The sequence below is a fragment of the Chrysoperla carnea genome, chromosome 1 (genome assembly GCF_905475395.1).
Source record: "Chrysoperla carnea chromosome 1, inChrCarn1.1, whole genome shotgun sequence".
Classification (NCBI taxonomy): domain Eukaryota; kingdom Metazoa; phylum Arthropoda; class Insecta; order Neuroptera; family Chrysopidae; genus Chrysoperla; species Chrysoperla carnea.
In genome coordinates, this window is record NC_058337.1 from 122080425 (window position 1) to 122353545 (window position 273121).

The window sequence follows — 273121 nt, forward strand, 5'->3', positions numbered from 1 at the left end:
ACAGGTTTTTAATAAGAATCCATTATTAATATAAAATTAAGCCCCCTAAGGAATAATCTGACGTTTAAAAATAATATGTAATAAATATTATATGATGCTTAAAACATATTGTAACAATCTATACATAGAATAATATACTTGATGTATGTATGTATATGTAATATTCAATATATTTTCTGGTTTGCACCCCCTTTTAATCAAAGCCCCCGTGTATATTCTATAGATTTATAAAATCGGAAGGAATCTGTTGTACCTTGGATCAATGGTATTTTTAAAAAAAATATGACAATATTGTCATTGCATTATCATTCCTACATATTGCCAATTTTTTTGCAGAATAAGGTAGTACTTGCTCCAAGGCAAGTTCAAACTTGTGGTTGAAATTATTTGTGCCTTATTTTCAGCCTTGAGGATGAATTTTGTTATAAATTCATTAATGTAGACGAAAAATAAGAAAACAATTTTTCGATATCTGCCTAAATTTCGAAATATCGAAAGCTAAATAACAAATCAAAATTTTCAATTTTCGTAATTTTGAAAATTACACCAGATATCGAAAAATTTCGTCTTATATTGTCAAGTTATAACAAAATGCTCTATCACATCCAAATTTTATAGAATTTGGATAAAATAAGTATATAATCCTACTAAATTTGGGTCATAATTTTAAAATTTGTAAAATTAACCTAGCTCTGACAGGTTTTCAGAATGTGAAATCTTTGTCCCGAAATTATGCTCATAAGTGATAGCTAGTGAAAAACTGGCATCATAGCTGAACAGAATAACCAAAAATTAGTGTGTTTCAAAAAAAAATTCCAATCAGATCGGATCAAATTTGCATGTGTTATCAAAAAAACGAATTTTTTAACTTTATGACTTCAAGTAAATTAATGAGCGCCTTTGACATGATTCTTTAGTAACCTTTTGTTTTAAGTATAAAACATACGTTTAGTTTTGCGCCCGCGGCGGGTTCCTCCATTGCCACGCCATAGTTACAAGCCTGACCATTATAACGCTAAAATTTTAATTATAAAATAAAAAACGGGCTGTATTAAAAATGGCAATATCTTCCAAGAAACGAAAGGATGATTGAAGTTTAGTAGTTTCAAGGTTCAACACTCTACCCTATTAAAGATAGTATATAGTGTAGGATATCGATACCGATATATGAATGTTATAACTCTATATCTACACAATAAATAATCTTCCGATCACCGATTAGATTTATATAAAATATGTTGCTATAAGGTAGATGATATATTTTTATATTATGCATAGAGTTGAATTTAAATTTTTACCTTTTAGCCAAGAAAATGACGGAAACCAAAACAGTGCACGTAGCGTAGAAGACGCTGGCTATATTGATATAGATTTATTAGATTAAAAAAACGTACTCTTTGCTATTAATGTGAAATATCATTCCGGCATAAGGTGTTATATTTTTTGTGTGGTATGAATTTAAAAAATCCACATCGCCCTGGGGATTTTTATTGTTAGCTTATTGGCAAACTTTCTAACATTCTTGAAATATTAATGGGCCAATAGATGTTCACTCCATTTTTTCCGATGCTTCAACTCTTTGAAGATGTATTTGTAACTCTATATATTATTCTACGCACTCGAAGTCTATCTTATCCATTGGTATCTGAATAACAAGAAAATTAAATAGCCAAATTGTTTTTGTTTGAAAGGTAATTGAATCGAGAGTGTTCTTAAACATAGCTAAAAAAGTGAAATTTACAAAATTTAAAAAACCCCCGACAAGTTTTTCGGGTACGGAATCCAAAAAATGATTAATGTCGGGGTTTAAAAATGATAGAAATAAGAAAAATGTAAAATGACAAACTTTTAATAAACTATTTATCACATATATTGTGAAATTTGTTGACCAGGCCATTCTAGATTAGGTAAATAGAAAGAAAATGATTATGTAGGCCATTAAATATGAAATTATTAAAAACCTTTCCGCATTATTCTATATTCACTGAAATAAAATTTATTATATGGTCTACGAGGTATAGATATATAATATACCAATAAACTTGAATGATATTGTCTTTGACACTTCCGGTTGAAAAGTTTCTACTATTGAATCAACAGTGGATATTGAGTAGAATCACATTCTGATTTGATGGATTTCATGAATTGATAGCCAAAGCTATCACATACAGACCACAAATCATGTTCATTTGTATATATTTTGTATTTATATCGTTTATGCAGTACTGCATTTACTCTTTATACAGTATAGGTGATCACCCAGGGTTTTTCAATAAAAAAAGGCTACGCCAATCAATATTACTAAAATATTATAAACGACGATTTTGAAGAGGACTTGAACTGGTTCATCGTGAACGGGTAGAACAATTTCGCTAATTCAATATTAAATATAATAAATGGTGGAAACGCATATAAATGACGCATTACATTAGATCTTACTATGTAATATGTGTTTATTTGCGCTTCCACCATATTTATCAAAAATTGTGAATAGGTATTTGAATACTATTAATGTATTAATTATTATTATTCAAGTATTATGAATAGGTATTTATCAAAGCTATATGCAAGAGTAGTGATCTTGACTACCGAAGGCCGAAGGGGTGTCTAAGAGATAGTAGTATTTGTGTTTAGCGGGCTGGCTAAGTATAGTATAGCTATTAATGAATTGTAGCTGCAGGTTAATCGTTGATGAATAGTTACAATTAAGGTAGTACCAGCATGAAATCACTTTTCGACAGATTTGGCCGAATTTTTTTTCTCGGGTTTATAATAGCTTTATTTATGAATTCGTAAAATTTCATAATTTTTGACCGTTTAGATCGCGAGATATTTAAAGACAAAGTTCGCGATTTTGAGGGTCATGTCCCATTTAAAGCATGTAAAATGTCCGGTCTCTCCAACTATTTTTTATGATATTATTATATATTGAAGAAAAAGTAGAAAAAAATGTTTATACAATAAAATTCTAAAAAAAAAATTTAGAAATTAATTTTCACTTTCGAGATATTAATTTTGACGTAAATTGATCGAAATTGGGACGTTGGCATAATTATTTCCCATTTTAAACGGTCAAAATTTCTGAAACTTTGGGAATTAATAGTAAGCATTATTAAATTCTTAAATTTAATTTTTCGTTAAATTCTGTCGAAAAAAAAATTGTACCATTGCTTTAACATAGAAACTGCAAATACCATGCTGGAAATACCTTAAATAAATTGTATGTGAAATGAAGTTCAACGGGTTATCTAGTAACTAATAAAAAGTGAATGAAGTATCAAAGTTGTTAAAAATTTAGAAATTTAGAAATTCCACTGGTTATGACCAAATTTACACAATTAGCCAAATTGTCATAGCTTCAAACTCCTTAACCAAATAAAATTTAAAAAAAAGAATTTTTCCCTACAAGTGATTGCTACAAAAATCAGCAATTCATGAGGCTTTGAGCTTTATTCTATATTAATACCTTATTAAATTTTAAGTTTAAGTTTCTTCAAGTACAGCGAACAATAATTCATTCATTTTTTTTAATAACACAAGAATATTTTTCGGTTATAGATTTTAATCCGTGATTTGATCTTTAAAAAAAATCAACATGTTTTTTTCATGAACATTAGAATATGACATTGAATGAGTTTAATAATTAAATACAAATACTTCTCAATTTAAAATGAACATGACTCTTCCTATATCGAAAGGTCAATCTTGAAATTCTTTTTGCTACAAAATAAAGTCTTAAATCGTAAGAATTTTAAATAATTTTTCATTTTGTGAATATTTTACAAACATTTTTCAAGATCAATGCATTTTTTTCACTATATATTTTCATGGTGTCGAAAATACTTACTTTAAACAAGTGAAAACAAACAATTGACTGAGTTAATTGTTGAAATACCATGTATAGTCAGTGTTGATTTCTTTATCACATTACACATACAAACATGTGACACATACATAACTAATAATCAAGTATAGTATATATTATAAAATTTCCGCCTAATTGGCGCCCTCACGGGTAAACAGTGATGTTTACGAAAAAATGTTTCAAACAAAAGTTGTTTAACTTTTGATAAGGAACATTTTTTTACATTTAAACTTTTGTTCTATCTCTAACGGTTTACAAAATGGGTCCTACGGACCCAAGACCCAATTGACCTATGATGCTCATTTACGAACTTGACCTCACTTTTTACGTCCTGAGTACGCTGTAAAAATTTCAGATCGATATATTTTTTCGTTTTTGAGTTATCGTGTCCACAGACGGACGGACGGACAACCGGAATTGGACTAATTAGGTGATTTTATGAACACCTATGACAAAATTTTTTTCCTAGCATCATTATTTTTAACCGTTACAAACTTTGGACTAAACTTAATATACTATGTATATTTCATATATACATGGTATAAAAATTTAAAGCAATTTGAACTGTAATTTAATTTTCCCACTTAGTCGAACGACCAAATGTAAACAAAATACTTATTCAATGTCATATGAATAGTCGTAATTTAATGCATAAATTTGCAACCATAAACGATACGGTATTCTCATAAAATACAATAATTTCACAAGAAGTGCTCCAGATATTATTAAAATGAAAGCTGAGTCTGAATAGGATAGTATATAGATATATAAAGTATATAGTATTTTAAGAAATTAATTTGAAACCTATTTTATATACTATCCAATACCCAGACTAGTATGTAGTACTCTACTCCATTATAAATAAATGATCCTTAAGGATTATGTCCTTATAAATATAAAGATATATCTATGTTCACATATATAAAATGATTGTATGGAATCAATGTTTTATTGTGTGGTTTCTGAAGAAGGCATATAATACTATTTTACAAATAACAATACAGACCTTATATTTAAGTACTCTACGAAAAAGAAAATTCGAAAATGTATTAGATGAGATTTAGTGTATTTGAATGTTAAAATTTAAAAAAAAATTTGGTCGAAACAACGAGTGCCGGTACAAAAAGATTAAAGTAAATTTTCGTTAGTAATTTGTTTTTTATTACCATGAAATCAATTGAAGTAGTATCCATAAAAAACAATAATATAATTGTAAAATAACTTAAATCTTATAAAAAAACAACTTAAATGGTAAAACTGCTTTATTGGTATGTTGTTGCAAGCAAAAAAAGTTGTGCTACCTGCGTAATCCGTGAGAAACTGCAAAATTTTCGGATTTTTTCAGTTTTTACAGTTCAATTAAAAAACTATTAGCTTTTGACAATAGTTGCTACTCAATCATTTTGAATTCATAATAAATTTGAAACAATTAAAGCGAACTAATAATCCTGTATAACTAATAGTTTTTGAGATATGATGCTTAAAAAATCTACATGGTTTTCAGAAATGTTAAAATTTTGAGTTTTGTTTATGTTAAACCGTTAGAGATCAAACAAAAGTTTTAATGTAAAAAAAGTTCTTTATAAAAAAAAAAACTTTTGTTTGAAACAATTTTCGTAAACATCATTGTTTTCTCGTGAGGGAGGGGTAAATTAGGGCAAAACTTTGGTGTCCATTTTGTCCAAAAAGATAGAGAGAAATCGAAAAATGGTTTTCTAGAAAATACTTTTTAAAATTTTCATACAAATAGTGGCTGGAAGGTAATGTAATGGCTGATTTGGTATGTTATATGGTCTCTTCGTGGAGTGTGCTACTACAGTTTGCAAACAAAATTGTGCTACCTGCGTAATAGGTTAAAACTTCAAAAAAGTCATAAATTTGAAGCATAAATGTTTTTTGCTTGCAAAACGTAGTTTCATACACCCCTAAGGGGTCGAAATAATAAATCAAAAAACAAGCTACCTTTTAAAAAGCGTATATCAACTGTATTGAAGCAAATGAATACAATTTTATATTAAAAATTCAAACAATTATTTAATAAATTTTCTAAAACATGATAATCAACGACCTCTTTATAAACTTAACTTAACAGCTTTGTAAAAGAATATAATATTTATCTTTAATTCTTCGAATTCCATCATGATTTCAATTAAATAAGAAAAATATTTTCTAAAACATGATATTAAGATTATATTCTATATCCATTCTTATGGATTATATTTTTATGAAATCGTAATAACTATAGTTTTTTCCTTGTTTTATAATATTTTCTCATATAAAATTGAAAAAAAAAAGTGTATGAAACATTCATTCACTGTACATGGAGAGGAGAATGCATATAAACTTGCAATTTATTTTTTATACGCATAAGAGTGCATGCCAGTAGAAATCAAGAAGCCATGCCAGTAGAAAATCGTTGTTAAAGCAACAAGAAGGATTTTTACGATCACCAAAACAATACTCTATTCTTTTTTTGTTCTATAATAAGACTTATCTCTTTCAAAGCACAGGTTTCATCACTTTCTTACGTCTATGATGACTAAAAAAAGGTGGAATTTGACTCTAGAACTGTATTCTTGCAATACTAAACTATTTAAGGAACTTCGAAATATATTAAGATTAAGTTTCAATAAAATATATATCTATTCAACTGAAAAGTCAAATATAATTTTATAAAAATTACCTTAAGGTCCGGGAGATGCACAGGAAAAACCCGTGCGAGATGGCTACTTCAAGATAATAATACCAAGATATCGATCTCGTCATCAGAAGAGAGATATATTTCCCTTAAATCAATTCTGTGGAGGCATTTTAGACCACACGCTATTTAAGTTTGGACCAAATTTCATGCCCATTTTGATACTCGTTTACATCAAAGTATAACGTTTTGAATTTTCTATTCCTTCAATTACGTTGCTTATGTTAAAAACGCTGCTGAAAAAAAAGGATATTTTTTGAGGGAACAAACGTTTTCCAAGGACAAACTACACTTAAAATTTCTTATAATTTAAGACTTTCTCGGTTTTCAGACCAAAGTACGGTAACCACTACTCTCCTTTATTGTTCTGAAGTTTGTGCAATTCGATATCTCGACCAAATAGAAAGATTTCAATGTCAATTTCTAAAAAATCTATACTGGCTTCCAAAAAACACGCCTGCCTGTGTAGTTAGATATGAAACTCAACACATACACCTATCTTGGTATGTATTTAGAAGCACAGTTCGTTGGTGGAATAAGCTTTTGATGATGTCCGAAGACAGATATGCGGAAATTATTTTTCGACGGCAACTCGAACTAGATAAACTACCAGACAACATCGTAAAATACAACTGGGCATCTCAGTTACGAATTATGATGGAGGACTGTGATTTAAGTGATATTTGGAATACCCAAGAACAAAACAATCTGCGAAATACTATGCCTCAGCTATTAGAAGATTACAGCCAAGCATTGATACAACGGGATTTACACAAAATATATAATGTCCACAGTTGTCCCCTATACAAGCTAATAATTGCAGACAACATATCTGAAGTAATATTCAATAGCAACACGGCCATTGACAGACAAAGGGTAATATTCCAATTAAGGGTAGCATCTGTAACCAAATCGACCATTTATAGCAACAAATTAAAAATAACTTTAAATCCAGCCAGCGTCTGTCCAATCTGTAACACTGGTAGACCAGGCGATTTATTCCACACGTTTTTTGAATGTCCGCTATATACGGGAATACGAAACCGCTTCATTACTAATTATATTAAGGGACTGAATCACACTGATTTCTTCTTACTTTTCATTATCAATAGTAAAGATCAACTGAATAATATATACTTCTTTCTTCGAGAAGCATCAAAAATTAAAAATTTTATACTTAACAATTAAAACGAATATTTATGTGAAACTTTTATATTTATGTACATGAACCTTTGTAAAATTCTTTGAATTGAAACAAATAAAAAAAATTATTATTATTAAGACTTTCTCGACTTATTTTTGATTTCAAAATAATTATATTCAATTTCCTAAGATTTAAAATTTCCAACATTTCCAATGCTGTTTATACGCCTTTCTTCCAGAATTATTGTCACTGCTAGACAATAAAATCGCGATTAATTTTTGTATGTAGAGCCTTCAATTTTAATCGTATGGTAGTGTTTATATGGCTGGTAAATCATGCTACTAGAATAAAAGCAGTTAACCTTTTTAAGTCACTGAGTTTCTCAATCAATTTTTGAAATAATATTTCAGAAGCAGGACTAGAAAAATGGCATGGAATAATACAAATATGAAAAACAGACGACAATATAAATTTAAAATTTTATATATCATATATTATATTACACTATAATAAAAGAAACGAATATAGAATTGAAAATTGCAAAAAAATCACACTTTTAAAAGCTTTCATGTCACGTTTTATTTAGAAAGAAAAATTGTTGAACAATTATTATTATATTTCCTAGTAGAAAAAAAAAGTTTTAATGGAATAGAATGTTATCCTTATTTTATTAATTGTTTGTGTTGTTGTTATAGTTTAGTTATATCGGTTACATGTATTGATCACTTGTCAGAATATCCATCTGTCAAATCATTTGAAATAGAGTGTAAGTCAAAATATCCTTATATATTATACATGTGAAAGTAAGGATGTATATTTGTTTTTTGTTTGTGTGTTTGTTACGCTTTCACGCAAAAAGTTGATAATAGAATTGAATGAAACTGTACAATAATATAGCTCATACATCAGACTAATACATCAGCTATAATATATATATTTTCTTTATGCCCTGGCGAACAATACCTCACATATAAATTTTTCGAAAGCGCAGTGATCTTTTTCTCAAGACTCAAAGTTTTGCACATTTAAAGGAAGATATCTGTTGTTTTATTAATCTAATTATAATCGAAAAACAAATTAAAAATTTATTTTGCCAGATCTCCAATAAAATGGAGAGTCTGTTGACCAACGCCTCAAAAATCGCAAGTTTCTGTGTGTCGGTTAAAGAATCTCTGTTATAATGAGAGTCGAGCAAAATGCATATTTATTTATTATTCGATTTTCTTCCTGTTAAGACAACAAAAACTGATATTTTTCAATTACAAATGAAATTATGAATCATAATTCAGTACTAATTGCAAATGGCTATACTGTTCAAAGTTTTCCATTCTCAAGTAAATTTAATTTTATTATGAAATGATGTCCATCGTATCGAGTCAAAATTTACATAAACTCATTCAGTGAAAACAAACGACCACTATCTATAATTTAAATAAGTAATAATTTCCCGTCCAGTTAAAATTTACATTATTGTGGAAATATTAAGTATAGGGTCACAGTATTATAGTGATATAATATAATATACATCTATTGAATGTTCCAAGATTCGATGGCTAGATCATATTTCAGACTCTATTCTTACTATCTATATGAAATTGAATATAGCCAAGTCCTAAATGATACTTACCTTACAGAAGACTGAAGCAAATAAAGAGTGATCCAAATTGAGTGTCCTAACTATAATTTAAAAAAAAAAACGTCTAATTAACCCAACGATTAGATCCGCAATCGCCTTTAAGGATGTTTGATTTAAAGGCTCAAAATTTGTTTGTAGGTAGTCTTTTACTCAAAGAATATGTGGTTAAAATTTCAGTTTAGGTAACCGTGCAAATTTTTAAGAAAAAAGTCATTAAAAATCGATATAAAATACATTGGCTCTTATGGAGGAATCTCAAAAAAAGACATATTTTGGAAGTTTTTGATAATTTTCATTTGGAATGAATGAAAAAAAATTAAAAAAAAACTTTTTAATAGAAAGTAAACATATAAGCAATGAATTAGAAAAGAAAAAAACTAAGTGTCGCCGTCCATATAAGGGATGTAAGAGCAGGGTAGATTAAGGGTTGAAATTATTTTTATCTTATTTTCAACTTTGATGATGAATTTTGTTATAACTTCATGAATGTAGACGAAAAATAAGAATAAAATTTTTCGATATGTGTCTTGGTTTTCGAAATATCGAAAGCTAAATAATTAAACAAAATTTTCAATTTTCGATATTTTGAAAATTAAGCCAGATATCGAAAAATTTTATTCTTACTTTTCGTCTTATATCGTCAAGTAATAATATAAATTTATCATCAAAATTGAAAATATCTATTTTTAAATTTGTGCCCCCACTACCATGCTCATACATCCTTAACCGTTTCACTACTTAGATGGGACGTTGTAGGTTCGACTCCAGGCAGCGGCAGTCTGATCCGTTATAATTATTCGGGGCAGTATATTGATCACACTGTCGTCGCTTGGATAAGAACGAAGTAATCGACTCTACCCACATAATAAAAATTTAATTGTATGTATTCAGATGAAGTTGAAATGAATATAGATTAAAAATAATGATGTGAGTGGTCTCTGTTAGAGACGCTTATGTTATGATGGTACACACGCCTTACCCTATGCCAATGCTGCAAAAGTTTATACATAGTTCTTCCAGAATTGTTATTTCTGCAGAACAAACGAACTGTTTTACCGTTGAGCGCCAGTTTAACGATTCATATCGTAAATTAAATGTTTGAAACTGACATTTGATATTTGAAACAGTCGAAAGTATTCACAGCATTATAATTTACATATTTGCAAAGATAGGAAATTATTAAACTCCCAATGGTTGCTGCAGAAGATGTAAGCAACCCCATTTCTCGTTCTATGAGACATAACTTGAAATGCGTTCTATGAGACATGGCTTGCCACGATAAGACAATAAAACCATGGTAAAAAAATAAAAGCATTTGATTATTAACATTTTTGACACCAAATCTATTGAGACACACAATAGTATGACCTTTTGAAATGAAATTAATTACTGTGACATGAAAGTTAGTTAGATAAAGTGTATCCTACTGTCATCGAAACCACATTACTTACTCTCGAGAATTAATTTACGAGAGTAACCATAAACTATAATTACGGTTTAAAGTATCCTATCTATTTTAGTCCAATATAAATGCGTATAAGTTAAAAAATTAGGAAAACATATCTGTTTTTTTTCTGGTTGTGTAAATATTTTATGTAATAAGCCTAAAGCCGGGTGTAGAATTTGACAGTTATTTCAAAACAGTGACAACTATTAGTTTATTACTCCCATGTACATGAAGCAACTCATCATCTACATCTAAAGTTAAATAAATGTAAATCATCCATATTATCTTCTTTGAATACATTGGTCAAGAAATATTAATCAATTTTAGGTTTGTCAAGCTATGACAATATTTTCAGGCCCCGAAACAGATCGTAATAACAGCCTCTCAAAGTTCCACTCATTTAGAAATGACAATCAAATATCACACCAGGCTCTAGAGCTATAAAAGGTTTTAAAATTGTTTTAATATGAATAATTAATTATTATTATTAATATTATGTATAACACACGAAATTCAGTCAAATGGAAAATTAATTGTAATTATTAAATTATCCTTTTTCATGCTTAAATATTAAGAATGTAGTATTTATGGTCCCAAATGATAATTTTCCACTTCAATATTTTTGTGACAATATTTTCGAACATTAAAGTAAATAGACAAAACCTCTTTTAAATTATTTTCGGATATAATTTTTGTCACGATTCATGTGAGATAAGTATTTTCTTTGTGCATCTAATTCTGTTCGCTGTGTACTATCAAAATTCAAAAATTTATTTCAGTGTTTTCAGAATATTTTCACCATATTATAAAGACAGGTTGGAGCTATAATAATTTGCATAAAGTGTCAACCTTTGTTCAACTACTTTATTGCACTTCCGATCAATATCTAAAGTTTTATTTTTGTTAAAAAGTGGAATTTTTAAGTATTTCTATTGAAAAATAGTATATGAAGCATGCGGTCACTTTGAAAGGGAACATTTGTACATACCGAGATGTATAGAGCGGTTAATTTTAAAAAGATGGAACACAGAAGGGCTACTACCATAGATGATAAGATTAGATTAGAGTGGCTGTCCTGGGGTGAGTCACGCTTTGGCCATAGGATCAGTTGTGATACCTAAAAAGGGTTGCCCATCCCCGGCCGTTGCTCCATGAACCATTTAGAGCTGCTTAAGAACAGCAAGAGTGCTTTGACGTCAAAGGACTTCAGGCCGGGGAGATCGTCAAAGAAACGCTGGCTCAAGTGAGTCCACTTCCTCGTAGCAAGAGCTGGACAGTAACAGAAACCCGAGGTGATCTGTAGTTGCAGCAAGAACTTTGCTAATAGAGGTCCTTGGAAGTGGTATAAGATATATAGAACTGCTGTCATGGTTAAAACAACGTGAGTTACAACAAATTGAATGTTGCCAACGTTAGTATTATAATATGGTATTATCAGAACATCGGAATCACGATTTTGCAGGTAACACTAAGTGTTTGAATAAGAGCTTTTTTCAATGCATTAGGTACATATCTCGACAACCAAGTGCAAGAAAATTTTTTGTTTGTTTATTTTTTGAATGCATTATAGTTCGTTTTTTTGTAACACACTTTTGTGATACAATGTCCCACCACGCTTACTTTTTTACCTGACAGATTTACAATAAAAAAACAGGTTGTGGATGATATGTGTCAGACGCAAGATTTGTTAACTGAAAAAAAACATGGTAATATCATGTTGACATTAAATCTGTGGTGCTATCATATACATCAAATGACGTTTTAGATCGTTTGACTTTTTTTTCGAAAATTTTATTGTAAAACACAATAGTTTTATAGTTAACCATTGATTTGAATTGTCTGTTTAAGAAGAGAGATTCTTTAATAGATAAGTAACAGAAAAAATTTATAGATAACTCGATATAAAATGGCCTTTTTGAAAACAGGGCATGCAGTTGAAAGTTTTTATTTATATAAAGAGTTATTCAATACAAATATTTTTCTTTAATATATGAGTTGGAATTAAAAAAAAAAAGGAATGAGAATTTCCGAAGAGATTAGGATGATCTACTATACCATAGGCAGATTTACATTAAGATCATGGATCTTCAGATCCCTTTCTAGCATGAAGCTAATTGATATGATAAATCTCTTAGAATAAAAATTCTCTTATAGAATCCTCTGAATTCAAAATTTCAATTCATACCTCCAAAACTAACAACGAGGAAAGCCTATTACAACACAACTTAAATAGATTTTTTTAAGGTATTTCTAACGATATGCGACATCTAAAAAAGAGAAAACTTATTATTCTCTTAACAGTAGTTGTATTAGCGGAGTAAATCTGTTAAAGCTACAGCGAATACTCTCGTATATTGCTCGCCTGTGTACATAGTATATACCATGGTCACAAAATGCAGGTAAATTGAACAATTCCGGTTTTACGGTTTAATATCACGTTCCGGTTTAGTATCACGTTTTGTGGTTAACCAATAAAACATGATATTAGCTATAAACATTTTAAATTAGACAGTTGAAACATTTTTTTCGAAAATCTTGAGCGTTCGAAAGGACTACATCTTTAGGATTTTTCGTGCTAGACTACTTTTAATCGTTAGAAATACGTTACGAGTTTTAGATTGAATTTTTATCATTATTTATTTCTTCAGATTTTTTTGCATTTAGATTTTCACCCATCCTTTCTACCCACTCAATTTCTGATTCATTGTTGCTTATCTAATTTTGTACGATTTCATTAATACATAACCAACTAATTAACAGACATTATATTATTAATTAACACGCAACCTACATTAAATAGAATACATAGCTGTGAGTCAAACTCGCTTATCGATGGTTCCATAGAATATTTATTTTTCTAGCAGTAATATGTATGTGGGTTCTCAATAAAAATGCTAGATAAAGTATCTCTTAGATAGAAAATCCAACACTGGTTTCATATTCTTGTTCAATAAAGTGAGTACTAAAATATACACAGCTATACCGGTATTCTGTAATTAGTTTGCGATGGCTTTCCCTAACGTTATCGACGGAAGCTTGGTTTAAGCGGTGTTCGTTGTTGACAATGTTGTTGCCATGACACCAATTATCACAACAAACCTTACCAACTAATATCTGTTTCAGTAATTATGGACCATCAGCCCACAATGTGTCAAACTTTTTATAATGCTTCTTGTTTGTACAAAAGGGGATTCATAAAGATAAGTTTTGTAATATAGCAAAACGATGATTTAACTGTGGTTCTGGAGTTTTTCGATTTTCATGTTTAATTTATCGTGTTTCGAAAATTTTTGTATGCATGGCGTTTATATTATATTGCAATTATTGAATGAGTTAAAAAATGGAGTGAAATTTTGCAATTTTTCTACCCTTTTGACATTTAATAACGTGCTGCCATTTCTACAGCAGACAAAAAATGACCATTAAAACACAAAAAGTGTAAATTTTGTTTTTTATGAACTCGAGACTCGACTCTTCTCAAATCTTCAAACGGCAGGTAAAAATAATCACAAAAATTACGCTTCCCTATGAGTTTACGGACTATTACAGAATTGTTATGATGTTTCTACACATATAAGCAGATTGGCATTATTCCAAAGCCTCCTCAGAAGGTGTTCTTTACCGTTTTTAATACAGTACCCTTAAAATTTAATATGAAAACTTTGAAAAACAAAGTTTTATAATAAATATAAATAAATTTTTATATAAAATTCTAAAATAATAATAAAATATTTATTATAATAATATGATTTTCACCATAGGTAGGTAAGTAGAAGAATGTTCATGTATACGGGAAGTTGTAGTACCTTGAATCAAAAATGAAATTTCGCCATGCATTAAAATGGAAATTATTGCCATTATATTCATCAACACCGTATACACTTTTTTAGAATTTAAATAGTATTCAACTGTGGATAAATATTTGTGAACCATGGTACATGAAGTGTTGTGATCTATAGTACAATATCATAGTGTATCATGAAACACATTCGAATGTACCTAGAATCACCACACCATCATATATTTATGTGATTTCAATCTTAAAATCCCTCTGAAAAACCCATGTGTCTCCTAAATTCATCCACTAATATGACCTTCCAAAAGATTTAACAATAATTTTAAGTAACTTGAGGTGAATGGGGCTCGCTATTTGATATATTATGCTGTTTGCTTGTTCATACGTGTTCCCATGTATCATTGCAAGATTATGCGGTTAGATTCAAAGTACATCACTTGGCGTAACTGAAACTGTGACTCCTTAACTATACGATTAAATCAGGAATATGGATGGTATAGCAACTTGCCCTAAAGTAATCAATGATTTACATTGAATATGGTTAAAAAGAACAGCTATATGTAATATCTTGAAAAGAGACGTTAATAAATGAAATTATTTTTTAAATTTCCATTTAAAATTTAATTTTCCTTTATTTAAAAAAGCCACATTGACGCTCAGTCTTTAGCCTACCTGCATTCTGATAAAATACCCTCATTTCAAAAAAATTCTGTGCCTAGTAACAATTTTCTTGGTTATACATCTAACCTTATTTCATGAGAATATAATGATCATAATATCATCGTTCATTTGATAATATTGTTGATAAAGTTTATGTTGTAATATTTCCCGTAACAGCTATAATAATAATAACAACGTATATCATATACTGTAGTGTGTGGTACCCCTTTTGTCCCATTATTATTATTATAAATTTTATCCATTTTGTAACCCACAATAAAGAATAACAAGATTTCAGTGACGTAAGGTATAGTTTAAGAAAGCGGGGATAGATATCCTAGCTTAAGAAATTATGATGAAAACTAGGCTAGCCAGCATTTATTTGCCAACCCCTGCCCAAATCAGGTTATTCAACCAATGTGAGGCTTTGACCAGAGATAATTAATCAAGACTTGGATCGGTACTTGTCCAAGCCACCAAGGCTTCAAGGCTTATGCACCGAGTTTATTGTTAATTCGTACTAATTCAAGTGGCAAGTTTGTTTATTTAAAAATACTACCTAATATGTAGATTTAAAAATTAGTTAGAACACATGATCGTAAGACATTAAGTACATCCCACCACACATAACAAATATTAGATTATCACAACTTTCGGTCCAGGTTTAATGACTGGATTTAATCTTGCTTCCGCGGGCACTGTTTCTTTGATATTTGGGCCCCATTTTTATCAAAATGTAATGTTCAAATTGTAATCAAAATACGTTTCATTGAAGGTTGATGCTTTTTACAGCCCTCATTCATATGTATGTCCCAAGACTTTTTGAAAAAACTATTATTGTAGGCCACAATGAGCATTACAAATTTTCGATCCTTTTTTCAGTTTTCAGAGGTTGATACGCGACTGAAATGAGTGGGTAATATAATGTTATTGGAACGAATGTACTGTACATGTTTATATGTTGGTATAGAGAAGAAGATATGAGTTGTGATGAAATGATGAACTTTAATAAAATAGCTGGAAACAAAAGAAAACATATATTTTGTAATTATTTATCTTACTAGATATGTTATTTGTAATAAATATCATAATATTAATACCTTTATACAGCGTGAGGCATATTTTCGTCCCTCTTATGTAAACTGCACACTAGCAAAGTAGCACAGAGTTGAACGAGGAACGAAAATGTGGAGGTGACACTTGCCGTGTCTGACCTGCCCTCGACTCTCCTCGTCCGACTTTACAGAAGTATTTAAGATATATGATTTTATTAATTTATATAATTAAGCACTCAGTACTGTCAAACTGCATTAAATAAGCTGGGGAAACAAATGAATGTAAACTTGGTATGAGTACCGGGACATAGAGCATTCCAGGAAATTGTGGTCGGGAACTGTAAGTTGCCACTAAATGAAAGTATCTTAAGAAAGGCCAATCTTAAATGGGGAGACGAGCTTAATTGTGGTACTACAAGACAGATATGTGCAATCGTAGGCGTTCCGCAAATCTTATACCACTTCCAAGGGCTCTATTAGCAAAATTATCGCGGCTATTACATAATACTGGCAGGACGGAAGGCAAGCTGAACTACTGAGACTATCAGTGCATGACGATTATTGAAGGAGCTATCATAGTGGCCATAGGGGGAAACATGATGCCTTATCTTCTCTGTCACTGTCCAGCTCTTGGCATGAGGAGATGGACCCCTCCGAGCTGAAGCCCGTAATGTCAACGCACTCTTTCTGCTCTTAAACAGCTCCAAATAGTTCATGGATAAGTGGTCGGGATGTGCAAACCATTTTCAGTATCAAATCAGATCCTGAGTTCAATGTGTGTCGTACCACAGGACAGCCACTCTAATCTAGACATATATAACATTTATATAATATATAACATTTAAACAAAAGAGCCGGGTTATTGTTGTCAGTATTGCTAGCATAGAAAGCAAATTATTAACATCTAAGGTATTTATTTGTGTTTGAAATAAAAAAATTAAGTATTAAAGATAGTTTTAGAAAGGTTTTCTTCATCTGGAAAGTTGAATGTAGGGTCCATAAGAGCCGCAATCACATGAATTGATTTGTTCAATTTTTATTTAATATATATTTTAAAAACGGAGTAAAAGATGTCTCACCCTATAAATAAAGTTAGAGTTATAAAATACCGCAGGTTAATATTTTAACAACATTGTCTATTACAAAAGTACAAACACAAAATTTATTTTATTTAACTTACCGTAATTGTAAAGATATATAATAATGGTAACTGGTATATGTACACAGTATTATAATGATTACAGTTGTATTATATATCAGTATTCCACTACGATGGAGAAGCAAGCTTTGCATTGAAATTAAATCAGTACACTTTGTTTGTATTAAAGAAAATACAATTAGCACAAACAATACTCAATTCTTTTAAAATTAGCTTTTTGTTCTTTTTGTGCTTTGATAGACTTTTGGTCCGGAATATTAAAGACTAATTTTCTGCAGATTTCTGTTTAACTCTGAATGGTTTGATATTGTAACTACGTTTTTTATCGCAAGTTATGGTTCTGATTTGTTTGCGAGTTGGGAGGCAAAACAAAAAAAATTGTAACAAAAAAACGACGCTAAAACTGACCATTTTCACGTGGGTAACCAAGGAAATTAAAACTTTTTCAATTGATTCAACTTGTCAAAAATTTTGAGAACATTTTTTTATAATTTTTCAAAAAATGAGTTGTGAAAGTGAGTAATCAGAAGTTAAAGATATTAGAGACATGACGTAAAAAAAACAAACTGTTGATTGCGTAAACAGTGTTGATTGAGTAATCAACACTGTCTGTACATAGTTTTTCAACCAATTGGTCAATTGTTTATTTTCACTTGTTTAAACTAATATTACAATTAATTCATACAATAAAAAGAAACAATAGCTATAAAATACAATTATTTCAAGAATAAAACAAGTATTTGGCTTCCAAAACTAATACCTTAAATTACCAACCCTTGCTGAGGGGTTTTCTGGCATTTTCTGGTTAAAATAATACATGGTTAAAATAATAACTACATATTTGTATCATTTTCTTTTCATAATTTCATTTTTGTATTTGTAAGTTTAGATATAAACATTAAAATCCTAATAAGCCCGCGAAAAATTTTGTAATAATTTATGAATTTATAAACACAGTTCAAATTCTTTAACACTTTATGCATTCCCTTTATATATATATATATATATATATATATATATATACTGGGTGTTCCAGACCACCCGTCCAGGCTGATTATTTTTGAAAGTTTCAAAAAAAAATGAAAACGAAAAAACACGTATCCAATATTTTTTGAAACTATCACACCCTACTAAATACACCTCTTACCTTCAACCCCTTGTTAGGGGTAGGGGGTGCAACTTAAAAAAGTCAAATGGAAAAATTATTTCATTCAGATTTGAAAAATTTTCGAACAAAATGTTTCTATTTTTTTTTGACAAATCTGAATCTGCAAAAAAAATTGGGGGTTTCCATTTGACTTTTTTAAGTTGCACCCCCTACCCCTAACAAGGGGTTGAAGGTAAGAGGTGTATGTAGTAGGGTGTGATAGAGTTTCAAAAAATATTTGATACGTGTTTTTTCGTTTTCATTTTTTTTTGAAACTTTCAAAAATAATCAGCCTGGACGGGTGGTCTGGAACACCCTGTATATATATAAATCTTTTAATAATTTTTTCATGAGTGGCTTTTCATTTCTTTTTATATACGAAATTCTACAATATTTTTTTTTTTAAATAATAAAGGCATCAAATAAAAATTATTTATTTTCTCTTAAAACGATATAAAAATTTAATGAACTGGTTATAAATGGCAAAAGTAAATACACACTCACTGTGTAATAAAGTAGCTAATTTTTTTATTCATTTTACTACATCGAAAACAAGTACAGACATATAGGCTAAGAGCCAGGAATGGTGAAAGACAACCATTTAGGAACGGCTGAAAATTTGAGACGCTATTGTCAAGGTCGTGTTAATCAAGGGGGTCTCTTTTGGGGGTCGGAAAACTTACAACTGATAAATATTGATTTACAGCGATATATAATATTCAAAAGAAAGTATCTTGTAAAATCACAGATGTATTGCAGAGTTTGCAGGAGAATTATTGTAAAAAGATTGCATTAACGCTTGCACCCTTTTGTACGTTATTTTGAAAGTTTACTTTTGAAGAAAATCATCATACGATCACAACATGTGAAAATGTGTCATAAAGAAGTATATTTCGCTTGTACAAATCTAATAATAATTCAACCCCCAATGTTTATCTATTCTTTCGAAGAAACTTTGTAAGCCTTGTTTTAAGTTAAATTTTATAAAAAATTATTTTACGTCCAAATCTCTTGAAAATTGCAATATTCAAGGATTCGATTAATGGCCTTTCTGTAATTTTGGTATTGCATCTTTATATTTTAATTTAATCATCAAGAAACATTCAATTATTATAATCATAGTCACCGTATTAGCTCTGTTGGTTAAGGCGTAACCAATTCCGTCCGCGGTATGCTTAGAGTAGCGGGTTCGATTTCCGCCGTCGCAACAAAATTAATTGAATTAATAGTTGTGATGGGCTGGTGTAGTGCATGGTATATGTATGAAGGAAGTGCACTCATCCTCTGAAATTGAGAAGCTGATAAATGAAATTATCAGCGGAAAGGTGGTAAAACACATATTTGGTATCACAATGGGCTCTATAGCCCAAGTGTGTCCTTCGTGGACAGCTAATATAACCTAAGCTATAGTCATGATACGAAATACAAATGTTTTCAGACATACTGATAGAGAATTCCTTGGTCAATTTATAAGGCACGACCTTGTAAACAAGCTGTTAAATTTTTAGCAATTATGAAATGATTGTCAAATATAATGCCTGGCTCTAGAGCTACCATAACGTTTTTAAGTAACGTAAGATAGAAGATACTAAATAAATTACCCTTATAATCGGTATATAATCCTTTGATTACACAAAGACAGTAACTCTGAAAATATTGTAATGAAAAATCTTCTTTATCAAATAAAAAAGCTATCTGTTTTTTTGAATTCTTTGTTTGTTATTAAATAATATAAAAGTTAACTTTTTTTTGTGTAATTAAATTTTTCTTCTTTAGATGCTAAAGAAAAAGTTATTAAATTATTTTATTTAAAAAAAGAAAGTTTTATTTTGGAAAAAAGTATAAGTATATGGTGTTGCGAAGCAAATTTTTAAAAATACAACGAAACGAAATGACAAGCTGCAATTTGAGATGGAGTGTTTTGAGGAATTTCTAATGACATGAGACCAAGAATTAGTTTTGTACGAAATACTGCAAAGAGGTAGTGTTCAACTGCATAAAATTGTTTAAAAAATCAACGGCATATAATTGTCAATAATATTGATTTCTGTAGGGTTGTTCATTAAGATCTCTCAATTAAATTATATAAAAACTCCTTTTTTATATCATGTATAAAACTTTGCTATAGGTGTTCATAAAATCACTTAATTAGTCCATTTCCAGGTGTCTGTCTGTCTGTAAACACGATCAAACAAAAACGAAGAGATATCAGGTTGTCATTTTTATAGCATGCAAGGACGTAAGAAGTGAGGTTGAGCTCGTAAATGAGCCACGTAAATGGGGTCAATGTGGTTTTGGGTCTGTAGGACACATCTCGTAAACCGTTAGGGATATAACAAAAGTATAAATATAAAAAATGTTCAAGTTTATACTTTTCGTAATCAACACTATCTGGTATTTCACCAATTAACTCAGTTAATTGTTTGTTTCCAATTGTTTTATACTAAAGACGTAAATACATTTTTAGTTCAATTTCAAATAGCCATTCTTTCAAAGATTCATTTATTACTTCAATACATTAGTTGCCTGATGTCAAATTTGCCATATTACGCATAAAAAAGTAAAACTAGACTTGATTCCATGACAAAATTTGAAAGTGTAATTAAAAAAGGATTAAAAAACGAAAAAGTTATAAGCATTCAAAGATTGCTACCCATCTCATTTTAGCAAAACAAACTTATGTATTTTATATATATCTTTATGTTGATATCCGACAATGACGCCACTAACGTATATCGCCCTCTTTGATTAGTTAGGAATTTTAAACGTTCATATTTAACGTACTTCTAAAGATTTACAAAAACCATCTTTACTTTTCTGCAGTGAGAATTCTTCACCTAAATTGATAAAAAGTGATTTACATTTGATTAACATTTAGCCAACAAGCATATTATTAAGGGTTATCGGCGTGGACTATATCTATGACGTTATTACAAACTTTACAAATCGTCTTTGAAAATTTTCATTATATCTGTGTCACGGATAGTTTTTATTTTACAAATGTCAAATTTGACAGTATGGAAAAAGGTGAGAACTTTAACATTCTATCTCTTAATGTAAAATTCTATACAAACAATAAAAATATAATACATAATAATACTTTTTAGCTTACATAATCTATTAAATAGCAAATTTATTTCAAATATTGAATGGAAAATGGAAATAAAATAAAAATATATTACAAGGATCAACAACACAAAATATAATAATCATAATAATATTTTTAAATTAAAAGAAATTGGTATAAAACAAAAAAAAAATAAATTTATTGTTTTGGAATGATTGAGAGAGATTCAACATCGTAAAAAACAATGATATAATATAAATAAAAAAATAATAACGATATAAAAACAAAACAAAACAAAAAACTAGCACAAGAAATATAACATAAATTCAGATTAAAAAAAAAACCATAAAAAACAAAAAAATATTCGTGACACCTATCTATAATATGCAGTATCGATGAAGTATATCACATTGTCAATTCAATTTTTATGTTAAATTGTGTATGAGGTTTATAATAAACTGGTATTTAGCCCGAAAAATAGATCTGGGCAACCCTAGGTCTGAATTCGTATTCATTCGCGTCAATTGTTCGATTTATTTACTTATTTATTTACTCGAAATACAATGAATTCAGTGAATTCACTTAGATAGGTTTCTTGTGACACCGTTAAGATGGTTAGCCCATCCCTGGCCACTATCGCATGATTCATTTGGAGCTAATTAGTAACAGCAGGATTACTTTGACGTCAACGGATTTCAGGTCGGAGAGATCCTCAAGATAACTGATTTATTTGAGCTCACCTCCTCCTGTCAAGGGCTGGGCAGTGACAGAGAAGATGAGTCATAATTTCTTGCTCCTCTCTTCTGCAACAGCTCCTCCAATAATCGTGATGCACTGTTGTGTCCAGTCGATCAGCATCATTTTTTTTATACAGACCTTTTGGATCGATATAAGATCTTCGAAACGCCTTCAGTTGTACTCAGACCATATCTTCCTTATAGTACCACAAGCACGTTCTTTCCTTCATCTAAGTGAAGCCTGTCTTAAGACATCCGCATTGAAGCTTGCAGTTAGCAAACGGAACTCCCGGAACCCTATTGGTGCTTGAGCCAAAAAATCTTATACCATTTCTAGCAAGACCGCCCGCTTCACAATTCCCTGGAAAATCCCTCGGTACCCATATAAGGTTTTACATTCATTTATTTCGCCAGCTCAATTAAGGATCTGGGACAAAAGGACATTGAAGTTTTGGGACAAAAGGACAGTGACCTCAATTACTGAGCAAAACGATATTTATTTGATTATATTTGTATACGGTCAGAAATTTTTTATGGATACCACTATTTCAGTATCGATGTCCAAGCCATCCTGTATTGGTTTGAACGCCAAACTGTTTACTCTATGCAGGTAATAGTAACATTGGCATAAATAGACGATGCTAACAATACTTCTGGTGGATAGCACTATTCAATACTGTCATATTACTTATGCTAGCATACTATAGTATATTCCCTATATCATACCAGCATTCTGTACCATACCAGCTTCTCTGTACCATACTAGCCATGCATTTCTGATCGTAATAGTTTGCGGGGGTTCTTGAACAAATGGATTGTTTTAATTTAAAATAAGCTCCACATTATTAAAAAAGCCAGAAGAGTACATTTTTGTAGGTGATTTGTTCTTTCGGTCTCTCTCTTTCTCTCCTTCTCTCTATCTTTCTAGCTTTCATTTTACTTCCATTACTTACTCGATATTTGAGGCTAGGTTTATACGATTAACGCTAATATGGTAAATCTTTCTACACACCCTGTGTTTCTAACATTAAAACCATATCATACATATACATATATAATATTAAAGTGTTATATCATCATATACCTACGATCATGATAATATCTCTCGTTTCATTACAAAACAATAACGGCTACATGGAAAATTAAATGAAGCATATCAAACACAAACACATTTTCCAATTGAGTAAACTAAATATTATTGGAAGTTTTCCTCTTATATATATTTTACATTTTTTCCCCATTTTTTCCCTTTTATTATTACATTTAACAACAAATAATACAATAGAAGAACCAACTCTACTCTTACTTATATACACGATGTTTTAGATTTACACGGCACTATTTTAAGTACTTGTTCTCTGCACAAAAAAGTACTAGTTGCAAAATATGTACTTAACATTACAGCAAGTAAATATTTTTTTGATACAAGAAATAGCTATACTTTTACTTAAGTAATTAAATACTTAGTTTCTTGAAAAAGATTTGAGATCGTTTTAATCCAGTTATTTTTATACTGTGTAGCAGAAAACAAATAGAAACTTACCCTGTATAGACAGCATGGCCAATATTCAGGCCAATTCCAGCTGAAAGTCCTAAATTTCGATTTTTTTTATTCAATAAAATGGAAACTGAAGTTGTGTCCTCACTTAAGCCTCAGGGTAAAAACTATCATGTTTACGAAAAAATGTTTCAAACAAAATTTGTTTTTGTAAGATACATTTTTTGTATTATAAAATTTCTTCTGTCTTTTACGGTTTAAAAGATGGGTCCTGCAGAATACACTATATGAGGTTCAGTTCGATATTCTTCATTTTTGAGTTGTGATGAGTACTACTTTCGTAATTTTAAGATCACCTATAACATAATTTTCTTTTTAGCATGATTATGTCTCAACTTTCCAAAGTTGGGACTGAATTAAATGTACCTTAATATATACAAATAGGCCGCAATGAATTTATTTCCGAGATAGCGAGCCTAAAAGATACATTCAAATTAATTGCTGCTGGTCAATAGACATAGCATAAGCATATTTAGCATATTTCATTCAAACTCACACAAAATAATCTAAAGGCGATAAATCTTGGCGATGGCCATGTTGACCATTAAACGGCTGTCCTAAAACATAATTTTTGTATGAATATTTGTTTATATTGTTGTATAGAACACAAACTTAGAATAGTGCCATACAAATCTGGAATATCCTGTATAAAGCACATATGTAGCAGGTAGAGTAGAACGTAATGAAAATAATATCCTACAAATCTACTTTTCAGTTTCTGGTTTCGAAATACAATACCATTATAGCTGTCGATTGTAACTGTTCAGAAAAATATTATTAATTTATTTATCCTGCATTGTGTCGTGCTTAAAGTTTACAGTCGTTAAACTGACATGCTTAAGGCGTAGGTCGGAGAAAACGGCTCATTAAATCTGTAGGCCTGTATGAGCATTAAATTTTACTAACATTTCTGCAAAAATTAGCCAGCTGTTGATAAATTTTCATACCCTCATTTTTTCGAAATTTTGGAAGTACAGGTCACGCCAGACGACCCAATATTTTTGGAGACCATTGTTATTCTCACTTAATATATTCATTTATCTTCAATTCAAGAAAAAAGCAAATGGTTGTTCATATTTTTTCAATGGGTCGTTTAATTGACATGTTTCCAGTCTTCCTCGTTGAAAACGCTCCAATTTCAAAGTTATTCTAAATGTAAACGTTGTAGGTTACACCTAAAATGAAGCCACTCACGAAGTTTTGTAAGAGTGTTAATCACAAAACTATACCCCCTCTCTGTAATACAAACCCTACTGCAAAAAAATTCACTAAAAAATAAAAAAATATATAGAAAATTGATTCTTTGGTGTCGACTTGAAAGCGTAATTACTCCCAAGGAAATTAAAGTGGGTAAATAAAAATAACTTTTTGAACTTTCACAAGCATGAAGTTAACAAAAGGCTCTCGTTGACATAACAAGCGTTTAAACATAATTTGTTCCCTTGATATCACATTGTATATGTAATAACTGCCTGACCAATTGTTTTTTTTTTCTCCAATCATGCATAAATAATATATAAAAACAATTGAATTAATATGAAATAAAAGATAAAAAGTTGAAAAATAAAACAAAAACAAAAGCTACATTTGTATGTATTGGTTATACGTATTTGTGTATGTATGTTTACGCAACTTCAAAAACCAATTCCCAAAAGAACACAATAAAAATATTTACTACTCAACATGCCAGTTTATATAAACTCCCTGGAAAATACACACAAGCATTGTGGAAATATTTTAGAATGTAGGTGGGTATGAGAAAGTGTTGTGTCTCGAAACGCAATGAACACTTATGTATATTGTTTAAAGCCATTTTTGTGAAAACAATTATCTGAGTTAATTTTTGAAATACCAAGCTAAGGCCGTTTTGATTACACAAACGCTTGTTTTTTTTTTTTTTTTTTTTTTTTTTTTTTACGTCATGTAAGTACAGAAAGATAGTCACACTTACACACAAAGAAATAAGAGTATCTTTCTTCTCACTTCCTCGATGGATATTCGCTCTGTGCGTGAGTTTCGTTTCCATGGTAACGATACACTACTTTAATTATAGAATTGTATGGATGCATATATAATTGTATGGATTGCATTTAAGACTTACATTTAAAATTTAATATTCTTGTCTCACAAATTTAAATAAATAATTATGATAATTTACATTTGAAAAATAATATTTGTTCAATTTGATTTCTTATTTTCACAATTTTTAATGCATTAAGTTTAATTAATTCGTGTTTTTCAATAATTTTAATTTGACATTTCTATTACATTAACATGTAAAGAATTGCAAATTAGTCATAACAGCCCCCTTTAACTCCAAAATTTTTCACTTAAAGCGCTGGCATCGATTTTATTGTCCCTACCATGACTACGCACACAACGAATAGTATATACATATATGTTATTACAAACAAACAAATACATAGTATATGTAACGTAATAATTTGACATATTTAATTTGCGCTCTCACGGGTAAACAACGTTTACGAAAAAAAATTTCAAACAAAAGTTGTTGATTTTTTATAATGAAATTTTTTTCATTTAACTTTTGTTCCTTCTCTAACGGTTTAAAAGACGGGTCCTACGGACCTTTAATATCTCTTTTTGTTTTTGAGTTATTGTGATCACAGACGAACAACCAGAAATGTACAACACCTATATCAAAAGTTTGTTCGTAGCATCAATATTGTTAAGCGTAACAAACTTTGGACAAAACTTGGAATAACTTGATATATATCATATATACAAAGAATGGAAATAATTTCTGTATATTGCCCAAACAGAGATGCTAAGCAAATTCTGATTGATAAAGACTTTATTTATATTTTTTTAATATTGTGGTCAATAGTACAATACCATGGTGTACTTTGAATTATGACACCCGATTGTACCTTAGGGTGTTTCTTTTCTTCTTTTTAACATGTAGTCTTTAGTTCACGCTAGGAAAGCCCTACAAATTTCTGTTAGAGCCTAGGTCATGTCTGAACGTCTTGTAATAGCTCCCATTGGTTTTTCAAACGGGCGGAGGGGGGTCGTGTTCTTGTAAGACTTGCAAGAAATTTTACAATGCCCACTTTTTCTAAATAAAAGTTAATATTGCAAATAATCTTTGTCATAGGTAGCAATGTGTTTCAAGAAACTGATGAGTAATTTAAGGTACATGTTTCCAAGGTACAATACTCTACCTTATACAGGAAAAAATGTAATACGGGTGCGAGTTGATCAACCACACCATAAACACAATATGCGTCATTCTAATGTGTTTTTTTGTCAGAACTGGATTAAATTAATTGTCTGAAAATAATGTGAAAATAATTGCTTTAATAATATATTTTCATTTAAATATTATTAATATAGTTTTATATATATATATTATACAGAAATTATATAATAATATTCATGCCATAGATTTTATAAGCGATAATAATTTATTATATTACTAATAATGTCCGAAATTCAGAAAGTTATGACTCCACAGTTTATTCGTTCGAAATAATTTTCTATGACTTTCAGAACATTTTGGGGGGGTTATTTTGACTATAACTTGATGGAGTTTATCTTTTAGAGGCTTTAACGTTGCAGGTTTGTTGACATAGATACGACTTCTATACGAACACTTGACAAAAAAAATCCAATGGCGTATTCTTGGAGGAACGCACACTACGATGATACGTATGCCTTATCTCCAATTCTCACAGTTTCGTTCACTCTATGATTAAATAGGGGATAATTCTGATATCGAATTGGCCATATTACTCATAAGAATGTAAAACTAGACTTGATATCATGATCGAATTTGAAAGTGAAATTAAAATTGTTTAAAAAACGAAGAAGTTATAGGCAATCAAAGATTGCATTCAAAGCTAGCCCATCTCTTTTTAGCAAAACAAAGTTTTATATGTAATTCCTATGGCGATATCCACGTATGTCGTCGCTAGTGGGTATCTTCCTCTTTGTTTAATTGGGAATTTGAAACTTCATTTCTTGCATACTAGTGAAAGTGAGAATTTGTCATCTGAAGTGATACAAAAAATTTATTCGGATCCCCTATTGGGTAATCTTCTCGTAAAAGACTTTACACTTCTACCAGAACTGTTATTTCTGTAGAACAAGTGGAAATTTGAGCCGTGAGAGTTAGCTAAACGATTCAAGTCGTAAATGGAACTTTTCAAACTTACTTTTGACGTTTGAAACGAACGAAAGTATTCACAGCATTCTTCAGTTCCAAACATGGCAAAACCGAAATTGGATCATCCGTTATTATGTAAATCTAAATGAGTCCATTTCAAAAACTAAACTTGTGAGATTGTGATATGTATAACTTGAAATATTTAGATAAAATATACTAAATTAATAAATTTTTTTTTCTTTTTTCAGTTAATGTAATTTCCGCAACTAAAAAACATTGGTTAACAAAAAAAAATAGTGACTAAAAAAACTGTAAATATGGAAAATTTGTATACAACACGTATACATGGTTTTTTAACAATGAACACAAATAATAACAGTGGTGGTGTTAGTGGATTTGTTAATGGTGGTGGTGGTTTTATGGGTGGTGGGAATGGTGCTGCACAACCATTAACTGAAGAATCAGTGTTATCATTATTGATTGTATTGGGCAGTAGTATATCATTGGTTGGATTAGTATTTGCATTCATTACATATAGGTAAGTGATTATAAAAAAAAATTAAACAATAAATTACAAGTTGTAGGTAATTTTTCATTAACAGGATGTCCCAGGAATTACAAGCACAAATTTTAAAAGCGTATAATTGAGAGTTTGGTAATCGAAAACATATAATGCACTCTTGTTCAAATTGCTTTATTTCTACTACTTCATTGCTAAAAATCTTGAGTATTTTAACTGTATTTGACATTAATCAAAATTAAAATTTATAAAATTTAAAATACATTATTAACCTAGGAAAATAAAGGTTTTTCTGCTTAAAAAATCCAAGTGAAATCTCTTCATCAGATTCATCTTTTTATGAATGCAAGAAGTGACCAATGAAAAGTCCATTGGTTAGGCTGAGGCTTATCGGGTAACAAATCGTCCACAATTGTGAACTGTACTTAAAATAAAGTGATGTACCTATACTCGTCGTCACAATATTTTTAACAGCAGGTACATTTTTAGTGAAGGTACTAAAGAAATTTTCGATTAAGCTGTGTACAAGGTAGTACAAAAGTGCTGTTGCAAAAATAGATGATTTAGTTTTTCAGATGTTCAGTTTACAGTTCTTTATCAAAATTTGCAATATTCGATGGCTAACATTTAGTTCTGAACTATGAAAAATATCGAAAATTTTTGATTTCATCCAGCGACCATATGTTATAAATTTTAACAGGTACTTATATAATATCTAGCTCATTCTTTAAGAACACGCCCTTGGTTACGTGCCTAATTTGAATTACCGATAATCCACCTCTGGTTACAAGGAAGTCCCAAAACGGCTGGTGTACAGTTATTTAACCCAATTGTAAGACCAAAACTTTAAATATTTACGGGCAATGTTAATGCGAGATGCGAATGTACATCAAGCTAAAACGAGTCGATATGGATTTGGGAATGCTCAGGACAAATGTCAATTGCAAACTCTACACCGAATTTTTCAATATAACAATACTTCCCTTTCTTTGTGCAAGGAAATAAAAATACAGCAGCGAAAAAAGCACTGTACCTTTTTGATCACGTGAAAACAATTTGCATCACATTCCACATTGTATTTGAGCTTACTGTAGCGACAAATATCTTCATACATACCGGCTGCTCAAAACTTTTAAGACCTTCTTGAATTTTACGACACAATGTCTGAAAAAAGAATGGCCAAGACAAAAGTTGTAGGATTTCGCTCGTACACTCTAATGGCCGCATTAGACTCTTCAAGGTCAACTAGACCAATTGAAATGACCTTCCTAGTCAAGGTTAGGGTCTAATCCAAAGCCACCATTGATTGTATGAACGAAATCCTACTACTTTTGTCTTGGTTATTTTATTTCAATCATTGTTTTCTAAAATTCAAGAATGTTTTCGTACTTTTTGAACATCTTGTATAATGTATTAATACAGGTATCTAAATATACCTGGCACCATCCACACTACGTTTTTCCTATGAATTCGATTATGAAATAACAAGTAAACCGGATGTGATGTTAAAATTTCGTGACCGGGCTTAATTTAGTCTTTTTCAAAGGTCATTCGTTTTCTTACGTCGGTGTAAATGTTCACTAACAAAAATGATTTATGACTTCAATTCATTACATTTAACTAGAAAATGGTTGTCTCTTGAGCTAATTAATTATGAATAAAAATACGATATACGTCTTTATATACATCATTAATGCAGCTATTACATCGTTTTACCATTATCATGGCACGGAAGTACCTACGTCCGGACATTGACATTTTAGCGATAAGAAAATTCGATTTAGTGTACAGACTATTCATCAAATTAAAGAATATAGCCTTAAATAATAACTAGCCGTCGTGAATATGGCCTCTTTCTGAATAAATAAATAATTTTATATTGCAAATATAAGAGTGTAAAGATTCAAGTAATTTTAACAGACAGCCCACATTTTTTTTAAAATAAGTGAAAATAAAAAAATTGACATTTTCAACACTTTATATACAGGATATTTCAACAATTAATACACTCAATTGTTTGTTTTCACTTGTTTTTTAACTTCCCGCTAAGAAAATCGAGTTTTCATCAGATCTCGACGTTTTAAGGTGTCAGGAAGCTTCCCTGACTACTTCCGCGAGGGTGTCTGTATGGCTGTATGTATGTATGAGTGTGTGTGTGTGTGTGTGTGTGTGTATGGATGTATGTAAACCTCTCATAACTTTTGAACGGCTTGTCCGATTTGATCGCGGTTGGTGGCCGAACCGATAGATTTCGAGAAATCTCAAAAAAACTGCGAAAATAAATTTTTTTTAAGTGGTTTTTTTTGAATAAATTTTAAACGGCTGTATCGATCAATTCCAAAAATCAGCTCTCAACCTCGAAAAACCACGTCGATCACCAACAGTCCGGTCAAAATCGGTTGATTCGTTCGTGAGTTATCCTTGACGAAAGAAAACCCCAAAAAAGCGTTTTTTTGGAATAACCTCAAAATTTTTTGTTCTATCAATTGAAACTTAAAGATTCTTCATGAACTTGCGTCGAATGTCACCAACCGCGTGAAAATCGGTTTATTCATTCTAAAGTTATCGCGAATTGAAAATTTAAAAAATTTGGAAAACGGTTGATTTTAGTCTAAGATCACATCTAATTACAATAAAATGCGAGTGGATATAACATCATAATAGATAAAATTTTTTACACGTTATGAGTCAATACTTAGCGGGAAGTTACAGGGATGACCTGCAGGGTCAACCGTTTTCCAAATTTTTTTATTATTTTTTAGTTTTGAAAAAAGTACCTCCAAATGAAACACCCATTTTTTAACCCCCGAACTAAAAAAAGGGGTGTTTGACCGCTATGTGCATGTGTTTGTGGCATCGTACCGCCTAAACGGATAAACTGATTTTGATTTTTTTGGTTTTATTTGAAAGGTAATTTAATGGAGAGTGTTCTTAGTGGGAATTCCGCACCCGATAAAACTAAAAATTGGCGATGATCTTAAAAATCGGTTCAGTTTGGGAAAGGCTTTCAGGAAAAAGGCAATTATATGGAGAGTTAAATCTTTCCTTTGCTATTTTTCGATTTAACTGCAAATCTGTTGAAATAAATTCCTCATAAATTAACAACGTGGAATGAAATTTAGAATAAAATGGATAGTTTAGACAGGCAGGAAGACATATTAAATACTCCTACATAAAAATGATTTTATTAGGCTTCAAAACGTAGAGACATGAAACAATTTTGATTTCGTTTTTCGAGGAAAAACAATTGATTTATATTCAGAACTTAAAGAATAACAAAACATGTATCATTGTAAATGAATAAATGCGTGTTTAAGGAATATTTGTCAAACCTGTCTTGTCAATTCAGATAATGTACAAAAAAAAAACAGAAAAGGTTTGAACAAAAAAATATTTATAAATGATATGAATTCTGATTTCACGTTCTATTTTCACAATCATTATAAATAAATGATTGTCATTATCATTTGATAACGATATAAAAAAAAACAAGGTGTTTGCTTTTGTGTGGGTTGAAAATTGGGCACTAAAATACCTAAATTTATATTTGCGTTGCCGTAATTTTAAATTCTAATTTTCAAATAATTATTTTATTTTTATCATATTAGATGTGAATGTAATAGATTACGTGCTCTCACGAAACGTTCAAAATGAATTTTCCAGCATGTGTTGTTATTCGTAGCAGCACCTGAGAAATATCTTGTCTGCATATCCATTGCAGCTAGTATAGGCAACTGTTGTCCCAGTATCAGGCTCAATAAATGAGGATCACAATCGGCAACTACAGGGGAATGATGAAGAAGAAGCTTTCTGAAATGTGGAGGGGGGGGGAGATTTTCCACATTGGTTGAATTTTCTAAATAGATATCGAGAAAATATGAAGCTGAAGTTGGCCTGAACTCCCAGTATCATTAAGCTACCCATAAAGTTTTTTTTGTATTTAATTAACTGATCTTCAATTTTTGTCTGAAATAATTTTATGATAAAACTTACCGTTTTGCTGAAAATCACGCAAAATCCCTTTTTTTCCTTTGTCCCCGAGTAAATTTTTTTCCAGGTATCGAATCGATGAGGATTTTTTAGATTTCATTTATGATATAGTTTTGAACAACCCTACCCATTTTGAGCTGGGTGCGAATGTTTTTACGTTGACTTCTATTTTTTTTGTTTAATTTGACCGGATAAAATGCACGTATTTTGAGACAAAGGATAATAAGAGATCAAATGCATTGTGAATTTTATTTCTGGTCAAATAAAATTATAAACGAAACCAAAATTAAATAATTAAAAATTTATTAAATAATTTTATATATTATATAAACAAATATAATAAAATAAAAAATTATTATATAATATAATCACAAAAATTCTTTATATTATACAAAAAATAAAAATTTAATATTTCAATAAATAATATAAATAAAAAAATATTACAGATATTAAAAAAATATGGTTTTATTTATTATAAATAATTAGATTAATTTAACCTAAAAATTATGTATATTTATTTTTGTAAGTGGTATTTTTATTATTTAATTCTTATGTTTTTATAATAATATATATATATATATATATATATATATATATATATATATATATATATGTATAATATATATTCGATGGATATACTTGAAATTTTGGCAGATCGTTGACTTTTAGATCAAGAGTGTCATTTGTATCCCAAAATTCCCACTGTAAAAAAGAATCATAAAATAATAATTTTGTATCCGTTTCCACACTACCATTGAGGTAGGATACATCAGCGCGTTTTTTTTACGTGGTATCCCCTATAGGCCTAATCCACGATCTTTTTCTTCTGTTTAAGTGCATCCGGTTACATTTAAATAGAAGATAAAGATAGATAATTATCCAATTTGTCATGACCGGAACATGACAAATTGGATAACATTCTCGCATTTCCTAATAAAAAAAAATCACAATCCCTAAAAAGTATCAGCCTTAATTCGGCATCACTTAATATAATTACAGGACAGGTATTCCTAAAATGTCAGAAAGAGATAAAAAAAAACATAAATATCTCTGGAAAAAAATTCAATTATTTTAAAAAGAAAAGGAATAAATAAAAATTGCTTAATTTACAATAACCTTTATGCATAAATATTTCTGAAGGTCCATTTGAATTAACCATATCAACCTAGTTATAAGTAGACTTACCCCAGAATGAAACCAATCCAAAATATTACAGGCTATAACACAGGCGAAAAATCCATGTAATCAAGATCATTTTTTCCGTACATTATCTGTCTAGATATACCTAACTCACTTTAAGTGATGACTGCGCTTTTTGCAAGTCCCGTCTCACCGTCATCATGAGTTGATACAATCCCCTATCGAGGCGCTTCGCTTGAAGACAGACATAACGAGAAAAAATTGATTTTTGACTACACAATTTGTCATAGTGTTATAACACATGCAACAAATCGAACGAGTTTTTCCTGAGAAACATCATACTAACCTTAGTTAGTCAACGTCGCTTCTCAGGATATAGGGCAGACCGATTTTACAAATTTAAATTAATGAACTGATATTTAGAGTAAAATAAATTGAAAAAAACCAAAAATATCTCTGGGCAAAAAAAGTAAAAATTGCTTAATTTTCAATAATATTTATGCATAAACAATTAAAGAAAGTTCTAGGATAGGATATGAATTTTATAAAACACAAACACAGAATTATCCGAATGACAATGTCGGAGATGAAAAAGCATAAATATCTCTGGAAAAAAATTCAATTATTTTAAAAAGAAAAGGAATAAATAAAAATTGCTTAATTTACAATAACCTTTATGCATAAATATTTCTGAAGGTCCATTTGAATTAACCATATCAACCTAGTTATAAGTAGACTTACCCCAGAATGGAACCAATCCAATATATCACAGGCTATAACACAGGCGAAAAATCCATGTAATCAAGATCATTTTTTCCGTACATTATCTGTCTAGATATACCTAACTCACTTTAAGTGATGACTGCGCTTTTTGCAAGTCCCGTCTCACCGTCATCATGAGTTGATACAATCCCCTATCGAGGCGCTTAGCTTGAAGACAGACATAACGAGAAAAAATTGATTTTTGACTACACAATTTGTCATAGTGTTATAACACATGCAACAAATCGAACGAGTTTTTCCTGAGAAACATCATACTAACCTTAGTTAGTCAACGTCGCTTCTCAGGATATAGGGCAGACCGATTTTACAAATTTAAATTAATGAACTGATATTTAGAGTAAAATAAATTGAAAAAAAACCAAAAATATCTCTGGGCATAAAAGTTAAAAATTGCTTAATTTGCAATAATATTTATGCATAAACAATTAAAGATGGCTCATTTAATCTTAATTTACCTTTATTAACATAAACTTACTTAGAAACAAACCCGAAAATGAAATTTAAGATTTGGAATTCAAATGAAGGGAATATATAAATGTCAAATAAATAAGCTATTCATAGTGAATAGTAAAACACACACTCAAATTAATTATATTACTAAGAATAAATTATCACATGAGATTTAGAAAATAAAAATAAAAATTTTACTTACCTGGATTTTGAACTCCATACCTGTGTAAGAGGAGTAGGACTCGCTATACTCTCTGCCACACGACTTGATGCTTGTTACAATTTAAACGGCCATAATCGGTGGTAAAACTGGACCAACCTAATGAATAAATATATTTTAGTGATAAATAATTAAAATAATTAAAAATAATTTTATTATGTATAAATATAAGCCAATTGATTCTCTGTAGGTATATGTTCAATTTTTAAATTATCATTTTTTAATTCTGATCGAATGAAATGGTATTTAATGTCAATATGTTTACTTCTTTTACTTTCTCAATTCTTAACTTTTGAATCAATTGAATACTTGATTGATTATCCTCAAAAATTACTGGTTTAACGATAATATTAAAACATTCATTTCACAAACCGCAGCTAGCTAATGCAACAATATTCTGTTTTTTAGATTTTCAAAATATATTATTTCCAAATACTTGAAGGGTGTACATGTGTCAACGATAATAGTAGAGAAATAAAAAACAATATGGTAATGCGGTAGTTTAAATGATTTTCTATGATTTAAGACAAGAAAAATAACCTGTTATCGAATTATTTTTATTGAATTTTGAGTTTAAAAAATTGAATAAAAGTAAGATTTAACATGGGACTAAATGGAAAATATAAATATGATATTTTTCAAAAATTATATCGATACCAATACTTTTTTTTACAAGATTTTACCAGGTAATAATTATTTAAACTTTTAATCGAATTTCAAAAAAATTTCTATTAATTTAAAATTCTTTAAAATTTACATACTGCTTCCTTATGAACGCACATAGCAAAACAGGTTCACGCATGTACGTGAACAATACCATTTCATTCGATCAGAATTTAAAAAAAATTGATTATATACCCACAAAAAATCAACTAGCTGATATTTGTACCAAAGGTTTATCAAATCAAAAATTTCACAAATTTGCTATTAAGTCAATAGATTTATCTGTTTTGTTTGAATTGAGGCGGAGTGTTGAAATCAATTGAATACAAATTTAGTTTTATTTATTATTTTGATAGAATGTTTTCGATATTTAGTAACGGAGTTGTTGATTAAAACATTTCATTAATATTATGAATGTTCAAGTGATTGTAGAGTTATTTTGTTATTCATTTAAGGACGTACATTCATGAGACTTGTAAAGTAGACAAATAAAAATAATTATGATAATAAAAAAGTTTAAATGATTTTGAATGATTTAAGAAAGAAAAAATATACAATTATATAAATTAATCGAAACGTAATTAATGTTAAATTTTAAATTCAAAAAGTGACAAAAATTAATCTTTAACATAGGTTTTAATGGAAAATATAAATCGATATTACTCAAAAATTATATCGATAACTATACTTGAAACTTTTATCAGTTAGTAATTATTAAAAATTTTAATAGAAGTTCAATACAAATTTCAAAATTCTTTTAATTTAAAATTATTTAAAATTTAAATGCTGTTTCCATATAAACGCACATAGCAAAACAGGTTGATGAATGAACGTCCTTAAATAAAAATTATAATTATTAATATTAAAACTGTACTTCTTGGGAATAAACGCAGGTTCGAAAAATTTTGAAATCAAATAAAAGAAAAACTTGTAGTCATACACTAATTATAAAATAAATAATTCTAGAATATATTTCAATTGGAAAAAAATTAACAAGTGATTCAAACATAATTTTTTTAATTAATATTAAAAAAAAGCTTTGTGAAAAAAATATTTGGACAAAATATAAAACAAATTATTTATAATATAGAATTTTACAAAATACAAAAGAAGAATTAGAAAAATTACAAAACAAATGTAAATTAAAACAAAAACTTACTCAGAAACAAATTCGAAAGTGAAATTTGACATTTGGAAGTAAAATGAAGGTGAAACACAAATGTAACCAACTGTCCACTATGAACGATGAAACACTACTGACCTAATGAATAAGTTTGATTGACCACACATGTGGAAAAGCGCGGAAATTCAAATTAATGAAATTAATTTGAATAAATCATAACATGAAGTGCAGAGAAAAAATTAAAAATTTTTACTAGTCCGAGCCTCGAACCATAGACCTTCTACTTCGCAGATTCTAGTCGCAGTCGCTTAACACCGAGCCATAACACATCTTATATGAAAATACAATATCAACATACATTATCGGTGATAAACTGTACAAACCCAATGAAAAACTTTGAGTGACTTACACCCGTAGGATTGTATCACAAAGTCAAAGTACGTAGGAAAAAAAATTTTTTACTTGAGCCGGTTTCGAACCCACGACCTTTGTATTACAAGCCGTACTCGCTAGACACTTTGCCACATGGACTGATATATATCCATACAATTTAAACAGACATTATCGGTGGTAAAATTAGATTAACATAATGAATAAATAAATATAAGTTATTTCAATAATAAATTCGTATTAATTAATTTAATTGATTTGCATAAATGATATTACTAAATTCATAGAAAAAAATTAAATTTTATACTTAACCGGGATTTGAGTGAGATTCCTTCCAAACCGATACACACTAAGTCATTCGGATACAGTGTAGTATTTACTATTCGTAGACCCTATTTATTATGATTTTTTGGCTTCTCTTATAAAATGTTCTGTTACAAATATCAGGTTTTTCCTAGGTTTTACTACATTCATGTTGTAGTTAATTTCTTATATGAAAAGTTTTCTTACAAATTTCACATGATTAATTTTTTTTTTCCAACGTAAATGATTAATAAAATTATCATAACATGTGATGAGTGATTATGTGACTTTGAATGTGTTAATTATTGCGATTTTAACGAAATCGAGTATATATTAATAATATACACACATAAAAACTTTTAAACCTTTTCTTTGAAATGTGGTTTTGCTGAACAGTTCCTACGATTCTAAAAAAAACCATTTTTATTCAGTTGTTTTTGAAATTATAAATAGAAAAAGTTTATAAGTACAAACAATTTTTGCGTGTTATTTAACGCGTGTAATAACAATAACTTCTAAAATAACAGTTTTGCTTCAAAGTAATGTTTAAGAGAGAACATTGATGACCTAACCTTATCTAGTCCTTAACCTTGTCTAGAAAAGTGCCCTTGATTGCTAATCCATTCAATTCATGTCTGCTAACTGTAGTTGAAATAAAAAAAAGAAAACTACCAAGGTGATTCTCCTTGAAGTGAACTAGTTTCGTAAGGTAAATAGCTGTTTAATCCTCTAAAAGCTCCTAAAATTAGTGATGAGCTCACTCAGGGTTGAACTTTTCTCCGCGTCTTACACATCGGTCGGACGCTTTTATAATTAACTGCTTCTGTCTGGCATACTTCTGTCTAGCATAGTTGTACTTTCTCTTGCTCTAACACATATGCAAGACCAAATAAGATTTGCAACAACAATTAGTAAGACGAAGATGCTAGATCCATTTTACTAAATTCGTTAAACGAAAATAGCCAAATACAGTCTTGGTTTTGCTTTTAGGCCTTGTCTCGCTCACCACTACCTGAAATACTTGAAATTACTGAATATTTTTGTTCATTCCATAAATTTCATGAGTCGATTCAGGTAATGCATTATTGCCCAGTTTATTTACCCCCATGAAAGTGTGATAATAATGTTTTTTTTTTTTATCGTATTGACCTCGGCCACTTATTGCTTTCTTTTGTTTTATTTGTGAGAAACAGTATACAGATGAAATAAATAAAAAGGTGAAAATCGAAGATAAGAGGCGGAGATTGATGATAATAAATTTTCTAACATGACGTTGATAAAATAAGAGCAAAAGAAAGATATTCGATAAAAGAAAACAAAAATAAATTTCAAATTAAATCTGTTTTCTGAGAATTTTTATATATATATAATGTAGGTAGAAATCAATCGGCTTAAATATTTATAGTTTGAGCTAAAAGATGTACTACTACATTTGTTTCAGAATCTCAATTGCTACAATATTATATTAGTTCGATGAAATAGTTTTTTATTATAAGATTTACTCTGACGATAGTTCCACAATTCACGGTCAACAATCTGGTTAGCTGACCATTTTATTTATGGTTAATATACAATTAACCAATCTCTAAAAAAATTTGCAAGTTTAAAACTTAATTAAATGTTATTTATTTATTGTACACACCCATTAGGGGTGACTGACCAGCTCTTTTCTCACATTTAACTGACTGTTATAGCTGTTATTTATATGCAATATACAATTTGTATAAGAATTTTCAGCTTTAGTAAATTCATTTAATACCACGGCACTGATAACCGTTTTGACTCCTGTTCTACCGTTCGCTTGACTGATCGCAGTATGTGTGGGTACATAACTACTATTGCCATTCATCAACTGGTCAGCTTTAGTAAATTCAGAGATTTTTTTTACCTGTTTTTCCCATTATTTGAATTATATTCATTAATCGAGTTATATGATACTAATATTTTAAACTTCTTATTAAAATTTATGATCTTTGTTCGTTCATATTAATTTTGTAGCGTATTTTTTCCTAAACGGTTCATTTTTAGACCGTGAGTATATTTTTCTTCAAACCTAAACATAATAAACTTGAAAATGAGGGCTGAATCATGGAATTTGATAAAGAAATAACAAAGATAACAGTAGGACAAAAAAAAAACTTTTTAGAGTAATAATCTCTATATATTATAAATGCGAAAGTAAGCATGTTTGTTTGTTTGTTTGGCTTTCACGCTAAAACTAGCGAATGGTTTTTAATGAAACTGTACAGCACTATAGCTCATACTTCAGAATAACACATGAGATATAATTTATAAAGATATATTAATAAAAAAATTAAAAATTAATTTAATTTGACATTACCATAAATTACAGATTTTTGTAAAAATAGTCAATATAACTATTTCACGACCATCTTTTCTGATATATTATATATCTAAAAAAATAGAAAACCATAAATATATTTTACCTGTGTAAAACAATCCTTACCATTGTTTCGAGTGTTATAGAAAGGGGATAAGCGAGAGCAATCTTTATCAATCTCCACTTTTAAACCCAGCGAAGCCGGTGGGTATCATTCTAGTAATATATAAAATTATTACACTGGATATGTTGTTTAGAATATACTAGAAAAGTAAACTTAACTTTATAATTTGTATAACCAAAAATATGGTTACATTAAATAAAAGCTTATAGAAACATCTGGTACCTACGTTTTGCATTTAAAATCTTATCTATTCACATCTATATATACAGTAAATTTACATGAAAATACTTTACCCATTTTATTTCTATATAATAGAATTTTCATAGAAAAGAAAGTTTTACGTATGAGATATATATTTTCTAACTCTATATTTTATGTCAAATTAGAAATAACAAATTTATTTAACCAAAATAAGGTTTAAAAAGGAGTTGGAACATGCAGCTTTTGTTTACATAGAAAACAATTTGTTTTAAATGTCACACAATATTGTAATACTCTCCTCTCCGTGTGTGGCATAATCTTTTGCTTTTGTATGTTTGTTTGTTTGTATGTTTGATTGTCGTGTTATAAGGATTTGTCTTTATTTATACGTTTATCCAAAAATATAGAGTTGTACTATATCCTAATGATGTCCAGTGTATTATGTTACTTTACCGAAAAGATAACAAACAGAATAATCTAAAAATGTTCTTGCATCAAATACTTCATTTTACATTCATACATGTACACTTTTTAGCACAGATCGGACTTGTAGAGATGTTACCAGAAAAACTATGTACTTTATTTTTTTTTAAATGAGCTTGTGTAAAAACACCTGTTAGCACCCGCCCGCTTTGCTGGGCAATTTCTCCTTTAAAAAAAGACTATCACGTTATAGCCTCACTTATCCTATTCATTTTGTTCACAATTTTATGTATTTTGAAAATGAAGTTTTGCCCATGATACTCGCTGACAATTTAACTTTCTATAGATCTAATCATTAAATTAACCTGATTTTTATACGTTTTGGATCCAAATTCCAAAACAAATTTTTTTTTTGCGTTTTTCTCGATTTTTTCAATGGAGTACGTACCCCTTAAAAAAATTTCAAAGAATCGATAAGTTTGTTTATCTCTAATTTCGATAAAACTCAGTATATTAGGTTATTTTGACCCAAAAAGTACAAAAATTGGTTGCATTTGATGATTGGTCGAATAGATTTTGAAATACGGACTAAAATCGATCCAAATATTGCGATATATCAGAAACTCTGCATCCAATCATTAAATTAACCTGATTTTTATATGTTTTGGATCAAAATTTTCCCATCCATTAAGTTTCATCAAATTCCAAAACAAAATTTTTTTTCCAATTTTCTAAATTTTTTCAAAGGAGTCCCTTAAAAAAATTGCAAAAAATCGAGAAATTTTTTTAATCTCCAATTTCGATAAAACTCAATATATAAGATAATTTTGACCCAACACATATGACCCAGTAGGTTAAGGCGCTCGGCATGAATCCAAGAGATCTAGGCTTCACTCTCGGGTGCACTATAAGACAACACAAGATATTTGGTCGTCGAAAGCTCATTTCTATTTACATCATATGAATGTTAAAACGTATGAACTTCATACGTGTATGCATCGACGTAATCTATATTTGTTTAGGTACAAGGTGTTACTACGCCGGTTGATATTATTCTGGCAAATATTTATGTTTTATTTGACGCCTACTTCTGTTGACAAAACTGTGTACAAACGTCATACAATCTTTATATAGAATGGTGTATAAAAATCAAATGTACAAGCAAATCTTCGGCATTATTTTCCAGTGTCGCATTTACCATTTGGGCAACCTAGACAGCCTTGGAGCTCGACCAAAAAAAAAAAGTTAAACTGTTTTCATTTTGACCAAAAATAATTTTTTTTTCGACAAAAGTCTCTCGTGCATTGCCTAGGTTGGTTTAGGATGACTAATAAAAAAGAAAAAGTGGGAAAATAGAAGGAAAATGGAACGAAGTAAATAAATTTTTGTCCAAAAAGACGACAATTTCAAGCGTGGTGTAGGAACAGAAAAATGCTAAGACCGCTTCAACAAAACCACCCACTTGCGGGTCACAAAAGTTTACATCACTGTTTTTTTCTGACCAGTGCTTGGTGTTGCGTGAAACAGCGAAATTTAATCAATTTCAAGATATTCAGTTTTCCGAGATATTCCAAAATACCGAAAGTTTCATTTTAGATTGAACAATTTAAGCTTTTATCTTTGAGCATACATACCAATAGCTAAAAATTAAAAAAAACACATATCTTTCGAGTTTCGCATTGTTCAGGGTGGTGGTCGATCTTACAGATGAATGAAGGTCGACTTAAATTTGTTTCTTAAACTAAGTGAAAGCAAATTTATTTTGCGATATCATTCTCTATGTCTACTTTAAAGAAACCTTCATAGAAAATATTCATCACTTGCCATGTTTTATTTTCAATGCCATCATCAAATGAAGTAATCAAACAAGGGAGTCATTAAATTAATTCTAAAATAAAAGTTTTAAAACGTTTCGTTCGTCTTTATTCAATTCACTTTCTGAATAAAAAAAAACCATATAAGAAAAACAGTAAATATGCAAATATACTATTATTTTATTTACTTCTTGTCGTGTAAAAACAGTTAATTATTCTTTATTTAATTAATTACTTACAATTAGTTGTTTTTTTAATACAAAAAAAACGAGTTATTTTTAAATAATTTTAAATTTAATGAAAAACATTTTATTTTCATGAAAAAGATAAGACATTCCGTATCAAAGATGCAAAGTTCTAGTATTGTCTAATAGATAGTACATCAAAAAATATGGATTTAAAAAAAAATCATTTTTCAACAATTCAATCATTTTAGAAATTATGTTCCTTATCGCACGTTATCGTTCTGTTTTGTTAGCTGGTTGGGAGCTAAAGCCAAAAAAAAGTCTAACAAAAAAACACTAACTCAAAAACCGACCATTTTCACTTGGCTAACCTAGGAAACTAGAACTATTTCAAGCGATTCAGTTTGCCATGAATTTGGAAAATGTAAAAATATACATACTGTGTTGACTACTAAATCAGAAGTATGCCTGTTTTAAACTAATATTACAATTAATTAATACAGTATAAAGTAAAAGTAGCTATAAAATTAAATTCCCTAAAAAATAAACAAGTATTTGACTTCTAAAATTAATACTTCAAATTTTCAGAAAAATATTTTGTAAATGAAAAAGTAAGCGCTATATTTATTAGGTACAAAGGTACGAAAGGAACATACTTCCCACCGGTTGTCCCCAAAACATCCCGTACTTTTTTAACAATATAAATTATAATTGCCAGGCAGATTTTCCATTTTGAATAGCGCATCAAAAATTATTATAATAATTCAGAAAGAAAATGTTTTTAAATCTTTTAAGTGCGGCTGGAAATTCCGTTGCTTACATCCTGCGTAACCGTTTTCAAATGAAAAGCATACTTTACACCTACCTAAGTTCAATTAGAAAAAGAAATATTCGAAATTCATCCGTCTTAAAATAAAAATACCAATATATTTCGTATCATTTAAGAATTTTATTTTCAATTTTTGCTTCGTAGTGGTAAAATATGGTGTCGGAAAAAGTAATTTGTCAATTCTATAAGAATAAACTATAATAAGTAATAAATATTATAGATAATAATTTCAATAAAAAGACAGCTACTCATGCAGACGAAATTTTATTCTAAAATAAAGATGATTTATAAGTTTTTTTTTCCGAGATTGTAATAAATCTTCATCGTATCTCCTATTTGTGCAAAAAATTATTATATTTTTAGAATGAAAGGTCAACGAAGTAAAAACCATCAAAATTATGTTTATAGATCTGAAGCTTCAAATCAAAAATTTCACGGCTGATCAGATTTTTATGAACCATCTCGATAAAATAAGATACAAAAAGCCAAAGTTTTTTTGAGAGCAAATAATATAGGTGATAACAGAAGTCGCGCAAAATTTACAACTCCACATGGCTTAAGAGGTATGTAAAAGTTATGTATATTAGACTTTTTTGACCTGAGACATCATTGCTGTTTAACGTCTGTTAGTTTTTTTTAAAATTATTATCCGTTTTTATTATCTACTTCTAAAGTAATTTGGAATGAGAAAAGAATTCCGATGACTAGTAACACCATTCAATTAGCTATATAATTTGCCATCTTTTATATAAATATATCTACTTACTCATCGATTTTCTTACTTGCCTGTCGCTATCTATTAATTTTTTTTCTTTTTTTGTACATTTTTGTCATACAAGGTAAAACACTTACAATGTTGTGTGGGTAGGAAAATGAATGCAGAAAATGAGCAATATAATTTATAAACAAGAAGTAAAGTTGGTTTGAGACAGTCATAGAATGCTTGCATAAAGAAATAAAATGAAAAACGTTATTTCGCTATACATTTTTTTGTTATTAGACCATTAAGTATCTAATCCGAAAAGTTAGTATCCCAAACTGGTCAACATTCTAATCTTAGTCTAAGACAAGGTATAAGATATATATATTCTTATCTGTTTAAGATGAAAAAGATTATGTTAGATATACTGTTAAATAATATCAAGTTTAATTCGGATTTTTTGATCAACTTACCGGATTTGGTATTGATGAAAATCGAACATTAGTAGAAAGAAAATTACCCGGACAGTTGGAAAATAATAAATTGCCCACTTTCGCGTATCACTACCATAAAGTTGCCAGGTACCACCAATTAAAAAGGCGTTATTATTATACCCTCAAAAGTTATTTAATTGAACTTTTTATGTAATCGAAGGTTATTTTAATCCCTATTCAACACCATTAGGTTGCCTTGTCAAAAGTGTGTTACATTTATGGTTGCCTAAGCTTTAAATGTTAAGTTTTAAGCATGAGCACGCGCCTCTCCATTCCACATTACTATCAATTATTAGGACTCAAACACAAATTCTGCTTACTCCAGTAGGTAATTTATATTAAAGTTTACTTCGTGAAATAGCGATTTAAAGAAGATATTTTTAAGAAGCTAAGGAAAATTACTTATTTTTCTCGTGAACTTTTAATTTGCGTGATTTTTATTTAAGCGGGCTTTATTTCGTTGGGTTCAACTTGGTCTAATACAAATTTTTGTCAATATTGAAGACAAAAATTGTTTACCGAAATATTACCATTTTCTTTGAAAATTCCTTAAAAAAATTTTGAATAAATTAAAACGTACTATAAACGTTCATTTGACCGTACTATACCTCTGTCAATACATTCTCATACTAAATTTATTAGATGGGATACAAATCGACTATAAAAATTTAAGAAATAATCCATTAATGTAAAATCATAATCATATCATAATAAAAACTCGTCTCTAAAAAAATATATATAAAAAAAATGTCTTAAAGAAAAATTCTATTGTACAATATTTTTATTAAATTGATTTTATTTTTTTCTTTGAGTTGCTTTGATTTATTTAATTAAAAAGGTTCAATTTTGTGTAATAATATTAATGAAATTTTTCATTACGATCTTCATAAAATTATATGAGTATATTATTCTCATTTTGTAATATATAAATTTTAAAACGTGTGTTTGTGCATGTCCAAATGATTTAATTGATTATTTTATTTCAGATTTTTTAAAGGAAAATTTAAAAAAGTTACTTTTTTCCATTAATTTAGACATGTCTCACATAATAACTGAACCGCAACCATAGCTGCTTTATGTCAATATCATTTTCTGAACAAGTATCATACAAGTTTACATTTACACTGATTTATTAAATTTATACTAAACCACTTTAATTTACCGCACGTTTGATTAAAATTAAATGTGTATTTTATAATAATTTATTCACCCCCCCTGTCAATTTGATTGATTAACCAATATGTTTGATGTATGTAAGAAAATATTAAATATTCTTTTTAACAAAATTAATATTAGCACTTTGATTTCCTTGCAAAGCGGGGGCGTTATTTAGCGACCGTAATATAACAATGACTCATTGAATTAAGATGCTAACAGAATTAAACTTCGATTTTTTTTTAATTTCCTAGATAAATTTTTACATTATAATAGTAATAATAATAAATAATATAATCTGATATAATTAAACGAGCAATTATTGTATATGTCAACAATCTCGGAAATGGCCCCAAACAATTTTCATAAAATTTATTATACATTGGATTTCGGGAGCGAAAAATCGATTTAGCTAGGTTTTATTTTTTAGAGATAAAACCCAGAGCACGCTTTAAAAATTTTACCCTCATATCTCTTTTTATTTTTGAGTTATCTTGTCCACAGACAGATAGACCAAAATTTTGTTTGTAGCATCAATATTTATAAGCGTTACTTGGAACTGAACTTATTATGCCTTGATATATATTTCATACATACAGGATATAAGAATCTTTGAAGCGGGTTGTATGTTGTGTTAAAATTTGAGCTCAATGGATGCAGAACTTTTTGAAGCATACACAAAGCAACTTAACATTTTCTTATATAAAGATTTTCAACTGGTTTGTATTCTTAATCCCAACCGTGTGGGCTGAACCCAAGGACAAAATAATGTAATTGGTTTTCCATATGACATTTGAAAACCACATGTCTAGAGATATAGAATTTGTGTTTCTATTTAATTATAGGTATCTTCAAACTTTCATATTATATAAGTGTATAATGTCTAGACGAAGATTTCTAAAAGATTTATATTTCATGATAAAAAGATTGCGTGCAATGGAAAAAACTTGTACCAAAAAAACATAAAGGATTCAAAAATTAGAAAGAAATAACAAAGTAAAATCTTTGGAAAGTTTTTCATTTCTTGTTACGAAAATGTTATTCTTGGTGATATAAATTGTGCCCTGTGGCCCTATGATGTCTTGATAATAACTTGCTGTTTTTATTCAATCATATATTCGTAAGGTGTGGAACAGAGCTGCTGCCTTAAAAATCATATTTATCAAGTTCGTTAGTATTATACGGTTTTTTTTTAAATGTTTAAATGGTACAACACCATATTAGATTAGTGATATAGCTTTGGTTTGTTTTTCTAGGGGTGGGGAGGCGATATAATAATGAAAATTCCTTGTGAAACTAGCACGTAACGGCTTGTTCATTAATAAAACTATAAAGCTCTTAATAGAAAAAATAACAAATTAAGAAACCGATTGCAAAAACAGTGAACTGAAAAAAGTCAATTCTTAAATCAATATATATAAGAATGGAAGCTGACGGGTCGATCAATGTACAACTGAAACCGCTGGGCCTAGAAGTCTGAAATTTTGTGCATTGCAAATACACCCGATTTTTGTACTTTTTGGGTCAAAATTACCTTATATACTGAGTTTTATCGAAATTAGAGACTCAAAAAATTTTTCCGATTTTTTGCAATTTTTTTAAGGGGTACCCCTTTGAAAAAATCGAGAAAACGGAAAAAAAATTTGTTTTGGAATTTGATGAAACTCGGTGGATGGGAAAATTTTGATTCAAAAAGTATAAACATTGGGTTAATTTAATGATTGGATGCAGAGTTTCTAAGAAATCAAAATATTTGGATGGATTTTAGTCCGTATCTCAAAAACTATTCGACCAATCAACAAATGCATCCGATTTTTGTACTTTTTGGGTCAAAATTACCTTATATACTGAGTTTTATTGAAATTAGAGATAAAAGAAAATATTCGATTTTTTGCAATTTTCTTAAAGAGTTTTTTTTAATGTCTTCATATATGGTTTAAAAAGAAATACAGAAGGAATTTTTAGCATCGTTATTTTCGTCGTGTTTAAAACGTTTCTGCGTTGGTGTTCAAAGAGAATAAAATAGTTAAAAGATACAATTAAAAAAAGGCATTCGTTTTATTACCAGTAAAGCATTTCTTTTGTGAAGTCGAATGCTTTAAAACCGTTCTTTATCATTTAAACACGTTCGGTTTGATCCTAGTTATACGATAAATATTGAATGCTACTAATTAAAAGCTTAATCTTGTATAGAAAATAAAATAACAGGAATTTTCACCATCGAAAAGGTCTAACATGATTCTTTCTAATTACTGTAAACTGTATTTAGCTAAACCACATCTTAAATAGAAAAACCATTCATTGTTTTGTTATATAATTAGGCCAAGCTTTCTTCACAGTAAAATTTACGTCATAAAAAAATTATAAATGTAAAATATAAACAATAGGTACTTGTATATGCATACTATATAATGTTTCTAATCTAATTGGCGCCCTCACGGATAAACAGTGATGTTTACGAAAAACTGTTTCAAACAAAAGTTGTTTATTTTTTGATAAGGAACATTTTTTACTTTGTTAAGAAACATTTTTTAATATTTAAATTTTCCTATGGACCCAAGACCCTGACCAATGTTGCTCATTAACGAAATTAGCCACTTTTGACGTCCTCAGCACGCTATAAAAATTTCAGCTTGATATCTCTTTTCGTTTTTGAGTTATCTTGTTCATAGACAGACGGACAGACGAAAGGAAAACCGGGAATGGATTTTATGAACACCTATACCGAAATTTTGTGCGTAGCATCAAAATTTTTAATCGTTACAAACTTGGGAGTAAACTTAGTATACTATGTTGGGGTCGCCTAGTAAGAAAAAAAGTGTCTTCTTTTCTATTAAACTGGTCTACCTCACGGGAAACAAATACCTGGGACATTAATTGTTCTTGAATATTTTAAGTTTGAAAGGAATGGATTAACGTAATTATTCCTGCTCTGAGATCATGGTCTAAAGTGATTATACGAAATAGACGGATAAAAGAGAATTGTAAAACTTGTTTGTGAAATTACACAACATTTTAGACGAATACTTTATTAATTGATTGATTGATTAAATTTGATTAACAGTTTTTCCATGAAAATACTTATCGTAGGTGTCGATGTTAAAAACAGATATCTTTTTCAAAATTTAATTTTTTATTAATTCCGTTCGAAACATTTTATGATCTTTTTTTATTGAATTATGCTTTCTAACATCTGTGATGTTCGTCAACCTACACTTTTTAAAATAAGAGGATTTTAAATGGCGGAGTATGTAAAACTTTATACTTTTATGCGAGACAAAAAAGGTTTTTATTTGTCAAAAAAAAAAATGAACAAAAACATAACACCCTTAGATTTCATCCAACTAAAGAATTCGTTACTTACTCTCACTGATGAGTGATCTTTCTCAACATGATACACTTTGCTACGGTGGAAGGATACACACAGGCGTGGATCCAGGATTTCATGAGGAATGGAATATTTTGTCATCTTCTTATTTTTAAGATATTTGAAATTTTGAACCATTTATTTGGAAGTTAAATTGCATAAAATGACATATTTATGGTACCCCACCCCTTCCTTAAATTCGGCACCGGGTACACACAATACAATTTTCACACTCTTGAGAAATGAAGATGAAGCTCGCCCTCACTCGTATGGGTGTTTCGCGTTGCCATTGACTTCAGTAAACAAAATCGCACCTTTTTAGTGAAGTCGGGTAAGGCGAGATCAGGGCTGGCAAGTATTACCTCACCTTTCTGGATTCTCGTCTGACTTTTTGCTTCTTCGCGAGAGATACAGGGTGCTTAATGTCCATTCCTAGGTATAAAGATGTTAAAATTCAAAACTTTTGACAAAAAAAAATTGACTTCAAAAAAAAAAAAAAAAAAACTATTCCAAAACAAATTCATATGCACTAAAAACAAAAAAGATAACGAACGTGAATCTGAAGTACACTTACTAATTTGTCACAAAAAAAAGAATAATCAAAATCGGTTCACACAGTCGAAAGTTCTAAAGTTCTAAGTCGGTTAAAAATAACATCGTACACAACCAGGGAAAATTATTTAGCTAGAATTTATAATATCAGCTAGGATTTCGATAATTTACATTTATTTTAGCTATGAAAGAATAACTGATCCATACGATGAAGTAGCTTTCTTCCAAGTGAGATTCAATACACTTAATTTATATAAGAAAGTAATTTTCTAATATTTGTCTTCTGTCCATCGATCACATTGACATTTCTTCTTTACTGATAGATAAGCTAAGTAAATGACATAAATTTTCCCAACAATCATTATATACCACCTTACTAAACAACTATCAAAATCAAGGTTTGATGACAGAGAATATATAAGAACGATTTTCTAGTATAAAACTGTAAGTTAACATAATAACGATGCGATAGTCACATACTTATTCGAGTTGTGTTTCAAATATACCACCTTCAAACACATTCTAGTTATGTATAAAACATAAAAGCATTTCACAACGAAAGCATTTCATTCACGAGTCATTACACGATTTGATCAATTTAATTTATACAAAGTGGTATAGAAGATGGACTTAAACTAGATAAGTAGTTTGAAGAAAAATCTACCAGTAGGGGAAATGATCTCTCGTTGGCTTCCACATGATCAAATTAATCATTGGGCAAAGACTTATGGTGATGTATAAGCTATTTTGTGTTTCGTAGCAAAACTATTAATTTTACTGCTTATGATCTATGGTCACACAAATTTCAACGTAAAATTTCTTTTTTTGTGTTAGTTTTCGCCGGCTGATTGTTTTACTTTTGGCTTCTGTTGACTTTGAATAGTATTACAACACTTTTGCTAAGCGTATAATTTTAGTGTCAGTTTTTATGACGATATTCAAACATATCGTTACGGGTAAAATGATCACATTTATGTTAAAATGATCCCTATTTTGTGTGTAAAATTATAATATGTAAAATGATTCTCCATCATGTGGCGAGTCTTCATTACCTCACAAAATTAGTAATTCCACTAGGACTGCCAATTTTGTTTATGTAAGTTTCAAACATTATAACATGTTATTGCAAAAGTTATCTTGCTAAAATGCATATTGTACACCCGTCATATAAACATAGTTTAAGAGGGAACTTTTTTAGTAGCAACTCGTGTACAAATATACTTGTACAGTCAATTTGATAGAAAATTGTGCCACCTTGTGTAAATATATAAACGATATATAATATATAATATGGTACGTGTTTTATTTTTTCATTAGATTTTGGAGTGTACTTCAGCTTCTTATTTTTTTTTCCTTACGAAAGCTTTTTGTTGTTATTTTTAAGGTCAATATTATGGTCTTTATAAATAACGTAATAAGTTGAACGCATTAGTAAATATTGTTTTGGGCATAGATTGTGTATTACGAATTGAAATAAAAATTGTTTTGTCGTACCAATGTCGGTATTATATTCGGAAAATCATTAATAAAATTAAATAGCCAATATGGCAGTCATAAGCAGGTTTTAACCTTAAGAAAACAGTAGTGGTCTATGGAAAGATTAGACCATTAAAATGGAATGTGTTATTTTTTTATTAGATGGTTCGTTCATACATTTTAACAGTATTGGTGTAAATTACTATGGTTTGTTAATATCTATATATTTATTTCTATTTAAAGCCATCAATTTTCCCATAGCAACTTAATGTTTCCAATAGTTGAACTAGGTACTTGATTAAATATTTGGTATAAACATGATTTTACGAAATTTTCTTTTTACCAGTTTAATTTCTTATAACTCGTCGATGTACGATGGGCCAACAAAACGCAATTTATGTAAACGAAATATCCAAGCTGTTGATGTTAAAAAAACCAGTAGATTTGTGTACACTTAAAGATACAGAGAAACTGGAAAAAATATTCAAGGTTGGGGATTTTTTTATTACTTGGCCCTTTCGAAGTCGAAACTAGATAGTCTTGTGGTTTAGCCAAATGTCTCATTTATGCAATTCTATATCTCATTTATCAGACATCAAAGTACAAGGAAGAACTCAAGAAATTACGAGTGTTACAGAGACGCACAGCATACAGCAAACTAATCTCATATTCATTAATATGGTGATTAAGGCTACAGAATTGTAGTTCGAGGTCTAATACAAATGAAAGGAGCATACAAAATACAAGTCAACCATGCGAACGTCTCTATCTTCCACATGTAGAGGTTTTTTATGGATAAAATGATTGTTCGATTCTCGGTTTGTGTGTAGTTTTCTCAAAATTAATTAGCTTTGTATAGTTTAAGCCATTGTATCATAAAAAAACATCAATAATAAACAAAAAACTTTTACGTTTAAATTTGTACACAAAATTTAGTAATTATTGACTGAATTATGTCCTTTGAATGCTACTAATAGTTTGATCAAATGCAAAAAGTCTTAGTCGAAAATTTATTTCCTTATAACAATGAAATACAACTTCATTAGAATCTATTATGGCGGAAAATACTTTTTTCATTCTTTTTCCGTTGTTGTGGTCATTTCGTCAAGAAAATCAGACGAAGAGAATATATGGTACGAAAGCGATGCACAAGAATTAATGTAGTAAAATAGCATATAAAAACAGTTGCAGAAAAAAATGAATGAAAGCCATCAAGTGTAACAAATTTTTCCCAAGAAAATTCAAAATGTTAAAAGAGGATTATATGATTAAAAAAACTTTATATCTATATCTATCTATCCAAACATTTAGTCGTATTGTCTATGGATATTGAAACATTAAAGTATTATATCTTCTGTATATTATAGCTTGGTTGTTCAAGCATTAAAAAAATATTGTCCTGTTTAGAATCTAGAAAAAAATGACGCATTTTTAACAGGCAAAAAATTGTTCTTTATATTATAGGCACATATTTTTATTATATAGTTAAATATATCTTCGATTCGGCGGTGTCTACAACATTTTTCGTCATTTGTTATAGCTATTTCGTACGTCATAACAGTTAAAATCTTCTTTTTTCAATCTATAATTTTACCGCCATTAAAAAGCATAGGACATTATAATTTCTGAAAAATTTCTCTGGTTATTCAATTTCGATTTTTGCCCCATTTTGCTAGTTATTATTTATTTATAGAATAAAATCAGTTATCTTGGTAAATTTACTTTTCTAAGAATATTGGATTACAATTTATTCTTTAATTTTACATTTTTCCGTCTCACATTCGACTGACGATTTCTTCATAAAACCAAATGCTTTTTCTTATTTTAAGCAGTCATTTTAAAGGTTGTTTCTATGGAAAACTACTTCATGCTACATGTGTTGATGTCACGTGCGTTTGTATTTATTTGGTCAACTTGTAAAGGAGCTATTATACCATGTATATGAAATATACCAAGGTATACTAAGTTTAGTCCCAAGTTTGTAACAAAATTTTGGAATAGCTGTTCATAAAATCACCTAATTAGACCATTTCCGGCTGTCTGTCTGTCTGTCGTCTGTTGTCTGTCCGTCTATCATCACGATTACTCAAATACGAAAAGAGATATCAGTCTGATTTTCATAGAGTGCTGAGGACGTAAAAAGTGAGGTCAAGTTCGTAAATGAGCAACATAGGTCAATTGGATCTTGTAAACCGTTAGAGATAGAATAATAGTATATATAATGTAAAAATGTTCCTTATAAAAAAATAAACAACTTTTGTTTGAAACATTTTTTCGTAAACATCAATGTTTACCCGTGAGAGCGCAAATAGTAGTATTATATGGGTATATCAGTTATATATGTGTGACATGTGTGTATATGTAATGTGACAGAGTAATCAACACTGTCTATACATGGTATTTCAACAATTAACTCAGTCAATTGTCTGTTTCACTTGTTAATATCTATTTTGGACTTTGCTGACGCTGTAGTTGAAAATTATCTCTATATCTAACTAATATATTCTTTATCCTTCGAATATAAATGATAAATCTGTAACATGAAAAATATATTTGAAAGCTTCTAGTCAGTAAAAGACATAAAAATTTGATAACTTATATAGTCAGTAGAATATAATAATCAAAAAATGACTGTGCTCTTAGAAAATCCGTTGACAACGCACTCTATCATACACAAACATAAATACATAATACGTCATCATAAAACTATATTATACAACGCGAATACAAATGAATTTTTCTTTTTTTTTATTTGTTGTCCTGATTTTCAAGAGAAAATTTTTCTTTTATTACATGAACAATACATTTTTTCTTGCATCACTTTTTTTTTGTTTCTCAGTGATGATGTTGATGATAATCCTTTGTATTTTTCATATTTATATATGAAGTGTCCTAGAAATGTCATTAGAAACTTTTTATCTTCACATTAATAGAAAAGTTGCATTAATCGTATTTGCCACAAATTCATATATAAATGAAAGGATAATTTATTATTAAATAAATATTATTAAATTAAGAAAAAAAGCAACTTGAGATTTTTTGTGACGTCTTGATATTCGTTGAGGCTGGGAGCTAAATTCACAATTTGCGGCTTGTTTCCATGTAAATTAATGTTCTAATATATTGAAAAGTTGAGACACAAACCATTTATCATCTTGCATGTTATTTTATCATTTTCCTTGTGGTGGTGTTACTAAAGCGATATATTGACGTCACTGGCGCTTGAATTTACAGTTTAGAAAAACTATTTTCAATTGTAAAATGACATAAAAATGTTTTATTTCTTAGTAATTTTTAGTAGGTTTAGGCCTTAGTGCCCATTTATTTTTTTAGTATCTTTCGAAAAAAAAGTAAAATTAAAAATTCCCTAACAAAATTTGTTCCACAGATTCCAGTCACTTTGTTACAATTTTGACAGCGCATTATCTTTTTTTTATTTATCATATAAACATGATAAATTATTACACGGAACGAAAATTTAATACAAAAAAATTTTTTTCAGGAAGTCTAGGTATTATGTGGGAAAGCTAAGAAGAATTTTCGAGCAGTCTGTATATAAATGTGTCATCATCAAGGCTTATAACATATTTCATCTAGACAAAAAATATAAAATCGGTAAAGGTTAATGGTATCTCAATACATTAGGTGTTTCGTTTTCGAATTTTTCTTTAAGAAAGCGGATGCCGTTTTTGTTTACCGATATTTCTTTTTTCAGTCTATTCTTAATTATAAACTACTATTTGAAGTTTTCATAAAAATATTTCGTTTTGAAAATTTTTCAAGAGTAAATTCTGTCATATTGCGGTCGCATTGATTATGTATTTATTTAAGTGTCCATTGTCATATATTAATTGTGATCAAATTTTTCTACAAACCTCGGGCATGGGTTTCTTTCAATCGATAGAACAATAAAAGTCAATGTTATTATGGAACTAAAATATTTTTATTATCCTTTCTAATTTGATGTTCCTTACACAAGAAGAAGAAAATTTAGATAAGCTATTTTCGAGATAGCTTTAACATTTTTTGTTCCAAAACTAATGACAAAATATCTCGAAAATGAAAAGTCTGGCAACATACGCTTATATGATTTTCTTCCGATTAATTATTTTTTGGAGGAAATCTAAAATTATTTACTTCTAATTTTCATTTTTTCATTTCCAAATTTTATCATATAAGCTATGTTTCGAAAAAGGAAAGTCTTTGGCCATAGTATTTTCGTCTCAATAATTTTTTTTTCTGTTAGTATAGGTACACAAATATTGAGCATTAATCAATTTTTACAAAAAAATGTAGCGCAACCTTAATATTTGGTACGGTATACTTGTGGCAAAGTTCTTTGTAATCTGTGACATTTCAATTGCTCAAATAGACAGTAGTATGATATCATCCTTAATAATATAATATAATGAATATTGATGACAATTCAATACTTTGTGTCTATTCGTTTGATATCGATATTTATCACGTACTTTTAACAATTCTTTAAACAATATGAAACTTGATATATTGCTAGATTTTATAGGGATCCGTTGCTCATTTAGTACATGAAGTATGTTACATTTCACACTTCCCTTACATATCTAAAGTTTAATTTCTTGTTTAAAAGTTAAAGAAAGAACATTTTTCTATTATAAAATAAAATGTCCCCTGACATTTGCAAAATAGGCAGGAAATATTTCTAAGCGTTAAAAATTTGCGAGTAAATTTAATATACTTTGATTTATTTCATATACCTTCATTTATTTCATATACTCGTTTTTTTAAATAACAAAAGTTGCAGAATTTGATGGAGGACATTATATTCTGACGTGAAATTGTACCTTCTCTGGGCCGCTTTAGTTCTCAATTTACATCCTAAAAGGTAGGAGATAGAATAAAACTTTAAATTAGTAAGTTGATCATCATAAAAAAAAAGCATTGAAATTAGTAAGTTGATCATCATAAAAAAAGCGCTAGCTATAGAAAAATGCTTAAACCAAAAGCTCTCAAGGGCAATAAAGGGCATTCGCCTGTAACCATGACTTTGGCCTGAAATTGTAGTTTCAAGGTCAATTGACATTGATCTTTAAATGATTTTGAAAATTAATTGGGCTTAAAAGGAATTAACACAGACAAATTACCTTTATTGTCGTCCATGATAACTTTTGTGTTTAAAATTTTTGTTGTAAAGCTAGCGTATTTTACTTCGATTAAATGCAATAACAATATATTTTTAAGTCTCATTTCTTCCGAAAGCGAACGATTTTTCAAAAAATGTTTTTAACTTATAGGGTGTACAAAAATGTTCGTCGATCGTAGTTAACCGTGACTGCATCCGTTTTCGTGTCTAATTAACAATTTAAATACTAGTTGCACAATATACTCTATCCGAAATGTACTATTTGAGTTCAAAATACAAAAAACACTTCAACAAATACGCTTCAATTAGCCAGTATTTTATAAAACAACAAAGGGATGTATTTAATTCATTAAAAAAATTCTTTGTATGAAAATTTTTTTTTCTATAAAATTACATTATGGAAATGACAAATGTAGTAAAAAAAATTATTTTTTTGGTATTTTTGTTTGTTTTTTTTTTAAACCATTCCCTTGCAAATTATATAATAATCTCCTTTCTCTGTATATTTTTTAATTAAGTTAAATTAGTATACGGTTCAACAAAAAAAGGAAAGAAATCACAGTTTTTATATAATTCTACAAAGAGAAAATGTAGAATTTTTCAACACAAATTTTTGTTATCAAACAACACATAAAAAAAAAAATGAGGAATATTTTTTAAGCTTAAAAGTTTTTTTCGTGCTCGAACAACCAAAAGTTCGAGATAAACAAATTTTTATTTTAAAAATAAAAATATTTAATTATCATAAAATTTAAAATGTCTTTGATATTTTCTGAATTTAGACGCATGACAGTTCTTCACTCAGTTTGTGTGTAAACTACAAATATTAAATCGGACATTATATCCGATCAAAAGTAAAAAAGTATTTCCGTTACTTTACCAAGAAATGTCACTATTTTGAATATTTGAAAAATCAGGACCACTTGTAAGGATACACCGTAGCTTATCAATCAATATATAGTGTAAAACAAAGTCCCTTTTGTCTATCTGTCCCTAATCCTTATGTATGCTTAGATCTTTAAAACTACGCAACGGATTTTGATGCGGTTTTTCTAATAGAAAGAATGATTCAAGCGGAAGATTTTTATGTATAATACATGCATAATAGTGTAGAGGTTAAACTAAATTGTGAACTAAATTAGGGTAAGTGACAGCATCTGAAGTGAAGGTTATAACCCAATAATCTTTGTATTTAAAATTGAAGTTTGCCAGCGAAGCGGGTAACTCACAGCTAGTTTGATATTGTAACTGTGAAAGTGATTTTGGTTGTTTGTTTGTAACGCCTTTGCGTAAAAAACTACTGAACGGATTTCAATGAAACTTTACAATAATATAACTCATTCATCAGCATAACACAAGCTTGGGAATATCATGGTAGTACAGTAATAAAATTAAAACGCTCAAACAAATTTGCAACAAATATTCGTCATTCTGTTCGATAAAAATTGATTTCGGAGAACTTAAATATGATATAATTTGATTTAATTTAGCAAATGCTTATATAAAGGTTAAACAATTTTTAAACAAGCATACAACAAACATATTGCCATGCTGGCTTGCTACGTTAGCTTCTTAAAAACAATAGTAGAAGTCGGGCCATTTGCCTTGAACAAAATGCAAATACATACGCGGACTAGGATTTTAGACATAATATTACTCACTTTACAGGAATTATAAAAGTGCTGAAAAGTATACTGGTTTTGCCACTAAAGGAATACTTCGAAAAACATTATAGTTGAAATTGAATAATGTGTATTATTAAGGAAAATGTTTTGTAGGTATTAGATTTCTGACAACACAAGGTGAAATAAAGAAAACAAAAATATTTGGGAAAGTATTAGGGTTAATGTGTTATCCATTACGGGAGAACATTATTGTATATTATTCATGTATGAAGATCATATACATTAAATAATAATATTGAATTTTACCGGTTGTGTTTTTAAATATTGGACACAAAACTATACAATACCTACTCCAGTAACCGTATATCTCTAAATTCTTTCCCATAGCTCCGATTGGCCTGGAAATTTGGGATTAAGCTTTGTTCACCCTCTAGATCAAAAGTTATGTGGTGCCCAGTGGTGCTTTTCTCCAGGGGTTGGTAACCACTCTTTCTAGGAGTTAAAAAATATGTTGAAAATGGCAACGGAAATCAATAGAGCGATGAAATTAAACAAAATGTGTCATTATTATTTCGAAAAGTCAATAGGTTTCGAATTATTGGCAATTGAAATTCGAAGCATTTAAGGAGGATCCCTCAACAGTAATAGAAAAAAATAAATTAGTAGAAAATGATCCAATTTTTTAGTATGTTGTAGTTAACGATACATATTATTAAATTAAAAAAAATTTGGGTATCTTATCGATCAATTAAGAGAGTAATTAATTAATTGATCGATAAGATACCTAAATTTTTTTTTGATTTAATAATATGTATCGTTAACTACAACATACTAAAAATTTGGATCATTTTCTACTAATTTATTTTTTTCTATTACTGGTGAGGGATCCTCCTTAAAAAAAAGTATATCATACACTTTTTAAAGTACTATAAAAAACCTTGAAAATGACAAATGTGTACCTTATTGGGAACTGACATGGAGGCGTGGCTTAAAAAACATGTCGGAAAATAACTTACACTTTTAAATGTTTAACCCATTTGATAGTTAAAACAACGTTATAAAAATTTTTCGTTTTCTATTCGTCTTTTGTTGATGAAAATTTATTTATAATTAATGTGGACTTTAATGAAAATTACGTAAAAATAATGCTCAAAGCTTTAAAGTTGGCGTTTTTTTAACGATTATTACATGAGGCGTGTTTACTCAAAAACAAAGATCAATCAACTTCAGAATAATTATGATAACCAGATAACCTGGCAGTCACATTGAATGTCATGGAAGCGGCAGACAGAATTTCTTGCGAAATAAAATATAATTTTTATGATCTTAACTAGAGTGTTTGAAGTCTGGAAACTGGAAAAACAAAGATTTTTATAAATCTTTCTAATGGATATATAAAATATATTTTAATTAAAAATTATCATTATTTAAAGAATGCCCAAAGTATTACACTGTTGATAAAATATTTTAATAATTTATTATTATTATTACTATACAAATTTAACTTCAAAATAATTATTATGATATTTGTAGTAACAAAAAATTGTTATTAAAAAAATTTTCTAATAACACTGTACGACCGCTTGATTTTGGAAATTTATGGAAAATACGTTTAAATTTTTATTGGCTTTACTCTTACAATCTCTAACTGCACAAGTTACTCTATTTTTTTTTTTTGAACACGTTCTGTAAATTTCCAACTTCCATTTTTTATTTTATTTATCGATAATTTATTATAAACAATTTATTGCTAATATAAACAGTATGTATTTACTCGATAGTTGTAACTCATTAATAGTTGTTTTTTCTACCACTAGACTGCGTGCCTCGATTTGTCAGTTCCTAATAAATAGATACAAATACCGTAGACACAAGTTAAAAATGAAGATAGGAAAAACTGTATTTTAAATTTAAATGTAACGATATATTTTTACTGTTGTAGATATCATTCATTTTTTGACAGTTTCCGAGACCTACATACATACATAATATATTGTGTGCTTTCTACATATAACAAATAATAATTGATTAAATGTACATGTTTGAAATTTAATAATTTGATGTCAGTTATATTCATATCACTTTCATATCATATATGACAAGTGTTTTTTTCTTTTTCTTTTTTTTTTGTAAGTAATATCATTTTCGACTTTTTCGAGTTTGTATATTCGCTTATTATTACTATTTACCTCCATGCAAAGACAATAATCTATATGTGTTCGATATCGAAAATTCGAAAAAAACTTCTAATACAATTTTTGTCTGATTTGAATACAAGCCAGAATATTCAAAAATCCTATCAAAGTTTTACTAATGACGATTTCGTTACTGAGTTCTCCATTTGAATTATCCGCATTCAAAGTGTAGCCAAAACTTTGCCAAGAACACACTCTTGAACTTCTCAAAATCCCCTAAGAAATTCCGATTGGAAAGAAAATTTATAGAAATCTCTTGTGAAAAAAAAAAACGTAGAAATCCGAAAAGAATCTTGGCTACAAAACTAAATAAGTGTATTTTTTGTGATCTGAGCAAAACATTTCAGATATTTTATCGATTTCTTATGCAAGAATTGTTGTTTTTTAAGAAATTTCGTAAAATATGAAGAAGTGTTTCTTTCTTATTTAAATTATTGATAATTTTTCAAATTTCTTTCATACATTTGCAAATATCAAGTATAAAAAATCATCCTGTATATTTCTCAAAAAAACAGACAAAAAAAATGTGAAAGTGCCATCGAAATCTCATTACCTGTTTCTCAGATTAATTCAAAGCAATTTAAATTTTCGTCATTTTATATATAAGCGAATTCACTGACTGACTGACTGACACATCACGGGATTTCTAAAATTGTATAACCGATTGTCTTGAAATTTAGAAATTACTCATGTTGCTCTCTAAGAACGATTTTTTTGGGAATTAACTCCTGTAAGTGAAAATGGGATGAAAGTATGTGCGAAAATCTGTTATTTTTTAATCCCCTTCTTAGATATTTAGAGATATTTTTTATTAAAAAAGTGTCAAAGATTAAAAAAAGAAAATTTCGCGTATATTCTTTATATGGGCAGACGATAGCAAATGTTGGCTCAGACGGACAAATAGAGTGGTTCGACCGAAGCATTCATATATTATATTTTGGTTCAGCTGCTTACAAAAAAATTTCGGTGATTAATCATAGTCTAAAAAATTATTGGAAAATCAATATAACAAAACATTTTTGATTCGATGGAGCAAGCGAATGAATGCAAAGAAATCGCAAGCTTTCTTTATATTCGTAAACTTCGACAAACTTCAAACTATTTCTATGATAATATGGAGGAGATTTTATAGAAACATAAAAAATTACTTATTTTCGAACCATTTTGATTATAAACAAAAGTTTGTATGTATAAACAGTAGGAAGCCGTTTTTGAGTATAAATTGTTTTTAGCAAGTTTTTCGATATTCACAAGTAGACTGTAGTACAAACCATTTAGGTACAAACGAAAACTATATATAGTACAATATACACATAGAAGTTTTTAGAAAACAACATTAAATATTCTATGATTTAATAACTAATAACCTACTTTATTGTTTTACATATATAAGCTTTTTGGATTTATTATTATATTATAATTTTATAATAATAAACCTTTATAATCAAATCAGAAAGGAAACTTAAAAATAATAATTGGATACGGTCATCAAGCTTTCGTAGTTGAAACAAACTAATACCAAATTTGCCACAGTGGACATAAGCTTGTATAACTAGAGTTAATATCAGTACAAAACCTAAAAATTAAATTAAAAATTGATTAAACAAACGCCAGTAGATATAAATTTAAAAAAAAAGTTGTCCGTTCCTTTCTTGTAAATCGGAGTTATATATACCAACATAACTTCTAAGCCATTATGTATCCTTGTGTTTTGGTCAGTTTCCTTTTTTCACAAATTATTGCCATATAGGCCATTATATTTGAGTAATAAGGTGTAATATCAATAATTCAATAATATTAAAACCAGGAGAATGACCAAAATATAAGAACGTGCGTATTTGATGTCGTAGAAACTATTTTGATATATATTCTATGGTGATATCACTCCTTTTTGCGTAATTCTAAAAACACTTTCGATAACCATCCTCGCTTTCCTGTACAAAGTAGTAAAAATTGTTTATCTGAAGTGATTAAAAAATTTAATCATCATCGGTGTTCCGTTATACTTTTCACGGTCACTTCTTTTATCTCTTCTAACTTCTTTTTGTTGTTCGCTTCTAGCAGGAAATTAACTCTTTTCATACTCTCCACACCTGTAAAGAACGGAGTCATCGGTATGAGTATACAACGCAAGAAAAGATCTTTGTAAAATGAAAGCAATATTTTTGCAAAAAAGCATTGTACTTGGAGACGTTCTCTTTAAGAGTGAAACAACTTTTGTTTGAAACATTTAATATCTAACTTTATATAGAATAGACTTTTCATTAAATTGTAAATGCGTTCTGTAATATATTGCCTGTGTACATTATAAAATTTTACAAAGCATTATATGGTTTCATAACAACAATTTTTTTCGTTCGGGTTATCTTTCCGTTCTTTCTATTCGGGCTGCGATACTTACAAAAGAATGAACAAGCCCATGAGACTTGGATCCATAAGATCAAATTCCGGTTATGCAATCCCGAAAGATAGTTTAAACAGAGTTAATAGCGTTTTGTTTTTTTTTTTGTTTTTTTTGTTTTTTTTTTTTTAAATTCTAAGACTAAAATGAAAAACTTATAGCTAGAAAAATATGAACAGATGTATTTATTTTTCAATATATATTAAAAAAACAAAAAGAGTAAAATTATTTAATGTATGAGGTAGATTATTGAAAAAAATTTAATTGATTTATTATGTATAAATAAATATTACTTCTTGTATCGAACAAGAAGTAATATTGATTTTCCTTTGATGTTTTTATAACATTAACCTGCTATTAATAGCAAAAAGAATTTCTATGTAGGGTGTTTTAGAAACAAAAATAATACCACTATATTTATAAATAGACGGAGCAGAGTGGCTCTTCAATGTCTTTTCAACAATGATTCGATTTTTATTTTGGGAAATTTATATGAGAGAGCTGTTGACAAAAAAATTAAAAACGTCAAACTTGAGACACGTTTAAAGCCTCAATTTGGGGAGCCCTCAATTTTCCCTATGAACTTACTTAGCTTTTTCAATCACCCAAAAGCCAAGTTCACCTTTTAAGCGAATTCAAGCGAAATCATCTATACATTCTCGTTTTTTGTCCGAATTTGTGCAACTTTTCGAGAGTGTAGAGACGACTTGAGAATCTCTGTTTTTTAAAATCTTTCGACAGACAAATCTGGGTAACAGTACGTAGGTTAAATAAAGTACATGTACATAGTTAAATGTTTGCTTGGAGCTTAAATAAAGTCGTAACATTTTCCTTTTATTCGCTGTAAATAATTAATATATTTCTCATGTTTAAAAGTCACGTTTTTGACAAATATAAATTTACTATATTTTTTGACATTTTGTTTATAAAATAAATGATAAAACGAAAAATCACATATATTTTTCACTTCTAACATCAAAAATTGAAACGTGCTCTTCGATTGAAGACAAATTGTTTGTCGAATAATGCAGAAGGTACATACACAGCTCACGAAAAAAACGCAAAACATATATAAAAAATGATTTAAACGATCATATATGTAAATGAAATGGTGGTGTATTTGTATTAAAAACAGTCTTTTGTCAATACATGAAAGATTTATATACACACGTGATTCGAATAATTTATTGCTTGTATCCGAAAGGTGAAAAATGAAAAAAATTGAGTATGCGAAGAAAAATGATATCGTCTATAATACTGTCTAGATTTTTCCGAGAATTTTTTACTGTCGTATGTAATATTATGCAGTAAAGATGCTTTAAAACGTATTTCTTTTAGTAGTAGGAGAAAATAAAATTAAGGAAAATTGTATACGTAGAGAAGATATTGAAGTGAAGTCAAACATACTCAAGAGTTCAATTTTATTTTAGAGAAAAAACTAATTATGTTCATCACAGATCAAATACAAGCCGTTTGAGGTATGAGTCGCCCTATAAGCTCAGTTGGTCGCCATATTAGCTCAGGCGTAACCAATTTCGTCCGCGGATGCTTAGAATAGCGGGTTCGATTCCCGCCATCGCAATAAAATTAATTTAAATAATAGTTGTGATGGGCTGGTGTAGTGCATGGTATATGCACTACACCAGGGCTCTACAGCCTAAGTGTGTCCGTCGTGGACAGTCTACATAAACTAACCTAACCTTAGGTATGAGTAAGTAAATTATTGCTTTCACTACGAAACGTTTGTACTTTGACAACGATTCTTCAAAATGGATCCAGTACAATTTCGTAATGATAAAAGATGATAATATTTTAAGCTATCATTTTTTTGGCCCCTACTTTGCAAAGGGCTTAGAGAAAATATATGTATTTGTTGACAAAGAAGGAAAATTTCCAAGGTTAGACCGGGGTTATCTTATTGAATAGTTGGTTTTATGATAAAATCTGGTACGGGTAAACCATGGGCATAGAGAATGCAAGTGGTAGAGGGAACTTAACTACGAGATGAAATTTTGATAGAATCATCGTTACTATGAAGATAATGACAGGAAAGGCCCTTGTGTGGCCGGAAAACTATAATAAAAAAAGGAAATTTGACCTGTATGTTTTTTTGTATTTTAAATTTTACCCTGGTCCTTTAATCCTTTAATAATCAAGTCCATTTTTTCAAATTTGTTTCCACTTCTAAGCTTTGGTCAAAGATAAGAAATAATTTTTCGAACATACAGTTACAATGCTTCTAAAATATGGTATTTAGTTAAAATTATTACTAGTCAGAACTTTATTCCATGATTTAAGAGTTCAATTTTGAGAACTATAAAAAATATCTTTCTGCCTGATAGAAATGCAACTTTGTATCATTTATCAAAGATGAAAGTTGTATGAGTCAATGTACTAAGAATGAGATCAAATTTTTATTTAAAGAATTTTTTTATATGTTTGATACGATGAATGTTCGACATAATAAATCACTGCAAAGAATTTTCACCAACATTTTCTTAACAGTTGATTACATCAAAAATTTATCAAATAATCTTCACGAACTACAAAATTATACACAGCAATGCTTTTATCTGCGTGTATCGTTGGTGGGATTATCAATATTTGATCATAAATAACATTTTGGGTATAGTTAAGAGTTACTTTTATTTTATGATGTGTGAGCAAAAAACATCTAGATACCTTAATACCATTTTCGTGGAACAAACTTTTTGCTTTCCTCATTCCAATTAAGGGCGAGATATAAAGTAAGAAATTTTCAATATTCCCCTAAAGAAGTAAGTAGGTCGGTAACTACGAAGATGATCGATTATGACGTATATACTGTTAAAATTGACGACTGTCAGTAATGTTCCACTCTCTATACCTTTTAGGGACGGGGGTGAGGTGAGAAGGAATTGCAAAAAATATTTTTTTGGTGAAAGATATTCACAACAATTACTTCTTTATCCCTTTCTTAGCTGACGGAACTCTTTAGTAGCGCTTGGTTGAGGAACAAATATTTCGTCTCCAGGAGCTAATTAAATGTGTTTGGAACATACACATACATATTACTATTATATGTAATTTTTTGACAGTAATCTTTTTCTTGTGGTTATCCCGTCAGCACTCGCGTTATGAGCATTTTGCTCATGCTCGATTTAAAACATAAATAATTTTTATTTTTCAAATAGTATATGAGGTTGAAACTTTTTCTATCTTTATATAGTTTTTACTATTTTCGACTTATGGATTTTTCAAACCATATACAGTTTTTAAAATAGTATATTACACATCTAGGGAGCAAAGGTAGAGAATGTCTCAGATCCTATGTTCATTGTCACCAGAGACGAAACTGAGGGTAACAAACATGAGATCTGAGACATTCTTTACTTTTCCCACGGTGTATCTACTATTTTTCTCTCCAACGAAGTCTGAAGGCGGCAACTCGTTTTGCACAGCGTCACGAAAGTTGACACTTTCTACATGAAGGTAAAAAGATATACTTTTTTAAAGTCCTTCAAAAATTGTAGGCATTTCTCTCATCACGGGAGTAAAAATGTTAGCAAAAAAAAATATATATTAAACTTTTCACTCTCAAACATCATTCAATAATCATGTAATCAAAATATTTTTAATTAGCTAGTGCATTAAAAAATAAATTAATATAAAAATACGTAGATGTTATGATTTACAAAGTTAAAGAATATATGACGCATATACAGAATGCGTGCGAAAATCTCTCATCACGCTAAAAAATTTTACCGAATGGTTGACGCGAGTGCTGATGGATTAAATACAATTTGCAACATATAAATTCACATTCGAATACTAAACTACACAGAACAATTATGTCATAATAAACGAATTCAACTGTACTATAGTTATATGGTATATGGTAACTATCTTTATTATCTGAATATATTTTCCAAGTAAAATGGTTTCACTCACGTTTCACTATAGGTACTGCTGATATAGTGAACCGGAATTTGAAACTTGATACGATTGTAGAATCTTTTTTACTAAAGACTTCCTGCATTATTAACCTTTTAACAATGTTATTTTAGGATGTTTATCTTGAACATTGTGTGGTATTTTGATACCACATAGGTAATGAAATTAAATACTATTTCATTTAACCACAAACAAGGTTATACCAAATTTATAGTACGAATCGAATTTATAGTTAGTTGTTAATTACAAATGAAAGTAGTACCTAAATTAAATGTCAACAAAGCAACCATTCTTTTTCCTTATTTAAACTTATCGAACTGTGAAAATTACATTGAACAATACAAAAATAGAAAAGTTTCTTGGCAGAACATGGAAGCCATTTTTAACTACTGACTTAAACGAATATTTATTCAGTTCTTGATTATAAGAGTTCTCGAAGAATTTTTCATGATATTAATGAAAAGGCAACACGAAGTACCCCAGAATAAAAGTGGGCGATGTAATTAGATATTTCAATGCAAAGTTATGAAAACCATTCAATAATCTATTCGAATACTTTTATAATAAATTCATTTAATCACTTCGACTTTCAACTTGTCCTTAAAGTGACCTTAATGGTCATGCTAAAGGTCAAATTCAAGGCTACCATTAGATTGTACGAGCGAAATCCTATAACTTTGGTAATTCATTTTTCAGTTATTATTTTCTAAATCTGACAGTTTTAATTAATTCTTTCACTCAGTATATTGACAAGCATTACTAAGAATTGATTATTTCCATTGAAATCGAATCAAATCAATAGATGCCATAAAGTTCTTACCTAACCTTTTTTTATTGTTGGTGGGGATTATCATGGAACTGAGATTATATTTTATTCGGAATATAAATAAAAATTAGGGTTGATTATTTGTATTGAAATCACATCGAATCAGTAGGCACTACGATCCAACGTGCGCCTTGGTCTTTTCCAAGCAATGATGTCCTTTACTATTATTCCCCAGCCTTTATTGACATTGCTTTCAGTTCACTCAATACTTGGTCCACCCACCTGAACTGTAATCTTTCTCTTTTCCTGATAACATAGATCTTAGCATAAAAAAAAAATAGAATTTGAACTATTTTTATAGAACAACAAGTGAAAACAAACAATTGACTGAATTAGTTGTTGAAATACCATGTATAGACAGTGTTGATGCGCAATCGTTTGTTTTTTTGACGTCACGTAAATAACAAAAGATATTCACTTTTAAATACACAACACACACACAACTGATATTCCTATATTAATACTTACTATAAAATTTGCACCTATTTAACGCCCTCGTGGGTAAACAGTGATGTTTACAAAAAAATGTTTCAAACAAAAGTTTTTTATTTTTTTATAAGGAACATTTTTTACATTTAAACTTTTGCTCTATCTCTAACGGTTTACAAGATGGGTCCTACGGACCCAAGACCCAATTGACCTATGATGCTCATTTACGAACTTGACCTCACTTTTTACGTCCTGAGTACGCTGTAAAAATTTCAGCTCGATATCTTTTTTCGTTTTTGAGTTATCGTGTCCACAGACGGACGGACGGACGGACAGCCGGAAATGGATTAATTAGGTGATTCTATGAACACCTATACCAAAATTGTTTTCGTAGCATCAATATTTCTAAGCGTTACAAACTTGGGACGAAACTTAATATACTATGTATATTTCATATATACATAGTATAAAAATGTAAGCATATGAAAAATATACGCACAATAAAACAATTTATTGAGTCAATGGCTCATAATCATTGACTTGCAAAAGCAATATTTATAAAAAATTTATTTAAAAAAAAAAAAATAAAAAAAGAATACCTACTCTGTTCAGAGAAAATATATTTTTTATGTAATGCCAAATAAAATTTTGTTTTCGATTCATGTTTTGTTCTTCAATTTAATAATACGGTTAATCGCATTTATATTTTTTGTTATTCTGTTTTTATTTATTTATATGGGATCAGGATCGTTAGATTTTTTGTTTGTTTTATAAACTACGGTGATTTTTTTAAACGATGATTATTTCCAATTTGTACTATGAATCAAATTTTAATTACATGTTCAATAGTACAACGAATATATTCTAATTCAATATTTATATTAAAGTAGCTGTGAACAACTTCAATTTTCCTCCTTTTGTTCACAATTTCTAAAATTTTATTATATTGGTACGGACTCCTGCGGTACACACCCATTGGATTAGAGGAAGTAAGAATAAATATAATTTTGATTTTACATCATTTTATAGTTTTCACAACAAAATAGTATAAAATATATATTATATATTTATTCATAGAAATACAAAAACATAAAAATATGTTGTTAGATCTTATTATATTCACAACTATAATAGTTAAACCAATAGAGAATAGAGAATGGTATAGGAAATTCACAACACAACTGAGATTCGGATCGAAACTAAAAAGTTGATTGCGTAGGTAAATACAGGGTGACTCAAAAGTGACGGATGCCCTTGTTGTATCAGGTAGAAAATAAAATTTAAAGACGAAAAGGTCCCCTTCCTTTTTTTGATTCGGTGTACGGATATTAACTATTATTTCAGCGCCAAGACAGAGGGAAGAAGGGAAATAGTAAGAAAATGAGAGTGAAACTTGAGAGGGTGTCCGTTACTCCTAGGACACCCTGTATACATATACTAGCATCAAAAATAAAAACTCTAATAGTAATTCTAACCAAAAATAACAAAAGTTTGAAATATAGTCGAATCGACATGTAATTTTTCAGCAACTTGTTCAGAATATTGCATTTGGAAAATTGTGATAACCTAGTATTTATTTACTTCCTGAGGGACAGTTATAATTTTCATTATGTAAGTCGAAGAATCAGTTTGTAGACATCTGAAAACATATTACCAGTAAGTTCGTGATTTCGACTTGCTTAATGAAAATAACAACTGTCTCTCAGAAAGTTAATAAACACTATAAAACGATATTTTTCTTAAATAAAGTAAATTTGGACAAGTTAATAAAAGTTATTTCGTTGAAACTAAACTAACATTGGAAACAAATGTTTTCTTGAACAATTTGTTTTATTGTGTGGTTTTTCTTCTTGACCATGAATAAAGGAAATTTTATTGTGATGGTTTAGTTGTAGTGTTTTTATGGTACTATTGGGTATGTAGGTTTGTTTTATTGAAGAAAAAAAAAAGGTATACTCCAAAGATAAACAAAATAGATAAGTATGTTTGAATTGGCAATAAATACAAAAACCGTAAGTGTGAGTAAATGATTGATAGTTTCATAACATCTTGTTGATTCTTGTAGTATAGTAGAACTAATATATCTTCAAATTTTTAAGAAAACTACCATTTTTTAATTTAGTAATGTTTTTCAAATATAATGTATTTATTTTATGTGCTCTAACTTTGCAGGATTTTCGATATAGACGTGACACGAAATCTCTACAAAAAGAAATCCAATCGCGTAATCTTGGCAGAATGCACGCACAAAAATACGCACGCCTTAGTCTGTCCCCAATGCTTACAGGACGATTAAATTGGCTTACCCACTAGGACGATTAATTTGCCCATAATCTTTCCGTAAAAGTCCATACACAGTGCTTATAGATTTGTTCTTTCTGTAGAACAAGTGAATAATTTAAGGGTTACTAAGCGGTACTCACAGAATTCTGGTTTTGAGAGTTACAAATATAGGAAACTGAAATAGGATTTTCTTTATATAGTCCAATAAAATGAAGATTTAAACTCAAAACGGAAGCCTGTATTTTTGAATATAAGTTCGTTGTTTTTGAATCCCTAAATAGAATTCAAAATTCTATTTATTCCCAAAATAACTTTTTTGAAAATATTCATGATAACATAGGAAAATATAAAAAACTTAGTAGATATCAAAATTTTTTATAATATCATTTCTAATCATTTTTGACGTATTTGCAATAGAAAGCGAGATATTTGCAATAATCAGATCTAATTTATAGCTCAGTCGCACAAAATATGAAATAATTTTCCTCCGGAAAATCGGAAAAACCACCCAAAATTACGTTTTTCAATTCTATACATAAAAAGAAGTGATTTTAGTTTGCGTCTCGGCTAGAAATTAGAGTTGTTTATTGTAAATATCTCGGTTTCTATTGCAAATACGTCGATGATTTTATAGAAAATTTTGATATTTTATATATTTTTTTAATAAACATTTTTTTTCCATATCTTTGTATGTTTTCGAGATACTTTCAAAAAAGTGATTTTGGGGCTTGTTTTTAATGTTTTTCTACCCCCTAAATAGAATTCAATATTTTTTTAACTATGTGTACTTAAAATTTATGTCAAAACGAACATATGTTTTCAAAAACGCATTCTTCCGTTTTGATGGTAATTACATTGAACTAATATACGCAGTACCGTGATAACAATCACAATAATATATTAACTGTAGAAAATACCTAGCAATAAGATTATCTGTTTGAATTTTGTAAGAAAATTAGAGAGTTTTATCGTCTCTATCTATATTGTATTTATGTTATACATTATTGTTAAGCTTATTTGACCTTAAATTAGATATACTGAAACAAAGAGAATTACAAATTGTTATTTTCTTCAAATTGAAATAAAGTTTCGTCTAAGGATTAATGGTCCGAGAGCCCACTGCAAAATCTTGGGCCTATCGAGTCAGCGGATAAAACATTTTTTTTAGTGAAGTACTCACCATTATAATTTCAAATATTGAACGGCTGGCATCCTGAGTGGTGCACAAATTTTTTATGGTTTTTTAAATAATCCATTATACGTACAGTAATCGTACCGAACGAGTTACCGGTTAAATTTATGCTTAAAATTTACTACTTACCGTGTTAAACAATACCATCATTTAGTGCCTTCAAGGCTTTAAAAAATATTAAATTCAAAGAAGCTCTTATTAGTTTTCTGATAGATTATTTTTGTAATGATAGTGTGGCAGCATTTTTGGGCAAAAAAAAAGTGTTTATTACGAATAAAGATGAATGTTTTTCTCATCAAGTTGAAAATGACTCTGTAATACAAAATAATGAAGGTGAACTTGCATGCCATCATGAAGAAGCTGATACGCGAATCGTATATATTGGCAGCAAATTGGCGAATAATCAGAAAGTAATGGTCAAAGCGTCTGACACGGATATTCTTGTAGATATACTAGAGAATATTCATAAATTAGAAACATTACAAATATATTTAAGTACAATAGGAGCGAAGCCTAACATTATTAATTTCATCAATTGTACCGAATTAGCTAGTAATCTTATGTGTCGTGCAATGCCTGGTTTTCATGCATATACAGGCTGTGATTACACAGCGAGCTTTTATAAAAAAGGTAAAGTTAAGTCTTTCAAGGAATTTATGAAAAATTCGCAAGTACAGTTAGTATTTGCTAACTTAGACAACATTGATGAAATTAATAATTTTAAGATATGGAAATATTACAACAACATATTTCTAAGCTGTATGGTATTAATTGTAATAGCGTAGAAGATGCTAGGTTATTAATTTTCCAAAACCAATTCACATTGACTTCTGTTGCAGAACATTTTCTAAGAAATGTTAAAAATGTTGTTTTCATTTGAATTTATTTATAAATGTTATTATTATGTATTACTTTTACTCCATCCCCAAATCCTTTGAGTCACGAATGATTAGTCAGGTACATATGTTTAACGTTTGATGCCACAGTGTTAAATGTAAAATAAACGTGACACTAAATATTTTTTAAACAGAGGAGTGTTTGAACTTTAATTTGAGGTAAGTTTGAAGCGGTAACTCGATAGGTACATTTGCTGACAATAAAAAATAAAAAAATGTCCTGCCAAGGTGATGAATTCATTTTTTTGAAGGCACTAAATGATGGTATTGTTTAACACGGTAAGTAGTAAATTTTAAGCATAAATTTAACCGGTAACTCGTTAGGTACGATTACTGTACGTATAATGGATTATTTAAAAAACCATAAAAAATTTGTGCACCACTCAGGATGACAGCCGTTCAATATTTAAAAATATAATGGTGAGTACTTCACTAAAAAAAATGTTTTGTCCGGTAGCTCGATAGGCCCAAGATTTTGCAGCGGGCTCTTGCTCTATAACATGTGGATTTAAATAAGTAGAGCGCTGTTTCTCTTTTATATAATACAGATTGTGTAAATTTTCTATATTTTTGTATTTTATCTTAGTTAATCTTCACCAAGATAAACAAATAACCTTGAATTATTTCTATAAATACTCCTAGAAGTTAATATTTAATTCACTTTCTTATATTAGATCGTAAGATGATGGTATATTTGGGTGCATCACTTTCTCATTTATTTATATCTCAGAGGAATTCTCAAACACTTTCAACGTTTACCGAAAAGATATTCACGAGTGCATTCCCTTTTACCACTTTTATACCTATCGGTTTCCTATTAAAGAATAACCATACGGGTCACCCAAAAATTTATTCTGTGTATCTGTGTGTCTATCAGTGGAATCTTTGCTCCTAAACGGATCAATTGATTTTTCGTCGGTTTAAAAGGTGGTTGGATCGGGAGTGTTTTTAACCGCCGAACTAAAAAAAAAGGGTGGTATAAGTTTAACCGCTATGTGTGTGTGTGTATGTCTGTGGCATCGTAGTGCCTGAGCAGATGAACCGATTTTAATTTTTTTGGTTTTGTTTGAAAGGTAATTTATTATAGAGTTCTTTGCTATGTTTCAAGTGCGAACTAAGGATTCCCTTCTCGAAAAAACTAAAAATTGGCGATGGTCTACGGAATCAGCTCACTTTGGAAAAGCCTATAAGGAATGGCAATTTAATGGAGAGTGTTCTTAGATATATTTCAAATGCAAGTTTAGAGTTCCGTAACCGAAATCATCCGTAGCCCCGTCATTTGTAGGAGGTTTTTTAAATTTTGTAAATTTCACTTGTAAACTATGTGTTCAAATGCGAGTTTAGAGTTGCGCTGAGCCCGATAACATCTAGGTAGCTAAGAACGCTTTCGATCAAATTAAAAGAAAAAAATGCAAATCGGTCCATTCGTTTAGGAGCTACGAACCGATCAGACCTGATTTAATGTTGTACATTTCTACTTCAATGTCAAAGTTACAAAATAAAGATCAATTTATGATATTATATATTTTAAATTTTGATCATTTTAAATATTATTGACAGACTTTTTGGAGAAATAATTCTAATTTATATGATTAAATGCCGATTGAAATTTTTTGGTTTATAAATTGTGGAATGTGGGCATTTTTTTAAAAAATACGGGATATTTGATACTAAATCATAAAAAAATTACTGTTTTAAATCCGAAAAAAAATTCTATCAGTCTTATACATAAATTAATTTGCAACGAATTAATCTAAAATTACCATTTCTCAACCTAATTATATCGGTACCAGCATGGAGTTTTAACAATATTAGTTTGATATACATACATACAACATTGACACATAAACCTTTTTTCAGGGGTGTATTTTGGTCATTTTCTTTGTATATTCTTCAGTGTCGATAATATGTTACAATAATTGTGTGGTCGGTTACGTTAATATCGCTGGACAGAATATCCTCGAACAAATTTTTTCCAACAAAATATCCCCAAAACAAACATTCCTTATATACTGAGTTTTAACGAAATTGGAGATAACAAAAAATCTCAATTTTTTGCAATTCTTTTAAGGGGTACGTACCCTTTGGAAAAATCAAGAAAAATTTTTGTTTTGGAATTTGATGAAACTTGGTGGTACCCCATCTACTTGATCCAAAAAGTATAAAAATCAGGTTAATTTAATGATTAGATGCAGAGTTTCTGAGATATCGCAAAATTTGGATCGATTTTAGTTCGTATCTCAAAAACTATTCGACCAGTCATCAAATGCACCCGATTTTTTTACTTTTTGTGTCAAAATTACCTTATATACTGAGATTTATCAAAATTTGAGATTAAAAAAATTTCTCGATTTTTTTCAATTTTTTAAAGAGGTGTCCCCTTGAAAAAATCGAAAAAAAAATTTTTGTTTTGAAATTTGATGAAACTCAGTGGATAGGGTTATTTGATCGAAAAAGTATTAAAATCAGGTTATTTTAATGATTGGATGTAGAGTTTCAGAGATATCGCAATATTTCGATCGATTTTAGTCTGTAACTCAAAAACTATAACGTGATAGTCTTTGTATTTAAAGGAGAAATTGCTCAGCAAAGCAAAGCGAAGCGATTATCTGCTATATTATTACATAAAATTCTTTATTTGATCTTAGATCCAATTCTGAATTCCATGCAGGCAGACAGTCAAAGTTTTTTTTTGTCTGTTCCACTTAGCTAAAAGACATTGTATTCTTGATAATACACTAAAATTCGAAAATAGAATGAACAAAAAATGTCTAGCCGAAATCAGACATTTTCTTTCTTACTTTGTTTATTTATAACAGAATAATATTTAATACAACGCTGTTTATTCTGTATACCCTAACTAAAATAACAGATCGATATTAATTGATTCTGCTTGATCAAATTTCTATTTCAATTCACGTGAATAGAAAGTAAGACCAATCCAATACACAGACATACCTCTACTTTTGTCCTATATATTTGTTATTAAGATTCCTGAAATAAACTGTACATCTTCCTATAGGATAGATCCTTCTATAAGTAGTATTATGTAACTCTGTAATTCAATGTTTATTAAACAAACGATTGTTTGTTTAATTTTCTTTAATTTCTTGTATTTACTTACGGGAATAGTCAATCAATTGTAGATTGTATCTTCACCGTAAATTATTGTACCTTCATTAAAAACCAATGGGTTTGATTGGTAGATATTTGGTTGATGGTAAAAGTAGGTAACTATACTTTTGATTAAAGTTATATTTTATGTTTGTTGTACCAATCATTTATCTAAAAAATTTTATGATTATAAAAGGGTGATTGATTCAATTTCAGTTTCCTAACGTTGTAACGACATTGCAATTGCGTTTCTATCGAATGTATGTACATTTGATAGATACCACTTTGCTTTGTACTCCATGTAATTTCGGAATAAATTCTCAAACATAGTTCTTTGGATTTATTTCGTATATTTGATTGCAGCATTTTCGAATGTAAGAGGAAACTCTTACAACGTCAAATATTAGTTTGAGACATTCCATTTCATTTACGATACGAATTCGTTTAACTAACGCTCAACAGTCAAATTATTCGCTTGTTCTATAGAAATAGAAATTATGGAAGAACTGTGTTCAAAGACTTTTACGGGAACATGAAGGAAATTGAAAGCATTGGAGATAACGAAAGGCGTGAGTATCATCGTAGATTGCGTTCAGCTAAGAATATGCAATTGTTTAATAAATACCAAATAGGCTGTTTAATAGAACTTGGATATACTTTCCAAATTATTTCCATTTATAAAAAAAACACAAGCTAAATGAAATGTATATTTTTTGGAAATTGGAAAATATAATAATAAATGATACTAATGAATTTTAAAATTTCATATCGGGTGTCTCAAAAAACTTGACATGACTATTAAAACTCAAAATATACTTTTGATTTTACGAATTGGTTAGGTACATGCGACATTTAAGGCCCACACAATTACTAATAGGTACTATAAAACGCCCATAATTAGAATTAGGGAGACAAAATGTTCTTTCTTGCTTATAATGAATGCTTTCCTGCATATATTTTGTATTTTATTACAGTGGAAAGAAAATAAAAAACTACAAAAGTTATACTTTTAGAAATATTTGACTTTTAAAAACTTTTCGCATAATTTGTTCCCACGCGGGTTTTTTGTATAAACTTTTGTTCTACCCCTTTTACAAGATGGGTCCTACGGTCCTAAATCCTATGTTGATCATTTACGAATTTGGCCTCACTTTTTACGCACTCAGCACTTTATAAAAATTTCAGCTTGGCATCTCTTTTCGTTTTTGAGTTACCGTGTTGACAAACAGAGAGACAGACAGAGGGACAAAAACCGGAAATGAATCACTTAGGTGATTTTATGGACATTTTGTTACAAACTGGAGACTAAACTTAGTATACCTTGATATATTTAGTGTACCTTGATATATCTTTCACGGAAGTGTACGTTGTTGAAGAACAAAAAAATTGCCGTATCTTAGAACGAACAAGTGAAAACAAACAATTGACTGAGTTAACTGTTGAAATACCATGCATAGTCAGTGTTGATTTCTTTATCACATAACACATACAAACATGTGACACATACATAACTGATAATCAAGTACTATCATATTATAAAATTTCCGCCTAATTATCGCCCTCACGTGTAAACAGTGATGTTTACGAAAAAATGTTTCAAACAAAAGTTGTTTAATTTTTGATAAGGAACATTTTTTATATTTAAACTTTTGTTCTATCTCTAACGGTTTACAAGATGGGTCCTACGGAACCAAGACCCAATTGACCTATGATGCTCATTGACGAACTTGACCTCACTTTTTACGTCCTGAGTACGCTGTAAAAGAAAATTTCAGCTCGATATCTTTTTTCGTTTTTGAGTTATCGTGTCCACAGACGGACAACCGGAAATGGACTAATTAGGTAATTTTATGAACACCTATGACAAATTTTTTTTCCTAGCATCATTATTTTTAAGCGTTACAAACTTGGGACTAAACTTAATATACTATGTACATTTCATATATGCATGGTATAAAAATTATAAAACTATCTGTATCCCTTTGTCTTTTCTATATGTTTTTCTTCAGTTTTTCGATTATGGAATAAAATCACGTGAACTGATTCAGGAAAACACATTTCGGATACAATGATGGTTTGGGAAACAGGAGTCCTTTCTAAAACTGTCGAGCAAAATTATTATTTCATTGGCTAATAGAAATTTTCAAAGGAGAAAGTTGACTAATAATATCTAATATTAGCTGATATTAACATTACTAAAACGTTAGATTATATTCACATTTCCATAACGGAACGCGTGTTAAATGAATGTCTACAATGTGTAAATAAGATAAACACACTATTATCAACAACTTTATACATACATTTAATATGATACGACGCGACGTTACATGATATGATGGTATGAACGTTAAATCACAAGGGTTGCTTTGTTGGGTTTTTCATATTCCACTGGATTTATAAAAAAAAAATATTTATATAGAACTGTGACGCTCTACATAATATGCATCGATACAAATACTTTAAAGGTTTAAAGGGACTACTTGTTTGAATGCACGATTAACTTTAGTGGAAGATACTTGATGGGTATTTGATGGTCAATATTTTTAAATCCACCTGGACATTCCTCTTGTAAAATTCAAATATGACAGGACTTAAGATCTGTATCAAAAATCCATCGGGTAAGGGATATAATCGTAGTGCTTACAATTCAATTGTTACTTTAACCATTCTTATGTGTATAGCCTTAAAATGTATTGTTATTCATTTGTTACAGTTGGGAGCGTTTGCTGAGGTTATCGAATGATGTTTTTTCGAATCTTTTATTAACACTAGGAAAACGACAATCAATTCTACAATGACAATACTTTTTGGTACGATATCCTTCGTGTACCGTTATTACACATTAAACATCGTGTGTGGAAAATTTATTTATGATAGAAATTTTTTTTAATAAAAAAAGATCACACAGTATGAGATGTTATCTTGAAATATTATTAAAAGAATACAAATGTTATGTAATATATTATTTAAAAAAAAAAACCTTTACTTAGATAGTTGATATAATATATCATAAATCAGACTGCATATATCGGATGTGACGCATGTAACGAGAACGGCTCAATCCAGCGTTTTTAACCCAAATTAATATAAACATTTTTTGTTCAACATGTAATTTTGTAAGTCAAATATATTCCGCAAATCTCTAACCTGACCACAAAATTCAACCTCCAAAAAATAAATGATCGAGAGATGTCGATGGCACCCGGTAGGAATTATATTCCTTTCGTACCGGTGTACATTATAAATGTAGCGCTTACTTATTTTATTTACAAGATATTTTTCTGAAAATTTAAGGTATTAACGAATTTAATTTTATAGCTACTTTCAGTTTTTACTGTATGAAGTAATAGTCGTATTAGTTTAAAAAAGACATACTTCTGATTTAGTAGTCAACCATTGATTAGGATATTTATTATGATATATCATAAAAATTGCATTGTATTTACATTAAAGTATCTCTGTTTTCTTTAACTTCTGATAACTTTCACAACTCAACCTTTTTTTAAATGATAAAACATACAATTTTGACACAAAATACAAGTTGGCATTTATAAAAAGATTTAGACATTTTCTTAAAATTCATGGCAACCTGAATCGATTGAAAAAGTTTTAGTTTCCTAGATTTCTGGTGTCTGTTACAGTTTTTTAGGTTTGAACTCCCAACCAGCAAACATATATCCTGCGGTAAGGAGTATGGCTCCAAAAATATAGAGACGAAACAGACAAGTTCACGGTGTCTTTCATAGCCATTTCAAAATCACCCAAATATGCCCCTGTTAAATAAATACATTTTTTTTACTGTGGATACTTTTATTTGAAACACTTTAAAAAATACTCGACTGGAAAGCTATTAAGGCGTTTCGTTAATAATGTGACAGCCTGTATATAAATGTATATTTTTCGTTCATATTTTTTACAGGATAAAATAAGATGATGTTTTCAAGGATATAATCATTTAGAAACTTTATAACACATAGGATATATAAATTAACATATTATATTTTGATGAATCACTGAATAACACATAATATTTTTTGTAGAAATTATCATGATAAAAGAATTTTCAAAATTATACACATATATATTTTATTTATTCTATTTTTCAGATAATTTAATGTTTTTATTCTCAAGAAATAGAAATAAAAACACAATGTAGACTGTCATGACGTCTTGAATGACATCACGACTTGACATACAAGCGTTTTTGTGTATGCAGTTGTCAAAGAACCTGCTTCGTTCTATTATAATGTAATGCTGTTAACGAACCGTTCGTCATGGCGTTACGTAATGCTTTCAATACTTTCTGATTGGTATTTTTGCTGTCACGTGACTGAATATTTAATTTTATTTAAATCTCTATATATTATAAATGCGAAAGTAAGCATGTTTGTTTGTTTGTTTGTTTGTTACGCTTTCACGCTAAAACTAGCGAATGGTTTTTGATGAAACTGTACAGCAATACAGCTTATACTTTAGAATAACACATGAGACATAATTTATAAAGATATATTATTAAAAAAGAAAATAAAAATAAAAATTAATTTAATTTGACATTACCATAAATTACAGATTTCTGTAAAAGTAGTCACTATAAAATATTTCACGGCCATCTTTTCTGATATACTCAATGAATAATTACGAATTTTAAAAAAAATAGAAAACCATACATATATTTTACCTGTGTAAAACAATCCTTACCATTATTTCGGGTATTATAGAAAGGGGATACGCGAGAGCAATCTTTATCAATCTTTACTTTAAAACCCAGCGAAGCGGGTGGATATCACTCAGTTCTTTTATAAATATAATAAAAATCTTTATTTTTTATGAAAAATATTTTTATGTTTTTAATGACTAATCATGATATGAGGCATTAATCATTAAAAACTTTTATCCAACCGATTTATTGGCTACAAACACTAAAAAATGTTTGATAGACAAACACGTTTGATGAAAATATTTTATAGTGCATGAACGTTATTAAAATCTGTTTAAACAGAGCATTTTTTTAACACCTAAATGAATTGGAGTATATATACACAACTTTTACGTAGGTCAAAGTTAATTTAAAATTTAAATATGTATATTTTTTTAAATAATTAAATATTTGGTTTGTGTAATTTGTTAGAATATGAATAATATAGATTACATTAAAACATATTAAAATTGAAGACGGACATAACACGTTTCTAAACTAGTTAAACGATAAACTTGTTAAATGAGTCAATAACATAATGAATATATCAAAAAGTTTCTTGTTTCATTACATACATTATACGATGTATAACATATAATACATATAGTATGAGTGTTCTATGCCATGATGAAGATATTTACTAACCTAATTTAATTAAAATATCGCGTATCTATTTTATATTACGTATAAAATAATGTTATTTATATAAGAATAAAGTGTGAATTTAAAATGTTGGTATCCGTCAGAGTTTTCATTTTGCTTATTTCAAATTTCTTGATTGAAGATTATTAAGCATGTGCAATTATATAGTCATTTTAAAATAATAGAACAACCAAATAAAATAAAATATCATGTTAAGAAAGAAAAAATTGATGCATCTTTGAAATTTTCCATAGTTATTTATTTGGTTGTAAAAACTTCGTACCAAAAAGTCGACCCCTCAGATATAACTTTCGCATTTCAACTTTTGCTCTATCTCTAACGGTTTACAAGAACAATCAATTTTCATTTGATCGAATGAGAAAAATAATTCCATTTTTAAATTAATGGTCCAAGAGCTGGCTGCAAAAAACCTGGCCTATCGAGTTACCGGATGAAGTATTTCTTAAATGATACTACTGACTGTAACTATTGAAAACATCATTTAGTGCCAGGGCAAATATGGTGCATAACCTTGCTATATTTTTTCTAAGGTAATTTATTCCCCAATGTATCTGTTATAGATTATATGAGCAATAGTATGGGACTTGAAGGAATATAAAGTATCGTGCCGGGCATTTGTCACTAAAATAGAAGTGGCACTAATATATTTTCTTAATAAGAAATGTTTAAACTTCAATTTAATTACAGTTTGAAGCGGTTACTCGATAGGTACGGTAACACAACAAAAAAAAAAATTTAAAAATGTGTCGTGCCATGGGGTTAGCACCAGATTGACCGAGGCAGTTGTTCATAATTATCTTCTACTCACTCGAAACTACATTTTAAATCAGTTTCAAGCGGTTACTCGATTGGTACAGTTTATGTCCAAAAAATGTACCGTAGAAAAAATATAGCAATGTTATGCACCATATTTGCCCTGGCACTAAATGATTTTTTTAATAGTTACAGTGAGTAGTATCATTTAAAAAATACTTCATCCGGTAACTCGATAGGCCAGGTTTTTTACAGCCAGCTCTTGCTCTATAAGAGAATAAAAATTAAAATAACAAAGAGGGTAAATTATACTACATTTGCATCAATACTAAAAATTATAAAATGATTGTCTATTCTTTTTTAATCCCTTTTCGTAAAAAAATTTGATTTTACATATGACTATTGGTTTAAGGATATATTAATTATTATTGGACATTAAATAAAAACCCCCACTCAATTTCATTTTTTCGCCATTTCCTGCACCAAAGACCAACTATTAAATTTCTACAACCGCTATAATTAAATTTTTTTTCTTTTGTTTTAGGTACGAACGCTGTTGTTCTTTTGTTTTAGGTAATTACGCAATTTGGCGTAATTGAAGATCCATAAATCAATTAAACCGATAATGGTAAGTACCCATATTGTTATGTAACTGCCTTGGTTAAGGGTCCAGGGAAGATGCTGCCACCACAAAATCTTAATATTTTATAAGGAAAGACTTTGAGAATCCTTGAGGATGAATACGAAGTTTAACAAAATAAACACTGATATACTGCTATTGATATTTCATATGATTTTTAATAATTCAATGTGTTTGAATATATTATACAAAGTTATCACTGGTATTGAAATTTGCTTGAGTATTTTAACGATGTTACAATCGAGTAATTATTTTATTTTCAAGTTGTATAATTACTGTTTGGATGTTATTAAGTATGTATAATTACTGTATGGTGTTGTTAACGATTAAACTCTAAGTTGTAATAATCACTGTATGAATTTTGAATATTTAGCTTGCCTTTAAATATAAAACATTTAGGTCAAAATATAAAAAATTGTGACGTAAATTTTAAATATTAAATATTAATTTTTGCTGACCAGCTAAATAAATCAAACCATGTTACTATTACAATTTAGGTTATAACATTATTAAAATATAATTACTTAATAATACTAATTTGATTGACTTAGTATGCTAGAGCCACATTTTTAAGGATAACGCCGTCCAGGGCCTAACAATATAGGTACATTTGCCGCCTAATTACTTGTGATTCATATAAAAGTATCGTAGAGTGAATTATATTTTAGACACACACCTTATACGTAATGACAATATTTAAATTACAATGTTTAGTTAAAGCTCATCATACCTATCATAAAAATTATAATTTACTATTACATAAATATTAAAATGATCATTTATTTTTGTACGAAGAATTTACTAACGCTGAACACACAACAAAAACATTTTAGATAAATTATTTTAATTAAGTTTTTTTAATTTTTATTCAAGTATACAGTAGATAGAAATCACAAAACGCTGATTACATAAACTATCGTCAAATTTCTAAAATAAAGCTTTCCTGTACAACCTATAGAAATGGGCATAAGGAACTTTTTGTGCGTCGAGTTATACAATTCCCTGCATGTGTACATTTGTTTAATACTAAAGCACATATGACTCAGAAAGTTCAGGCTCTTGGCATGAATCCAAGATAACTGGGTTCGAATCACTGATTATAATTTTTAATTTAAAACAGCAAATCTCAGAGAAATTTTTACACGATTAAATGATTGGGGCATCTATAAGTTTATAGAATAATTTACCTATTTCAATGGTTGTTACTGATAAGAGTAATTTAGTATCGTTTGAGGTGCATTTATATTTTTTCTGATTTTTTATGGTATGTTTGAGTTTATTTTAGTGTTTAGGTCTTGTAAATCGTGTTGATTACCCTAGGTTGTGTTTTTCCACCATTTCTTTTTTTAATGGTTTACTGTAAGTGCCTTACTCTAGGCGACTTTTTGGACAGTATTTCAGATTCAGTAGAGTAATAATTAACACATAATCTGCGGTTCGAATCGTGGAATATGTCTATTTTTTCGTTTCTCTTAAATTAATCCAGCGTACGATTTAAAATTTAGAAGTTTTGATTTTCGATGTGCGTACAGCCTTATATAATGAAATATTACGTTCAGTTACTAATACCATCAGTACGAAAGTAGTCTTTGCGTATATAAGAAGAGCACTTGTATACACCATCATCTTATAATATTAATGAGTATGATGATGTATTTAATAAGTAAAACGTTCACTGATAATAATAATAATAATAATAATAATAATGAACGCAAGTAAAGAGAACGTTCTTCATATTTTAGATGATGAAGGAGAATATTTTTCATTTTTTTCTTTTGTTATATTAAATTAACAATATTTCATTTCATCTCTCGTAATTTAAACAGTAAGGATTCTGTTACAATATTTATGTTAGCTAAATACTTCATTTCTACGTGATACTTGCATATTCATAAAAAATTTGTGTGAAAAAAAAAAAAACATCTTAAAAAAGATAATTTTTTATCTTCCACAGTACAAAGCTTCTGCTGAAAGACATGAAAAAAAGAACTTTTTGTGGATTATTAAGTTTATATATACAGAAGAGTTGAAAAAAATGTTGAGAGATCGTAAAGGAAAGCTACTTATATCCCGTTATTTTCATTCAGAAAAGAATTTCGAGGCTGGCTCCTCCGTTGAAAATCAACGACATTCTAGAATGGAATTTATCAAACTTACGATGATTCGACTATAATTTGTCCATTGTTTCGAAATATACGGTTGGTTAAAATTTTAATTGCCTTCTTATCCCAAACCACCAGGGAATATATAATGGAAATGAATTATTAGCTTGACTCATTTTGAAATTTATGCCCAGATACACACTCACAATTTGGCAAACTGTTTATAGTGTTTCCAATTTGCAATGGCATGGTTCATTATCATTAGTAAGCAATAATAAATTATTAAATTTCATGGTAATATAAAGACTAAATAATTACAATGGCCTTATTTTATGTTTAAAGAAGAATTGGGAATAAATATGGGAAATTTGTCATGATCGACAATACTTATGATTTTTAGTCATACAAAAAAGGCACAACCAGAGGGTCTATCTTTAAAAAAAAAATTAAAAACACGAAATTCTATTTGGTATTTTATTACAAAAGTAAATATTAAATTTTAATAAGTGGGCAAATAAGGCTATCATAAACAGTCTTTTATGCCTAGAGGAAAGAACGGATGCACACTTTAGTACAAGATTGAATGCCACATGTACGGCCTTTAACTTACTTTAATTGTTTGGCGGGGTGCGTAATTACAAGCTCCTATTTTTAGTTGTTGCCCGTTGTTTCAAATATTGGAAATAAAATTTGATTAGAATACTAATGATAATGCATTTTTATAGTAAGTGCGGCTTGATTTTTCCAACGCTTCCACCATATTTGATATAGGTTTATACGTTTTTTTGTTTTAAATTAAAAATTTAAATAAATAGCGTTAAAATTAATTAGACTAAAATAGAACTTAAGTAATAAGTTTATTTGGAAAAATGACTCTCTGTATCTGATATGGATAAAATTTATTATTTTGGTGTTTACAAATGTATAATCTCTCCTACACTATTATCTGACATTCTATCTTTCAGAATGTGTCTGATGATGCCCGCACGCGTACGGGCTTTTCTTCTAGAAAAGAACGCTAATGTATTATAATTTCAATAACTCATTTAATTTCAATCTTAATATAATGATGGAAGCGCAATAAAATCATACAGTATATGATTGCTTACTATGTAATATACACTTATTTGCCTTTCCACCATTTTTATTTACACAAGAATTTAATATTTCTAATTTTGTTTTTAGCGCTCTAATATGTAAAAATCATTATTAAGATTGACAAGCTTAATAATTAAAACATGCAAAGGGTCAAATATGTTCGTAGCATATTTACATTACCACAGAGTAAGATGTTTTTGCAAAAATATTCAAGATTAAGAACTTAAATTAAAAGTTTAAAGACCACTCCCGAGACAAAATTTGGCCTTACTGATCAATTCATTTGTGGCATCGTACCTCCCATACAGATGAATCAATTTTGTTTGTAAGTTTAAAATTGTTTTGATTGAGAATGTTCTTTGCTGTGTTTCAAGAAAATCTGCTCAACTTTTTTAGCTATGATCGGGTACGGAACTGTGAACTCGCACTTAAAACATAGGTAAGAACACTCTCTATCAAACAGTTAAAACAGTTTTTCAGTTAAAAAAACACGTGAAACTTATAACAGCCCTCTTTTTAGTCGAAAGTTGAAAGAAAAACCACCCTATCAAAAGCGTATAAACAAATATTTTTGAAATATACGCAATTCTATTGAAGTGTGTGTACGTACGTGTGTTGAAATATAGAATCATTGTAACACACGGAATAAATGAGGTAGAATATTTTTCATTTATTCAAGTTCATTTTTTGTTGTTGTTCATTGAAATGAATATTCTTATGTAATATAATTTGAGTCCTTGTTTCTTTATGAAGTATCATTTTTCATTTTAATAAATAGTTACAATATTTATATATATTTATATTCTTTAATATACATTATTATATACAGGAGGATATTTTTAAAAAATTATGCATTTCATGAAAAGTCCTCTTCATAAAATGATTCCACTTGCGATGTTTCTTGATTCGCGTAAATATTTTTTCTTTTAATGAATTATGAACAAATTGTAAAGTCGAAACATTTTTAATTAAAAATTTAATAAAAGCTCCAGCTTGCTACGAGACGTGGAACCCTGTGACTGATTTCAGGTGTGTTTGACATTAACTGAGCTAGCCTCCTTGCTGTTTTTCTTAGCAAGCGGTACAATCTACGAATAATATGATTAAACAACAGAAACAACTTCTTGATAAATTTAAAGAAAGGAATATTATAGTACGTGCAGTCACAGTTTGATAATAGATTCATAGTCCGAAACATGTCACACATTACAAATAAAACAAGAGAAAAAAGAAAACAAACAAAAATTCTTGAAGTTAGTATTATTTTATTTTATTTTTATAAATAAAATAAAAGCAATTCTTTATGTGCCTTAATATTCACGGTATCTCATGGGACACTCTGTATTAGTGGGTAAAATATACAAATACCCTTGATGTAGATTGTTAATGTGTACTCTATTGCTATTACGACGCACAATGGAGATTGGAAGTTATTTACCGACATAATATACATCAATTTTCATTACATATACAAAAGTTTCATTTTTGTATTAAGACCGAGAGTCCATAACGAAGTTAAAACTTAATGATTCTCTTTTCTTTGCCATTGAGCGGGTTAATAAAAGTTACTTTGTAAACACACAAAAAAGCATATTGTTCCAATATCGAATTTATGAAAAAGGAATTTTTTGTACTTATTATTGCCTATTTTACACCTCCCGTTTATAATAAAAGGGCGGAATGATTGACCTCCAAATATGCAGTAACAAATGCTTATGGGAAGTTGAAAAGTTGAAAAATAAAGTGCAATTGTTCGAAAAGATTTTTAACAATTTTGAAAATAAAGTTGTCGAAATACATAAAAAGGAAAACAAAAAATTCAATATTGAATCAGCTCAGTTTTGTTTATTACTAAAGCATTATCAATATCCTTAATGGCAGAAAAACAAGTTTTTTGGTTCATTGTGGGCTCACGGTCTAATATCTACATAAATTTTTTGTAACTTTGTTTGCTGGTAAATAACGCTATTCTATATATTTGAATGAATATGACAAGTTTCCATTATTTTTTAATAATTTTTTGTTTGTTTCAAATTTTTTATGAAAACAAATGTCAATAGAAAAACTTTTCAAAAATTTTTACATTTTTTTTGCTTATGTGTTTATTCAAACGGGAAAACTATAGGTCGATATTATCGCTATTGTTAGAATGTTATCACTATATGAATAACGCCATTCTGATATCGTAAATCATTCTTTATTAAAATATATAATAAAATTACTAATAGTAAATTTTTTTTCTCATTTAAAGTTTTTTAATATGCGAGAATAAGTTAATCAACTGTTTCATTAAATTTATGAAAAACAAAAAGCCTTTATTTTATTCAAAACACGCTATAAGGTGTTAAAATTTAAACGAACTATAAGCATTTTTATCAAAAGGTACGAGGAAATCATCAAAAGGTCAACATTTTATTCCTTTCCCCCTTCTGAAAGTTTCTGATTTTGAATAATAATTTAAAATCAGAAACTTATAGAGGGGGGAATAATCTGGAGGGAGAAAAGAGGTTCTTAATTAAAGAGGTTTAAAATTTCGAGAAGAAATTGATTTTTTACTGTAGGTGTCATTTTAGAAAGGATTTTTCGATTTCATCCCTTTAAAGAATGAAAAAAAGGATGTAGGTTTGTATGAAAATATATACAAACTGTCGTATAACGTCGTATAAAAAACGTATGTATAACAAATATGGTGGAAGCAATGGGAACATCAAGTCATACTTGTCATAAAAATGCATTGTCGTCCGATTTATATATATGTGCGAGATTTCAGCTCAATCGAAAACCGAGAAATGGGCCAAGTTTGGCTTGCAAGATTTGATTACAAACATCGAGAAACATTTTTAAAAAATCATCAAAATCGGAGCTGCTATTGGGGATTTCCGAGTAAAAAAACATTCATTGATGCGACTTTAAATTTTGGCCTCACATTAGAGATGAAAAATTTTTTGTTTGGAATCCACTCATAAATAAGACTGACAATGATGGAAAAATTACAGTCCATACACTATTAACCGTGCATGGGCAAACGTGGCTTAGCTAAAACACTCATACTTCTGTATCTAAAATACGAGTAAGACAGTGACAAACTAACCAGTGAAAACCAAAAATACGAGTAAGACAGAGAGATAACATTTTCTTCTACCAATCTCATTACTATAAAAAAAAACTGAGATAGGTAGACGAGTCGTATACCCGTCTCGTTTCCTCCTCTGTGAGCAATGCGGTCTTGGATAAAGGGACATACAATAAAGTTTATGGCACCCAATAAAGTTATAAAAATGGTGGCTTTGTCTTAAAATAACTTGCCCATGCCTGGTTTTAACAGTTTCAGTCTCTTGAAAAATATTTTAACTATTTAAATAAGATTTTTCAGATCAGAAAGATGCCTTTGTAATTCTAAAATATGTTTACAAATTTCTACACAATAGCTTTATAAATATGATAGTACGAAGTATTTCCAGTGATCGGATTATAATGGATTCATTTCCAACCTTGTTGTACAAAATGCAAGTTTAATTAATGTCTAATTAAATATTTAATAGACTTATTCGAGTTTTTCCTGTGTCCAGTTTTTTATCTCTGGGAAGTTGGCACCGCATATCTATCTTAAAAATAATTATTTGGTCCATTGATTCTACAATCACAAGTTTATTTTCTAAAATTTCAATTCAATTTTTCCACGGTAACATTTTTTTTTATTGAAGCTGGTTAACTATCATAAAGTATAAAAATTTTTAAGAATTGTGGGAAAAAAACTATTTTTGTGTAGTTATTTTATTAACTAGCGATGAGGAAATTATAAAAAAGCAAAACGATTGAAATTGTGCGGTGCTAACTCTCCAGGGGCTACGACTTAACTACGTTAAACTATTGATATCCTCATAGCATACATATTTAATCTAGCTAAAAAGTACAAGGGTTCTGTAAATGATTGAAAGAAAAATATGGAAACATAAATGTTAAGTAAAGAATGATATAGTTTCGTGAATAAATATATTGTTTGTTCCCGTGAAATGACGTGATCTTGGCCCGGTGAAAACAAACGCCCCACACTAAGAATTTGGTTATGTAAGGAATTTTTCAACAGAGCATTTACAATGGCTTAACAGTTTTATCCATAGAACGCGAGGGATCTGCTAGCCTGTAAGTGGATGCGATATGATGAATGAGTAAGAAGGCTGCCAGTGAGTTCCCCTGTGCCTTTGTCATAGTCATATGTCATAATCATATGATGCATAGAGATTTTGTGTCTCTCCAATAATGTATCCAACCTCACTGGCAGTCTTCTCTCTCATTCATAATATTGCAAGTTTTGGACCACGGCGTTCTCTATTTTAATATCCTATTAAACTAGTTTAATAACCTATTTATCAGTATAATGTTTTTTAGGCAGTGACTCGTGATCTATTTATTTTTCCATTAAATATCTATTCCTCATGAAAAGGCTCTAATTTAACTGAGAAACAATTTTCCTTCAACATATTTAAAACTTTCTGTAAATGTAATAATTATGTGTTGATGAACATATTGCATATATAATTTAATAACTATAATAAAATCATTTTTCTATTATGTTCAATTATTTAGCATGTTTTATTAAAATTTAAATTTATTTTGTCGTTTTCATTTAAACATTTCATAACTTAGTTTTATATTTTATAAAATCCCCATGGCCTTAATATTCATTAAAATTATATTTTGCTATTCTAATAACGTAAAATGAAACTTGTTGAAAAATCATTCTTCAAACTATTACATGTTATATAAAGAGGTCTCTTTTCGTCAACATTTCGCAGTATCACTTCCCGAAGAAATGTACAGAGATATAGAATATTTTAGAAATTGATACGTCTGTTTTAATTCAAAACTCGATGATTTTTCTCGTGACGTAATTGAGATATAAATCTTGTTTCGCATATGACGGTAATGAATATCGAGTTTTCGAGAATTTTTGTGTTAAAAAACGAAATTTATTTTGCAACTTTTACATTATGTAAACATCCTCAATTTTTTATGTATGTTGTCAATGAGTTTTTGTTAACATAAATGACAAAAAAAAAATGAAACGTCAAAGGCTCAAATTCGTGTTTTCCGGATAAGCAAACATTTATAGAGTTTTCGAAAATATCAGAGACATTCCAGAATTGAAACTTCTTTGTGAACTATAAAAACACCTTTCATCTGAATTTCTTCACGGGAAAATGTAAGCAACTTAAATAGTTTTTAGCAGGAAAATGTATGAAATTATAAAGTCTACCTATCTACATTGAACATACACTCGGATAATCTTTAAATGACTTGAAAAACTTGAACGAAGGAAAATAACATAAAACTCCTGCATTAGGAATGGGATTTAGGAGAACCTAGTACAATTAGAACTTTTACAATTTGAACCTTAAGAAATTAGAACTTTAGAAAGAGTGAACGCACTAGTCTGCAATGCGTGTTGATCGTGTCTCTAATGGATCGAATTAACACCGGTCTCGGAGTATTTTGGCTCTTACGTTACCCCATGATCCGCGGAATGGTCTTGTCCCTAATAGGAATGAGTTAAGAAGAGCCAGCGGATTTTTGACCCTTTGCTCAATCTGTGATGACGTCTACCCTGTCATCTTTCAATTTTTTCTACCTTTGATCGCTAAAGGCTCAAATTGTAAAAATTGTAATTGCAGTAAAAGGTTGAAACTACAAAAGTTCAAATTACCGCAGTTCAATTTCCTAAGTTATTTTTGTATGGAACCGGAATTGAAGCTACGAATTTCATAATTTACTTATATTCAATTTCCCAATTTACTTTACGAATTTCATAATTTACTTATAAGCACAATATAAATTTTATAATACACTGGCGCCGGTATACAGAAATATTTTTTCTACATGAAATAAAGTTTAATATTTATGTCGGTATGCGGTTTCTATAGATACACTGTAATAACATACAAACCTACTTTAGGCGGCTGTAGACAGAGTATACTTATGATATAGTATCTACTATATGTAACATACTTCAAAATATTAAATTTATAAAATAAATAATATGAAGGTAGTTTTTTAGTGTAACGTTCCGAAAAACGAAAAATTACGATCCAATTGATAAATTAACTGTATGTTAATTTATGAAATCCATATTACTTATATTATTGGTTATTTACTATTGATAAAATAATTAATAATATAATAATATCATAAAAATATAAGGTTGTCGATGATATAAAAACACAATTTTAATTTAATTATGAGCTCATCGAAGATTTATCATTTGATAAACAGAGACGACTATAGTTAGAGTATTGATGAATGAAGAGCCATATCTATATTATCAAATTCATAAACATCACGTGCTCGCAATATATTATATATTTTTGTAGTTTCGTGATATTGTAAACCCAAAAATTACTCATTACTTGACGAAAAAGCATGTATTTGGTTTATATACCGTGCAATAAACCAAAATTTTTTTTTACAATACTGCAGGTTTACAATCACCTTAAGTCCTGTTAATTTTGCTTTTCCCTTCACTCACACTGATTATATGTGCAAACGAAAAGAAACTTTTGAGATGTTCTCATCATATTTTTTAAAAATGTTTAATGTTTCTGTTAAGAACTTTTTTGTTTCAAATAAACAAAAATAAATATTTTGTACTGAACCTTTAATGTTTATTTTACCCACACGTGACTTTTTGAGCTTCTTTAACATACAGAAAATATTTATGGTATTAAAAAATGAGAAAAAAAAATTGTAGCAAAGGATGTTGGGGTAGGCGGAACTGTTATTACATTTTTTTATTGAAACAATTTAAGATAAAAAAAAAAAAAAAAATGTAATTTAATAAATGACATGTTATTTTAACTAACGACTTTGATACATGTAACATTACGATTTTGATACAGAATAAAATATTTTTAGAGAGAATTTGGTGCAGTGTGAACGTTCTCATACAACCTCTATATTGTAAAGAATTTTATATGATAAAGCTGTCCCAAGACAACTTAACTGTTGTTTCTGTTAACTGTAGTAATACTTACCGAATTTCCTCTTCAAGGATAAAGTGCTATTGGTTTTGAAGTGATGAAGGAATTTTGCATAACTTTTTTCATAAAATTCATCAATTCTACTTATTAAATATCTTCTTAATCGCCATATGCAGGGTACCCCGTGACTCAATAATCATAGTTTAAAGTCGTATTCTTTTGGCAATAATGTCAAAAGTGCCTCTTTTTCTTTTATCCAGAAAAGTAAAGATATCGTTGAGTAAAGTAGTTTAATATTTTATTAATTAAAACTTTTGCTATTGCTAACACAAATGGCGCATTCTCGACTCTAATGGCGTATTGTTGGGTGGACTGTCCCCTGTGGAATAAGTGAGCAGTTTGAGCGTTAGTTTAACGATTCATATCGTAAATGGAATATTTCAAACTAACAAAAGTATTCACCGCATTCTCATTTACAGAGTAGGGACCATAGAAACTGATATTGGATCACCCTTTACCACAAGTTTGTCAACTATAGGCTCCATGATGAAGTAGTTTGTATAGGCGGAAGTTAAATAAGTTATATTTTCACGATGGAACTACTAAAATACAGCTTTTGAGTTCTTAAAAGTTTTTGAAATTCATTGGAGCAAACAGTTTGTTGCATATGCAGAAATAAAAATATACAAAGGATAGAAAAAGTTTCTACAAAATTTTAATTTAAATTAAATTAAAAATATAAATAAAAACGAAAAAAAGCAAATAGTTTTTAATGAATTTTCATTCAAATTAAAGAGTTCAAGCTAAAAACTTGATTTAAAGCCTTGCCACGGCCAAAAATACCTATTTTTTCATTATTTAAATGCCTTTTTTATTTATGAAAGAAAGTAGAAAACGATTTAAAAATGAGACAATTAGCGCCGTAATCTTTTAAAGACAAAAAAGACAGCCTGATGCGCAGTATAAAGTAGGCAATGACCGAGGACTAGATCTCGCCCAAAATAGGCTACCTTATTCCTGCTACCTTCTCCAGTCGAGATTCAAATCCTTATATCAATGTACTTTAGATGCCATTGGCTCTACCAAAATGGAGAGAGATCGTAGTGAACGAACTAAAGTGGAGGTCTATTGTTTTATTCTTAAAGGAGATTTGAAAAACTGAAACTATCTTGGCGGACGATATAAAATATTTAGGGGCGAGTCAACAAGTGGTGGGTTAAAAAATCTAATCCTGCTAAACAGGTTTCTGCTTTCTCTACTGCTTCTACTTCTTCAAATAGCTAGGTACCCCACGTACGACAAATACATATTAATGCTTCTACTTCTTCCTTTCATGTATATGACACATATCAATAAGTAAATCCAAAATCTGTTTCTTGTATCTTCAAAATACTTTTGTATCTTCAAGCGGAAAATATTTTAAAAAAATAATAAAACCGATTTTTAAATAAAAGAAAAATCATTGAAACGAAAATATAGCATTAATGTTTGACAATTTCACAAACATTTTAAAATGATACATCATTATTACCAGAAAAAAAATGTCATCATCAAAATAATGACAAAGAAAACACAACCTACATATTGTCTGTCAAATGATTTTTTTCCTTTTTTTTTTTTATTTAAAATGTAATTTTTTTTATTCATTAAATGATATATTTTCTTTTGTGGTTTATTTTATTTTATTTTTTAAATTTACTTCGGGAAAAAAATCATACGTTATTTTTTTTTTAAATGTAGATGGGAATGATGTTAATTTTTTTCAATTGTTCTAATGTCTAGTAGTAATTATTTCTTTTATTGTGAGTAACAAAGGTTTAATAAATAATAAAATATTATTTATTATTTTTCTCATAAATGTGATTTCAACCATCTGATGAATGGTTTGCAGAAATGAGAGAACAAGTAATTTGATTGTAAAGCGAGTGGTAATTTTCTAGCCAACACTGAACCATGATTCTATAAATCATGATTTATGTCAATCATCATTTTTCTTTATTAATGTGAAACGATTTTGATAAACGATCTCTATCGAGACATCTCATATAAAACGATTATCCATCTTTGACTTTTTATTAAAAAAAAAAAAAGAAAAGCGGAATATGGTTTATATTTTGAAGTCACATTGGAATTTAACGAAACTTGAAGCTTCTTTCCTTTTTCTTATTATTATTTTTCCTTTTTCTTATTGTCTTATTATTCTCATGGTCTAATATTAACAATAATTTCCCAATCACAGATGGCGCTCGTGCGTTAAAATTAAACAATAGTTCTGTTTCCCATACAAACAGAGCGCTCGTGTACTAAAATTTAATGTTAGTTCTATTTCCCGTTCACAGATGGCATCATCAATAAAAAAAGTAAAAACTTGAGGTACTCCGAATGATCCTTAGTATCTTTAACTGAGCGCATCCATTTTTTACTAATCGTTATGTATGAGGTAAGAAAAATTATTTTCTACTTTTTAGAACAGTTTCTTAAAAAAAATTATTTTTTATTAAAAAAATATGAGTTTTAAGAAAACGAAAAAAAAAATTTTTTTTCTATCCTCAAAATCGAAAATCACATAATACTGGAGTAAATCTAAGAAAAAAAGGCTGTTATATGGATTAAAAGTTCGAGCAACGAAACTTTGGGGTTTTTCTTTTCACATCAAAATAAGCATTTTTTGAAATTTTTTACTTTCCCGGAGTGGTGCAACATGTTTAAAAAACAAAATGGCGTCAAAAATGAAATTTTTTTTCAGAAATTTTATCATTTTTATTTTATATTCGCAAAAGGAGGCATCGGTGCATATCCAAATTTGGTAGGTTTGTAGTCCATGTTAAGAACTACTCCTCATAATTTTTTGGTGGGGTTTCGTCCCTTCCCCTCCCCGTTATATATATATGTATACATACATATGGTAAAACAGTTCATTTGACTATAACTTGAAAAATATTCGATTGATTTTAATGAAACTAATATCAATAGTAGGTTTTATTACTTACAACTTTCGGTTAAAATTTTAGCGAAATCCGTTAAAGTAACCCAAAATTTTAGATGCTTTTATTAATATAGCACTTTTTACAACATCCTCCCCTTCCCCTCCCGCTTTCATATTTTTTGCAAATTCAAAATTTTTATGACGTATAAAGGGGTTTTTGGGGTCGCTGATCTCGAACTCTTGGCCCAAATAAGAACACCCCCTAAAAAGATTACAATTGTTTTTGATAATCTATTGCAAAATTCGAGATCAGCGACCCCAAAAACCCCTTTATACGTCATAAAAATTTTGAATTTGCAAAAAATATGAAAGCGGGAGGGGAAGGGGAGGATGTTGTAAAAAGTGCTATATTAATAAAAGCATCTAAAATTTTAGGTTACTTTAGCATTTTAAACTATTTTGACCTCTTTTTAAAATCTTTTAAGACACATTTATTTCATACACCCCTTCCCCCTTACAGCGCGGGGGTTAAAACTTAAAAATTTTGCTTTAAACCATATAGACCTCTTTTAAAAATAGTTTTCTCATGCCAAAGCAAACCCCCCCCCCCCCCCCAAAGCCAGTCCATACACCCCCCAAACAATTATTTCCAGAAAGTGCTAAATTTTCCGTTTTTCGCAAAAATATGGATCAAGGAGTCATTTTACGGGTAAGCCACTTATTATAAAATCAAAAGATAATAAAAAATGCTACAATTTAAAAAAAATTTAACCTCGTAGGACAAAATGGCATAAAATGGCAGCCATTTTAAACAATTTCCTAAATTGGAAATTTTGGCCGAATTATTTAACGGATTTCGCTAAAATTTTAACCGAAAGTTGTAAGTAATAAAACCTACTATTGATATTAGTTTCATTAAAATCAATCGAATATTTTTCAAGTTATAGTCAAATGAACTGTTTTACCATATGTATGTATACATATATATATAACGGGGAGGGGAAGGGACGAAACCCCACCAAAAAATTATGAGGAGTAGTTCTTAACATGGACTACAAACCTACCAAATTTGGATATGCACCGATGCCTCCTTTTGCGAATATAAAATAAAAATGATAAAATTTCTGAAAAAAAATTTCATTTTTGACGCCATTTTGTTTTTTAAACATGTTGCACCACTCCGGGAAAGTAAAAAATTTCAAAAAATACTTATTTTGATGTGAAAAGAAAAACCCCAAAGTTTCGTTGCTCGAACTTTTAATCCATACACAAGGCGTAATTTCACTCTACTATAAGTGGTGCATAAACTTTCAGTTTATGTATATGCTTTGGAATTTAAAAAAAACTTCGTCGCCAGGGATCCCACATTTTTCTCAAATCTATAATTTGTTTTTCTTATGCTTAAATATTTTCGTACTTGGGATCGTTATTCGTAGATGGAAGGTGTGTCGCACTCACACAAGATTTAATATGTAATAAAGCATTACGTCCTATTTCATTTCTAATCCTTGTCAACAATTTTATCTAGAATGGACAAAGAAAGAGCTTTACTAGCGATTAACAGCTAGTACTTATGTAATCAATTTAATATGTTAAAAATTAAAACTTTTTTTTATTAATTTTTTAATTGAGTTTCCATATGATTAATACCCACTAGAAAATTTGAATAAAAATTTTAATATATAAAAGACCATTGTTTATTTATAAACTTTTTCTGTATTGAATATTAAAACGAGTGAATGATATTAAAAATTGATAATTAAAAATATGTTTTCAGCATTTTTTTAAACTGAAGAGAGTCTAGACAACAAAAATTGTTTGAAAACTTTTTTCATAAATATATAAAAGTTTTGATCAATAATACATTGTTAATTAGTTGTGTAATTAAGTACTAAATTAAAAGTTTAACGTCAAAAAAATTTACAGAGTGATGCGTAAGTAAATATACAGTTATATAACGGATAACAGAAGACATGTAATTTTTTTAATTATTATTATTAGTTGATGTTTAATTTGATCCTTGATTCTTATATTTCTAAGTGCCTGTCATGGGATAAATTTATTAATCGATTTGGTTAATTATCTCGAAAATCAGGGCTCATTTTTATCGATAAATGTTATTTTTCGAGCTTCAAGCATATGTCAGCTTAAAAACGATACCCTGGGTATAGGCTGTTCGATAATTAATGGACTGTAAAACTGAACTTCCTGATTAAGTTAATCAAAAAACCGTCTTAAACTTACCATATGCACAATTATCGATGGTTTGCCCACGCGTTGGAAAATCTGACTTATTCGTGTCTCCACCAGACAGAAAAATCCAAAATTTTCGGTACCAAAAGCATTTCAATAAACAGAATATACAACCAAACATTATTTTACTCTACGTAGCATGGCCACGCACGCCGGACACAGTTAGTATCAATGATAAACTATTAATCATAATTTATAGTGAACATTTTAGAAAGGTATTTGTTTCTTCGAAAAAATTAAGTTTATAATTTCTGTATATCCTATTCTAGACTCCGTTATGTGTTATCATTTATAATTAAGTAAGAAATCTACTAAGTGTATTTTATACGCGTCTATATTACACTCCAGAGTATTATAACATTTGCCCTAAATGTGTATCGTTAAGTAAAAAATGGTAAAAAGAAACCAAATTTATTTTGATTGCTAAATACAATAAAATTTACGAAATTAACGTATACCCAGAAGTGGATTATCCTTAAAACAATGTAGACATGCATCTTATGGTGCGAAAATGCAAAGAAGCGGGCAGTTATAGTCCGCTGATAGCATTGATATTGACAGCTATTCAAATGTATGACAGTTTAATTCTTATACTTTCTGCAGAAAGGGGTAAAATTTATAAAAATGGACATCAAACCTTAATAATCACAGAATATAAAAGAGACACAAAGAAGATACGAAAAACGCACAGGAGATTAATCTGCCGAAGACATTACTATTTCATTATTTGGTCGGATTCGGTAAACATGCCGAGTGACTTCAAAAGTAAATTTTGGTTTTTAAGCAATTAGATCAATTTGAACATTGAAAAAGTTCAAAATAGAACAAGTATGTTATTAACGATGTATTCTGGTGATTTAGAAAAATGATTTAAAGTTCTATTTAATTAAATTTTTGATTGTAATAAACAAATTCGAAAAAACAATTATTACGACACTTTATTGATAACAGTGTTCTTTGTTTTTAACGATCACTTATTCTTATTGCTCGTAATTCCTACTCAAAATGCTCACTGGAAAATCAATTTAAAATAAAAACGTGAATTATTCGGAGACCAAAAACGTACCAAAGAAAGATTTTTTGAAGTCATTGACAAAGCAATGCGTAAAAAAAGACATACAACAGACTACTGAATCCTAGTATTTACTCCATGTAGAAAAATCTGTATGATAGTTGTAAATAATGTCCTAAGAAAAAATAAAAATAAAAAATAAAAACAGATAATTCGATAACGGTACCCAAAAGATTCATAAATTTTACAAGGTATACATTTTGTATACCACAAAAGTATTCATTTGTTACTTAATATTCAGAGTATAGGTAAATCTTATTCGTTGTGTGCGTAGTCATGGTAGGGACAATAAAATCGATGCCAGCGCTTCCAGTGAAAAATTTTGGCGTTAAAGGGGGCTGTTATTACTTATTTGTTTTAATGTTATAGAAATGTCAAATTAAAATTATTGTAAAACACGAATTAATTAAACTTAATGCATTAAAAATTGTGAAAATAAGAAATCAAATTGTACAAATATTATTTTTCAAATGTAAATTATCATAATTATTTATTTAAATTTGTGAGACAATAATATTAAATTTTCAATGTAAGTCTTAAATGCAATCCATACAATTATATATGCATCCATACAATTCTATAATTAAAGTAGTGTATCGTTACCATGGAAACGAAATTCACGCACGGAGCGAATAGGTAAAATAACATTTTTGGACTGTGTTTGAGAAGATCATTTAAAACATAGAGGATTCTATAGGAACAGAACACAAACGATTTTTATCTTTTGATCCTTGGTATACTTATACATGTTAAATATACAAGTGGTGGGTGTACATATTAATCAAACTAGAGTCATGTAACTAAATATATGAGATGTTACTCAATAAAATGATGCTAAAGATAAAAGTTAAACAGTGTCATAAGTTTAACTTACATCTACATCTGAAACTACATGGTATAGTTGAGGAAATAAGACTTTGTGGTCGGAATTAAAAAATTATACGTGCAATTTTTATGGGACTGAGATTAAAGTGTTTGTATGAGGATGTAAAAGAAAGTTAGTCTAATCAAAAAGCAGGGTCTTTAAATTTACGCTCGTGAGCAGTCTTACAAGTTAATCATGACAAAAAAATTTATGCGTCAGTCCAAAACTAACAGCGTCAAAAGTGAAACCTTTTATGTAATTCAAAAACTGTCAATGAATCTTCATTGACAATAACTGAGAATAAAAACAATATTAAATTTTTAATATGAAATAATTTAATAGACATATACATATATATATATATATTACATATACATAAACATTCTACATTAAGAAAAGAACTATAGATGAACGACTGAAATTGAAGTTTTTTGTCCATTCATTTTCATTTATCAAAAAATAATTTTAAATTACAATTACAAAAAAAAATATTTCCATAAATAAAGCAACACTAGTTACAACGACTTTCTCTGATGAACTGAGACTTACTTGCTCTTCTACGTACGTAAGATTGTACAAGTCTAAACTAGTCCTAAATTTTATATAAATAAATAACATCAATACTGCTTGACTCATATACAGAACATATATTGATTTTCCGCCTCTCTCACTCTGCTAGAGTAAATGGTAATAAGAAAGAGACAAGGAGTTTAACAGTTTTGTTAGCTCGACGAGTTAACTCTCATGACAAAACGCTAGTGTCCCATAAAAAGTTTCACTTTAAAAAACTATTGGATCTCATATTTTGAACTGGTTTTTTGAAACTAAGCATTTCTTTTTAAGTTACAGGCATAAAAAAGAACGTTACTTTGATAAAATTTTGATATTGACAAAATATTTGCTTCAAAATCAATTGGATCTTATGTTTTCGACATTTTTTAAACAATTTTTGTCTTGCGCCTCAATCGTTTTCAATTTTGGTTTTATTACTTCTTGATTGAAACATTTTTTATTACACAAAACAGATTTTCTCAGATAGAAATAGTAGAAATAGTCTGACCGTAGAAATAGTTTTGATGATGTTATTTTGATTACTCCCGATTTAACATATTAAGATTGAAATGTGACAAAACATTGGAAAAATTATGGTGTTATTAAAGTGAAATTAAGAATATATTAAGCATTTCGACTTCGCGATCGGTTTCATTTAATCACTGTACAAAAACTCATCAGATAAGACATTTATACAAAAAAAATTTCTTCAATAAAAAAGAGCATAACCTAAAACCTGTGAATTATTGGTTTGCTGTCCATTTTCCGGCCTCTTGGCTAGTCTTGTCCGATTCAGCCTAAAAAAATACACCAGAAATAGTGTATGGTAAATCTCAATATTTACCACTAAATCCCGCTGGACCTTATTATGTACACGGAATATAGCGCATGTTTGAAGTGTTTAGCTTGTGTTCAACAATTTATTTTTCACTGCAGTAATGAATCATCACATCATTGTATTTTTTTTTATTCTTTTCTTTTTATAAAATAGATTTTGTATCTACACCAAAAAATGTCAATTTTAGACTGTGATTTATAAAATATTTTCTTAACACTTTTTTTTTATTTTCAAGTATGTGTCAAAAGAAAAAGAAAGTTTAATGCTAATTTATTACTCTTTTTTTTGTTAGGTAAATACATTTACATTTTTACAATCAATATTTGTTCAAAAACACAATTTTTGACAAGAAAGTTAATACATTTTTCATTTGTATTATTTTTTGTAAAAATTTCTTAGAAAAATAGCAATGAGTTCCAAAGTAATGAGAATAATTTTAAAGTAACAGCTTCTAGATAAGATACCAGTAGCTGTCGGTCTAGATATAATAATATTATAAATTTTATCAGTGTGGAACGTGGAATGTGCACTTATGTGAAAATAACAAATGAAGATAAAACAAGTGAAAACAAACAGTTGACTGAGTTAATTGTTGAAATACCATGCATAGCCAGTGTTAATTTCTTTCACATTAACACTTATCACATTACACATACAAACATGTGACACATACATAACTGATAATCAAGTATAGTACATATTATAAAATTTCCGCCTAATTGGCCCTCTCACGGGTAAACAGTGATGTTTACGAAAAAATGTTTCAAACAAAAGTTGTTTAATTTTTGATAAGGAACATTTTTTACATTTAAACTTTTGTTCTATCTCTAACGGTTTACAAGATGGGTCCTACGGACCCAAGACCCAATTGACCTTTGATGCTCATTTACGAATTTGACCTCACTTTTTACGTCTTGAGTTATCGTGTGCACAGACGGACGGGCGGATAGACAACCGGAAATGGACTAATTAGGTGATTTTATGAACACCTATGACAAAATTTTTTTCCTAGCATCATTATTTTTAAGCGTTACAAACTTGGGACTAAACTTAATATACTCAGATATAATTCATATATAGGTTATAAAATTAAATATGCCAAAAAAATTCATTTATGTTTTGAAATCGGGTTAAAAATAATACCTAATAAGTGAGTCAGTTGTAAGCTTGGTGTTGTAAGCGTGCTTTGATAAAATGCCAAAAATATTTGGCAATATTAGTTCCAAAATATGTCCATATTATTTTTACTGTTTTTTTCTAAACTGGTCATATTGAAATTTATTAAATAAGTTTGATATTACCAATCGAAAAGATATTTTTAAAATATATGCAAATTATATGTACATGAATAATAAATATCACTTAAAATAACAAAGTTGTATTCATAGCTTGAAAATATTCAACAGTTTAAAAATGTTATAAAACAAAAGTTTCACAGAAAATAGATTCTATATCCATAATATTGTAATTTTTTTTAAATACGATTTTCAGAATAATTATTTCGAAATACGAGGATTATTTTTATCTACTTTACAAATACACAGTTAATAGAATATGCTGTTTTCATTTAATATTTTCTTGAATTTCATTCCTGATGAAAAAAAGGATGATCATATACAGAATGGTCCAAGTTATAACAGCTTCACTTGATAAAATGGTAGAAAACGTAAAAAAATGACTGTTTCATCATACACTTAGACTGCTGTGAAAGCGTCTTTTTTTAGATACAGGTTGTTGAATTTCATAGAAAAGGATAATGCTAAAATGGTCGCCCTATTAGTTCAGTTGGTTAAGGCGTAACCAATTCCGTCCGCGGTATACTTAGGGTAGTGGGTTCGATTCCCGCCGTTGCAACAAAATTAATTTAATTAATGGTTGTGATGGGCTGATGTAGTGCATGGTATTTGCATGAAGGAGGTGCACTCAGCCTCTGAAGTTGAGGAGCTGATAAATAAAATTATCAGCGGAAAAGTGGTAAAACACATATATGGTATCAGAATGGGCTCTATAGCTTAAATGTGTCCTTCGTAGACAGCCTATATAACCTAACCTAACTTATAATGCTAAAATGACTGCCGAGAAAAAGTGGAATGATTGCATTACGGCATTACGAAATTTGTATTTGCAATATAGTCAGGGGTGCTAGATATTTTTTTTTCGAAACGGGGTGATGGCATACTTCTATATCCACCGCTGACTTTCGTAATTAATAGTCTTTTAAGCATAATTCCCAAAAAAACAACCTTTTTCTTTTATACTTTTAACATCTGCATTTAGAAAAGAACGCTACCTGCCCGCATCTCTATTGACAAGTTGCCTTTATTTTTACTTTATCTAATCAAACATTTGATCAAGTCTTATTTCTTAAAACTTGGTACCCTCTCTGTGTAGATTTAAAGCAAGTTGCTTTAAAGGGTCAGCCTATTTTTGATTCCAGGTGTAAGCCACCAAAAAATTGACCTTATTTGCAGAAAAAGAGACGTAAAAACTAAAGATAACCGTACTTTTTTGGAATAAAAAGATTCTAAATCAATAAAAATACTGGTAATACTAAAAAAAAAATTAGGCCCAACTGAGGTGGTGACTTTTGAGAAAAATGAAACAAAATAATAAAGTATAATTGTCCAGATTTTTTGAAAATTTACATTTTTTTTGCCACGCAACTTTTGTTGCGTATTGTTAAGAAAAAAGCAAAATAAAATAAACGAATAAATGTATTTACAGTCAGGCAATGGTAAATGATTTATCTATTTCTCTCACCTATGAATGTTAGTTGCACTGTGGTTTCAAGTAATTGCATTTGCTGTGATGATTTTTATTTTCTACCATGCTTATAAGGTGAATTTAATTAAAAATACCTTGTCACGGTTTTCACAATGTTACCACACCTCGCTATAATGAGAGGGTTTAAGTTTAATTATAGATACTTAAAGCATTCGAAGTATTTCACACCAGAATATTATATTTAAATACTTGTGCAAATAATATAAATAGGGGATCGCACTAACATTTTTGTATAGCTTCAGATAAAGAATTCTGACTTCATGAATAGTAAAGTGAAGTTGGTTTTTAAAAATCGTTACTAGTATGCAAGATATGAATTACTTGGGTATCACCATAGAAAATACATATAAAACTTTGTTTTACTAAAAGGAGATAGACAATCTTTGAATGCAATCTTTGATTGTTTATAACTTTTTGTTCCAATTTTTTATCTAACCAAGAACCTGTAATTAAGAATATAATAAGAATGAGTACTTCTCTGATTGAAAATAAATCCTGTGAATATATACAATAATTTTCAATAAATTGTTCCACGTTGTAAACTATGGAATCCTATTATTCATAAATTTTTGGAGCAGTTTTTGAGGAAAATTGGAAAGAGTTTCTGCCAAAATTAGTTTCTCTAAATTTTGACTACCTTTAAAATATTGTTCTGAGGATATTTTATAAGATGTCAATACTTTGAAGACCGGTTGCTTTTCTTAACTTGATATTTGCAACAAATAAAAAAATAAATTCACAGTTTTCGAAAACATTATTTGAACAAAGAGCTACGTTTTAAATAAGGAATAACTTTCTTATTTAAAGTTTTCTTCTATCATATATCAGTTTTGAAGAGAATGGGCTTATCATTGAATCTGAAAGCCCAGAACGAATATAATCATTGCGTGAAATGTGCGCCAATGAACCCCATAATTTTTCCTTGAAGCATTTTTCTCGATAAAACTTATTTTTCAAGTATATGCCTAGTAAAAAAAATACTTGTTAATATCAGAATAACGGTCTTAAAGCGACAAATTGACTGAGCTACATTAAATCAAATTTAAGCGTCGATTTTGAGAAAATTTGAAAACACCAAATAATTTGGCAGGTAGTATTGCAGCCATATTAATTTCCGTATAAAGTTTGATTGGTATAGACGTTTTCGTTTAGAAACAATTCGATACGTTTTTGCATGCATGCTTGCAAACTTACGACTAAAAATTAATGTTCTGGAATCGATGGAGCACCTAAACAAATCTATTAACTAAAAGACGAAAATCAAACACTTTAAATCGTTTAATGTTTGAATGGTATCATGGAGTCGAAAAGTTTGAATCTATAAATAAGATGAATACATTTCATAAGATTTTACTATTCGAGATACATACAGCTACGTGTTTTTATCTTTCCAGTTCATATATTTTCTATTATGACAAGTATTTCACTCTTCACATTGAAGAACATTTGAAAAATCTTCAAAATAAAAAAAATTAATATTAATATATATAATATCGTTGACACTGTAAATATTCATTTGACTGTGTTTGCAAAACAAATAAAAATGGAAGCAAATAAAAAAGTATATATGTATATTATTATTAGATACATAAATAAATAAATTTAAAAAACAGAAAAACTTTTCTACATTTAAATGTATTAACAGTGTTCAAATACTATGAAATGAGCTTCTAAAATGCTACGTTACTACGTACCATTCAGGCTGATTTTTTAAATAGTTTTCAGCAGATTTATTCAAAAAATGTATTGAAATATCAACAAAAAAATAAAGGATACTCTTTTTATTTTCGGAGAGGAATGAAAAAAAGGCTCAGACTTTATTTCGCCTGAGTACAATCGCAGGCGTTTCGAAGATCTTATATCACTTCCAAGGGCCTCTGTTCGCGACTATTACAAAAGCTGTCACAGTGGTGAGGAGGAGGACACAATGTCTCATCTTCTCTGTCACTGCCCCACTCTTGCCATGAGGAGATGGACTTACTTGAGCCAGCCTCTCTTTTAAGACCTTTCCAACCTAAAGGCGGTCGGCGTCAAAGCTCTCCTGCTGTTTATGCAGCTCCTGCAGTTCCAAATGGTTCATGGAGTAGTGGCCGGGGATGGGCCAACCCTTTTTCGGTATCACAACGGACCCTATGGTATAAGTGTGTACCGCCCCAGTACAGCCACTGTAACCTAATCTAAGCTATGCCTTTTTGTTTAAATGATAGCCAATTGGTTTTTTTAAATTTAACTTCATATTTTGTATAGCAGATTCTGGATTGTTGCTTCAAAAAAACAGGCAAAAATTACTTGTTTTTCGATAAAAAGTATTAACCTTTACAAAAATTATCATATTATTATTTTTCTTTGATTAAAATTTATGTTCGTTGAAACTTTGAAAATATCTGAAACCAAGTGCTGAAAATTTGCAGAATGCAACAAAAGTGTGTGGTTCCATTTAAAGAAATGGAGTTGATTCCTGTTTGACTCGAAAGGCGTCCTCGGAAAATAAAACTAAACACATTTTTTCACTCTCCTCGAAAGCATATTACCATTTTATAAGATAATTCAATCCGTTAAAAAAAATTTCCGGAAACTTCGCAAAAAATCAGCTTGTATGGACCATGGGTATGTAAAAATATCGCTACTTTGTTATGTTTATACAGAAAGAGTATCATTCTATGCGATGTTTTAAATAGAGTAGCACTTTCTAGCTGTAAGTAACAGTTGAAAATCAGTATGGAAGTTTCAGTAAATGTTGATTCATCTTGCTCTTTTCATTACTATGAAGATGATGTTATAAAGATTCAGAGTGAATATATTACAGCTACTGTTTGCAATGAACACACTATTCAATTTGTCACTTTGAAGCGCAGCTTCTACTTTTAAAGTCAAATGGAAAATGGTTGACGCAAACGGACCTTCTTATAGTTGAAGCTAGGAGTCACAGAAAAGATAAGTGAACAATGACGATCGCTTATTTTTCATATCATTATGGTAGCTTGCTGCAATAGTCATGATTCCCAAAAATTCACTTTCCCGTTCTCTTCCTCAACAGTTTCTTGCAATGCTGTTAATATATTGCTCATAAAAGATTTTTGAAAATAGATTGTATTCTGACAATATCTGACTTGCGGTAGATGCCACAAATACGTACTTCTGTTTGGATTATTAACTATATTATATTAAAAAGAAGGAGGATTATAACATAATATTTGAGTTTTCAGAGTAAACCCCATCATAATTCACCCTCAGATCCATCAGTATAAAGTAAAACAACCGTCGGTTGGAAACTTGGAGGACAGAGCGCAATAAACCTCTCGTACCATTATCCTTGTTGTAGTTTAAGGTGAGACCAGATTCTCCGTGAAAGCATAGCTTAACATGAATAGTCTCACTAATAAAGATTGCTCAAAGATTTTGTCACGTATAATTCCATATCTATATTCTCCCGGAGTGTCCTCGGCGAATATCCTTGCTCAAGTTAGTCAAAATGGAGCACTCCTTCAATACTGTCGTCTTTTTTCATGGCTATGGCTGACATCGAAGGGGGCAGGTGCTGCGGTATCTCTTTGTGCGTTATAACAAAACTTTTGAACTACAATTCCTGTATACAAGCCATAATGGCCACTGAACTTCACAATTAATCACAAAATGAGGAGATGCCACTCGTCTGTACGCCCGTGGATGCCTTACTTTGCCTTTGAATAGAGTAGAAAAACAGCTTTTTTTAGCAAATTCGGGCAAGGCGAAGCAAGGATAGCCTGGGTGCCATAAATGTCATCTTCATATTCTCGTTCGACGCTCAACTTCCTACAACTCCACAAGAGTGTAGAGGAGGTATCAAAGAGACACTATTTAGTGAATGGTGTCTGTAAGTAACATAAAAGTATAAAATAATACGGCAAACGAAAATTTACTCATAGTATGGGTATGAATGATTATGTACTAGCAGTAGCAGTAGAGAGTAGTAGAGAAGATACACATAGTAAACAGTAAGCAGTAAGCAGTAAGCAGTACAATGACATACAGACAGAATAGAAGAACAAGGAAGATTTATATTCATATACAATTGTTAAAAGTTGGAACATGAAAATTCACTTGTGAAATGTGTTTACTTAAAAACCAAAGAACCACACTTTACATATAATGATTTTGAAAAGTACGAAAAGTACTGGGTGAGTAACACGTTCACCATAATGAATAAAAATGATTATTTCGTAAAGTTTAAAATTATAACAAATAGCAGATAGAGCTTTGTTTAAAGTTGTTGTTTTTTTATGAGCATAGTGTCAGCAAATTCTAAATTTTGTTATAAGGATATTCATAATACTTTTATCATAAATTTTGATGTCGATTAATCGTCTCTATTTCGAGATAAAATTAGTTGAAGTTCGGATCATTAAAGGGGTATTCTGGTCTAGAAGCCTAAGTTGTGGGCTTTTTTCAAACTTAGATTATAAAAAAATGAAAAACATTTTTGTAACCTTTTTTTCTTAAGGCTTTTTCAAGATGTAATTAAAAAACAAATAAAAAAAATTCTTCGAATTACAGGCTGGTGAAGTGGGGGTTAAAAAAAACACGACACCCTGGTTGTCAAGACTCTAGCATTTGTAGTGATCCGAAACAAAACAATTTTTAAAATTCTTAATTAGTAAAGATATCGTTATCGTCTGGTACCCAGCCAGAAGATAAAAACAATTCACGAAATGGTATCGAAATGAAAAAATAATTTGTGAGGTCAAAATTTGTGAGGTCGAGTTCGTAAATGACCAATAGAGGTCAATTGGATCTTGGGTCCGTAGTATTCATCTTGTAAACCGTCAGAGATAGAATAAAAGTTTAATTGTAAAAAATATTCCTCATAAAAAAATTCACTGTTTATTCGTGAGGGTGCAAAGCGCAAATTGTATAGTAGATATTATATGGGAATATCTACTAAGCGTGTGTCACCTGTATGTATATGTGGCTATCTTTCTTTACTTGACGTAAAAAACAAACAATCGCGTAATCAACATTGTCTGTAAATGGTATTTCAACAATGAATTCAGTCGATTGTTTGTTGTGACTTGTTTAAAGTATTTTTAGATCACCAAATGGTTTAAAAAACGCTGCAATGCAGTTCAATAACTCAATAAGAAGGCAAAAATGCTTAGACAATAATCTTTTGACTTCAATGCTCTTGTAAGTTGTGAGATGTCAGTGTATAGTTCGAGCGAAACCTACATCTATTGCAAAGAATAAGCGTTAGTTTGTACGATATTGCAGTAAAATCAATTGTAGAAAAAAACAATGACATCCGTAGAAGGTATATACTGCATAATACAAACTATGCATCAATAACAAATAAGAAAAAAAAATTCGTGAGCAACAGAACTCTATCATTAAAGTTATATTTCTCCCTCATTATATGCTGCTTGTTCTACAAAATGACGGTGACAAAAAAACGCCCAAAATATAGAAAAATTCTGTATTTTGATATGTTATAAAAAAAAAATGAGACAACAACAAATTTTTTTTTTTACAAAAAAATATGTAAGTGCAGTTCCAGTTTTCGAATGATATGACAAATTTTAGTGTGATGATTATTTCATATTAAAATGGATAAATCCAGATGTGCCAATTTTGCTCGAAAGCTATTATCTTGGTCCAAATCGTTCGTATGGTAATATAAATTTTTTATAGCTCCTTTTCAAGAAAAATAAACAAAATTTTGAGTGGTCATAGCAGATTTATTTTAAATTAATTTTAAAATTTTTGTACCCGCCTAATCTTTATATGAAACTAGCTTGAAACCCACCCACTTTGCTAGACTTAAAAATAAAGACCATCGTGTTATAGCTTTCACCTCCCGTACTCTCACAAATCACTCCTTCCATAACATTGGAAATAGGGATATTCATTTTTACAGAAATCTTTGTTTTAGCTTTAAAATGATATTCCGAGAGTGAAATGTTAAAGACAAATTTATTTATTTAAAAAATATATATATTCATATATTATAGCTCATGTGTTATTCTGATGTATGAGCTATATTATTGTAAAGTTTTATTCAAATTCATTCAGTATATTATATGGAGATATAGGAAAAAGAGAGGAACATTTCTCACTTTTTTACCCTCAGTACACAGCGACACGGGATGGTAACATTTCTTAGCAATTTCCAAACAAAGAAGTACAAGTTTGTAAATGAACTTTTTTTGTTTTCATATTTCTAAGCATTAGCATTAATATCTACAAAACAGGGTGGAAATTGGGCCTGAATAGTTGACGTAGGGGTTCTCTGGGATCCATCAAAACGATTTATAACAGATCCAAATCTTGCTCGTTAATCTTCGTTACAGTACATTAGTCTATATTTTCAGGAAAAACTAAAAAGACACTTCTGCACAAGGTAAAGCTTTACATAGTTGACTATTAACTTTCAAACAAAATGAAAAACTAAGATATTCATTATGAATCTTAAAATTTTATGATTCACTATCTATACTTAAAAAACCATTATCGTAAAAAAGTATATATTTCGTTAAGATGATGATGGCATAGATGATGTTTTAAAAACTCCTTATGAAAAGGTATATATAACAAGTGAAAAGAAACAATTGACTGAGTTAATTGTTGAAATACCATGCATAGTTAGTGTTGATTTCTTTATCACATAACACATACAAAAATGTATAGACAGTGTTGATGCGCAATCGTTTGTTTTTTTGACGTCACGTAAATAACAAAAGATATTCACTTTTAAATAGACACACACACAACTGATATTCCTATATTAATACATACTATAAAATTTGCACCTAATTAACGCCCTCGTGGGTAAACAGTGATGTTTACAAAAAAATGTTTCAAACAAAAGTTTTTTATTTTTTTATAAGGAACATTTTTTATATTTAAACTTTTGTTCTATCTCTAACCGTTTACAAGATGGGTCCTACGGACCCAAGACCCAATTGACCTATGATGCTCATTTACGAACTTGACCTCTCTTTTTACGTCCTGAGTACGCTGTAAAAATTTCAGCTTGATATCTTTTTTCGTTTTTGAGTTATCGTGTCCACAGACGGACGGACGGACGGACGGACGGACGGACAACCGGAAATGGACTAATTAGGTGATTTTATGAACAGCTATGACAAAATTTTTTTCGTAGCATCAATATTTTTAAGCGTTACAAACTTGGGCCTAAACTTAATATACTATGTATATTTCATATATACATGGTATAAAAATAATCTATGAGTGAAAATATTACTTACTTACTATATGCTCTTTACTTCTGTTTAATACAAAAGTTTATTATCACTTAGTCAAACCAACACTATCTATCATTAAATGAAAAAGTTTTTAGTATCGTTGAGTACGTACGTACACTCAGGTGACAAAAATAACGTAACGGAACAACGAAATTGTAAATTTTATTTATTTTATAATAAATGTTCTACGTTCTTCTCCCAAGAATTTAGGATAAAAAGGAAATTATCTTTCAAAAAAGGTATTAACCAATATTGGTGGAAGCGCAAATAAATGAATTGTATACATAATCATTGATATGTTGCATAATTTAATTGCGCTTCCACCATTTATTACAATTTTTTTAATTCCACCAGTTCGTTGTTTGTAAACAAATCTTAAAAGTTTGAAACACTTTCTGGTTTCCCATTGAGCTGAAATTTTGCATGCATGTGTAAATCAGATGACGATGAAGTTTTATAGAGAGTATGACCTGATTTTTCATTATTTTGACCATATTTTATATGCATAAATTTTACTTAAGGTAGTACCAGCATGAAATCACTTTTCGACAGATTTGGCCGAATTTTTTTTCTCGGGTTTATAATAGCTTTATTTATGAATTCCTAAAATTTCATAATTTTTGACCGTTTAGATCGCGAGATATTTAAAGACAAAGTTCGCGATTTTGAGGGTCATGTCCCATTTAAAGCATGTAAAATGTCCGGTCTCTCCAACTATTTTTTATGATATTATTATATATTGAAGAAAAAGTAGAAAAAAATGTTTATACAATACAATTCTAAAAAAAAAATTTAGAAATTAATTTTCACTTTCGAGATATTAATTTTGACGTAAATTGATCGAAATTGGGACGTTGGCATAATTATTTCCCATTTTAAACGGTCAAAATTTCTGAAATTTTGGGAATTAATAGTAAGCATTATTAAATTCTTAAATTTAATTTTTCGTTAAATTCTGTCGAAAAAAAAATTGTACCATTGCTTTAACATAGAAACTGCAAATACCATGCTGGAAATACCTTAATCATATGACGATGCATTTTTATAGTGAGTATGACCTGATTTTTTTGATTGTTTTCACCATATTTTATATGCATAAGTTTTAAATTTTAAATTAAAAATTTAAATAAAAATACTTTTTTTAGGGACATGCTTACCTTTTAGTTTACTAAAAAGTACAAAATGATTTGTCACTCATCCATGGTTATTTGCAAAAGCTTGAGGCACTCCAAATCATCCTTGGTATTTTAAAAAACGCGTCCAGAATTTACAAATAGTATGAGTGACTTATAAGAAAGGTTATTTTCTATTTTTTATTACAATAAGAAGATTGTGTGATACAATAATAGAAGCATTTATCACCAGCAAAATTGCATGAAATAAATTCAACTATAATTTAAATAATTTATTGATATTTTGTTTCATAATTTCGATAATAAAGTTTTTATATAAACTTTGGGATGTTATAAATATAAATCGGAAACATTTACCAGAAGTAGAGTTTCAGAAAATAAATGATTCTATAATTTATCGAAGAATCCAACAATTAACTTAGGTAAAAAGGGTATTATGATATGTTACAGCTGTATCCAACCAGGCTTGTTTTCGATTTATTGAGTCGGATCCACTTTTTATGTTTTGAAGTATACATTATCAAACTTTCATTATCGTGATTATCATTTTCTTACATATTTTTTATTCGAACACCCCTAGAATCAACTCAATTCATTTTCATACTTTTTTTATTCATTTTCCAAAGAGCCCCGTATGGTGTGAATAGTAAATGTAATACAAAAATGATTCAAGAAAAATTACATTTGTTTTAAGTGTTCTATAAATATTGACATGGAAAAATAATTTATGTTTAAGATTTTTGATTGTGATTAAAATCGTTTTACTTTTTTTTTCTGGTACCTATATATTTTTATTTTATCACTTGAACAATTTTATATTTTGAGATTTATATTATTTGATAAGAATATTCGGATATTTTCGTAAAATGTTTACAATTGAATGATTATTGTGAACATTAAATTTACATAAATAAAAAATTGATTTGATATATTCTTCATAAATGATTGGGAGTAGTTTTTTTATCGATTTATATTATTGGATTTGGATTATTACTTTTCTGATAGAAGTAAAGCCAGGTAAATTTTGTGTATTTGTGACAATCGGTTTGCGATTAACATGAAAACTTTGGATCATTTCATCAATTTCTGAATATACCGAGTAAAAAAAGTCAGCATTTGAGTGCTTAGAATATTCAAGTTGTAGATAGAAGCCAATAAGAATTTGTGATCCTCCCACTGCTATTATTATTCATATAATTTCTTTCATTTTACTTTTAACCTGTCTCACAAAATTTTGGAACTCAGTTCGATAAAAAAGAGTCAGTCTCCAGGATATCTCCCCTTTTCAGCTTCTCTAATTCCTTTTTCTCGAATGCATTCAAACTCAGCCAATGAAAATGCTTCTTATCACTTGGGACTTTTGATTTTATTAAATTTATTTCACAAATTCCTGGTAGTTTCTGTAAAAATACTTCTTGTAAAACACACAAAAAACAATTATTCCGAATTTTCTAATAATAGTTTCTTTCTTGTTATATTATAGCAAACGCAAAGTAGTTTGATAACAAGACAAAGCTGGGGTTTGAGCAAACATAATGTAAATTTTTCTATTTTCATGTTTTGCTAGCATATTATCTCGAGAAATTAGCAAATCTACCATCATTTAAAGAATTGAAGAATCGAGTGCAAGTGTAAAGAAGAAATGACGCAGCACTTGGCCCACGATTAAATTACCCAAAATGATATATATATATATATATTGTGAATGGAATAAACACAATCCAAATTTTTTTAGCTGTGGTATTATTAAAAGGGTTCAAAAAGGGAATACTAAGAATATCTTAAATAATAAGTAAATTTTACAGAATGTTTTTATAACATATAATTAAAATTTTTACAATTTTGTTTTTGTAATGTTTATAAAGAATGTCTAGACAAAGAGAAAATTAAACAATTTTATTTGGAATTTTTGTCATTAAGAATATTTTGAAAATTTATGTCAAGGATATATTAAACTCATTTACGCAATAAAATTAAAAATTCTCTCCAATAATACCTAAATCAACTTTTTATTTTAAAAACGTATATCGGCTTCAACATCATCAGTATGAATTAGCTAATCGTAATTATTCTCTGGAGAGATGTTAATTTGATGAAACAGTAACCTATATTATATATCAAATCTATACGGAATATGTAATACCCAGTTCTCAAAAATTCTCTTTGATAATTTTATATTCAAATTGAAAGTAATTTACCACAAGTTAATTTACCACAATTAGATAAAACATGTTAGATATACAGAAAAAAGTAAGGAAAGAAAAAATCAAAGTAAAAGACGTAGTAGAAATCGTGTTTATAAGCTGGCCATATTTCGAGACTTGTATCTGATCGGTGTGAACTAAGATGTAGCGAATAAATCCAGTACAATTCATAAAGCGTGACGTTCTAGGAGACGGTAAATTGAAAATTGAGATATGACTTATATGGCTTTATAGCAGAAAACCAACTGATTTAGACAAACGAAAGGAATTTATGAAGATCAATCGAAAAGACCCAATCTTTCCAACGAAATTTTTTCTATGTGCAAAAATTTGAATTATTCAATTCTTCACTGTAACCACTTACTCCGAATCAAAATCAAAACATATAAACTGATCAAAATTGTTTTTCCGTATAGAAAAGTTATGCCCTTACACCCACTGTACAGTATACAAGTACTAATAAATAAAAATGTATAGAAACATAACGAAATTGATTTACGGCAACTTTTCAATATCTTATTTATCAATAAAAATATCATGCTCTTTTTTATTGATATCTTCATGGAGGCAATTCAGTATTAATAACCATATTTCTTTCTTTAACGTCGAACAGTAAACATCAATTTTCATAAGTGGGTCATAAACTTTGCTCGCACATAAAGTACAAAAAACTAGAGCAAAAAAATATTTTATAACTGCCACACTACCTCTGTATAGAAATATTGACATACAAATGACATTATTTTTAATGAGAAATATATAACTGAAAAATTTTGTTTTCAATATAGTTGGATAAATCTAGAGAATTTTGATAATAAATTCGAAAAATTTTTGCAAATGGCAATTTTTTTTTAAATAGATTTCTTTTGTTGTAAAAGTTACATAGGAGGAGTGTTTCGATTCCGGAACGATCCACGCGATCTTCTGCACCCAGTTTTTATCTCTACATTGTTTTCTTTGGTGGCGTTTTCTTTAATATCTCTGCTCCTGTTGATTAGATTGAGACGAATGCAAACAAGAATTGTGTGCTAGGAATTTCTGCATTGACTTTGTCAGCTATCGAAACCTGACCATAGCAAAATTACCTCAAAATCTCAAGAAAACCGGTGTAAGCTCATATTTTCAATTTTTTCTGATAACTTTTCGAAAAATGAAAAAATTGAGTTGCAATGATGGGAAAAAATGTAACTAATGATCATAAAAAAGGGTGATAAATTCTAGCCCGATACATAGCCTCAATTTGGAGAAGAGAAATTTTTCTGAAAAATTTCATTAGCTCGTACAGTTGAAGCAAATCATCGGACTTGACCTTTTTTATTGCAGGTTTTTATGTACTTTCGGATAGTGCCAACTGCTTTTTTTAAACCTCATTATGAGCCGAAACAAAACAAAAATGCAAAAAACTCGATAAAATCCAGATTTGCATCACAGCAGTTGAAAATTTCCAATTTTTCAGTTTTTAAATACGGTTCATTTTTCAACTGTTTGTTATGTCCGATCAACCTTAATTTATGAATGCTAAACTACCACTTCCCTGAGCTCGAACTCAAAAGTTTTCTGTTCCAAGCATGATCAGTTCTAACTACATAGAGGTTAACATTTATTAGACTGAAATAAATATACATGATACCTAGAAAATAAAAACACATTAAATAAAGACAAAAGAATAGAATTTTCTAGAACACAAACAAAATATACACACACAAAAAGTGGTTATATCTTTCAATAACTAAACATAAAAGTAGTAAAAATGAAAAAAAAAGGCAAAAATAACACAAGAATAACAACAAAAACAACAACAACAAAATACAATGTCATTCTTCTGTTAAAGGCAAACAAATATTCGAACACAAACAAATGATTGTACACAGCAAAGAACAAACTATATAAATGTGTAACACATACAAGACAAGCAATAACAAACTATGTTTAAGTGAAAAATGTTCGATAAGTGTTTGTCAATCTGTTATCGTTTAAGGTGTTGATAGTCATGCAACAGGTATTGATTGAGTTTCCGTCTGCATCCCCTTCTGTCTTGAACGAAAATGCACAGAAAAATATTAAAAATTCATTTCCTTACTCTAGTCTTTTCCACCTTAGTAGAAAAAATTGAAGTCTCACCTTAAACGTACAGTAAATACAATCAATTCGTAAAGAAAATCACATCTCCCTTGGCTCCAGAAGTTTTTCTGTGTTTTTGTCACAGTCCACGATTTGATTGCACACAATAAAACGGGCCACACATAACACTTTTGCATTCAAGGCCTTCTTTTAGAAATGTTTTTGTTTACCAGTAACGAACTGAATTAATTAAAAGGTATCTTTACGAGAGTCACTGGTTTGTTGATCTTATGTGCACATCTACCGTCTGTAACTATGAGAACTCCAAGGTATACATATTGGTTCGCATAAACAATCGCAATTCACATTTGATTTTTGTTTGCTTATCACCATGTACTTTGTCTTACTTGTGTCTATCTAGAAGTAGTTTGAAAGAAAAGATTTCCAAAAATAAATCGTATTTTCTAAGGTTATTATTAAAAGCTTCGAAAATCGATATGCTTTGATGTTTGGTTATGAATATCTTTCAAACTCTTACAATAATCGAATAAACAAAAAAGACCATTTTTGTAGATCAGTTTTCTTCAAAAATATATATTGCCCGTTTTACTAGTTTTATTAATTTGCGAGTTATAAAATTAAGAGAAAAAAAAATTGTCAGTTCTTTAAATTTTGTCCTTCAATCCCTTTTAAATGGTCAGATAATGGAAAAACTGTCAGACACCTCTTTTGTGGAACGTTCATTTTACAAATAGAAGATATTATTTAAGGACTGAAAGAAAGTGCCTGCTTGATCATTTTCCTCTAATCGTCTCGCCTCTGGCTGACTTTTTTTCGTCTCGCCTTGTTTATCTCATCTCTTACCGAGACTATAATCTGAAAACATCCAAGAAACTAATTTTTTTCAAAATTTTATATCTGTTATTAACTCTTTTTATTAAAATTATTTTTAAGAACGAATATAAAAAAGGTTTCGTCTGCACCACGCAGACTACGATTTTTCGTAGAAAAATTAGTTAACCTTAGGGTACGTGAAAAGGAACACCAAATTCCTGCATTATAGCCGGTGAAATCTTTTACCTACTCTTTAAACTGAACGAACCTCCAAAAACATTCTTTGAAAGTATGCTTTTATTGTGACACATAAATGACATAGAAACTATATTTGGTTTTATTATGAAAAACACTTTTTGATACGCTAAATTAAATTTCCAAGAAATTATTTCGTTAAATTGTTACATTATTTTATTTTAATTTGGCCGAAATGCGTTCGTTTAATGACAAAAATGGTTCTTAAAATTTTCTACAGATTACAAAAATTTCAATGAATAACATTATTGTACCATGATGATATTTTTCCAACCATTTAGTTTTTATAGGTGTGAAAAATGTACAAACTATTTTCACAGAATATTTGTATGTCCATTTTAAAGCATATAATTTTCTATTTACCTACTTATTTTACAAGGTAACGCTGGTATTTTTCATTATGCCTTGGAGGGCAGTAGAAAGCTGGACTAAAGAATTAAAATCATACTTTATTAGTTTTTACAGTAAATTAAAGCACTTTTTTCATTTTATTGCTAGAAGTATAATATATGAATTTAGTTTATTGGTTCAAGAGCTTGCCATAGTAAACTCCCGTAAGTTTAGCGTGGATCGCATCTACATTGTGCCTCTTTTTTAAATAATCTACAAAATTATACTCTTTATTTGTCTAAAAGTTAAAAATAAAAATTTACGATTAAAGTTTGGCAATGTTAAAGACATGTAAAGTTAATTTACCTATTTTGGAATTCCCATTTAAATATTTTTTGTTAAGATTGGTATAAAAATACTAAGAACATAAAATAATATAAATTCAATGTTTGCCACGTGTTTTTCACATAAACAAATCTGTATATTTCAGCCTTGAATCACAATTTTGTATCCGTAATTTCAGTATAATAATATTTTATTTTGTTACGTGTTATTTTTTAAGGGTGTTTAGTAATAGGTACCGTTAGACTCAGAACATTTAAATTTAATTGAATTTTATACTATACAGGGTCAGTCAACATATATGGTACATTGAGTATTTTAAGTTGACCGCCTTAATTTAATTTAATATTTTCATTGGATATACAAATATCCAATAGTAGGAGATTTTTGTAAATAATAAAAAATAATAACAATTAATCCTGGAGCCATGGCTTATAAATATACATATATTTATGCGTTTTAAAAAAGCTAACTACTTTTATCCAAACAGGCAATCAGACATATTACACGCTTGCATTTATATCGGAAATGATTAAGAAAATATATTGATATACAAGCTCTTAGATATCCGACGTCTAACAGTCACAAAAAAATTTTTCAACTTACTATTTTAATTTATATATTTTTATTAAACGATACAAAAAAATTCAACCGTGAAGGACTAAATTGTCTGTAATAATAACTTTTTTGTATTTGAAGAATTCCAACAAGTAAAATATTTTTCCCGGAAAAATGTTCTTTTTCCTCAAAAATTAATATTTAATGAAAAGCGATTAAAAGAAAATAACATTTGCATATGCCCAACAAAAAAACACATTTACAACACTACCTATTTGATGTAATTTCATTTATCACATGCCTGGCCCCGGGAACATAAAACTATATTTTTCAAATATATTATCTGTCTCATTGTAAAGCAATAAAGCAATAAAGTAATAAATATTTCATGTTAAAACGAATCAATAAAGGTTAAAATTTATCTAAATGGTCAATTACAATTTTGAATGATTCAAAAATATCCTACTATTTAAAAATTTTTGTATAAGGGTAAGCCCTTATGTATGTAAACTCCGCCTCCATGTACCAGTTATATAGGTTAACCCTGTATAGTAGTCAAAACCTTTTGTATATCTTTTATTTTTAGAGTAGAAACCATCGAAAAATATCGATACTTGTACGGGCTTGTTCCCATAAAGGGGTTTCCATTAACTTAAGTAAAATATATTAACAATTAACTAGAAATTTTTTCGTAGTGGCAAACTTCGTTATTTTTATGGATTCTCAAGTACAGAAGTTTATTAAAAGCTCATGTTATAACAGTTAAAAGTTCTCATTTACTTATAGTCAGTTTGAGTTAAGAAGATTACTTTTTTATTTTTTATTATGTTCCTTATCGCACGATATTTGCTTGATGGTTGGGTGTTAAAACCAAAAAAAAAAAAAAAATGCAACAGACACCAAAAACCGACATGTAGGATACTTCGGAAACTAAAACTTTTTCAATCGATTCAGGTTGCCATTAATTTTGAGAAAATGCAAAAATCTTTCTATTACCTACTATCAATATGCATTTTTTGTCAAAATTTTATGTTTTATCATTTTAAAAAATTGATTTGTGAAAGTTCTCAGAAGTTAAAGACAGTAAAGATAACTAAGAGTAACTACAATGCAATTTTTATATTATGTCATAGTAAATATCCTAATCAAACCAAATCGTAATGTACTCACATATTGGGTTGACTAATAAATAAGAAGTATGTCTTTTCTAAACTAATACTACAATTATTTCGTACCGTGAAAACTAAAAGTAGCTATAAAATTAAATTCTTTAAAGAATCAAACAAGTATTTTACTATTAAAATTAGTACCTTAAATTTTCAGAACAATATCTTGTAAATAGTAAGCACTACATTTATATTGTACCAAGGTATATAGTTCTAATAATGAATATAGTTCCTACCGAGTGTCGATTTTTTTTTTTTTAAATTTTCTAAATAATTTTTCTCAGCAAACCGCCTTCAATTTTATTAAAACCAGGTTTGATTCAGAGAAAAACATTGGTGCTCTACGTCATAAGTTTTCGAACATTTTATTTCTCACTGAATTACTCTATATACCGATTGTTTTTCTTTGCTTCTGCTAAAATTTTTTGTTGTTTGAATATGTGTGAATTAATAATGAACTAATTTTTTGAAAGTGCCGTGTTCTTACACCCTTTTAGAAATGAATGCCCAACAGATAAAATACCTTTCATACCGAAACAATAATACAAAATGTGGGTAATAATGAGAAAGAAATAATGGTGGAGAAAATTGTTTATTTTTGTTTTGTTTTGTTTTTTTTATTTTGTTTCAGACGTGAAAACAATTATTTTTTTATTTGTCTATGTTATTTATACATTTTATTTTTTTATGATTCTATACACAGATGTAATAAATATTTATCTTTGTCTGTCAAACGATATAAATGTAAATTTACAAATCTAAAAAAAAATATTTCTCTGCTACGTGTTACTTCTATATGATAGCGGTTTTGATCCCCGCTGTTATAACAAAAGTTAATTTAAATATTATAGTAGGTAATCCAAACAATCGATAATTCGAAACGTAGTTCGAACACTTTTTGTTCGCAATCACATAAAAATGATATACATACAATAAACTTGCATTTTTCTATATAATCCCAGTAATCCAACCAACCCTGGTTTATTAAATCCCGATTACCGAGACACTATAACTGTTTATATATGAAGGAGATGCATTCGGCCTCTCAAAATAAATAAGGAGGCGAAATAATCTGTGAAAAAGGAGGTAGCACACAATGGATTTCAGGCCGCAGTTCGATTTAAAAAATAAATAACTTGTATTTTTAAAAACGTATATGTAGGTGAAATTTTCTCTATTTTACTTTTATCTATTTTCGAATTATGAATGTTAGTTTTCTTTAAGCCTATCTACAGATTTAATAAACATATTTTTTTCAAGTCCTTCAGAAATGGTGAGAATTTCTGTCATCACGAAAGTAAAGGTGTTCGCCAAAATATCATACCTTCGGAAATTTTCGAACCTATTCGTGTCATATATATAAAACTTGTGATGGTGAAATTAGTTTAATTATTTAATTATTTGGATTATTTCTCTACTCTAATATTTTCACTCTAAAACATCATTCAATAATTACTTAATCCAACTATTTTTAATTAGCTAGTGCAGTAATCCGAACAACCCTGGTATATAATGAGTCCCGATTATCGGAACACACATGAAGGAAGTGCATTCCGCTTTTCAAATTAAATAATAAAATGAAATAAATTAGGAAAAAGTGTTTACACTTACGCCAATATAATGAACCTCAGACAGGATCATCCTAAAACATCCTTCATATCGAATTATTTGGTACTGAGATCTGTCAAGAAAAGGTTGCAAAATTTCGCATCGAAATCAATCATAAAACTTCCTGAATCACTTTTTTCCAGATTTTGGTATTATTTTTAATATAATTATATAGTTTTAAACGCGCATATAGAGGTTCTAATAGCGTTCACACCAAATCTTTTTTAAACGACTTAACAAATTTATTTTATGTAACATTTTGATTTGAACAAAAAACAAATTGTGATGAAGATATGTTATTTGAAAACGTGCTTCAATATTATTAAAGTTAAATTAAACGAAACAAAATTTATTGTTCGTAATTATTTTTGTCTGAAAATTTATTATTAAACAGAAATTTTAAAACAATTTTAATCAAAAAAAAGTTATTCAACAATATACACTTATGATCAAAAAACTTGAATCGTTGTAAATAAGCAAAGCATATTATGTTGAATTGATTTTTTTCCATACATAATCAAAGATTTACCTTTTGTGTTCTACATTTTGTTAATTTATTTTTTATTATTAACCAACTTAAATTTAAAAAAGAAAGGAATATATTCGAAATTGAACCTTCTTCAAATAAACTGACGAAAACGATACCAGGCCCATGTACCAAAATTTACAAAAAATACCAAAAATCAATAGTATCTATGAAATCCTATCCTTTCCGTGTTAAATAACGAAAAATTTGAAAATTTATAGCAACTAACAGAAACGGTTAATGCTCCTAAATGCTTTTGTTTACAACTTTATGTTGGTGAAAGCTACCACTTATTACGCTACCAACTATTTTTAGTCTCATGTCGTAAGAAATAATTTAATAGCTTCAAAAAAAAAAAAAAAAAAAAAAAAAAAACAATTGATATTTTATGTGAACTGTTTGGTAAAAAAATCAATGAGATCATTTTACTCACCTAATCTTAGAAGTCAGTAAAATGATCCCTTTTGAGAAAGATTGAATAGTTTTCAAAATTTGCAATAATCAAAAGAAATTGGCCTGCCAATATTGCAACACTTGAATAAAGAAACCAAAAATATTTCGACGTTATAGAATCTCGAATAATTTGGCTAACATTTTTTTAAGGGTGATCATTTTAGGACACCTTCCCTGGGTAGCATGGCGTTTTTGCTATTAATCAATTGACAATGGCTACTTGCAACATCGACTAAACCTTATTCTTTATTCAATAGAAATTTATCAACATATTTATACTTAGAAAATCACTTTAATCCATACAAACGATTACATATCTTTTCAGATCGCTGCAGCTTTTTAAATTGAATAATATGTACAACACTACTTGAATCTTATTTTCAAGTATTTTTCAATAGAATGGTTTATTGATGACGAATCGAAATAAATGTACTTATTTTCCAATTGACTATTTATACCATTTATTTGAATATTTTCAAAATGTGTATTTGAAATTTATTTTATATAATTTAAGATAAATATTCAAAAAATGCTTTCAATAATACAAACTCGTCTCTCTACTGTTCAATTTATCGAATATGTATATTTACAAGATGGTCCGCAAAAAATACTTTGCTAAAAAATTTTTAAATTATTTAAATATTTTACTTAGGGTAAGTAAATAACGAAAAAATTAGTTAGAAAATTGAAAAAATGCATGTTAAATTTTTGTCTTATGATTTGGATAAAAATTATTTTTGAACCATTTTAACCCACATTGAATGAATAACCCATGACAACATATTTCAACCCATGACTTTGACCTACAATTATCGATAAACTTTAAGCGTATTTTCTTTCGATTAAATTCAATAATGGCATTTTTTTAAGTTTCATTTGCTCCGAAAGCTTACTTTTTCGAAAAAATGTAAACTTAAATTGTTACTTTTTTTAGGAGAATCAAATTTCTAATTTAAATTTTTATTCTATCTCTTATCGTTTAGGATCGAAATTGACTATTAAAGCAACCCGAAGAACTAGGTTCAATCTCATGTCAGAACATGATGTCCCCCATCAAACTTTACAACTTCTGCTTAAGTTATTTTGTCATTGGTTAACTACACCCTGTATAAGAGGGTTTTGTATCCCAGAAACGTGTCACTCATCCGAAAAATGAACCAGATCAATCCTCAATCCTTAAATGAACCAAAACTTTCTTACCAAACTTTTAATTGTCCTCTGCACCATATGTTCTGGATCAGTGCTCAGCGTTTGAATGATTTACCCAAATAGTTTGTTTCATAAATAAAAGTAAGATGCAACACATTTTAAGAGCTACTTTGTCTGTATCCGGATGTTAGAATTTATTTTCAAAGTTTTAAACAAAATAATATTTATGATACATTTTAAAGTTGGTAATACAGTTTGCATAATGCAATTTATAATACTGGGTTCTAAAAAAGTTGGAAACCCACCAATGCATTTTAGAAAAAAATGACAGAAAAAAATAACCTAGAAAAAAGTTGGCACAATCTAACGGTGTCCTTGGATTTGACGTTATCTCTGACGCTAGACGTCACTTGAAGATCAATTTTGTAAATGATTTAATGATAAAATGAGTTCACATAAAAATATTCGAATAAAGTTTCTGAATAGTTTTTATAACTTTGTATTAAAAAACAAAATGAATTCAATACAATAAGACGGTTTTACGTCACTGTTCGCATTAAAGTTTTGTTTTGCCCTACAAGGTTAAGCTAACTAGTCAAGGTTAGCTAACCTTGACTAGTAACTAGCTTAGCTAACTAAGTCTTTCTATTTTGAGCACAATGTTAAATTTTAGTAACCGAGATACAGCAAACCAATACATGTAAAAAGTCGTAAATTTTCCGTAGAATTCAATGCACTATTTTTTTACACTTTTAAATTACGGGATGACATTTAAAATGGCTGCCAAAGTTGCTCGAAAACAGTTTTTTTAGGTTTTTTAAAGAAATACGCTTTGTATAAAAAAAAGTTTCGAACAAAAAATGCGTAACTTTTAATTTCGAATCGATCTAGCCCAGTTAGATGTAAAAAAATTAGAAAATAAAAAATTTATTAAAAAACAACTGTTAAAAATTGCATTTTTTGAAACGCCCATATCTCTCTCTTTTTTTCTTCACAAATGTGTTTGGGCATCTCGTAAAACTGTGCTAGAAGTTTTAAAATTGTTTCCAAACTGCGAGCAAAATCGTTTTTTTTTACGGTCATCTGGATGATGCTAGAGTACTAAGTCAGTAGAACGTATGCATTGACAATTGAAAAAAACTCGCTCTTAAAACAGAATTTGACTGATGAATATGAAAAAAATATTTACTGCAAAAAAGTACGATATGAGTGATGAACTGCACCACCGTCAGTAGGTGGAAGATTCGCTAAGTTAAGTAACCACCTACATATTGAACTTTTAAACTTTTCAAATCACTCCGTACCAAAATCACGACTCAGTACCGATGCATTTTCATTACAAAAAATTATTCTTTTGGGCGTATTATTATCAGTCAAATTCTGTTTAAGAGCGGGTTTTTTTCAATTGTAAATGCATACGTTCTACTGGCTTAGTACTCTAGCATCATCCGGATGACCGTAAAAAAAAAACGATTTTGCTCGCAGTTTGGTAACAATTTTAAAACTTCTAGCACAGTTTTACGAGATGCCCAAACAAATTTGTGAAGAAAAAAACCTCCATCCATAACTAAGACCTCACTAATAGTATAAAATATCAACTAGAAGCAATTATATTACATAAAAAAACTGAAAAAATAATTAATATAGTGTTTCAAAATGTTTCACAACTGATTTTTCGCATGTTATCGATCGATTAATATTAATCAAGCACGCAATATCCGCACATATTCAGGCAACTATTAAAGAAAACTTTAAGCATAGAAAGGTTTATAAAAAAGCACGCGTATATGAGCTATTGGAATTTAAAGAAACATGGCTTTTGGTCGATAAAAGCGAGTTTTGCCCAAACTTTTCAATATTTTTCAAATTTGCAAAAACGATCTTCTTGGGCATATTAAGGACAAACTTTTCCCTAAGGGTCGTTTAAAAATATATTTTTTTCAAAGAGATATGGGCGTTTCAAAAAAATGCAATTTTTAACAGTTTTTTTCAATAAATTTTTTATTTTATAATTTTTTTACATCTAACTGGGCTAGATCGATTCGAAATTAAAAGTTACGCATTTTTTGGCTTTTTTTGTTCGAAACTTTTTTTTATACAAAGCGTATTTTTTAAAAAAACCTAAAAAAACTTTTTTCGAGCAACTTTGGCAGCCATTTTGAATGTCATCCCGTAATTTAAAAGTGTAAAAAAATAGTGCATTGAATTCTACGGAAAATTTACGACTTTTTACATGTATTGGTTTGCTGTATCTTGATTATGGCTCGAAAAATTTAGATTGACCAGTCCAAAGCAACCATTAGATTGTACGAGAAAATTCCTATAGCCTTTGTATTGGTTCTTTTTTCACTCATGTTTTTCTAAATTTCTAGGGGTCTCGAACTTTTCGGATACTATGTATAACGAAACTGTTTTAAAATATTGATACTTTTAGGGACTCCTGAAATAAATTTTATACGTTACAATGTTAATGTTTTTACTACATAAACATTTGTGCTGTATGTATGTTGCAAGTATTTATTGCTCACACCCTCGAAAAAAGCACTATGAATTAGAAAAAGTGTTGCAATTCAAATCGAAAGAACATTTTGTTTTGTTCCACTTAAAATTTTATTTTTTGAAATGATAATGATAAACACAGGTTATGTTAATTCGTCTACTCTGATCAATGAGTTAGTTGTACGTAATAATTCAAAATACTAATTCAAATACTATTGATTTGAAGGAAATTTATAGTAAAGCAAATTTGTTTAGCGGTAACTTTCCTACCATAGTAAACTTTTTTTAAGTTTATACCCCATTATTTGAAAATTTCGTCGTTTTCGGCACACAAGTGTACAATTCTTAAGTTTACAAAACTGAAATTTACAAAATTAAAAAAACTCCCGATAAATTTTTCGAGTACGGAACCCTGGACTCGCACTTGAACATATCTAAGAACACTACCCATTATATTTCCTTTTTCCTTAGAGCCTTCTTCAAACTGAACCGATAAGGTCGCACTTAAAACAAACCCAAGAACATTCTCTATTAAATTACCTTTCAAACGAAACAAGAAAATCAAAATCGGTTCATTTGTTTAGGTGCGACGATACCACAGGCAGACAGACCCACTTACACACTTAGTGGTCAAACTTATAACACACCTTTTTTGGTTCGAGGATAAATAAATAACTTTATTCAAATGAAACAAAGTTTTTTTGAAATATGATATTTTTGCCAAACTAACGAATTCAGGGACTATAAAGGAGGTTCGAGAATGTAACAAACAATTTTTTCGTGGAAATTTAAAGAAAAAATATTTCTATTTTCTTGTAAACTTTATTGATTAACACTTTGTATATAAATACACACTATGGTTGTCCAGGTTAAAAGCGAATTGAAAATTACAGTATATACATATTTACAGTTTATTTTTACCTAGACATTAAACGTAAACATCTGACGACATAAAAGTTGATGGTTGTTTGAACACATAGCAAATTCACGATATTCATTCAAATAAAAAAAGTTTGTTTTGAATATATTTACAACAATATATTCCTTTAAATCCTTCTTTTTTTCATCACCTATACAGTGCGTGTTGTACCTTCAGAAAACGGTAGAGTTCAAAAGAAAAACTGAGATAATTTTAATTTGTTCAGTAAATTCTCGTTAAAACAAAAAAATTCCAGAATGGCAACACGTGAAAATATTTATGTAATAAAAATTGCCAAGACAAGAAGAATATATATAGAATGCAAGAATCACAGAAGCTAAAATGGATACTATTTTATTTCCAAAAAATTAGAATTCCACACCAAAAAAATAATACTTATGAAATTGTGTACAAAAGTGGAGATACGTGAGATATGGTAGTCTTTGTTTCTAAAGATGAATTTTTGTCCGAAAATGGTTTCCTACACTATTCTTAAAGTTTTTTACCATTTAAACTGTGAAATAGAGTGCGATTTTTAGGTCTGTAAAAAAAGTATGTTTGATATTTAAAACAAGATTTAAATAATAATTTTTTTAAATATTTAAAAAAGAAAGTTGGAGAACTTTATTTAATCATTACCACTAAACCCTACATTTTCATTTCTTCTAAAAATGACAAGATACGTGTGGTTCCGATTATAAATTTTACAAATATTCGTCGTCATTTTAAAATATTAAGAAGGAAACTTTAAAAAAAAATGTTTCTTTACGAATAAATCGAATAACTTTGTAAATAGTTTAATATTTTTACATAACAAGAAACTTTAAAATTGTTATTCAATAGAATATATATGTATGATTACCATTGAATATATGAAAATTTACTTCAAAGTTCCTTTTATCTTATACAAATTTTCATCTTTTATTAACAAATTTGTTTGAGAGTGAGGGTCTACAATCGTTTAAATAACATAAACTTCTTCACTTTAAAGATGAAAAACAAATATTAAAACAGTTTCCGATAAAAAAAATAAACCTCTAATTTTTGTTAAATTTAAAATTATTGATAGCTGAGAGTTGCCACCCCGTCAGTTGGCGATAAAAATAAGTATTTTTACACTTCGATGTAAATAATGGATAAGTATTGAAAATTTTAAAATACGCAATAAAGTTTCCTAATTTTTTATAAAAGTTTTGACCGTTTTTGTCTGGTCTTCACTGGAGAAGGTTCTACCGGTGAGAAAGTTATCAATGCGCGGGCGGGCGATTGTCGTGAAACAGGATTTTTGGTACATTTTGTCTATTTGCTCACAATAGGACCCCGCTGTGATGGTTTTGCCCATTTGCTGAAAGTTGAAGTGTACCCACTTTTTGAGCTTTTTGATTTTCAAATACGTTTTAACCCATCAAAAAAACAAATAATTAACATTTGGAAAAAAATTAACAACATGAAGTAGAGAGTGTAAAATTCTCTATCGATCTGCATATACCACGAGACGACAAAATAAATATTTATTCAGATATGCAGCTACAAAAAAAACATGACATAAAAATAAACCAACCTATTGAAACAACCTAATATTAACTACAAATACAAAAATAAATAGATAACTTTGAATTAAATACATTCCTAAATAATAGTTTACATTCGAAAATACTATTCGAGATTTACAACTCGTTTCATCTCTTCAGTAAACATTCTATTTGATTAGATTTTTGTTTAATTTTTTAATTTATTACTTTTATTAAATATTTATTACTTCTTTTTGAAAAACACTATACAATTGACAGAAAAAAATAGTTATATTTGTTTATAAATATTAAATTGATATTCAATTCATTCAATTTATAAATTCAATATTTATCAAAAGTTATAGGTAATATCAATTTACCTTTAAATACGTATAGACGAATATACGTATATGAGACGAAGAAACATGTAGAATTGTTAAAGAGATTGAATTTGCTTTAGGCGATATAAGTAATATGATGAAGGTATTATATATTTTATATATAACAATATACAAAGTTTTCTTATTTGAACATATATGTATTGAACTTTTATGATATTTGTATAGCTGCATTCGATTTAACTTGGAGAGACATGCATGATTTTCATCTGGATAACCTCCAAAAAAAATTAAATATTTTCTATTTTATTCTTGTCACACAAACTTATATAAGTACTAGAGTGATACCCACCCGCTTCGCTGGGTTTAAAAGTAAAGATTGATAAAGATTGCTCTCGCTTATCCCCTTTCTGTAACACTTTCTGTAATAATGGTAGGATTGTTTTACACAGGTAAAATATATGTATAGTTTTCTATTTTTTTAAATGTATAATAGTCGTAATTATTCATTGATTATATGAGAAAAAATGGCCGTGAAATATTTTATATTGACTATTTTTACAGAAATTTGTAGTTTATGGTAATGTCAAATGACTACCTTTTCCAGAAATCTGTAATTTATGGTAATGTCAAATTAAATTAATTTAATTTTATTTTTTATTAATATATCTTTATAAATTATATCTCATGTGTTATTCTGAAGTATGAGCTATATTGCTGTACAGTTTCGTTAAAAACCATTCGCTAGTTTTAGCGTTAAAGCGTAACAAACAAACAAAAAAACAAAAAAACATGCTTACTTTCGCATTTATAATATATAGAAATTATCAAAGATTTAATCAATTATGTATTATATAAATACGTATTTCGATAATCATATAGTCATCATCAGTATGAACTAACTAATCGTAATTACTCTTATAAATAGTGTATGTTACTCGTTGGTAATTTGGTGACGGTCTGCAGCAAATTAGCAATGAATAACATTGACTATTTATAAGAATAATTTTGATTAGCAAAGTCATACTGATGATGACTACATGATAGTTGAAATACGTATGTATGTAATGAAAAAATATCTAGCAAATTGGATAAAAAAATATCCTACTATATTTAACGCCATTCGAAGTTTTTCGTACTATCCTGCAGTAAAAATTTGGCTCGACTAAATTAATTTTGTAGGAAAGTTCATTTTGTAGGAAAGTTGCAAAAATTAGATTGGGATCACGAGTAAAATTTGTCGATATGTACCTTACTTTTCAAAATATCGAATTCTGAAAATTTATAAGAATCATTTTTTAGACGAAATACATTCTAAAGCTTAAAAGTTACATAAACTTTCATTTTTATATATTTAATTCAAAAGTTATTGTGAATGCAGCCATTGTGATTTTAATTTTAATTTTGAAAGATAAATAAAACAAACTTGTAAAATGTTAACAAAACATTGTACAAGTTTACTTACCAATTTTAAACTTAAACATATTTTGTGGTTATAAAAATTTCTTAACCAGACCTTGAAAATTATTAAATTCTTGACATAAAACTGTTGTTGAAGGTCTTGTCAAATTTTAAGTAAAAAAACACAATTAATTGTATTAATTGGTCATAAACTCTGTGTATCTGAATTTTATATTATAGCTTGGTTGTTTTCGAGGATATTTAAATCTATGTTCATTTTGCTATAAATTTTCCAAGTTATACTTACATTTGAAAGTCTGATACATCAATAAATCATCTGTATCTGCAATTTTCATGGATTTTTGAAGTGAAAACTTCTATAGGCGCGTAAGACGAATGTAATATATAATAAATGATATTTGGTAGGGTAAAATCGTATGATTTCGCGTCAGCAAGATGCTATAAATATATGATACAGATATAAAACCGTGACTTAGGAAACAAAAACATTTTTCAACCGAAAAAACTTTAGTTTTCACTTCCATCGACAGTCACGATGGATGACTTGATATTATTTGCATGCATGCATTTATGTGGAATAAATTTTGAAAGAATCTACGTGATATACGGATAATAACGTGATTTTATAAGTGGCCAATTTTTTTTTTACAGAAAACAAGAAAGGATTATACAATAGACATCAAAAAAATTCACATAAGACACATAATATAAATGAAATCACGTAGCTTTTAATGAGAATAGAGAAAATTAGTTATATGGAAAAACAATCAATAATGATTACAATCTCAATTGTGTTTTGTCATATTAATCTCGAATTTTTTGATTGTGATAAAATAAAAGAGAAAGTTTTTACCTAAACTGATTACATAGTTGAATAATTTTTTTAATTAAGTAAAAAATTAATACACCACACTTGAATACTTTCAATAATGAATGATGTTAATTTGATCGAATGAATATTATCAGAGAGAATTTTTTTTTTACAAATAATCTTCTTTATTTTTTAATTCATTGTCAATCAAAAATAGATAGTGTGCTAAAATTTTGTGGTTTTGAAGCAAAAAACGATAACCAGTCAGTCAGCTGAAGTAAAAACTTTTTTTGTTGTTTTTTAAGAAAGTTGTCGTGGTACAATATATATAAATATTATGGAATATGCGCGCTGTAAAAGTATACGAGCTTGTAGCTAAGTGATCCATAATATTTAAGCAAGCCTGTACTCGTGGAGACGTTACACATACAATATTCATGTGTACGTATACAACACCAATCCTAACACTCTTCTCTGACTCGCTACTACTTCTTTCTGTCTGACTCGCTACTATGTATACTTGCTTATAAATTATTGAACTTTAAACTATTTTTAAAAAATAACAAGACGGTCAAAATTTTCCTTTTAATTTTTTATTTAGAATCGAAACAAATCTATTAATAGTCTGTTAGTTTTTGGAAAATATCTGATAGTTAGTTTGTTTTTTATAAATTAATAACTGATGCAAAAGTATAAAGAGTGTATACCATACATGTTAAATATCGAACTTTTCAATAAATTTATCTCGGATTCTAGCCGGTCAATCAGATTCAAATTTTAAGGGTAATTGTATAATCATGTCTTTAGTAAGTACACAAAAAATTTAGAATTTTCTGACGCTACTCAAATATCGCGTAAACAACCTTAAGTTTTAATTAATTACAGTATGAATAATAAACATTTCATAATTTGTAAATTGAAATACGTATTAAGGTGTGTATAAAAACTATCATAATAATTATTATTATAAAAATATGAACAAATCAATAAAATTCATAATGTTTTCTACTTTTATATCAAGCGCCATCTATGACCAGTTATAAGAAGTCACCAAAGATTAGAATCACTTAGTTAATAGTTAATTGTGCAGCTTTAATTACATTATTACATAGTTGTCGTTTCTTCAATTGAATAACTAATTTTTGTTTGCATATTCATACCTGATGCGAAACAGAAGTTTCCACTTCAAAAAGAAATCAGTTTCACAAATCTACAAAATTTGTGTAAAGGTTTATGATTTAAACTAAAGCATTTGAGAAAAAATTACATTTTGTTGGCGAAATAACTTTTTTTGCGTAAAATAAAATAAGCAATTATTAATATGCATAAAATTTTATCACAATCGCTTGCTGAACTTTTATATTTTTAAAACCATCATGTTCGGCTTAATCCTTTAGAAACTTTTATTAGAAAAAGTTTGTTAGTTTTGAAAACGATGAGAAAGAAATATATATGATAGAATATTGTTTATAGTTTAAGGATAAGAAATAATATTTACATAAATAGTTAATATTTATTTAAAGTTGTTGTCTTACTACAATTTTGTAATGTTTTGGATTATATTAATGGTAAGAGTATATAAGCTGGTAATGAAATAATTTATAATATTTTTCTATATTATACAACTCAACTGTTAGGCTGTACGATAAATTGTATATAATTCTGTTATTATATAGTTATCTCTCTTCAACCACAATATTCTAACTGTGGAGTAGAGAAAGTTTTCGGTTAGAGAAAGTATATAATGCCTTCATTACCAATTTATTCGATAAATCCAACATACGCTCAAAATTTACCTCTTATTGTTTGAATAGGCAAAGATTTTTTAATATTTATCTTTATGTTAAAAGTAAACTGTGGTATTTTCTGCAAATATTTCTCCGATAATTCTAACATATTCAATTATATTGAACGTGAGTATACATAAATTTTGAATACAATATCCAATTAAATTACTTTTTCAATATTAAGGTAAAGAGAAAAATAATATACAATGTGATTTTTTTAAAAGTTTTTAACCAATTTTTTCAACAACGGATTGGAATATCAAAAAGCAATAAAACAAGGATCTTTCAGAACGAAAAATATATGCCTAGTTTTATTTGCCGAGAACGTCTTCCAGGTTAAATACTTTTTGTAGCTGCACACTTTTTGTAGCAGATTCTGGTTCTTTGAAGAATTTTTTCTAGGCCTGAATTTTGGCATCTGATTTTTGGATATTTTCAGTTTCCATCAAGAAAATGTTTCACCAATACATTCTCAAAATAATAGTTTTTGGTACAAATTTTTTTTAAATCGAAAAACTAGTGAATTTTCTGGAAAAACATTTGCATGTTCGTCTCTCCACTTAATCCTACTGTGTCTGGTTGCCCGGTTAATCTCCCGATATTTGTTTGACTAACCTCGAATCCTTATTTTCCGCAACAGAAAATTAATGTATCTGTCCGTGAGTAAAACTTGCCAAACAAAAGTTTGTATTTAAAAATAAAACTAGATTTATTTGATGTCTCCAAAAATAAAAAGGCCTATTTTATCATTTGTTAGCCCCCGAGCTAAAAAAAAGGGTTATAAGCCTAGTTTGACCTCTATGTGTGTGTGTCTGCCTGCCGGTCTGTTTGTGGCATCGTTGCACTAAAACGGATGAACCGATTTATATTTTTTTTGGTTTTGTTTGAAAGGTAATTTAACGAAGAGTGTTCTTAGACCTGTACGGATGGGGTCACCGTGACGAAAATTTGTTAAAAATAATTATTCATATTCTTACCTTTCTCATTAAAATGAGCTTGAAACTTAAAAAATAATCACTCTGTAAATTAATGTTCTGTACTCACTGATAAACAGAAGCAATAATGATTTTTTTAAGCTGATTTATTTTAATAAATTAGTGAAATAAACGCGCTCGTGTGTATAAATAGCTACTTCAGCTATACTACGTATGTAATAATAATAATAATAATAATGTCTACCACGATAAAACAAAAAACATTATAATTGTGTCATATTTTATACAATGATTTTAAATAAAATATAAGCCGATTATAAATATTTGAAAATTTTAATAGGTAGCTATTTGGTATCTGTGTATTTCCCTCTCATTGGAGCTTATATTATTGTTATTATTATCTACTTTTATAAGGTACCAACTTTCAAACGAGCAAAGTGCAAATGAACATAGAAACAATCAACAGTCACAAGTGCTTATAAATAAATTATTTGATAAAATTTTAATATGACGGGGTAAAATGAACGATGCTTGGAAAAAAAATAACATTATCGTGAGAAAATTTGTCAATGCCGTAATAGAGTATTCCACTATTTTTGGAAAAGTACTTCAACATGTTGATTTTGCTAATAAAAAGCCACAAAAAATTTATTTCGGAAAAATATACACGCTTTCTTGCTAAAAACTTAAATTAAATTTTAAACCTTTTTTAAACTGTCAAAAACGCGGTCATCCAATTCGATGACGTAATATGGGTATCACTATACGAAATAACACAAATAATTTTGACAGATATGTTCATAGACATCTGATTATAATATAAATATAAATACTTATCTATGTATATATTATGCCCAACTGTCTACACTGAACTAACTGATGGTCTATGGCTCATACCGCTATAACATCACAGCAGGGCTTGCCCGAGCTTTAGGTCAAGTGATATACAGTTTAAAAATTACGATTTTTAATTTTAATATTTTAAAAGAAAAAAGTGCTTTTATGACTCGAAATCAGAATATTTAAGTATATTTTTACATAAATTTTTACTTTTTTCAAATTTCCTAATTTTTTTTTGACTAACGATAATACCTTATTTTTCTCGCTTCTGTTAAGGGACTCTTAGTTTTAGCTAGAGTTGTGTAGCATTTGTCAGTGACTTGAGTGTATGTAACATACCAAAAATTGATTTTCACAATTCTCCAATGTTTTTCTGGCTGTTCTTGAAATCAGCTAGTACTTTATCAGTTTTCCAAAGATCATTGAATGAATTTTATGATCGTATTTAACATCGAAAAACGAATGCCATATTACCTACTCTGTAAAAAAAGTACTGGTTGCAAGAAATATGTCCTTGGTTCAGGAAAATATGTTCTTAACATGGTAGAAAGTAAATATTTTCGAAGTATTTAAACCACTTGCTTACAACAATCAGTAAATTCTTGATTCAATAATTTGTCACATTTGTTGTAATATTTTCTTATTTTATACCTTTTATTTGCTATATTTAAGAATAAAACTTTAAATACTCTTTACTTCGAGTACAGTTTAAGCTGATATGCTATAGTTTAAGGAGATATGCAAGGATTGAATAATACTAGAGATTTCAATAAAACTTTATAAATACATTTTTTGATTAACAAAGTTTCCAAAAATCACAAAAAATTCCTAGGTCATCGAGCTTCTTTATTATTATTTTTGGCTGAAAAAATGATGAATCATGTATGTTATTCTTTTCTATTGGATATTTCTATATAAAAAAATCTTGTGATAAAAAACTATCTAAAATATTTAGACAATCTTGTAGTTTATAATAATACCATAAAAATATCAGGTTGTCGAAGATATAAAAACAAAATTTTAATTTAATTATGAATTCATCGAAGATCCATTATTTGATGAACAAAGACGACTTTAGTTAGAATATTGATGATTGAAGAGTGATATCTATACTATCAAATTTATAAGCAGCACTTGAACACAATATATTATATATTTTTGTAGTTGCATGGTATTGCAAAGCTAAAAATAAAACATTATTTGACTACAAAGCATGTATTTGGTTTATATGTATGTACCGCGCAATAAACCAAAAGTTTTTTTACAATACTGTAGGGAAACAAACACCTTAAAAGAAAACTTCTTTCTAGTTAAAACCTTTAAAACTCTAATCTTGAATTATAAATGAATACTTTTGATCCAAAAATATTTTAAGCTCAAATTTTGGAATAAAAAATACATTAAATGGTTTTAATTTTGTTCATTTTGTCAAAAATACACCATTTTCCTAGTATTGATTCACTAAAATATAAATAAGTGTATTCTTGTCTAGTAAATATTCATAGTACAACAAAATATTATAGAAATATAAAATAAAAAATCCTAGTCACGCAAAACTATCATAATATTTAAATAAATGACCTGCCAGTTGGGTTTTATAGTTTAGGCTATTTCATTTTATCATTCATTAAAGAACATATAAACATTGAAAGCTTTTTTTTTTTGCTGTCTAAAACAAAAGTATTGTGAAAAATAATAATAAGTAAGGTCGCAAACTTAATTAAAATTTATGACAAATAAAAATATAAGTATATACAATACATATTTATTACATTTAGTTTATGTTTTGTTTCAAATTACAAGGTGATTTTTGACACGCAATGTCAATTAACAAGGTTACAAAGACGTTTTTTCTTAAATAGTGGAATCAAGGACATTTTCACTACTCCATAATACTAGCCTGCAGATTTCTGCAGATTTAATTCATTGGCTGAATAAAGTACAGTTAAAGATGTCACAAATAAAGGAAAATGAAAGAAACCGCTCTCATTTTACTAAAACCTCATGGAAAGTGTTTCTTAGTTGTCAAATATCATTAGGAACGCATGAGTTAGTAGCGTAAACGTTTCTATTTGTTAATAAATAATAAATTGTTAATTCAATGAAACGATCAATGTTAAACTTGAGTTACAAAATTAATAAATAGGCAACTTGAATGACGTATACGTTATAAGTGTATAATAGTTTTCGATTTTTTGACAAACACTTAACATTTACGTCTTACAAGTTGCCTAATTACTAATTTTTTAAGTGAATTTTAACATTGATTGTTTAATCTATATATATATATAAAAAGAGAGTGATTGTTTGTATGTACCCGATTTTTCCTAAAACTAACCATTGACCTTCGATAGGGGATTATGTCATCGGGTAGCCCTTAGGCTCCCATTGTGAATAAGGGAGTTTGGTGGGGGTGGAATTAAAAATGATCTAGGAATTCATAGAAAATAGATTAAAAAAATAGTTCTAATAGTACAATAGGCCCCACTGTCAATAGTACAATTTTCTAGAATTTTCTCGAACATTCTGGAATGTTCTATGGATTTCTATCGAATTTTCTAGAACTTTCTCGAATATTCTCGAATGTTGTATGGATTTTTATTGAATTTTATCAAAATTTCTCGAACAATCTGGAATGTTCCATGGGTTTCTGTCGAATTTTCTAGAATTTTCTCGAACATTCTGGAATGTTCTATGGATTTGTATCGAATTTTCTAGAATTTTCTCGAACATTCTGGAATGTTCTATGGATTTCTATCGAATTTTCTAGAATTTTCTCGAACATTCTGGAATGTTCTATGGATTTCTATCGAATTTTCTAGAACTTTCTCGAATATTCTGGAATGTTCCATGGGTTTCTATCGATCTTTCCCTTACTTTTCCGTACACACAGAGAGTGTAGACTTAATATTGGGATCGGCCAAAAAAATCTTACTGTTCCGTACACACAGAGAGAATTAAAAAAAAAGTCTTTCATTTAACAATTTTGATATTTATATGTGCAAAAACAACCCAGCGAAGCGGGTTTAACAGCTAGTTGAATACAAAATTTATTGTTTATTAACAAATAGAAACATTTGCATCACTAACTCATACGTTACTAATGATATTTGACACCTAAGAAACACATTTCATGAGGTTTAAGCAAAATGCGAGCGGTTTCTTTCATTTTCTTTTATTAGCCGATTTTTGTAACATCTTTTACTGTACTAATATTACAAACTGGTTTGCTATAGTATATACTGTGCTAATATTAGAGTTCCATTATATTAGATTTGTACTTCAGTGTACCACCTACTTTTTCTCTTTGACAAAAATTTCATTAAATATCCAATATCTAGTTAGGTACTGTTAATATTTTATCGAAATGAACAAATTTGAAAACATTTCTACAATTCTATTAACTGACTTAAATTAGTTTCGAACTAACAAGAATATGTAAAGGAGAAATAGTTTTACTAAGAATGTGATTACGTTATAATATTACACAATTATATAACACGTACATATTTGACAGTTTTATAATACTTCAATTAGGGTGGTCGGGAAATTAAGTTATTGGTTAATTATCATTTTTAATAGCTTTTCTTTAGTTTATCAATTTGTAAAGTTATTTTTTTTTGCTCGATGAAATTACGAGGATAATACAAGCGAACACAAACGGATTTTTATATCCTGTTATATATGAAAATCTATATCAAGTTAATAATTTTAGTTCCAAGTTTGTTACGCTTAGAAAATTGATGCAATGAACAAAATTTGGGCATAGGTGTTCATAAAAACACCTCATTACTTCATTTTCGCGTGTCTGTGAAATTTTGATAGCTACCATCTTGTAAATCGTAAGAGATAGAGCATAAGTTTAAATGTAAAAAATGTTCATTATGACAAAATAAACAACTTTTTCTTGAAACATTTTTTCGTAAGCATATTTGTTTATCCGCGAGGGCGCAAATTAGTACAAAAATTTGATGTCTATTTTCTCCAAGACTATAAAAGACAGGGAGTTGAAAATTTGCAGGTAGCAACCGGGATACCACTGAACAGTTCAGCCGGGATACCACTGAACCGCCAGACAGGTTCAAATCACACGAGTTCATGACTTTTTTCTCATCCCAAAAAGTGCAAAAAGTGCTTATCAGGTTTTCACTTATATAATAATTTCTCAGGATGTTGGGTGGAGAAAATGTATTTGCAGAAATTGTAAAAATAGTATTTCAACTTTGTGAAAATTTTCAACAGTGGATTTATCAAGTTTTTTGTTCCTTTTCTATAACAAGCATCTTCTTGATTACGTGCTCTATTTTTTAAAATATACCTGTTTCTTTTTATAGTTTACTTTCTATGAAAAATCATTTTCTTTGCAATATTTATGTTACAAAAGCAAAGGAAACGTTTACACTAAAATTATAGTTTCTTTTTTTTTATCGTTGTACGTGTGTTTTTACTTGGAATTTTATGTGATACGATATTTAATAAAAAAACTTTATTAACAACAACAATACTTAATAAATTACGTATAATTATTGGTCTATTGATTGTAGGAAAATTAATTTTCCTTTAGTATATGAAACTTTTTAATTTCCTTTCATACGTTTTCTTTTAAATACATGCAACGTGATATATTTTTCGTTTGAATTATTGTTCATTTTGTTTTAATATAAAATTAAGTTAATTAATTTGTTGGTTTTGTATTTATAAAATAATGAAATATTTTGTATAATTAAAATTTTTGTTCATTTTTTTTTTATGGCTTATCATTATTAATTAACTTAATATACTGAGTTGAGCCACCTCCGTGTAAATACAAAACTTTCTGCAGAGCTTTCAACCCGTCAGCACTTGCACTCACGTTCGATTTTAAACATAAATAACTTTTATTTTTCAAGTAGTAAATGTGGTGGAAACTTTTTTATCTTCATATAATTTTATCTAGTTTCGAATCATGAATTTTAAGATTTTCTCAACCAATTTACCAACCAAGTTTTAAAAATATTTTTTTTGTGCTTCAAAATCTTTGAGAAATTCTCTCGTCACGAGAGTAAATGTATAAGCAAAAAAATACGTACTTCGAAAATTTTCGGGCCTATTCGTATACTTTCGTTAGTTTAATATAAGTCTTACTCAGTAAATTAAAAAAAAACTTGTGTTTAAAATATTATATCTCTGCTCTAATATTTTCACTCTCACTATTTATGATAATATTCATAATTTCAAACTAAATATTAATTTCAAACACATAGCGTTTTTTTCATCATAAAAATTATTCGAGAATATTGATACTTGCCCAACCTAATCCCGACATCTTTTTAAAGTATAAAAACCTTACCCCCGACCAAGAATCCCTTGTTGAATATATCTTTGATTTAGCCGTAAGTTTTAAATGGACATGTCTGTGGGTAAGAGTACGGTCGAGCACTTCCAAGGAAGACATTACGAGTTATAGTTTCAAACTGAGTTGCATAGATCTCATATTGATCGACTTGGTTCACTTAAGCATCAACAGATGGCAATCGTGTATTTGAACCAGTTAACGAAATGAGCCTTATTATAAACGAGAAAATAAATGTATTCACTCTTCTGTCTTCTATCTGTTTTCCTGCCTATGGCCTCGTGTAAAGAGAGTAGTAAAGAGGTAGTTAAATAGTAAAATTGTGGAAGCGCTTTTAAAAAATATATGGAAATGATATGTTGAATAATTGAATGTCAATTATTCTACTAACAAACCACATTCTCCATGATTTCAATACCATATTTCAACTACATTTTTAATTAACAATGCGGTTTTGGATATATTAGCTTTTTTGACTTATATATTTCATTAAAAATGTGAATATGGTTCGAGAGCTGGAAATATTTTCGCAAATTTTATTTTAAGATGACTGAATTTCACAAATTTCATTTCTTTCATTGAAACTATTAATGGATGTCGTACGTCTTTCATCTGAGAGTGGTTGTGTTAATTACTGATGGATGCACTACGATAAAGCAATAGAATTTCTGTTTTGCAAATTAAAATTATACATTCGTTTTTTTTTTGTTTTTTTTTTTTTTTTAATTATTAGATTAATATTTGGCGCGGTGTTAGCAACGGTAAAACTCTCTGGTAGTTACAATATATATCGTTACCCTGGTAGAAAGTGCCCGATTACTGCCCGACTTGCAACCAGGGCCCGATCAGGGAATGAAAAGAAGACCCGATGACGTGACAGACCGGGGCTGATTATACTGCCCCAACTTATGCAAAACCTGCAAGGTAACTAGTATCGTTAGCCCGAATATCTTATCCCAACCGGGACAACTGACCGGGTATATAAAGTGAACCCGAGTACGTGAGCCCGAACAGGCAACCGCAACAGCTGAACGCGCTTTCCTGATTACTATTGACAAAACCAGGCAACTAACCCGGCAAAATATCGTTAACCATTTTTCCGATCGGGCATTTAAGCTAAGACCCTCTCAAAACACATTACATTCTGTTCGGGTAAACAGCCAGGGTAATTATCTAATTACCCGGTCGGATTTCGTGGTCCTTTTCCGATCATGAAGACGAACAACCGCCAGGTCGGATGTTTGAATTGTGTCCCGGCGGTTTCCCCGGTCAGTCATTTAAGATAAGACCCTCCCAAAACGCTTTACATTCTGGTCAGGGAAATAGCCGGGTTGGTTAGTCAGGCACTAATATCAAACCGGGCAAATTCAACGAAACCCTATCAGGTACCCCAAATCATTTCTACCAGGGTAAGAGCGCATGATAAAAATAATTTGATAAAAATTATCTTAAAATGAATTTAGAAATTTTCGCAATTTTGGTTATTTATGTACACTTGCAAACTAATCTCAGGTGCCAGGCATACTTCATTTCTGCTTAATTTTCAACACAAAATAAAAATCCAAAATCCATAGTAGTCTTGAAATCAACTTTTTCGTGGCGTTGCTAGCTCTTATACTAGAAATTTGTAGATACAAAAACAGCCCTTGTATATTTTAACCAAAGTTTTGAGTACAAAAACTATTTAAAAAAAGACGCTTTCGAATACAACAGTGTATTAATTACTAGATGCATACAATATCCAACATTGTATTTGCCAAGTATGGCCAGGCAAGACCGAGTTAGGTACCAAGTAATATGTGGTAAAAATTTCAGCTTAGGTATTCATGCAAATTTTTAAGTAAAAAATCATTGAATATATCGATATAAAATTCCTTACTCTAATGGAGAAACCTCAAGAAACGACATATTTTGAAAGTTTTTGATAAATTTAACTTAAAAAATACAAATCCATGAAAAATAAAAAATAAAAAACTTTTTAATAGTATGTAACTATATTAGCAATGACATAGAAAAAAAAAAATCAAGTGTCTCCATCCATATAAGGAATGTACGAGCGAGCTAGATTTAGGATTGAAATTATTTTTATCTTGTTTTAATTTTTGATAATAGATTTTATTATGAATGTAGACGAAAAATACGAATTTTACGATATCTGCCTTGGTTTTCAAAATATCGAAAGCTGAATAATTAAAGTAAATTCTCAATTTTCAGAAATATTTTCATAATTCATAATTCACCATCAAAATTGAAAAAATATATTTTTGTATTATTATTCTTAAACGGAGATTTCGGAAAGTCAAAAATATTATCGAACTTGATGCATGTTAAGGTAATACTACGATTATCAATAAATTATTATATTTGGTACTTATGAGTATTTTGGTGAGAGCACCAAATTGATAAGGACATTATTTTTCATACGGTCAAATAGCTTATTATTTTATACAGCTTTATACAACTTGAATAAAATCTACTATATAAAATTTTCACTCTTTTTCCTTTTTGCTTGTCCATGTCAACCTCTTCACATAATAGTAAAAAACATTTTCAATTATTATGGCATTGCATTGCCATGAATTTGACATAGCCATTGTAAATGATATATTCTGTTATTTACACATAAAACTAAAAAATAAAATTAAAAGTTTTTTGCATTAAAAAAATACACCATTCTTTTTATTAACAACCGAATGAAATATATATATATATATATATATATATATATATATATATATATATATATATATATATATATATATATATATATATATATATATATGACGAAAATTGTATTACATATGCAGTACGTCCTAAAAGTAGTGAAAAGCAGAAATATAGTGAATAGGAGATGAAATTCTAAGACGAAAAGTTGTCTAGGGTTTTTGATACGTGCCTCTAAAAACTATTAGGGCATCGCTATATTATCTTTTATATTATTTCTCTTGCCCGATTTTTCTTGGGTACCAAATTCCATGATTTAAAAGTTATTTTAAAGCTTATTAAGCTGGCGAATGACGAAAGACGACTCTAGGTTAGGTTAGGTTAGAGTGACTGTCCTAGGGTGGGCCACTCAAACCATGAGATTCGTTGTTACAGAAAAAGGGGTTCGCTCATCTCCGGCCACTACTCCATGAACTATTTTGAGCTGTTTAAGAACAGCAGGAGTGCTAACGGTGGTAAAACATCAGAAGGTTTCTCTTCTTAGAATTTCATACCCCATTCACCATTTTCCTGCTTTTAGGATGCCCTGTATTAAACATATAACAACATACTTTGTTTTACAGTTCACAGAAATATTTAATTATTTGAATTTCGTAGAATGTGAATAATTAAAAATGCTGTTAACAAAAAAAGAAATAATATTTTAAATAACATAATTCAACACATAGACACAGACATAGTAGACATTATTTCTAGTGACCTTTACTTTTACATATGACCACTATATTTACGGTATTTGATTTGAAATAAGCAATGTTAAAGAGTATCAAAACAAGTGAAAACAAACAATTGACTGAGTCAATTTTTGAATTATACACATACATACATATCACATGTATATAACTGATATTCCCATATAATACATACTATACAATTTGCGCTCTCACGGGTAAACAGTGATGTTTATGAAAAAATGTTTTAAACAGAAGATGTTTATTTTTTTATAAGGAACATTTTTTACATTTTAACTTTTGTTCAATCTCTAACTGTTTACAAGATGGGTCCTACGGACCCAAGACCCAATTGCCTTCTGTTGCTAATGACGAACTCGACCTCACTTTTTACGCCCTCAGCACGCTATAAAAATTTCAGCTTGATATCTCTTTTTGTTTTTGAGTAATCTTGATGACAGACGGACAGACAAACGGAAATGGACTAATTAGGTGATTTTATGAACACTTATACCAAAATTTTGTTCATAGTATCAATATTTTTAAGCGCTACAAACTTGGGACTAAACTAGGTATACCTTGGTATATTTCATATTCATGGTAAGAGATACCCGTATAACGAAGCCATCCGAATTGCGATTGTTTTTTTTACCGACTCTACTGACCGGAAAAAAAATTTATTCACTATCCTGTAAAGCATGAAATTTTATGAAAAAATTTTCCGTTTGCGTGAGAGAATCTCTCTACGCAACCGTTCTGAAGGGTTAAATATTCGTTTTCCAATGATTGACGTAATATAAAATCCTCAATTTGACTTCAAGTAACGAACTTAAAATGTTAATCTTACATTAAATAAATAATGTGACTAATAACAATTTGTGTTTTTAAGTTACAACGCACACAGTCAAAATAAATATTATGAAAGTTGTAAAAATTTATTATCAGAATATAAATAATGTATGTAAAGTATTTTATGTTACACGAAAGGTCCGAATTCTTAAATAAATCAGGATAGTGTGGCGTAAGTTCATTTAAAAAATGGTAAAAATGGTAAAAATTCTCATGTAGAAATGGTCACCAGTAATTACTCGTTAAAACAAAAAATATCTGGTCAATTTTAACATCAGTTTTTAGAATTGCAATCCTAGAACAGGAAGATGTCTATAAAACGAAAATTTTCGAAAAGAAAAATACTATCAATTAACTTTACAAATAATTTTTAAAACAAATCGGTTCTAAACTTCAAAAATCTTGATTACAAATTTGCATACTATAGTACCCACAAATTATTTGTATCATTAAAGAACTTGGTTTTACTTAAAATTTACAAAGTGTTAAAAAAGAACAATAAAATTTGAAAAGTTTATGAGTTTTGTTTTATTTTTAATGTTTTGAAGAAGAAAATTTTTCCTTTATAAAATAATGAATGATAATATATTTATCTTCGATAAATTTCATTAAAATAGATATTTTAACCTGTTTTTCTCTAACTTTCTACACACAAAAAGTTGTTCCAAAAAAGTTGAGAAAATTTTTTGTTTTTACAAGAAATTATTGATCTAATAAGAGCTTTGAACAAGGAGACAAATTTGAAAATTTCTTTAAATTTAATGTAGTTGTCTCTAATTTCTAGATGATTCTTTGATCTTCGCTTGTTTTCCTGTTACCTTCCTGAGGTTTTGAATATTATACACACTACCCATATTGTAAAACTACAAATATTTCGAGCTTTAACCAACAATAAACCTCAACATACACTGATATTCGAACTATTCTAGTAATATATACAACATATTATTCAATATAGGCAAATGTAATAAAAAAAAGTTTTCTACTTTATATTTTGTCGAATGAGATTGTCACCATTCAAATTTGTTTGTTTTTGTTGGCTTTAAGTTTTTATGTTGTTATTACAAACGCCTATGATGGTGGTTAGACAGATTGTTAGAATTAATTTCGGAGTAAGGGTTATAACACATATAGAAGGTGGTTTTAACTTATTTTATGGGTGGTTATTTTATAGAAAAGGGGTAAATAAAAACAATATGGTTTCATACATTTATAAAATATACGAATATGTACATTAAAAAGATTGAAATTTTATGCAAATTAGTTCGGATTTTATTATACATGGAATATTAAGATAAGTTTTGTAAATTTGTAAAATTATAATATTGTATCAAAAACATTTGTAATAACATAGACTTTACATTTTTATGTATTACTAGCTTGATACCCGCCCGCTTCACTGGGCTTAAAAGTAAAAGTCATCGCTTTATAGTCTAGATCTTTCTTGATCTAACTTATCCCCCTTCTATAACACTCGAAGGATTGTTTTCACAGCTAAAATATATGCACAGTTTCATTTTTTTAAAGTGTAAACTAGTCATAATTCATTCAGTATATCAGAACAGAAGGCTATGAATTGTTTGACATTTTCTATTTAAAATTTTTACAAAAATCTTTAATTTATAATTCAAAATGGTGATCATAGATGGAGCAGTTAAGTGTCAAATTAAATTTTATTTTTTTATTTTTTATTTTCTAAATATATTTTTACAAAATAATAGCTTATGTATTATTCTGATGTATGAGCTATATTGTTGTACAGTTTCATTCAAATCCATGCGTTAGTTTTTGCTTGAAAGCTTAACAAACAAACAAACAAACAAACAAACATCCTTACTTTCATATTTATAATATATATGTATATAATGTATAAATATTTATAATATATATGTAGGCAAAGAGAGTGATTCACAATTTCAGTAAGGGATAAAGGTACATTCATTATTAGCCAGTGATTATTTTTCGAAGGGTATCACCATACACAATTGGTAAATATACACCTTTACAAACTCTCCGGTCGCTTAATTGTACAACTTTATTCCCTTACAAGTATGAAAAAGTTGTAAATAATATCAAATCTCATATAAAACACATTTTTTTAACATTTGCAACCTAAAGTCAGCCATATTTTTTAAGCAACACCTCTATGTCAGTTGTCAATTATAATAAAAACAAAACAAACGTTCTCCCGTTAACGAGAAGAGAAGAAACAGTCCAATACTATGAAAGTTAATTAACTTCAACTTTAAGATGGCAGACTATGCATAATAAGGTCACACGATAATTTCTTCTGGAGGCATATTTATATTTTTCAGTGACATAATAGTGTCCTGGCGGGCTTCCAGTCTTATAAGCAATTATTTACTTAATCAGTTACGTATTAATGTTATATAATTTGATGTTGCTAGGGGTAATCTGTCATTAGCAGGATGAATAATTGATATAATTTATGGAAAATTATTATTACAACTAGTGTAACAGACTGTTGATATATTTATAGAATATTTGCTTAGATAGAAATGATACAGAATTATCCAGAAACGAGAGGGTATCTCGAAAAAAACACTTTCGATACAAAACTACCATACAACATATTTTAAATTTACCAAATTTTTAAAAGACGTGGTTTTACGACCTTACTTCGTTAAGACATCAAAAACAAACATTCAAAGAAGCTATGGACTTTTATAAAAAACAAAATAGCTCTAAGCATGAAAAGCGGAATCCGTTTGGCAAAGGGTACATAAAAATTTCATTTCTACTTTGTGTGAATAATATGGTATTTATCAAGGCAAAATATTTTGGTAAAGCAATTCATAGAATTTCAATTATCATAAACACTTTATCAATACATACCTAAGACACGAAGGACAATTTAAAAAGGAATAGCAAACAATAAAATCAAACACAAATCACAAAGAATTTTGTGTATGTCACAGACACATCACAAAGGAATATTTTCATTAGCAAATAAAGTATATAAAACTATAAAGAAAAGAATTTCTGAAGTAATTACCTTGTTAAATAATTGGCATTAACATAAAAAAATGTTTTACAAAAAAGAAAATAGCGTCTAATTTATCGTAAAATAATTTATATCATAATTTTCTATATATCTATTTTTACCCGACTGTCAAGGAATGGTTATGATTTTCGCCCGTATCTTGTATGCATGTATATTTGCTAGTAAATTTGTTTATTCTTTTGTATCTTTCAATGAAAGATTTGAATGGAAGAGTAAAGTAAAATAGACGACTTTTTACACGTCTACTTTTAAAAAGTGCTTTCCGAAGAAAAAGTTGGTGCACTTTTACATCGGAATTTTATACCTAATCTTGCATTTCAATTCAAACAGTTCTATTCGAATAATATTGTTATGGTAATTAAGTGAATTGAGGTCACTTAATGAGCAAAAAATTATTCTTCATTGCTCGGAAATTCATAGTTTGCGTTCGTACTTCATAGAATAAATAATATACTCAATTTTATTATTAATTTTGAATGCTATAATTAATGCTTGTTTTTTTGTTACAGTTTATTCTCGGACTTAAGAAGCTTATCGGGAACAACTTTAATGAACTTATTAGCCGCTTTATTTATGACACAATTATTATACGTAATAGGCGTTGGTGGAGTACCAGTAAGTATTATTTATGATTATATTCACTTAAAACCAATTGCGTTCTTTTTTTTTTCATTCTGTTCTGGTATTAATCGTATGAATTATATATACATAAGCTTCAAAATTATTGTTATAAAATACCATTAGCTTACGTTGAACCAACTAGATAAATTGGTCAAGAAGAATTGAAATATAAAAAGATGGTTTAATAAAAACTAAAAAACACGCTTTTGTAAAAAAGTGTGAGGTGCTAAAATTCGATTATTGTAAATATTTTATAGACAGATATTGGTAAAAGTAAAGTCATTATAAAATATATTAAAAAGCACCCCACGCTTTTTTTTATGATAAAATACTTTTTTTGAATTTAAAAAATTATTTTCTACCTTTTAGTTCAGTTAGTAACAAAAGCGTGTTTTTTAGTTTTTTTTTTCAACTATTATTTACTTTGTGTTTTTTAATTTTTTAGACTATTATTTATATATCAAAAATGATATCCTTCAGCTTCGGTAAAATCAAAATACGTATACGTATACTATAAATAAATGAAATCGATGAGATGTGAACTTAATCTTAAGCCAATTACCCAAAAAAGTAACTTTTTAAAGTATAATATTTTTGTATTTTGAAGTTCATGGAAAAATAATTTTCAATCATATTTTTGTCTGTGTTATTATCTAAAATTTCAATTTTTCTACAAACAGAAATAAAAACTATTTAATTGAAAATCAATAATCTTATAGGGGAGAGTGTAGTTCCAAGGATCAAAATTTACATTCATGTGTGCTTTGAAAACCATTTTTAAATATCATAATGTCGTAAAATAACTCCTGTCTTTAATGTTATTTCTTAACACTATTATTAGTGCCATTCATGATATACGGACGTGATGTACTATGAATCTTACTCTTACGTATCAAGAATCACTCAGTCGATTGTATTCCAAGGTGCTTCCTTCAACAAGTAATATTTTACAATATAGCTCACACCAGAAACAGCATAATTAATAATGTATGTGATTTGAAACATTGATAACCTTGCAAGATTCTCTTGCAAATATAAAATTTTCTGTGTGCCTAGTAATAGCTGAATGACTCGGGATAAACGATACTTTCTCCCCCTTTTTTACCACAATCACTTGGACCTACAGCAAAGGAAAAAATAAATAAAACTTTATTGCGTACCTATTATCATGCAGCCGAAATTTAGCACATGGCTTGTTCCGAGATACATGTCCGTACGTTTTTTCAAATTTTGCCTTCTCGAGATTTTAAAGATAATGGCAAGAAAAAATATGGCTTAACAAAATGCCCGCCAGTAGGTAGGTTAGGCTAGGTTATATTGGCTGTCCACGAAGGACACACTTAGGCTATAGTGTTTTATCACCTTTCCGCTGGTAATTTCATTTGTCAGCTCCTCGTTTTCAAAGGCTGAGTGCACCTCCTTCATGCATATATCATGCACTACACCAGCCCGTTACAACTATTAATTAAATTAATTTTGTTTCGACGGCGGGAATCGAGCCCGCTACCCTAAGCATACCGCGGACGGAATTGATTACGCCTTAACCAACTGAGTTAATAGGGCGACTCGCCAGTAGGTAACTTGCAACTAAATAATCAGTTAAAGCTAATTTTTTACTTTCAAACACTACTTCTTGAAAACAGATTCGCTTTCTCTATGTTGCTTTGCTTTCTTATAACAAAACTTTTTCTTCATATAGTTGCTACTTCATGGATAGCAATATTTGTGGAGAAACTGGAAAATTAAACAACATATATTGTATCCTTGGTATTAAATATTACCCTTTTATCAAATTCAAATGAGTTAGTACATTATCTATCGATATCGGTACTTAGCGTGTTTACTTGTAGTTAAGTATCAAAAAATTTATAGAAAATAAAATATTGATATACTAAAAAATTATTACTTTTGATAATAATATAACTTTTAATGGGAAAATTTTAATAATTTATTCAATAAGTTTAATTGGTTTTAAATATTCGTTATCTGCAAAGTAGGTGGAGCCGGCAACTAAATCGATCTGCTGTTCTCTTATGAAATTTGCAATAAATCCCACCTTTTATTCTGTAAGATATGTTTGATACAGTAAGAATGGTTTGCATTAAGAAGAAAACAAACAACCATAAATAGAGGAAAAAAATTGCACAAATGCTTCAAATTGAATGAAAAATATTCCATCGAACCCAGAATACAAATTAATATAATAAAAACGCGAGAAACTTTATTGAAATGGCTGATGATAACAAAAATAAATATAGTAAAAATCTCGTGAGCAAAAAAGCTCCTTCACTTAGATCATGTTTTCTTCTTATAAGATGATTCTAACTAGCGAGTTTGAATCCAGGCAGCGGCAGTGTGAACAAAATAGTTAACGGGGCATAAAATTGATCACACTGTCGTCGTTTGGGTAAGAACGAAGTAACCGACTCCACCCACATCATAAATGTGATTGTATATATGAATGTAGTTTAATAAATAATGATGTAGGTGGCCTCTGTGGATGCTTTTGATGGAATTGAAATTTTTGTCTTTTTGTCGTATTTTTAAACACATGAAATAATTATAAAAAAAATGGAAAGATAGAGTTAAACTTCGATATCATCTTACTCAATTTAATGGAGCTGTTAGAGATGAGTAAATTCCTTAAAGTTTCGAAAAATTTAATGATATTTTGAAATTAAAAAACTGTATACTGGAAAGTTGGCACTTCCAAATGGCACTGCTAGCCCACAAAGCCACGAAAATTCATAAGAATCGGAGCACTCCTTTGAAACTCATCTAATCAGCTTCATTTGGAGAAGTTGGAGAGATAAAGAAAGTTTAAATATGTTGTAAAAAGTCTGGTTGGATAATATCTTTCTGTCTAGTAAACGACCGTATAAACTAAAATTCATTTGAAACAAAGGCGGTGCCGGAGATATCCAAGTTTAGGGGCTACATAAATAAAGACAAGCTTTTTTCGGTGTTACACCTATCGATCCCATATTTAAGTATATATTTTCGTAGAAAGAACTACTAAAAATAAAAATAATAGCAACGAACACACAATATTTTGTGAAATATAAAAATGAACATCAGCATTTCATGTCAATCATAAATTTTATTTATGAAATCGTATTATTTGTGATTTTATTTATAAAAAAAGAAAAAGAAGAATTTACTATGGCTTATATGTGTATATCATATTACAATGTGTTTCAAAATAACTTTTTACTTGCCAAAATAAATATCAATATTAGTATGTATTGATTGACTGTCATTAATATCTAGAGAATGTGGTTTATCAATCGTGATGGTATAAATCCGATGCAAGATGTACTTCATTCTTACCTCGCGAAAACATTGCCAGCTCTATATACCATACAAAAATAATAGGGTATTCTACTATCTTTGAAAAAATACTTCAAAATGTTGATTTTCTAATAAAAAGTTAAAAAAATAATTCGACAAAATAAACACGCTTTCTTGCAATAAAATTAAGCTGAATTTTAAACCTTATTTATTCCGTCAAAATGTTGTCAGTCATTTTGGTGATGTAGTATTGGTAAAAATAATAAATAGCTATATGCAATAATGCAATTACTATGAAAACCATCAACAAATTAGTAATTATTGCACATTATTTTTGCCTATATGATATCACATCATGGCGGCTCGTGTTATACATATTAAAAATTACGACTTTAAATTTTAATATAATAAAACAATAATGTGCCGTTATGACTCAAAATCAGAATATTTAAGTATATTTCAGCATAAATTTTAACTTTTATCGAATTTCATAACTTATTTTTCACAATCGAAAGTATTGGAATAATTGAAAATTAATAGAACTTTTTGAATATCCATTTCAATATCCACTCAATATTTGACATCATAAACGAAAACAACATAAAGTTAAATATTTTGAAATACGTGTCTATGATGAACGTGTATCATCAAATCGTAGTATGATGAGTTTTGTAGACTATATTGATATATACAATTTGTTGACAATCCATAAACCCATATTTTATGATCTTGTTTTATATTTGAACTCAAAGTATAAAATATAATCGATTTCCTTTCCATATTTTTATAGTTGATCAACATTCATGTTGACCTAATAACTTGCAATCAAACAAAACTTTAGCTGTATTATTTATTTATTAATTTGAAATAATAAACATTTCAAATTGCAAACAAAATTATTTATTCATTCAATGCTATAGATATCTTGTTATGTTATGAAATTTATTTATATTATATTATTTAACTTTTAATCGAACTGTAAAAAACTAATTGCAAGAAAATATGATCTAAACATGGAAGCAAGCAAATGTGTAAAGAATCATATTTCTTAACCGATACAACCAATTTTAGTATGAATACTTTTATTTAATGCCTGATTTATGAAAATTAAGTTTGTTTTTATTAAAATTTGTGCTTCTCATTAAAAAACTATTAGCTTTTTCCGAATTAGGAATACTTATTGTATAGAATTTTTACTTCAAGTAGAAGCGGTTGTCCAAATTAGTTTATAGATTTATTTATCGCAAAACTTTGTTCCCGCCCGAGAGATAATCTTTAACATTGGGTATAATTTTATCTCGGGCTAGTATTTTCGATAAATGAATCTGCATCGACTATTACACTATTACAATTACCCGTGTAATTGACTCGCCATGATAAATCCACGCTGACACACACTTCTTTCCTTTCTAATGGCTGGATACTGCCAGATTAGAAAGCAATTGGAGCTACTTATACATCCTGTATATGAAAATTTATTGAAGTACTGCCAATTTGATTGTGTTATTTAAGGTATTATCATTAAAACATGATAGTTAGACTGTAATAAAGGTTTAATAAAGACAGTGACCCCAAAAAATAAAACAAAAAACAATCGACCCACACTTTTACATTAAAAAACTTTTTAAAACATTTGTGTGTTCTGTAATTTACAACAAGAAGAATAAACATATAGTAGACTCAAAGGTAATCTGGATAATAATGTTTGCAATGTGCCCATACAATATAATATATATGTTGCAGATAGATTGCTGAATCAGTTGTTTTACAAAACAGTTTCGTTAAACATAGCCCCTAAAAGATATTCAACTGGATTGATATTCTGTTACGTTTAACATAACTTCCACCCAAGTTAAGACGTAATTCAAAATAGCTTATATGCAGTTGCAATAAGGATATGCTGTAGATCGACCATCATTAAATAAAAGAAAGCAGTACCTAAATAATTACTGTTATGACTGTAAAAAACAGAATTTTTAGGTTACTAAATAATTAAATTGTGGATAATCTGGATGTCGAATTGCCAATATTATCCATACAAATGTTAAACTAGACTTGATACCATGACAAAATTTGAAAGCGAAATTAAAATTGAATAAAAAGGGAAGAATTTATAAGAAATCAATGGTTGCTCATCTCCTTTTAGAAAAAAAAAGTTTTATATGTAATCTCTATAGAGATACGGATGATGGTACTAGTGGGTATCTTCCTCTTTGTTTAGTTAGGAATTTTATACGTCATGTCTTGCATACTAGTAAAGGTTTTTAAAAACCAACTTCACTTTTCTGCTCGTCCAGTGAGAATTCTTCACCTGAAGTGATAAATAAATTTTTGTCCGATCCCCTGTTATCAAAAAATAAAATAAATTATAAATATAAATAAAAATTGTTTCTTGGACTATGACCCCGGCGCTGGCTTATATAATAGATGATTCGGCAATCAATCTACGACATATACATTATACACAAAACTACCTAATAACATTATATCACACGGAAAGTGGTAGGTATCGTATATACTTGGGACATAACGCGACACGACACGATACGACATAACGCATTCAAGCTTTTGAGTGTATAAAGAAAACGTGTTTAACATTTATAATGCATGAGAATGGTGGGAGTATACAGGGTTATATCATTATTTCGCTAGAATGTTTTTCTGTCACATGGCGGTATCTTCCTTATTCCTTTATCAAATTGCATGACTTACCTCTCATTTTAAAGCTTATTGTGCTGGCTAATGAAGAAAAATAGACTCACGGCTGAAGAAATAATATTAAGATTAATTTGGTTCATTATGTAATTTGTGTATCATATCTGTAATAAAATTGCCTAAGAATAAAAAGGAAGTAAATTACATACACTACATATTATTTCTCTGGCCTGTTTGTAATCACAGATACTGCACTATAGAATTTCGTTCGGGTCAAGTAATATATAATATTAAATATAAAAAGGAAAAACCATGACACAAAAGAAAAACCTTTAAAAACATTATATTGTGATATGAAAAAGGGGTGGATAAACATACATACATACATCTGGATAACTGTCAACGCTATATCCAGATTTGGATGGGCTTTAGAAATGAACAAGACTTTTCAAACCTGGAAAAAAAAGAGATGCGTTCCTATAAACGTGAGAACGTCTCTCCAAAGTTCGTTAAAATGGTTCCAGGGTGAATCAAATTAATATTTCTGTGGAAAATTCGACACCAAATTTCTTTGCAATTACACTACTTAAAAGTCATGACCGAATACAAAAGATTCCGGGACATATTCTCTCTCAGTAGAATAACTTTTCCTTGAATTTTTCACGATTTTATGCGTGTCTTCTTTGGTGAATGAGCCTATATAAAAGTGTATATCCTAATCGAGATCATTCTCATAAATATCCGATGCCATCGTATTTCGTTCCAACAAGGTAAAACTTTACGTAGTAAGCCATTGAAATTTACTTGATGTTTGATAAAATTGGAATAGATTTGAGCTGGATGCAAGCCTAAGAAAATCTTTTGTACTATCGCTAGTTTCATCTATTGTTTCTCCTTTGTTGTAAAGATGATCCAAAAGTTTAATGGGAGAGCCAGGCCGAAAACATTCACTATTTTCAGTTCGACAGAATTCATACACTTCATAATTTTCCTGCGTGACACATTTATTTCACTTAAGTGAATATCGCATTCACACAGAATGTTCATTTCATCAGTTTCTCCCTCTTCGTGAAAATCTGCAGAGATTGCTCCCTGTGAGATTGAGCTTGGTACAATATCTCCGACTGATATTTTTAGTTACAAAATATTAAAATCCCAATGACCAGTTGTTAAAAGTAAAATCAATCATCCAATTTATAGACTAGCATTTTGTAAATCGAAACACTCTAGTTAGTTTATTACGTCAGTCGAGCCAAAGTCGAGCTTTTGAGTCATTCGAGTTAACAATTTACATTCCCTAAAACTCGAGCAAGATTTGCTAAAACATTTTTTAGGACTTTCCACAATTCCTTCTTGCAGTAATATTAAGAAGAAGATTAGGAAGAAATTGCTAGTGAGAAAGAAATTGCTACTAATTCAATAGTAGGAGTAATGAGAACCAACTTTCCAATATTCCTACTGTTAGGAAATCATAAAAAAAATTGAGGGTAAACCCATTATTTATTTGTGTTCAAATCAAATCTACTCGGACGTACTTGGTAACTCAAATGTAAGTCAAGTGTAAACGAAGTCAGATTCGTTTTCTTCGAGCTTTGAAAACATTTATTTATCCAAAATAAATTTGTATTCGAAACATCAAAAACTCTTCGTTTCGTTTTACTTTAGATCGTTCTATGGTTGAATTTTCAACAAGCTTTGTTCAGTACAACAAAAAAAAGATATAACAATAATATTCCCATGAGTATGTACATGAATACGTTATAAACATTGGATTAAGGGTGTGTGTAGTCATATAATCAGGCTTTTTATATAGTTATGTCAAAATAATGTAACGAGGTATTTCATAGAATGTCTAAATGTTGACATCTGACATGGCCACTTGAGTAATATAGTGAAGTTATCACATTTTGTATAGAAAACATCACATTTACGTGACTATTGTTTACTTAAAAACATTTCATTTTAAAGTTACCTTGTTTATTTAACAAATTAACATTGAAAATAATTCACTGGTCTTTTAAAACTTGTTCATACGACATTCAGTTTCATAATTCTGGTTTGAGATAACGCACTTTGAATTATAAATAGTCCACCTGATGAAGAATTAGAAACAAGTCGAAAGTCCTATCAATGGTGTGAAATTATTTGAGTAGGTATATAAATATGTTAAAATTGTTGGGAAAAAAGTTTTGCTCTTCTTAGTTTCAATTGCTGTTAAACAAATTATAAATAATTGGATTGAAAAAAACGCAGTAAGTAATATGGTCCTTATTTTTGCAAGATTATATTGCAAAAAGGTGTAAAACTTTGTTTTTTTAGTGCCTATTCATTATGCGTTTGTAATTTTTGTATTTGTAAAATAAAATTACTTGAAATTTCGAGGTTTACTACCGATTTTAAAGATCTGCGAACCACATGCAAGGGCTTTAATGTATTGTTGAAAAAGACAAAATTTAATAATTTTTACTATTTTTATCCTGTTTTCTAATAATAATCGATTATTTTAATTTACTGATAAATGAATTGCCGATACTTCAAGTTAATTAAAAGTTTACAAAATATTATTTTTAAATCATTTTCCGATTCTTGTGCTCAGCAAAACTATGAATAATGCAATTAAAATTTAATTCTCTCAGTAGATCAGATTCCATGCTCATGACAGTCAAACTCGTTAATCTTTCTTGCATCATGCATGCTCTAAGTTCTTCTTCTGAGCAGTAACTTTAATTTTGAAAGAAACGACTCATGTAAATCATTGTCACATAATAGTTTATACTTAAGTTTTTCTAGAAGAGTAAAAGAGCAGCATAAAATTTGCAACGAAAGAGTATATTCTAATTGTCACATATTTCATATTTTTCGAAACTTTCTTTCATTTTTTTTTTCATTTTGTGGGGCCCATAGGCGTTGCCTAGTCTGCCTATATGATAAATCCGGAACTGGTCGACACTTAATTCCACGTTTACTTTAATTAATACAAGAACTGGTTAGGCATTCTATAAAACTCCCGAATTATCTTTGTATGTACCAAAATATTCGTTTTTTCCTCAGTGATATAAAATAACTGTATATTGGCAACTGTTGATGTACCTACCTAATACTCAATTTAATTTTAAAATAAATGTGTTTAAAACCATATTTTCCTTTATTTAACTTTGTTTATTCAGTTTGTTAAAAAAAGGATATTTTATATATTATGGGAATCGAATTGACAGCTTTTTTTATTTAACTAAGAATTAAATATAGCTAAAGGCGAATTTTTTGTGTTATAAGCATTTAATTTATAAAATTATGTCCTTTTATAACAGCATTTAATGATTTCAACAAAATTTTATGTTGTTTAATGGTTCTTTAAATATAATTCCATTTTTAATAATATTATTATACTTTGCCATTCTTATAAACGTTGATTTTGAAATTATTTTTGGATAATGGAAAATTTTTAAAGGGCGCGGGTCTATAAAGACGTAAAAAAGCTTACGATTTCTTGGTTTTTCTTTAGATTCTTATAGTGCTATTACCTACTATAAAAATTTTAAAACTAAATATTGACTATATTCTTTTCTTACGTAGATTTTCTGCATGACCTATTTATCGAGCCATTACATTTAAATGCTGAGCTATGACAGTAACTTACACAGAAAATATTGAGTTAATTTTGCATAAAACTAAAAAATATTTCGATACATGGAACTGGTTCGTATTCTGACGATCCTATAAATCAGCAAGAAAGCAAAGACGTTCTGATTAGGGATTAGTTTATGCTTTAAAGTACAAATTTTGCTTAAAAATGCACTTTTCTTAAATGCGACTATCTGTTTAATATAAATTTAAGGCAAAAGGGCACATAAACAATATGGGAAAAGTTGAAAGGAAATTGTTACATGCAATTGTTATAGTAAAGGTCAAATACAAATTATTGAATAATAACAATTAATTAAACTTAATGCATTAAAAATTGTGAAAATAAAAGACGAAATTGCTTCAATAAATATAAACTAACATAATAACTTATTTAAATTTGTTAGAAGTAGCATTAAATTTTTAATGTAAATCATTTATACAAACCATAGACTTATATGCACATGCATAAAATTTAATTAATAAAGTATAGTGAGTCATTACCATGGAATCTCCTGAGATAAAACTCATGGACGATGCGTATGAAAATATTTTTCACGTATTAACTTAACATGATAAATAAAATTAATACATTTTGAATGTACCTTTGATTGTTTTTCTTGTACTGTTCCCTTTAATTTAAGAAAATTTAAGATTTCATACCTCAAGCATGGAAAGTTTAACTGTAGGGATATACTAATCATCAAGTGTATATTGAACATTGTTGGAGTAGGTAGGTACTCGGATTTCAGTTTGAACGACATAATCACCTATGTTTAAATTACATTTTACTAACAGTTTACATAAATAATAAAATCCCAATAGTATTTTGCTAGATTGCCTTAATTTAGTATTACTATACTCAAGTAATCTTATTTATTTCAAATTACAAATAGCTATTTTGCAAATTTGTAAATAGATATTTACCAATAGAATAGAATGTATTGATTATCCCTGATATCGGATGTATCAGAATAAATGGTTCGTAAAAAATATTTAATATAATCAATAATAATCAACTTTAACGTGTCTTAGTATCCATGTATCTGTGTGTCTGTCTGTGGCATCTTAGATTCTAAATGGACTATCTATTTTTGAATGTTATTTGATTTATTTGATTCAAATTACCTTTCAATCTAAAAAAAATCAAAATCGATTCGTTCGGATTAGGAACTACGATGCCTCAGACTAATCGATCGATTTTGCATTGGAGGTTTCTTTAAATTATGTGTTATTTTATATCTATGTAGAGAAAAAAATAATTATCAATATTTGTGTTGGTAATAGAATTGAAATATATATTCCTGTAATAATTTTCCTGTTAATTTCAAAATTCTGTTTTGACACACTTGATATTTTACAAAAGTAGATACAATTTATCTCTCTCTAAGTATATCATATCACATACATAATACACTGTTATCAATATCACTCATATTAATTAATAATTATTTTGTAATTATAATATGTATAGGAAGGTATTATTCGAAGGTAACGTAACACAGACCTGGGTATTCAGTACGTATGGAATGTGTGTATAAATTCTATAGGGATTCAGTATTGTAACAAGGCTTTAGTGGATGCGGTTTTAGAACAATAACAACTCTCTGATTAAGTAAATTCTAGAAAATAAAGTGAAAACAAACAATTGACTGAGTTATTTGTTGAAATACTCGGTATAGAAAGTGTTGAATATCAGTGCTTGAATTATTTTTTTTTATAAATTAGAAAATTTTAAAAAACCGAATACATCCGAGTATTTTGTAGAATGTTTTTTCTTCATCTTTTATGGCTTTAGAGAAAATACCAAAGTTTATTTCTAATTTGCGCCCTGTTTTGATGTTTACGAAAAAAATTGTCATTTAATTTACTTATACAGGGTGAACCATTTTAATATATATTATTATCCCGTTTCGTAACTAAGCGTTCCAAGGATAACTTAAACAAAAGTTAAAGCTAAAATAACTAAACAAAAGTAGAGTTTGATGGAGGACATCATGTTCTGACATCATATTGGATCTAGTTTTCCCAATGTAGATCATAAAAGGTATGAGATAGAAGAACATTTTAAATTAGAAAGTTGATCGTCTTAAAAAAACTTACATTTTTTATTTAAGGTAGTACCAGCATGAAATCACTTTTCGACAGATTTGGCCGAATTTTTTTTCTCGGGTTTATAATAGCTTTATTTATGAATTCCTAAAATTTCATAATTTTTGACCGTTTAGATCGCGAGATATTTAAAGACAAAGTTCGCGATTTTGAGGGTCATGTCCCATTTAAAGCATGTAAAATGTCCGGTCTCTCCAACTATTTTTTATGATATTATTATATATTGAAGAAAAAGTAGAAAAAAATGTTTATACAATACAATTCTAAAAAAAAAAATTAGAAATTAATTTTCACTTTCGAGATATTAATTTTGACGTAAATTGATCGAAATTGGGACGTTGGCATAATTATTTCCCATTTTAAACGGTCAAAATTTCTGAAACTTTGGGAATTAATAGTAAGCATTATTAAATTCTTAAATTTAATTTTTCGTTAAATTCTGTCGAAAAAAAAATTGTACCATTGCTTTAACATAGAAACTGCAAATACCATACTGGAACCACGTTAAAACATTTTTTCGAAAATCGTTAGTTTTCGGAGGAATTGCGACTTAAAATTATGTCATTATAGCATTTAATCGAAAGAAAACACGCTAGCTATAGAAAGATGCTTATGCCAAAATATGTTGCCCTTTTCTGCTTTGAGTTTGTTGAATATGGGGCAGAAATCACATTAAACTTGGTCAAAAAAAAAAAAAAAAATTAAACATTCTTGGAGAATTAAACTAATTATATCATTTTCAACTTTTGTGATTTTTAGATCACCTATACATGTATAACAATAACTTGTAACTATAAACGTAATAATAAATTGCATAGATGATTTTATGTAATATATTTTCCTATTATTGTTATTGTTGTGAAAACTATATGAATAACAGCACCCAATAGTCCAAGCCATTCAGAATATATAAGTTAACAATATATAGTGTGAGGCAAAAGTGAGGAAATATAAGTAAAAAGTTTCAAACTAAACTGTTTCAAACTAAACTACTTGATTGAGAAAAATAAAATATTTCCAATTACTTTTTCAAATTTTCTAATATTTAGTCTAGAGATTCTTAAATTTATAAACGCAAATTTAAGAAGATCCCTCGTTTTAGAGTTTCGTCAAAAAAAATGAATTTGACTTTTTCTATATTATTATCGTCTATACCACTTTGTTTCCATTATTAAATACTTTTTGGAATAGCCTAAACTGACAATTTTTAAACTTTTTAAGTAAGTTGACAAGAAATTTTTGCGTCTATACTCAAAATTTTATTTTAAGATGTAATCATTTCTTGTTTTTTACAACACGGAATATAAAACTTGTAATTACTCGAGGAAAACTTATAAACTGAAATTATAAAAATCTCTTTTATAACGGTAACAAAATGTCCATTGTGATACTTCCATGCATACAAAGTGTAGCAGAGAATTGTAAGCGGTTTGAAAAGGATTCTACCCCATCAATTTTCCAGACTTTCGTGTATTCGTAGCCGTTTTTGTTATCGAGTTTTGAAGGTATTTTCCACTTGCTGCAGTATTGATAGTGATACTTTTCGTTGGATTGGTTTACGCAATGTTAAAGTATTGACTATTGTGGCTAAAATAGCAGAAAAAACATGATGTACAAAAGTAATACATAACCTTCTGTTTTTCATTAAAACTTTCTTAGATAACCATATTGACTTAAAACGTAATTAATTTTCGCCAGTGCTTAAGGTTCTTAAGTATGCTTTATTATGTAGTTTAAGATAGCAAAAAGATAAATTAAGAAAGTAATAGGATTTCTTTTTACACAGTTTTCAAAATCGTACTCTAATCTGCTTCACTCGGTTTTTATAACCTGTACACCAACTATAATAAATACAATTTTTTTCAAAGTTTTACTAGGTATGTATATACTCTGGGTATTGGGATATCCATATGTTGAATAATGAACTACTCAGTGCAATAAAATAAAATAACTAATAAAATTTTAAAAAATAAAAACAGTTTTATTATAAATATTTACCTTGGTGATCAAAAAGTTGTAAAGTTCTTACGTATCACATGGTATTGTTCTAATTTCATAATTCTATTGAATCTGAATAATTCTAATTTCAAATATTTGATCAACTCTATAAATATTTTAAAAGCTAGTTGAGTTTCGAGGAAGAACTTCGTAAAACTTGCATAGACTGGGTAAAAATTGGAAAGAGATAGAAAGTGCTTTAAAAAAATTAAAATTTTTTAGAAATATTTTTTTTTGTTGAATCAACTAGATTTTTTAACCGACTTCAAAAAAAGAGAAAGTTGTCAATTCGACTGTATTTTTTTTATGTTTGTTACCTCGGAACTTTCGACTGAGTGAACCGATTTTGATGATTCTTTTTTTATTTCAAAGCTGATGCTTTCCGTGTGGTTTCATTTCAGTTTGGTCTAGTTCTGACAATGGTATCTTTGAGAAAAGCATATGGTGTGCCAAATGGACGAATAACTCAATATCATGCCAACTGATTTCGATGATTCTTGTTTTTAGTGACAAATTATTTAGTGTACTTCGACTTCAAAAAAAAAACTATTCCAAAACAAATTAATATGCACTAAAAAGTAAAAAAAAATAACGATAATATAATGTAGTTACAATTATTGTTATTTTTGGAGTGTCAGCCAAATTAATGTATCAAACTGTTCTGTACAGTTGTTTCCTTGGTTGACACCGACTCTAAAAATAAAAATAATTGTAACTACATTATATGATTTTTTTTTTTTGGAATAGTTTGTTTTTTTTGAAGTCGGTTTTTTTTTGTTAAAAGCTTCTTTTTTTATATCTGAATTCAAAATGCTATCTAGAATAATTATCTGGAATGGCAAAGGAGAGTCAAATGGAAAATGCGGGGAATAACATAAGTTCTTGTTTACGAGCTAAGCTTTAAGAAAATTTGTTGTTAAATTTTTGTCATATTCGACAATACTAATAAAGAAGACTCTATCTACCGATTTTAATTAGAACTTTATTACAGGTGAAATAATGCTATGCAGATTTACACATGTATACAATCATAACATATTATCAATCATGAGTTATTAACAATATTAACATCATAACATATTAACTTCGCCATAATTATTTATGATTGTTAATTATATGCTATTTATGTAGTGATTATCTACGATTAAATAATTTAGATTGGCTATATTTGGATAAATTACATTTAAATATTGCTGTGTAGCTGAATGCAATTCAGTAAATATTATTTTACATTATTTTACAAAGAAATGGGGAATAAATGAACCGTAAAGAAATTTTGATGTTAAACTGAGAATCGGGAAGAATGCTCACTTTAAAAATGAAAGTCTGTTAAATCCATTTTACAAAAAAAAGATAAAGTACCAAATTTACAAGAAAAGTACTTATTTAAATTGCAAATATATAACACAAGAGAGAAATCTTTTGAAAAAACCAAATGAGGCATTTGCCAAAAACAAGCCTTAAAAAAATAATTTCTACAAAATAAATAATTCATCACATTCTCTAATCGTTCTATAATCTTTTTATTCAATGAAAATGATCAGCTAGAGATCTGATAAAAAGTTTCATTTTTTAAGTATTGTGGCGCTGAAATCATAAAAATATTCTCAGATACTGGGACTTTTTTGTAGGAATCCGACTGTTTCCACAACTGATTTAATTTTCAGACATTGTTAGTCACATTGTGACTAATAGCGATCCTGCAATATTAGCGATGATTATTAGCGATTTGTATTCATTTTGATATCACTCTTTTACGTTGGTGTAGTAAGACTAGCGACAAGAAAATTATTTAATAAGTATACAAAAAAATTTATTACAATGACATTACAAACAAAATGTTTGTACAATCTTTTTGTTAATTACATCTAATTTACATGTACAATACAATTTAAACTTGTAGTACAAGTACAAGTAACTATACAAATATATTATTTGACTACTTGGTTGTGAAAATAATACCAACTTACTTACAAGTTACATAACATAATACATACAAAAACAAAAAGATAATATTAAAATATATGTATGTGTACGGTGGTACAGTATTTACTGTGTTTTTCAATTAGTCGAGTTGAATTCGGCAAAAAAAAAAAAGGCTTATCTTTGGAGCTCAGTAAAAACTGGTAGTGTCTTTATCGTTACACTATGCTGAAGATAATCTTTATGATTCATCAACTGCTCAATTATTACAAGTAATAAACGCTTTTATAGCATGGAAAATATACTTAATTGGAAAACTTTAGGAAAAGAAAGGGGTCAGATGATAGTAGTATAATTTATTTTCTGCAACTTTTCTGTGAGCGAAATGTTTGAATCCCGGACTAAAAAAAGTTGTTTGTGCATATATGTATCTGCGTGTCTGTCTGTGGTATCATAACTCCTAAACGAATGAATCGGTTTTGATTTTTTGCTTGTTTGAAAGATAGTTTAATTGGGAGTGCTTCTAAAGAATCATCATTTTCGAGAAACGAACACTCTCAATCAAATTACATTTGAAACAAGAAAATCGTAATCGGTGGATTCGTTTAGGAGCTGCCAAACATATCGATCATACCTGTTCTTATGCATTTCTCAAATTTTTTAATTTAATATTTTACCCAATAATCTGTCATTTAAGAAAAATTGAAATTGAATATCTATTCACGGGCTTTCCATTACTTCTTGACTTCTTTCCATTATTTATTATTAAAGAGATTATCTTTCACGATTTGCTGAATCGAAATCATGGTATGGTGAAATTCTGCAGAAAAAAGCTTTTATTTGTATATTGATTTCCCCCCTTGAAATGGGGGGAAAATAAATATAACTTAAACAATTACTATATTATAAAATTTTTTAGTAAACAAAATTTTGAATGCAAGTTGCCAGTTAATAATTTGTGAACATATGAAACAGGTTTAGTTTTATTTAAAAAAGCTCCCTTTTTTTTGTTGCTGAGCCAAAGTCGACGCAATTAAAAAAACTAGCTGCAAGAAAATATCGTAGCCATTCAATTGTAATACAAATTTTAAGACAGTCCAATACTTACTTTTTTGAAGTATTAAGATCGTTGACTCAAGAAATATTTACTTGATATACGAATATCATTTACTTGGCTGTTGCTTCGCTCTAAATGCCTTTACATCAACCCAGTCAATAATTTAAAAAATGACAAACCTTTACGTCACCTTTAAATTGGTTATTTGCGAAAGAATTTGAACAAATCTAGTTGGAGCGCCAATCTTAGACCAATTGTAAGTTACATAGACTGAGCTGGAAGCTTTAGCGTGCCACAATCTGAGGTAACTGCTTGGGTCAAATCTATCTTGGCGTTGTAGAAATGTCAAAGTAAAGTGTTGTTACCATACTTGTCATTGTAGACTCGTAAGAAATAATGTAAAGTGAAAAGTCTTAAGTATTTTTGTCAAGTTAAAAAGCAAAAAAATTCAATGAAATCACGATATTTTATGTAAAACATTTTGTGATATGTATGATAAATATCCCTATATTCTTTTGATGAATGTATTTTTTTGATAAATGTCCCTAACTGACCCAAGCAATTACAAGCAAGATGTTAGCACACCTCTCATTGTACGGAAAGATAGGTGATGCTCAGTCTAAATAAATAAACAAATAACCAAAATAAATAAAGGGAAAAAAAAAAAAAATATATATATATATATATATAACATTAAAAAAATAGTTAACTCAACTTACAGTAAGTTTTTTTTTTGTGAATTTGTATCCCCTTGGGTGTTTGTATGACGAATTTGTGCACGTTTGGATTATTTATTTAAAAAAATAAATATTTTTTGAAGCTTTACCATGTTTGTGTGTCTTTTTTAATTAATATAAATTTTAATTATATTTTCACTAATAAATGTCAACGTATTATAATACTACATTATTACTACATACAATTTCAGTTATGTTTGCCCATTCATAAATTATTCTTGAAAATTTAATTATATTAAAATTTATTGTAGTTACGGTATCTCATGATTAACTTATGCATCATACATATATACATAGAGTTTCATGTAAATGTCATCACCTTTAGCTCAATTATGTTTCTCATGAAAGGTTTTTAATTTATGCTACCTAGTAAATCAAAGATGTATATCGTTCATTATTTGCCCATAATTTGCAATTTGAATTTTTCAAAGTTTCAGTCCTGAGTCAACAGTGTCGGAGAGTCGGTAATGTGATTTACTGTCGTTGTTTTATTAAAAGCTCATTCATGTAACAAATCGTCAAGCAATATATCATGGGACACCAAGGTTTTTTTAAATGATGAATATATAATTAAAACTTCGTGAGTGGCTTCCTTTTGACGAGTCTACCAAACTTTCTTCAACAATTTTTTTTCGAAAATGCTGCGTTTTCAAATGAACATGAGGACGACATTTCAAAAAATGTATGCTAGCTTTATTCTTATTAGTAAAACTGATATAATGTGTTATAAACAGTTTTGTTATAATAAAACAATTAATATTGCAGTGTTAAAGGAAGTTATGGAAGTTATCTATTTTCATCATCTGGAAAGTGGATTTGATGGACCATAAGAATAAAAATCCATAATAGGTTTTAGTATAAAAAAAAAATAGCCAAAAACTCGTTTTATAAAAATAAATATTCATATGTTTTAAACTAACAAAATTGGTGGAAGCGCAAATAAATGCTTATTCACTATAACTATTGCTATATTGCATCGTTTAATTGCGCTTCCGCCAATTTTGTTATTAATTTTATTGTGTTTAATACATATGAATGTTTATTATTATAAAACGAGTTTTTGGCAAGGTTTTTTATACTTAAACCTTAAATGGTTCCACATGCCTAAGAGATGTGTATATAGCTCAAAGTTTTGATAATATTGTATCAAGACAACCATCTTAAACACATTGTATTTAGAGGTAATAGATACTTGGCCTTATGTATATTTTACATATAGAAGATGGTGATATTACTACAACTCTCTCCTGCAATTGTACGAATGTTAACCAAATGTTAGATAGTAACAACAATGTCTATTAGATTAGGTTAAGTTTAATATTGAGATCATGTATGTAGTGTTTTATATGTCACGGTAAAATTTAAAAAGTGATTTATAGTAATAAATAATAGTATACAAAAAAACTAATAAAACACGATTTTGTAATTAGCTAAACTAGTGATAAGTTCAAAAAGCTCGTAAAAAACTTGGGATGCTAGTTTCTAATTAATATTTTATTGAAAGATATTGAAAAATAAAGTCATATATCATAAACATATTTTTTGAAACAAAAGATCAGAATCTGCTACAAAAAATAGATAGTACTGTTTATAAAAACAAAGTTGACCATCGTTAGATTCCGACGACGTCCTCAGAAAATCAAACTAAAGGTATTTTTTCCCCTCAAAATTAAAAACACGTATTAACTTGATTTGTCATCCAGTCCTTTTGTAAAAAAATTAGAAAATCATTTTATACAAGAACAAATAATTTATTTTTACCGTAACACTTATATATACACCTATATATAAACTTCGTACCTCCATATATCCATCTCCAGTCTACGTCGAAGAGGAATGTTTACTATTCTAGAATATATAAATAGTAATATACTAGCATATCTATTTACAGTGAAACTTAAACTACTGTGAAAAGATAATTAAATTAAAATGCTTATCAAGTGTACCAGTATGTTACGTTATTCTATTATGTCAAAGAATTTTTAGTTAAAGAGAGACTTGCTTATCAATGAAAAGCTGATAATGAAATCTGAAATGAAATTATTACAAATTATTTCTATTTTCTTCTAAGATTTATGAAGAGCTTTCGTATATTTACAGTAAATCTAGAAAACAGTCCTGTAATGATTACTCTGTTAAAAGCTAAAAAAGAAAATTGTATCCTAATTTCATCCATTAATACATGTAAAAATATAATTGAAAGGCATCAGTCTAAGTATTATTTTAAGAATGTAACTTTTTTGAAACGTCACGATAACTAAAAAAAGTAAAGAGATATCAAGCTGAAATTCCAATAGCGCACCCAAAAGCACCTTCGTGGGACCCATCTTGTAAACAGTTTGAGATAGAACAAAAGTTTAAATAGAAAAAAATGTTTGTAATAAAAAAATTAAAAAATTAACCTTTGGTTTGAAACATTTTTTTTGTGTGTTTATCCATGAGGGCGCAAATTAGGGAAAATAGGAAGTTAAAAATTTGCAGATAGCTTCAACTAGTAGTCTTGTAAAAGCGGACAAAAATTTGTTCATGTATTTTTGAGAAAGGCCGTCAAAATTTGTGTTGGTTTTTTAAACTCTTCTAATTTATAAAAAAAATAATGCGAGCACTGGCATTCAATACTTTCTATATTGTATATTTCAACAATTAACTCAGTCAATTGTTTGTTTTTACTTTTTTTTTTTTGTAATATTGAACAAAGTCCAATTGTAGTGTATCACTACAATTTCTCATGCTTCATTGTACATTTATTAAATCTATTTAACCTCCGGAACATGTTTAAGGAAAGACAATATTATTGTTTAAGCTCTTTATCTACTTACTCTTAACTTTCAATTCAAGAAATTAAAATGTACCGGAAAGTATTTAAGCAGAAAATACATTTAATATCTCGAACAGTGTTCAACATCCGTTTTACGGCCAATTTACTATTTGTATATAAATATTTTCAATTTTATTACATGCTTTACAAAAGTAATCCTTTACAGAACTATTCGAATTTGGTATGTACTTGGAATCAGTTTTACTGTTTTAAAGTCTTAATAACTTTAACCTACCAAACTATCTCTGCTAGTGATGTTTGGATATCCATTTAAATAAAACATAATAGATTAGAAGACAATACATTACAAAGAAAATGATCTTCTGTCAACATTTTTGTAATATATTTATGAAAGAGATTTAAGACATAAAAGATTTACCACAAACGAAGTAAACAGATCTACTAAATAACTACTTTTTTAAGCTTCTCTAATTTGCCTGTCCTTCCAGAAATAGTTTACAAATAAACTCAAGTTTTGCCACTATTTAAAGAAAAACCTTCTATATCTTTAATGTATACAATGGATTATACATAGATGATTGAAATTTCCAAAGTAATTTAATTTTAATGGCGTGAAAGGCTAAAATATTTTTCCATAAACAGAAAACAAGTAACTCAACGGCTATGGTTTAAGAGCGTCCACATTTTCATCGAATTTTCTTTGGAAATAACTGTAGTTTCGATCTTCAACACAATACATCATACATACCAATAGTTTGTGTAATGATGATAGCTTAGTAGTGCATCTGCTTCTTAACTTGTTCTGAATTTTACTTTATAATAAAATATCTATAGATGGTACAAAAAGAAGTATCTCTTTGCGTCTGGCTTTCTGTTTATCCTCCAACTTCTTCTAAAATCCATCTAACCAGACTTTAATCGTTTTCAACATCATAATTAGATAATTTTGTAACCAAATAATAATAAATTCTATATTTAGCTATCCTCCAAGATTTCGTATTCAAGTTCATCTCTTAAATTACCCAAGAAAAAAATAGTTTGATGAAAGTTGCGTTAAAATTCAGTGTAAAAAGCCAATCGAAATTCCATATGACAGAAAACTTTTTTTATTAAGTTATAACATGTTAGTACTCCAGGCCATCCAAGAAAAGTCCGAATTTTTTGGGAAAATTTCATCGAAAGTGGATCATACATTTGCAATATTAGTACAAACAGACATTATATTATATTTTTCTATATAAACTGCCTTTAAATTATATTTGGTAATTTTTTTATTTATATTAAAATAAACAGTTGTTTTATTTCACGGCAATTTGGACAAATTGAACACTAAACCACTTAAATCACACGCTGCATTGCTAAATGATTGAACCGTAATATCCACAAAAAAAAACATTCATTAACCAACCGTAAAAACATTTTCAATAAATGTTCAAAAACTACTAAATCTATTATTTAAATAGGTTTGTATAATTGGTGCATGTGATGAAATTTGACAGAGAATGTAGTAGGATTTTATGTTTGGTAAAAGGTGATCCAATTTTAGTTTCCTTTGTTTGCAACTCTGTAAATTAGAATATTTGAGAGACGTCAAATTATAGTTTGAATCATTCTATTTACGATACGAATCGTTTAACAAACGCTTGACAACGCCCAACGTTCAAATTGTTCACTTGTTCTACAGAAATGGCAATTCTGGAAGAATTGTGTGAATAGACTTTTACAGGAAGATTGTGGCCAATTTAGTTGTCTTAGAGAGTGAGCAATTCGCATCATTGAGTCAAAATTCGAGGAAACTGTAAGCACTGGAGATAGAGTAAGGCGTGGGTGGGTTCAGTCAAGAATACGGCATTCGATTTATTTTTGTGAGATTTTCTTAAAAGTTGCGTCTATGTCAACAAACCTGCAACGTTGGGACACCTAAAACCTAACACTTGCCAAGTTATTTTCAAAATAACCCCTAAAACTTTCGAAAAAAGGTAAAAAATTAACTCAATCGATAAATAAACTTCTCCAAAGGCACCAGTTTTCAGATTTCAAAGATCCATTGTGGTTAATTCGCAGATCCAGAGTGTGTTAAAAAAATTAATTAGCTATTACAAATGTAGCTATTTTCTTGTTTTTCTCAGAATAACAATCTATGCAACAAAAAAAATCGTAATAATCGTCAGTTGCGAAATTGAACATTTACTGCGTGATTCTCCTGTGCTGTGCATAAATTTTCGAATTAAAACCCTCAATTTTCAAGTTTTCTTTGACTGATTTTATTGATTACAAATGCTTACAATATGTGTATCTGTGTGGCTGTCTGTGGCATCGTAACTCTTAAACGGGTGAACGGATGGTAATTTTTTTTCGTTTGAAAGGTGATTAGAGTATGTTTAAAGCTTTGTTTACAGAAAATCTGTTAGGTTTGGATAAAGAGATTTCCAAGTTAAAAAACCACATTATATTACCTACAATAATAGTAATTGCAATAAACTTCTTATTTGGGCAAAACTATAACAAGTGGAAAGTTTAAAAATTTATTGTAAAGAAAAACTATGATTTTTTAAACATTGGAATAAATGCGGATAATTTATAACTTTTACAACCTAAAAAATATATAAACAGAAAAAACTATGATATCTAAACATTCGAATAAATAAATGTTGATGTTATTTATTTTTTCAACCTAAAAAATACAAATTTTTGAAGTATGGTTTGAATATGTTTATTTTATTTCAATTGAAAAAGTAAACATTAAACAATTATTCTGTAATAAAAATAAATTGTACGTGTAAAAAATAATAAATAACTTTATTTTTTTTAATTTTTCAAAAAGTAAACTCGTAAAACGTATGTTGAAAAGGAATATCAAGAGAATAATAAAAAGAGAAAAACTTCGCTACTACAATTTTAAAAAAAAACGTGTTAAATGTGATAGTATTAGTCAAAGTAAATTATAAGGCATAGCTCGGCTCGAAACATCCGGAATTACAACAATTTTTGAATAACGTGAGTCACTCATAATTCATTTTTACACCCTGTATATATTAGATATTTAAATTTAGTCCCAAGTTTGTATCGCTTAGAAATATTGATGATACGAACAAACTTCTGATATAGGTGTTTATATCATAAATAGTCATTTCCATTCATCCGTCCATCTACAAGATAATTGAAATTGTATTGAGCTGAAAGTAAATGTGCCACGTAGGTCAATTTGGCCTTCCGAATCCGAACGACCCATCTTGTAAACCGTAAAAGAAAGAACAAAAATTTAAATGTAAAAAAAATTTTTTTTGAAACACTTTTATATTTTGGAAAATATTTGAAAGCCAAAAAGAAAAAATTTCTTATTAGTTTGAAAATTTTCTCGAATACTAAAACAAATGGAGGCCGAACCATCATAAATGGGTTGATTTTCTCAACTTTCATAATTTATCAAAAATAATGCACATACTGACATTCTGACTGTCTATACAGAGTGTTTGAACCATTAAATGAGTCAATTGTTTATTTTTACTTCTTTTAATTATTAAAATTAATCATAATTTATAAAATTTTACTTTTATCAAACTGCTTCAACAACAGTTCGTGGTATATCCTTGTAAACTTTGTTATATAACCAATTTTGAAGTACACCGGTGATCGATATGATGACCCCTTCAATTATAAGAAAAATAAATAAAAAAATTGATATTTTTCACATGGAAACTACCTAAAACATATGGGTTTACATGGTAATTGAAACTTCGCAACAGCAAAAAATATAGAAAACTCAGTTATAATTGTTTTAACGATATAATATCATTTGAATATAGATAGGTGTTTCTACGTCACGGTAAACTCATAGCTAAATAAAGTACCTATTCATTTCATATATCTATAGTTTTCATACTACGTTTCTTCCAGGATTCCGTGTAATAAAGTCAGTTCAGTAAATTTTGAGGCTCATACATAATGTTATCATCTCGTGGCCTGCTTTCTTATTTGAGCCTAATATAAAAATATGAATGCGATATTCATCATTGTATTAGTCACGAGGGTTAATTTCGACAATGCACGTCAAGATACGCGGGGTAATGTAATTATATACTGTGCTTTTGGCAATGCATTGAGGTATTTTTGGTCAAAAAGCGTTTTTGTTCATGGGAAGTATAGCTATCAGAAATGTTCTGCAAAGTTGGATTTACGAAGATATCTGTTCAAGAAATGATATTTGGATTTTCATAAAAACATTTTTGTAATCTAAAACTTTCGTTGTATAATTTCTAATCATTTTTAATAAACTTTTCGAGATAGAGCAAAACTTTCATAAATACTTTTCATAAATAGGTATGTATACATAAAAGAATAATTAACTGACTGACTGACTTGCTGACATATCAACGCGCAGCCTCAACTCCTGGGGCTAGGACCGTGAAAAGTCTGGGTGAGGGTTTTTTGACACCGTGCTCACCACTAAGGAAAGGTTTTTGGAATGAAAAAGAGAATGATGTGTTGTTTAGATTTTGATGAGAAATTTTTTTAATTTAAGATTATCTCTGTGTATAGTTTCAAACAATCTTTAATAAACTTTTCGGGGTAGAGCAAAAGTTTCAAAAATGCTTTTCTTAAATATATCAATAAGATTTTTACAAACAAGTTGTTCGAATGCGCATCTAAGTCAGCAAAAATTCAAAACCGTGTACGAAGTTAAAATGTCTGTAGCACCAGATAGGGCCATTTATGGAAGTATCTTAGCTTTCCATTGATTATTAAACCAAATTTGGATTGAATTAAGCTTTCACGAACCCTCCATGCTTGTTTTGCATTATGTTTCATCGATATCAATATTCTCATACTGTCATATGATTCGCCTTCTCGTGATTGGTTCAATTCGTCCCCATTGATTGATTCTAAAAAAAATTACATTCAACCAGCATACAGCAATATATACTATAGATACAGTTTAAAATTTTGTATTGAATAAATAATGAACTACCATAAACAATCTTTTTTTTTTCATTTTACTGTGTATAATATTTATATGCAACATCGAATGTGAACTTTTTTAACGCTACGTTGTATAATTTTTTTTTTTTATTAATTAAAGAGAATCTACTTTCGATATACCGATCTATATAAACCAGAAAATTTTCATTTTTAATATTTATGGAAATTTCGCTATTGGATACATAAATCAAACGATTGCAATAATTATTCTCACTTAAAATTAAGTATATAGTCACATGAACCAAGCAGCAAAAAAGTGTATTCGTTCAAGCTTTCTAAATTACCAACCAAATATACACCTTCGCTAGTGTGGCTTACTAGTCTTATTCTTGTTTTAGTTGGAAAGAAAACAGTTATTCAGTAAAATAAACAATATTATGCCTAAAACGAGAATTATGACATATTTATACTTTTCAAATTGAACTTTTCTTTAAATTTTTAATTTCCAGTTCAAATAGTACATGACTTCATCAAAAGCCTTTCGTATAATTTTTCGCCTCATATTTACCAACCACTTCGAATTATTTTAAACATTGACTATTTTTTATAATTGAGCTTCACAATAATTTGGTTTATTGGCCAATTGAAGATGATTGGGATCACCTACTTGGATTACGAAAAGAAACCTTGGAATACCCGAAAAGAAAACATAAAAAGCGACAGATATTTATACTTTTAGCTTTTTTTTAATGTGATCAAGTCAAGAAATATTGACTTTTTAAGCTGTGGTAATATTTTACAGCGGTGCAGTTTTTTTTCAATAATTCCGACATTCAAACAATAGCAATTATTTTTAATATTTTTTAACAAAAACATAATAACACATAATATTAAGGTTGGTACGAAAGAAGGTATTGGGCAGTGATATTAGAACGATGTTTTCTCTAAAATTGATGTCTGAAAATGAAATTGAAGTAAATAATTAAAAAATGTAATACACATGTCAATCGCGTCTCAGTTAGTTTCTGCAAAAAATACAAAACTTCGATCTAACTTTTTTTTTTCGATCTAATATCTTTATCTTTGAAAACTTCCTTTCAAACCTGAATTTAATCATATATAAAATCTTGAAAATAGTGTAAATGAGTATCCTTTTTAGCAACCTTACTTTCAAAACTATGTGAAAAAATTTTAATCTGAATTTAAAAAAAATATCTGCAAATATTTATGATGTGTATTATAAATTCTCGGTACCATACTCAACAATACAAATTAAATAACACAGATAATTGAAAAATATGTATAAAAAATAGAATTTTGAAGTATTATTCTAGCTCCAACACTTGCATATTATATTGCTAACTTGCCCATCTATATAGGCAACGCTACATACAAAACATATATATATATATATATATATATATATATATATATATATATATATATATATATATAACTAGCTGTGAACTACCCGCTTTGCTGGGCAACATCCCCACTTGCACCCCTCCCTCCACATTTCCTTGCGTTGGATAACAGTTTTGTAATGCACACGTCATGCTCTTTTATTTGATACCCCACTTAGGTATATTTATAAATAATCGATAATTCCTTCCCACTTTCTCGCTACACCTTTCTACCCTCCGAATGTTAAAAGTAGATAAAAACAATAGATCTTTGAAGCTGGTTGTATATCGTGTCAATATTTTAGCTTAATCGATGCACAACTTTTTTAGTTTTTGAAGCATATCCCTTTCAACCCCTATTTCAACCCCTTACTCTACTATAATATGGATGTATTATACATAAAAACCTTCCTCTTGAATCACTCTATCTATTAAAAAAACCGCATCAAAATCCGTTGCGTAGTTTCAAATATTTAAGCGTACATAGTAGGGACATAGGGACAGAAAAAGCGACTTTGTTTTATAATATGTAGTGATTCCAACGATGCGAATAATTTAAAATCTACCAACTAAGTATAACAAATACAATTACCTACTGGTGTTTGCTATTGTTGTATAAATAACACGTGTATATATATTTTACGTGATATAAATATAAAAAAATCGATTAAGTAAGTGTTAGATGTTACATACAGGGTTCGTCGTACACTTGTGGTACTGCGAAGCAGATATGGTCGAAGCAGAATCGATCGGAGGCGTTTGAAAATCTTATTTCGTTTCAAAGGGTCTCTATAAGAAAAAATTGTTGCGACTAGTATAGGAAATTGGCTAGGCAGCAGGCACGCTAAACGACTGGGCCAAATAATATACCACGATTATTTTAGGAGCTATTATAGTGGGAAGAAGGAAGTAACAATGTTTGATATTCACTGCCCAGCTCTGGCTATTAGGAGAAGGACTAATTTGAGTCTTTCTTGGACGGACTTTCGAACCTCGAGGCCGTTATCTTCAAAGCACTCTTACTCTTCATTAACAGAGACCGAAGATGGACTAACCTCTATTCGGTATCACAACGAACCTCATGATCCAAGTGTATCCTATACCGAGACAGGCACTCTTACCTAATCTCTAACTTTACTCAAATATTTAAGAAATTAAGTAAGTGTTAGATTTTGCATATAAAGTTCATTCTTTACAAGCAAACTTTAAACTGTGTTACAAAACGTTTCCAAAAGACGTTGGTATTAACGTCTTTTAAGAACTTTCAAAACGTATTAACGTTTTACAAAAAAAAAAAAAAGTTTTAAACAAAAATTGTTAGTTTTTTTTGGATGATGTCTCCCATCAAACTCTGCCACTTTTGTTAAAGTTATTTTTTGATTGGTTAACTATAAAGCGAGATATTAAGATGTATAGATTAAAATGGCCCACCCTGTATATTAGACATACAATTATTGTTTTCTATAGTTATTCGAAAAATAATTTTTTTCTGCTGTTTGTTACATGAATGAGCTTTTATTTAAAAAAATCATCGATATTCCCTTTTATTAAAAAAAAAAAACCAAAAATTAAATAATTAGTTTATTTCATAGAATTTTACGGAAATTTGAACTTGAAAGCATTGGACATTCGCCATCAAACAAAAGAACAATGAATTTTGGATGAAATGCTCTCGTTATCATTGCAAAACTTTTTCAATTTACATCGAAAATAATAAACAATATAAAAATTTTTTGCAAAAAAAATACAACCGCATCCAAAAAAGCACAAATAAATGAAAAATAATTTTAGAGTAAATACTCCAATTTATATGATGAATCGACAGACGGATGAGCTAAGAATATGGTAAAAGTTAACGGGAAAGTGCAGGTTTTTTGGAGTCGGTTGTATTTAAAAAAAAAAAAATTCTATTTAGTACTTTTTAGTTTACGTCTTCTTAAGTCACTTATACATATTAGTCAATATCATAAAAATTACTGAACCAATTTTGATGAAGTAATTATGGCCCCTTGAGTATACCTTTTCAAAAAAACAACAAAATTTACAAAATCGGTTCACAATGAGCGGTAAAATCGGTGAACGTACATTTATAGAAAAAACATATAGTCGAACATAAAGCTACTCCATTTTTTGAAATTGGTTAACAATAAATTTGCACATGAATATTCTATTGAATCCTAAATCAAACACAATATATAGAATATTGTAAAAAGCTTAATATAATCCATATTCCATTTAAAACAATAATTTTGTATTATTATTTGTTGATATTCAATAATAGAAAATATTATCCAAATCATATATATTTTATTTAGAGATTTCATACGTATTGAATAAATTAAATAATAAATCATTTAATTATAATTTGAGTATGATCAATAATACTCTGGGAATTAATAATATAATTACATCATGGAATTAGTATTAATTGATCATTCAAATATTAGCAACTAAATATTTATAGCACGTGGTACATTTATTAGAAATAATAATTATAGATATTAAATTATTAAATTTTCAGAAAATAAAATTAATTTAAAACTTTAAAAAAATTCGTCAGATATAAAATAAAAAGTATTAATTGATTTTGTAACAAGAAATTTATTTGGCTGAAATACTAAAGAAAATTAAACCCCTCTGATTGAGAGTTGCAACCAGAGAACGGGTATCCGAGCCAATACTTGAACAACGATTAATATCGAAGAGCAACGTAATAATTATACCCTGTAAATGTGTTATATATATATCAAGGTATATTAAGTTTTTCCCATGTTTGTAACGCCTAAAAATATTCATGTTACGAAAACAATTTTGGTATAGGTGTTCATAAAATCACCTAATTAGTACATTTCCGGGTGTCCGTCCGTCCATCTGCCTGTCCGCCTGTGGCCACGATAACTGAAAAACAAATGGAGATATCAAGCTGAAATATATTTTATAGCGTGCTCAGGACGTAAAAAGTAAGGCTAAGTTCGTAAATGAGCAACACAAGTGAATTAGATCTTGGATCCGTAGAATCTTGTAATTCAGATAAAGATAGAACAAAAGTTTAAATATAAAAAAGTTTAAATAAAAAAAATAAACAACTTTTGTTTGAAACATTTTGTTCGTACCTAAATGTTACTGTTTATCTGTGAGGGCGCAAATTAGGACAAAATTTTTGTGTCCATTGTCTCCAAAACTATAAAGTAGATAGTTAGTTGAAAATTTGCATGTAGCTTCAACTAGTAGTCTTATGAAATTATCTTGAAAAACAAACAAAAATTCTAGAAAATACTAGCTATAATTGTGTCAGCTTTTTAAACTCTGCCAATTTATAAACGATGTTTATACGATGTTAAACGAAAATTTCCAGAAATATTTCGGTTTTTTTAGTAGGGAGAATCTATTATTAGTGTCACCGCTCTCAAGTGCAAGGAGTAGTTCATTCCCATCTAAGTTCAACAAGTTAAGAAATTTTCCGAAACTAAGTCGTGTTAACTTAAAAGGCAGAAAAAACCATTTCGAATGTTGCCAGTTCTCTTACTATTAAAAAACAAATTTTATTTTCATTATTGACTGAAGAAGATAAAAGACATTTCTGTTTAAGCTTTATTCTTTTTTATTTACGAAACAATATCAATTTACTGGTACAATTCAAATATTTTATATTACAAATTTCACTAAATTAAATTTTTTTGTTTCTTTCTATTGTGTTTTTTAAATCGTTTCGTAGAAAAGGCAAGTATTTCAATTACATAACATTATTGAAAAAAAAAAAAAAACAAATCAGTCTAGACTCATTTGTAAGTACATAATAATTTATAATTAATCTTATTATACTATCAGTCGTTAGATATTACGCCGGTTTCAAGAAAATATATTCTTTGATATTTTTGACACCCAACTTATAGCTTACCTTGAGAAAAACGCGATTAAAGTTTGATACATTAACAAAATAGAGAAAGAAATAAATGTAACAGAAACACTTATCTCCGATTTTGTTAACAATTTAATGGATTTTAATTTTTTGTGCGGAACCCTAATTTTTTAGAAAATAAAATACAGCCCATGTTACTTGCTGATAATATAGCATTCAATGGGTGAAAGAATTTTTTTTATCGATTCAGTAGTGGATTTAAAAGTGACGAATTTGCATACAAACTTTGAGCCCGTTTTTCACCCCTTTAGAATTCACCCTCCAAGTTTCAGATCTCTACGATTAGCGGTTTATGCTATGCGATGATCCGTCAGTCAGTAAGTCAATCAGTCATTCAAGACCAAGCATTTAATATTAGTTTTGAATTTTTGTTTTGTAATTTTTTGGCTCATCAAGTTTTGAAGAAAAAAAAAAAAACGTTGGCACTATCCGAAAGTACATAAAAAGACCTGCAAAATCCAGTAGATTTACCCATCTATGTATCCATCTATGTATAGATTATTTGGTAAATTTTAATCCACATTTTTGTAAATCCGGATTTCTTGCTATTTTAAACTATATTTTTATTCTAAACACTTAAAATTCATAAATTAAAATTTTCTAGTATTCACTTCAATTTTTTCAAAAGTAAATTAACGAATTAACGGTGGGTAGATACTACACTATACATCTAATGCTGCTACTCAACTCAGTATGTAACATATTCAAAATATTCGTAACAAAGAGCATAGGGTAGAGGAGAAGCAGCCCATATGAGCTAATGTAAAATCGTAGTATACGAGTTTCAGCGCCTCTACCGAGTCAGGCTTTCAAACTTAATAGTTAATAGTCACCCCCGCAAAGTAGTTAAACTTAATAGTCATACCCGCAAAGGCCTACAAACTTAATAGTTGATCGCCTCAGACTCCAGATGTCACTTATAATTATACTTCTGCTTCTTGTCTATCCTATAGTCTTTGATTCGTAATTGAATTTTCTGATATATATGAAACAAATTATATTATATTTTCATGATGACATATCCAAACACTGTGCATGATAAATGGTCAAACTCAATTGTGTTTATACAAGATGTCATAGCCGTAAAAGGAAAGTATAGCGTATGATACGCCATTGAATTTATTTTTATGGAGTTTTCTTAAGAGTCGTTTCTATATTGACAAACCTGTAACGTTGAAGCTAATATTCGCCAAGTTATAGCAGAAATAACCCTCAAAAGTTGCGAAAAGTCATAAAAAATGAGTGGAAGGTGTCCTATAACGATCCCCTTAAATGTAATTTGTAACCAAACTATTCGAGATATGCATCACAACGAAATATTTTTGGTTCTTTTATTCAAGTGTTGCAATATTAGCATGCCAATTTCTTTTGATTTTGGTATAGCTGTTCAAATTTTTAGAACTATTTAATCCTTATCAAAAAGGATCGTTTTACTGACCTTGTAAGAATAGGTGGGTAAAATGATCCCATTGCATTTCTACCAAACAGCTTACATTAAATATTAATTGTTCTTTTATAATGCATCAACGTAGTATGAAAACAAAAAACACTGGCAATATCATCTATAAATCTACACATTCAAGACCCGGCACATGATTGGATGATCATTTTTAACCGACTTCAAACAAAAAAGGAAGAGGTTATCAATTCGACTGTATTTTTTTTTTTTTTAATGTTTGTTACCTCAGAACTTTTGACTGGGTGAATCGATTTTGATGATTCTTTATCTGTTTCAAAGCTGGTGCTTCCCGTTTGGTCCCATTTCATTTTGGTACAGTTCTGACAACGGCATCCATGAGAAATCCATAAAAGTCTTAAATTTGCATTAAGTATGCACGGAAAAGGGGACGAATATCTCAATATCACTTCTTTTTTTAGTGACAAGTTAGTGAGTGTACTAAAAATCTCACTAAAGATAAAAAAAACTTTTAACAATAAGAAAACCGACTTCAAAAAGAACTCTTCCAAAATATATTAAAATGCACTAAAAAGTAAAAAAATAACGATAATATAATGTAGTTAAATTATATTATCGTTATTTCTTTACTTTTTAGTGCATTTTAATATATTTTGGAAAAGTTTTCCTTTTGAAGTCGGTTTTCTTTTTGTTAAAAGTTTTTTTTATGCCTATTATAATTTAACACACAAAATAGGGATCATTTTAACGTATATAAAGGGGAGCATTTTACCCGTAACGACATATTTGAATATCGTCATAAAAACGGATCTTAAAATTTATAGTATACGCCCATCAAAATGTGTTATAATATTATAATATTATAAAAAGTCAACCGATGCTCCCGAGTTACATACTTTGGTAGACCATTTGTATGAAAAATTTTCGAACTATTAGAGAACACATGGTTGGAAGGTTTTTCATGAATAGCTTTTCATTTTATCAAAAAAGGTTTTGTTATACAATAGATATCGGTTTGACTAGCATGGTTTGACTAAGTATAACCTAAATATGCCCTAAATAAAATATTTTTTTGATGTAGAACAATCTGTACAAAGGTGATAAATTACTATAATATATGACCGTCAACCATAAATCCACATATAGGTACTTCTATATTTACTTTATATATAAACGAAGTCTGTACATGAATTTGAAAAATTAATAGGAAATTAAATTCAATTATAAATAAATACTATGATATTTAGAGAAAAAAAATAAATATTACTAAAAAATATTGTGTAATTGAATTTTTATGTTAATAATATTATTGATAACCAACTGATGATGATAGTGAAATGTGAAACCTCTATTTTTCGTTATTTAATAATAATGATAAAATTCATTTAATTAAAAAAATTGTAGGTTGATTTTCACATGGTAGGCTTCTATAATTTTCATATTGAAGGGTTGTTTAATAATCAGTAATTTGATATTTGATATATTTTTTTTAATTCAATAAAACCTTTTTAACAAATTTTTTGTAATATAATGTAGCTATATAAAAACTAAAATCTTTTATCTCCGATTTGGACAGAATAGATAACGAATAGACGATAAGATGGTATCTCAAGAAAAAAAACGCCTCCAATCATAATTTTCTGTAATTTTTTTAATTTTTGCAAGTAGTCAAGTAGTAATTTTGACCTAAAAAATTGAAAAAATGGGATTTTTCGACGAACTACGATTGGACAAGTAGTTGCTAGTATGTAGACAAAAATGTCATGAAGGGAGGGTGGGGTTAATATCTTAGAACAATTTCTTCAGTCGTTACTACATAAAATTGCCGCCCAATGGCATAAGCAGCAACGAAAGTTGAATTTTGTGTAATTGATTAGAACAGCTCCGGAAAAAACTTTGCATCGAAAATTTTGGGTGATATCTCAAAAATTGCTCCGACAATCGTTTTGTATTTTATTCATTCGAAAGTAACATATTTACTAATTTCTATCTAATTTTGAAACAAAATATTCGTTGGGATTTTTTTGATTAGGCATTTTTTTGAAGGTCCTCTTAAAAAAAATGCCGAACAATCGGAAAAATTTTTTGTATTTAATATTTAATATATTTGTGACATCGTCTCTCCCAAACGAGCTCCTAAAGGGAATGTTCTTAGCCATGTTTCAAGAAAATGTGCTTAGCAGTTTGAAAATCATCTCCTCTTTTCTAGTTGTTATCGAGTACGGATCCCATAAAACTCGAACTTAAAAAATAGCTAAGAACACTCGATCAAATTATCTTTCCAATTTCATTCGCTAGGTTCATTCGACTAGGAACTACAATGCCGCAAACAGACACACCAGACATACAATTACAAAGAAACGTTTAATCTCTCTGTAAATAATTTATTGAATTGGGAATACAAATTTTACTATTTATAAAGAATGTATTTATGGATGATGATTTTCGGGTTAAATTTCACATTAATCATGTTTACTTTTATACATATCATATTTACTATAGTAATAAATAAATAGAAACATAATTTTGTACAAATCTATGTTACGACATGTTTACAAGTTGATCTATGTCGAAGAGCAACAATTTTTATTTTTATTTTAACGAAATGAGCAATAAACCAATTGTATTATCGAACTTATATTTCATTCTGCTATTATTTATAGTAAATATATAAAATTATGTTTTATTGTATAAGAACTTATACGAAACAATATCCCAAATTCAGCCATATAAAAAAAATGGAGGAAAAATAAGTAATCATGAAAATTGCATAGATATAAGAATGATATTACTCAAATATAAATTTTAAAGAATTTTCTAGAATTAATAAGCTAGTTTCTTAGGAAAATAAGTTAGTTTCCATATAATAAATTAACTAGTTCCTCTACTTGACAAATAATATTTATTTTGATGCAAATCACGGAAATTTGTAAAAAACAGAAAGTGTTTAAAGCAAAAAGCTAACTTCTATTAAAAATTCAACAATTCTATTGACAGTGTTTGCTGGGAATATTTTATAATGTAAAGACTATTGACTTTCTACAATATTTTAAATAAGCTTTGGAATATATACAGGGTAAGAGTATATAAACATGTAGTGAAATAATGTATATTTTTGTTTCAATACGGTGGGTTTAAAATTCGGTTAATATAGCTATTTCTCTTCAGGCACAATACTCGTTTCTGTTCAAGAATTATATGTTTTAACTTTGCTTCGAAATAAACTTAAGTTTATTTCGAAATATAGATAGTCAATCAAATTCGAATATTGAAGATAATTGTATTATAATATCCTTGAGAATATTCTGATACTTTGCCCTTGGCGACATCAAAATCTTAACAATTTTCGTTATACATAATAATTATATTGATTTTGTTTTCTATAGTGGTTTTGTTTCATTTTAACTAAATAATGTCTTGAAATACTTTAACTTGTTACATTCAGTATTTTAAGAAATTCCATAACTAAAATTGTATACGATTATTCAAACTAAAATAATTATAATTTAGATAAAACCTTTTCTACATTCCAACATTTGTACAAAGACAGATATCGAATGTAAAGTTATAACTATAAGTATAGATATATAAATAAATAAATCAAAAACGGATTAGTAAATGTTATACAGAAATTCTCGAATAAATTATTTTGAAGGGTATTTATAGGGTATTTATATATCAGTGATAGATATTACTGACTGTAATTGATTTTACTATCATATAGCTTAAAATGTACAATGAATGATTCATTTTAATCGAATCAGCCATTTTTCTTCTAAAGTAAAGGATTTTATGTAAAAAAATATATCGTACTATTATCGTTCATTGGGTGATGTTTTTAGTTTTGATGGGTTATATTTAGTGCACAATCTTATATTGTGCAAAATAGACGATGTATATGAAATGCTTAAAAAGATTAAAAAACTTTATACAGGTTTTTACGCTAAAAGTGAACCCAACGGCTTTAACTCGTCAGTACTCGCGTCAACCTTTCGGTAATCTTTTGGAAGCATGATGGAAAAATTTAAACTTATATTTTACATCGACCGTGTGCAAGATGCTCATAACGCGACTATTGATGAGTTAAGAATGAATGCTAGGAATTAAACTAATAAAAAAACTAATTAATTTTTACTAATTGTTTCAGGATCCAAGAGTTTGTTTATCATTAGCGGGTGGTTTACATTATGTAAGACTGGCAGCGCTATGTTGGTTACTAACGATGGCTCATCATATGTATCATCATTTTCGAGATAATTTAAATTTAGTATCAGCAGCAGAACCAACACTTGGGAAAAAATTTTTCAGGTAATTTAAAATTTAAATGTATATAAATAATTAAGTGAATAAGCCGAAAAAAAGTTTCGATAGTGAAAAAGTTGAAAAATAGCACCGATTTTAATAAAACTTTGTGTAACGCATATATAGAATCCCAAGTGGGGGACATATGTAGTCCAAAATTTTTTTTAAAATGCTATTTTGACTGAAAATTGTCGTCCAGTAGATATTTTTGGTCGCTGAATACGAATCTTATGTGTTATTACACGGATTCTGTCACGCCTTCCGAAAATCATACCATTTTAGACCAAGAATTCAAAAGCATTTCTGAATGAGCCTTGGGGTAGTAAAATCCTGTAACAGAAAGTTCCACTAAAATATATTCTGATTCGTTAGTTTAATTTGTTGGAAGATTTTCAATATTTACCTTTAAGGAATGTTAAGCCTTCGAAATTCTATTATTATTATAAAGTTACAACAAGTAGTTTATTTACTGATAGAAATAATTTTTTTGTAAAATGAACAGAAAACAAGTAATCACGTCCAATAAAAAAAATTTTATCTCAAATTTTCTTCACCTATTCTTATTTTTGGTTCTACGACTAAAAGTTACTCGTCCAAAGTTGTAGAGAATTTTATTTGCAACAAAAAATTTTCCAATAATTTTTTTGTGAGACCTATAGCTTGTAAGATAAAACATTTAAACCATTTGTAACCCTTTTTTCTGGCGGCCGTGGGACAATGGTTGAAACCCCACAAACTTACAAGCTTCCTTGATATCTAAAAAATAAAATTGGCTTCTCTTATAAATACCTATATACCATTTGAAAAATAAAATTATGTTTTAAATCGAGCGTGAACAAAGTGCTCATAACGCGAGTGCTGACGGATTAAGCACTATCGAGGACCCATTTCTTTAAACTATAGAAACTTGTCTACTATAATTAAAATTAAATTATATGTTGTACTTAGCATTGAAAATTGTAGGTATTTATAAAAGGTATTAAGTAAACTAAAATATAAAATAAAAGAAAAATATAAATATTTTTTTTTTACATCAAAAGGATTCAAGGGTGTAATATACATACATTATGTACATTTTTTATATGTAGATTATTCCTTTCTTTCCCGTGTCTCTATAATAACAAAAACAACATTTTATATGAGGGTTAAGAAAAACCCTTTTTAAAATATATGGTGATATGATCAAAAAAGGTAATGGTTTTATTTAGAGAGAGTTTATATTATAGCCTAGTATGTAATCTTCTCCGTTTTAAAACTACCAACATATGTATTTCAGGATTTATGCGTTTAATCAACATGAAAACCTTTACAAATAGATATCTCCATTAAATTGTATATAAGGTAAAGTGTTGTACCTTGCCGACAAGAAGTAAGACCATCTGTAACACATATTATAAGTAAATATTTCTTTCACTTGTCTAGCACTTGCCTAGTCTTGTTAACCCCCGAACTAAAAAAGGGGTGTTAAAAGTTTGACCGCTATGTGTGTGTGTCTGTCTGTCTGTAGCATCGTAGCGAATAAACGGATGAACCAATTTTGATTTTCGTTTGACAGGTAATTTAACGAAGAGTGTTCTTAGCTATTTCAATTGCGAGTTAAGGGTTCCGTACACGGAAAAAACTGGCGACGATCTTCAAAAAAGCTTTAAAGAAAAAGGTAATTTAATGTAATGATTGTTCTTATATATGTTTTAAGTGTGATTTCAGGGTTCCGTACCCGAAAAAATGTACGGGAGTTTTTTGAATTTTGTAAATTTCACTTGTTTTAAAAGGTATGGTAAGAACATCAAGAGCCAAGTAAACATGCTTACTTTAATCTCCAATCCAGTAATTTTACAGTGTATTTGGTGCCTAAACCAGCCAGCTCTCGCGTCAACCATTCGATAATCTGTAGATGCTTGATGAAAAATTTGCTTACGTACTCTGCACGTGCGTCAAATATTTCGAGTGTTAAATATTCTTTAACTTTGTAAATCATAACCTCTACATAATTTTAAATAAATTTATTTTTTAATGCACTAGCTAATTAAAAATAATTTGATTACGTAATTAATTAATGATGTTTAAGATTCAAAATATTAGAGCAGAGAAATAATTTAAATAATTAAATTCATTTTAACAAATTTCATCATATTTCTAACACGTTTTTTTAATTTACTGAGAACGACTTATATTAAAATGTTAATTATGAAGGTACGATACTCTCCCATATGTATCGTATGAGTATTTCCATTTAATGAAATGTGTTTTGTGATTATTTTATATACACACAAATAAATAACATACATAAAATTAATTTTACAATTTATTCGTGGTACAAATTATTTTCCAAGAATTATATAAATATTGAAATTGTATGTGTAATCCTGTGCCCACAATACAATAAAAGAAGTTTCTAATATGTTGGAGGTTATTTTTATATATTTCGAAAATTGTCAAATGTCAAAAATTACTCAGATTCATCCACAACATAAAATCTATTGACTTTCAAATTAAACTTTCGACTGGAACAACAAAATAATCTTTATTTTTATCAATAACGAGTTTTCGACGAAAATCCGCATTTTTTTCAAATATCTTGAAAACGTATATCTTGAAAACGTTGAGATAAGATAAGAAATGCCAAGGAGAAAAAAATAGATTAGAATCACCCAAAATATAAAATCTAATTGATTTATTAAATGTTTTATTGAAGACGATATAGTGTCGGGAAGAAGGGTACTTCTGTTCAACTTTATAAAAAGCACGCAGTAAAACAAAGCCCTTCAAAGAATATTCCCGCTTAAAATGTTTTTTATTTAGGAGATATGTATTGTTTAATGTGCATAAATTTTTCCCAGATCTAATGCGATCGCCCTAAAAGTACCATATGTAGATTTTTCTTTTCTTTCCTGACACCACGTTTATTTTTTTTAAATGATGAATACATTTTTGAAACTTCGTGAGTCGCTTCCTCTTGGCGAGTCTACAAAACTTTCCTTTACAGTCGAAATAAGTATGATGCTGGGTTTTCAAATGAGCATGCTGACGTCATACTTGAGCTGTCATTTTGAAAAAAAACGCAGCAGGGAATTTGTCGGGTACTATGACCACTTGATAACATGAATAATAATTAAACAATTCGGTAAAAATTAACCATTTACTTATTCAAAAACCAAAAATACTTAAGTATTTCACATGTTCGAGGTGGTATACAAGCTCATCGGAGCAGTATTTTTGTCGAACAAAATATTTTATTGTTGAATGATTATTAATGTTATCAATGATCATTGTGTCCGACAAATTCCCTACTGCGTTTTTACATAACGATAACTCAAATAAAACGTCATCATGCTCATTTGAAAACGCAGCCTTTTCGAAAAAAATCGTTAAGAAATGTTTTGTAGATTCGTCAAAAAGAAACCACTCACCAAGCTTCAAGTATATCTCACGGTTTAATATCCATGTTACAATTTATCATTTAGGTAAAGAAAAATTTACATTCGTTCGTAAGACCACTTTTTTTTTATATTAACAAAACAACGCAAACATAACTTTATAACTTTTATCTACACAAGTTATTCTCAAGAACATATTTCTTTCAAAAAATTATATTTGCAAAAGTTTTTTGCAAATAATGATAAAGTTTTTTGTCGACATTGTTGTCAAACTTTCTCATATCATATTTTATTATTGCATCTCTTTAGTTTAAATAATGTAACATAAGTTAAAAACAATTATTATACGCGAAATTATATTCATCATAGTAAGTGTACTATGTTTTTTAATGGGTCTGGGGTCAAGCGTGGTATTTGACTCCGTCATTTCATTGTATATTGTTTTAATGCGTAAGTACACTAAAAGGAAAAACAAATTATATTTGATTACCTGTAAATTATTTCAAAATAAAAAAGTAACTAAAATGGTTTTCTCTAAATTATTTCAAAAGAAAGAAAGTAACTAAAAAGGTTTACAATTTCAAAGCTTCCTGAAGGCCGTAGTTTTTTCAACTTGTTCACTTCTACCAAATATTATCAAATATCTCCACATATTATGTAAATAATCTGTATCGTTCTTTATTTTTATTTTAAACTGGCTGACCCCGTGAACTTCTTTTAACCTATCATTCTCTTTTGTATATATTAACCACATTTTTTTATTATATAAACCACATGAAGTTAAGAAAACCGTATGATTGAAATTTAGCAAACATTGATCCATATTTGTTTATAAAATTATTGAAATTCGGCTTCCACATAATCGATACAAACTATCGATCCCTTTTTCACCACCTTAGAGTGGAGATAGGAGGTTTAAAAATACCTTTTGATCTTCATTCAAACTCATTAAATTCGGTCAAGGCGTTTCGAAGGAGTTTATACACAAACATCGCGACACGGGATTTTTATACCATGTATATATGAAATATACATAGTATATTAAGTTTAGTCCAAAGTTTGTAACGCCTAAAAATATTCATGCTACGAAAAAAATTTTGGTATAGGTGTTCATAGAATCACCTAATTAGTCCATTTCCGGTTGTCCGTCCGTCCGTCCGTCCGTCTGTGGACACGATAACTCAAAAACGAAAAGAGATATCAAGATGAAATTTTTATACCGTACTCAGGACCTAAAAACTGAGGTCAAGTTCGTAAATGAGCAATATGGGTCAATTGGGTCTTGGGTCCGTAGGACCCATCTTGTAAACCGTTAGAGATAGGACAAAAGTTTAAATGTAAAAAATGTTCTTTTAAAAATAAACAACTTTTGCTTGAAACATTTTTTTGTAAACATCACTGTTTACCCACGAGGGCGGGTGCAAATTTCATAGTATTCATTAATATGGGAATATCAGTGTGTGTGTAGCTATTTAAAAGTGGATATCTTTTTTTATTAACGTGACGTCAAAAAACCAACGATTGCTTCAACAACAATGTCTATACATGGTATTTCAACAATTAACTCAGTCAATTGTTTGTTTTCACTTGTTATATATTAGATTTACTCATGTTTCAATTAGTTTAGGTAGGATTTATTTTTTCCCCCTAATCAAGAGGCATTAGATGATTCCCAAAGACTGCGTTTGGTTCTGGACCTATAATATTCAAAATTAGAATTTATAATATAACTAACTACTACGGTCACAAAATGTTTTGATGAATTTATGATTAAATATTACAGTTTTTCGTTTACATAATATTTGAGTTACAATAAATGTTACAACTTGGGTAAAATTATGCTTCAATAACATGTAAAAAGTTGTACCAAAATTAACGCAAAAAGTAATTTTGATAGAAAACTAAAAGTTGTAAATTATTAATAGTTTGCAGTATAGGATTATGTGTAAAACAACATCCGGTAAATTTTATATCATATGAGGTAAAATTTCAAGATCTTGATGGCACATAGAACTTCTCTTTCTTAGTGATGATACAAATCTTAATTTTCTCCCTCAAGGCGTGAGTGATCGCAGATTTGTTGTCAGAAACCTCAAGTTTGAAAAAACTCAATGGAAAAAAAATCCAATGATGTTAAACCCCATTATATGAGCGGTCTATCATGGGTCTAATCTCTCTGAATTATTTAAAATTTATCTTTTCACATTTCATGAAGCTAAATCACTATTTAAATGATATTTTATCCAAAATTGCGAACTGTAGTTGCTTATTATTTTTAAAACGTTACCCAATAGTGAAAAAAAAGTTTTTTTTTCCCGCCAAGGCCTCCATTTTAAATAACCCTAAATTGTCAGCTATTACGCTTTCTTTGCTTTTTCATTGTCAACAATTTACCACGCAAATGATCCAAAATTCAAATATTGCGTTTATTTTTGAAACACTTTATGAACTACGAACTGCAAGGAATCGAAAATAACATAAAACAAATCCCCTATCTTATTCTGAAAGATAATCGAAAAATATGTAAAAACTTTCAGAGCAACAAAAATACTGTCGTTTAATTTTCATCACGTATGAGTGATCATAAAAAAAAATATTTTCTACTTTTTAGTACAATAAAAGCTTTTCCCTACAAAAATATTTTTATTTTTATATCACAAAAAATTTACAATAACGTTTATATCTTAAAAAACTTCTTAATGGAAAACTCTATTGAAGAGATTTTAACAGGTTGCTTGTGTTGTTATTTTATACATGGTTATGCATATATTTGATAAGAAAATGACCACAATATACTCACTTGAGTACTCTAAATATAATCCCACTATATGAATTGTTCATGGATTCAAATTGGATAACGGATAAAACTTACATATCCTTATTAGATAATACTACATATCCTATTTATAGATTATGAACACAGGGCCGGAAGTCAATACAGATAGTAGAACTACCATGATCCATAATGTGCATTATGAATGATGATGAAATCAATGAGTACCTATATAAACAAATTTTTCAAGAAACACAAATTAATCAAGTCAACAAGTTTAAATTGATGAATATAGAGATAAAGGTCTTAAAAATACGTGTGATAGCTCGTAGGATTCGGAATCAGCAAAACTGCCAGAACGCAAAGCATTTGGTAGACATTTGGAAGAGCATCTTTGATGAAAAGACCGGCTTCGAGGGAATTTTTGACGTCTCGTCCGGCGATGCGCTTTTGCCAAAATTTAACTTCGTCGACTCGGATGCCACGGAAATAGTTCAAAAAGTGTGCGCAAGAGTCAAAACTTTTCATTTCATAGAGAAAGAGATAAACAAAATTTGAGAAAATATTGTCATGATTCAAAAATCGGTCAATAATCTTTAACTGAATCAGTCTATATATTTGAGCGTTGTGTCTGTTATGACTTGAATCTTGTTTTTCGTAGTTCGTTGTCGTATTTATCGCAGATATCGCTCACGATTTTGAAAACTCTTCACCAGCGTTTCCTCTTATTTCAATCTAGATCCAGATAGAAGATCCAGATTTTCTGTTTGAAGTACTTGAAGAATATACCGAGCTCAAAATATGCATGGATATCTGACCAGTCAATGGAAATGCGTCTAATAAATTCTCAATGAGAATAAGTTTTGGTCGAATTTGTCAGAAAGGGTCGCCCTGTTAGCTCAGTTGGTTAAGGCGTAACCAATTCCATTCGCGGTATGTTTAAGGTGGCGGGTTCGATTCCCGCCGTCACAACAAAATTAATTTAATTAATAGTTGTGATGGGCTGGTGTAGTGCATGGCATATGCATGAAGGAGGTGCACTCAGCCTCTGAATTGAGGAGCTGATAAATGAAGTTATCAGCGGCATGGTGGTAAAACACATATATGGTATCACAAAGGCCTCTATAGCCTAAGTGTGTCCTTCGTGGACAGGCAATATAGGACTAGGAAATAACTTTAAATTCCCAATATATCTATTTCAAAACAAAAACAAACGCATACAAATTAAAAACTCACGAAAATATTCTCTTCTCATGTATTTTCTTTTTGTGAAAATACAAACAAATATCTGTATTTTTTACAAATTAAAATTATTCTTAAATTCATACACAAGAGACCCATTATTGTCATTTTTATGTAAAAAAAAAAGACATACTATGACAATTGAGATAAAGTTCAATCTTTTTACAGAGGCAAAGCTATCAGATAATAAAGATAGAAATGTTGTTAAATCTCTAGAGAATTAATAAAAGTCTATACACAAAGAACTTCATGGAATCTGTCATTTACGTATCTATATGTTCATTTTTAGTAGGTATTTATAACATTATATGTTTATAAATATTGAAAGGTTATGTTTACTTATAAATTCCTTCAGGAATGATGAATCTTCACAAACATTATAGCTCTTTTCTTATTAATATTTACATATTTAATATCAAAGCTAAACTATAGCTATCTATCTATGTAGGTATATATAGTGAAAATATTGTTTTGTCTTTGTTATAAACAAATACCTATACAGCAATGATGATGAGGTAAACATTACAGGATGCCCCATAACTACTATATCAGAAAAGCAAAGCGATGAAGGAGATAAAAATAGAAGAAAAAGTTCCCGTACAGTTTTTAAATTCGATGTACCATTATTGAGAAGTTCCGTAAAAAATGCACCCCTAAATGAAAATTTCCATCAAAATACTGATTGGATTCGCTTGTCCAATCATTTTTCCACCCAAAATATTCGTTTTCCCTCTAATAGAAAGTTATGATAGAATTAAAAATTATGGCTCTCACAACAGTTAATTTCCATAAAATGCAGATGTCGTTCGTTAGACAACGGTTTGTCCACATTTCAATTTTAAATTTTGAGGAAATTAAAATTTACTTCACAACCCCCAAATGCAAATTTTTACAAAAATCAAGTGCCATTCGTAAAGTAATGGTTTTTCCAAGTTTGTCGACCAAAATATTTGTCTGTCTCCCTTCAATTTTAAATTTAAACGAAATTAATCGTGTAGGCAAACGTAGACAAATCGTGGCCTAACGAATGGGATGATCATTTGGTAAAAATTCGTATATGGTGTTGCTAAAGTAAATTTTAATTCCCACAAAATTTAAAATTGCAGGGTAGACAAATTTTCTTAATTAGAAAATTTATTTTATATTCTGAATTTATTTTATATGAAGTTTAGAGAAGAAATTATAAACAAATTGTGATTCGATTAAAAATATTTTGAGAAATTCTTATAAATAAAAACGATAACTAACAAAACTGTCTCTCTGTGATCTTAATGGATCCAAAAGAAACTTTTTCTTAGAATACTAAGAAGTTTTGGGACGTCCTATATAAAATAGAAATATATTTCTTAGAATTCTATGGTAGTTTTGTGGATACTTTTCTTAAAAGGAAAATAAATGTCGTCTTTCAAGAATAATTAACAAAGCTCTACAGGGTGACTCTAATGGGTCCATGCAGTTCTCTATCAGATAAAGTACAACTCAAAATAAGTCAATTATACTGAATTTACTAATTTGATTCGTTTAGAAACGATACCAAATTCGAAGTTTTGGAACCAATCTTTGTAACTTCATTCTTAACACGAAATGCTATTTTTTTTAAATTTGGTACGTATGATGATATAGTTTTCTAACACACAAAAAAACCTATACAATAATTAAGTTTATCATCAATCCATTAACGTAAAATGTGGGAATTTTAGATTTAAAATCTCCCGTACCAGTCGTACTAGTCTATGGACGAAAAAGCACTAAATTGTTGAACTTAGATTCAGTAAATTGTTCATTACAAAAAGACACTCTTGGTAAAAATCGTGTATCCATATGAATTTTGCATGAAATTTGCAATTTTAATAATATGAAAAAAAATGTGAGTGTCGTGTGAGTCTCGGTAAGAAATGTGAGTCTCGGTAAGAACTATGTTCCTTTCGTTATGAATTATGTATTATTGAATAACAAGCACAATAAAAAATGATAATAAAAATGTATTTAACAATATTTTTTTCAAGCTTTCGTTTAGAATGTTATTAAAATAGACATTTTATAATTATAAGGATGAATTCTTGTTGACTTCGAGTTGAGACATAGTTATTGAAATAAATACCACGATACTCGAAATAAAATTTTATTTCGAGTATCGTGGTATTTATTTCAATAACTATTTTATAATTATTTATTATTATAAAAATATTTATTCTAGGCTCTGGGGTATGTATATTTAAATTGTGCATGGGTAGTATATCTACCTAGAAAATTATTTTATGGATCTCTTTACTTTTATTGATGAATAACCAAAGATGATAATAATTTTATTTTCTATAATGTCCATAGTAATCAAAACAAAAGATATTGAAAGCTATCTATGAAGAGAATTCAAATCTAACTAAAGATCAGAATCAAAATCCATTGAACAACGTAGAATTTAAGTTCCGTATTAGGAACAACCATCATATAAAAAAAGTCCCTAATCTGATTGAGGATACTACATATCTAGCTCCCATCCGCAGAGCCCGCTATAAGGAAAATAGTTCCAAGATTAAAATGTAAAACAATGTAAAAATTACGTTCATTTATTCCAGACAAATTGAATTAGTATTTAGACACCATATTACTTCAATAATTAATGGTAGATCGGATCCGAAAAGCACTTCTTTTTATTAGAATTTTATATTACTCGCGATAGTTTTGATAAACGCTGTATTAAAAGAAAATGGAAAAGCATCTATCATTGTAGCGGAAATAGTTTTATGCATTATATTATAGAAATCAATGTGAAATGATATAAAGTATAAAATATTGCTCTACAAAGAGCCATTATGTTGCATGTTTAAGAACGTAAGTAGAATAGAATACCTAGATAGATAGAATGATAATAGAAAATAAGTAGATAATAATATACACATTAACACGAAAGCTATATTGATTTTGTAATTGAAAAATAATGTTACATTAAGCATGTTCTTTTTAGTTCTCTAGTGTACACATTATTTAACAACATTCAGTGTAAGTAAACGATACTTTTATAACACTGTCACATTTTCTACTTTCACTAAGTGTACGACACCAAGGTATAAAGAACAAACTTACATATAGAACTTAATATAGGAGGGAGGCACTAAAGATTCTTAGTACCCCGAGATTGAACTGGTGTCAAAACCGCAGTGTAAAGACATAAAACCATGTACATTCGCTCTTGCATAGCAGTTATCGTTTTCATTTTGACGCCTATGTAGACAAGGAGTTTTTTACAGCCCGAACCGTAGATCGAAATTTTACCTTGTCTAATTATGTTTTAAAACAAATTTTGATCAAGTCCAGTCAAATTTTAGTTTATATATTTAACCATTGATGAATATTCCCTGAAAAATGGCAGTATTGTTTACACATTAAAAATAAATATAAGCAAAATCGAATTCTGATTCTAAATAAACAAACAAAAGTATGATATACAATGCCCTATAGAATTTTTAAGTTTTCAAAAGTTTGCAGTTGTCTTCTCAAACATTAAAACTAGTGATATATAGTAGTAAATGTGTGATTCGTGGTACAATACCATAATGTAACACGGATCACACCCTAATCTACTTTTATCATCTGCATCAAATATACGTGAAAATATTCTCTTCAACGTGAAATATTAAAAGTTTACTCTACCAGATAACAATACAAGTTTCACTTACATCTCGTAGCTTCCAGCAACAGTTTCCACTGGAACTTTTAATACAGGGCAAGGTATCCTTTTAATACAGGGCAAGATAATATATTCGTAGCTACCTGTATTGCTTAATATCAATGGTACACCACGGTGTTTGATTCAAGGTACATAACGTTGACTTTTTTCAAATTTTACATCCTTTACATTTTACGATTTGTTTAAAATTAAAATATGGCAAAATATGGCACGCTTAACTTATAACACCCTTCTTTTTAGTCGGCGGTTAAAAAATGAAGGTTATGATCTTTCTTCCCATCACACCTAGAATAACAAAATATTTCTGTTTTACTCTATATAGCAATATTAGTATGTTTCATTATGAAAATAGCAAGATGCTTCTACTTTAGAATCAGTACAGTCATTTACGATACTAGTGAGAAAACAGCATTATTAACGAACGTCCGCGAAATCTGCACAACGATTGCGAAACACGAGTTGGACAATCGCAAAAGTACGTTAAAAACGCGTTTTCGAACTTATATCGTACAAAACTTAATGTACGCATCTTAAACGTGAAAATAAACGAATGTTATTATATAAAATTTGCCATTATTATTTTATTTTAATAATAAGTTTTTTCTTTCTTTAAATCTTTCTGAGAAAAATAGAAAATTAAAAGTTACTATTGCAAAAGAATTCATGACCGCCCTGTTTCTTACGGGCATATACAAAAAAATTTAATAAACCGGTCCTGTACTGTAAATATAAAATTCTAAATACTATCGTAACTATTCATTCATGGGTGTTCATCTGATCAAATTTACAAGTGTTTGTTAAATTACTTTGTTTTTGTGTAATGTGTATAGATAGACTCTAGAGATAGAGTCTACTCGTTGAACAAAGATAGAATTTTCTTTGAAATGCTAATCGTCATCATATGTGGCATTACATACCTATAGTATAACTATCTCTTGTATGTATTTTATCAAACAACATTATCATACGTGGTTGTACTAAATTGCACTGTGGCACAAAAGTAATTGCACACAAAATGTATAAAATTGAAACATGTTATTACATACGTTTATTGCTTTTAGTTTTTTAATTAATTTTATAATGAAAAAATATGCAACTAAATTAAATCACAATATGGACAAATGAATAAAAATAAACTTTTTTGTAAAAACACTATACCAGAAGGGAACACTATCTGTTAATCTGCCCCATCGGTTCCTTGCCCTCATTTCCCTCTTTCTTTGTATGAACAGCCTTATTTTCATCCCTCGGGCTACAAATGAGAGTCTTCAGTATAGCTTTCTTTTCTTAAAACATCTTGCTTCGCTCGAATTTTAATAAATATTGATATGCTTAGCCTTCCCACTAAACGCAAATTTTACTACTATCTCTTGGACTGGCCTTCGACGTGGTTGAAGACTTTGGCAATGGAGCACGCTGCGCTAACATATAGCTCTAATAAATTTCTATTCACAATACATGAATAATAATAAATAATACCTCAATAATATTCAAATACTTGTTCACAATTCTAGACAAATATGGTGGAAGCGCAAATAAATACAAAGTACATAGGAAGATTACATATAATCCGTTATTTATACGCGTTTCCACCATTTCTTATATTCAATATTTATACCATGTATATATGAAATATACATAGTATATTAAGTTTAGTCCCAAGTTTGTAACGCTTAAAAATAATGATGCTAGGAAAAAAATGTTGTCATAGGTGTTCATAAAATCACCTAATTAGTCCATTTCCGGTTGTCCGTCCGTCCGTCTGTGGACACGATAACTCAAAAACGAAAAAAGATATCGAGCTGAAATTTTTACAGCGTACTCAGGACGTAAAAAGTGAGGTCGAGTTCGTAAATGAGCATTATAGGTCAATTGGGTCTTGGGTCCGTAGGTCCCATCTTGTAAACCGTTAGAGATAGAACAAAAATTTAAATGTAAAAAATGTTCCTTATCAAAAATTAAACAACTTTTGTTTGAAACATTTTTTCGTAAACATCACTGTTTACCCGTGAGGACGCCAATTAGGCGGAAATTTTATAATATGTACTATACTTGATTATCAGTTATGTATGTGTCACATGTTTGTATGCGTAATGTGATAAAGAAATCAACACAGACTATACATGGTTTTTGAACAATTAACTCAGTCAATTGTTTGTTTTCACTTGTTTTTCTTAAATTTTTTAATATTCCGCTCAACTTTGACTGAATCTCTTTCCTACAAACCTTCTCCTGAAAATAGTTAACACACCAAAGAAGAATTATCGAAATTGTTCCATCCGTTCTCAAGATATAGTTTGTCCTGAAACAATAGGGCTGGTAAAATAACAGTGCAAGGTAAATTTTCCGTTCTATACCAAAACTTTTTCACCACATTTGATTATAATATACAGTGTGTTGCATTTAAGATGAAGACACCCTCCATAATATTATTATTTATAGGAATATCTATTTGAAATTTTGCACAGTCTTGTAAGGTGATGGATAAAATTTTTTAAGACGTTAAATGAAATCTGAACTATAAGCTCAAAAAGAAAATTCGAACTAAATTAGTTTATTACTTTAGAGAATAATGTTGCAAAATAAATTTTCCTCCATCTCTTGCCACATAAGCTCCTTACGTTTTGAAAAATTTTGCATTGCCTATTTGAAATTCTGTCTATTTTGATTATTCAAACGGGTAGACTGTGATCTACTATTTTTTTTTTTTTTTTTTATAAAAATTGCCCGATATATTAAAATTCAACCCCATATGTAATGTGTTTGGTATCGAATAACATAAGAAAATTTCTCTAGTTTTGGTTAAAATTCTAAAATTAATGACTAGCAGGGTATATCTGTTGTTTATGTAAACTATTATCGAGTAAAAGATGATAAAGTTATGATAAATATTTCATACATTTTATTGTATGTCATGTTATATAATATTGAGATTGCTTTTTCGTTAATATGTTGTGGTTAAAATTTATCACTATTATTTTGATATATTTTACATTAGAGAAGAAAGTGTCGTACCATACTCGACTTGGAGTCTTTACTTTTAAAAGAGAATTTTCTTCAAGTAAATTAATTTTGAAGCAATGAGCATTTTGTAAATATTTCTGTTGGAAAAAATACATGTGTTTATTCTGTATTTCTTCTTTCTTATTCTTTATTTTACCTTATTTGTTGTTAAAATATGACCATTCTTCAATTGTTTACATGTAATTGGTATGGAAAATGTCAAATAAAATTGTTGAATAATAACATTCAACTTGTTGCATTCTTAAAATTAAAGAAGAAATTGCATAAATAATATTTAAACTTATTTAAATTTGGTAGAAAAGTGAATAAATGTTTCTCTGAAAACCATATATACAAACCACAGACTTGTATGTCCACTCATGCAATTATATTAATAATTATAATATTATCTTTGATCAATGGTACAGGACGTTGCTTGAGCCAAGGTATAACGATGTTTCTTTGCAAGCAATACTTCCTCAACATTTTCTGTTATGTTTAAAACTGAAAATTGGAGTAAAAAATATACGCCATCGAAAAACACAGTAGTTCAATTTTAATCATTAAAAAAAAAAAACTGTTTTATTTAAAACAACAAAAATGTTGTTTATATTTTACTTGAAATAAACGCTCATGAAAACTATTCTGGCTTGCTTGCTTGCAAGTAGACTTTAAAGTAGAAAGATACCGAAAAGAATGATTCAAGGTACAAAAATAGCCCAAAGTATTACTAAATGAGGAATAATAATAATGAAGGTTTTCAAAATATAATACTATAAATCATAAATTGTTTAATAATCAACAATGAATTTTATTCTATGTTTATCTCTTTTCTCTTCATTATATCGTTCGATCTTCGAAAACCAACTTTACACTTTAAATTTTATATATATATATATATATATATATATATATATATATATATATATATATATATATATATATATATATATATATATATATAAAATATTAATTATATATATATATATATATATAAAATATTAATTATATTAGTGAAATTGAATAGACATGAAGAAAGGTGATAAGATAAACTTAATTGTATAAATAAATCAATATACCTAAGGGTTGGAAAGATTTTAGATTAATTTATTTTGATTAATAATAATATTTAATTTCTGTTTGTTCGTTAATTTTAATTGTAATATAAATATTATCTTGAAAGTCTAATCATTAAAGGTTTTCACTTATGAATCTTTAAAAACAGTTCGAAATAATTCGAAGAATCGATGAAAAACTCGAATTTGGAACTCAAGATTTAAGCCTTTTCTGTAAAAAATTAATTACGAATATCTCCGAAAATTTATATATTCACCAAAATTTTTTTATTTCTCCCAGAAATCAAACAAAACCTATATTTGCAAAAAGATACAAAAAGCTGGCATAAAATATATACAAAATACGGAGTAACTACGCTTTCTTAAAGAAACCATGAGTCATGAGTCGCAATTTGTGCTTTTTTGCAACGGTTTTTTATTTATAAAGTCAAAAATCATGAAAGGAATCATTTATTAGAGAAAAACTTTAATTCTGCTCATTAATTTGGTATATATTCAATACGATACGACTCTAGTTCAATTAACGATTATCCGCTAAGTAATTTAGCGGAAATACGTATGTTTATTTTCAATCCGTTTGAATCGATTTTTGCGAAAAGTACAAAATTTCGGTGGATATATTTTTGTAGACATTTTTTACTGCGATATTTCAATAATGGGATGAATGACAACGCTTCCAATTTTGATAATATCTTGAGTATTTTTAGAAATACTAGAGAGATATTTCATAAATACTTTCTTCTTAAGCATAAATTTGATTTTTGAAATTTTTAACTTTAGAAGAACAGGAAATTTTTAACTTTTAAGAACTGGATAAAAAGTAGCTTTAATTTAAATATTTGAAGATAATGTTCCTTACGAAGATATGGATGTTACAGTTTGACTTATTTCTGTGAGGAATATCGATAAGCACGGATTTCAAAGAAGAAAATTTATTTTATTTGTAAATTTAAAGTACGAAATGGCAAATAAAAATCAAACGACATTATATATTTTTGTGTAGAATGTTTTTATACCATTTTTATGAAATATACCAAGGTATACTAAGTTTAGTCCCAAGTTTGTAACGCTTAAAAATATTGAAGGTATGAACAAAATGTTGGTATAGGTGTCCATAAAATCACCTAATTAGTCCATTTCCGGTTGTATGTCTGTCTGTCTTCTGTCGTCTGACCGTCTGTCATCACGATTACTCAAAAACGAAAAGAGATATCAAGCTGAAATTTTTATAGCGTGCTGAGGACGTAAAAAGTAAGGTCGAGTTTGTAAATGAGCAACATTTGTCAATTGGGTCTTGGGTCCGTAGAACCCATCTTGTAAACCGTTAGAGATAGAACAAAAATTTTAATTTAACATCACTGTTTACCCGTGAGAGCGCATATTATGCGCAAATTGTAGTATTACATGGGTTTCCCATATTATATTGTAGTATTATATTTCCGGTTGTCTGTCCGTCTGTCCGTCTGTCTGTCCACACGATAACTCAAAAACGAAAAGAGATATCAAGATGAAATTTTTATAGCTTACTCAAGACGTAAAAAGTGAGGTCAAGTTCGTAAATGAGCAACATAGGTCAATTGGGGCTTGGGTCCGTAAGACCCATCTTGTAAACCGTTAGAGATAGAACAAAAGTTTAAATGTAAAAAATGTTCCTTATAAAAAACAAAACAACTTTTGTTTGATATATTTTTTCGTAAACATCACTGTTTACCCGTGAGGTCGCAAATTAGGCGTAAATTGTATAGTAGGTATTATATTATGGGAATATCAGTTATATTAGTTATATGTGTGTGACATCTATGTATGTGTAATGTGACAAAGTAATCAACACTGTCTATACATGGTATTTCAAAAATTAACTCAGTTAATTGTTTGTTTTCACTTGTTATTACATATATTATTACTATACAAATATAATTTATATATGTCATTAATATTTAATGAGTTTTAATAAATAAAATATAACTTTTGTGAATATATTTATTTGTTTTTAGTTTGTATTCGTATTTGTCATTAAAATCATTTTTTTTAACAATTTCGTTGTATAAATATACTTTTTATGCAAATAATGCCTAGACGTATGTCTATAAACGTACCATTTTTATAACAAATAAAATTATTGAAGCAACTGTCAAAACAACTTTTTACAAACAATTTGATGATTGCGGTTTGGAAAAGTCAAAGTCAAATGTTCGCGAAAAACTTTTTAGAAAATCAATCATCTTCCTAAAATGTTGATATTATAAATTTAGCAAAGAAAGATACATGGAAACTTATATAAATATTATCGAAGATAATAAATGAGAATTCTAGGATATTTCGAAATAAATTTCGATTTTTGCCCCAATTTCCCCAATTTTGATTTAGATCACTTTTGTATTTTATAAATACGTATTTCGACTACCAAGTAGCCATCACCAATAAGAATTAGCTAGTCGTGATTACTCTTATTATGAATGTTACTCTTTGCTAATTTGGTGGCGGACTGCACTATGCATATGGAAACTTATGTTCATTTTATCGTAGATTATTTTTGTATCCGAAAGTATTCATTTTAATTCATTCTGTGCATTATTTTATTACAGATATTCAGCATTTGCATGGGGTTTTCCTGGCATATTACTAATAACCAGTTTAAGTATACAATATCATGATAAAGCTGGTCGTTTAAGTGATATGCGAAGTTTAGGAGATCTTAACTGTTGGTAAGTACGGACATATAGTTTTTGAGTTTCTTGTATTAATAATTTTATTAATCCGGACTTTAAAAAAATAGAAGAATCCCTTGCCTCACTCTTCACTCTTTGAAGAAATCACTTCAAAGTAAAAAATCACTTGTATTCTTATTAATTTAAAATTATTTATCACGTCCTAAATGAAAAGTATATAAACAAATTGAATCACAGGGAAGTTGGACTAGGAATAGTTAATCAGAACTTATAAGATAAAGTTGCTGAAGAAGTCTCAATAAAGAGACGAAACGTACAACAGGCTCAACTGTAATGTTCTGATTTAGTGTACTATTCCTAGTCCAACTTCCCTGTGATTCAATTTGTTTATATCCTTATTAATTTTCCAAATATTTATTCCATTTTGAAAATAATCCATTTTCAAAAACCCGAAAAAGGGCGGGAAGCTATCCATTATCTTTTTTCCAGTTTACGAAAGATAATCTATGCAGATGTCAATAACCATGGCATTATTTTCCATATTTTAAAATAGCTTATTAAATGAAAGATTCGTCTTCCTCACTTAGTGGTACTCTTTTTTTGGAAAATACGTTTCTCCCCTTTAAGTGGTAACATCTTTTTGGACAAAATTTTTAGAATTTATGCGGTAACATCTTATTGAACACCCTAGAAATTAAGAAACCTATTTTTATTGCTATACGTATACAGAATGCTCAAAAAGTTTGAGATACTTTCTGAATTTTAGAAATTAATGACTGATAAAAATGACTAAGACCAAACTTGTAGGATTCTGCTCGTTCAATCTAATAGTGGCCTTGTATTTTATCTTTACCATGACCATGAAGGTAATTTCAAGGTCAATTCGATTTTTATTCATATTTAATCATGAAAAATATTTCGATTCGAACAATGACGTGAAAATGTCTGATTTTAAAATGTATTTAATATTTTTGTATTTCAACCAATCAGCAATTTAATTATAATAATTTAAAAGTGAGTTCATTTAATCATTAAAGCTTTATTATTTTTAAAAATCCCCTTTACCTTGGAGTGATCTTCAGAGGGGATTTTGCACTTTTTGAACACACTGTTGTCTGATAGTCATTATATAAAATATAATTATATTAATATTTAAAATATATATGTAGATATACAGAAGACATAAATCGCTTTACTTTGAATCACATCGACTACTCAAGTAAACTCCTACAATTCTATTTAGTAAAATTGTTAATTACTTTAGAGAATATTAAAGTGAACTTATGTCATTTACTATAAATTATATTTCATTTAATAAACTTTATGTAAATAGTTCGTTATCACTGTTATTTGTGCTGCAAGCAATAAATATTACTTCAATTTCTATTTATACCGATGTGTATGAATATGAAATATAAAATAAATTATATTTATATATCATTATAGTTATTGATTAACTTTTTATATTTGCTTTATATAACTTCAAAGTTAACGATATCGTTATGAATCTCATTTCAAAAGAAAATTGTAGTTATGTAGTATTTCTTTTTTAATTTGTGTCTCTATGACCCAAATACACAGAAATAATTGTTTACCCATTATTCATTTTTACTTTAATCATAAATTTTTAGCCAGATCTTTTGACAGCCATTTATAATCGATGAGTAGGTAGAATTCGATGACAAAGTTAATAAATTTTCTGTTCTTTAGACCAAGTAGTCTAAGTATAACAGAAAGACTTCATCCAATGAATAACTTTAAAATTATGATAATTTCTCAGTACTCTTATAACCAGTAAAGCGTCCTTTTCTACAAACTTGGAAATTTCAAAAGAAGAAGGGTACACGGTAAGAAATGCATGATGTTTACTACAAAATTGATATGGTATAAAGACAGATACATCTATGTTAGTATATATAATAATACACAATTGATAATAATAATGGGGTGTAACCTCAGTTTCTTAAAACACATGTATAACAGAGGCCAACCACATCATTATTTTTAATCTTTATTTATTTTTTAAACTAAAGCCAAATATACAATAAATTTTGATGATGTGGGTGGAGTCGGTTACTTCGTTCTTTTCCAAGCGACAACAGTGTGATCAAGTTACCGATTCGATCCCGCAACCTTTCATCCAGGAATCTAAACAAGTTGCCACTGAGCCGGTCTTATTACGGTATTGAATAGTACTATCCGCCAGAAGTATTGTGCGTATCGGCGTATTGCCTACCAGTATGGACCTGACACCCATACCGCATTGACTCGTCCGCCATATTTATTGCTAATGTTACTATTTCTCCAATGGTCAAATCAGTATGGCAGTAACGCCAATACTGACATAGTGACATCCACAAAAAATTTCTTACCGTGTAGTTTTGTGAATATTGAGAGAACGTCTACTTAGAAAAATTAAAAAAAGATAGAATGAGCTAAGGATCTTTTGACTGAAAAGAGAGGTGTTGTGTCTGTACATCTGTGTATCTGTCTGTGACATTAAAACTCCTAAACGGACGAACCGATTTAAATTTTTTTTGTTTGAATGGTAATTTAATCGAGAGTGTTATTAGATGTTTCCAGTTCGATCTTAGGGTCCCGTGCCCAAAACAACTTAATAGGTGGAGAAGATCTTCAAACGATTGAGGGTATTATCTTGAAACATAGCTTAAAACACTTTTGAACAAATTACCTTTCAAAGAAACAAACAAAATCAAAACCGGTTCATACAAAAACGAATGTCGAGGGTTTTATGTCGAGGGTTTCTTTAAATTTTTTTAATATTAACCTTCAAAAATTTCAACGACCTGTATTAAGAAAATGACGCTTTCCCGATAGTGTACTGAGACATTGTTATTTTCGCGTTATCTATCATTTGATAAAGTTCTGCTGTTATAACTTGGAATATCCTGTATTTTTATTTTATTTTTACAGAGTGACTGATAATGACTAATGCTATTTTAATTATTTTTGTTTAAAGGTTTCTGGATGACAACGCACATATCTATGGCCTACTTGTACCATCAGTTGGTATTGTCCTAACAACAATTATATATTTGATACGTGCAGCAATTGTAGCACGTCTTGTAATTAGTATGCAAATTGATCGACGTACAAAACATAAAATGCGTCGTAAACGTACCTTACAAATTGTTTTATTCTTTAAGGTAAGCAAATTATAATACATTTTATTAGGTATTATTTATGCGTATTTTGACAATAAATTGAAAAGTGGGTTAAGGTAGTACAAACGACAAGGCAAGTTTAGACTTATGGTTGAAATTTTTTGTATCTTATTTTCAACTTTAATGATGAATTTTGCTATAATTTCGTGAATGTAGACGAAAAATAAGAATAAATTTTTCCCTATCTACCTTGGTTTTCAAAATATAGAGAGGTAAATAATTTTTAAAAATTTTCCATTTTCGATATTTTGGTATTTACTCCTAATTTTATTCCTACTTTTCGTTTTTTACTGTCAAGTAACAACATAATTCACAATCAAAATTGTAAAAAAAATTAATTTTTATTTATTGTCACTATCGTGATCATACATCCTTAATTAGTCAGGCACAACGGGTTTTTTTTTTGTTTTCAATAATTTTTTAAGGTTTAAACTTTTTTTTAATTTTCCACCGACTAGTTTTGGAAAAATTTATGAAAACATATCATACATCTATCCTTTTCTCATAAAACCAATGTTGAATATACTTATTTAAATCATCTCCCTCAAATTTTCAGACTTTCATTTTAACAGGCTCTCATTTTCGTACAACTCTGTTGCACGAACTACCTTAAAACATTTATTGAGTATTCAATTCACATACAATATTGTCTTCATTTGCTCATTTGAAGGGATGTAAATATTTTTGTTTTATATCGTTTTAAAAAAAAAAAGAATATCACAAAATGAGAAAATAAATGATGTTTAAAGTCACATAAAATTGGGCTTAGATCGTAAACATTTTCATCCTTCTATATTCTGTAGTTTATTTTTTAAGGGATATACCTATGTGGAATCACTCTAATAAAATACCATGATAAATATGTGTGGGTAAAAAATAGGCTTAAAGTTTACTTACAAACAAATCTTATTATATTAGACTAAATAAATACTCAAAACAAAACAAACGAACAAAAAATTATTCGGTGGATCAATAATATCAATATAATTTTAAAGGTGGTAAAGACTGGCCCAAATTGACTTTCCTAACTTAGCATAAGTTTTCCTATGCCTGGATAAATTAGAAAGGGGTGATATATACCGTAAAGTGATACAAATACACAGTACTTTATTAAAATGTTAAAACAACAAAACGTAGAAATCAATCAAAATTTAATTTACAAACAATATAAAATCATTATCATCATCGGCAGCATTATCATCATATTGAATTGAAACAACAAATATCAATTACAAAACTTTTGATTGGTTTCATAATAAAATATTACTTTTCATTATTACTCAAATTTTCCCTGAAAATATAGACTATATGCACTTTAACGAAGCTCAATAAGGTGGGAGAGATGGGAGTACAATTACGGGGATTGGAGATGATCAGGGGGCAATTATAATGGGGGTCTATATGGTTTATTCTTTCTCTCTCAGCAATTTGGAGTTTTTCAGAATGTATCTAAAAGCACTCTCCATTAAATTAACTTTTTTCTTAGAGCCTTCTACACACTGAATCGATTTTTAGAATCAGAGCCTTTTTTAGTTATTTTAGGTACGGAACCCTAACCTTGATACTCTCCATTAAATAACATTTCAAAGGAAACAAAAAAAATTAAAATCGGTTCATCCGTTTAGGCGCTACGATGTCACAGATAGATGGACAGACACACACACATAGCGGTCAAATTAAACACACTTGTTTTTTGGTAGAGTGTTACAAAAAGCATTTAATTAAAGGAAAATTGGACCTTAGTGTTGGCGATCTGCAGCCCACTGGTTTTTTCATTTTATGTTGATATATCTTACATACAATAATATAGATATAGACAAATACATTATAATCTTATCTTTTAATTTGAGTGTTTCTCTTGTTTCATCGTTATTTCTTTATTCTTACTAAAAATGATATATCTATAACTAAAGTTACGAAAACACAAATGAAAACAAACAATGGTCTGAACTGTTGAAACACCCCATTTAAGGTAGTGTTGAATGTCAGTGCTACTTTTATTTTTATAAATAAGTTAACAAAACAAAAACGTTCATGTAGAAGATGCTTTAAACGAATTTTTAAACAAAAACTAACCGTAATACTTTTATAATTTTTGAGATAATGGAGACCTAAGATTTGATTTAATTTTTACCCACACGGTCAACTAAAGATACTAACGAAAAATGTTTCAAACAAGAGTTGTTTATTTTAAGGTAATCTTCTGTGATTGAATTTTTGTTTAATCTGTACGGATTGAAAGAAAAATTATAAGTTTAATTATACATTTTTTTTAATTTTATTTCTTATGGATAAAAATAGAAAATTTCTATTATAATGTTTTAATACATGGCTATAAAAACACAAAAATGTGAAAGGTTCTAGGAACTACACCTTTCTCAACTTAGTTGTATCAAGTACGTACAGAAACATGTATTACCTACAACTTCAAAAATTTTCTTTCTGGAACTTTAATATGAAACTGTCTAAAATGTATAAAGTGAATGATAGAAAATTATGTTATAAATAGCCAGGCACAATGAAAGAAATTAACAAGTTTAAATTATTTTTCCTGTATTTTGAATGCCATTAATATCCAAAAAGATCTTACCATTTATATCTAAACGAAAACACAACCTGTATGCTCATTTTACTCTTTTCCTGTAAAAATAACAAAAAAAATTTGGAAAACGATTGACCCTGCAGGTCATCCCTGTAACTTCCCGCTAAGTATTGACTCATAGTTAGTAGTAGTTTTTACACGTTGAGAGCTGATTAGTTTTTGAAATCGATCGGTAGTTCTCTGAGCTCAAAAATGAAGTTGTTCGATGCTTTTGAGCTTCTAGCTCAAAAATTTCATAGGAGCTTGATAAAACACTATTTTTTAAATTTTCAAATCGCGATAACTTTAGAATGAATAAACCGATTTTCACGCGGTTGGTGACATTCGACGCAGTTTTTGAAGCTTCATGAAGAATCTTGAAGTTTCAATTGATAGAACAAAAAATTTTGAGGTTATTCCGAAAAAACGCTTTTTTGGGTTTTCTTTCGTCAACGATAACTCACGAACAAATCAACCAATTTTGACCGGACTGGTGGTGATCGACGTGGTTTTTTGATGTTGAGAGCTGATTAGTATTTGGAATTCACCGATACAGCCGTTTAAATGTTATTAAAAAAAACCACTTTAAAAAAAATTTTTTTTTGCAGTTTTTTTGAGATTTCTCGAAATCTATCGGTCCAAATAGGCCTCAAAATCTAAGTTTGGTCAAGCCGTTTCGAATGGCACCAACTGCGATCAAATCGGACAAGCCGTTCAAAAGTTATGAGAAGTTTACATATATCCACACACACACACACACACACACACACACACACACACACACACACACACACACACACACACACACACACACACACACACACACACACACACTCATACATACATACAGTCATACAGACACCCTCGCGGAAGTAGTCAGAGAAGCTTCCTGACACCTTAAAACGTCGAGATCTGATGAAAACTCGATTTTGGCAAAACGGGGTGAAAACAATAACTTCCCTATTTTCTTAGCGGGAAGTTAAAAATGAACAAACCAAATTCCCTTTGAGTATACTTCATCATTTAATAGGTACCCAATAGTATGCAAATGTAGAATATCTCGTAATACATTAAAAACGTACTGTTAAAAAACTAATTTAAACATTTTCACATGTACACATAAACGTTTTATTCATTTCTATAAAATTATTTAAAACTCGTTGAACCATCAACGGTTCAATCACGTCTTTTAAATTTAACATTGATTAAAACTTAGCTTGGTATATCAATATTTGCCTACAAATGAAATTAGTTTGATCTAAGCCAAAATTGAGACAAATCTCAGGTAATAAAAAATATTTCAAACAATCTTAATTAAGATCATGTTTTAACTTAAAAAAATGGTAGTTTTTAATTTCCCCATTTCTTCCACTTTTTTCAACGTGTAACTATATCATTCGCATTCACAAAAATCGATCGCTGGATTGCTATTAGACATCTAAATGCAATTAAGATAGTACGAGCGCCAATGCTAGTTTATATTTGTGGTTGAAACGACTTGTACCTTATTTTCAATTTTGATGATGAATTTTGTTATAACCTCATGAATGAAGACGAAAAATAAGAATACAATTTTTCGATATCTACCTTGGTTTTCGAAATATCGAAAGCTAAATATAATTAAACAAAATTTTCAATATTTTGAAAATTACTTAGGATATCGAAAAATTGTATTCTTACTTTTGGTCTTATATTGTCAAATTATAACATAATTCACCATCAAAATTGAAAATATATACTTTTTTAAATTTGTATCTCTACTGCCGTGCTCACACATGTTTATTTAGTCGGGCAGAACGGACTTTTTTTTGTTTCCAATAATTTATTAAGGTTTTAACTTTAATTCAAATAGTTTTTTTTCCACCGACTAGTTTTAGAGAAATCTATGAATACATATCATGCATTTACCATTTTCCCATAAGACCAATTTTATATATGCCTATTTATTTAAATAATCAAGCTTAGCCAACTTATTAAAAAAATCAAGCCTTATATCAAAAATTGCCCTGGCGCTCATACATCCCTAACAGCGATTTTAAAGCTTGATCTTGTGTGTAAAATAACAAATTTGTAAATTTTAAAAAGTAACTAAAATGGCTAAAATTTCTAAATTGAAAAAATTTTAATTTAACGTAAAAAATTGAGCATCCAATTAAAAAATACGTTAGATAGAATCACTGGGGAAAATGATACGAGAAATTATTCAAGAAAACTCACCTATAGAATTATTGTTCATACTTCTAATCGAATCGAGAACAAGGCACATACATGATAATTTTCTATAGTTCTCAACAAAATTCATTTGTTTTTAATATTATCAGTTACCATAGCTACAAAATTGTATGATTATTATTATTATTATGATTGTTTATTTATATTCACACAGTTTTTATAACACAACACAAAATGGTGTATATTTTTGTTAAAAGGAAATTAAAAAGGAAATGTTATTATAATTCCGCTCATTTTAAATTGTTTGTTTATTTTTTTTTAATCTCAATAAATAACTTTATTGTGAAAAAAAAAAAAGATTTTTTTTCAACTAGTTTTTGGTAAATATAAAGGTGATTCAAATTAGGTTTCCTAACTTTAATTTAAAATTACACAAAATGTAAAATGATTTAGCAATTTATTCGTTCTAGATACTTTTCTGTGGCTTTTCGCTAGTTTCGGAGGGTTATTTCACCTATAACGGAAATTAGCTTTAAGGTGCTCCAAAATGCATGTTTGTTAATATAGAAGCGACTCTTAAAAAATCCCCACAATAAGAAATCCAAGGGCGTATTCTTCCCTGAACGCACGCTACGACGATACCCAATCTCCATTGCTTACAGTTTCGTCGAACTTTTGAACAATCATGCAAATTGTTTGCTCTCTAAAAAGATTAAATTGGCCATATTCTTCCCGTAACAGTACAATACACAGATCTTACAGAATTGTTATATCTATAGACCAAGTGAACAATTAGCGTTAAGCGTTGTTGAGAATTAGTTGGATTTAGGAAAAAAATTGACCGGAAAAATAGACCGTAAAAGATTTCTGTAATAGTGTCCCATTTTTGAACGCTAAAAAAGGCTAAGACCTTCAGAACCCAACCAACTCTTCTATAGTCGAGAAACTCAATCCATTCAACTCGTAATTACAACAATACTTCGGGTCTATAAAATTTTCGGTCTATTTTTTCCAATTACCGAGTTAGTTAAAGAATTTATATCGTCAATGGTATGTTTCAAACTAAAATTTTACGTTTGAAACAAGCGAAAGTATTCATAGCATTCTAATTTATAAAATTTTAAATATAAAAACTGAATTTGGATCACCCTTTATAAACAATTTAAATATGACCTTGAAAGAGGCATCGGAACATATTTGAAGGTTACAAATTTGTTTCGAATGTATATAGTTATTAATTCTTTAGGGAAAACTTATTATTATTTCTACCTACCTATCATATACAGTGAAAAATTATTTAAAATGAACCAAAGCCAACTATATGCCTTTATATACAATGCCCAATATCTAATGTCTTCTGGTGAACCAATATTTTCTTACTTTACAGGATAAATTGGCTAATGCGGCCGTTTCAATGATTACCTTTTAGTTTTCAGTGGTTATAGAGAACGGGACGAACACTTTATCAAATTACACAGCTGTTCTGTATTATAAATTCTTGTTATAAATTCTTGTTTTTAACCCCGAACTTAAGAAGGAAGGATGTTATAATTTCAACGTGACTTTCCTTCTGTGTATTTGTGTGTCTGTCTGTGGCAGCGTAGCCCCTAAACGGAATAACCAATTTCGACTATTTCAATGTTCTTGGATCGACAGTGTTGATTTTCTCAAACAACCGAGTTGATTTTCTTAATAAAAAAAACTTTTAGCAAAAAGAAAACCGACTTCAAAAGAAAAACTGTTCCAAAACAAATTAATATGCACTAAAAAGTACAAAAATGACGATAATATAATGTAGTTAAAATTATTGTTATTTTTGGAGTCGGTGTCAGCCAAGGAAACAACTCTGGCAGAACAGTTTGCTACATTAGCTTGGCTGACACCGACTCCAAAAATAACAATAATTTTAACTACATTATATTATCGTCATTTTTGTACTTTTTAGTGCATATTAATTAATTTGTTTTGGAACAGTTTTTCTTTTGAAGTCGGTTTTCTTTTTGTTAAAAGTTTTTTTTATTTTGTGATTTTTAGTGAATCTGAAGTACACTAACTAATTTGTCACTAAAAAAAGAAACATCGAAATCGGTTGGTTTGATATTGAGTTATTCGTCCTCTTGTCGTGCATACTTAATGCAAATTTAAGACTTTTATGATTTTCTCATGAATTTCGCTAACAGAACTGAAACAAAATGAAATGGGACCACACGGGAAGCACCAGCTTTCAAACAGATAAAGAATTATCAAAATCGATTCACCCAGTCGAAAGATATAAGGTAACAAATATAAAAAAAAAATACAGTCGAATTGATAACCTCCTCCGTTTTTGTTTGAAGTCGGTTAAAAAATAAGTACGCTGCCATGATCTAATCGATTACACTCGATTTTGTGTGGGAGATTTCTTTAATTTTTTAATTTCCATATTATTGGACTTTTGTGTTAAAACATTACACAGTAGTAAAAATAATCTTTAAAAACTGCTTTTACTAATTTAGATTAATTATATAAAATACTTACATTTCAAATGTACTTTAAAAGTATATTTCTAATGTACTTTTTTGGCCACCTAAGAACTTTTAATAGAGTAATAAATACTATCTTTTACAAAAAGTAGAGGTATAATCGTTTGGTCAAAAGTTCAAGTTAAATTCTTGACATTCTCTGTATATATAATAATGTGTTTTATTTCATTGGTAAAGTAATTATCGTTGTGTAAATAACTATTTTATTACACATTATTGTTGCATTTGAAATAGAGCTTTTACCACGTAATTTAAAACCACACCTTTTAATAAGTTTAACTGTAAATTCAGGATTATATAAACTTAGTAGAATTATCTGTATACTTTACATGTTGAACAATTGTTTAAAATGGACTAAACTGAGAATGTCGGTTTAGATTTTAATGGATAGCGACTGTTGAAATCACTATGTGAACTACATTTTGATCACGCTCGATTTAAAATAACATAAATAACTTTTATTTTTCAAATGGTATATATGGTTGACACTATTACTACCTTCATATAATTATGAATTTTTCAGGTTTTTTCAACCTATCTATATTTTTTTCAAGGCCTTCAGAAATTGTGAGCATTATTCTCATCACGGGCGTAAAGGTTGTAAGCAAAAAAAATATGAACTTATTTTCGAGCCTGTTCGTATACTTTCGATAGTTTAATAGAAATTGTACTCAGTAAACTAAAAAAAAACTTGTGATAAAAATTTCAATCGATTCCTACCTTAATCGATTTTTAATATCTAGTCAATGATAAGTACCCCATACTCGGTAGGTTTTTTGATTTTATTTTTGAAGATAAGTCAGTGTCATTCTCACAATTATGAATCTACTCGACACATCTAGGAAGTTCGTTTAGGTTACGAACCGTGCCACAGAAATATACATACATACGTGTGGACATACACTCGAAAAACATAGCCCTCCTTCTGGCGCAGTCGAATAAAAAATCAAACGAATGAGTTGAAGGCATAAACCTTGATGATATTGCTTTAAATTTTACAAAATTTATGAACCGAATTTTTCTATTTCACTTTAAAGTGCTTACATGCTACATGTATATTTTATTAGAATCTATTTTAAACTAGTTTAAACATTAGCTTGTTGTTTTTTTTTTTCTATTATAAATCGATGAACGTCTTACAGAACAATAGTTATATTATAATTTGTGTTCTAGTTTCTTTCTAGATTCATATATTGAGTACGCCCACAATTGTACTCAGACCATATTTGTCTTATAGTACCACAAGTGCGTTCCACTTTCCACTTTCCATCTAAAATCGACCTTTCTTAAAATACTCTTATTCAAGGGCAACTTACAGTTCGAAAACGGAAATCCCGGATGCCCACTGATGCGTGTGTATCAGTCTTGTGCCATTACTGGCAAATTCATCGGTATCACAATTCCTTGTAATATTCTTATATCACGGTACCGCTGCCAGGTTTACAGTCACTTGTTCCGCAGCTCAATTAATGACGTTCGACAGTCCTGTGTTTCCACCCTGTACATAGATTGTGAAAAATAAAGAAAATCCTTAGAATTAACTCTAATCTAGGCAATTTTCTAATATTGTATAAGTTATATACCCAATAGATTAGTTTATTTATATGTTTCATCATTCAACTATATATGTTTCACATTTTCATATTTTTTATATAAGAGGTAAGATTTATTGAAAAATAGAAACTCCTGGTAAATCTATAAATCCTTCGTTAACTAAACATAAGAAAAAAACTATGTTAGCAAAGATTGCCGGGTGACAGAAGGATTCCTTTAATGCAAGAAATGATCATTTTTTTAAATAAGTTATCGAAGTAAAAATCAATGAATATTATCATATCTCGGTGTATTTTTCAAGTTAAATGTTGTTGGTGTAGAAAAAAAAATTATTGAATTTCTAAGAATTTAAAAATGAATTTTCATTAAATAAATTAAATCAACTTTATGAATTTCTTCGAATTGTATTTCAATTAAGTACTACCACAATTATAAACTATAAAGATTGATGAAAAAGGCGCAGTATAACTATAAGTCACTTGAATAACTATTTCCGTAGAATTCTTTTATTTCCTTAATAATCGAAAATTCACTTACATGGAATATGTCTTTGGTAGATCTCGTGGATAGCGTGTATACGAGTTTTCAGAAGATAATAAAAGGAAAAACTTTACTCCAAAATCTATAGAGATCTATATCCCGCAAAATCCATTGAACAAATTCAATTTTCATATTAGATACGATATAATTCGAAATTATTATTTTTTTATCTATTCGTTACGTTTCAACTAATAAATTCGCCGATAAATTTTAGAAAAAATCAGATACTCTTTTTTTCTAGATTGTTACCATAATTAATTTAATATATACGAATGATTGAATTTAAAGTACCCTATATGATGTAATTCAGTACAGATTTAAGGTAGTTCACTCGTTAAAGTCAAGTACATCAAAACACGCTCCTATAATTGTGGACTATTTGTGACAACAGTGTACAATACTAAAACATTGTAAACAGATTTAATACGGAGCAAGGTATCCGTAAATTATATTTTAGTACTAAGGCAATTTTAATCAGTTAGTTAGAATTAAATTTTTGTATACTTGCACCTATTACTATAACACCGTTTAGATTGTTCCGGGTACGGAACTTGAAACTTGCACTTGAACATAGCTAAGAACACTCTCCATTAAATTACCTTTCAAACGAAACAAAAAAAAAACCAAAATTGGTTCATCCGTTTAGGCTCTACGATGTCACAGGCAGGCAGACAAAAACACACCCATAGCCAAACTTAGCACCATAGGTCAAACTTACAGCACTTCTTTTTTTAGTTCTTAGGGGTTAACAATGGTTTAGAAAAATTAAGAAATTTATTTTGAATTTATTGAAAAGACAAACAAAAACTTATTAATAGGCAGTTGTGTATGTATGTGTATTAAGTATATGTACACACACAGTGTCTAAGTATTATATACGTTATATACATTTTCCCCTAGAAAATAGTTCTTTATTATTCTATTCGAGATACACACTTTTAACATTATAATATTTTAATTCCATACAGATTCCATACATTCCACTGTATATATTAAGTATATGCATATATTAAATATGGGTAATAATTAAAATTTATTTCAATTTTCATTTATTTAAGTATGCACGTACAAACAATATGTACTCGTACTTATAATTATTAGTATATATAAATGAGTATGTTATATACTTTACGGTTAATACATAATAATTGTATATAGTAATGGGTAATTATTAATTCAAGTACCAGGTTTTAATAACATACCATTGTAAATAGTTTAGCGGTACAAAGTGATCCAAGTTAGATCAACAGAACTTCGTTAAATGATTGTTGGATTAGACGGAGAAAGTCAAAAAGCATCTTACCCTCGGAAACGCATCCTATTTAGGATTATTCCTATTACTCAAGATGTGGAGTCAATTGGATGAACGTTTGAAGCATCGACTTTACAAGTCATGTATCCGAACCGTATTTCCATACGCTACCTCAACATTGCATAACATTATTGTAATTGCAATAAAATCAGTGGCGCTAGAGATTTTTTTTTCCGAAACGAGGCGATGGCACACCCATATGTCTACCGCTAGCTTACGTTATTTACCACCATAGACTTATCTAATACAACTAACAACTAACCTGTATCTAGAAAGGAACATGTTCACGGCTTTAAGTGTATTGGATAATTGATATTATTGAAACCTTATCTACCATGAAGTCCTTCTTTCTGAACTTGGATCACGCTGTATAGTTTGATTTGCACAATATTAACTAGTATTCGCTCCGTGCGTGAGTTTCGTTTCCATGGTAACGATACACTACTTTAATTATAGAATTGTATGGATGCATATATAATTGTATGGATTGCATTTAAGATTTACATTGAAAATTTAATATTTTTGTCTCACAAATTTAAATAAATAATTATGATAATTTATATTTGAAAAATAATATTTGTGCAATTTGATTTCTTATTTTCACAATTTTTAATGCATGAAGTTTAATTCATTAGTGTTTTTCAATAATTTAAATTTGACATTTCTGTAACATTAACATGTAAAGAACTGCAAATTAGTCATAACAGCCCCCTTTAACGGTAAAATTTTCACTGGAAGCGCTGGCAGCGATTTTATTGTCCCTACCATGACTACGCACACAACGAATACATGTATGAAATGTATGTTATTGGTCCGTATATTATAATGCCCAATAGGTTCAAACCATTATATGTAAAACATATCATCATTCAATATGCACCATTATATGATTAAAAAATGTTTCAAATCTAAATCAAATGAATGTACTATTCATTATATGTATTTGCATATTAGTACAGTCATTTCAAACAGATTTCTCCACTTTTTTGCACCTTTGTAGAGATGTAGATTTTGATAAGTAGACACGAGTAAAAACTTTACACTTCTAGCGTGGTTTTGTATATAAAACCTTTTTTGCCTTTTTGACCAGAAAAATTTTTATTACAAATACCTACAAAAATATTTGAAAGATAAAACTAGTTGAGTTGCCGATTAAAAGAAAGTGAAAACAATTGACAAAGTTAATTGCTGAAATACCCTGTACAGGAAGTATTGAATGTGCATAATGCAGTGCTTTCATTATTTTTAATAAATTAGAAAAGTTTAAAAAATCTATTTTTATAGTATAGAGAATATTTCACAAGACCATTAGTTGAAGCTACCTGCAATCTTTTTTCAGTTTTCTATCTTTTACAACTTTGGGCGAAAATGTACACTAAATGTTGTCCTAATTTGCGCCCTCAACAAGGATGTTTTCAAAAAAATGCTTCAAAAAAAAAAGTAGTTAATTTTTTTATAAGGAAAATTTTTTCATTTAAACCTTTTTTTATATCTCTAACGGCTAACAAGATAGGCCCTACGGATCGAAGATCCAATATTTACTCATTTACGAATTCAAACTCACTTTTTACGGGCTGAGCACGCTATTAAAATTTCAGCTTGATATCTCGTTTTTAATTTTGTCGTTTTTGATATGTGACTATATTTTTGATATCTGTCTTTGAGAAAATAAAAAAGTTGAAAAAAAATGTATATCATATTTTGGGTCATCCAAAAACTGTTTTAATTCAACCACAAGTATGGTTCTGAAGAATTAATAATTAGTGAAAACCTTTTCTTGGGTTATCTAACTGCATAGAACCTACCTTTACCTACACAAAACCACATCATATTAACTTAACATACCAACAAACAGGTTTCTAATGTGGTTAATTAGTAGAATAATTTTCTCTATTCTCGACCACAAGTATGTTCTACATGGTTGTTAGTAACCAATTTTTTTATGATTATTAATTAATGGTACCATTACCATATTTCATTATTTTCCAGATAATTCCATCAGCATGGTAGTTAATTTATTATTCCATTATCTTCGAAAAAACAGATATCCGTCAAAGTGAAGTTTGTGTGTGTGATTCAAAAGTCTCCGAGCCGTGTGAAAGAAAAAATATCATTTACAAAAATGTTTGTAGATGTAAAAATTGGACTTCTAATTAAAATGAAGCTGCTCACAAAAAATAAGATAGTTATCAATGACTTGAAAATACTTGTGTTTTTTACCAGGGCGTAACTGGAAAAAAATGATAATTGACTTCGGTTTCGACCGAAACTAAGACAAAAGTTGAAATTTCAGTCTCACTTTTGACTGATCTCAGAGACCATAGATCATAGGACCTTAGAGACATAGAGTTATAAGGTCGATCTTCACTCATCTGATAAGACATATTTTTATGAAATTTTAATGATTTTTAAACACTTCTATCATAGTTTTTCTATCGAAAAGCGTTCATAGTTATTTTTAATTAAATTAATTTTAATCAATTTTTTCTATATTTACGGTGTTTTTTTAGCAATTATAACCATTATGTTTGTAATTAAATTATCTTTCTTCTGATACCAATTTCGAATGGTTAACGAATCCATAACAATACCATAAAATTAGAAAGGAAAAATGATAGGAAGAATACAATATGTGGCTATGACTTTTTTCTCAGGAACTATCCCAAAATTTACCTTTTTGGACTAATATAATATAGTATGATACGAAAACTGCACCCGTTATTTCTAGATGTAAATAATAATTGTTTATCTTTAGATTTACGAAGTTAAATAAATTCGTAATAGAGTTTCATTTTAATGATAAAACTAAATGGAAATATAAAATATTATATTTCTTAAAAATAATATCAATATCATATGATATTTTAATTAAAAATCTTCTCAATTAATAAATTCAATATTTATTTTATACAATTATTAATACCATATATTGCACAGGTACAAAATACTAACAAAACCTTTAAAGGCTATTACAGTAGAACTTCGATAAAAAAAATAAATTAATACAATTTTATGTTCCTTTCCCATCAAGTCGAAAACGTCTTTTACTTAAAATTCAAAGCCTCTTTAACTCAAACGAATATTGGGCCACAGTTACTTGAAGTAATGTTTTGTCGACTTCAATAACTTTTAAAGCATCTACATTTTTATTAATAATTGAACCTAATTCTTTTGTATATGTTACAGGAAAAGTTGATTCTCTTATAAGGGTTGACTCTTCCTAGGTAAAGCCAACTGTTACTGGTCGTTTCAGTAAAAGTTGATTAAAACCGAAAAGATTTGAAATTTCATCAACATGTACTAGTCAGAGTTGACTATAGCTAGGTAAAGTATACTCTTACATATACTCTTACTAAACGTTGTAAAAAGTCTCTAGAAAACTAATAGAAATATAAACGATCACTATCGCAACAAGGCAAATATTTGTGACATTTTGAGTTGCAAAGTATATCTTGATAACACAAATTATTTAAGATTTCCTTAGTTTTTAACTAATCGAGGTTCTACTGTATGCAGAATTTTCAAAAAATAAATATTATTTTATTTACTCATATATATATGTACTATTTAATTTTCAATATGAAAAGCTTGAAAAATAAATAGAGCATCTGAATAAATATTACTGAAAATGGTAGAGAAAATTCTAATAACTATACAAGGTGGTCAAAGTTAAAGCAAGTAAAGAAAATAATCTTGCCAAGCAAAGCGGGACTTGCTCAAAATGGTAGATAATGTTACAATAGTAAAATAATATCTAAATATGAAGCCGGAAAAGCGTCTATTTCTAGATATATTGTGTTGAAATTTCTGAAAAAATAGGATATTTTGTGAATATTGTATTGAAATGCTGTTTAGAAAAATTGAAAATTTGACAAGATCAGTTCGGGATTCTTCATGTGAAAACCAGTGATCCAGATAAAGGATTGATATCACCCCGTATCGAAAGAAACATCTTTAGTTGCATTGCATTTGTAGCAAATAACGTTATGCAATGCCACATGCTTGAATCATTGTGTTCTAAATTTTCACTTTTTCTAAGCAGCTGTTCACATAAATGTAATTTTTCTAAAATTTCCATAACTTGTATCTAGAAAAAGGCGCTTTCTGACTTTGAGAAATTGTCCATATTTGTACAGTTGATATAGCCCCTTCTCTTTGAACTTGGACCACCCTGTATATAGAGGTATATTGGTTGACAAAATAAATAAACTATGAATGAATTCTAATTATTCTTCTAAAAAAAAATTCTGAAAATTTGTAATCAAATGTTTACTTTAATCAAATAAAAAAATGTTTACTTTAATTTATTAGAAAAACAACAATTTTAGGAAAACGTTATATTTATACTCAAAATAAATTTACCAATTTCCGCCTCGATTCTATATTCAGGAAGGATTTTCTACGAACAAAATTTAAGCCACTTTCATTGAAGCTATCGGGCTAAATGCACGAACTATGTAGTTTCTTAACATTTTGTTGAAAATTCCACTCAATATTTATAGAATTTGTCTGAAAATATAAACATATAATTTAAATATAAACTTATAATTTATTCATACAAACAAATCTCACTTAAGTATCATCAACATTTTATTAAAATATATATAGTCGCATCAATAAACATTTTTACGCGGAAATCCTCATGTACAGCTTCGATTTTGATGATTTTTTTTTAAATGTTTCTTTTTTTATATTTCAAAATCACAAACCTGGCAGAGGGGGAAATAATTTGAGGGCCGAAAATACAAAGTCTCGACTGATATATCAACGCCCTCCTATAAATCACGAATGAATGAAGTTTGAAATTTCGAGAGATTTATTTTATACGGTAGATTTAGACAGGATTTTTCGATATTCATTTCGTAAAGGGGTGAAATAAAGGATGAAGTAAGGTAATTGAATGCTATAACGTAGATGACTGTTAGTAATTTATTATATTGTTTAAACAATATTTTTAATACAACAATATTTATCTAAATAAAAAAATCAATTAGTAATTGTAAGTTGCGCAAATATTGTTTAAACTAGCAGTTATCCACGTTATAGTGTTCAAGTCCCTTACCTTCAAATAATTCCTCTTTTGTTTACTATTTAATAGATTTTAACTTTTGTTGCGTTGAGTTGCGTTGAGTTGCATTGAGTCACTTTTTTTTTTAAATTAAATACAGCCCATGTTTCTTGCTAATAATGTAGCAATTTCTATAGGTCAAAGCATGTTTAAAATTGATTAAGTAGTGAATGACGGTTTGTAAATATTTTGATTCACTATTTCACCCTTTTAGGGGATGAATTTCGAAAAAATCTTTCCTAAATGTCACTTGCAGTATAAAAGCAATATCTTCTCAATATTTCACACTTCTATCATTAGAGATTTAGGCTGGGCGTTGATATATCAGCCATTGCTTTTTCCCCCTCAGATTATTTCTCCCATCTGTAAAAGTTCCTGATTTTAAACAGTATGGAAAGAGAAATATTTGAAAAAAAATCATCAAAATCGGAGCTATTCTTGAGGATTTTCTAAGATTGCTTTTTTAATGTATTCATTGATGCGACTATACGCAGGTATCTAGTAGTATCTATCTATATTTGTATGACCGTACCGTTTACGTAGACAGTGTGGAATGTTATTATTGAATCAGGCAATGTTGACATTCAGTGTGGAAATTTAAATTAAACCAAATATTAATTTCACTTAAAAAAAAATTATTTTAATTAAATTAAATTAAATTAAATTGTTGAAGATTTTACCTACTGGCATTTTAAATTTTACGTAGAAAAACTGTCGTTTCAAAATTTGAAGAAAATACGCTAGCAACCAATGGTTAGGTTATATTGGTTGTCCACGAAGGACACACTTAGACTACAGAGCCCAGTGTTACCATATATGTATTTTACCACCTTTTCCGCTGATAATTTCATTTATCAGCTCTTCAATTATTTTCTGCTGAATGCACCTCCTTCATGCCTATACCATGCACTACAACAGCCCATCATATTTATTAATAAAATTAATTTTTGTTGTGACGACGGGAATCGAACTAGCTACCCTAAGAATACCGCGAACGAAATAATAACCAATACTTATAACTAATAATTTTGAATTGATGACATTTTTCTAGCTTTTGGTAGATCATGGAGGCCATATCAAATCAAAATCATTCTCTAACTTTACCAAGTTTTTTTTATTTCTATTTGTAAAGGAATTCCGTATTCTTCTTATCTTCTTGGTGCCATGAACCTCAAAATGTAAAATAAATTTTGTAAATTAATGAGCTAAATCCAGCTTATACTAAACGTTATTTGTTACTGTTAATTATATTTGTTTTTCTATAAAATAATACGGTGTTTATTTGGATTAACCCTTTTGCTTTACATAATATAATATGTGAGTTTCTCTAAAACAATTAGGTCCATAAATCCGTTCATAGATTACAATTTTAATTAGTACCTTATTAATAGGAATATGATATGAATAATGATCTTTCTTCGCCTGCTAGTATGAATAATCCGAACATAAATGGAAACCATCTAACACAAAATAATTAGTTGGAAGAAATTCATTTTCTGGGAAACAAAACGAAATATATGTATAAGAATAACAAAAGTTTTTTTCCATAAATTTCTAGTGAAAATAAATGATTCTCAATAATCTCTGATAAAAACTATTTGATAGGATAAATTGAAAATTTAGTCATATAATCGTAACTCGTAATAAAAGAGTTGATCCGATAATTACGTCATCATGACAATTACAAGTTTTAAAGAATTGTAACAGCATATCAAGTTAGCTATATTCTTGCCAATAATTATTACAAGAAAATAAAAGATGATCGAAATTGAGTTTTTATCTTTTAGACTGTCAACTCGTAACAAAAAAACATAATCAATGGGCCTTTGTCCTAAATTTTTTTTATTGCCTCAAAGGACGTTCGTTACCGAGCCAAAACATCGGGTGAAATCATTTTTTGGATCACATCAATAACTACGAAAATATGAAGGGCTTAAATTTATAAATAGAAAGAACGGAAAATAACACTTCGTGACGTCATAATCTACCATTGCCATAGAGATTACATATCAAAAGTTGTTTTGTAAGTGTTGGGGCGATGGTCGCTGGTTTAAGAAAAACTAAAATATTTCCCAACACTTAGCGAATTTTAAGAACGTTTGAGAGCTGTTGGACTGTATGAAAAAAAATATATGTACTCACCAGTTTTTTCTCCAGGTTGACACTAGTCAGATAATGAAGTTGTTATTTAAAGGTTTGATCGGATAAAACTCAGGAAAAAGGGAATTTGGGATGATTTATCAAACCTTTACGTTGAATTTGTTCACGCCTTTTTTTGCTGTTGGTTATTGACTTTTAATTGATGAAAATTGCAATGTGCGTTAAATCCCTCAATGGCGGGAAAAATATGTAAAATGTTTAATGCACTGCACTAAAAACACATGGTTCACTGAGAACTATTCGAATTTAAATCCAAAATTAAACTTGATTATCAAGATAAATATCGATTTCGAAATTAAACTTTAACACATTGTTAACTAGCAAATTTAAATGTAGAAAACCACGCGTTTCTACATTGAAAAATAAAAACTTGAAATTGAAACTTTGAAAAGAAAACAGAATCACTGACTCGACAATGTTTAAATTAAATTTTTAGATTGATTAATTAAATCAACCGAAAGAAATGATCTATTCAGATCGAAAAACGAATTAATTATGATTTTTTTTAAAAATAAAAAATTATGAACACACATCGGTCGATCCATGGCATGGATCGACCGATTCAAACAAGTGGGCAAAACCAACTTATGCAATTCAAGACGCTTATCATTGGCGGGCTCATAGTTTCCGCAACGATGAATATGATTGGTAGATGAAAGTCAGTTAGTGCCAACTCATGGTTAATTAAAATCACTAAAAGAAAAAAAAGTAAAGAAACTAACTTTATGAAGTGTCCCTAACAGTAAGAATAATACAGTACGGAGGGGGTATGGTTTCGTGAATAACACTCTTACGAAACTTCGTGAGTAGCTTCATTTCAGTGTAACCTACAACGTTTATATTTACGAAAACTTTGGAAATTGTGGAGAACGGAAAACATGTCAAAGAAACGACCCATTGAAAACTATAAACAACCATTTGCTTCTTTCTTGAATGCAAGATAACTGAATATTATAAGAGAGAATAATAGTGGCCAATCAAAATTTTGGGCCGTTTGGCCTGACCTCCACTCGCCACATGTCGAGAAAACGAGGGTATAAAAATTTATCAACAACCGACTACTTTTTACAGAAATGTTTAATAGATATTAGTAAAATTGAATGCTAATTCTGGCCTAGATATTTCATGAGCCGTTTTCTCAGATCTACGCCTAACACATGTCAGTTTAACGACTATTTGTTTTATTATGAACACTTGAAGGCCACGAAATGCACTTGAAAGTTGAGCTATTTTATGAACAAAAATGTAGTGGCCTACAAATATATTAAGTCCTTTGACGGAACCTACAAAGAGAAGTACACAATCATAGGCAATAGAAAAAAGTATAAAATAACATTCATAACGACTTAATGCATGGCTTAAAATTAACATTTGTTTGTAAAACACAGAGAAAAACTTTTTCTACCATTTAGCCACCCCTTTCTACCATCTGTATATACTTTGTTTTCCAAATTATTCTTGACATGAATCCAAGAAGTCCGGGTTCGAGTCCTGGTTCGAGTGTATTTTTTTCAATTCTCTTTAATTATTCTAGAGCACTTCAAACCATTCTCAAAACTACGAATTTTGTAAAAAATTAATAATAATTACCTGTGCAAAGCGAATACTGCCCGGTTTATTTGAATAATTCTTGTTGCTCTAAAACACAAAAATTATTTCTGTTCATAATTACCAATTTTTTTAATTATTTCTATTACTTACATAACTCTTCCAGAATTATTGGCAGGAATATAACAAACATTTCATATTAGATACATTAAATGCACGATTCGGTTAGGTTGGGTATATATTTATAGCTTGTTATATTTTGATTTTGACAAGCCAACATATGGGAATTAGAATAATATCTGACATGGTTTTCATGTTACGATCGTACTTTTCTCATAAGACATTAAACTTCACTCGTGTATATAGGTAGATATACTTTTGTTCTTATCTCATGAGACATTTGAAACTTAAAACATAGCTGCTGTGGTGTATAAATACATGTTTAAATAATTTGTTATCGTTTTCTTTGTGTTACGGTTCGACGCCTTTTAAAAAATTACTATTGAAAAGTTTTGTGTTATTTATTTATTTATTTACTAGCCGTTATTCAACCGCTCTGCTTCAATATTCTAACTTCATATAGAATTGCCTGAAAAATAAAATAAATTACAGAACGATTAAAATTCAAAGTATATTTTTCTTTTTTCGACAGAGCATAAACACTTCCTCCACTGAAAACTGTTGCGATACCCTCTGCGATATATTTCCATAATACTTCCTCCAACTTCTGATGTTTTCGGCATAATTTCAGGAACTCTTAACACGGCTGCAGTGGTTACAGACTTCATATCAAATCAACCGTTGGCTCTGATAAAAAAATAAATAAATAAATTTAGAAATTTTATGTTTTAACAATTATATAATTTAGCCTACGAAGATAGTTTTGGCCCCACAAATAAAGTCTACTTTAATTGTAGTTATTATAGTCCCACAGGATTAAATCGGTAAAATCTGAAGAAAACTTGAAAACTTTTTGAACTTGTTCACTCCAATAAAAAAATCGGTAATTAGTACCGGTTCTTATGTCGGACCGATTCTCACGTTTCAAACGAGGTTATACTTTACTATTGTATAATAAATTAAATATTATAGTAATTTCGGTAACCTTTTTCGAATTAAATCTGCACGTGATATTTATGTATTTGATAAAAGTATCGAGTGATTTATAGAGTAAATATTAATTATTAATATTGTATAAATAATACCTATTAGTCCGGGAGGTATACGGTCAAATAATTTAAATTTTGGGAATTTATGTTTGACTTCTGATTGAGATTCCATACCAAAATAACTTTGAAAATTAAACTTTGGTAATTAGAGCTTTTAAATTTGAACCTTGAAAAAAGAGAACCTTGAAGAATTATATTCTCAACGCCACCACAGGTTGAACGCAAGCGCAAAAAACCTACAAGAACGGTACTTGCTCGTCCCCATTAGAGATATGGCCAACCCGCGAATAAAAGGGGGGACGCTATCGCAAGGTGAATATAAGAGCCAAAAAACTCGCCAAACTACAGGATGAGTGTAATCACAGGATAAACGCGATAAGTTCTAATTGTTCAAATTGTCAAAAATTCAAGTTGACAAATTCAATTTGCAAAGATACTCTGGTGAAACACCCTGCTGGGGGCTAATAGATTGAGCCTGGGTGGATATTTCACCTGAATTTTCCGTGCTTCTAACGATATTAATACTATATGCTATATAAATTTTATTCTTTTTTCATGGATTTACTACACTTCAATAATGACGAGTAGTTGTCGTTTTAACGCCTTTCCTTTTTTATTTGCCCTCGAAGTATAAACTCTAGGGTACAAGAAGATCGTAGCTATATATAGATAGATAGTAGATAGATAGAAGTAGTAGCCTATACAAAAAATTTTTTAATACACTAATGAAATGCAAATATACAAACAGTAATAAAATGTTGTTGGGGAAGGTGTGGTACCTTGAAAGAAAATTTACATTGGCATGATTTCTTAAAATATTACCTATAATATATTTTAGCAAGTATCAATATTATGTTATTAGATTCACGGTACATCACTATAAGTATTTGACACCTTTCATCCTTAAATTTACCGTTATGCTTAAAGCTGGAATTTTATATAAAAAGTATCTCAACAATAACCAATGATTTACATTGAGTATCACTACATAGTTTAAAATCCGCTGTCTGTCCTTATGTATGCTTAGATCTTTAAAACTTAGATAGAGTGTTTTAAGGGGAAAGTTAATCTTATATATTTAAACGAGCAATTCTTGTATACTGGGTGTTCCAAACCACCCGTCCAGGCTGATTATTCTGAATAGTTTTTAAAAAAAATTGAAACGAAAAAACACGTATCAAATATTTTTTGAAACTCTATCTAACCATACCAGAAACACCCTCCACCCTCAACCCCTGTTAGGGGTAGGGGGTGTAACTTGAAAAAATCAAATGGAAACCCCTATTTTTTTCTGCAGATTTGGATTCTTCAGAAGAAAAGACAAACATTTTGTCTAAGAAATTTTTCCCGATTTTCGGTAGATAGCGCTACAATCGACAAAAATCGTTCTTTTAGATTTGGCATAAGAATTGCGCCGTTCAATGACAAAAATCAAAACGAAAAAGTAAAAATAAAAATAAAAACACAAACACACAGAACCAAAACAAAAACAAAACAAAAGCAACACAAAAGTTAGAAATTCAACGAAAATAAAAGAGAAGCGAAAATGTCGAATTGCGGTAATTGAGGTAAACCACTGGACAATTGGGAGGATGCTAAAAAAAGCTTTTAGAAAGAATTAGATATGAATCATTTTAGATTTAATTTTTTTTCAGACTTTCCAAAATAAAAAAAAAAAACATTTTTACAAAAATAATTTTTCTAAATCATAATAAAATATGAAAAACAAAAACAGAATAGTCTTTTCTTCAAAAAACAAAAACAAAATTGAAAATAACTATTCTCGACTCAAAAAACTTTTCTCGCCTTCACTTGAACTGCAATTCTAATGCCAAATCTAAAAGAACGATTTTTGTCGATTGTAGCGTGATCTACCGAAAATCGGGAAAAATTTCTTAGACAAAATGTTTGTCTTTTCTTCTGAAGAATCCAAATCTGCAGAAAAAAATAGGGGTTTCCATTTGATTTTTTCAAGTTACACCCCCTACCCCTAACAGGGGTTGAGGGTGGAGGGTGTTTTTGGTATGGTTAGATAGAGTTTCAAAAAATATTTGATACGTGTTTTTTCGTTTCAATTTTTTTTGAAAACTATTCAGAATAATCAGCCTGGACGGGTGGTTTGGAACACCCCGTATATATATATATATATATATATCCACGATCTTGAAAATGGCTCCAACGATTTTCATGAAAATGAGTATGTAGGGGTTTTTTGGGGCGATAAGTCGATCTAGCTAGGTTTCATTTATCAGAAATGTCGTTATATCCGTCTTTTCATGAAAAATTCATCAGACATTTATTGGTGTATAATGTAGTTAATGAAATACAATGCAAACTATAACATAACAAAAAGGAGGCGTTTGAGTAGTCAAAAGTGAAAAATATGACTCTTGCTGACAGCTATTGGCGAATAACCGAGCAAAGCTCGGTCATCCAGATATTATGTATAATACATGCATAATATTAGAGTTTTCTAATGTGATGTCGTAAATAAACACATTTTTGTATAAAAAGGCATTCTGTAATATATTTAGTATCAGCATTGCTCCCGTGCAAAGACGTGGCCGGTCGCTTGTATGATATAATAACCAATAATTTACGTTGAGTATGATTCATAAAACAATAGAAAATGGCCAGCTTGTGAAAGCCCACACAGAAGTATCGATCTTTTTCGTTTTTCACAAAAAAGTTTATACGTAAACAAAATCACATAAAATGATAAAATACCCTGATTTGACAACAAAATGATGTCTAATAAATAGCATTAAATTGTAGACTTGGTTCTACATCATACCCTACATGATATGGTATATAAACATCAAATCAATTCCACGTGGGAACGTATCTGATAGTTTAGTTGGTGTAAACGTTAACCATTGCAAATGTATATTTATTAGATCGATAAAAAAATATCGACAAACAACGATCTTGTCAATAAAGCTATCATACTCTTTTTAGTACGGAATAATATTCCTTGAAAGTTACATAACCTATACGAGCCGGTAAATCGTATCCTATCTACACTCTTTATTAAATCCACTATTCTATTTTCAAACCCCGAATCAAAAAAGAGGTGTTATAAGTTTGACCGCTATGTGTGTTTGTCTGTCTGTGGCATTGTAGAGCCTAAACGGATGACCTGTTTTGATTTTTTTTGTTTCGCCTATAAGGTAATTTAATTGAGAGTATTCTTAGCTATGTTTCAAGGGCTAGTCTAGCATTCCGTACCCGGAACAACTAAAAATAGGCCATGATCCTCAAAATCGGTTCAGTTTCAAGGGTCTAAGGGAAAAGTAATTCCACTAGTTAAAAGAAAGATTTTGATAATTCAAGATAAATAAACAAATTGCCGAAGATGTAACTTTAGAAGGATTTCGAAATTTGTGTGAGTTTCGATTGCAAAACCTCAAACCTCAAACCTCAATATCACACTTATTTTCATACACAAATTATCTGATTGAAGTCTTAACTAAGAAATGTAATAATAATAATAATAATAATTTAATATACAATTTAATTTAACTATTTTATGGAATAACCTTAAAACCTTAAAATGTGTCCCCGATCGTTTTTCCGTGCAGGGTTCATAGAGCTACAAATTTTCCCATATAGTTACTTAAATATGTTAAAAACCAGATGCTAACTTTATAGACATGATTCAATAAACTTTATATAGATGAATAGTATTCAATATTAAGTTTATTTATACTGAAACTATTCAAATAATAATATTATTTTTCAATCAAATAAATACAATATTATTTGTTTGTTTTTCATAAAAATAATTTTATATTGAAAATCATACTAAAAACATTCGATATAAAAATATCACATGGTAACACTTGCTTTGGGATGTTAAATCAAACGTTATCAAATATTTCATATCTTATCATATTATATTTTATTGCACTGGTGCATAAAGTGATATATGACGAATTCCTAGAAAATATTAAGTTAAAAAATTTAAAGATATACCCAACATATAAGTGAAATATACAAAATTTAAAAAACCCCGACAAATTCGATTTATTCCTTGTTAGCCGATTTTTGAAAACTTTGCTATAAAATGTTCTCAATCAAGTTGGTTCGACCGTTTAGGGGCTACGATGCCACTGAGAAACACACGGACGCACGGATAAACACTTTAAACCTATAACACTCCTTCTTTAATCAGTATCAAAGTGATGGTCAAGGACATCAGATGAGATGAAAAGAATACTTAGAGAACTATCATTTTTTTGGGGCAAATTTTTTGAAATATTTTAATTGAAATTGAAATATTTGAGTTGACTTTGTCCTTTTGAATTATTGTTTTAAATTACTTAATTATTTTACCATTTCACTTTTCGAAATGAGTTGAACCAGGTTTATTTGACCATTCATTTCCACAGTCATTATTTATATGTCATGCCTTTTCCAAACTGAGTTTGTTTCATTAATCCCAAAAAAATTTGTTTCATAATCCCAATTTCTTTGCCATATTTATCACCATGAAGTCAACTTAAGTGGTTTTCCAATTAATACAAGCCGTTCTTATGGCCTTAAATCTATTTCTAAATATTTCAAAATGTAAAACTTTTGTATACTCTAATAGAATTCTAATTGTGTTTTATTTGATTTCAGATCACAGTATTATTATCAACAGTAATCGTTTTGGGCGCCTTAACCAAATTTATAAAATCCGATGCTTTATGGATAGCATTTAATGTGGGTCAAGGAATGCAGGGAATTTTTATTGCAATGTTGGTTACATGTAATTGTCAGGTATGAATGTGATTAATTTCTTTATTATTCCCATAATTTAAAGTTGAGTTGGGGTGAACAAAGTAAAGGGTGATCCAAACTTTACTCCAATCCTAGTTTCTTTCCTCGAACTTTTGCACAATAATGCAAATTCGCTCAATAGGACGATTAAATTTACAGAATTGATATTCCTGTTGAATAAATGACAATTTGAGCACTGGGCGTTGTTTATCGTTAGTTAAATTCATTCATATCGTAAGTGGAATATTTCAAACAAAAATTGGACAATTGAAACAAGCGAAAATATTCACAGCGTTCTAATTTACCGAGTCGTAGACATAGGAAACTAAAATTGAAACACCATTTTTTTTATAACTTTCGTGATCATAAGAATCTGCTTTATTTAGTTAGTTAATAGTTAAGAATTATATTCTGTGAAATGGTTATTTGTCCTTGATTTTTTTTTCTACTCAAATTTTAAATCATTTTAAGAAGTCGAATTTCGAAAAAGTTCAAGCACCTACTAAGCTTTTGTAGACTTGTCATAAAATCTATAAAAATTTTATAGAAATCCCTGGAGTAAATTTAATTTTTTTTTATTATAGGTATTAAAAATTTATACAAAAACAATAAAATCACAGCGTCGTAAACGACAAACAGCCAATGGTGGATATTTTTCATCGTCATACGGTAATATCAGTGGACCGGGCACAGAAATATCAAAATCAACTAGTTTACAACTATTAACCTGGGATCCAACACCAGACGCTGTTTAAGACTTTATTTTAAAAAAAATTTTAAGATGTTTTGTATGAGTGTACAGATTGATTTAGATACTAGAAAAGAAATGTATGTTACTGTAAATAGATAGTGTGGTAAAATATCCAAAATATGATTTTTGATCTCTTAGAGCTTGGTTCTTTTCAAATGTTAATGTTGGGAAATGGAACTTTGTATCTACTGCTATAGATACATATAGTCTAAGATCCCAATTAGGATCGACCTTCACCCATCTGTTTACCGGATGAAAGTTATTTTTTATGAAATATAAAATGTTAACAAATATCCCTGCAATGGGTTGCCTAAAAAAATGTGGTCCAGACTACTTTTAGTGAAAATATCAAGAGTAAAATTTTTAGAAATTTTTCACTGACTTTCATATCTAACGAATTTTGATCTACTCGAAAGTAAAAGCCATAAAGAATATGCAGCAGCTATGCTGTCTGCCTCTTTTCGTTCACTATTTTCGCATTTATACAAGTTGTGAATAGTAATTACGTTCATCTGTTAATTCATTTCCTCACATATATAAATAAAGATAATTTTATTGCAAATACGGTGGTATATGATTGTCCACAAAATATCAGTCAAAAAATAAAATTTACAAGCTTTCCAAGTTTTGATATTTTATTAAAAGTTGTCTGGACCATATTTTTTAGGGCAACCCACAACAGGGATATTTGTAAATATTTTACATTTCATAAAAAATAACTTTCATTCGGTAAACAGATGGGTGAAGGTCGACCTTAATTCGGATCTTGTACTAATATTCTAATTTGAGAAATGTGTATTTTTTTTTTATTTCAATGATGTGAAAAATCGTATTCAGTTGTTTATAATAACAAATTAAAACTACTATTTTAATCATTATAGTGGAGTAAATAAAGTAAAATACACACAAATCTAATTTTTATATCGAAAAGTTATTGATCATCGCTTCAAAAATACGTATAGGTTCCTTTATTTACAAAAATAATAAATAAAATATCTTCTTGATTGAATGTATCCTTAAAGTTTTTTCTATTATCTTCACCCATTTTGTAAAGCAAAGCTTTTTCGTAACAAATGAGTTTTTGAATGGTTCTGAAACATTAAGCTTATTCTTAATACATAATTTTTATATGCATCCCATAATTAAACAAAGTTATAAATTTGCAAGTTCAATAGCAATTATTGTCGAAGAGTTTAGGAATAAGTACGTCTTAGGCTCCTTTATTAAGTTTCTTGTTTTATTTCTAAATAGTGACTGCTTATTTGACAATATCGTTTTTAAGCAATCAATAAATCGTTCGTTTTAAGGGAATCAATAGTAGAGTCACCCCAAGCTTTTTTCCGAAACGGTATCTTTTTGTTACCTTTTCCGAAAACACAAAATTGACAAGAAAAAAGTAGATTTTGACTAACAATTTATAAAACCGATATATTTTCTTTATTCATTACAATGGGCAATCCACTCAACGTTTGACTACTCCGAGTTATCTCGAACTATAACGCTTTGTTTTCTCGTGATAAGGTCGATCTTCACCCATCTAATAGCCAGATTAGACACATTTTTGTGATTTTTAAACACTCCTATCGAAAAGTGTTCATTGATATTTACAATTTAAGTAATTTTAATCAATTTTTTCTGTGAACGATTTTTTTTTCAGGCAAGCTCTAACCATTATTTTCGTCATTAAATTAAATTTTTTCTGATATCAATTGGGTAAACAGATCGGTGTAGTTACTTACCTATATTGACTTACCTGTTCATATGGTATGAACACATCTACACCAATCCGTTAACCATATCAAAATTGGTATCAGATTGGTATCGATTTGACCTTATACCGCCGATAAACATTAAAATTTTTTTCGAACTTAATAAATCATCCGATAGCATATATACACATTGTAACAACATATGTTGCCAGGATAGTTATTTTCCAATCCTTATTTATTACAACATGCCCGCAGGATATAAATACACTCAACCACTTCCGTTTACAAAAAGACAATGTGTGTATGTTTGTGTTTGAACGTTTGAGCGTGATACAAGTTTGTGGATGTGGTTTTCACAATGTTTAGATACTTATTTATTATAAATGTATGTTATGATAATTGTTGAACTAATGTAAAATATGTACCAGAAAATATTACAGTGTGATTCAGTTATATCTATTCGTTCTTTTTATTATTTCACAAAACTGGGTTAAAAGTTGTATTACTGTTTTAAAACTCAATAGTCAAATTTTTTTTTCTAAACGAAAAGAGTTAAAATTTGGAGTAAATTTTAAATCCTTATTTATATTCTAAATGCGCAAGTAATAGTCCAGGAGCTGTCGATCTAAAAAGTTCCCTCATACGTGCATATATTTTTTTTAAAGAAAATAGATAGTTTAAAACTATAGGAATTCGAAACGGTAGGTTTGCGTGGTTTTGCAAAGCCGAAAAAATGTTTAAAAAAATTAATTATTAAAAAAATCGATAAATGTTTGTCTCTCATGTTGTGAAATGGTTTGCCTAAACTATATTCTACAGAAAATTTCATTATCTTTCAGAAAAAATTTACGCAAACCAATTTTTTTAGCCGGGAGAGTCAGGCAAGCCTTTTAAAGTGTGTGATGAGGGAGGAAATTTCTCCCTCATTACGTAACATGATTTTTTTTTTATTTTGTTCCTTGCAGTATCTACTTTAAGATTATCTTGGTTTGCGGGCTCAGAAACGGCCGGAAATGTCCAACAAACCAGCTTAAAGTTCATCTACTCTGAACTCATTTTCAATAAATATAAACTAGAATAAATGTTTCGTTGTAAAATTACTATTGTTTTATGGTGATTTTTATTTTTTATTTTCTATTAAATACTTTTATTTTATAAAATTACTTTTCTATATTTTCTTTTATTTAAACACATAATGAAGTTGCTGCGGGGGTGAGCTTCTAGAACTACGATAGTTTCTATACTTTCTGTAGTTTTTAAGAATCTAAGATAGAGATTGTTATTCTTATTGGTCGGAATGTACATACATTTCTCTCTTTCTGTCATCTCTATACTTGAAAATCTACCTGCATCTGCTGAAGGGCACCCAGCATAATACGTCAAAACGAAGAGAAAATATACATGCATTTCTAAAATATTTATGCACGCGAAATATCGACATATATGAAAAAACCAAGAGCTGCTACATGTCTTCATCCGTATGAGTATTTGGAAAATATTTCAGCAGAAAATCATAATTTCAAGCAAGATGCAATTCTCCGAGACATCATTTGGGCGATTTCAGTTCCTTTCGTGCCACAAACTCCAACGTGGATTGGATTCAACAGCCAGATTTTGATAGATAATAGTGAGATACAAGTAGTCGACTATTTACAGAGTAGACCGACTGACTTCAATAAGAGTTTGAATAACTCTAAGTTTAAGGAAGCAATAGTCAAATTTTTATATGAACATTGGACAGATGACTCATGCAGCTCTCTTATTAATGACAAGACAATTTTTTTGACAGTTGAGGAAAAATGCTTTGCCTACAAAAATATTGATGGAAAGATATCACGAACCTTAAATGAAGATTATACTTGTTCCCATGAAGAAGCTGACACAAGAATTTTCTTTCATTTAAATAAATGTTCACCCCAGAAAAAAATTTTGATAAGGTCTGTCGATACTGATGTCTTAGTCATTTGTTTAGGAAATATTCATAAATTTACTTATCCAAAAATTTGGATAATCAGTAAATCTGGCTCTGAAATAAATTACATAAGTTGCACAGATCTTGCAAAAGAATTAGGTCCATCACTTTGTCGAGCTCTGCCAGGTTTTCATGCCTTCACGGGGTCAGATTATACTGCAGCTTTCGTCCGCAAAGGAAAAATCAAACCGCTGAATATTTTAATACAAAATAAAGAGTACCAACATATGTTCGAGCATTTAACAATAATAATAATAATAATAATAATAATAATAAACTTTATTCTCAAAAATTTGACGTACATAGTACATAGAATGCGTCGACTTCGACAAAATAAATTTTGTAAACAATAATTATTTTATTCTTTTTGAAAACAACATTAAGGATTATATAGATAGACTTAGTAAACAATAATAGTAATAATAATTCCAGTAGACAGGGAATAGAAACGATCATAAACAATAATAATAAATATAAATATAAATATAAATAAATTTTGTAAACCATAATAAACAGTAATAATTTTTGTAAATAAACAATAATAAATATAAATAAACTTTTTAAGCCACAATAAATATAATAATAATAACAATTTCAACAATAATAATGTGAGGAAGTAAACAATAATAACGTAGATAGTGGTAACAATAATATCAATAACAAAGAAATAATAAATAAATAAATCTTTGGTTTCCAATAACAATCAGTGACAGTCAATTAAAATGATTTCTATAAGTTTTCTGTCATAAATTCTTTAAGGTCGTAATAGTTTTTAGTTAGTAATAGTTTTTTTATTTCTTTTTTGAAGTTGCGCGAATTTAAATTTTTTATTTCTTTTGGTATTTTGTTGTAAATTCGTATGGATGTGTTCAGTGTTCCGCTGTCAATGTACCCTTTGGTAGTTTGCATAACGATTAAGTTTTCGTTATTCCTAGTAGAATATGGATGTTCGACGTGGTGGTTTTTGAACAAGTTTAAGTTGTTCCTGACAAATAACATGCATTCCAGTATATATGTGTCAATCACTGTTAGGATTCCAAACTTTTTAAAAATTGGTTTAGCGTGTTCATCTGATTTGGCGTTGTCCATTATTCTAAGGCATCTTTTTTGGATCTTGAGAACTATATTAACGGCAGAGGAGTTGCCCCAGAATAGTATACCGTATTTCAAGTTTGAATGGATATGTGCGTAGTAGACTTGCAAAATGGTTTCTCGTGATACGACATCTCTTAGTTTGTATAATAGGTATACTAATTTTGATAATTTTTTCGCTAAATAATCTATGTGTGTTTTGTAGTTTAGGTTACTGTCCAAATACAGACCTAAGAACTTCACATGTTGGGATACTTCTATTGTAGTCATATTTTCGATTTCTACATGTTTAATGTTATTCCTTAAGCAAAGAATATTAGTCTTTGCTATATTTAAGCACAAGGAATTTTCTTCAAACCATTTATTCAGCTTGACGAAAGTTTGGCTTATATTTTGTTTGACATCTTCTGCGCTATGTCCTCGAAAAAGTACCGTGGTGTCGTCGGCAAATAAGACTATTTTGTTCTTAGTTTTTTTTGGAAGCTCATTGGTGTATAAAATAAACAGCAGAGGTCCCAATATAGACCCTTGCGGTACCCCTCTTACCATTGTCATTTGATCAGAAAATATTTCTTTTTTATTTTTGTCGACCATATAGGTTAATTTTACGCACTGTTTTCGATTAGTCATATATGATGTAATTAGATCCAATGATTTACCTCTTATACCGTAAAATTTTAGCTTGTGTAACAATAAATCAATGTCTAGACTGTCGAATGCTTTGCTGAGGTCTAGGAAAGCGACTGCTACATTTTCGTTGCTGTTCAGAGCTTGGAAAATTTCTGAGAAGGTCTTAAAAATCGCTTGGTCAATTGATTTACCTCTAGTAAATCCGTGTTGTTCCTCAGAGATTACATCATATTTTTCCAAAAAGGATATAAATCTGTTATAAATTAACTTTTCAAATATTTTTGAAAAGGTTGGTAACAGTGAGATTGGTCTGTAATTGTTTAAGCTTGTTGAATCACCTTTTTTAAAGACCGGAATGATAATAGCTTTTTTAAGAGCGTCTGGAAAAGTGCCTGTGGATAATGTTTTGTTGATTATGTCCAGTAAAGGTTTTAATAATTGAACTGCACACTGTTTGACAATTGTGCTTGGAACGTCATCCCATCCACAAGATTTCTTATTTTTCACTTCCGTTATTAAATTTACCAATTCTGATTCAGTGCATGGATACAGATACAATGTATTATAAACTTTGTCTATTTCTACATCAAAATTCGGAGATTTTAGTTTGAGGTTTTCAGCTATTGAAGAGAAGTACCTATTGAATTGATTCGCTATTTCATCTTTATTGGTAATTTTTTCACCTGCAGAATTCTGAATGGCTTTTATTTCATTCTTTTTGCGAAATGCAGCTTGGTTTAGGCTATTTACTAGTGTCCAACTTGCTTTGGTTTTATTTTCAGAGCAGTTTATTTGATTACAGTGATATTCTTTTTTTGCTTGTTTAACTGTCGATTTTAGCTTGTTGCACAATATTTTATAGAGCCTCTTCGTTGCTGTTTCATCTACAGAATGATGTTTTGTGTTGAATTTAAGTTTGTTAAAAATTTTGTTCTTTTCTTTGGACAGTTCTTTAATTTCAGGAGTAATCCACTCATTTTTCTTCCTGTAGCTATCGAAAACAATTCTTTCAGGGAATGCTACATCAAAGTAATATTTAAAAGTCTCATAGAATGTGTCCATAGCGCTGTTGGGATCTAATTCCGACAAAGTTTCTTCCCATTTTTCTTCTTCCAGCAGTGTCTTGAAGTATGCGATATTGTTCGCAGAGAAATCCCTCCTTTTACAGTAATACCCTTTAGTGGTCAGGCTTTCAACTGAGGTAGTACTAAATATTTGGTACGTGTGGTCCGATAATGGACTATGATACACATTCACTTTGTAGTTGTCAAAGTTTACAAAAAAGTTGTCAATGCATGATGCACTTGTATTTGTAATACGTGTAGGTTCTTTGATTGTAATTTTAAAATTATATGATGCAAGAATCTGTTCAATTGTATTTGAACAGGCACTCATTTGAAGCGTATCTATATTAAAGTCCCCGCAAATGATAACCTTTTTGTAACTTCTCTTGTTTGATACAAAGCTTAGGCATTTCTGCAACTGTTTAAAAAATATTTCGAGATCTCCCACCGGTGTTCTATATATACACACGACAACAATGCTTTCATCATCCAACTTGACAGCACTGCACTCGAAATGCATTTCAATTGACAAGTTTTCTAGCTCTTCATAGCTTTCCACTTTTCTCAAGTGTTTTTCCACTAAAATACAGCATCCACCTCGCTTTTTTTTACTTCTCGTAAAATAAGATTTCACTATAAAGTTATTGATGGTTAATAGTTCTATCTCCGCCGGAGCCAACCAATGTTCTGTGAAGCATATTATGTTGGGTGATATCTGCATTTCTGATATCAATAGCTCTAAAAGTGGTGCTTTATTTGTGATCCCTTGTATATTGAAATGCATAATGTTGGCATTATTGTTTTTCTCCAATGTTTGTGGTTTGTGTCCATTGCTTATTTGCGGTTTGTTTGTTCCGAAATAAATTCAGATTAAATCTTCTGATAATTGTACCATTTGGCCAAAAGGTTGGGTCGTACATCTGATCTTTATATATATGGCTCACACCCACTTTAAAAGCTTTGTTTGAACCTATTGTTTTGAGTTCCTCACAGATTATTTTTTCATCTTCGTTGGTTTTATTTTTAATATATTTAATTACATGATCTTTTGTAACATTTGAACCAACTCTTCCTACGTAAACCCAGATGTTTGTTTCAGCAGCTTGAAATTCTATATCCGAATTTAATTTTCCAGTTCCAATAATAGTTTCTTTCTTTTTTTTCCTGTACGTAACCATTTGGAAATCTTCGTTCTTGCTTCTACCATGTTCATTTTCATCTCTTGTGTTGGCATTAGTAAGTGCTTGGATGTATGTAAGTTTGCCTATATTGCCATTACTTCTACTTGTTGTTGGTATATTCTGGTTATTAACATTTGAAGTTTCTTGCATGTTATTAATGTTGCCTATACTTCCTATGTTCGAACGTTTTGGAGTTTCAACTAATTTTTCTTGTGACTTTTCTTTATTAGTATTTTGCATTTGTGGAATGTTACAGCTATTGTTGGCATTGTTGCTGACAGCTTGGTTCTGCATACGTGCTAATAAATTTTCTTTCACTACCAATTTTTCTTCAAGTAATTTGTTTTTGTCCCTGATTTCTTGAACTAGGAGTTTTAGCAAATCATTTTCTTGTTTGAAAAAGTTATTTTCTTTAATTATAACTTCTATCGGTATAAACCGATCTTGTTCTGGTAAATAAACTTTCTCAATTTCACTATTTTTATCTGTAGCACTAGCATTAACTTTTGAGGTTATATCGCACTTTTTGCATTTCCAGTCTTTAATTTCTTTTGTATCGTTTAACTTTCTGAATTTTTCCAAACTAATATTCACACACTCGATATGATAATTTTCGTCGCACTTTTCACATGAAACTGAATCACTATATCGATCGATACCTTTTTTACATTGTACACATGTAATACCACGTCCGCCTCCCATGGCGGCAAAAAAAAATAAACAGATCCAGAAGATGTCAATAATGATGAAAAAATGGAAATTTTACAGCGATTTACAAATGAAATGTACAATATCGATAAAAATGATGTAAATAGTGCTAGGTTTGAATTGTTCTTGAAGTTTTTCGCAAGTACAAGCGTTAAAGAACAATTTTATAAAGATCTGATTAATTTCGATTCCAGCAACATTCCTCCATGTTGGAAAACCTTGTCGCAGAAAACTTTGCGTACAATATTTGTAAATACAATGTGGCAAAATGCCACTGAACCTCTGTGTGTCGTATATGAACCCACTGAATGTGGATGGCAATTGAATAGCGACAATAAGTTAGAACCGTTATGGTACAAAGGCCCAGCGGCACCTTCAAAAGTAGAAGAAATTTTGCGAGCAGAAATTAATACCGAAGAATCAGAGGAAGAGAGTGAAGAAGATAAAGAATCAATAAATAGAAATCATTGGAGTATTGATGAAATTGACTTCGATGATTAATGATATAAACTATGTTTGACTTTGATGATCAATAAAATAAACTATGTTTTAGCATTAACAATTGATAATTGTTTTCAATCTATTAAATTATTTAATCCATCCAAAATAAAAATTTCCTATTATTCCTTTAATTATATTTACCCTTTCATTAATTCAAATCGTAAAAACAACAAGACGTCATATCCTATGTGAAGTTCGTACTAAAGTATATCAAAAGAAAATATAGAAAAGTAATTTTATAAAATAAAAGTATTTAATAGAAAATAAAAAATAAAAATCACCATAAAACAATAGTAATTTTACAACGAAACATTTATTCTAGTTTATATTTATTGAAAATGAGTTCAGAGTAGATGAACTTTAAGCTGGTTTGTTGGACATTTCCGGCCGTTTCTGAGCCCGCAAACCAAGATAATCTTAAAGTAGATACTGCAAGGAACAAAATTTAAAAAAAATCATGTTACGTAATGAGGGAGAAATTTCCTCCCTCATCACACACTTTAAAAGGCTTGCCTGACTCTCCCGGCTAAAAAAATTGGTTTGCGTAAATTTTTTCTGAAAGATAATGAAATTTTCTGTAGAATATAGTTTAGGCAAACCATTTCACAACATGAGAGACAAACATTTATCGATTTTTTTAATAATTAATTTTTTTAAACATTTTTTCGGCTTTGCAAAACCACGCAAACCTACCGTTTCGAATTCCTATAGTTTTAAACTATCTATTTTCTTTAAAAAAAATATATGCACGTATGAGGGAACTTTTTAGATCGACAGCTCCTGGACTATTACTTTGCCTGTCTGTCTGTATGTATGTTACGCAATCACGCTTGAACTACAGAAGCGATTTAAAAGAAATTTGATCTAAGAAATACCATATTATCAATGACAATCAGGCTCAATGACTTTCCGACAGGTGCAGGACAGGATGAGGAATCTTTTTGAAAAGAATCTGATTGTAACATTGAACCTAGGTAACAATCTACGCATAATCCAGAATAAATACATAATGTTTGAAATCCCATGTCTAAAAATCATCAAACTAAACAAAAAGTGAAGAAATATTTTAGAACCATAGCGAACATTTAGTCGTCGCAATCGTTAACATTTTCTATTGATTTTTTTATATCACAGTTTTCGGGTGGCAGTAGGTAAGAAAATCGACTGTTGTGATTAATTAGGTATATTAAATATATTTGACTATCAACCTCTCGATCGCTTCGACCTTACTGTACTTTTATTTTAGTATGGAAAAAGTTATTTAATTACTGAGCCTTGCTAATAGGATTTTTGCTTTGTTTTATAATTTTTAATAATAAAATAGGTAAAAAATAGTATTATTATTAATTATAATTATTCTAGATTTATATTCACATATCAGAGGCTTTATTAGATTTTAATAATTTTTAATAATAAAATTTAAAACAAAATAGTATGTAAATATTTTTTTTTTTATATATATAGGAAATATTGTAAATTTTTAGAGTTTTTTATGTCAATTTTTCATTTTTCACTAAATACACAAACGCAAATTCTTTCTATTAAAATACACGGGAAAATTTTCTACTCTAAATAAAATATTGTATGTTTTTTTTTTAGAATTTCGATTAATTTTTTATAAGGTTATTGATTATTTCATAATTGCACATAATTGTCAGAAGCGTATTTACTGAATAAATTTTTTTACTATTTTAAGCAATATTTATGTGGAGGTTTCTTACTAACACAATTTCTTTTTTGGTTTAAAGTTGTAATATTTTTAACTAAAATATAAAGCTTTTCATTAAAGCACTCCATTCTAATTAATTGGCTTGTTGCCTCCCATATCAGCTTCAATTGACAATTTGATATGATATTGAAAGTCAGACAGTTTGTTTAAAAAATTCATTTTGTACATATATCCAGAAAAAACATGTCCTTTTAAGACGAATGACCAATCGAAAAAAGCCATGTAATGTTTTCAGAATTCATGTAGAGTTAATTTATTTTTTGTTGGACCTTAGAAACAAAGAGAATAAATAATATTACATATGTATATATGTATTATTATTTATTCTCTTTCTTTGTAAATTTTAACATAAAATAAACCAATTATATGTAGCTATGCGAGTTTTTTTATTTCACCAAAACTTCTAAACGCCTGAGCGTATTTGGATATATGAGGTATCATTATGAATTCATACAAAAAATTTTGTTTTAATGTTTTATTTTTTATTTTTATTTCAATTAAATGTATACCTTTTTTTAATGTGCAATTGTCAAAGATGGTAATTAAATTTTTTTTTTTTAATTAAACTTTTTTTCAGGCATTTATTTAGTTTTACCTGTTTGTTGTTTGTAATCAAATCTTGCAAGTTAGTTGAGTATGAAAATATGTATTATGAATTTTAAAAAATCAATTATGCTGTATAAAGTTTTCCTAATATTAATTAATTTCAACGAAATAACAAAAATTTTTTGTTTCAGTTTAAAAATAAAAATATATTTTGTTATTTTATTTCATAAATCACCGATAACAGAAAATTTTTCCTTGTATTTTAAATTAAATTAAATAAATATAATCTATCAATCATAATTTATTTTAAATCAGAAAATTATTTGTCACATATTTAGGTCTAGGGCATCGCGTAGTATTCGGCAGTCTTTACCGAACGATTAGAAATTGGAGAGGCTGTTGGTAAGATTATCTCGAACAACTTTTTCTTCTAAGAAATTTTTTTAAGTCAGTCTCTTTCAAGATGACTGTTAAGTTTTTAATTGTACAGCAAATTTTAAATTATAAAAAGCTAAGAGAATAAAACTTTATCCAACAATCAAACAAGAAATACAGAGAGTGGATCGGTAAAAAATGTGACGTCATCATATCCAGATCCCCGATCCAGACCGTTTTTTTATTCAATTATCTTCTTATTTGAAACTTCAATGAATATTCATAATTTCTTAGCTTAAAAAGTCCAATGAGCAGTCCTTAGTCATGAAAATTTTCATAGTGGAAAAAGATGTTAAGCATAACTATGACAATAGCTTCTCAAACTTGCAACCTCTCGGAAATTGTTAAATACTGCTCCTTGCCGTGCGATCTATCACGTTTTGTATGCTGTATCACAGAAAATCAACCTAATATAAATTTATTATTAAGTAAAGATATTTAGAATGATAATTTTGGACAATATGGTGTAAAAAAAAGAATTAAAAAAATTGACTGTGTAAATATAGTTGTTAAATTAATCATGCTATATTTTTTAAGGATAATTTCTTTATATAATAAAAAAAAACTAATAATTCATATTTTTTGTCATATTTTTAGCTTTTTAATGTGATAAAATTTTTTTATTTCGTCTGTTCATGATTGTTAGATCAGGTTATAGTCGGAGTTAAGTATGCAAAATTACTGAACGAATAAATCCACTATAGTTTGTAATTTTCAAAGTAAACAGTTAGAAAAATGGTTTCTTCAATGCAAAAACCTACAAAATTTTTGTCCTAACTTCTTTAAGATTTTGATTTAAAATACTTGGATGGTAAGAGATGATAAAGGACTGCGTGCACTAGGAAGCTTGGTTGCTCCTGTCAATTTGATTCTTTGGTTTTCATTAGGATCACTGACTTGGGAAGCGCTTAGTATACAGTACATTTCTTTCACAACAACTAACTTACTTCATACTAACTTTACTCTTAACTTTTCTGATTGTATGATATGACTTTGGTACCTTCTTTAGAACTTTTTGAGGCGATTGCACGATTTTAGTACAAAAAAAAGGATAACTTAAATTTGTAGAACAAAAAGTTGGGCATGCGAAGAGCTTTTGTCCAAATCAAAGATAGTCCAAGTTCAATAAGATCAAAAAACTAAAATATATACTTCGAAGATCCTTCTAAATAACTCAAGAGTATAACCGTCTTTGCATAATCAACTTTAGACATAGCCTGGTCGTATAAAAAAGAACTTTTCTATTATTTTTTTACTTAAAAAAGACAATTTTGCTTTTAACCAATAAAAAGATATGAATCCTGATAATAAACTTTTATGATATTTGAATTCTTTTTTTGTCTACTGTGGTGTAGTTAATTTTTTTAGTATCACATTTTTTTGTTTTTGTAAAATAATAACAAATAATATTATGTAAGCTAAAAAAAAAACTATATATATATATATTGTTAAAAAAAAATTATGAATAAAGAGATATTTAATTAAGCTGGATGTTTTATTTTGACAAATAAAATGGAAATATAATAAAACAAAAAAATATTATTAGTAAAATAAAAAACTCACCAAAACCTTCGTCCCGAATGTAAAACATTTTATGTTGCTATTTCAAAACGAAAAAGAATACAGTTTTAGACAGATTCAAAAAGATCTTTTACTATTATGTACCAAAACAAGAAAAAATTTGCAGCAAGAACTGTAAAAAAAAGTTTAAGTTGAAAAAATGTTTTGAAGTTAAGTAGATATTTAATTTAATATCAATATAATTGTTTGCCTTTTTTACACGCAATCCCAATACTTACTGATTATTACTTGAAACTTTACTTTGAAAACTTACTTTAAACTCGAAGATACCCGTTCTTTTCTTAATATAACAGAAATATTAAGTCCGTTGACCCATATTGAAAATTGTAATTTTTTGAGTTGATCTAAGAATATTTTTCATTTGTTATTTGTTTATCTTTCTGTAAAAATAATAAAAACAACGGATATATTTCAATTTGGAGCTTGAAGTGCAATCAAAAATTATCCTTGTCCCTTGAAAAAGAACACCTTGCTACCGACAATTCTCTTATTGTCAGACGCTTTCTGCTAGCACATAAACAACACATGTACAAAGTCTCAATCAAGAACACATATATATGTATAAAGCCGTGAAACCTCCTATGCCGAGCTATAAGCGCCCGTGGTGGAATTTACAGAGCCTATCTTGGCGAAGTCAAAACATCAAGCTGTCTAAGTGAAATTGTTTTCAATGACATTCACTTGATTGAAAACAAAAGAATGCCGCTGATGCGCAGAACAAAGTACGCAACGACCGAGAACTAAACCTCGCACAGATAGGCGCCTTTTTTTCCTGCCCGACCTCCACTCAAGTTGCACGTCCTTATATATATAATTAGTTAGTTTTTCTGACGTCACAAAATAATTCCTACAAAGATTAAAAAAATGTGTTCACATATGTATGTGTACAAAAACAAAAGATTATTAAGCATGATTTACCTCTTTGCTCACCCCAATTTAATTACATTATAAAATTTTCTTTCTGGAAATAACAGCCTCAAAGATTAAATGACATAAAATTATAAAAATGATTATCAACCTGTTAACAGTGTTAAAATATATTCTGTACCATCACATATAATAAAAACTTTTTTTTTACGAAGGACCAGATAAACAAAAAACGAAAATTAAACATCCTAAATAAAAGGAACGATCATCATACCTACATACATAATGCATCCGTTAGTTTTTAGTTAAAAAATATGACTTCCGTGTAACACAGATTATATAATTCATTCTATAATATGGTGTATTTAAATATGGTATTATACTCTTGTTTGTAAAACCGTATGTGTGAAGTACAGATATTACCTACCTAATAAATAGGTGCCATGTAATTTATTTTTTCTATTAACAACATTCCAATCTCTAAATTATAATATTTCTTAATAGTTTTTAATTACTACCTACTCTGAAATTGTTTTTACGATTTCACATTCATTCGATTTCGCTACGAACAAAATTTTGTTATAGGTTTTCATAAAATCACCGAACTAGTCCATTTCCAGTTGTCTGTCTGTCCATTTGTCTGTCTGTCTGTGGATACGATAACTCAAAAACGAAATGAGATATCAAGCAGAAATTTTTATTGCGTACTCAGGACGTAAAAAGTGAGGCTAAGTTCGTAAATAAGCAACTAAAGTCAATTGGGACTTGGATCCGTAGGATCCATCTTCTAAAATGTTAGACATAGAACAAAAATTAAAATGTAAAAAATTTAGCTTATAAAACAATAAACAGAAACATTTTTTTGTATACGTCATTGTTTATCCGTGAGGGTGAAAATTAGGAAGCTATTCAGATTTCGAAAAAAAGTTCGTGTTTTAAAAAGGAACAACTTTCTACTGTAAAGTTCCCTTCTGTGTCTTTTCTGTAATCAAATCGTGTACACCTTTAACTGACCTTGAAGTTCCAAGGTGAGATTTTTCAATATCTAAAGCACGTCGTCAAAAAAAACCTATATTCCAACTTCTCGCATCCTTCTCTCTTTATCTTTATGGCCCACGCGATGATTTTTTTTTTATCAGAAAAGACTGACTTTACTAATGTCAAGTTATTCGATTTTGTTGTAAGCCTTCCAGTGGGTTTGGATCTTTCCTTCTCTTAGCAGTTTTGAGTTTGTGCAATATTTGCTTATAGAACTATAACCAGTCTAAAACGAGATCCCCAGGGTACAATGATAGAATTTCTTTTCCATGCTGCGGAGTGCTATAAATATAAAACATAAAATTTACACTTATATACCTGCTTCATATACAGTATCCTAATTATACTACAACATATATGCCGTTGTCGGAGTATAATTTAAATATATATTCTCGCTAGTATTTATATGCAATGAACATAACAAGATAACCAAGAAGTGAATAGATAATTACACGGTATTGTTACTTGTTCAATGTACTTATAACTCTGTATCTAAATTGGATGAATGCTTAAACAGGCCATAAAATATTTTACGAAACGGTATTATGTAAGTAGTAGCTCGACACGTGTGGAATTCCGCAGTGCGGTACCCGTGGCTAAAAACAGGGCAAAGAAATACGTACGCTCTTGTTATTTATAAGCAATTTTATTACAGATATGACAGATAAATTGCATACTAAACAAAATTAAATCTTAATATTATTTCAATAGCGTGTTTTTCCCAAGCGGTAAATTTTTAGTCCATGAATCAATTATATCCTAATTCAGGCTCAAAGAATGCTTCCCTAATTAATTTACATATATAGTTTTGTTTACAAAATTACTTTCTGTACTCGAACTAAAGATGGTCAAAAATGTCTTCTTAATAGTATGGAATTTATTTTTATACCATGTATATATGAAATATACATAGTATATTAAGTTTAGTCCAAAGTTTGTAACGCTTAAAAATAATGATGCTAGGAAATAAAATTTTGTCATAGGTGTTCATAAAATCACCTAATTAGTCCAATTCCGGTTGTCCGTCCGTCCGTCCGTCCGTCTGTGGACACGATCACTCAAAAACGAAAAAAGATATCGAGCTGAAATTTTTACAGCGTACTCAGGACGTAAAAAGTGAGGTCAAGTTCGTAAATGAGCATCATAGGTCAATTGGGTCTTGGGTCCGTAGGACCCATATTGTAAACCGATAGAGATAGAACAAAAGTTTAAATGTAAAAAATGTTCCTTATCAAAAAATAAACAACTTTTGTTTGAAACATTTTTTCGTAAACATCACTGTTTACCCGTGAGGGCGCCAATTAGGTGGAAATTTTATAATTTGTACCATACTTGATTATCAGTTATGTATGTGTCACATGTTTGTATGTGTAATGTGATAAAAAAATCAACACTGACTATGCATGGTATTTCAACAATTAACTCAGTCAATTGTTTGTTTTCACTTGTTAATGTTTATTTTTAAGTGTTATATATCGACAACTTCGAAAATTTATAGCAGCTAACACAATTTTATGTCGTTGAAAACTATCTCTTTTCACATAATTTGATCAAAAACTATTGTTATAGTACAGTAAAAGATGTTACAAAAATCGGCTAATAAAGGAAAATGAAAGAAACCGCTTTAATTTTGCCAAATCCTCATGGAATGTGTTTCTTAAGTGTCAAATATCATTAGTAAGGAATGAGTTAAAGGTGCAAATTTTTGTATTTGTTGATAAACAATAAAATTTTTAATTCAATGAAACGATCAATGTTAAAGATCACTTAAAAAATTAGTAAGTAGGCAACTTGTATGATGTAAATGTTAAGTGTTTGTCAAATAATCAAAAACTATTATACATGTATAAGGTATGCGTAATTCAAGTTGCCTATTTATTAATTTTGTAAATCAACTTTAACATTAACCGTTCCATTGATTTAACAATCTATTGTTTATTAATAAATAGGAATATTTGCGACACTAACTCATGCGTTACTAATGATATTTGAACCAAAGAAACACATTCCATTAGATTTTAGAAAAATGCGAGCGGGTTCTTTCATTTTCGTTTATTTGTAACATCTGTACCTGTACTATGTAGTTTCATGCTGTTAAAAATACCACAATTTAGTGTTTGAAACATTGTCATCGACCACCCCTTCGGCTATGATATGACGTATATGATTTTCAAAGCAATAAAGACTTATATTAATAATAATATACTCTCTGTCTTGTACAGAATTTAACAAAACGTAAACATAAAATTTAGAACATATTGAACCAAGTGTAAAATATATAGTAACCGTATTAGAGTTAGTAACAACATATAACTTACACAAAACATTGTGATAGTAACTTTATACTAAATAATAACAATAATAATAATAATCTAAAATAAACTGTTTAGTTTATAATGAGGGGTGATTCTATTTAGGGTTACACTTAAAAATGTTTAAATAATATTAAATAAAAAAATTTAAACAAACCTCCGACATAAAAACAGACCTGATCGATTCGTTTGTGACATCGTTAAACGGATGATGCAATTTTAATATTTTTTTTTAAGTAATTGTTCTTAACTACGTTTGAAGAAAATTTAGATACTAATCCGTTTGAAGATCATTACCTTTTTTCTAGTTCTTTCGAGTGAGGAACCCTAAACTTATTTATTTTTCAAAAATATCAAAATCGGTTCGTTCGTTTTGAGTACTACGATATCATAAACAGACACATAGATACACATGCACGTTAAACTTATGCCACCCCCTTTTTAGTCGGGGTATAAAAGCCCAAAATTATTTGGGGGCTGAGGATGTTACAAATCCATTTTGTAACTCTTAAAACACTATTTGTGGGGTTTGGCGCCTCCACAACCTTCTCTAAATTGAGCTAGAAGGTTGAAAATATGTATTTAAGACGAATTAGTTTCAAAAAATTGCAACCAACCCCATTTTTATTTCAAAGATTATAATCAAAGATTAAAGCTTTTTTAAGGCTTTACGTTCCTCCAAAATTTTGGGTTAACAACTAGAAAAAAAGGCGATGATTTTCAAACGACTGAGTAGATTGAAACTTAAAAACACTATCAAATTACATTTAAAACAAGTGAAAAGAAACAATTGACTGAGTTAATTGTTGAAATACCATGCATAGTCAGTCTTGATTTCTGTATCACATAACACATACAAAAATGTATAGACAGTGTTGATGCGCAATCGTTTGTTTTTTTGACGTCACGTAAATAACAAAAGATATTCACTTTTAAATGGACACACACACAACTGATATTCCTATATTAATACATACTATAAAATTTTCGCCTAATTAACACCCTCGTGGGCAAACAGAGATGTTTACAAAAAAATGTTTCAAACAAAAGTTTTTTATTTTTTTGTAAGGAACATTTTTTAGATTTAAACTTTTATTCTATCTCTAACGGTTTACAAGATGGGTACTACGGACCCATGACCCAATTGACCCATGTTGCTCATTTACGAACTTGACCTCACTTTTTACGTCCTAAGCACGCTGTAAAAATTTCAGCTTGATATCTCTTTTCGTTTTTGAGTAATCGTGTCCACAGACGAACGGACGGACGGACAACCGGAAATGGATTAATTAGGTGATTTTACGCACACCTATACCAATTTTGAAAACTTCTTTTTTTTTTTGAGAAATATTCAACATTTCTATATAGAAACTAATTTTGAATCACTCATTATACTCCAATACATGCCCATAATATACATAATATATATGAATATTATTATGTTATAATTTTACATTGGCAAACAGCCAAAGCTACTTTTGTGGAAGAAAGGAACCGGCTAATTTGTTCACATATTTGAAAAAATGTCTTTCTTCTTTCAAAGTGACTGAATATTATGTCTACTTGGGTAAGTTTGTTGTTGTTAAACTTTCTTATTAACAGAACATAAATTATTTAATTTAACATTTTACTTCGCAAAACTATACAGTCTTCCATAGTGAAAGCATGTGGACAATAGAATTACTTATATACAATGTGTTCATTTCAAAAGTATCCACCCTTAAAAACTATTGACCTGATGTGATTATTGTTTTGAGTGAAAACACGTCCATTTAGATATCGAAAGTCTACACAGAATATGGAAGATGTGAATTCCGGCATACCACCGTAGTTGAAACGCTTCACCGTAGTCGAAAACACGTAGAGCGAAAATCCCCGTCCATTTAGGTATCGAGGAGAACTTCAAAAATAGTACCTAGAGACTTTTAGGTTTCATCCTTTTACCCCTAGCCACCCCACCTTGTTAAAAATCATTGGAAATCGATCAATTACTTCTTGAGAAACACTACAAAGAAGATGGCAGGTATTCTTGACCAGATGTGATTATTGTTTTGAGTGAAAACACGTCGATTTAGATATCGGCGGGGAAGTACAAAAATGATGCCAAGAGAATTTTACTCATCCCATACTCTCATCCCAACTCTTCAACATTTTCCAATTCATACTCTCATCCCAATCCACTCCAACTTTGAAATTTCAAATGGCACCCATTACCTTGTGATACCTCATTTGAAGGGGCATAAAATTATGTTTTTAGAAAGTTCTTGAGAAAGACTGCACAGAAGATGGAAGGTATGAATTCCGACATCACCACCGCCGTTTTGAAATTCTACTTTATTTTTAAGACTATTTGCACTGATTTACACATAATACACTATAAACTGATCAATTATTAAATGGAGCCGAATGCCAGAAAAACAGCTGAGAGAAAGGTTATTTAATAAAACTATTAATTTAACGATTCTTGTATAAAATGTACATTTTCTTCTAAATAAAATTTTATGGCATAATTAATTTGGCCATAAATGCTACCAGCAACCACATGGTGTTGGTGCATATAGTATGCACTTATTGAAGTCATAGTTCAATTACAACTGCACACTCCCACGTGCAACATTTTATACAGAGAATTTGTAAAATTTTAATTTTAAAAAACCTTGTTAAAATCCCAAACTAAATTATTCTGCAATACTGCGTTTTGGGAAAAAAAGACCCGAGTAAAAGTTACTCTACTTGGATGTTGACCTCTAATGAAATATTTTGAATTTTTTTTGAAGGATCGTTGAAAGTTTGTAAACGATAAGAGACAAACGAAATATTTATATCAAGAATTTATTATTTATAAAACAAACAAACTTTTGTGATAAAAAAAAAAACTATCTAAGCTTGTATTTGGTTTTTAGTTTTCTTAACCAGGTAAATTTCGGAAATTATGTTTTTTTGAATGGACCCCGGCAATATAAGATATCACGATGGCTTTCTATAAAATTTTTCTTACACAAATTTCAGGGTGGACGCATTTTTTTTGGCCTTGACAGCTTTTGATCAGAACGTTTCGAAGAACATTTTTGGGTTGGTTTGAAAAATTTTCACAGAACAAAAGGCATCAATTTTTTATTAATGAAAGCTGCCCATTGCCTACTAAAATTCTATGAAGCTCAATATTTACAGAGTTGGCACTTTCAGTCTCTTTCATATTCTTGAGTTTTATTTCGTCAGCTAGACACAGGTACCTACAATACATTCGTACATTTATAGAATGTTCTCTATCGAATTTTCACAAACTCTCAGTCATTTACAACATCATCTAACCAGAGACATTTACGAAAGTTGTTAAGATCATGGGTCTTAAATGAAAAACATTATTTATTATAATTGTCTTACAATAAAATTCCCAAGGTACATTACAATTAAGACATATTTTCCACTAAAGAAATGAAAGAAAATAACTCAACTATGAATTATTTCTAACTTAAAATGCTTTTTTTTTAAGAAAATATCGTCGATAATAAAACAATTACAAATGAAATGGTATCCTATTCGTTGTGTGCAAAGTATGTGGAGGGGACAATTGAATCGATTGTAGCGCTACTCGCTTATGAAATTAACAATTACACGTTTTATTTCAAATATGACCATTTTTTGTATTTAATAGGTATAGTAAATGTCAAATAAATTTATTGAATAATAACAATTTATTAAAGTTATTACATTAGAATTTGTTAAAATTAACATAATAGCTTATTTAAATTTGCTAGAAAATAGTATTAAATTTTCAATGTAAACTATATATACAAACCATCTTAATATATATATTTCTTGTGTGCGTGTGTATGTAATTGAACTCCTCCTAGACGGCGGGACCGATTTTGATGAAATTTTTTGTGTGAGTTCAAGGGGATTCGAGAATGGTTTAGATTCACAATTTGGTCCAGTACAACTGTTTTTGAGGGCTCCGTACCAAAAAAATGAAATTTCATTAAATGGTGGGAGCGCATATAAATCATATCACATTATGTATACTATGTGTACTATGTATTTTTAATAGTATTCAGGTATTGTCAATAGGCATTTATTAGAGCCATATGCGAGCGCAGCGAGCTCTACTATCAAAGGTCAGGCCAAAGGTCGAAGGTCAGGCCACTCCAATTAATAGGAGTTAAATTGGGGTTTAGCGGGATGGGTTTAGCGGACAGGCTAAACGTAGTATAGATATTCATGAATTGGAGTTACGTTTTTACGGGACAACGTCCGTCGGGGCCGCTAGTAGACTTATATAATTTTTATTAAGATAACTTAGGGCATTCTGTAGATATTCCACCCGGTATAATTTTAACTACCTAAGCTTTGAAAGGGAGCGTTTTCGGGCGCAAGTGTGTCATACAAAAAAAGTTTTTCTGTTATTACTCCCTATATTATTAGTCTTTTTATTCTGATACATCTGTAATTCGTCAATGACGATACTTATGGTGATATTGATATTGTTAAAAAACTATAAGCTTTATTGTACCTATAAAGCTTTTCATATGAAAAAAATTATACAAATAAATATAGTAAGAATAATGGATATAATGAATGTCTTTTTTGTGATGAAGTAGCAATCAATATTGGTGATTGATCAGCAAACTAATCTATATTCACTTTAGTTAACGACTATAATTATGAAATGAACCTTATTAATCCTCATAAATTTTTTACGATTTCTTTCAAATAAATGGAACCAATGTAAATTAAGTATAATGGATGCGATAAAATTAAAAATTTGTGATTTTATTCATGCTATAAAAAAATATCTATAAATAAAATGAGAAAATCATAGCATATATACAAGGGAGTTAAAATGAAAACACGCAAAGACCTTCCTGTGGTTATAAGATTTATGTATTTACAGATAATTTCAATGTATTTATAGGTATACCTTATTTTATTAAGATTTGAAACACGGATAAATAAATCATCTACAATATTCTTATTGAGTGGTTAGCAAATATAATTAAACCTCGGACATGCGAAAGAACAAAATTCCATAATTCATTTAGACTGGATGTCCCACAATTCTTTGTTTTCTTGTTAAGAATGGTTCTAACATGCAAAACATTATTATAATTAGTGATAACTAAATAGATTATGAATTTTTTTAATGAATCCTGCCACAATCTGCCATAAACATTATAAATCCAACAAAATTTTTTAGCTGTTGTCACAAGATTGAAAACGTTTTGAACTATCGTAACGAAATTCTCAAGGGGAAGTTATATCGAAACAATATATTTCTTGACTCGGAATACAGCTCAGTCATAAGTCTACAATTGGCTATTAAATTAAATAATGGGAGATGGATTTAAAAAAATCCAGTCAAGTACCCTTTATTCTCTTTAACACAAAGGTGTCAAATGCAAAACGCCTTTACCTTTATTTGAACTACTCGCCTTTATCTTCATAACAAATGCTTTTAGCAAATTCTCGAAAACAGAGGATTGCACAGGAGCCTTAGTTTACAGAACACAAATACACAAAAATTTAATACCGATGTGTTTTTCCTAACTTCTAAATAAAATGTTCCTAAACCTGAAACTAGTACCTATTTTCGTTCTTGTATTCTACTCTTCGAGAACTAACAATTCCCAAATTTTCAATAAACTATAAAAATGAGAAAAGAATTCCGATATAAATATGTGTTAATGAAAGTTTTATCTTGTTTTGGATTAGAAGACGTCACTAAATTACGTTAGTTTCTAGAAACGCCGAATATTTCAGTTAATATTAAATACTTATAAGATAATGTAATAGTGTGAAATAAAATTACGAAATCTTCTGCAAATGAGTATAATTTCGAAGATAGATGAAACTTGAATATAAGTACATACATTCTAGGAAGTAGATCCTTCCCCTCAGGTAATATTTTCATCATCAGATCATTTTTGTTAAACTGAGAGCCGCACCAAAAGAAGGTATATACGTTTATCGTCACTTGAGGTCAGGCATGATATTGATTTTTTGAGTGTAAGGGCATGTCATAGAAAAGACTTTAGTGTGTTCAGTTACTGTTTTTGTGGTTTACTCCAAAGACCTTTGAATTAGTTCAATGCAAAATATAATAAGACGAGTCCAAATTCCTAAGATTCTGAATATTCTCGAAACGTGAATCCTATTTTTAAAAGCCTGCCCAGCGAGTATTCACAGAATGGAGCATACCAAATTCTTTTTGGAAAGAAATTGTTTTCATTCCCGATTTTCGATTCTTGATGTTATAATGGAACAATTATGTCTTTCAATAACTTTTCGATTAGCTTTCGAAAGCTAGTACCTCATTCGATTTTTCAAAATTTGTACTCATGGAGACATTTAATCTTCCCATCTAGAACTATCAAAATTTATTGTTCATATTATTTGATCGAAAGCCATAGCTCGTAAGGAAAATGCCAAATTCTTAGCTCGTTTTAATACTGGCTCTCGATTCATATATCTTTGTTTATTACTAAAACATTAAAATAGAACATGATTTATAATAAACAAACAAGAAATAACTTATATACAATACATCCATCGTTGATGGTGTATGGTGTTATTCTAATACAAGGTACTTGTATTATGTAAATTGAGGTTATGTAATTATCGCTTAACCAGATGTTAAGTCAACATTTGAAATGTTTACCTGTTTAGATTGTAATATATTGATAATGGTAACAACTTTCAATGACGATAATCGACAACAGTTAATACAGCTCACATAACATTAATACAACAGAACATAAACACCAGTAAATTAGGTAAACTGTATCGTACTTTTGAAGTAATACTTCTTTGACGTGCCATGAAATCATGACTTTGAGTTGTTACTCAAACAACACAATTAGTCGCTACGTCGAGGAACATTCAAATAGTGTATACAGATAGTATTCTGTACGTTCGTGGAAATAGTCAGGGTACAAGAAAACTACATGCCATTATTAATATTATCCATGCACTCATTCACCCTTTCTCCTCTGACATTTGTTTTCCAAAAACCCTGGCATCGTTCCATCTTTTCCTAAAGCTTCCAAGAATTCTTCGATCCGTTGAAAGTCTTCCTGTTGGTATATTTTGCGCCAATCTCTCTATATAAAAAGCCTTCCTAATAATGTCCAATCCTTCAATTCGCACCGTGTATGAGTTTCTTTTCAGGTGTTTCCATTGTAACGATTTACTACTTTATAATTTTATGGATGGATTTGCCAGTCTATGGTTAGAATATATGGCTTGCATTGAAAATTTAATACTATTTTGAATAAAAATTTCAAAATGTCCCAAAGATTTTTTTTGTGAATAAAATTTTCTAAATTGAGTAATTCGATACGTTGCCCAACCTTTCAGAAAGGTTTTCGATTTTGTATATAGACTTTAAAAAGCAGTATTTTACCAATTTATACGATGTCTCAAAAGCTCAACAAACCTTCCACTTATCACTAATAGTTATACTTAACCGTCGACATAATTTAATTTCGGACTTTTCGTCACAGTAGGTTCCAAAATTATATTGATTTAAATTGTAATTGCTTGTTTAATTACTGTGTAACGACAGTTACTAGTCTAGATAATATTACTTATGATAATAATTATTTATCATGTTTATTTATAGGTTCGTCGCAACCGATTGTTATTACTTTAACAAACTATTGAATTGATATTGAACTTTGGTATTTATGTGTTCTTTTTTGCAGAGGATTTAAAACTTTGGGGGCAGCAAAGAATGCAATGAATTATTGGTCTATTTCACAAACAAAAGAGACGATTCGCAAAATACTTTCTAGCCAAAAAAAAAATAAATTAGAATTTAACAAAATAAGTCACAGCTTTAATCGTCAAATTAGCAGTCTTCCTAGCATAGCTCTAACCTCTTGATAGCTAATCGATACCATGCCAATCATTGATATTTTGTTTTATACATAGAAGCAAACCAGACTTTTAAGTTTTGTATATCTATTTGCTAGTCTAACCCGCCCGCTTTGCTGGACTAAGTTATCCTAAATATATGTTACGTTTTATTATTCAACCAAATCATTTTGCTTTTAAAATCGAAATAGTCGTTTAGCGAAAGAGGCGGAAAACTGCTATCTTTATAAATTATAGCCTATTTGTTATTCTAATTTATGAGCATTGTTATTGTAAAATTTCATTAAAATTCATTCAGAAAATTCTAGTATCTTTAAAAATTATAAACTATATTTTATTCTGACGTATGAGCTACATTATTGCTAAGTTTCATTAAACTCCATTCAGTAGCTTTCGAAATCGTCCAGTGGAGCGCCTATCTGACTATTCAACACCGAAAAATTTTTTCAATTCAATAATCAGCTTTATATATTAATTAAGGATTATTTCGTTACATTTACCGTTGAAAATAAAATTGTCGAAGCGACATTTCCGAAAGTGAGTAGAAAATGGTTATATTTCAAGACCCGAGATAACATATAGATGTTTTTTTTTCTAAGCAACGATTTAAATAGAAATTGTGGCTCTTAAAGTCCTATAACTTAGTATACGACATATATTATTGTATTCAAGATTAATCTTGGATCAAGTTCCGCGAGTCCGATAATTTTTTTATAATTATACTTTAAAATAGTATCATTTTCTCGCGTCTGCTTCGAAGGAGATTGAAAAGTATTTCAATGTTGAATTAAGGTAAATTAGAGAGTTCAGAAATGCACTAAGCTACAACTTTTCGATTCTCTTATCTATCAGGAATTGGCATAACAATAAATACAAGGAATGGAATCTAGAAATATCTACATTTTCAAAAATTATACAAATTGAAAGTATGAAAGCAGATATTGTAAGATCCACAAAACATATTGGTATACGGTACGAGATGCTTAATAAAATTCTGAAAATTAGAATATACGAACTGACGTTATTCACCTTCAAATTTCTCCTTATTTTCAATAAAACTGAAATTATTTTCAGTCCTTCTCAAGGTGTATGCATGAAAATGAGGAATTCAAATAAATCACCATCTTTCGGTCTAAATGTTCAAACCAATTATTATAAATTACTATCTCTATTATAAATTACCATAGCATTAGTAAATGTATATCTAATATTATTATTGTATACGTACATAAATCATAAATATTAAAACTATTTATTTATGCAATTAACTAAATCTTGTTGTCTATAAACTTTACTATACACTAGTAAAATATTAACTAGCAATACTAAGAATAACTATACCTACCATAATAGTTAGTTTTCATTAAATACATAGAATATAAGAACATCAGTGAAATTATTATGACAGGCTATGGATTATAAAATGAAAAATATATTAATATTATTTACTTAATGAAAAAAGTAAGTTATGTCGCAAAAATGAATTAAGACACATTTACAGAGTGATCTAAGTTAAACAGTAAGATTTCATCAATGATTAATAACGGTAAAATATTGGCAATTGCTAAATACATTTATAGCAGGGAAAGCGTCCGTTTATAGACAAAAGGTGTTGAAATTTTGAAGAAAAGGATCTTTTTGTGAATGCTGTCAAAACAGTTGCTTAGAAAAAGTCTAAGTTAACAATATGAGCTAACGATCCTTCATGACCTAAGGCTTTTGGTGATAAATTATGAAAACTAGCAGTAGAGATATGCGCCTGGTCACCCGGTTGTAGAAAAAATTATGTAACGCCACTGACTGAAAATACAATAACGTTATGCAATGTCTCTATGCTTGAGACTTTGGGTGCAATGCCAATTCCATTTTTTCTAAAAAGGGGTTTTGGCTCTTACTACGATCATCAGTCCCCATTTTTTTAAATATTTTTTTTCTACATAAAACAACTTAATCTATATATATAAAAAGAGAGTCTTTGTTTGTATGTCCCCGATTTTCCCTAAAACTAACCATTGACCTTCGATAGGGGATTATGTCATTGGGTAGCCCTTATTCTCCCATTGTGAATAAGGGAGTTTGATGGGGGTGCATTGTGAATAAGGGAGTTTGGTGGGGGTGGAATTAAAAATGATCTAGGAATTCATAGAAAATAGATTAAAAAAATAGTTATAATAATTTTCAATAGATGGCGCCACTGTCAATAGTACAATTTTCACTAGATGACGCTACTGGCGCAAATGTCTTTCGATTTTTTAGTTCTAATAATTTTCAATAGATGGCGCCACTGTCAATAGTACAATTTTCACTAGATGGCGCTACTGGCGCAAATGTCTTTCGACTTTTCTCGAAAATTCTGGAATGTTCCATGGATTTCTATCGAATTTTCTAGAATTTTCTCGAACATTCTGGAATGTTCTATGGATTTCTATCGAATTTTCTAGAACTTTCTCGAATATTCTCGAATGTTATATGGATTTTTATTGAATTTTATCAAACTTTCTCGAACAATCTGGAATGTTCGATGGGTTTCTGTCGAATTTTCTAGAATTTTCTCGAACATTCTGGAATGTTCTATGGATTTCTATCGAATTTTCTAGAATTTTCTCGAACATTCTGGAATGTTCTATGGATTTCTATCGAATTTTCTAGAACTTTCTCGAATATTCTGGAATGTTCCATGGGTTTCTATCGATCTTTCCCTTACTTTTCCGTACACACAGAGAGTGTAGACATAATATTGGGATCGGCCAAAAAAATCTTACTGTTCCGTACACACAGAGAGAATTAAAAAAAAAGTCTTTCATTTAACAATTTTGATATTTAAATGTGCAAAAACAACCCAGCGAAGCGGGTTTAACAGCTAGTAACTCATAAATTAAAAAGTTACAGAAACCCTCGACACAAAATTAGGTTTGATCGAGGGTTTCAAAATTAGGTTTGATCGATTGATTTTTTGTTTTGTTTGAAAAGAAATTTTATCGAGAGTATTCTTAGCTGTATGCGTCAATGTTTCAAGCAAATTTGATCAGCCGTTCCAATACCAACACCTCTTTCCTTATTTTTATCGAGTACGGATATGATACCACAGATAGACAGACAGATACACAGACACGTTAAACTTGTAACACCTCCCTTTGTTGGTTGGGTGTTAAAAACAGAAGGTTTTTTGCAAGGAAACTTAAAGGCACTACCGAGAATTAAGACACGCACCGTTACAATCAGCATTTGTAAAAAAAAAGAAAAAATTATATTGCCTTCAAAATCCATTTCCCTCACGCAGAAGATAGCGAGTTGTCCAACGATTGTTAGGAACGATATACACATGTGTCAGAAGCTTACGAGAAATTGTCAAAAGCGGTTCAATCAATAAATCCTCACGGTAGTTATAACTTACAAATTTCCGCTGCAAGAACTTGACTTTGAAACCTTCACTTGTCAGGTAGGTAAGTATGAGCTCATAGTTATTTCAATATTTTTGAACGTATGTGTACCAAATTAATTTAGATTTCTAAGTAGTAACACATTCACATATGGTATGTACGTACATTAAGATTGACAATAAACATTTTCAGTTTTAAGTATCTATTAAATTATGACTAAATGTAAAATTTATCTCTTGTATGTCAGTCAATCAAACACCTATTTTATATAAAATATGTCGTTTAATTATTTAAAGTTTTATTATTAAGGGTGATCCAAATTAAAGATCTAATTAAAATTAAAGTTTTCTAACTTATCTATGACGTTTCGCAACTTTCGGATAGGTATTTCGGCTATAACTTGGCGTATGTTAATTTTTAGCTGTTCCAAATTTGTTGGATTGTTGATGTCTAACCGACTCCCAGAAGAAAACCCCACAGATAGAAATTCAATGTGGTATTCTTGGCTGAACGCACGCTACTATGATAAACACGCCTTGCCCTATCTCTCAAATGCTTACGTTTCCAAGAATTTTTGCATAATGATGCGAATTTTTCGCTCACTAATACAAATAAAGTGACTTTAATATTCCCGTAATTGTTTTTATATCAAAAGCTACAATTTTCTTGTTCTTTTAGCTTTTTTCGGGAATACACATTTAATAAGAATAGATATTTAAAATCCAGCCGTTATTAAAACAAGTTTTTCGTTAAGTTTCCAGCAATTATACCAAGAGTTCATATTTAATTTGAGAGGTTTCGTAGCTTTTTGTAATAAAAAAATTTGGAAAACGGTTGACCCTGCAGGTCATCCCTGTAACTTCCCGCTAAGTATTGACTCATAACGTGTAAAAAATTTTATCTATTCTGATGTTATATCCACTCGCATTTTATTGTAATTAGATGTGATCTTTGACTAATTTAAATTAATCATTTTTATAAAAATCATTTTTATCGCTTTTTTTCGACAACGATATAATACGAACAAACAAACCGATTACGACCGACTTGGTGGCGATCGATGTAGTTTTTACACGTTGAGAGCTGATTAGTTTTTGAAATCGATCGGTAGTTCTCTGAGCTCAAAAATGAAGATGTTCGATGCTTTTGAGCTTCTAGCTCAAAAATTTCATAGACGTTTGATAAAACACTATTTTTTAAATTTTCAAATCGCGATAACTTTAGAATGAATAAACCGATTTTTACGCGGTTGGTGACATTCGACGCAATTTTTGAAGCTTCATGAAGAATCTTTAAGTTTCAATTGATAGAACAAAAAATTTTGATGTTATTCCGGAAAACGCTTTTTTGGGTTTTCTTTCGTCAACGATAACTCACGAACGAATCAAGCGATTTCGACCGGACTGGTGGTGATCGACGTGGTTTTTTGATGTTGAGAGCTGGTTAGTTTTTGGAATTGATCGAAAAAGCCGTTTAAAAGTTATTCAAAAAAAACCACTTTCAAAAAAATTTTACGTGGTTTTCTCATTTTTTTTTGCAGTTTTTTTGAGATTTCTCGAAAGCTATCGGTTCGAATCGGTCCAAATAGGCCTCAAAATCTGAGTTTGGTCAAGCCCTTTCGAATGGCACCAACCGCGATCAAATCGGACAAGCCGAAGTTATGAGTGGTTTACATACATCCACACACACACACACACACACACACACACACACTCATACATACATACATACAGCCATACAGACACGATCGCGGAAGTAGTCAGGGAAGCTTCCTGACACCTTAAAACGCCGAGATCTGATGAAAACTCGGTTTTGGCAAAACGGGGTGAAAACAATAACTTCCCTATTTTCTTAGCGGGAAGTTAAAAAAATTATGTAAAAAATAGCTACCAGGTACAACATTTAACAAATGCTTGGATAAACGTGAATAGGAACATGTAGGTACCAATTCTAGTATATAGCTACCATATAAATTTATTGTTAAAAATATTTAACATAAATTAAAGCGTAAATTAAATTAATTGGATGAAACGAAGTGAAAGAATTGTGTTATAATAGAGAATAAAATATTATGAAAACGTGTGAACGTTGTTCTATTCAGAAAGAAACACCATGTGCGCATTACTTCTGTATACAAGGTGTACCAAAAAAAAAATACAAAAGTACTTTCGTACTTGAAATAATTTTATTTATTAAATTAAACCCTTTTTCACTAAAATGTACATCTCCGAAATAACCAATTTATCCCATCACTTATATAGTGCCCCACGAATAAACGGCCAAGTGCACATTTCTTGAGTGACTAAATTAAAAAACGCCCCTAACACTTTTTCCCGAAACTCAAAAGAAAGTTAATAAACTACATGTCATGTTTAATTTCAAATCTAATAATAAAGAAATGCCATGTGTAGCTGTGTTGATTACTCTGTCACATTACACATACATATTTGTCACACCCATATAACTGATATACACATATAATAATACAATTTGCGCATAATATGGGTAAACAGTGATGTTTACGAAAAAATGTTTCAAACAAAAGTTGTTTCATTTTTTATAAGGAACTTTTTTTACACATAAACTTTTGTTCTATCTCTAACGGTTTACAAGATGGGTACTATGGACCCAAGACCCAATTGACCAATACTGCTATTTTGCGAACTCGACCTCACTTTCTACGTCCGCAACACGCTAAAAAATTTTCAACTTGATATCTCTTTTCGTTTTTGAGTAATCGTGATGGCAGACGGGCAGACAGACAGACAACCGAAAATGGACTAATTAGGTGATTTTATGAACACCTATACCAAAATTTATAGTAAATAGTATCAATATTTTTAAGCGTTACAAACTTGAGACTAAACTTAATATACCTTGGTATATTTCATATGCATGGTATAAAAGAGTTTATATACGATGAATGAGAGAGAAAACTACCAGAGAGTTCCTTTGTATCCTTGTCATAGTCATATGTCATAATCATATGATGCATAGAGATTTTGTGTCTGGTATTATATTTGTTTTGTAGAAAGAGGTTATATACACTAATACGCGACAAACAGGACTAGAGTTTCTAATCCCTATCCCAATAAGAATATTACGTAATATAAATTTATTTTACACATTCTTTATAAAAATAATAACAACCTTAAACTTTTCATCATGTAGTACGATAATTATTACCCAATGGTAATGAAGAAATATAAAAATAAAATACGTACTATTATACCATGCATATATGTAATATGCAAGGTATACTAAGTTTAGTCCCAAGTTTGTAACGCTTAAAAATATTGATGCTACGAACAAAATTTTAGTATAGGTGTTCATAAAATCAACTCATTAGTCCATTTCCAGTTGTCCGTCCGTCCGTCTGTGGACACGACAACTCAAAAACGAAAGAAGATATCAAGCTGAAATTTTTACAGACTACTCAGAACGTAAAAAGTGAGGTCGAGTTCGTAAATGAGCAACATAGGTCAATTGGGTCTTGACCTATGGGTCTGTATGACCCACCTTGTAAACCGTTAGAGATAGAACAAAATTTTAAATGTAAAAAAGGTTCCTTATCAAAAAATAAACAACATTTGAAACATTTTTTCGTAAACATCACTGTTTACCCGTGAGGGCGCAATTTAGGCGTAAATTGTATAGTATGTAATATATAAATTGTGTATGTATGTGCAATGTGATAAGAGTAATCAGCACTATTTATGCATGATATTTCAACAATTAACTCAGTAAATTGTTTGTTTTCACTTGTTTTAATATTGAAAATGTAGTAGGAGTATTGAAAATGTTCTTACTATTTATTCTATGTCGCAATTTGCTATTTTTTTAATTACTAAATTGATCTGCATTATTATTTAATTGAGTTAAATTATAACGTCTCACTAATTTTTCTTATTGTTAAATAACGATAAAAATTAAATCCAAAAGCTTAAAATAGTTTATTAATAGCTCAATTAAAATAAGGTGGTAATGGAAAAAGTAAAATACATAAATGCAAATTTGGTCTAATATGAGAATGTTTTACTTTTATAAAAGATTACAATATGAGAAAAAATTCGGTGATCAGTTTTCAAAAGAAGTATGTAGGTATCAGGGGCGTATTTACCCAAGAGGCAAAAAAGTGGCGCAGTCTGCCACTCCTTGGGCTGGATGGCAGACTGCGCAAGTCACAGCTCGCGCACTTTCTGGAAGTAAGAAAAAGAGACGAGTCGATTAGTATTACGTGAGAGAAGTGTTGTTAAAAGAATTTGACCATTTCAGGGTTAATACTTTCTTCCCCATATGCGACTGCTAATTGTTGGACGAGTTAGAGAGGGCAAAACCTTGTATGAGGTACCCGCCAATTTTGCATTTTAATGCAAATTTTACACAATGAACGAAGCAGAAGTTAGAGTAAATGCCATAAAACTCCAAAAGTTATACCAGATTGGTCTGGCGGATGAACTATAAATAGAATGTGTTCTTTGAACTTCCGAATAAAAACAAAAAGCTGTTATAAGATTGATCGCTATGTGTGTCTGCCTGTCTAAAAGATCAACCGATTTGAATTTTTCTTTATTTTTTTTTGGAAAGGTAATTTAATAGGGAGTATTCTTAAGTATGTTTCAAGTGCGAGTTTTGGGTTTCGTACCCCGGAACAACTAAAAAATAGGCTAGTGATTTTACCTTCAATTAGAAACAAATTTTCTAAATGCTCTGGAATCTGATCTAAGAAAACTTTGTTTAACAAAGTTTCTTTTTTACAAACTAAAATTGTATTTTAAACGATTCCTAATAATTGGTGAGTCTCGACCTATTTTCGGGTTAAATTCCAGTCTTTAAATATCAAAAATTACGTAATACAATATTTTCGTTAATTAAACATCTTATTATATTTATAAAAAATTGTGCTTTAATTACCTTAAAATGTAATTATTAACAACTTTAAATACCTTGAACTTGCTATATAAAGCTTTTGTAAAAACCTTCAAAGAGAAAGCTTTTGTTAAAACTTATGGATTAAATTATTTCTATGAGACAGACAAAATGCAATCAGTTCTAGTGATCTGTAAATAATTTAACTGTGTATTTATTCGCCAACGCTGTAATTAAAAAATATAATGCCTCAAGATAAATGTACATTCGATATCATCTATTTTTAAATAAATTGAGAAAATTAATTTTATTTTAATTAAAAAGTACATCGTTTAAATTAATCAGCATGGTTTTTATGTAATTTATTTTTTAATGACATAGAATAGAGCCTTGATAATCGAAATTCAATAAAAAAAAAACAGGAGTGTTCCCATTAATTATTGGATATATTTGAATTACTAGGACTTTATGGAAAAGTTCATTAGTTAGCATTGCAAAAATACTATACACGTTATTTTGATCCTATTTTATTTTATTTTTTTTTTTTTTTGGTGGACCATTTTAATCTACTATGGCTAATAGGCCGTTTTGTAGTTAACCAATCAAAAAATAACGTAAACAAAAATTGAAAGTTTGATGGAGGTCGTCTTTAGTTTAAATCGTTAAAATTTATTTGCTAGAAATATTGCAATGACATAATATTTAATTTTGTAATAATTTTAGTGATAATATTTATTAATTCATTTTAATAAATGTTGATAACGTTGTTCTAAGTAACTTTTTTTTTATTTATTTATATTATAATTTTTATTGAAAGCACTCTTACTTGTACATAACCTGTAAGTACATTTATTTTCTATATAAAATCGTCCTTTTTACTGTCGTCATTTATAATTATATTCATAATTAATGAATATTATTTTAAATATTTTGATTTTTTTTTCTATAACTATTCATTTATTCAATTTCCATCTCAGTAAATTAAAGAATATCCAACGCGTGAAATATTTGATCACGGTAAATATCTCAAAACGAGACTAAAGATTACCGAACGATTGACGGGAGTGCTGTTTGGTTAAAATTAGAAATATTTCAAACATTAATGTTGAACTCAGTTTAGACGGGATATTGAAACAATTTACTTTGTTAGTTTTTTTTTTTTTTTTTTTTTTAAATATTGAATAGATACGCGACTGTAGATATAAAAAAGATAAATACGAATGACGGATGCCTTTATCACACAAGTATAAAAACGTGCATGCATTAAAGAAATGAAAATTTACAACAATACAAAATAAAAAAGGATTTTCTGACACCACATACCACGGTAAAGGCGAAAAATAGACCTATAAGTATTGTTAAAAAAAAGTCTTATCTTTTTTTATATCCAATCTTTATTATGTTGTTTGCATATTCACAATAAGCTGTTATAAAACTGTAGTCAGCTTTTTTTTCCTTTTTCAAAACAAATTCTCAAATGTTTTACATGTGTTTTTAGTCATATTTTTACACGAAAATATAGACTGATGTACCTACTGTCTCGAAAATCAACGAGAAGAATTGCATGTTTATTTAATAACGGGTTTGGGGAAATGCATATATTTTTTTATCTCCGCTAGTGTTTAAGAATCTGAAATACCTATAAGGGTAGGCCATTTTAATCTATTATGGCTATTAGCTCGTTTTGTAGTTAACCTATCAAAAAATAACTTAAACAAAAGTAGCTAAGTTTGATGCAGGGCATCATGTTGGTATGTGGAGCATCATGATTGGACCTATTTTTCCGAGTTGCTGTAATAGTCAATTTAATTAAATCATAAAAGATAAGAGATAGAATAACCTTTTAAATTAGAAGTTGATCCTCAAAAAAAAACTAATATTTTTATCTAAAGCATTTATCCGAAAATTGTCAGCTGTCGGAAGAAATGCGACCTAAAAATATATGTCATTATTACATTTAATCGAAAGAAAAGACGCTGTTGTCAAAGGAATAGATGTCGTTCGCTTGTGCCCATGACTTTGGCCTACAATTATCGATAAACTTTAAGCGTATTTTCTTTCGATTAAATGCAATAATGGCATACTTTTAAGTCGTATTTACTCCGAAAGCTAACAATTTTCAAAAAAATGTTAGTTTTTTATAAAAATCAACTTTTTAATTTGAAATGGTATTCTTTCTCTTACCTTTTAGGATCTAAACTCACTCTTTAAGTAACTCGGAGAACTAGGTTCAATCTGATGTCGGTTGAAAATTTACCTGATAATTCAGTTTATGTTAAGAAATTCTCTTTTAGTTTTGTCGACTTTCCGGCCCCCCACCCAATCTTTTCATGTAAATATTTAATGCTAAAAAACACAAAAGGATAAAAATTCTATTTTTAGAAAAAATTACATAATAAAAAGCATATAATGAGGGGAAAATATGACCTTAGTGACAGAACTCTGCTACTCACGAATTATTTTTTCATATATTATCTATGTATTAACCCAGATAAAAAGAAGTCTCTATACTTTTTCATGCAATTTTAAAATATTACTTTTTATCTCGATGAAAGAAATAAAAAAAATCACAAAAACTTCTTCTTATTTATTATTTAAACTCCATAGCACACCTTAAAAGTAAATCTGTGCCACCAAGCTTCGAATTTGAATGAATAGCTTGCAACAAGTCGTTTGCACAACATGAAAAATACTCGCAGGACTAATCAATGCTGATCAATGAAATAATCAATCTCAAATTTACCTCATCTTCAAAAAAACCGAGTCAACACTGTATCAAAGCCGGTATGACACAAGGGCCAGTTTTTGTATAACATGAACGAGATGCCGAAGAATTCACCTTCTAAAACAGCTCTTTATGCCTACAGTATGACAACTTACTGTTCTTCTTATCAATCGAAGCCAGTTTCTCGAAAAGTGATTAATTGCGATTATCCATACTCGAAAGTTATCTTAAGTTACGAAAAATCATAGTCACTGTGTTTAGTATTTGATAATAAGGCTCTCAAGTCAATTAAATAGGGAATATTCATGAAATTTAAATTTGGTTCAAATATTTTTTTTCCGTAACTTTGTTGGCTGGATATTTCAACTAAACCATTATTTTAGTAATTAATTACTTTTTAATTACTTAAAATTAATTAATAAAAGTACAAATTCAGTGAGTAAAATTCAAAATTTCTTAAACAGAAAATTCAAATTTTTAAACGGGCGTGACATCATAGTACTAGCTTGTCAAATTTGTTGACATACTGAATGGCATTAGTTACTTACATTTGGTATGATATTACATTGATTTCTATTATTCTACGGCTTTTTATTAGAAAACTTAATGATAACGAGTGTAAATTCTGTGTTATATATTATACATTGAACTGTCACCAATTCACAGATCACGTTCTTATACGTCATCAACAGAGAGCGCCAAAAAACTGCGTTTAATTATCTCAAAATTATAATGTATTTTAAATATTTTTTTACACTTAAATACAACATTTTTAAACAGTATTTATATTTTTTACTTTGTTATAACGGTGTAAACAATGAATTAAAAATATATAAAAAAAATACATGAATATTCCCTATTGGGTAAAGAATGTTAGAAAAAGTCTTGTCCTGGGAACCGCAGCTCATAGGAGGGTTTTTTGGTATCATTTAAGGTATTTTCAACTTTCAACTGTCCAACGATGTTCAACTATGTGTAGGTATCACGAAATAGGCTGTTTATTCAAACCCCGGAAACAATTTTTATCATTCATATCATGCTAAAAGTACTCATAAAATAAAATCAATTTTCAAATAGGGAATTGTTTTTTCAACACATATACAACACAAAAATATAATCTTAATATATATATTTCTTGTGTGTGTCTGTATGTGACTGAACTCCTCCTAGACGGCTGGACCGATTTCGATGAAATTTTTTGTGTGAGTTCAAGGGGATTGGAGAATGGTTTAGATTTACCATTCGGTCCACTACAACTGTTTTTGAGGGCTCCGTACCAAAAAAATGAAATTTCATTAAATGGTGGGAGCGCATATAAATCATATCACATTATATTACAACTTACTATGTGTACTATGTATTTTTAATAGTATTCAGGTATTGTCAATAGGCATTTATTAGAGCCATATGCGAGCGCATCAAAGGTCAGGCCAAAGGTCGAAGGTCAGGCCACTCCAATAAATAGGAGTTAAATTGGGGTTTAGCGGGATGGGTTTAGCGGACAGGCTAAACGTAGTATAGGTATTCATGAATTGGAGTTACGTTTTTACGGGACAACGTCCGTCGGGGCCGCTAGTATATTATATATTGCGTCAAAAAATTGTTTATCACTGTTTATTTTCTTTTAACGTAGTTATATAAACTGGTTATTGTTATGGATATTCTGTAAAAGTTTATATATGGCTGTTTATAGTAGTAGTAGGTAATGAAATTGTGAAGTGGACTCACGAGAACAATATTACGACAAGCTTTATGTATCAAGATATAACAACTTTATAATATGTAATGACCTGATCAAATATTTAAAGGAACGTTTTTACATAAATTTTAGCTAAAGGATCCCTTAATATAAGATAGGAAAATGGCTTTCTGTGAAAATTTTTCTATCCCACTCTCAAATGTTCTTATAATTCTGATCAAAAGTTTTCAGGGCCACAAAAAAAAAGTAGTTTTCGAGCTACGGGCGATTATAACTACGAAAATATTTTATAGTTTTAGTATATGACTAGGAAAATGGCTTTCTGTGAAATTTTTTCAAATCGGCACTAAAATGTTAACCAAATCGTTTTAATCCAAAACTGTCACGCTCACAAAACTTTTTAACGAGTAGCTTTCGCGCTACTTGCGATCAAAGCTACACATATATTATATTCATAGTAGCTTTATGGCTAGGGAAATGCTTTCTGTTAAACTTTTTCAAACCACTCCCAAATTTTTCTTCGGATTGTTCTGATGAAAAGCTCTCCCGGCCACAAAGTTTTTAACGGTTAGTTTTCGAGCTACGGATGATCAAAGCTACACATATACTATAGTTATATAACCCGTAGCTAGAAAACTACTCGTGAAAAAATTTTGTGTTCGTGATACAACCCAACCCAAAGAAAATTTTAGTTGAAACTTGTACTTTCTAGTTTTCCTATGCTTAAAAATTTTTATCACTCCTTGCCGCTTTGCAGGGATGGTTGAAATGGTGAGCAATGCAATCGCAAAGTTTTATATTAAGTTTTGAAGCGTATAAATATTTTAAAAATTATTTTATAACAAATTTGTTAAAACCGCTTGTAAGTTTAATGAGCTATAAGCTTTCCAAGCAAAATTGATACTTCTGGATTTAAAATCCTGGATCTTCTGAAATAATCACCGCCATGGAAGTTTTCTCCTAACGTTCGAAAACTTAAACTGCTTTCTTTTAAGCCCTTGCATATGGTTTTGTAAAAACTTTTATCAATCTACCTAACATTTTATATTTTTAAAACATTTCATATTTTAGGCAATTTTTCACCTGATGAATCAAATCTTTCGGAATGTGAATATTAACTTGGTCATCTGGAATAATGCGTGTACGCCTGAAAGAACTTTTGTTTAATATAAATGCGTATTTCGACTACCATATCAACATCAGTATGAATTAGCTAACCGAAATTACTCATATATAGTTTACTCAAAAATTGTTTATCTGTAACCGGAACATGTTTCCAATTCCAATTTACTTTGTTTAGCATAAAGTGAATTGATTTCTAAATTATGCCAATCTTAGAGCTTGTTTGTTCTTAGAGCTTGATTGGTTCATTTTGTGTAAGCTTTATTGTACTTCTAGACCAATAATATAATTCATTATATGTTTAATGGATATACGGTTTTATTTTTAACATATACAACAAATAGCACATGGCTTCGTACAGAATTATTAGCTATATTTTCCCTAGTACACAATTCTAGTACTATTTTCTTTATTGTCATATTTACTACCATGTCTATTTAGCACAGTATAGTTACAGGACTTAGTTATATGACTTATTTTTTTGTTGGGAAAAAATGTTTTTTTATTGTAGAAAATTTTATTGATTTTTATTTTAGGATAATGGCACGTAAAAATATCCATGAACCCTAAGTTTTGTCGCGTGGTAAATAAGTTCCATTTGATTTTAAGAACATTTGATTTTGTATAAGTTTGGAACAATGGATTCTATATTACAAAGCTTTTTCTTGTTAGTGAATTTCGTCATCAAATAAAATGGAAAGTTGGATCTGTAACAAGTAAGTGTAACTCGTAATTTTGAAAGCTTTACTAGATCTAGCTATCATAAACATCGATCGTTGGTTTTAAATGAATTGGCAAGGCAATGTTCTAGTTTTTATTTCTTTCAAAAAGTAGATAGACTTTTAAAAATAAAATAAAAAGTCCAAGTTTTAAATATAATATGCAACACTGCCTTGCAGATATGCTTTATGATGCACGCAGGCTCGAGTTTGAACTTTGGTAACATATTTTTTCCCAACACACAGTGATGGGAAAAAGTTCGACAATCCCTAAATTACAAATTATATTTAACAAAACGTACTTTGACTCCCATGAATGAGCGGTTTATCGTAATAAGATTCATATTACAGTCGCCCTGAACTAATAAAAAATTTAGATTTATATCATGAACCGTTTGAAAGTCATTTGAGGGTACCAAACTTTTTTCCTATCACTGTACATTTAAACGCATATATCCATAAAATGAAGTTCTTCATCTTGAAACATGAGCCGCATGAATACCTTTGAGAATTGTATATTATTTTTTAATCCAACATAATTGTACCTATTAAGTTAACCATTTTTTATTTCTTTTTTAAATTGAATCAAAAATTAATTTCGAAATCTTTTCATTTTAAAGACGACAGAGACAATGCCCGTCACCGCATTCAAAACTAAAAACGTAAACTAAAATAAGGTTAAGCTGTTTATCATTCAATAGAGGTTAGTTTGAAAAATTTTTTCGTAAACATCACTGTTTACCCGTGAGGGCGCAAATGTGGACAAAACTTTGGTGTCATTTTTCTCCAAATCTTCAAAAGATCGGGAGTTAAGAATTTGTAGGTAGCTTCAACTAGTGGACTTGTGAAACATTTTCAAAAAACGAAAAAAGATCTGCAAAATTGTTTCGAAAATTTATTTTGAAAAGCAAATAATTGTGTTTGGTTTCTAATTTATACAAAATAATGCAAGCACTGACATTCAACTCTTTTTATACAGGGTCTTTCAGCAATGAACTCAGTGAATAACTTTGTTTCACTTGTTTTTTCTGGAATTAAAGACTTGTTAAAAGCACAATCTCTCCTATGCTCTCCGTGTTAATGATTCGAACATTTATTAAGTTTATGTCAAGTTAAAAACAGTCAATCGACTTAAAATTTGAAAAATATGGATTATGGAAAATGTATTATAATATATCTTAATATATATATTTCTTGTGTGCGTGTGTATGTAATTGAACTCCTCCTAGACGGCTGGACCGATTTTGATGAAATTTTTTGTGTGTGTTCGTGAAGATTCGAGAATGGTTTAGATTTACAATTTGGTCCAGTACAACTGTTTTTGAGGGCTCCGTACCAAAAAAATGAAATTTCATTAAATGGTGGGAGCGCATATAAATCATATCACATTATGTATACTATGTGTACTATGTATTTTTAATAGTATTCAGGTATTGTCAATAGGCATTTATTAGAGCCATATGCGAGCGCAGCGAGCTCTACTATCAAAGGTCAGGCCAAAGGTCGAAGGTCAGGCCAGTCCAATAAATAGGAGTTAAATTGGGGTTTAGCGGGATGGGTTTAGCGGACAGGCTAAGCGTAGTATAGGTATTCATGAATTGGAGTTACGTTTTTACGGGACAACGTCCGTCGGGGCCGCTAGTTATATAATAAGTATATAAAAATTTTAATTTTCTGACACTATAGCAAGACAACAACCATAAAAAAGAATTGCTATATTGATTTTCATAATTATGTTATTATCCATGCTAACTTAATAGATGGATAACCGTCATGGCTACTAGTGCTTGGATACGTGATAATTTAATTACACCTTGTGTTTTATGACGTCGCCTTCTTCCTGGGTAGTTAGTTATTATTAAAATATAGAGTAATAAAGTGTATTAAGTGTTAATACAATGTGTTTGTTATAGGTGGGACCTCTATTTAATATACAGAGTGTCTCGGAACTCGATGGCATAGCTTTTAGAGCGTATTCTTTGGACAATTTTAAGTCGAAAGTGTCCTATATACTTTTGTCCAAAACCCAATAGTTAAGGAGCAATGTGCACATATTAAATTTAACCAATAAATTAAAGAAAGACATTGTTGAGCAAGGTAGTTTAATGTTATATTTTTGCATTTCTAACTAATGTTATTAAAATTTTGGTTCAGAATGTTGCCTCGCTACCTCACAACACAGTATTTGTCTTCTAGTACTAAGATGTAGCTCTCTGAAGAATATCTGGGTCGTCTTGCAAACGAAAATTGTTCATTCTTTCACACATAAACAGTTTTTATACTTCGGGTTATGAAAAAATAAGTATTTGATTATATATTAAACAAGTGAAAACAAACAATTGACTGAGTTAATTGTTGAAATACC

General features: G+C 29.1%; 1 protein-coding gene across 1 annotated transcript; it reads left to right on the forward strand.

Moving 5' to 3' along the window:
* Positions 1–28457: 28457 nt before the first annotated feature.
* On the forward strand, positions 28458–231090 carry LOC123294076 (adhesion G protein-coupled receptor E3-like). Its single transcript, XM_044875152.1, has 7 exons — positions 28458–28636; positions 147606–147711; positions 183697–183857; positions 201596–201715; positions 204660–204846; positions 230114–230254; positions 230839–231090. The coding sequence occupies exons 1-7, from the start codon at positions 28458–28460 to the stop codon at positions 231007–231009; spliced, it is 1065 nt and encodes a 354-aa protein (XP_044731087.1). The 3' UTR covers positions 231010–231090.
* The last annotated feature ends 42031 nt before the right edge of the window (positions 231091–273121 follow it).

What these genes read in the sequence shown, in the direction of transcription:
- LOC123294076 (XM_044875152.1), top strand. Translation starts at nt 28,458, where the DNA reads ATGAACACAAATAATAACAGTGGTGGTGTTAGTGGATTTGTTAATGGT. An exon ending in AAATTGTTTTATTCTTTAAG is followed by an intron (nt 204,847 to 230,113) that starts GTAAGCAAATTA and finishes ATTTGATTTCAG; the next exon opens with ATCACAGTATTATTATCAAC. An exon ending in TGGTTACATGTAATTGTCAG is followed by an intron (nt 230,255 to 230,838) that starts GTATGAATGTGA and finishes TTTTTATTATAG; the next exon opens with GTATTAAAAATTTATACAAA.